The sequence below is a fragment of the Orcinus orca genome, chromosome 13, assembly GCF_937001465.1.
Source record: "Orcinus orca chromosome 13, mOrcOrc1.1, whole genome shotgun sequence".
Classification (NCBI taxonomy): domain Eukaryota; kingdom Metazoa; phylum Chordata; class Mammalia; order Artiodactyla; family Delphinidae; genus Orcinus; species Orcinus orca.
Genome location: NC_064571.1, coordinates 10,689,355 through 10,977,712, shown reverse-complemented (window position 1 = coordinate 10,977,712; position 288,358 = coordinate 10,689,355). Strand labels below are relative to the sequence as shown.

Below are 288,358 nucleotides of genomic sequence, written 5' to 3'. Positions count from 1 at the left end.
AGGTGTGCAAAACCAGATTGTGACCCCTGATCCATGACACTCTCTCATCATAAAATGCTTTATTTTGTTTGTTTGTTTTTCATAATGAGCATTTCTACCCAATATGAACACTAGGTCTTTGACAATGACCTATGAAACCTTTGGGCTCAATGGTTTTCCTACAACGTACTCATCTATTTACATTTTTTTTTTCTTACTTGAGCATGTGCTATACACTCCTCCATGTGCCTCTCAGGGGTTTTCTGTGGTGGAATTCCATCACATAGGTTGCTTTCCTCTGCATTGCCCTTTGGATCTCAAAATGGACTGCCCATTTATCTCTCTCTGCACAAGGGCACTTGGAGTTAGGAGTGTCCCTGCTTTCGCTCCCTCGTTTATCTCTGGGGCTTCAGCAAAACCACCGCCAAGCCCAGCCAGGTGTCAGCTCAGCTCTCCCTCGAGGGTCCTCCATAAAGGAGAGGCTCCGGTGTCCTCTGTGGCCTTGTAAACTGCTGTGGTCCAGTGCGTATCTTGTCATCTGAACAATTACCATCTGAGTTGTGAAATTCACATGTTTAAAAAATTATTTGCTAGAAATCGGAAAAGTTGTTTTTCACCGTCATGTACTTGCAAATCGTTCTCGGCCTTCTGCAGAATTCACTTTTGTTTCTATCTTGCCTTTTGTCACTTGGTTTCATCCGTTGGCCACTCTTTTGTAGCCCTTCTCTATATTCCCAAATTCCTCTTGCTTCAGACCAGGATTTGGGTCTGACTTTCCACACTCTGGTTTTCGCGAGGGGGGCAACTCAGGCTCTTTTGAGAGCATACAGAGCTGGTTCACAGGTACGGGAGGAGAACTTTCCCTGTCTTTCCCACTCCCTGTCCTCTTGTGGCCTCTGTTATTGATTTTCCCAGCTCTTCACTCTATGTCCCTATGCCTCTCCTTCCATCCGGAGTCTGCAGTAGAGAAATTTCCAGTCGTGGGGGTCACATGCCTTATCTAGTGAAAGTCTTGTCTTACGGATGCCAGAGGCCACTCACAAGCATCTAAACAATTTTTGATGTTTCTTTGAGATTCACAGATAGTAGGCGATAGTATATGTTTCACAGCATTGCTACAAATAAATGATTTAAAAAACAAAATAAGGGAACTCCCTGGCGGTCCAGTGGTTAAGACTTGGTGCTTTCGATCTCTGGTCGGGGAACTAAGATCCCACAAGCTGTGTGGCACGGTCAAAACAACCCCAAACAAACAAAGACAAAAACAAACAAAAAACAAACAAAAAGCAACAAAAGCAAAAAAAAAAAACAAAAAACACAAAGCCAAAAAACCCAACCAACAAACCCCCCAAACCAAACCCTCTTCTCCTGTGCTTAGCATTTCTACCACGCTCAATCCGGGCTTTTGGGTTTCCAGGCGCTCCGCCTATCCAGTTTTCCTTCTCTTTGATTGTGTGCTCTCCCTGTCCCCATCTTTCTTTCATGTGCTGTTCTCACCCGAAACCAGTCCAGAGCTCCCTATGCAGTTAGGTCAATGTCAGGCCAGGCCGGGCCTGGGCCCAGAGACAGGGGCTGATGTGGGAGAGCCCGAGGGCAGTGTTGGTGGATCTGTGAGCTGGCTGAGTGGTCCAGGCCCTCTGACACACCCCGAGAAGACAGACCTGAGCTCTGGCCCAGCCCTGCCACTTAGCCCTGTAACCTCGGGAAAGCCAGCCACGTTGACAAAGCCATCGTTCCACACAGATCCAGTAGAGAGAATAATAGTCCCCACATCGTCACATGGCTGTGACGGATTAAACATACGTAACGTGTCACCAAGGCAACTGACAAAAGTAAGCGTTCACTAAATGCGGACTGTTCTTCTTCTTACGAACGATGACAACAACTCTACAGGGAAGGGCTGGCCCCCACCTGGGGCTGACAGGCACTGTGTAGGTCGCACAGGCCACCCACCCCCTCTGGGTGCTGGGCTCCTGGTCCCCTGCTTCCTGGCCGGTTTTCTCCTTGCCTGGATCTTTGCACATGAACTCTGCCGCTGCCTGTGCCTTTCCTTCAAAGTTGGTCCCTGGATGCCTACCTGTAGCTCGTACCGTCCAGCCACCTCATGATACCTCTGTGGAGTTTGGTCTCTGGTGACCTGTTCCACTCTTTGCTCCAAAGGCCCTCAGGTGTGTATTCTTGCCTTTGCACTTACCACGGGTTCAGATGGCAAGTGTCTTGGAAACGGGAATAGGGTGTCCTCCTCATCCCATTCCTGGCCCCTGGCAGGCAGCTGGCCTCAGGGCATCTTCCAATGCTTTTCGGCCAAATGCGTGAAGCGCTAAGTGAGGGCAAGGAGAGGAGGTAGATGGATCACTCCACTTCCTTTGTCGAATCCAGCTTTAGTAGAAAGTTCCTTTCTAGCTGCAAATCCAGAGGAATTCATGTCAAGCGCTTAATTTTAACATCTTCGTTTCTCTTGAATGATCCCTCAGGTCAAGCCAAAATATATCCACCTTTTCATAGTTTCCTTAATTTCCTTTCAAGTCATTTCAATTGGATTCAGTACAATTCATTCGAACAAATATTTACACAAGGATCATTAGGTGTTGGGCACTGTTATCATCGCATGGCTGAAAAGGGGATGGTCGAGGTTCCTGCCAGGACAGAATTTACATTCTACAAGGGAGCAAGATGCTGAGTTGCTAACCCAAAAATACACAGGGTAAGTTAATTTTGATAAGAGCTACCAAAACAAACACCAACACCACAAACGAAGCTGAGTGGAATAATGGGCTGTGACTGATGGTGATGTGTGTGCGTGGGGGTGAGGCCTGAGCGGTGAGGGGAAGCTGCCTTGTGGAGACCCAGGGCGGAGCACATAGCAGAGCAATGGACGTGCAAAGGTCCTGAGGTAGCAGAGAGTCAATGTATTTCAAGGACAGAAAGGAGGCTGGAGTGCCAGAGCACTGAGGGAAGGAGGCCAGGGTGAAGAGGTATGCAGGCATCTCGACTGCAAACAGTGCTGTGTCTTCTCAGGGGCCTGGTACAGAGGAGCCTCTTTGGATTCAGTACATGGGTGCCGACGGCTGCCATGAATCCTAGAGCCACAGAAAAGGGCATTTCTGAGAGGAATCTAAGTAAAAACCCAAATAACAAAAACATGTTCAAAATCTGCGAAAATGGATAACAAATTGGAAAAATTTTTAAGTGAGCACTTTAGGAAGTATGTTTCCTTCATTTGCCTGTCTGTCATGAGACCATTCTGTCATGATCTCTGAAAAGATGAAAAATGGTGATTAAAGCTCTGGGAGGAAGAGTTGAAGAACTCAGATATCAGTTACCAGGCTTCCCTGGTAGCACAGTGGTTAAAGAACCTGCCTGCCAATGCATGGGACACGGGTTTGAGCCCTAGTCCGGGAAGATCCCGCATGCCGTGGAGCAACTAAGCCCATGCGCCACAACTACTGAGCCTGCACTCTAGAGCTGGAGAGCCACAACTGCTGAGCCCATGTGCTGCAACTACTGAAGCCTGCACATCTAGAGCCCATGCTCCACAACAAGAGAAGCCACCGCAATGAGAAGCCCATGCACTGCAACGAAGAGTAGCCCCCGCTCGCCGCAACTAGAGAAAGCCTGCGCACAGCAACCGACCCAATGCAACCAAAAATAAATAATACATTAATTTTAAAAAATCATAGAAAAATGATATCAGTTAACTTATTACATAAAGAAGATGTGGTATATATACACAATGGAATACTACTCAGCCATAAAAAAGTATGAAATAATGCCATTTGCAGCAACATGGATGGACCTAGAGATGATCATACTACATGAAGTCAGACAGAGAAAGACAAACATCCTATGATATCGCTTATATGTGGAACCTAAAACATGATACAAATAAACTTATTTATAAAACAAAAAGACTCACAGACATAGAGAACAAATTTATGGTTACCAAAGGGGAAAGGGGAGGGATAAATTAGGAACTTGGGAGTAACAGATACACATTACTATATATAAAATAGATAACCAACGAGGACCTACTGTATAGCACAGTGAACTATACTCAATATTTTGTAATAACCTATATGGGAAAAGAATCTGAAAAAGAATATATATATATATATATATATATATATACACATATATATATATATATATGTCACTTTGCTGCACACCTGAAACAAATACAGTGTTGTAAATCAACTATACTCCAATTTAAAAAAAGGTATCAGTGATCTTTTTAAATAATAAATTTATTTATTTTATTTTATTATTTATTTTTGGCCGCATTGGGTGTTCGTTGCTGCAAGCGGGCTTTCTCTAGTTGCAGAGAGCGGGGGCTACTCTTTGTTGTGGTGCGCAGGCTTCTCATTGCGGTGGCTTCTCTTTTTATGGAGCACAGGCTCTAGGCTCGCGGGTTTCAGTAGTTGTGGCTCACGGGCTATACAGCACAGGCTCGGTAGTTGTGGCTCACGGGCTTAGTTGCTCCGCAGCATGTGGGATCGAACAGGGCTCGAACCTGTGTCCCCTGCGTTGGCAGGTGGATTCGTAACCACTGCGCCACCAGGGAAGCCCAGTAACAGTGATCTTATTTCAAATAAAAAGGAGGCGAAATTGGCATAAACCTTGGGCCAGATTTCTCTTGTACCAAGTCCAGAATCAGCATGTACAACTGAAGCCAATGTACCTCTCATCTCAGACTTGCTGGACATTCATTTAAGGCTCCAGACCCAGCTGTGTGCAAACAGAGGAACATTTCTAGTTGAAAAAGCTCTCAAGGACCACAGATTAGATACCCTCTCGAACAACAGTAGCAACCACCACAGAGGGTTGTATTTACTGAAGAAGTCAAACCGTTCGAGAAGAGCTGTGGGGAACAGAGTCAGTGCACAGAAAACACGCTGTAAACTCAAAACGTCTTTTGGAAAAGGAGCCGGCATGGGCCAGCTTCAGAGGCACCGCAGCGTCCGCTGAGTAAGGGCTTGTTATAAGTTCTTCTCTTCTGGCGCTCTGTACTTTTTCTGACCCACACCAGCAATGATCCAGCACCCAGAGCAGACTCAACTTAAACCAAACAAATGGTGATAAAGATGGCAGTACCAGAAATTCAACTCCATGTGAAAGAACAGAAGGGAATGGTTGCCCTTGCTTGCAGGAACACGATTTTTTTTTTTTTACTGTAGTTCATTTACTATGTTGTGTTAATTTCTGCTGTACAGCAAAGGGATTCAGTTATACATATATACATTCTTCTTCATATTCTTTTCCATTATGGCTTATCACAAGATATCAAATGTAGCTCCCTGTGCTACACATTAGGACCTTGTGGTTTATTCTATATATAATAGTGTGTATCTGTTAAATCCCAAACTCCTCATTTATCCCCTCCCCTTCCCCTCTGGTAAGCACGAGTTTGTTTTCTATGTCTGTGGGTCTATTTCTGTTTTGGATATACGTTCATTCGTATCACGTTTGTACGTTTCTATTTCTGTTTTGGATATACGTTCATTTGTATCACGTTTGTACGTTTTCTTTTTAAGATTCCACGTTAAGTCGCGACCCCCTCAAACAGCAACAGTGACACTTAGAATGGAGCAGCTTACCGTAATCAAGTCATTCCACCTTGTGGAATAAGAAAGAAACGCACATAAGAAAAATGAATAAATGCAGCATAAGGTATTTTCCGCCCATTATTGGAGAACATTTTTTTTTTCAAGAGAGATTGAACCACAGGAACAGCTACAATTATGACACGCTTCTCAGAAGGCATTCAGGGAAAATCACGTAATGTGGTGACAGAGCAAGTCTTTCAACATAAAAAAGCCCAGAAACTGAGCAAAAGCCTGTGTTTATTTCAGAATCACTGCATACCTTCGAGTAATAAGTGTTGCATGTTGAATCCAGCTGAAATAAACGGTACAAAGGAGAAGAGCACACAGTTATCTCCACAAACTGATAAACAGGGTCCATTCTTGATGTTTCTGAGTACAAAATATAAACAAAAGTGACTTAGAAAAACAACAGACAGCGATGCAAGTTTCTAATTTCAGTCAGGAGATAGTGCATCTCACCTCCAACAAAAGGCAGATACTGTGCTTCTTCCAGAAAAGGAGCTGAAGAAAAACGACCATTATTCCACACTTACTTGTGGTTCTGATCTGACAGCAGAACCAGGTCACAGAAGACCACCTAGAAATTCAGAGCCCCTGCCCCATATTCCTCCTGAGGATCCTAGTGAATGGGCACTGAAGGGAACTTCCACGAGCTCGCACTGGGAGGAGGAAATATTACAGAGAAACGAAAAGGAAAGTCTGTAACCAAATGTGAAATTAGTCACGAACAAGAGAACTTCTTACCACAGAAGAAGAAAAGAGATTAGTGGCTCACCCGTGCATTCCTGGATGGAATGATTTCAAACTCGTTATGAGAATTCAGAATTTGGAGATTTCACAAGCTATGCTGAAACTGATCCTACCTATGATATTTTAGATATAAGAAAATTAGTCTGTGGGCAATATTTTTTTCCTTTTCAACTTCAACATTTGCTAGCTTTTAGTTCTTTTAAGAAATGTATATTTGGGTTCTTAGTTCCGGTCAAAATGGAGTAGCTCCGTTCTTTCTAGGTCCTTCCACTTACAACTAAAAAGACCTCTGGACATAACACAGCAAACATAGGAAGGCTCTGAAAGGGGGAAAGAAGATGAACTGTCTAGGGACATCAAGACTTGAGTAATAACATGGTGGGGAATTGTCTGTTTGACTTTTGAATTTAATTTCTTTTGCCTCCTAAATAGCACAAACTGTTGGAAAAGTTTGTAACTCAGAACCACGAATAGATACAAACAAAAAAAGCTAAGTAAAACCTGCTTCTTCTAGTCAAAAGACTGGGAAGACGGCAGCCTAGCAGAATAGAAAACCTTTTCATATTACCAGCTCTGTATCAGTCAAACACCAACAAAAAAACTGTCTCCCATTCCAGGATAAGAGGGGAGATAATCCTCTACACATTCCCACGTCCTGTAGGTGGAAGCATGTGATGACGCTCTGATTCCCCTGCTGGGGGATTGATCTTCAACCCAATCCCACACCTGGTAGAAGCAGGTAGTGAGACGGGTCTGGGACCTGGGACCTTTTGCGGCAGTGCTGCAAAACTTGCACCTGGACACACCTCTCCTCGAGCTACAAAATACAAAGAAACTATATGGGATTAAAAATAACTGTGTGCATGCACAATTGGGGCAAATTCTGGACCAAAAGACACAAAAGACAAAAACAACAACAAACAAAACCTCAGCTACCACTTCTGAAGAGCAGGAGCAAAAACATGGTGTTGGGAGCTAAAGCAGGGTACTGCGCATGCCCCCCTGCACTCGACACCACCTAAGGGGTGGGCAAAACACCTAAGCCACCCCTCCGGCCCAACCCCTGGACACACCCCTACCCTCACCCCATACAAGGAACAAGCTCGCCCCACCTCAGCCAGCGAACAAGCAAGGGAACCTGTTGTTTGTTCTCGCTTCCCCACCCCCCACCCCCACCCAACACCCGGTGCTGCATCAGGGGCCCCAGTAAAGCCTTGCTTGAATTTTTTGTCTGGCCTCTAGTCCATTTCTATTGATTGGGGATTTCTCCCCACTTCCCCCACTGGGAAAGCAATCGGGGAGCAGATCTTTCACTCTCCCACCGCAGAAGCAAGTGATGCTCTGATTTTCCCACGAGGTAGTGTCAGTGGAGACCAGTGGGACCTGAGCCCCACCCTCACATGGAAGCAAAGAGACTGAGTGAGGTTGTGAGAGTGGGGAGTCAGGACTCTGTTCCCCACTGCCTGGTGTCAGTGAGAAGCACCAGTGATGCAGAACTGGGCTCTGCAAAATGGCATGATTTGGTCCTTCATTTCCACCCCCTTGACGGGCAACAATCCACGGAGGTAACATTAAATGATCCCCGGCCATGATGTGAGCCCTGGGTTTCATCTTCCTTTTCACCGTCGGCGGACTGACAGGCATTGTCCTAGCTAATTCATCACTAGACATTGTCCTTCGTGATACCTATTATGTAGTTGCACATTTTCACTATGTACTGTCAAGGAGGGCATGTTTCCACCCCATGGCAGTGGAGCCCAGCAGAACTCACAGGCCACTCGGTGAGTCAGGGCTCATAGGAGCCCGCCTGGAAAGCCATTTTTCGGCTTCTTGTAACTTACTTGTACTTTCCACATGCGACAGCATGAGCATGGGATTCTCTGATCACATGAGAGTAAAGCGATGCAAAAAAGAATTTCAAATCTTGTAAATCTCCTCTTGGTTTGGCTCTTGGAGCCCAGTTTTCTGGTCTGTAAAATGGGGATGATGGCAATCATTCCAGACTCACAGGCTGAGGGACAGTTGAACGTAGGCCTCTGGCACGGGTGCAGAAACTTGTGCCACAACTTCACACTGACGTTGGTCGTCCCGGTCACCTGTCCTGAGCCATGAAATGAACTGTGGGTCTAGGGACGTGTGGGGTGTCACACAGCCCACGAGGCCGACTGCGTGTGAAAGCTTTGTCTTGCCTTTGAGGGGAGGGTATGGTTATGGCCCCTGTAAGGGGATGCATTAGACCTGTTTCTTGGGTTGCCGGATTTAGCAAGAGACAAACTGGACATCCAGTGAAATGTAAATACCGGATAAACAATGAATAATTTTGGGTATAAATATGTCCTGTGCAATATTTGGGATACGCTTATACTAAGAATCATTTGTTGTTTATCTGGAATTCAAATTTAACTGGGCATTGTGTATTTCATCTGGCAAGCCTCCCATTTCTCAAGGCCACGCATTTGCTCGTCTCAGCCACTGCCCTCACCTTCTCTGCTGGTTGCAGCTGTGAGCATTTGAGGTTCGCTGATTCTCCGAGATAATCTGGACCGGGTTCCCGCTCCTGGGTCCATGAGTCTCACAGTGTCCCAAGGCCAAGGCCAAGCTAGAATCAGCCCCCACCTCTCTGGAGTCCTCTTTCCCTGACGCTTCTGTCAGTCTTGTCGTGGGTCACCTTTTGAAATTGGCCTGAGACCTGGGCAACTTACGGCCCGGCTTGCCAGCAGGTGGGTCCACTGCGGCCACCTTTCTTCTGTACCTCCCTCCCCACGACCCAACATTTCCAGCCTTTAGAAATTCCACGTGAGTCCCTTGCTCACGGCTAGGAATCCAGTCGGTGGCTCTGGGAGGTGGTGGGACCAGCGTTACCGCCTCTTTCCGGGTCTTTCCAGGAGGTTCTACGGTCCACCCCCCCCGCCCCCCCCGCTCCTGTGTTCCGGCTGCTGCCCTTCTAGCACATTCCCACAGTCGGTTTCTTTCGTGGCCCGTTGTAGCAACATCCCTGAAACTCCCGAGGAGCCCCGCCTGGCCAGTGTGTTTCCTTGCCCCCAGCGTACGTGGGAACGGCAGCCATCCGCTGGGATGCACAGCGCACGCGATTCCCGCCCCTCTCTCGGCGCCGGCTTGCTGTTGGGAGCCCCTGAGCGCTGAGCCCTGTGGGACCCACGTGCCGGAAGTGTGGGCGTGGCAGAGCCCCCGGCGGCCCCCCTGGGCCCCAGCTCCTCCAACGTCCTCAGCAGACAGATGTGTGCAGCCGCCCGCTGGCTCACCAGAGCCAACTGGGAGATCTTCAGGAATTTGGTGAGCTGGTTGTTACCCACAGCCATTATTAAAAATTATTTAAGTCTTCAATTAAATAAATTATACCCAAAGCAAAGGTAGTAGATGGTCATGAACTCAAAACTTACCACTTCTAATGATGTTACTATAGTTTACTATTATCTGTCTCGAGGTTATTTACATCACTTGTATCCATACAGTGAGGATGCTCTACTATATGATGGTATATGGCTGCCCGTCTCTTCCCAGTTCCGGTCCCTAGAGTTGGGTGGTCCCCGGAGCCGGGGGGTGTTCGGCTGCTGGCTGCCCAGCTCAGGCCCCACTCCCTCTGGGCGGCTGCTAACAGCGAGCGTCCTCCCTGGAGGAGAAGCAGCGGGGCTGTGAAACCACACGACGGCCCTGGGCGTGCCTCCCAGCTCTGCTTTTTTTTTTTTTTTTTTTTTTTTTGCAATACGCGGGCCTCTCACTGTTGTGGCCTCTCCCGTTGCGGAGCACAGACTCCGGACACACAGGCTCAGCGGCCATGGCTCACGGGCCCAGCCGCCCCACCGCATGTGGGATCCTCCCGGACCGGGGCACGAACCCGTGTCCCCTGCATCGGCAGGCGGGTTCTCAACCACTGCGCCACCAGGGAAGCCCCCAGCTCTGCTTTTTCTTTTTGTGTGTGTGTCTCAGCTTCCTCCTCTGTAAAGCCAGAACAATCACATATACCCACAGGTTTCCCAGGACGGTTAAATGATGGCCATGGTGATGAACAATGGGGTGTTTGTCTGTGTGAGTGTATAAAACTCTGCCGCCACAGAACTTAGATTCTAGTAGTGGAAACAGATAAGAAATGAATAATCACGAAATACTATCAGATGGCAAGAAGGAAAAGATACTCGCAGTCAAGGGAGCAGACAGAGGCGGGGTGGTCAGGCCAGGCATCTCTGAGGGTCCCCTGGTGTTGTGAGTCGCCTTGTACTGTGTCCAGAGCCCCAAGGGGGGGGCTTGTCCACTGGTCCCTTGACGCCTGCTGTGCTGTCACCGGAGCTCCTCCCTTTCCCACAGCCCCTCCTGTCCTCCCTCCCTCCCTCTCCAGCTGGTCCCATTCCTATTTCTCCCCCCCACCCCCCCTTCTCCGGAGCATCTCCTGCAGCACTGCTCACTGCAACTTCCTGGCAGGAAGTTAAATGTCCTGGGCAGGTCGCGAGGCCCAGGCACTGAGCTCCTGGAGAGACAGTTCTCTTGAAGGCAGTGCCTCCAGCTGGGCCGGACTCGCTGGGGAGCATTTCCCAGGGAAGTCCTCCCTGGGATGCAGAAGATTCCCTGGGCCCCCCAAGAGACACCATCATTTGCAATGATTCCTTCAAAGTTCAGTAACAAAACTTAAAAAAAAGGTTTTTTATTGGAGTATAGTTGATTTACACTGTTGTGTCAGTTTCTGCTGTACAGCAAAGTGAATGTTATACATGTACATCTAACCACTCTTGTTTTAGATGGTTTTCCCATATAGGCCATTACAGAGTATTGAGTAGAGTTCCCCGTGCTCTACAGTAGGTTCTTATTAGATCTATTTTATATATAGTAGTGTATATGTCAATCCCAATCTCCCAGTTTATTCCTTCCCCCCTTATCCCCTGGTAACCATAAATTTCAATAGCAAAACTTTTAAAGGAAGTGTTGATGCATAATATTTCTTTTCATTTTTTCATTGGTGCGGAGAGATCATGATGGTATAAAAAATATGTGATAACATGGTACTGCCAGATAAAAGGATACATCGTGCAAGTTTAGGGGGAGGATTGCAGTAGGTTTTCATACACCACGTGAGCCGTATGACTCTGATGCTGTGGTTAGAATAGGTTTTATCAGAATGATTCTAAAGGGTGAAACTTATGCTGTTAAGGGCCTAAGTTGTAGTGGCCACGATGAAAAAGGACACGTTCTGGTGTCCACGTCCAGTTTTCAGCACAGGGACAGATCCCCGTGCTGGATGGCTGTGATGGCCTGTTCACTGCCCAAACTCGGACCCTGACAAGGACCTCCCCAGGACGGTATAAATCACCTCACCTGTGGAGTGACCCTTGGCTGCCCACGTCTCCCCTCAGCAGCTGTTTCCTGGACACCCCGCTGGCTCTAGTTGTCAAGTGTTTTCTTCAGAAACCTCCCGCTCCCACCCCCTTCTCTCTGGTCCCCATGCCTACCTCTCTCCTCTCTCCTCTGGCCTCTCCCATGCCCCTCCCCTAGCATAACCATCGCCATCCCACCCCAGGCTCCTGCAACCTAAATCAAAATGCGAGCTCCTGCAGGTCCTGTGCTCCCCCCAGAGCTGTCAACAGGTCTCTGTCATGCAGATGCACCCCTGGCCTCAGCCTGAGGCAGTTTCTCGTGCCTCCTGGGATTTGATCCACACACGTGTCTCACACAGTGGGAGTGGCCGGGCTGCCGCCAGGGGCCTGCTCCCAGCCAGCCTGGTGTGGTGGGCCTGGAGTGCTGTCCCCTGACGTGGTACCCACGGCACACACTTCCTCGTGGTGGGCAGCTGTTTGCAGAAAGTTTTAGTGGAAAGATGCAAACGAAGATGAGAACATTAAACAAAGGGAAAGAATTAAAGCCTCCACAGCATGGGCCACAGGAACCAAGAGAGAGTCCAAAGCGTAGTGTTTTTGGAAAGTGATGGGGAACGTGCAAGAGAGGGAGGGGTCCACCCTGAAGCTTTTGCCCAGCGGGTATAAGGCTAGGCTTGCGAGGCAATGAGGAGAGCTGTGGGCACTGGTTTATCGCCCAGCATGGTGGTGACAGATCATCTCTAAACCAAATGCCTTTCGTGTCCAGAGCTAACCTTGTCGGGTGGCAGGTGCAGAGCCAGCAGGGAGCAATGCTCACCCTGCAGAGTGCCTGGGGTGGGCAAGGATGCAGGGATGTGGGGAGCTGAGCCCCGTAGTGAGGGTCAGGCTCCCCAGGGCCACCTGCCTCCAGACAGGAAGGCTTCACGGCTGTGAGCTCCCTGGAGCAGGGCCTCTCCATTAAGCCATATTCCAAATGGGCTGGGTCTGAGGGAGCAGCATGCTGGGGACACTGCTCCACTTCTGGGGGGGGGCGCAGCTGTCTCCCTAACACCCCCGCATCCCATTCAAGGCAGTCCCACCACACTGGCCTGAGTGGGTCGGGCGTCCTGGTTTGCCCAGACATGCCGAGGCCTGGCAGCCGGGGCAGCCTTTTGGAGCGAGACCGGGGGACCCCAGTGGACACCTCTTACTTGCTGGCCTTTTGGTTGGTGAGGGGCCACACAGCCGGCTGTTGGAGATCCAGCGGTGCAGCTCCTACCTAACCAGTGTGGTCAACTTGGCCTGAACAGGAATGTGGGGATTTGAAACTTTTGAAATAATACAAAGTTTCCCTAGTTGCAAAACAAAGATTACATTTTAAAGACGTGGGAGTGTGGGTGTGAGTGGATTGTTTTCTGTTTCCGTGGTGGGCAGGCAGGCAGAGATCCCGCTGGCCTCAGCTTTCTGGTGTGAACCACGCTGTTCGTGTGCTTTGTGACCTTTGCGCTTTTGCTAATTATTGTGTCATTTTCACTCTGGCTGTGTTTTAATCTTTAAAACAAACGGCGTATTCTGAAGCAAGATCATCTAATTATTCAAGGGATGATCTTGGTGCTAGTGTTAAATAAAAATACACCCACAGTCAGTCATTTTGAGATGAAAGTTAGATGAGATAAAATGCCCTAAGGAAGACCCCTAAACATCAGGAGATACTGGGCTGCTACCTTCAGAACAAGCATCCTAAGACATTTTTGAGATGATGCTGAAAATAAAAGTAGCATTAAAGGTCCATAAATAGCCCCAGCGCTTTACCTTGTAGTCAATGTGAAGGAAAATCACTCCAGCACGACACGAGGGCTTCTGCAGCTCATTCCTCATCTAGGACGTCTCACCCTGCATCCTTAGGGTCAAAGCTCCCAGAGCTCCCAGGGCAGATCATTTCCTGACAGCTGCAGCTGGATGAACACCCCACGGGGCAGCAGCCTCTCCTCGTCAGTTTCTTCAAGAGAGGGGTCAGTGCATCCGTTCCCAGACCCCATCTCCATGCCTCCAGCCTCAGCTTCACCCACCAGATGCGCACAGAGAAGGACTGGGAGGCTGCGCCAGTACCCCACTGACCGTGGGCCCACGTGGGACACGGGATTTGAGGAAGTTGAAGGGATTCTGACCTTTCACCTATACACCTTGGTAGCTGCTGAATATCTACAATTTTTGCAATTTTAAAAAACAGCTAATTAAAAAAATAATAAAGGAAGAAGGACTGAGTTCTGCTGTGGAACTTGGGCTTTCCTAGAAAACAAGGAGGAGGTCAGTGGGAAATCTCAATACAAGGTGGTCAAGCATCTGCCCACTGCCAGCCGCTGGTCCGGCTCTGCAGCACAGTCACCTGGGCAGAGGGCGGCACAGCCACCCTCAATCTGCTCCATATGCCTGAGTGACAGCCATCCGCCAGGGGCCGTGGGGATGCGTTCAACATCTTAATCTGCTTGGGCTGCGCTAACCAAAAAGCATTGACTGGATGCGTTAAACAATGGAGGGCATTAATTTCTCACAGTTCTGGAGGCTGGGAAGCTCCAGATCAGGTGGTGGCAAGGTTTGGTGTCTGGTGAGAGCTCTTTTCCTGGTTTGCACACAGCCACCTTCTTGTATTCTCCCAGGGCAGAGAGAGAGGGGGACCTCTTGGTCTCTTCCTGTTTTTATAAGGGCACTAATCCCATCACGGGGGCTCCACCCTCATGACCTCATCTAAACCTAATTCCTTCCAAAGGCCCCACCTCCAAATACCACATTGGGGATTAAGGCTTTAACATATGAACTTTGTGAGGACACAGAAGTCCAGTCCACATAATAGAGAGGGGCTCAGGATGTTCAAACAGGAGTAAATGCTCCTAGGAGGATTCCTCCACAAGAGGCTGCTCTCTGGACTGGGGGCCCACCCCACCTCACTTCCCCATAAGGCTCTGGGACAGGGCAGCAGTGCCTCCCGCCACCCCCAGCTCCACAGCATGGCCCTCACCTGTGCTGTCCCTGGCTTGGCCACCTGTAGAAACTCAGAGAAAAGGGGCAGCCAGGTCTGCAGGAGAAAGGAGGAGAGAAGGGTGGGGATGAAACCGCTCCTTTGTTCTAAGAAGAGGCTACTGGGAGGAGCCTGGGCAGACCCTTTGGTACAGGAATTGCCTGGGAAGTATCAGGACGGCCCCGGCCATCAGACCACAGCCAGAGAAATGACCATTAGCTGGCAACGTGGGGGCCTTGTGTCCCTGTGGCCAGGGAAGTCTGGGAGAGAGAAAGATGGATATTGAAGTTATTGCAGAGTGATGGGTAAGTCTTCTATTGGGAGAGACGGAGTCCCCTGCTGTGCATAGCCCAGGGAGGGGCCAGCAGACTCTGGAGCCTGCCCCATCATTGTGAGAGGCTCAGGGGTACCATCTCATGGAAAAGAGAGCTAGGGGCCATGTCCTGAGGCTACAAAATGCACAGCAAGCACTCACTTAGACGAGGAGAGCAGTAAGGAGTTAACTCAACTCTAGCATGACTGCCCCCATCCTCCCCAGTGGAGCCGCCGCATTGTCCGTACACCACCGTGTGCTCAGCTGCAGCTCTACAGGGCACTGCCCTCTAGAGATGGTGCCACCTCAGTGACTGGGAAGGACTCAGTCTACAAGCTGGGGGACTGAGAGCACACGTTAACAGCACTTTCTGACTCTGCCCAGTCCTTCCCAGGACCATGCTGCCTACAGCCCATCATAAATCCAGTCATGGCCCAATCTCTTTGAAAATGATTTTGCATATGGAATTGAGCAGCTCAGGGCAATGCAAAGTAACGGTGCCTCAACGCAGAGTAGCCAGCCCTGCTCGATTCTGAGATGAGCATTTCCATTGCACAAACATTTCAGACCAGAATGGGATCCTGATAAATTTGCCATCTGTATATGTGGTCCACCCATTTCCACTCATTGCGTCAGCAGACATTGTTAAGAGCTGCAATGTAAAAAGATTATTTGTTGTCTTTTTTTTTTTTTTTTTGCAAAAGATATTAGAGAAGAGAGCTCACTCTGAACCTGAAAAGGGTAATTCTGTGTTAGCACGGTTTTACAGGTTTTAGCTTCTGTCTGGGGGAAGTTTCCAAGCATTGCCTCCTTTCTCCCCATTCATTTGTAAAGCAACCTCCTACATGGTGCGATTAAAATAAAAACTTACTCAAATGCTTAGTCAATGCTGAGCAGCCCTTCTTTCATATGTACCCTATGAATGAGTTCTGAAGTAACAGGCCTAGAAAATGAAACTCCTCAAAAAGAATATGAAAATGATTTGAAAAGGTGCCAGAAAATACTTTGAGTGTGTGTGGGGGGGGGCTGGGGGAGGGATATCAGCTCATGGGACTCTTCCAAGACCTCCAGATTGTGACAGCAAATGAACAACCTCTTGAGTTGATGTGGCGATAAATGACCCAGGTTTAAAGTGGGAGGCCCACCCATCATGGACACCATGGGGGCATCTCCTTTTAGTCAACGGTCCACTTAATGCATGGACTCATGGTTGCCTGTTGGTTACGTGGGTGTCATCAATGCTCTGGCTTTGGGTCCCACTCTGCTACTTCTTAGCTGTGTGGTCTGGGGCAAGTTGTTTAACCAGCCTGAGTTTCCTTGCCTGTGACATGTAGATAATAATATCACTTACCCCACCGGGTACCCGTTCCCCATCCCTCAGAGCTCACGAATTAGATTAATCACAGTCCTTGGTTATAACAGTTTCCACCTCTGATCTGTGTGTGGCTTTGTCATTTATTAAGCTCTGTAATGAGTTATTTACCATAGTGTGATGAGCACCCATATTTCCATCACCCAGAATGAAAGCTATGACCAGGACGGTAACCTACGTCTCACTTTATGGTCCCCAATATCTCATTAACCCCTTCCCTCCATTCCTGAGGTCACGATCATCTTGAGTCCTGTGTTCCTAATACTCCTGTTTCCCTGTATTTAGTTTTATCCTTCTGTATGTATTTCTAGAAGGTATGGATATTCTTATCTTAATTGTTTTTAACTTTGTCAAGATGGTATGCTACATGTCACTTTGGGGGACTTACCTTTTTCACTTAATATTATACTGTTAATATCCACCCATAGTACTGTGCGTCACTGTAGTTCATTTGTTCCTAGTGGTGCATCACAGGGTATACCATAATGTACTCATCCACTCTCCCACTGAGGGGCACTTGGGAAGTAGGGGCCCAGACTTGTGCTAGTTAAAACAGTGCTGTTTTAATCATACTTGTGCACATCTGCTGTTTTACAAGTATAAGAGTTTCTCTTGGCTCTGAATCTTGGAAGGGAATCATGACAGAGAACATATGAAAGTTCAACTTCAGGCGATCATGCCAAACCATTTTCTAAAGAGTTTGCACCAATCTACAAGGCCACAAGATTCATCTTTAACACTCCATCATATTAGACTTGTTAAACTTTTTGCTAATTGAATGGGTATAAAATGCTATCTCATTGTGATCTTGATTTGCATTTTTCTTTGTGAATCTCTTTATAAATTAATTGGGCATATATGTTTCCTCTTCTGCAAAATATCTCTTGGTTTCTTTCCCCCATTATTATCATGGGTTGTTTGTGCTTTTTTTTTTTTAAATTGATTTGTAGCAGTTCTACATATCAATATCTTGTTCCAGTTTCCACTCTGACTTTTCACTGTTTAAAATTATCTCTTGGTGAACAAAGGTTCTTGATTTTGATATAGCTAAATTGATCATTTTATGATCAATTTTAAGTGCTTGTTTAAGAAAATCTTTAGCTCTCAGGAGGTATAAAAGATCGTCACCTGTATTATCTACTATGAATTTTAAAACTTATTTTTGACATTTAATTTTTTACCTTATCTGGGGTTATTTTCCAGTTATAGTTGGAGGGAGATAGCCAAGTTCCTTTTTTCTCACACGGTTAACTATTTTTTCCAACTCCATTTAATGATGAGTTTCTCCCCTCCTCACTGAACTTCTTTACCCCTCTCTCAGATACCAAAATTCTTTATATGCACAAGAGTCTTTTTCTTCGATCTCATTTGTATTCCACAGTCAAGTTTTCTATCCATGAACCAATACTACAATGTTTTAATTATTCCAGCTTCATAAAAGTCCAGATGTCTGGTAAGGTAAGCTCTCCCTCACTTCTTTTATAGAAATGTCTGCCTATTTTTGGTCCTTTACTCCTTCAAATAAGTTTAGAATCATCTTTTCAGGTTCAATTAAAAAACCTATTGGGAACTTGATAGGAATTCACTGAATGTATAGATTACATTATAATATTAAATCATATTATCCATGAAGATGATTTATCTCTCCATTTATTAATATCTCTGTTTTTTAAAAGATTTTTTTTTTGATGTGGACCATCTTTAAAGTCTTTATTGAATTTGTTACAATATTGCTTCTGTTTTCTGTTTTGGTTTTTTGGCTGCAAGGCATGTGGCATGTGGCATCTTAGCTCCCACACCAGGGATCGAACCCACACCCCCTGCATTGGAAGGTGAAGTCTTAACCACTGGACCACCAGGGAAGGCCCTATTAATACCTCTTAATAAAATTGGATACTTTCCTTTTAGAGGTCTTCCACATCTATTGCTAGATTCATTCTCAGGGAATTAATATTTTCTGAAACTATTATAAATGACTTCTCTGTAACTGAACAGGACCCTATGGGGCCTTTATGGGACAGACCTCTCATTTCCTCTGCCTGCTTCTTGTTTGTAGAAAAACTCTAGCCTCCTAGGCCGAGTTCCAAAGAATAATCAGAGAAGTGAGAAAATGCAGAAACAAAGGAAAACAGTCAAACAAGACAAAATAATAAGAGTTTAGCCATTAAACAAAGTCAAGGGCCTTTAGTTCCTTCTCCAGGGCTAGAGATAATACTCTGGGCCAAATCCTTCAGCTGTTTTGCAGATACTGAAACCCCCACCAGGGAAGAAGTCAGTTATGTGCTGCCAACAGCATGTAGACCCCAGATTGGTTGCTACCTCAACCCCCCTCCCTCACCCTGTCTTTAAAAACATTTCCCTGAAAGCCATCAGGGAGTTTGGGTCTTTTGAGCACTAGCTGCCCGGACTCCTCTCTTGGTGTCCTGCAGTAAATGCTGTGCTTTCCTTCGCCACAACCTGGTGTCAGTAGATTGGTTTGACTGCGTGTGGATGAGCTGACCCAAGTTTGGTTCTAGAACATCTCTTTAATTGTGCTTCCTAGTTCTTTGATGTGTATACATTTTATCTCTTCACTAAATGTTATTATAGCTAACAGTTTATAGATTTTTGGAAATGTCTATGTAGACAATCAAACCTTATGCAAATGGTAACAGTTTTATTTCCTTCATAAAATGATTTTAGGGGTGAATTAGGGTTCTGCAAACAAAGCAAATCTCAGTGGTTGGCAGCTAGAAAGCACTCAAGAAATGCTTGTATAATATTTACTGACATTATTGTCATTAGTCATTGGCGGAAGAATTTTAGAAATGGTCTTAACCAATTCCTTCACGTTAAAGGAAGAAACAGCATCCCAGAACAGCTTAATGATTCCACAGGGATCCCACAGCTGCTCCGTGGCAGGACCAGCCCAGAAAACCTAAGCCACTGGACTACACAGTCAGGGGTCCTCTCTTTTAATCCCCAACCACACACCAATGTGTACTTCCGTCCAGCGCAAACGCCTGCTAAGAGGAGTGTTTCAGTGAGTGGAGCTTCCCTGCACCTCCATGACAAACATTTATTAAACCAGCAGTGTGAATTAAGCTCCTTTTGTGTGCTGGGCTTCCCATATCACTCATACTTCTGGCAGAGGAAAAATTTAACACTGTAACTCAGATGTTTAGAAAAGGGTAATTTATTTCCTTTAAAAAATTCTCCACAGAAATCTCATTTCCTGCTGACGGCGGTCGGGATAGAGGAGAACCTTAAACTTGCCTGCTGAAAGCAACTTGGAGTCTTTGGGTTTAATTCACTTTGGGGTAAATGCGTAGCTAAATCAAATTCATATTTCCTTCTGAAAAGGTGTCTCTTCCCCTGCTTCTGTCCCAGGATGGCAGCTGAAGAGGGAGAAGCTGACGGATTCTTGTCGTATGTGGTGGGGCCACTGCACTCACCTAGCCTTCAGTCCATAGAGGGTGTTGGTTGGGCTGGGGCTGACCTGGTCCTGTCTTTAAACATCACCACTGGGCACCACTGGGTCTGGCTGGCCCTCTGTCCTTTGGGACCACCACAGCTCTGATCTCCCTGGCCTTTCAGATCCTCTCAACATCAGCCTTGTCTGTCACTTGTTCCCAGGCTTTGTAATGATGACCTCATGGCAGGTCGGCTCCCAGCTACAACTGTTTCTCCTCTGTGGGCACATAGGAGCACTGGGCCTTTTCAGGCCATGTGGAAGTAGTGGGAGAGGCACGGGCATTTACCTGGATACCTCCCAGCCTTTCTGGTGTGAATGAGGAGCTTCTCAGGAATTTAGATTCCAGGATCTTCTCACACCCTAGCTCAGCCCCTACTTCTCTCAGAGCCCTTCCCATCTCACCCTCTGGTTCTCACCAGGCTGGGGGTTTCTCCTCCCACCTCTGCCAGGAGGGGTTGGAAGCAGCTCTTTGCAGGAAACTGCCCTCAACAGGAAGCCCCTTTCCTTGTCACTTTAGCAAAGCTCTATTGTAACTAACTTTTAACCAGGCACCCCATGCTCTACCCATCTCCGGCCGAGCACATCTTTCAAATCTTTTAATCACACAATACCTTGCCCAACTCAGTTGGTTCTTTCCATAGATCAAAGAAGTAGGAATGAAGAATAAGTAATTAACAGATGACTGGATCTCTTCCCTAGCTTCCCCTTCAGTAATCTCGGGAACAAATGGTGTGACCAAACTGTGTGAACGAGATAACGAGTCCACCAGCATGCATGCAGGAGGGGCTGGCGGCGACTCTGACCCCCTATCTCCATGCTTAAGTGAGATTACTGCTGGTCCTTCTTTTAAAACTTTCACAGCCAAGCAGAATCTTCGGAGGTGGTCCTTGGGGGACACTGCGTCCACCAACTCCCCAGATTGCCGGCATTCTGATTAAAGACAACGTTCCCCTCTACCAGCGTTTATGAACTTGACTCTGTAAGTGGCAAGCAGGAGGACCCCATTCATTCGGTAACAGGATGGGGACGCACCCCTCTTCTCTCTGCATCTGTCCCTCAGCCACTCTCCTCGCTGCCAGAGGGCGTCTCCCCCGCTTCCCGAGGCTTCAGGAAGCCTCCGAACGGAAGTTCTCATCTGCGGTTCATTCAGGCTTACAGCAAACCCCATGGTCAAGTTAGCCAGGTCTTGCTCTTGATCGATCCAGGGAGCTTTTGGAATCTAAAATAACGTGTGTCCTCTCTGGCCAAAGCCTGACTTTAAAGATGTTTCCCTGTGACCTCTGAAAGTGTCAGTTTTGACATGCAGGTATCTTGCTAGCAGTCTCCGGATGACCCACAGCCGGCTTTGGGGTCGTGAGTCAGACGCAGTTGTGCAGAGCAAGTCACACTTCTGCTCTCCCCTTGTGTACAGGTGACTGTCTTTGCGGACGAGGCACCCTGTTCTCCTTTAACCCATCTCTGAGCTAAAGGAGGCCAGATCTGACTGTTCTCAGCAGCCTTTCTCTACTTCGTCACCATCCAGAATGCTGTAACTAAACATGTCCTTCAAGAATGGCCTCGAACTCACCCAGCCAATCCTTGTTCATCCACCCACTGGGTCTCCATGGAGCCTTTATGGAGGACTCGCTATGGGTGTGGCTGTGAGAACCCAGAGACTAAGACAGAAGAAAGCCTTCAGGTTGCTTGAAGGGGCACAGAAAGTGCAGACAGGACGAGTAGCCACTGTGCTTAAGTGGCAATTCCCACGTAACCGGGAAGAACAGGTCCCAAGAATCAAGGAGAAGCAAGACTGGGGGGTCTAGTTTCTTGGCTCCTACATAGAAGAAGACTGAGCAGTATTTCCCCTTGCGAAGGGCCATGGGCTTTACGCCCAGTACAAGTCTGAGATGTTGCCTCTGGGGACCACTGTTCCACCAGGGCCGGGGCCAGGGTGTGTTTCCAATGCTGGCTGCCTGGCTGCCAACCAGGAAGGCAGGTTGCTGTCCTGCCCCACCCCCTGCTGTGCTTTAGGGAGGGCAAGTGCCTGGGATGAAACCACTCACGCCGTCAGATGTGGCAGACCTGCTTTCCAATGCCAACAGAAGTTAAGGAAATCGCACAGGGCCCCAAAGGAGCTCTTTGAGCGCTGCGTTATTGTGAAACGTGAAGTGGGGTTGCCTCTGGGGGAGGCGAAAAGGAACTCGTTTCAATTTTCTTTGGCCTTTGGAAGCATCAGCCTCGGCAGCGTTCGCTGCTGCCAAGAGGAGCTTTTCCTTGACAGTCGGGCTCCCCAAATTGTGTTGAAAGGTGACATGGTTTCCCTCACACCAGCAGGGCCTTAGCATGACACCAAGTGTGTGTATGTATGTGTGTGTGTATGAGTGTGTGTGTATGTGTGTATAACTGTGTGTATGAGTGTCTGAGTGTCTAAGTATGTATGAGTGTGTGTGTATGAGTATGTGTGTGTATGACTGTGAGTGTATGTGTGTATAAATGTGTGTATGAGTGTGTGAGTGTATAAGTATGTATGAGTATGTGTGTGTATGAGTGTGTGTGTGTATGAGTGCATGAGTGTCTGTGTATAACATGCGCACGTGGAATTCTTTTTGCACATCTCTTAAACACTCTCCCCGACACAGAAGAGTGTGTTTTTTTTTTTTTTTCCCTTTTTTGCTGCTGTTGCCTCTGCTGCTCTTAGCCTAATTTTTCTTAGGTTTTAAAATGTGTGTTAGAGATATCTCAAAACCCTTTCCTCTAAATTCTGAGATGTTCCTCAGTGGGCAACGGGAGGGTGGTGTGGATGTGGGCCATGGTGAAGAGGCACAGAAGTATTTATTAAGGATGTCAATGCTGAACATTGGAAAAGCTGCACATTCTGAAATATGTCCTACCGCGTCTATGTCCAAACATGCGTGCTGTATTTTAAACATTTTATGTTATTAAAAATGCAATTAAATATTAAACTAATATTTAATATTAGCATTAAAAATATTTGCTGGGTTGTATCAATAGAACTGACAGTGTCTTACTACCTCATCTTCACCATTAATTTTTTTTAGTAAAACTTAGAGTCTTAATATGGCCAAGGGAAGAACGTCCTAATGAGACGATTACCTTTTTCTGATGTTCCTGCTTTATAGAACTTGATCCTCTTTCCTGGAGTTTGGTGAGAATAAGGGAGCATGTGTCTGTCCGGTAACAAAGGTCCCTGTGTTTGACAGCCACAGGGCAAGAATGGGAATGGTGTCAATCGGAAAGTGAGATTTGTCCATTTATTCGTACGAATCCCAAGAAGCCAGGTGGTTTTGGTCACCAAATATGAATCAGAGAGAAAAGATCCATCTCATCTTCCAGCCAAAAATAAATAAATACATAAGTAAAAGAATGCATTCAAGTCCTCTGAACAAATAAGAACAGCTAATGTTTTTGACTGCCTGTCTCCATTCTAAGGGCTATGCACAAAGTCACTTGTGTCTTCTCACAATTGCCTTCTGTGGTCCACGGTTACTTTCACCTCCATTCTACAGATAAAGCCACGAGTGGAAGACCAGCCTGCCCAGAGCTGCACGGCTAATAAGCAGCTACACTGGGACTCTCCCCCAGCAGTGTGGTCCAGGCCTGACTCCCTTCTGGCGACCACCTTCCCAGAGGATGTGAGAGGCAGGTGCATTTGATGTCATATTTTGTCTTGGGCCCGTGTCCATCCATTTCCCCACAGTCTGCCAAGATTAGAGCTGGAGAAAAATTCTCTAGTTCTCTCTTTAGAATTCTAAGAGTGGGCATGGGGGTGTGGTTCTGGGGCCTTCTAAGTGGGCACTCGCCCGCAGCTCCCTGTGGCCCACTCTGCCCCCCTGCACTTGGGCAGACCACACGTGGGTCCGGGGGCAGGGTGGCGGTGGGATGCTTTATCTTTTATGCTCTGGGGCTCTTGATAGGATTCTTTGTTTTACTGCTTTTCTAATCCTTTGCGTTAGGTTGTATAGGAAAGAAGAAAGAAGGCCTTGTAGCTCTGATCCACGTCTGGTGTGGGTCTGTATCTGGAGTCGTGTGGACACCTGTAGAGCGTGCAAGGGCACCCAGGAAGTGGCAACCAGAACAGACCTTGCCTTATAGGGGTCTCCCTCACCTCACTTCCAGGAACAGGCTGGCTGCAGCCTCGAGACATGATGTTTCCAGGAAAGGGGGAAGGCGATGCTTGTGTCTGTGCAGAAACACCTAGCATGGGGAACACTTACCTCGATGGAATCTTCTTGAGTTGAGCAGAGGAGTTCAACTTTGCCAGCCAGTCTTCCTCCCGACACCCATCCCCCAATTTGGCCCATCCTCCCAGCACTCCCTGGAGGGTTCTTCCTGTGCTCCCGAGGCTGAGATGTGGGCCCCACACTGTGCTGGCAGAGCCCATGGAACAGAGACTGCATGTCACAGCCATCCCAGTCTGGCCCTGATCTGTCCCTACTCGCATCCCTCCCCTTGTGTGGAAGAGGGGCGACCAGTCTGCCCAGAGCTGCTGACAGAGGCAGCAGGGGCAGATGCATGGGAACTTGGCCACAGGTCCTCTAACTCCGGTGGTCAGGACACGTGGGCCACACAGACTCCAGATCCTCTGGGTCCTACCCCCACGCGTGATGACCACAGAAGCAAGGTGCTCGCTATAGCTGCAGGAAGAAGAATGCTCTTCACCACCTCCAATGATTTAAGAATAGAATTCACTGGCTCTCCTGCTGTTTCTCAGCGATGATGCCACTTTCCACACCCCTCCTCTCACCAGAGCCCCTCCCGCGGCCCCCCCAGCCCACGTGTAAGCAAGGGCGCCCACAGCTGATGGACGGCACAGATTCTGCCAGGCCTCCGAAGTGGACGCCCCTGAAGCAGCTCTGCCAGAAGCAGATTTTATAGAAAAGGAGAGAAATGCAGAGGATCTGGGGGCAATGGAACTACTCTGTAGGATACTGTAGTGATGGATATATGTCGTTTTACAGTTGTCAGACCTATGGAATGTACGACACAAAGAGCGAGCCCTAATGTAAACTATGGACTTTAGTTAATAATAATGGTAAGGCTCATCGTTGTAACAAACGTGTCACATTGATGCAAGTTGTTAAAAATAGGGAAGAAATGTTAATAATAGGGTGGAGGAGGGCGTATATGGGAACTCTTTGTACTTCTGGTTATTTTTCTGTAAACCTAAAACTGCTCAAAAAAAGTCTATCAATAAAAAACCACCTAGAGGGAAAACAATCCATGAGTCATAAAAAATGAGAAAGGAAAGGGGAAGGGTGCAGGGCACTGTCCGTTCCCAGAGGACTGCTCATGCGGTATAGACACAGCCCGGCCTCGTCAGGGAGCAAGCGCCTCCACGAGCTCTGACAGCTCGTGAGATTGGGGCTGAGGCCTGGCGACAGGACACCAGGCTGATGACAGTTGCTCTCTGGCCCTTGGCTGCCAGTGGGATTCCATACAAAGCCCTGATGTGGATGGAGATGAGACCTGCCTGAAGGGAAATATGTTGCCTTCATAAGGAGAGGTCCTTTTCAGGTCCGACTGGCCCATGCAGGGCGGGGGCACGGGGGCACACCCAGCCTTTGGTTACCTCACCGCCCGGGCACCCCAGTGCAGCCTCCTGCTTCAGAAGGCGGGGATGCTGCATTCCTGGTTTGCACAAAGATGACGCCCTGTGGCTGGCATAGCCTGGTCCAGGTGAGCAGAAAATGGATATGACCAATCCTAGAGTGTTCACTGGACCACTCCAAAGTCAGGAGAGAGACTCTTAGCTGTGGTAAGCGAACTTTCTGGAAATTGAAAGGAAAGATCTTAGGGCAATACGGGTTGTCACATAGAAATAAAATAGCATTAATAGATTGCTATAAAATTAATAGAATAGAAATGTTTATCGAGCACCCACCCTGAATATGGTACTGTGTAAGGTAGCTATTTAATAAAACGTTGGCAGGGATGGCCTTTATTAGTTTGTGTAATATCTGACCCTCGCCGTTAGCATTTGGCCGGCTGTCTTCTAGTGGGCGTTTCACTTCACTTGTTTCTTGTTCACTTCAAACGCTCGTTGAGTGACTTCCAGGAGGCAGACGTCATGCTGGGTCCTGAGAATGTGGTGACTCCAGGCTAGAGCTCCCAGAGCAGGGGAAGGGCTGCCCTGGGCACCTGTGCTGATACTATTGGTAACTGCTCCAGGGGCCGGTGGGGTGGTACCAGGTGGGGGAAGGACACAGACACTTAGGGAAGAAATGGCTGCCCTGTCAGTTTGACAAGGCTAAGAGGGTGTGTAAACCCGTATCTCTCAAGCATCCCATGACGTCCTCGTGATGCTTGCCTTATCCACGCACTGCCAGCAGACTGTTCACTTGGTCATTTCCTTTATGATGGCTCACTTGTGCGTAAATAACTGGATTTAGGGTGCATACTTTGCATTGCTATCAGAAATGAAAAGCCAGTATCACTTGTCATTAATAAATATCAGACTGAACCATATGATCAACTTTATATTGATAGAAAAAGACCGCAATGAAACAAAGCAATGTTCTCCATTCTCTGGCCCATTGGAGGCTGAACCTCAGGCTTGTTCTCTCTGTGGAAAAGATAGATCAGCAAGAACACAGACCAGTAAAAGCAGCCACTTTTTCTCCTTGATGAGGTCAGAGTTCAAAGAGAATGGAATAGGACAGACCTGTTTTCCTCAAAGACCCAAGGTCTAGGAACAGCTAAATCTTCCACAGCAAACAGTGCCTATGGATGAAATCGTGTGTGTGTATTGCTGGTTCATTCATTACTTAATTCCAAGAATGTCCTTAGATCATCTAATACATGCGAAGCAACCTGATAGGTCATTGAGGAGAACACGAAAGAGACGTGACCCTCGCCCCCAAGGGACCAACAACCCTAGTTGGGAGATAGTAACTGTATCCCCCAATGTGGTCCAACACACATGGAATAGGAGCCCTAGCTAGGCCAGCACACACTGCCTGGGAGGGGGCACTGGGAAGAAAGAGGCTTCTTCTGTTGGGCTGAGTGAGCTGGACAGGCTGCTCCAGCAGGTCCTTTGAGCTAAATCCAGAGGTCTAATTGGGATTTGGGCAGAGGCTTCAAATGAGAAGGGGTAGTGAAGAATTCAGAGAAAGCCTTGCTGATTCATTAGATTTTCAGGCTACAGGGATAGGGCCTTCCAGAAGATGTAAATGGAGTTTGGGTCAGATCCTGGAAGGCCTCAAATATCACTGAGGAGGTTGGGGTTTTGGTAGACAAAGGGGATCCACTGAAAGTATTTGAGCAGAAGGTGACACAGAGCTAGTCTTTTAGGAGTTACTTGGCAGTGCTGTAGAACCATGAGTGGGAGCCAGGAGAATGACACAGGAGGTGTACTGAAGCAGTCAGGGCCAGAGGAGAGAGAGAGCCTGTGCTTGGATGTACACTGGGCGCACACAGGGAGCATGCCCACGAATGTTGCAATTGGGTTATTATGAATAGCATGGCGTCTGCACATTATATAACATGTGGCTTCTGTATATTTCATCTACACTCTTGGAAATGAACACATAGAACATGGCAAATTTTATTCATCTTTGAAAACTCACTGTACTGAACATTTGATATTCCCAATGACAATATAGTTAGGCTTTGTGAGTACTAACTACATGCAAGGTGCTGTCCTCAGCCCTTCAAATGTATTAATCACTTAATCCTTACAACCACCCAATTAAGTAGGCACTATTATTATTCTTGTTTTATCTGTGGGAAACTGATGCATGCAGAAGTTAGGTAACTTGCCTGAGGTCGCACAGATAACCCCAGAACTTCTCTAGGATAACTCATAATGGACTTCCTTTAAATAAAATTCCATTCAGGCATTCACGATGTAATTCTTTCCACAAAGTGGATTTCACAACTTTTTTTGGAACAGAGGACTTGAGCGCAGGGAATAAGCACCCAACAGGTGCGGGTTAGATGTGGAGGGTTGCACTGGAGAGTTGGCCCTTGAGCTTACTGGTCAGACATTTCTGAGAAGCTTCTTCACCAAGGTTTACAGTCAGTTTCAGAGGTGAATAAACCTTTTCAGATGATCGGAAAGATGTGCTCTTTTAGTATCCTCTGAAGAATAACCTTCCCTTCTGTAGTTTGCTGATAAAGCAGGAGTCAATCCATGATATTATCATCATGACATGAATGTTTTGCTCAAGTTCAGATGTCTAATAAGAGCCATTTTTTTCCGAGGGCGTGTTATCAGTTTCACGAATATATGCTCTGTATTTCATTAGTATTCTTCTAGCAAAACACGATTCTGAGTCATTTCTGAAATATCTGCTCTCGCCTGCATGTTGTTTCTCAGTTTTTACAAAAATTGCCTTTTCTACTTACTGGCAGAAAAATTTAATACCACACAAGCCTAAAATGGGTGTGCTGAGAAAAACACAGCACACCTATCGAGTCGTGACCACCCAGCCCATCATTCTTGATCACCCATCTCCAGGGAGGAGCCTTGAGAGGGAAGACTAAGTGGGAGGGATAGAGGAAAAGTTCTATAATATGGTTGGATATTCACCATCATGACTTCCTCAGATATTGAGCCAAAATGAGGTTCAGAGAGCTCGTCAGAGGATGTCGAGTGAAGAGAAATGGAAAATTGGAACCAATATGTGAAGAGCTGCTTTATTCATCACGATCAGATGATGTCTGATTAAATACCACTCACTTGCATTCAGTGGAAAGCAGTTCTGGCCCAGCCTGGTTCCCTGTCCCAGGTGGACACTTTCTCTAGGATGAACAAGAAAAGATGTTCTCTACTGTACTAACTAGTAATGTGTTTCTTTCAGCTGGAGGTACCTAGGTCCCTCACTCTATCTCATTATTGTCACAATGGTCTAGCTCACCCCTTAGAAGCCAACCAAAACATTCTCCTCTGTGCTGTGTCCACTGGCCCCTTCCATAGCAGTGATGCCCTAGTGGGTCTCTGTCCCAAGTGATCACCTGTATTTTAATCACTTGCTTTGGAAGGACCCTGAAGTTCAGGCACTGTTCTGTGACTCTGCCCCTCCCATTTCCATCAGATGCAGATTCTCCATCATTTGAGTTCCATCTGTTTTCCAAAGTGCATGTCTTTGAGATGGAAGCCCCAGACAGGGCTTCCTCTCCCTCTGCAAGTAGGGTTTTGACAAACTCATCTCATTGCATAGCCACGAAAGACCCCCAAGAAGTTCTAGAAGCTTCTGATCATGAAGGCCACCTGAGCAGACCCTCTCTGGGTGTAAATCAAGTTGTTTTCAGTGGGTTTGTCTTTGCACAAGTCTCTGATGGGAGGCTTGGTCTCCTGAGCCCCAGACTGAAGGCAGGATCTAGAGAGTGTGTTACTGGATCATCTCAGTTTCTTTCAGCCCGTGAGAGTGGTTCTTGCTTCTTCCTGGGCCGTTGCGAGAAACTGAATGTGACGGCTTGGAAGTGTCTCTGGTTGGTCCTCCAGTCCCCATGTTGCTAGCTGACTGGCTCACACCTCTGAGAGCTCAAGGCTGGTAGAGCTGAACACTGAGGACCCCTTTCCTTCTGGTAGGTGGAACTAAGAACGAACTGGGAGGAGGTTGCCGCCTCCAGAAGAGGTACAGGTGCCTCAGGGAGAAGCTCAGTTAAGGAGAAAGCAGAGTGGAACCCCTTCAGCCCCTCTGTTATCTGTTACCGTGATGAGGCTCTTGACCCGGGGAGTGAAGCCTCGGTCAGCTTGGTCATCGGCCACTCACAGACACATTGTCAGGGGAGAGGGCTTGGGGCCCTCTTGGATGCGTGAGTCAGTGCCAGGAGTGGGAGGGGAGGCTTGTCTGGAGGCCCAGGAGGCTGGAGCTGCGTTGCGTCCAGGTCCTTCAGATGCACATCTCAAGCCATTTAGGTGACTGTCTCCTGGCTCTTCACCCACAGGCCTGGGACCTCCCCCTGCCTCTCAGGGCAGAGCAAGGGCTGCTCAGTACTGAGGCTAGCAGTCCTGGTGTGGAGCCTGGGATTCACAGCCCAGAAAAGATCAAGAAGCAAATTTCACGGTCAAGTCATTTCAACACTTTCTTTTGGACATTTACTATAGCTCAGTTGCATGCAAAATACTGTGGAGGATATGATATGACAAATCCTACCTGCCCTCCCCGCCGAGGATACGAAGTTCTAGCAAAAGTGACCAGCCAACAGGCCAGCTCTAACCAAGGCTAAATCAGATGGAGACCATCCTGGACTTTTATATATGCCTTTAGAATACATATACCCTTAAGAATAAATAACCTTGAACAAGTGTGGTCATTAATATATTGGGGCCTATAATAGGGACTAAATTTGTCCTTTCATGAACTGGCTGAGAAACCCTTCATGACAACCTTCCCCCCCGGGCCATCGAAGTCAGTTTCAGGAATGTCCTCCAAGCCATGTTGGTACAGTTTCCAAATAGCCCGTTGCATTTTGCTTCTATGATTTTATAAAAATGAACAGGAAACAGAATGAAAGTGTTGTATGCTTGTGATAAGAAGCTTCAACTGTATACATTAAATAGAGGGAAGGCCAAGTTGAAAAATCACTGAAGGCGTTCATTCATTCATTCACACATGCATGCATTCACCCAGCAAATGTCAACTGACCACCTACTATGTACAGACAACTCTTCCAGGCAGACTGAGGTGCCTGCCCTCAGGGAGCTGACAGTCTAGTGAGGGAACAGGAATAAACAACGTGCATAATGTGTAGAGTGTAGACAATTAAGAGGGTCATGGATGAAGAGCAAAGCAGGAAAGGGGTGAAGAACTCACATCGGGAGAATGGTATAATTTGAGAAGGGTGCCAGGGAAGGCCTCACCGGGAAAAGGCGACTTTGGGGTAACACCCAAAGGAACAGAGAACATGATGTACTCAGATTCAGGGGGAAGCGAGCTCAAGGCAGAGAGAGCAGCAGATGCAAACTCCCTGAGGCCGGCGCCGATGGTGAGGCTGTGGCCTTCTTCTGGTGTTGTGTCTGAGTCTGTGTTGGTCAATGGGGAGCACTTCCAACAGCTGCTGGGGCAGAACATCTGGAAAATGGGCTTTTCCTGAAAAGTGTTGGATGAACATAACTCACATGAACTTCAGCGCAAATGACCAGTCTGTGAACATTGGACACCAAACGTGATTTGTTTAGTAATGAAACATTACTGAACATGATTCCTCTTCCTTTGCTGTTCTTGGTCACTTACTCCCAGGGCCTTGAGTGGTGCTAGGCCCGTAGCCATGACTCAATTAGAGTTTGTTAAGTGGCTATTCCAGAAGACACATGAGGGCCATCAGTGTGGCATTTGTCAGTGGGCATCCTGGGCCTTAGGTGAGTGCCCCATGGGGCCTGTACTGTCTAAGAGCCAAGCATGGGAGCCCACGGGCCAGTCACCTGAGAGGTTCTGAGAAGCCCTGAGCACAGGGGCACGGGAGAGGCTACACTGGCACCTTGCAGGTTCAACCAGCCCAATCGTCAGTAAAAGAGTTTTGCCAGGTCACCTTAAAAATAATTACTCAGGGCTTCCCTGGTGGCGCAGTGGTTGAGAGTCCGCCTGCCGATGCAGGGGACACGGGTTCGTGCCCCGGTCCGGGAAGATCCCACATGCCGCGGAGAGGCTGCGCCCGTGAGCCATGGCCGCTGAGCCTGTGCGTCTGGAGCCTGTGCTCCGCAACGGGAGAGGCCACAGCAGTGAGAGGCCCACGTATTGCAAAAAAAAAAAAAAAAAAAAAATCCCTAATGTCTTGAGTATGCTCAGTATCATGGAGCCTCTGTTTCCAAATTTCCAGGCAAACTGTTTTTTCTTCTCATCAGCACACTGGAGGGAGGACTGGATTCCCCTTGCTGCCAAAAGTGCCCTTGCTTTCAAATTCAAACCCCAAAGCAGCAGCAGGGCTGTTCTTTAAGCTGATCCGTTCAGAGTAACCGCAAATGCCAGCCCGGGTGATGGTTTCTAATTGAATGTGACTTTCTTTGTTAACGCCTGTCCTTGCCCCCAGCAGCAAACTGACAACCAGGACCTGCCTTTGTGAGCTGAAATGATGTGGCTGATAACCAAAAGCTTGTATTCGTTTTTCCTGATAATCTCACAGTACTTTTAATGAGATTGGTGGCAAACATGCCGTTTCTGGGGCAAATTAATTTGTCCTTGCAAAACAGAGTGTCAGCGATTTTTATTTCCTTTGTGTCTGACATACAAGTGGTGGTGTTTTCAATGGCAATCGATACAACCTAGTATTTCGGCTGCACTGTGGGAAGGACAAGATTTTGCCAAGGGCCATAAAATCAGCATAACCACAATTAAATGTCAGATGACTGACATTTGGAAAACGGTATGCTGGTATTGTTCTCCCTTCATTCTCTGTTCTGTGACTTAGCAAAGGGCCAAAGAGATAAACAAGGCAGCTCAGGTAGTCGGCCACGGAGGAGCAAAGTAGGCATGAAATGCAACCCTCTGTCCTTTCTGTGGCCTCATACTCAGTAGATGGGTACTTGCATTCCCTGTATATGTGCTGTTTGGTGACTTGCACTGATGCCGTTTTGCATTGCTGAAGCCATGAATGTGAAAACTGGCATAAGAGTTGGAAATACTGCACCCAGCTCTTCCAATCTCTCATTTCCAACGTATTGTTGCCCCCATCCCCAAACAAAAATCAACTCGAATTTTCTATCATAGTTGGAAGAGTTTTGGCCCCAGTATCAGTCATGACAGTTTCCATCGTCTCTGCTGCACATCTTTTATACTACCTCCTTGAATCAAAGTTTAGGATAAAGTTTTGATTTGGGCAGATCGTGGAATAACAATGAGAATTAGCCGTCTCTTTCTGAAGTTAGGCAGAAAAGAACTTGCATATTGAATCCACCAATGCAGTTTTAAAATTCAGCGCTCCCAGGATGTTAACTGGGGCATTTTCTGCTGTTAAGGGACCGATCACAGAAGAGAAAGGGATGCTAATATCTTCTTTGATGAGCATTGGGGGATATGAAAGGATATGAAAGACCTACCTGCAGGGCAGAGTGGGGTCTCTCCACCAGCACAAGGTAAAGAGTAGGCGGGTGTGGTAGATTTCATTCTCCGCTCTATTTAATTTCATCAACAAACCAGTCAAGAACATGAGAGGCTGTTCCCAGAGCTCCTTTGTCCTGTTAGGGGCTGGCCTCACTGGCATGGCTGGCTGTGGGTTAGATCACACCTGCTAAAAAACAACAAAGCAAGGTGATATTAGCAACCTGAAACACTATGTAAAACGGGGCCATGGATCAACTCTCTTTCCTTTCTAACTTTTTTTTTTTTTTTTTTTTTTTGCGGTACACGGGCCTCTCACTGTTGTGGCCTCTCCCGTTGCGGAGCACAGGCTCCGGACGCGCAGGCTCAGCGGCCATGGCTCACGGGCCCAGCCGCTCTGCGGCATGTGGGATCTTCCCGGACCGGGGCACGAACCCGTGTCCCCTGCATCGGCAGGCGGACTCTCAACCACTGCGCCACCAGGGAAGCCCCCCCTTTCTAACTTTTGATTGACAACTTGGAGCGGTCAGTGGTGACAGCTGTGCCCAGAAGGTGAACATTTTCCCTTGCGCTGAGGTCTCAGTTCTATTATTCTTAACTTGGAGTTAAAAGAAGCAAATCATACAGGTAAATAGTTAGGAGTGGCTTAGAATCCTTTATAGCAAACAAAAGCTGGGTATTTTTAAACATTTGCAACATTGGCACGGACAACAGAGCTAAGTAGAGCTCTGTAGCCCCAGTATGGGCATGACTCTTTCCTGAGCCACACAGTCTGCTTGTCCCCTGCTGACATTCCTGCGTCTTTGATAGAGTCCTTAGTAATCTATCTCTGAAGAGAGTTTTCCAGCTCAAAAATCATCATGTTCAGGACCCATATGTGGGAGAGCATTTTCAGTCATGTATCTTACCCAAGACTTTTGGTTCAAGTGATTTTGGGGAAAACATGGGTCCTTCCAGAGTCCACAGGACATGTGGATGTATAATTCAGTTGGTCTTTCAACTGGGCAGGATTAAGGACAAATTAAAAAATTTTTCACATCAGCCAGACAGCTCTGTCTGTTTCAAGCAGGCTGGGATTCAGGTACTTGAATCTCACCCTGCCCAAATCTTTATAATATGGGAACTCAGATTCCCTTGGCTGGACCCTTCCCTCAGGCAGCAATATTTTTTTCTTTAATGTAAACCTGCCAAGATCACTGATGATCGCATTTACAGCTTGGAATAAAACGTTGTTTGTGATCCTATAAATAGGACAGCATATGGTTTTGCTTTTTACCTAAGACCATTGATTTCATTTGTCTTCATATTCAAGAGAAGGATAAATAAACTGCTTCCCTTGCTCAGTGGCTTGGCCACCTGAAAAGCCAGTATCTGAAGTCAGTTCCCAGCGGGAGAACTGTGCTTCGCCACATCTCTCTAAATCAGTCTCAGATGTTCTGGTTCTGACTCAGGATGCCACCCCGTAAACGCCAGCGTCTTCCATACTAGACGAAGACCGTGTTGCTTTTTGGGTGCTCATGGAGTCACCTCTGTGACCGAAATATTGATCATGCTCAGAGGTAAAGCGAAATGCTTGCTGTTACACACGAATGGTATCATTTAACCTATCCTCCAAATTACCTTCATTTGGTGGTTAGGCCAGGTTCTTTCTGGAATTTCCCCAATTTCACCCAAGCAAATCACATATTTTCATAGGCGCACCAATATAAATGTATTTAACATAATAAATATTGATAAATATATAAATAAGTACAAGTAAATATAATGTATATAGCACAGCTAACAAGTATAAATATAAATAAATGTATTGTGAATGTGTACTTACAATACAAATATCAATAAAATGTTGTTGAATGAATACATGGGTCCTTCCCTAAAACAGTCTAAGTGTCTTGAATAGTCGCCATGATTCATTCGTCTCGTATAAGCAGTCTCTCTCTGCGCGTAATTAATATGACAAATTGAAATTTTTTTTTTTTTTTTTGGCCGCGTGGCTTGTGGGATCTTAGTTCCCCGACCAGGGATTGAACCTGTGCCTGTGGCAGTGAAAGCATGGAATCCTAACCACTGGACCGCCAGGGAATTCCCAACAAATTGATTTTTATTTGTCGTCATAAAATGGAAAATTGTTTTCTGCTATTCTGACTCTCCTAAAGTTAAAATAGAACAATGTTGTAATTTTAGGGTTTATCATTTTTTCCACCCAGAAAATCAATAGTTTCTATCTTCCCGATTTCTTATTTAAAAACAAAAAAGAAAAAATTATGACAAACACAACCCAATGACTATTCATACTATATTTAAACACCAAATCAATATTTAAAATAATGTTGCTAAAAATTAGTTCCAGATGGCTGACAGGTTTAAATGTGAAAAGCAGAACAAGTCTTGAGAAGAAATCATAGGAGACCGTCTTCATGTTCTTGGCAAAGTCAAAGGTTTCTTAAAGCGGACACCAAAAGCAATATAAAAGAAAAGAATGGATAAAATAATGTCATTGATGTCATGTTGGGTACTGAAATTAATTTCCTCCACCTGGATGACAAAGAAGGCTATGAGAATCAGAAAGAGCCTGTGGGTGGGACATTTTCCTTCTCCTGGAAGAACGGGCTTTGGAGAAGAGTGTTAATTGGCAAACAGGTAAACACTCTTTGGGGGGCAGAAAGGTTCATGGGTGGCAGCAGCAGCCACTACCATGTGGGGCTGGGGAGCTTGCAGTGTGCTGCACCTTTATGCACGATATCTCTTTCCATCTTAATGGTGAGCCAGTGAAGTAGATAAGATGCTAAGCAAGGTCAAATGACTAGCCCAGGATCAGGCAGCTCTTAAATGGTAACTGGGAAATTTGAGTCCATGTGGGTCCAGGAGGGCACCATGCCATACGCCCCCTGGGTGCAGGTCATGGGGCTGTGCCCTTGACCACAGCCCAGTGATTGATTCCCAAGCTTAGCATGAGTTTCTGTCTGCTCCATCCCTGCTTTCTTCTGATGAGACCTCCTGTTTGGCCATGTGTTCTGTTTTGTTTCATTCTGAGTATGGAGGAACTGTTTGATTAAAAAAAAAAAAAAATCACAACGTAAATTCTAAACGAAGCATGTATTCAAAGAAACGGTGCTGTTAACTTTCCTTCCTTCTAAATTATACTTTCATTGGAAGTTTTTTCAGTTTGAGGATCCATGACACAATTAGATGACGGGGAACAATGAGACCAGCTCCTCCCTGTAAGTTCCAAGGTAATTCAAGGTGACAGTTAACTACTGAATGATTAGAGAAAGGCCTGTTGGGACCTGGCCCAGACTCAGTGTCCTTGAATCTCCTTCCCTCCATGGTGTCTGGTACACTTCACGTTGCTGGCAGTCAACAGCCGTAAGATTTATGAAGAACGAGGTGATCACACTCGTTTTGGGGTCTTGGGCTCTGAACACTTGAGTGCCATGTAGCATGTTAATATCAATTAAAAACTCCAACACCCGTCTGCTGAGGTGAATGGTATTAAAAGACTTGGCACATATGCCTGGATATCAGAACGTATTTTAGACTTTTGCTTTTAGGAGTTCCTCCTATGATTTAGACTCAAAAAGAAATTTCAAGAATTAATGTTCAAACTTCCAGATTGAATGTATTACCCATGTGCTGTAGGGTGTGAATAAAAATTTGTAGCTTAGGTTTTGAATAGATGCCTTCATGTGTGTGAGCAACAGTGTGTCTGTGTCTGTGTCTGTGTGTATAACCCTTGACAATTTCAGGACGGGGCCAGGCTCTGTTGGTGCCACAGTTTCTCTGCACACCTCAAGTCCCAGATCAGAAGCCGTGTCGCTCATATCCGTAGCTCCTGCTTGGCCTCTGAATTGCTCTAGACCCTTTGCTACTCAAAGCGCAGTCGTGGGGCCAGCAGCAATCGCCTCACCTGGGAGCCTGTAAGACGTGCCGAATCGTGGGCTTCCCGGAGACCTTCAGAGCCAGAATCCTCAGGGCATCTGAATGGGGAAGCTCCCACGTGCCGCGGAGCGGCTGGGCCCGTGAGCCATGGCCGCTGAGCCTGCGCGTCCGGAGCCTGTGCTCCGCAACGGGAGAGGCCCCAACAGTGAGAGGCCCGCGTACCGCAAAATAAAAAACAAACAAACAACACTTCTCCCCAGCAAAATCTAGATTAAAAAATATTTTAAAATCCTATTTTGCCACTTTGACTTTTTACATAAATGACTCATGGATTTAAAGGCGACTAGTTCGAAGGATCCATTCTCCATCTTGGATTTACCCACATATCCCCAGCTTGATTGCCTTGAGTTTTCATAAAATTTGCTCTGTCGCATTAGTGTGACTTCAGTGCAGCTGTCATGCTTGGCCTCCCTTTCCTCCCCTCTTCCCTCTCACCAGCCTCCCTCTCTGGCTACACACACCAGCTTCATTCGCATTTACTCCCAGCCTTGACTCCTAGGTTCCCAGCCCCATGCACACAGGTGCCTTGTGCCCAGACGTTCTTCACTGGGCCCTCAGTCTCACGTGCTGGAAGGAAAAGCCTGAGTCCCTTCCCTGTTTACCACCAAGAAGTGACTCCACTGCAGCTCAAATCCAGGTTTTGCTGTTTCTATGGCATCTCATGGACTTGTCAACCGCGCTATAAGGCTCGGTAAGAGACAGCCTCACGGAGACTCAGCCAGGCTTCAGTTCACGCCGTGCCCCGGGGTGAACAGGTTGTGCAGGAAATCTGGCCCAGCCTCATCAGCTTGGAGACAGGGGACAAGGGAAAGGCCTCTGGGGACTCCAGAGTTAGCCAGGGCCCTCCCTGGCTTCCGTGCAAATCAGCCCACACATTCATGACACGGGCGGTGTGTTCTCAAGCTGTAAGGAAATCAGCATTTTGTAAGCAGAATAAGATTTTAGTTGCACTGGAAGTGGAGGATGGGATTATCTTGCAGCAAATCATTTGTACAATGAGGAGCCCTCCTGTGATGCAAATGCAGTTCACTTAATAAAAGCCTTCGAAAAGCAATGCACAAACCCCACGTGTCCATAGATACATTTATAGACGAGCAGATACATCAGATAGAGTCACACCAGCAGCTATAAACAAAGCCCTGCATCCTGGTGACTTAAGTCTCAGGAACCATCCAACCACGTGGTTCCTAGTCGTCAGGCCCCCTCCTTCCCCTAGTGATTCAGAGACCCTGGCTCCTCCCATCTCACAGCCCCCATTGTCCCGAGCCTCAGAGGAAGGCGTCTGCATCCAGCCAGCAGATGGGAGAGCTGGAGAAACCCCACGTGCCTCTCAACAGCCTTGGCCTGGATGGGACGCACTTCTCATCACCCCTCATTGGGAAGAACCGGACGCACGGCCCCAGCAGGCTGCAGTGGGGCTGGGTCACGAGTTCTGGGCACAGGTCACAGTGTGCAGAGGGAGTCCCACATTTTGGTTGGCAAACACCTTCTCCACCACATCTTATGTGCTTATTCAAGGTCTTAACAAGCAAATCTCCTCTAAGATGTCTGGTACTTCTTATGTGGAAGTTTGAGTGACTGGTGTATCTTTATTTATGGAGAGTAAATCGAAGCCCTAGGGAAATTTATTTGTGTTTTGGCAGCTGTGGGAGGAGAAACAAAGATTCCAGGGACTTCTTGTGCTTTGCAAAGCCTGCTGTTTTCATCGCTATGGTATTGATTTTAATTTAAAAAAAACGAAAGCAAGCAAATGAGAAAGGAATTAAGTGCACAGAAGCAGCTCTGTGGCCTGTTGTCTTAGACAGGGCTCAGGGCCTTGCGGGCCCCGCCGGTGCACCCACCATCTGGTTTATCTCGAGTCTGTTTCTTGAGAATCAGGGTTGCAGAGGAGTTGCTGAGCCTTTGAAGAACGGGCCCAGGGCTCAAGCCAGCTTGGCACTGTTTACTTCCCTGGATTTCACAACTTTACTGGAACCTGCAAAGAGTTTTGTAGAGCTTTTTTCCCCCGCTAAAACACAGATGTACCAAGTTCTTGTGAGACTAAAAGTCATCCAGTAACCAAATCCCAGCCCCAATCTCCTTTGTTCTGAGTGCAAACATCTCATTAAGGGCTGGGGAGGATGCAGCCTTTGCCTGGAGACACAGGGCTCTAGAGGGAAGGACCCAATAGTGGAGTCCCACAGACTTCGGTCCTGACCAAGTTCTGCCACCTGATGGCATCTGACCTTGGGCAAGAATCCTCACTTCTTCGGCCTCAGTTGCCTTATCTATAAAATGGGGTAACATCACCCACTTTGCCGAGTTCCCAGGTTGGATGGAGGTATGGGGCGGGGAGCGGTTCATGTGTCCAGTAAGCCGTGGGTGGGAAATGGTTTACATGGAGTCCACTCCTTCCCCCTGTCTCCTTCACATACCCCCTGATGAAAGAGTCCTCCTCAGGCCCCTCCTCCCTGCAGCCCAAACCCCACATCTGGTTCTCTAACCCCAGCTTGCTTGCCCCACCCACGCTTTTGTTCTCCTATCAGGGAACATCTTCTCTCCAGGGTCTTGGGCTGCAAATACACACGCCACACACCAGCTGGCCTCCTTCCCAGGCGTCTCGTCCTTCGTCCTCCATTCCTGTTTCATTCCACCATCCCTTCTCAGGCGCCTGCGGGCACCTCCGTGTGAGTTTCACTCTTCATCTCTGGTGATCTTTTTTCTGCCCGTCCCACCAGCCACTGCTCCATCCCTGGCATCCTCTGTCGCTCCAGTCTGCCTTCCACATCAAGGCCAGATGCGCTTTTCTTTTTTTTTTAATTTTTATTTCACATTGGAGTAGAGTTGATTAACAATGTTGTGTTAGTTCGGGTGTACAGCAACGTGATTCAGTTATACGTATACGCATATCTATTCTTTTTCAAATTCTTTTCCCATTTAGGTTACTACAGGGTATTGAGCAGAGTTCCCTGGGCTGTCCTGCTATATTTAAAATAGATACCCAGCAGATGAGCTTTTCTTACAGCTCTTCTCCCCCGAGCAGCCTGCTGAGGCCACCTGCTTCCCACAAGGTAAGAGACTTGCTAATGACCACCAGGCCCTAAACATCCTGGGTCTGAAATAAATCTTTTTTTTTTTTTTTTGTGGTACGCGGGCCTCTCACTGTTGTGGCCTCTCCCGTTGCGGAGCACAGGCTCCGGACGCGCAGGCTCAGCGGCCATGGCTCACGGGCCCAGCCACTCCGCGGCATGTGGGATCTTCCCGGACCAGGGCACGAACCCGCGTCCCCTGCATCGGCAGGCGGACTCTCAACCGCTGCGCCACCAGGGAAGCCCTGAAATAAATCTTACTCTGATGGTCAAGGTCCTGCAGTCTAATCCCATCTTGTTCTTCTATCTCCTTCGCCTCTCCTCCCCAGCTGACGATTTCCAGTTCAATCTGATTGAATTAAACATGAGCCCGTCGAAGCCACTGACATTCATGGAAAGAATGAATGCCTTCCCCCTCCTGCTCTCTGGACCCACCTCCTTCACTCTTGGTCTTCCAGTGCCTCAACTGTATTCTTCATTTCCCCCCTCATTTTTTATTTGACTTGTATCCTCACCCCCACCCCTGCCCCAACACTTACTTACAGAATCACTCACCCACTGGTGTTGACAGTACTGGAGAGGCAAGTATGCCCAGAGAAGACAGGTGCAACTGAGTGAGGTTTAGAAATGAATGCTAGAATTATTAAACATCCCCAAACCTCGTTTCCTTAGGCTTTAGAGTTCAAATTTATAAATTTGAATAAATTTCATTTATAAATTTCATTACTTTATTTACTAATCCAGTTTCACAACCAATAATTACATCCCCTAAATATTTTAAACTGCATTTAACATCTAAGACATTTTATTGTCCTCTTAAGAATTCCCAACGTCCGTAACAAGCAAAACTTTCCAAGCATTTAAAACAATTTCTGTAACTCTGTTGAATTCAACTTGCCATGTATGTTCAATCCATGTACAACCTAAGACAAATCATTTTCTACCTTTGAACTTATATCCTGATTCGAAAATCAAATACCCAATTATATCTTCTACAATCAGTAGGCTAATCTGTTAGATTTGTTAAAATTTCCGAAATATTACAAACCTTTTAAAGATGCAGCACGCACTGATTGCTTACTAAAATTAATGCGGTTCATTTATGGGTTTGATTTACTGCCTCATTTCTCTGCTTAATTGTGACCTTGTGTGTTAAGAGACACATGTGCACCGATTTCCCGGAAGGAGCAAGTTGGAGTTTCCATCCCATGGACCCACCAAAGGGATTTGGTCTCAGACTCAGGATTTGAGTTTTCCCAGCAATGTTTGTATTCACTCTGGCACAGATACCACGACTTACCCAGAGAAGTTCCTCTGACCTCAGCCCTTACGTCAAAGGTGCACATTGCCCTGTTCTTGGTCCCTTTGACTCTGTCATTGGCTGAGTGTGCATTTCTGGTTTTCTTCTTCAACCCCACTCATCTGGCTTTAACAACTCTCCACTCACCTCTCTTCAGAAATTCACCTCCTCCTATCAACCGGCAGAGGCTCTAATTTCACACATGGTTTCCATGGAAGGGAGGCTGTGATCCGTTCCCATTTTTCTTCTTGGGTAAGCCCCCAAACTCTTAGAGGTGACATGGAGAGGATTCTCCATCTCTTGCAGGCTCTGTCTCTGGGTTTACACACTGAAACCCTGCAAGGACAGGGGTCTTGGCAGGGTGGGGTCTGTCTCTTCTCTGGGCCTGTTTAGGACCTACTGCGCATGCCAGTCAGACCTCATATACCTTTGAAACTGCAGTGGGTTTTCTGTGATTCACATGCTGTCCTCCCCCGCCCCATGGTACCTACCATGTTACAGGCAGGTAATAAATTACTGTCATCTTGCTGAATGCATTTACCCTGGAGGGAGGGCCAGATGGGAGAGTGATTCGCTCAGGGCCACACAGACCACTGATGGCAGGAGTGGGATGGATGTCTGCTGCTGTCAGCTGCACCATGTTGGCTGTGCTTTGCACCTCTAATTCAGCTGCTCACATAAAACCAATGGATTTGCTCTTATCCCCGTATCCTCAAGGCGGCTTTTAATGATAGAAACACTAATTCACATTCCCCAAATGAGAGAGGCTCTGAGATCGTAAAATGTCATCATAATGTTGGTCCTTGGGGTTAAAACTTTGGTCAGTCACTGCAGCTGTGGAAAATGTTCAGCTCGTGAAGTTGTAAAAATTACATGAAATACTGTCGTTTGGTGTGCTGGGTACCTTGGGCTGCAGAAAGGTGGGGTGGGGGTCAGATATTGTGTTTGTTAGGCTTTTTTGGTAGCAAGAAAGAGAAAACTGGAGGTCACGTAAGAAAGAGAGTTTATGGGAAGATTCAGGAGTATCTCATAGAATCAGAAAGAATTTTGAAGAGTGAGGCCTGGGAAGGGGTGGGGCACAAGTCAGTCCATGTCAGCCCTGGTCCCCGGAGGGCAGAGGGGCTAGCAGAAGCACAGCAGATGGGGACGCAACCCTGTGGATGGTGGCAGGGGTGGGTATGTCATTTTCTAGATTTGTAGACACCCTCCAAGGTACCCGCTCTATCAGTGCAAACTAACCTGGACTTAGAGAAAGCGCTGCTGGAGTGGAGGTTTGGTTACCACGGAAAGGATTGCTAAGTCACAAAGATGTTAGGAGGAGGACCTGGGAGAGACAGAAACAGGTGTGCATGTGGAAACAAGGCTCCTTGGTCCTTGAGCAAAGAGACACAGCCCCTGCCGGGGAGCGCGGCTTTCCCTCAGACCCTGAGTCCACGGCACAAGGTATATACTGAAACACTATATAGATATAGATACAGATATAGATATAGATATATAAAACTTTTCCAAGTTCTTTTCCATTATAGGTTATTACAAGATATTGACTATAGTTCCCTGTGCTGTACAGTAAATCCTTGTTGTTCATCTGCATCTTTTTAAAATCTTTTTTGATTAAAATTTTTAAAATCGTGACAAAAATATATATAACATACAATTTACCATCGTAGTCATTTTTAAGTGTATAGCTCAGTGGTATTAAATACGTCATAATATTGCGCTACCAGCACCACCATCTGTCTCTAGAACTCTTTTCGTCACCCCAAACTGAAACTCTGTACCCATTAAACAGTCACTCCTCCTTCCCTCCTCTCCCAGCCCCTAGAAACCATGGTTCTACATTCTATCTCTATGCTTTTTGACTACTCTAGATGCTGCATATAAATGGAATCATACAGGATTTGTCCATTTGTGACTGGTTTATTTCACTTAGCATAATGTCCTCAAGGTTCATCCACATGGCAACAGGTGTCAGAATTTTGTTTCCTTTTTGAGGCTGAATAATATTCCATTGTATATATAGACCACATTTCGTTTATCCATTCATGTCATGGACACAGGTCGCTTCCATCTTTTGCCTACTATGAGTTAGCTGTAACAAACATGGGAGTACAAATATCACTTTGAATACCCTGCTTTCCATTCTTTTGGGTATACCCAGAAGTGGAAGGTCTGGATCATTTGGTAATTCTATTTTTTTTTTTTTTTTTGCGGTTCGCGGGCCTCTCACTGTTGTGGCCCCTCCCGTTGTGGAGCACAGGCTCTGGACGCGCAGGCTCAGCGGCCATGACTCACCGGCCCAGCCGCTCCGCGGCATGTGGGATCTTCCTGGACCGGGGCACGAACCCGTGTCCCCTGTGTCGACAGGCGGACTCTCAACCACTGCGCCACCAGGGAAGTCCTGTGCGTGTTTTCTTTAGCCACATGTGTTTTGTTTTTTGTTTTTTTTTTCTGGCTGGTTCTCTCACAGGCTTTCCCTCGCCTCCCTCTAGCTATGGGGATGCGCCGTTTTCCCAGGCGCACCATCTCGGCCTGGGGAAGCCGTGAGAACGGATGAGTGCCTTTTGAAGGAGGCATTTGGCTTTTGCAATGGAAGAACCTTGGTGTTTGGGGAGCATGGGAAGATTTCCTTCTGCGGCTGGGGAATGACGTTGTCATGTAAACAGGCTAATAGACCTGAGGAAAGGGCTATGGCTTTAGAACGATGAGGATGGAAATGTACCACGATAAGAGCTGCCGGGAACTAAGCAGCTGTGGGATTGAAGAGTTCCTTTTGTCTCGTGGGCCAGTAAGGGAGCTGGTAGAATGATGACAGAGTTTGCCTTATCCAAGCAAGCCTGGGTCTCCCAGAAAATTTCTGTCTTCCACCAGAAGGTCAGTGTAAGAAATTATTTCTCAATGTTAACTATTTCCTTGAGTAATTCGGTCAACTTCCTTTCTCTTCTGAGGCCAGTAGTAGAACCCAGTTATGTTTCCAGGATGTTCCTGCTTAGGATCAAATTCTTTCGAAGACATTCAGGGGATGTTTTCGTGCCAGGCATGGGAGCCCTGTGTTACAGACCAATAAGGCCCTGTCCTGGGGTGGGGTGGGAGCGCAGGCGTGGAGAGAATGAGGGGGGCATTGAGGGGGTGGGGGGACTCGACTTGCCGCCAAAATAAATACCAGAGAAAGCCCCCAGGCTGCTTGCTGTGTAGAATTTCCTCTCAGCTAGCTCTCTGCAAGACCCAGTGACAAACATTCATGTACTTGACACATTTTAGCAAATCATATAAAAAGCCTAGACAGATTTTTCTCTGAATTGAAAACCAGATTTAGAGAGCAGATTAAGAAATACTGTCCTTGCCGTGTGAATAGCTTTTGAGGGAATGGTGTCCCCACTGCATAGAAGTGCTGTGGCTCCTGCCCATAGGCATTTAGTGTGTCTTTCTTGGCGAGGGGGGATCAGAGCCAGACACGGAGCCAGGGCCCAGCCGCCATGCCCACCCCGCCACGCATCCTCCTTGCCTCTCCTCTCCCCTCCCCAGGGCCCCCGGCAACCAGCATACTTTCTATCTCTATTTTCCCAAATCCTTTCCCCCAACCCCTCTAATATAAAAATAGAATCTGGCAAACCATCACATGTTGGCACAAAGCTTTTACATAGTCTTGCTTTTATTTATTCACTATCGACATATAATTGATTTACAATGTGTTAATTTCTGCTGTATAGCAAAGTGATTCAGTTATACACATCCACTCTTTTTTAGATTCTTTCCCCATTAGGCCATTACAGAATTTTGGGGTTTGTTTTTTTTATAGATTTATTTATTTATTTTATGTTTTGGCTGCGTTGGGTCTTCATTGCTGTGCGCGGGCTTTCTCTAGTTGTGGCGAGCGGGGGCTACTCTTCATTGCGGTGCGCGGGCTTCTCATTGCGGTGGCTTCTCTTGTTGCGGAGCATGGGCTCCAGGAGCGCAGGCTTCAGTAGTTGTGGCACGTGGGCTCAGTAGTTGTGGCTCGCATGCTGTAGTTGTGGCGCATGGGCTTCGTTGCTCCGCGGCACGTGGGATCTTCCCAAACCAGGGCTCGATCCCATGTCCCCTGCATTGGCAGGTGGATTCTTAACCACCGCGCCACCAGGAAACTCCCATTACAGTGTATTGAGTAGAGTTCCCTGTGCTATACAGTAGGTCCTTATTAGTTACCTATCTTATATATAGTAGTGTGTATATGTCGGTCCAAATACATAGACATGCTTTAGACCAAAGCCCACTCTGGGATTTACAGTTTACCCCAGGCTGCCATTTAAATGTCTTGGATGATGAAATAAAAAACTGGATGAACGAACCTAAGAGCTTCGTCTGCCCTGGATGGCAAGGAATGAGCCCTCATTGCCTCTCACACAGCTGCCATTGCTGTTTCCACAGCCCTTGAAGCCGATTCTGAAGTCAGCTCTTACCTTCTGCGTCTGTTTTTACGTTATTAGGGAAATTGGTGAGTTTTTGCATTTGCTGTCAGTTCGTTCATGGGACTTGCCACTCCCGGCCTTCACACATCATATGAACGCGTTGTTTAGTTGAGCACGGTAATAAATAAAACTTTGGTTTATTCTTAGACCCAAAGATAAACGTTGGGAGCTATTAAATGCTCTTCTAACTTAATAAGGCCTCTCAGGAGGAATTTGCCTTCAGTAAATCTCAGAGCGAAGTCTAGAAGTGCCGACGCAAGTAAAATTACTGACGCTCTGATCGTGGTTGGCTGATTTATGCATGTTGTTATTTTCCCCTCGTCTTTCCCAGTGTGCTTTGTTCAACACTTATTGAGGCTCCAGGTTCTGTAGAATAGCTCAGCAAGACACAGTCTCTGTCATTCATTCATTCATTCATTTATTCATTCATTCATCTGTCCATCCATCTGTTGAGCAGAACTCTATGCCAGGAGTTCTATTCAGGTGTCAATAATTCAGTGAGGATGGTTTGGACCAGGGGTCCCCAATCCCCGGGCCTCAGACCACTACTGGTCCATGGCCCGTTAGGAACCGGGCTGCACAGCAGGAGGTGAGTGGTGGGTGCGCGAGCAAAGCTTCATCTGTATTTACAGCCGCTCCCCATCGTTCTCATTACCGCCTGAACCATTCACCCCCACCCTGATTCATGGAAAAGTTGTCTTCCAGGAAACCGGTCCCTGGTGCCAGAAAGGTTGGGGACCGCTGGTTTGGACTAAGACATGCAATGGAATACTTAGAGAACAGACACTAAATTGGATATTCACCCAAGAAAACTGTTGTTTGGAGAATGTATTAGTTATCTAAAACAGGCTTTAAGCAATAAACTTTTATTATTTTCCCAGTTTCTGTGGGTTAAGAATCTGGACATGGCTTAGCTGGATGTCTTTGGTTTATGACCTCTCATGAAGTTGCAGTCAAGAAGCTGTTGGTCGGGGCTGTGATCTCACCTGAAGGCTCAGCTGGGGCTGGTGGTGTCTGCTTCCTGTGGCTGCTGCCAGGCCCTGACCCCTCACCACTTGGCCTCTCTAGAGAGCAGCCTCGTGACGCGGAAGCTAGTGTGAGAGCACGCGAGGCAGAAGCTACTGTCTTTTTATAACTTAATGTCTGTAGTGACATTCCATCACTTCTGCCATATTCTTTGTTAGAAGCAGGTCAGTAAGTCCAGCTCAGACTCAAGGAAGGGAAAAACACAAGAGTATGAATACCGGAGGTGACTTTTGGCCTTCACACATCATGTTCATGTGTCATTTAGCTGAGCACAGAAATAAATAAAATTTTGTTTACTTTTATATCCAAAGATAAATACTGGGCATTATTAAATAGTGTTCTAACTTCATAAGGCCTCCCAGGAGGAGATGATGGGCCATGATCAGATGGGGACTGCCTACCACAAAGTGTGCGTGGGTCAGGGGTTCAGCTGCTAGTAACAGACCTGATCCAAGTGGCTCAAACACAGCATTTATTTTTCTAACATAATGAGAAATCTGGAGGCAGGTAGCTGCTGGCCTTTGCTCAGAGGCTAAGGGCTTTGTGGTTCTTCTAGCCTTTTGCTTACAGCTCCAAGATTGCTGCTGGAACTCCTGCCATCATGTCTGCATTCCAAGTAGCAGTGGAATACATTGGCAGTGGAGGAAGGAGGTAAAAAGAGTGCCAGCCCACCATCTATCCTCTTCATTCTAGGGTGTTCCTTTCAAAAGCTCAATTCACATTTCCATGGCCATTCCTAGCTGCTAGAGAGACTGTGAAATGTAACCATATCCACCATTATCTCAAAGTGCCCATTGCCTCCAGCCCCTTCCCACCGCTCCTGGCTACACATAGACCTGACTACCCTTCTTCTATACCACCATGCCTGCCCCTCGATCCAATGTTGTGCCCCTGAACTCACAACTTGACAAGTACAACCTCCTAAATACAGCTCAGGAAGTTAATTCAAATATCTGAAAACAACCTGGGTAAGTTCACATTGCAAAACAGACTGAGGAACTGGGTTATTCATTCATCCATCAGAAGCTCTCTTCTGAGCGTCTGGAGTGCGCTTTGCACCGCCTGGGGCCACTGTGGAGAATAAGAGAGGCAAGCATGGAGTAACTCGGAGAGTCCCAGACCCACCCTGCTCTGCCAGGGGCTTAAATGAGTCCTGGAGTGCCATCTACCTGGCTTCTGTCTTCCTTAAAATAATGAATAGTTAGGAGTCCAGGTCCTGGAGGAAGACCATCTAGGTGTGGGTCCTCACCTTAGCACTCCTGGGTCCCCTTGGGTGAGCTGCTGAATATCTCTGGGCCTCAGTTTCCTCATTTATAAAGTGCCCGCCTTAGAAAGCCATGGGAGAATTATATGAAAAGATGCATGTTGGTTAGCATAGTCTCAGGGGCATGGTAAGAGCTGTGCTCATATCAACCAGAGAGATAATTGTGGTGATGATTTGGGGAGAATAATGATTGCTTCCATTTTAGAATGTAGTTACCCTTTCCTTACTTATGAGGATATGTCTATCTGTATATATTGTCTATTGTTCCTAATGCAGAGAGAACACATTTACACTGCAGATGGACCCCCTTGCCTCCTTGTCTCCCAGGGCAGGGAAGATTCCAGAACAACTCTTTTTTTTTAATTTAATTTTTGTTGAATATAGTTGAATTACAATGTTGTGCTAATTACTGCTGTACAGCAAAGTGACTCAGTTACACACACACACACACACACACACACACATATATATATATATATATATATATATATATATATATACACGTTCTTTTTCATATTTTTTTCCATTATGGTTTATCCCAGGATATTGAGTATAGTTCCCTGGGCTATACAGTAGGACCTTGTTGTTTATCTATTCTATATATATCAGTTTGCACCTGCTAATCCCAAACTCCCATTCCTACCCTCTCCCACCCCTCCCCCGCTTTGCAACCACCAGTCAGAACAACTCTTGATTGGTCCAGATGCCCATACAATTCTACAGACAAGTGACACCTGACTTACGAGCTTACATGTGGTCCCAGGTATTCTTTTAAAGTCATAACTTTCATTGCATTTTCTCAGGAAAAAAATGATATAAATTGCACCCAGGCCTGCTCACCAAAGGTATATTTCACTCTTAACCTGGCTTACCTTTAGCATTAATAGGACTAACCTATTAATGAGTTCTGGGTCCTGGGAATTAGGAGAAGATAACAGAATAAGAAACAGAGAAGAAGAGATTTAAAGGAGACAGGTATGCCAAAGCAAACTTTTGAAATATGGTCTGTTGACTGAAAAAAAAAAAAGCACAACCTAAAAGTTGAGAATTATGTTTTATTTGGCAGACAAAACTGAGGACTTAAGCCTAGGACACAGCATCTCAGATAACTCTGAGGGACTGCTCTGAAGAGGCAAGGGAAGGAGCCAGGACATATAGGAGTTTTTGCACAAAGACTGGGTAGTGGGAACATCAAAAGATTACTGTTAATTAAAGAAAATCAGACATCTCTAGTTAAGGAATTCAGTGCTTTTCTATGTATGGGAAGATGCAAGAGTCTGGGCTCACTGAAATCATTCCTTGATATGCACCTCAGCCATCTGGGGCCAGCATCCTGTGCTTTCATCCTGAGTTTCCTCAGGGTGCACCACTGGGGGTGGCTGCAGCAGCTGACTGCTAGATGGGGGGTATCCTTTTTCTGTCCTGAGTTCCCTCAGGGCTTACCTTCAGAGCTGCTGTAATGTGATGGCTGGATGGCTGCAACGTCCTTTGTTTACTGAAAAGGCAGGCAACATTGTTCATACACAGTCACTTGCATCTCCATTCTTCAGTATAATGTCCACCTTCCCATGTCCTTCCACTCTTCTTTTGCTGAAGCCAAGGTCACCTCACCCTGGGGAGGCGGTCAGTTTAGGGAGAGACAGCCAAGCAGGCATACCCGTACCCAGGTATGTGCTCCTTCACAAGAAAATGCTTGTGAACTCAAGCACTGAGTTCTAATTGTCAACATTTAAGAGAGTCTGTAAAGAGTCATTCTTCAACAGACTATATCAAATGCTACAATATGTGCCAGGTACATGCTAAGTGCTGGGAGCACAGAAATCTACATATACACAGAGCCTGCCCTCACGGTGCTGCATTTTTGCAGAAAAGATGTTTTGCTTCAGAGAAGTCAAATCAGACACCAGGGAGCCTCACCAGGGTCCCTTCTGTGGTCAATGCCGGAGGCTGCTCATTGCATCATGCCTGCTGTCTCCCCTCATCCAGGTCCACAGGCTCTCTGTAACCTCAAGTGTGCTCTCCACGTGCTTGCCACGTGTTACGGGTGGGGACCTGGTTGTTGGGCAGTCTTCACCATGCCAGGACTGTGAATTAGGACAATTCTTTTCTTTTCTGGAAACTAAAATGAGCAGTCTCACTATCCCACCACACGATCGATAGCATAGTTTCCTTTTTCTTTTGGCGTCTGGATTTTATCACCCTGGGGGTGCTGTGCCATGAGCCTGCCTCCTTGGTTCAAAGCCAGTGTATGCTTCTGCAGGAAAGAACTTCTGTATTAATGGGGTTGCCTAGCAGGCAACAAACTACTGGTCCCTGCGAGTGGGCAGCTGAGCAAGTCTGGGCATGTCCTTGCCATCTGTCTTAGTTCTGAGTCTGTCTTCCTGTGACTGTCTTAGTTCTGGGTCCTGTTCAGCAGACCAGGAGCAGCCCGCAACTTTGCAGGGAACTTGCCTGTGTGTGATGAAGACTGGGTGTGATGATCCCTTTGAGGACCATCGAAGTTTTACCATGAAAATAGCCCTCCACTGTGGGCACTAGGGAGTTTTAATAATGGAGAATAATGCTTATGTTGTTGTGTTAAGTGAAATAAAGCAGGGCACAAAGTTATGTGTACAGTGTGACTACAACTATGTAAACCAGGGGAGAGAGAAGGAGAGAGAGAGAGAGAATGTGCATGAGCAGAAGGAAACGCAGCAAAATATTAACGGCGCTTTGGTTTGAGGAGGTGAGATTAATGGTCTCTACTCCTCTGTATTTTCTAGATCATCCCCAGGCAACATTTATAATTCATTTATAATTCCTACAATCATAAAACAATAAACTTTATATTAAAATATACATGGTTTCAAGACTTGATACTTTCCCAGCTTCAAGAACATCTGATAAAAGAAGCTCTGGTTCTCGAAGCAGCAGCTGCTACCGTGATTACTGTATTGTTAAAAAAAAAAAAAAAAAAATGGAGTCACTTTCCCCCCATGACAGCACACCGAGACTTAAATACAGTTTCAACCCCTCCCAGAAATGTGACCTTCAAAATAGTCCACCTGAAATTTATCGATCAACACTAGTGAGGAAATCTGCAGGATAAAGCCCCTTGCTTTCCCCTTCCAGTCCCAAAAGTAGAAGTCCTGGCCCCTAAGAACTCTTTCTTTTCTTTTGCTAATCACCTTCTTGCCCCACCCTGTTTTCTATAAAAACCTTCCATTTTGTACAACTCTAGAAGGTTGCTAGAAGGGATGTTGCCCAATTTATGAATTGCCAAAGAAAGCCAATTAGATCTTCACATTTACTTGGTTGAATTTTGTTTTTTTGACAGTATTCTCTCACCATTGATGAGATAACTGCTAAACAGAAACTAAAGGTCAGTTGGGTAATTGGTAGATAAAATTGCCTATGAAACGAAAAGAAAACAAAAGCAATATGAAAACAAAATTAAAATCTTGTATTCTATGTCAGAAGTGAATTTGCTCTTCAGGACACGTTAAGAAATGTTCTGAGTAAAATTAAGGTACTTTTCAATAGTTTTTCAAGCCTACGTTGAACAGAAGGGTATAGTAATCAATCCTGTTTTCCTTTACTGCTTTGTAGATCTGTCTAGAAACTCCAGGGTCCAGGGAGGTCAGAGATGACCATCTTGCCTGCACTTGGCAAGTTCTTTTTTGCAATTTCTAGTATGGAATTGTGGGATGATTTTGCTTGAAACTGTTAGTGCCCTGACCAACTTTTAAAAAAATATAGTTTATATACTGTTTGTTGCAGACAATGAAATCTTCTTTCCTTCCTTTTTTAAAATTGTGATGAGAATATTTATCATGAAATCTATTCTCTTAAAATTGAAAAAAGCACTACCATATGATTCAGCAATCTCACTTTTGGGTATTTATCTAGAATAATTGAAATCAGGATCTCAAACAGGTATTTGCACTCCCTTATTCATTGCAGCATTAGCCACAATAGCCAAGGTGTGGAAACACTCTAAATGTCCGTTGACAGATGGATAAAGAAAATGTGGTATATACATGCCACGGAATATTATTCAGCCTTAAAAAAGAAGAAATTCCTGCCACTTGTGACTACGTGGATGAACCTGCAGAACTCTATGCTAAATGAAATAATCCAGTCACAGAACAAATACTGCATGATTCAACTTATATGAGGTACCTAACATAGTCAAACTCATAGAAGAAGAGAGTTGAATGGTGCTTGCAGGGGTTGGGAACAGGGGGAAAATTGGTATAAAGTTTCAGTTGTGCAAAATGAATGCATTCTAGAGATCTGCTGTACAACAGTGTGCCTGGCCAATTTGGAAAGTTCTAAGAGAATGAGGAGGTCCATCAAATCCCAAATGATGGTGGAGTTGAGACTGCATTGCAGACTCCTATGTTTAGGTACCCAAATGATTGATTGGTTGATTAGGATAGAGGCCACTATGTCAGTTATGATTAGAATTATTTGTACATTACAGAAACCTCCAACAACAGAGGCTCAAATACGAGAAGTTTTATTCTCTCATGTGAAAGAAACCCAGAGGCAGGCAGTCTAGAGTTACATGGCAGCTGCCCAACTTGGCTAACTCAGGCCCCTTCTAGCTCATCATCCTGCCCTCCTCAGGTGGTGGCCAAACCAGCTGCAAGGGGGACTAACAAATGCAGAATTGTCCTAGGAAGAATTATTCTGTGCCCAACTGAAAATCAAGAGCTCCACTACTGGGGGCAAAAGGAGAGCAGATACAGGGTTAGGCAGCCAGCAGTCGCTGCCATGACCACAACTTAAGCTACATTTGGTGGAATGTTCCTGGATCTCCAGGTGAGGCATGGCGATCTCTTAGCAGTGTCCCAGCAGCCTATAAACACATAATAAAGCAGTGAGATGAAAGAGCTGCTCCACACAGGCCAGTTTCCCTCAGGGCAATAGGAGCAGGATAACGACAACAGCACTGCCATTGCATGAGGGGATGATGGTAGGTACCCAGGGGCTCCTGGTCCAGAAATTCTGAAGTCTTCCAGGCAGATAGAGTGAGACCCCTCCCCTGAGGTGCAGGGTCCCACCATCTGTGGGTTCATCTTTGGGGGGCCTCCCCATCCATTGTTCTCTGGGGCCTCTGGTTGTATATCATATGGGTTGGGAACCTGCCCTGAGTTGGGGCAGCACAGTGTTTCCAGCCCACCTCCTGATGCTGACGGGTTGGAGTTCCATAGTTGGATAGTAAATGCTTTTTAAAAATTGAGGTGAAATTCACATAATATAAAAGTAACCACTTAAAAATGCATAATTCAGTGGCATTTAGTACAACCACAGCACTGTGCCACCATCACTTCTAGTTCCAAAACACGGTCATAACCCCAAAAGGAAATGCTCTCTCCATCCAGCACTTGCTTCCCATTCCCCCCCTCCCCCCAGCCCCTGGCAACCACTAATCTGCTTTCTATTTCTATGGACCTGCCTCTTCTGGATATTTCATATAAATGGAATGGTACAGTGTGTGATCTTTTATGTCTGACTTCTTTTACTTAGCTCTTGTCTTCAAGGTTCATCCATGTTGTGGCGTCAGTAATCCATTCCTTTTCATGGCTGAATGATATTCCATTACATCAAATGCTTTTTTTAAGCTCATGGTTTCTTTGACAATTCGGGTTAAAAAAAAAGAATACACAGTCAGCTTCTGATCTATTTGCTTCTAGTCAGTTCCACATGGCTACAAGCATACCCAGAGCTCTTGCCAAGACATTGGTCTCAGATCTGCTTTATTTCCTTCCTTTCTTGACTCTAACTTCTCTCTCTTTTGATCGAATGGTAGCTCCCCCGAATCTTTCTGAAACATGGTGTGGGGAAGGCCATGCCTTTCTCTTCCTCTCTTTCTGAGTCACTTAGGCCTTGATCACTCAATGACCATCCCAGGCTCAGCTCTTACTATTTGGCGTCTAGAAGCAGTTGACTTTTTCTGACTTTACAAGGCCCTGAATTTCTAAACTCTCTCCGCTCCTTTCCTGACGATAACAATTCCGTTGACTCTCAGACACCATTGATTGTAAAACAGACCATGATCTTATGCACCACCAAGGGAAAAAAAAAACCCTCTGCTAATTAATCACGACCTGTCATATAGTACAAATGCTGTTACAATGTTAAAAAAAAAAAAGTGCATCTCAGAGTCCCTGGCATGCAGTACTAATCATAATATGAATGGCCAACGTCTATTGAGGTCTTACGCGGTGCCAGGCATTGTGGATTATCCTTGGAGAGAGTTTTCATTATTATTATTATCTCTTTCACACAATGGAACAATGGAAGCAGACAGAGGAGTCAAACCCAGCAGCCTGACTCTACAGCCCTTGCTCACATCCTGTTGGGATATATTTTTCATTTGCCAAACCTGACTACGTTTTCTGTTCTTTCCATCACCCAGTGACCGACACTGATGGTCACCTGTAGGAATGTGCATGTGGGTTGGAGGGGATTTTCCCTCTAGGACCTTTCAGTCTAGAGGGAGGGGTAAAGGATTACAGTAAAACAGGAAAGCAGGAAGGGGAGAGGGGTACCCATTGGGAGCCTCACTCAGGCTCAGGCTCTACCCCTTCCCTGGCTCACGTTTGTCTCTGTGCTGCCAGTGTCCACCGTGTGTGGGGCTGTGCCCCTCCAGCCTGTGGTCCACAGGGAATGTGGATCCCCTCTCTCGCACTGTCATAGACCGGATCCTATGGAAGGGCATTGATGGCTCAGCCTGGCTATGCCATGGGGTTACTGCTAGCTGACAACTGATATCTCATCTTCCCTTCTTGCTTAACTCAAAAACAGATCATACTTCAGATGGCGATGTATCCAGTGAAAAGAAGACTTCCAAGACTAGCTTGCAGCTAGGAGAGGCCATGAGATTTAATTCTACTTGTGGAACTATTATTTAGAACTTTCAGTAAGACTCCATAGTGGTGGGGCTGGGGGAGGCATTATACACTTTTTTGTCTTCCCTCACTTCCTCCTAATGCCAAGATGGAGAAATATAGATTTGCTGGCTGGAGTTGCAGCAGCCATCTTGGACCATGAGGTCACTTTGACGTTGAAAGCCATGCTCCAGGATGGTATATCAGAAAGATAGGAACCCAAGGTCCTAGTGATATTTTGGGCCTGTCACGTCAGCCCCTGATACCTGTGCCAGACTGCTTTTACATGAGTGGGAAATAAAATCCTAATTTAAACAGTTGTTTCTTTTTTCTAGTGATATACAACCAGATCGAATCCTGGCTGATGCACTCCCCCACTGTGTGATAGGTGGTTTAGGTCGGGTGGGAGGTACACTAGGATGATAGAACCACCAGGGCCAAATAAAGTGGGTAGGGGAGGGTCCACCAGGCAATAGTTCTCTTAGACAAAATGACAGCATACCCACTACAAAGACCTGTCACTTGCTGGGTACTTACTAAGGGCTCAGCTCTCTGCTAGGTGCTACACCTGCATCATTATTTAATCCACACCAAAATGTTGTGACAAGACTCTCTTGTGACCATGGTTATCCTCAATGTACAAATGAGGGAACAAAGACTCAGGAAGGCCACTTTACAAGGTCACTTATTTGGGAGCCAGGCTGTAAGCTGGATCTTTCTGACTCAGGGACAAACCCTTAAGCCCTACATGGACCCCAGAAAGCTGTGCAGATATGAAAGCAGGAAAGTGCCCCAATCAGATCTGTGGCTTTGTCTCATCACAAAAGTGAAAGAAACAGATCGAAGAAGGGAGTGGTACCTGGCAGACCAGAGGCAGGAAGACACACAGCAGAGCCTGCCGTTGAGTCGGACTAAATGGAGACGGGCAACGCCTGTGAGGTTGCGTTGAGTGGTCCCCGGGACCGGAGTGCTTTCACCGGTAACTCCTTCTCAAGCCCTTGGTGGGGCTGGTCCCTATTAGATATGAGATTTAACTCGTAAGTTTCCACTAAGAGCCACTATAGATGAATGCACTATCTCAAGTTCATGTTTGACGGCACGTTATAACCCATTACTGGCCATCAGGAAGTGTGCTGATTTTTTTTCAATACCGTTTTTTTTAATCATGAGCTTTTCAAGGGGCAAACTCAGATTGCTTGGGGGTGTACGTGTCCGTGTGAAATGAAATGAAAATTAAGAAGCTAATGCTGCTATTGAAAAAAATCACTCGGCTCTAAGTCACGACTGTACATCTGAGGAATAGTGTCCATCTGATCTCTTGGCAGTATGTCTCAGACCAAAGAACTGTTTAGACACTAAGCATTTTGTTTGGTTTTGTTTCACCAGTTATCAAGCCTAAGAAACTTCCTAGTTATGCCAAATCCTGCAAAATAATGAAGACTATCGTTTGCCACTATTTACAACGGAAAAAACCATTCACAAGTTCTTCCTGCTGGCCAAGAATGGAGGATTTTCACTGCCTTGGCTCTTAATAATACTTTTGCTTTATGTTTTTCTTGTTAACATTTCAAGAGTGTAGTCTGTCTTCAGCAAATCAGAGACAGCTGATACAAACAGTAACTAATAACATGTTTGCCCGGATGAATGGTATCATGCTATGTTCACTAGCGTCCACCGAACCCCCTGATATAATACCTTCCCCATTTGAGAACTGTTTGTCTTGGTTTTCTTCCAACCTCACTGGCCGAGGGCTCTGGGCTCCATCCCTGTTTCTACACATTATCTCTCTCTGTCATCCAGGCCAGATCTTTAATTCCATCTCTACGACACGCTCTCCAATCTGCCTCCAACGTTGAGTTTTCCCCAGAAATCCAGACTTGCTAACGTCTCCACATGGATGTCTGGTAGGCACGTGCAGATTAAGATGGCCAAAGCAAGAACCCTCAATTTTTCCCTGCCCCAAACCGCCTTCTCTCTCGACCTTCCCATCTCAGTCAAGGGCACCACTCAGTTGCTCAAACCAAAAATCTAAGGGTTGTGTTTGATGAATGTCTCTCCTTCACTGCCCCCAAATCCAACCCATTCATCAGCTTTACCTCCAAACAGTTAACTCTGGAATGTCCTCATCCTCTATCTCTGCCGCAATCATCAGACTCCCAACGGGACTCACTGCACTTCCTGTTTCCACTTGGTCCCACACAGGGCTTTATACTCAGAAGTAAGAGTTAGCCTTGGAAAATCCAAATCAGACCATGTCACTCTTCTGTTTAAAACCCTCCAGTGCCTCCTCGTTGACCTTGCATAAAATCTGAGCTCCCTCCTCGTCCCTTTCCCAAGCCCATTCTTTCCTCCCTGTTGCTTACCAAGCAGCAGCCTTGCTGGCCCCCTCTGAGGTCCCGAGACACACCGCACTCCTCTTTGCCTTGGGGGCCTAGGCTCTAGCTGGTTGCTTGTCCCCCAATGCTGTTGGTTAGTTCCTGGCCATCATTCAGAGCTTAGCTTACATGGACCTCTCTAGAATGGCCCTTCTAGATGGTCTACTCATCTCAAGTAGTATACTTCCACCCTGTGTTACGTTTCTGCACACTTCATATTGCTAGCCTGGATTTTTCTCGTGCCCTTATTTTCTGTCTCATCCCACCAGAATGTTAGCTTCATGAGAATAGAGACCTTTGTGTCTTTTTTCCTGCTGTGTCTCCAGGACCTGCATCAGTGCGTGCCCTCTGGCAAGCATTAACTGAATATTTGTTGGATGGTTGAGTTTCCAAAAGTCTTGTATTTTGCTCCATATGGTCTGACGTCTTCTCTATTACTGTCTGCTTTGTTACATAATTTTTTGTAACCAGGCAGCTCATTCATAAGTCCTGAGTTTTCAAAGGTGATGTATATTTAGTATGTGATTCACTCTTTAAAAATTCTAGACTTTTGAGTGTATCCTGTGACTCAAATAATGTATTGATGGGAAAACTTTCAAGTAGTCAACCATTTTACGAAGTCAATGGCATCTATGACTAATAGACATTACTTAGAGAGAGTCCTTATTATTCCATGCACTTTACATATATTAACTTTTAATTCTCATATGACCCTGTGAATCTGGAACTATTACTGTCTCCATTTTGCAAATGGGCTGGATGTATTCGTTTTCCAATTCTGTGTAACAAATTACCATAAACGGAGTGGCTTAAAAGAACCCCTATTTACTATAAGCTCACAGTTCTGTGGGTCCGAAGTCTGGGTAGAGCTCACTGTGTTCTCTGAGCAGAGTCTTACCCAATGAACTCAGGGTGTTAGCTGGGCTGGGCTCTTGTGTGGAGGCTTTGGAGGAAAATCCACTTCCAAGCTCATTTGGTTTGGTGACAGAATCCAGTTCCTTGTGGCTGTAGGTCTGAGGTTGCTGTGTCCTTGCTGGATCTCAGCTCTTAAAGGCTGCTCTCATTCCTGAGCACATGACCCCCTTGTGCTTTGAGTCTCTGATTTCCTCTTCTGCTTTCAACCAGGGGAAACTCACCTAACGGGGTCAGGCCCAGCCATATATACCCTTATCTTACGGTCAATTGACCTGGCCTTCATTACATCTGCAAAATCCCTTCCCCCAAATAGATTAGTGTTTGCTTGAATACCCAAGATACAAGACTGAGACTATCATTATTGTCCAGACAATCATTAAGTCCAAATTATAATCCATGCTCACAAATGATCTTAATTAGAAAAACTTCTAGGGAACCACAACAAGTGTTTCTTTTTTCTTCTTCATTTTTACCACTTGACAGTGACGGGGATCACTTAACAGCAAGAATGTTGTCGGTTTAAGTCTAACACGGTGCTTTTGGGTGGGGGGGTAAAAGATGAGGTGCCAGGACTGACCTTGAGCGGTTGTAAAATACGGCTCCTGGCTCGGCTCTCCGCAGAGGCGCTGGCAGAGGCCCATCTTGTTCCGAGTGAATGAATCAGAGAGAATGGAATGTGATTTATTTGAGTTGGTGTTCCAAGAGATGAGCGTCTGTGCCATTCTGAGGAGGACAGCTGCCTTTTACAACTTTGCCTTCTTGGAAAGGCCCCGTGTGCCCATGCTCCCTGTGGTATAGACCAGGGTCAGACCTGCAGCTCCCCATGGCCAGAGCTCCTAGCTGGCACTTAGGAACAGCCCTCTGCTCTGCACTTGGGCCAGTGTTTCCTGGAGGGCTGGAGTTTGCAAGGTTGCTGGCCCTTGCCGTCAACCAAAACATCCTCGGTTCTGAGGTTCCTTCATATTTTAATTCACGTGAAGAGAAGACGTAAACGTGAGATTCTGGATTGTTTTGGCACCTGAAGAATTAGGTTACTGCCTAATGTGTCAGATATCGCCTCACACCAGGCCATGAGTCCAAGTAAACAGTAAAGTTCAGAACTGGAGTGGACCTTTGGGTTCATCTGGTCCAGGGATTCCAACCCCAACATGCCTGGACACCTAAAGCATCCAGAATTAGAACCCATGGTCCTTGTGTACAAAATTTTGTGTGGTGTATATTCTATAGCTCTTTAGCAGAGCCGTCTGTAGCTTTTGTCAGACCCTCAAAGACATCTTTGTGCACCCCAAATGAAGAACAACTGATCTGAGGACCTACTGTATAGTACGGGGAACTATATTCAATATCTTTTTAATAATCTATAGTTGTTAAATTTGGGACTTTCTGAAGATGATAAGAGGACTTTTGGAGAATGACTAAACCCATACTCTGGAGTGAAGAGAATTTTTACCTCATACATGGGAGGCACCAAGCTATAGACTATCCGGAAGACCTAAACCAATGGAGAGACAGGCTGTGATCCCAGATCGGAAGACTCAATGTAGTAAAGATGTGAATTCTCCCCAATCGATGATGTGCATTTCCTTTCAAAATCCCATCAGGATTTTTTAATAGATACAGAAGAGCTGACTCTAAAATTTGTATAGAAAGAAACAGCAATAGCTAAAACAATTTTGAGAAAGAAAAATAAAGTTGGAGGAATCACATTACCTGGATTTAAGACATTATTCAGACCGCATGATATTCAGACCATGTGATATTGGGGAAGGGATGAATACATAGATCAATGAAACAGAGCAGGAAGTCCAATACAGGTACACACAAATATGGCCAGCTGATCTCCAAAAAAAAAATTATTGAAGGAAGAATCCTCCTTTCAACTAGTGGCGTTGGAACAATTGGACGTCCACAGGCAAAAACCAAAATCAAACAAACAAAAAAGAACCTTAATCTAAACCTCACACTCTGTAAAAAATTAACTTAAAATTGATCATAGATCTAACTATAAAATACAGTACTCTAAAACATTTAGAATAAAACAGGAGAAAATTTTTCATTACCTAGACCTAAGGTTAGGCAAAGACTTCTCAGATATGAGACCAAAAGTACAATCTATAAAGAAAGAAATCAACCTATTGGACCTCCTCAAAATAAAGAGTTCTGCTCTGTAAAAGATGCTGTGAAAGAGGATGAAAAAACACAAGCCACAGTCTGGAGAAAATATTTGCAAATCACATAACCGATTTAAAAAGCTGCATCCAGAATGTATAAAGGCAGCTCTAAAGTCAACAGTAACAACACAAATAATCCAATTAAAAAGCACGTGGGGGCTTCCCTGGTGGCACAGTGGTTGAGAGTCCGCCTGCCGATGCAGGGGACACGGGTTCGTGCCCCGGTCTGGGAAGATCCCACATGCCGCGGAGCGGCTGGGCCCATGAGCCATGGCGGCTGAGCCTGCGCGCCCGGAGCCTGTGCTCCGCAACGGGAGAGGCCCCAACAGTGAGAGGCCCGCGTACCACAAAAAAAAAAAAAGCACGTGGAAGATTTGAACAGACAGTTCACCAAAAAAGATTCACAGATGATAAGATGCACATGAAAAGCTGTTCAACCTCATTAGTCATTAGGGGAATACAAAATAAAGCTATGAGGAGAGACCATGCTCACCCGCCAGACCAGCTAAAATAAAAACTACTGACAATAGCAGTGCTGGTAAGGATACAGAGCAACTGGTCCCTCATACACACATTGGTGGAGATGCAGAATAGATGGTACAGCCACTCTGGAAGCCAATTCCGCAGTTTCTTAGAAAGATATAGCTATATCTATATACATCTGATAAAGATAAAGATACCTATATCTGTATCTATATATCTGTTACCATATGAATCAGCAATCCCACTGCTGGGAACTTACAACAGAGAAATAAAAACTCGTGTCCAGGCAAAAACCTGTACACAAATGTTCCCAGCAGCTTTCTTTGTCAACACCAGTTCAGTCCTTCAACAGGTGAATGGGTAAACAGCCAATGGTATATCCATGCAATGGAATAGCCTTAGAAAGAAAAAGAAGCAAATATTGATACACATAACTTGGGTGGATCTCAAGGCCAAGGGCGTGCACGTGAGTGTGCTGAGGCTATCTTGGAGTACACTAGTACTTTTGCGTCCTCAGTCGTTTCCCAGCAGAGCCCAGGAAGCTCCGTGCCCAGCCTTCCCCAGCTCTTTGCAGAGTATCCCCTTGGAGTCCGTCTGTGGTGTCCAGCCCCACAGCAGGGCGTACTCTATCTCACTGATATTTACCCAGCAGCCTTCCCTTTGGGGAACTGGCTTGACCCTCCATCCAACCTGGGCCACCGCTGGCAATCCTCTCTAGGAACTGTCTTCTCTTTCCTATGCTTCTTCTCCACATCCCAAATCCTACCTCTTCTGTCCCTCTAACGCATTACCATAGTGAAAAGTCCCACCTCCACATCAAAGGGGACATTAGTCTGTAATGTTTTAGGGTTTTTCATAGAAAGACTATAATCGTGGACTACTTGTCACTGCATTTTAAAAATTGGTGTCATTTTTCTTTTATTACAAATGATGAAACATACAAGAGCATGTAAATCAGGTCTGCATTGGCCCTCCCCACTGGTCAGCATCCTGTGCGAGGTTCCCCTCGCAGAGGCCAAGCCTTCCCCACGTGTGGTAGGTCTGGTCTTTCCTCCTACTGGACCAAATTCTTTTTCCCTCTGGTTCTCTCCTGTAGCATCAATTTTTTTCCTTTCTGGTAAATCATTTCTTTCAGTGAGTTTACAGACGAGCTATTATTTCTCTCATCTTACGGAAAAGGAAATTTCTCTTGACCCCATTTCCCCTCCAGTTTTAGCTCCATTTCTCGAAAGCGGTGTCTCTTCTCACTGTCTTCTGTCTCTCTCATCCTTTCTCCAACTCCACCCAGACCTTCACCCCATCCTCCCCAACGAGACCTCCTCTTGCCGAACTCACTGATGCTCTCCGTCCCCACCTCATGTGACCTCTCAGCAGTGATTTACAGGGGATCGTTCTCTCCTCTTAAAGCCCCTTCTTCACTTGTCTTCCTCCCACCTTGTCCGCTCCTCCCGACGCCGCCTCCATTCCTTTCCTGCTGACTCCTCGTCACCCCCCGACCCCTGAAAGATGCAGGGCCCCGGGCTCAGTTCTTGCTTCCTTTTTCTACCCTCGTTCTTCTGGGAACTCCTCCAGCCTCCTGGCTTTACAGACTATATTCCATCTAATTGAAGATGCCCTCAATTTTAAAAGCACCACTGAGTTCAGCTCCACCAAGGATGGAAAAAACACTGCCAATGAAACTCTAACCCCCCATCGTTCCAATGTCCATCACGTCCCATTGTTCTAAGAGTCCCTGAGCTGCTCTGGGGTGAGAGGCCCAGCTTCTCTGTCCCAAGCCATTGGGGTTGGGGGCGGGGTTCACACTCTTTTCTCTGTTCCTTTCCCCCAGCTCTCTTCATTGCCCAGCCTGTGGTATCATAGAGAGGTCTTGGAGAGGTATCACCTGGTACTGTGACCAGCCCTGCCACTTATAGGGGAACTTACCCTGTGGGGTTGTGCAGTATACAACATGCACAGCTGTGTATTGTTACCTGGCTTCACCCACTCCTACAATCTTTTCTTCTCTCTTCATAATACCCTGTCCTCGACTTTTGAAACTTAAAAGCAAGAAAGAGACTCTTTAGTTCTGTGCATTCTTCTCTGTCATCCCTGAGGCAATGGCAATACCCTTGAGCCCATTACCATGGCTAAAAGTAGTGATGCCCTAATTGACATGGGCCCGGGAGCCCATCCCAGAATCAGTCACAGTGGGATTCTCCTGTTTTGCTTCATCCAATCAAATTTCTCCCTTGGGTATGGGTGGTGGAGTCCATTCCAGCCAAACATCAAGACTGCTGCCAACAGGGAGGGATGGAATGAACATGGGGGCATCCATGGGGTCACAGGGTCAAAGGCCAGGGAGGGTGTTTTGCAGATGGAGGAGACTTGGGCCTGTGTTTAGGCCCGTGGACAGGAAAAGGTTAAGGATGATGGAGGGAGAGGGCCTATATGTGATTAGGAGCAAAATCCTGGAGAAGAAGTGATGTGGAGAGAGGGGGAGGGGCTCACTTTGAAATGAGGGACGGATCTTCTCCCTCAAAGGAAGGTGGTGATGAGATCCGTGAGTCAAGTGAAAGGAGGACCGCTGAGGATATTCCCTGCCACCCTCGTGTCTCATGTGGGGTGAGCACCGTCTTGGCACGCGCAGCTTCATGGGACCCTTTGGGAAGTGTCCGTGGATAATTCTAATTGACTCTTTCCATTAATGAGAATTGTTACCATCTTAAGGGGTAGGGAACTTCAAGGCTACGGTTTTTATTCACTTCTCTAATGAATAGAAAGTACGTCTACCTTACACATATCTGCAGAATTTGGGAGAACACATCATGCGATAAGGGGATGTATGTGCAAAGGTTTTTAAAAAGTCCTTCCTGGGAATCCCTGTGGCCTGGTGGTTAGGAATGTGGCCTCTGACACCAAACGGCCTGGGTTCACATCTGGGCTCTGCAGCCCTGGGCAGGCTCCTGGCCTTCTCTGTGCCTCGGAGTCCTTGCTAGACGTGGGGATGGTGTCGCTACCTTCCTCATAGGGCTATTTTAAGGATCAGAGGTCATAATACCTGTGTGTTTAGGAGACTGACTGGCACATATTAAACACTCTTACACGTGAGCCGTCAGTATTTGTAAGAATCCTGTGACAATGCTAGTAGGCACTGTCTTCAGACCGTTCGCTGTCTTTAGGAGTGAAACTTGTTTATTTTCCTAAGTCACGGAAACCCAAATTCTTCCAGTGCTATTTTCACTGGGGAAAAAGCATGCCGATGTTTAAAACGTGTTTCCGTGTAGCCACGTTTAAAATGTCACCATTGGTTCCTTGCTGTTGAACTATGCAGAAGTGAATCCTCTCCAGAACATTCCGTATTAACAATCATGGGAGGTGGTGCTGATTTGCCTTAATAAATGATTTATTTATGAATGTATTGATGGCAGCCCCTTCTCACACCGGTACCCTTTCCCACTTCCTGGCCCGGATGAGAAGAGCTTTGGAAGGAGGGGCAGTCAGGAATGGACACAGTATTCCTGGGATTATCCGATGCAACACTACATGGAGAACACAGTTCCACTGTCCTTCCACATTGGTGGCTCAAGGCTCCTGCTATAAGAGGAGGCCTTGCCTGGAGGACTCCGGAAGCTTCACTGAAACAGCGTGGCTAAGGAAGAAACCACTGGTAAAGCAATGACGCCTCTGGTAGGGCACTTCCGGCAGGAGGGAGTGGCTGTCCCTTGGAGCCTACCTTTCCCAACTATTTCACATTTCTTTAATTCATTCCTGGTGTTTTATTTTCAATTAATAATTTTTCAGTTCCCCCAGGGATTAATGAGTTGACCTAATACAAGTCTTCATAAGTAGAGGCTGGCTTTCTACATATAGCACAAAAATAACAATTCATAATCCCTGCTTCAATAGCACTCACAGCCTCCTGGCATCAATGCCTGCTTCTCGTGGGGCTGCTAGACCCTCATGTCCTAAGATGTGTCCCTTTAGGACATGCTTCTCACAAGCCCACCGCACCCACCCCCATTCCCACTCTCCCCCCAAAGAAAACACACTGCAACGAATTGCACAACATAGCTGTTCTGAAATTCCAGAAGACCAACAGGCTTTCCACTCTCCTGGAAAAAAATCAAAACACTGCCAGAAACACGAATATTTGGCCAGTTGACTAATATACTGCAACTTTCACAGGGACCTCAAAGCACTTGGTGTTGTCTGATAGAAAATGCCCCAATTGTCCTGTTGAAAGAACTGCGATCTAGAGTCATGAACAAGTATCATTTCCCTAAAATGAATCCAGCTGTAAATGGAGAATAGGTTTCCTGACCCCTCCCGGGTGCACACAGATGCTGCTGGCCTGGGTCTTCCGTCCTCTTCCAGAGCATCATTTCCTCATTTGCCCTCTGTGCTTTCGGGGTATCAGAGTGTGGCCTGCATGGTGATAGGTACTAAGTTAGAAAGGGTGAAGGGCACCAGTGTTCACCCGTGGTCTTTCGTGGGTCACCCTCCAGAAACCAGGGTGGGCCTGATGGCAGCCACAGCCACGCTTCCTGGTTGCTCAACATCACACAGAGTCTGCTCTTCCGTTGCCTCTCATAATTTAAAAATGTGGGAAGCTGTGGAAAGCCGCCCCACCCCCGGGATCATTCCAAAGAAAACTGGGAGGCTGAAGCTGGTCTCCGTTCTTGCATGGAAACATTCATCAACGGTTTTTAAAATTGCCAGGGTTCTACTTTCATTTCATCCCTTGGGACTTGAATATTCAAATCTGGTCTTGAAGCCTGAAAGATGGACTGAAGAGATTTTGTACATCGCTTGATCCTAAAAACAGGGCATCCAACGTCTTAATAAATAGCTTTGAAAAGATCATGATTTTAGAGCCCGTGATTTATTACTCTATCAGAGGAAGAGGTGCAGGAGAAAACATGCACTGAAATAAGCATGACTAAGGGCAAACTAACCTCCTGGTAGAAGAAGATAATACCTCATTCCTCTCTCCCCCTGAAATGCTCTGAAAGAGCAGTTTAGTTGCAGGAGTTTTGCAATCCGTTACAAAATTTCAGTGTCTATCGGAGGTTCAAATGCATAGGAAGTTCATGCATTTTCTATTTCAGCTGTTCCCAGATCTCCTAAATAAAGCATTTCCCTAGTGTAGGCTCCCAGGGCTACATGTAGGGCAGTGGCCGGGTCTGCTCGCCGGGGTCAGGAAGGCTGTTCTTCCAGGAAGGGCTGCAAAGACCCTGGGAACGGGACCAGCCCAGCTCACAAGTATGAAGAGAATGTCGGGAGAGGAAGTGGTGGCTGTGAGTCAGCATGAGTCATCTCGTTCCAATGAGAATGAAGATTGAGGTGTGCGCCTTTTTTTTTGAGTCTCAATCGTGTGGACATCATTGGGAATGGAGGGAAATAACTGACTGTATGGTCGTTGCTTTTTAAGTTTCAAACTGACATTCCAGGCGGGCTGTGCCCGAGCCAGCATCTGTTTTCACATCTTCACAGCCTGGTCCTGGGAAGGTGGAGCCCACAGCTTCTCCCTGGTGAGTAGGTTTCTGTCACTTTCATGTTCATTTCTGCACTTTGCCTCAGAGTCTCAGCTCTAGGAAAGCTGAGGGGGTCTTGGAGCGGATACTGTGTTCCGTTCAGACGTTGAAGACCTTTGGCTTTAGAAAGGTGGCTCTCTGCCCTGTCCCTGTAGCTACTGTCTGTGAGCCTGATTGTTTGGAGTTTCTTAGCGGTTCATTGTGAGAATGTTCATCCTGTATTACCGAGGAGACAGTGATGCTTGGCTGGTTTAAAAGCTGTTTGAGACTCCTCTGTGGAGCCGAAGGGAAGTTCAGAGGTGGAGGTGGGTGACTAACTCAGGGGTGCTGAGGCCGGGCTGGCTTCCGCTTCTCAGAGGTGGAGGAAAGACAGCTTCTGAGCAATTTCTGGCCGCGTGGTCTGAGCTGCCCACGTTTAGTGCAAGAAATACAATAAAGAGGCAGAATTTTGGCTTTTCTCTCTACGAGCATGAGAAAGATTCCAGGAGCTTATCTGGTGTCTTTCGCCTTTCCTTAACACTGAAAGTCACACACAATAGTAAAATCAGAAAGAAAATGATGCCGCGGACTGGGGGGCAGGGGGTGAGGAAGGGGGAATTGAGTGGTTCTGAGACCTGACTTGACCTCGGTATGTGTTTCTCAAGCTGTTAACATTCTGATAAAGCTTAGCTTTACTGTCAAGTAAGATACAGGAAACTTTTTTTTTTTTTTTCGAATGTTGTCTGGTTACTGTAAATGAAACGGTTAAAATGTCATAAATACCTTATGGTAAACAATTTTCAAATTTGCTTAAAAATTTGCACATCAGTAAGCAGGGTATGACAGAGCTTTTTCAGTACAGTCATTTGAGTGTGTGGGCTTCCTGGGTTAATAATGAGTCAGCATCTGATTTCTAAAATTGGAGCAGCTGAGAGAACATTCGATTTGCCCCCAGCACCCGTGTGGTGGCTGGCGGGCCCCCTCTAGGAGGATTCAGCTGTTGCGTCTTCCGTTAAAACCAACTTTGGATGCCTCCCCTGTTTTGGTGACGTCTCCAGCTTCGGTCCCAGTTCTGCCATGTGTGGCTGGAGGGGTTCCCTGTGCCGGACCATCTCCTTTGGCTGACGTTGATGGTTTTTAGGTTATGCCATGACCGGATTGGTTGAGTATACGGTTGGTTCAATTAAAAATCCAGAGTTTATGAGAGGCTGGCGTGGCCCAGGGCTGAAGCTGTCCTGGCCGAGGGACCCAGTGGGAGAGGCGGTCACCGTGTGAGCTTCAAAGCCCAAGTTCTGCAGGTGACACGTGGCATGGGAAGATTGTCAGCTTAAAATCCGAGAGCGGGATTCCGAGGAAGAAAACCTCCCTCCAGTTTTATCCTTCTTATCTATAAAATGAGAAAACTATTAAGAAAATTTTTAAAAAATTAATGATTGGGTTGCCGGCTAGCAGCTCAAGGGCCCAGTGCAGGCCTGTTTGAATCCATCCCCCCCACTAAGTTCTGCTGACCTGCCCGGGACTGATTTCTTGTGTTCTGATGACTGTTGTCAGGGATCCCGTATTCTTTGGGTCACAGGCCCTGATGAACCCTCATGTCTCAAGGCTCTGATAGCCTTGGGCTTCCAGACCGTGCGTGACACCACCCGTTTCAGGGGACGCCTGGGAGGACTCAGAGAACCAGCGTCTGCCAAGTGCGTAGAAGAGGGTCTGGACTCAGAAGGGACCCCCTCAACGTTAGCTCTGCTAGCTTCTCTTCTTACCTGTACCCTAAAGGTATCTGGGCTCCCCGAGGTAGTGTCTTGACATTTTCAAGCAAGATCCTGTGATTCCAGTGGGATCAGCGGTGTTCCAAAGCTGAACCACAGCCATGCAAGTGTCAGCTTGGGACCCCAGCCAGGCAGAGACCAGGGGTTTCCAAGGTGGGAGACCTGCCCGGTGTCTTTTTCTTGGTGAGTCATCTTCATAAGCGCTCAGAGAAATGCCGTCTTCATGGAGAGAAGAGCCCGTAAGAGGAGAAATGCCTTAGGAGGTGCCTCTGTGTTCCACGTCTGCCTGCACTTTCTCCTGTCCTCGTTTCAGAGACCACACCACGTATCAAACTTGTGTTTATCACTGTCTTTAAATCCTCCCGGATAAGCACTGTTGGGAAGTGGCTTTGAAGTGGCTGATTTTATCCTAGACGTCGATTCTGTCCTGTAGAAGTCAGGCAGCTGTATGGATGCTAGAGGTCCACTGGTCTCTTACCCATGAGACATAAGCCTGTGATGAACTGCTGTTATCATTTCTGTAATCAGGAGAAAGAGTCATTTAAAAAGGTCAGAAATAAGGCCACGGCTAGGTCTGAAAAGAGAGCATTTAGTAACGTGATTTGCTGCGTGGTCATGTGTTTCTAACTACCCAAAGATGCTGATTCTAAGTGTGGATGCAGGCAGGGAGTAAAGAGGGAAACATTCTACGATAGAAACTGAGCAGACGTTTTAAAAGGACATCTACGTCAAAAGCAAACAAACAAACAAACAAATGCTGAGAGTTTGATGACATTTGGAAGTCGCCCGGTGCCCTAGGGTCGTGGCATCCTCAACCTGGGGACTGGCTATGGCTTGCTGGCCTGGTCCCCCACTCTCCACTCCTAGTCAACACCCCGACCTGGGCTCTCATTACCTCCTGCCACAGGGTTTCCATGGTACCCGATAGGGGTGTGTGTGTGTGTATGTGTGTGTGTGTGTGTGTGTGTGTGTGTGTGTGTCCCTCTGTTTGGCAGTTTGGGCAAGTTTCTTAACTTCTTGGTGTCCAACCTTCATCATCGTGAAATGGGAATATAATAGCACCACCCTCGAGGGGCCTTGTAAAAATCAGTGATAATTGGCACACAAGTTACAAGGAGACTCGACAGCCGTTAAGTACACATTCAGTGATTTAGAAATATACCCACATGCCTTTCCATCTCTCCCTGGGCCCTGAACCCTGGGAATCCAGAAGGAATTGGCTCTCATGCCCCCGAAGTAAGATCCCGTCTGTGTCATGAATTACATGGCATGTTCTGTATTTGCAGGATATTTATTGATTAGGTGAATGGGAAGTGCTTCTTGGTTCTCTCCAGGAATACCTGGGGTTCTAGATGTCACGACCATCATCATGACCATCATCGTCATCATACTTACCCTTCACATCATCACAGTGAGAACAGCTCCCATTTCATTCAGCTCCAACCATATGGTAGTAACTTTCTGTATATTACCTTTAACCCCCTCCTCCCAACATACACACATATCCACCCTGGAAGGTAGAAAGGATGGCCAGTTACTCAACTCACTGGAGGTCCAGGATTCCCAAGCGGGCGTATCAGGCAGAGCAATTGCTTCAAGGAGTGCGCTGGTGACGGGAGAGCCCCTTACCGCCATCAGGAGAGGAGAGTCAGGAAAAGCAGGGGCCCAGGAGAGTTCATCATCCAGCAGACAGAGGTCACGAGCCAGAAAATACAGGACCACTGAATTCAGACCTGCCCCCGGGGTGGAAGCAGCTGGATTCTGTACTCGTGCTTCCTGTCTTAAAGCCAGCTACAGTCAACTTCTGGTTATTTGAAAATCATCATAGTATATGGAGCTGACTCATATTGAAAATATTAAGTAAGACACACTTAAAACTAAAACCTGGGGGAACATAACAGGACCTTTCCTTGTTGATTCTGGAGGTATTCAAGTCTCAAAAGCCAGATCTTTCCAGTCATTCTGCAGGGGTCCAAGAGAAGTGTGTCCTTTTGCTCCGTCTGCCCTCTCCAGAACGGCCCCGTCAAAGTAAGGCACCAGGTGCACTGTCCATCTCCTTTCTGAGTTTAGGCTTTGCATCCTGGGCACTGGCTCCAGCGTGTATGTCAGTCTCAAATGGCGTCGCTTTGTGGGGAGTTTTTCCCTGCAGCTGCCACTTGTGCCATGAGCCAGAGGACCCTCTGCCCAGCGCCATGGGCGGGGCGGTGCTGCGGGGCAGGGTTTGGGCTCCTACCAGCCTCAGGAGGGTTCTGGTTAGACCACAGAGCTCAGGCAGGGAGAAGCCAACAACAGATCAGAAGGAAGTCGAGGCCACAGGAAGGAGGGGTGGGTGGGATGCTTGGCTGTTCTCGGAGGATTACTCTGATTCAACAACAACAACAACAACAAAAGCTGGTTTTATTGCATCTCGTATAATTGGAAAAGCTAACAGTGATGGCCGGTCTTATCCATTACAGTTTTCTTGCTTATCTTTTGCTTTCAGGATTGATTATCCTGCAAGGAAAGACTTCTGCTGCAGGGACTTTTAGCCCTTCTAGCCGCCCTGTCCTTTCAAAAATGTGTCATACTTAAAACATTGGAATTTTTAATGATGGCAGAAATGTATCATTTTAGCTCTTCTCACTGGACAGATCATTTATAGAGTGTGAGAGGGATGCATGGGTTTCTATCAGTTCAGCTGGATATAAAGGGGTATAAAGGGAAATTACAAGGTAACAGTACCTCCAGCAAGTGTTAGATTTACTTTCTCTCAGGTAGAAAAAGACAAAGCAAGCTGTCTGTCCAGGGTGAAAGTCAAAGGGCAGTCAGTTCATTCATCTCTCTTCTCTACCATCCTTAGCATTGGCTTCCTTCCTCAACATTGTCTTATGGTTTTATGAAGGCTGCTAGAGCTCCAGCCATCACCTCTGCATTCCACACAGGAGGAAGGAAGGAGGTGGAGGCAAAAGGCTAAGAACCCTAGATGTCAGGCTCCTTTAAAGAGCCTTCCTAGAATCCCCAAGGAACCCTTTCTGCCTAAGTCTTTGACTGGCCCCCTATCTGTAGAGGATCCTGGGAAATGTTGTTTTTTAACTGGGCACATTGCTGCCCCTGACAACAGGGGTTGTTGACAACACAGGAAGCAGGGGAGAAAGGATATGAGAGGGGCAAAAAGCAGACATGAAATAACACGTTGCTCTCACTGGAAGCATCAGGAGGGGGGTACAAGAGACCATGGCTTCAAGGGCTTTGAACAACTGGAGGAGACGTTCAAAGGGACAGAAATCACTTGTTTGATTTTTTTGTTATATCTAAGTAGGATTTCTTTTCATTCATGCATTTAGCAAATATTTCTCATTTACCCAATAAAATAATGATAATTTGAGCACTGCTTTGTTTATGAAGTGTTGACTTGGTAGCAGGCGTGGTTAAGGAAGCTCTGTACATATGACCTCACTTAGTGTGCAGATTCTATCAAGTATCGTCCCCATCACCCAGATGAGGAACTTGGGGCACAGGAGGGTTTAAGGAGATGAGTAAGGTCACACCGTTAGTAAGTAGAGGAGCTTGGCTTTGAACCCAACCGTCTGGTTCTTGGACCCAGAGATGTGAACCGGCAGACAGGTCTCTCCTATTTATATCTTTCTGGTGAAATAGACATAAATAAGTCCAATAAGGTCAGGCCGCCATAGGTGCCCCAGGAGACCGGCCCAGGGAAGTGGGGAGCCCTCACCTCTGACAGCACCTCCTGCCTGGGGAAGACGCATTAGAGAATCCAAGCTGAGCATTCTTCCCCCCCCCCCCCACCTCCCCACTAGGGGACACACCAGGAATCTCAGCTATGTCTGGGCTCATGACTCGCCCCTTTCCTCACAGCCAGCTACTCGGCCTCCTGAGTCAGGACCACGCCCTTCCAGTCCTGAGGGTGCAGCAGGGAAACTGCCCAGACCTGGCTTCAAAGGCTGGGCAGGGTTCCAGCGAAGAGCAGAATGGCTGAAGTAGAAGAGGTTGGGCTTCAAGGGGCTGCAGTTTAGTCACATCACTCAATCTGATCAAAGGCGAGCGAAGGGGAAACTGTCACATTCTCCACTCCACACAACTGCCTGTTATCTAGTGACACAATCAGGGCCAGGAGGATGCATGAGGACAGGAAGGATTTGGGGGAGGAGGAGTGTTTGCTGTTACCCCACCTTGGACCTAAGGCCCCTCCTGTGCTTTGCTTGCCCTGCCTCCCAGGGCCTTCTTCCTCCAGCTCCTGTATAGATGGGGCGGCCAGTGGAAGACATAGGCTGCAGTGGGGTAGCTGGGGATTTTCGGAAGGCTCCTTAAAGGACCTTGACATCTAAGAGGCTTAACCTTTTCCCCTCAGGTCCCTCCTTCCTCCTGTGTGGAATGCAGAGGTGATGGCTGGAAATCCAGCAGCCTCCTTCAAACCATAAGACAATTTGGAGGAAGGAAGCCAGTGCTAAGGCTGGCAGAGCCAGCGGATGGAGCAGGTTTGGGAGGCCAGGAGCTTTACCTGGAGTTGTGACTCTTTTTGGAGTGGGTTTACCTGCATGATGCAGAGAGAGGTGGGAGAAATCACTGGTGGAGAAATTCAATCTGTGGGTCAACGAGGAGGGTCCATAGGGTCGTCAGGGTCCCTTCTGTGTGCAGCTGCATTTCATATCTCTGGTATAACAGGCAAAGGCTCAGGGCTGCAGAGTGACTTCCATGGCCCTCAGGTGCTCTTGCCTTCGTGGGCCCTTCCTGATGAGAAAAAGTATCATGACTGTCTTGGTACAAAGGTGCATGTCATCCAGACTGGATTTATTATTATATATTCAATTTCATTTTACTCAGGTTTTTCTTCTGATGTGAAAATAAACTAAGACATTTTCTTTTGAGAGTATTATGGGCCCAAGGCCTTGTCCCCTGTGTGCCCAGTGCAGAGGAAGGCCCTGGGAGGGCCTCGTCCTGGAGAATGGAGGCTGGTCCCAGTGCGGGGGGGGGGTAGCTTCTGGACTGTGGGTGGTCCCCGGGACTGTGGGTGATCCCCTGGACTATGGGTGGCTCTCTAGACTGTGGGTGGTCCTTTGGACTATGGGTGACCCTGGCAGTGCCTCTGAGGGTGGCAGGCGGGTCTGGCCTATTGTGCATAGCTGGTGAGCCTCAAGTCAGCTTTGGAAATGACGATGTGGGTTTTCAGATGAGGATTCTCAGAGCAGAGTCATCTACCCCGTGTCCATTTTTACTTCCCCTTTCCTCTTTCTCCCTGTAATCGCTCCACTTATTCAGTGGGTTTGTTCAGGGGGTAAGGGTTTCAGCCTCCAATGCTGAGGCATCAAAACCGGAACTCTCCTTTATTCTCCAAATCTCTAAATTACGTTAAATCTGTTCCAAGCTTACCCTGCCCCTACTTTACCCCCTCGACCTGCCTGTTGGGGAACTCAGATTCTTTTATGATTAAGGATCCCTGTTTGTCCTGGGATCATCAAACAATCCTGGGGTGACCCGGTTCCAGAAAACCGGGGCTGGAGGTGGGGGCAGTCCACTGAGGCGGCCGCCAGCACTGCTGCTTCAACGCTGAAGACTTGAAGGAGTCAAGGTGAGGCCCCAGAGCTACTCAGGGTCCTGCTCCAGCCAAATGGGGACCCGCATGACCCGGGGCTCTGTCGCCTGACCACAGAGCCCTGCCTGGAGGTGCGCCACCGCTCCTGGGGTCTTGGCGTGAGCTCCCAGCCCCTGTAGCTGCCCTCGGCTGTGTCCGGTGGGAGTGCCTTCTGCATGCCTGTGCTGCCTGCTGCTGGACCTCTTCTAACCTGGGCCTCCGTCTTGGCCGTGATAACAGAGGGGAAGAAACAGAAGACGCTCGGGGGACCCATGGGAGTCACATGGTGTCCTCTGTGGCTTCCCAAACCTCCAGGGCAAGCCGTCCAATGAGTGACTGCAGCCACATGTGGCTAGTGTGACTGGGTGCTGAATTTAAATGTTTACTTCATTTCAATTAATTTTTTTTGGCGGTACGCGGGCCTCTCACTGTTGTGGCCTCTCCCGTTGCGGAGCACAGGCTCCAGACGCGCAGGCTCAGCGGCCATGGCTCACGGGCCCAGCCGCTCCGCGGCATGTGGGATCCTCCCAGACCGGGGCACGAACCCTGTCCCCTGCATCGGCAGGCGGACTCCCAACCACTGCGCCACCAGGGAAGCTCACAATTAATTTAAATGTAAGGGCACATAGCCACATGTGGCTAGTGGTTACCCTATTGCACAGCACAGATCTAGAGCTTGTTTTCCTAATCCGGGCAGCTTTGAGAGTCGGGCTGTCACCCTGAGGAAGGATGTGGCACTGGGGTGAGAGTTCAGAATTGGGCACCGCGTGTGCTGAGGTCCCCTGGAGGGTGGGTGTCCCTCCCAGGTGGAGAACCCTTCAGCCAGGAGCTGTGGGCCAGGCAGTGGGGGGCCAGGGCCTCTGCCACCAGTGGCCGTGAGCCTCAGTATCCCCATCTCTGGGGGATAAAACCCCAAGTGACTCTCAGGGCCTCGAGGGCCCCAGCTGAGGGACCTGTCCAGGAGGAAGCCGGGGCTGGGTGCCTGACCCCTGGAGCATTTCTGCCAGTGGGGTTGATGGCGTTTTCGAGGTGCAGGGGCCTCAAGTGAGGAGCACACAGCCTGACCGTCTGTGCATGTTTGATAGTGAACTTTCCCGTTTGGGGATAGGTATCCTTTGTTTTGTTCGCGTGAAGCCATTCCAGGGACTGAGCTCAGGCGTGGTTCCTGTCACTGGCCTCCCACACATCCCCCAAGTGTGTCTTTTGACTCTTTTGACTTTTTAAGAGAGAAGCATTAAACTGTGTTCAGCCATCGTTGACAAGAAACACGCAAGCAGGGGGGAGATGATCTACCCGGGGGGGAAGATGGCAAACCTCGGTCCCCGGCCTTGCAGCTCTCAGCACAGCATACGTTCTCTCGGGCACAGATGATGTCCTTGCACACGTATGGGATCGTGGGCTGAGACGCACTGCCATCCCTCCCCTGAGGCACCCCCCCCAAATTCCAAGATTTCGCTCCTGGCGGCTCCCCCAGGCCCAGTGCCGTTTGCGCTCGGTTCGTGGACCGTCTGTCGGTGGGGAGGCTGTGGGGCACGATGATGAAGCAGCTGCTGGAGCTGGACCTCCAATTAGTGTGCTGCACACTGCCTGGCAAGTCATCTGTGCCTCCTGACCTCAGTTTCCTAATTTGTGAAATGGGAGCAGGAGCAATGAGCACAGAGGATTGTTTCGAGGATGAAAGGAGTTCCTTTATGAAAACTTCTTAGAAAAGTGCCACACGTAGTGTTTCATAGTATTAGCTTGGAATTGATGCCTTTTTGCCATTTACCTGTTTTAATTTTCCCTTTTTTTTTTTTTTAAATCAAGGCATAGATGATTCATATGCCATTTACTCCTGACCTTTCTTTGGGCCCCAGATCTCCACCCCAGCAGTGGTCCATCCACTCCAACCTCGGCATCCGAGGAATTCCACAGGCTTTTTTTTCCAGGCTCAGGGGCAGCATGGCTGTGGAGCCCTAGACCACTGGGGGAAAGAGATTCAATAGTCTATCCTTTCCTTTTTAAAAAATTTTTATTTTATACTGGAGTATAGTTGATTAACAATGTTGTGTTAGTTTCAGGTATACAGTAAAGTGATTCAATTATACATATACATGTATCTGTTCTTTTTCAAATTCGTTTCCCATTTAGGTCATCACAGAATATTGAGCAGAGTTCCCTGTGCTCTACAGTAGGTCCTTGTTTGTTATCTGTGGGGTTGGCCAAAAAGTTCTTTTGGGTTTTCTGTAAGACGTTACAGAAAGACCCGAATGAACTTTTTGGCCAACCCCATATTTTCAATACAGTAGTGTGTACACGTCAACATCCTTTCATGCACTCATTATTCAGCAAATGTTTCTTAGGACCTATGGAGGCAGGGGATGAACAAATGTGATTGTGAGGAGGGCTGCCAGAGGAGGGGGCACAGCAGTGCTGGGCGAGGGTGTCTCCCACATAAGGGGTGGTCTCTGGTTGTCCCTCTGATGAGAAGACGTTTGAGCGGAGATCTGAGAGGAGTAGGGGGGTGTGTGTGTGTGTGTGTTGCTTGCTTTTCCTGTGCAGATCTGGCAGCTAGAGTGGAGCCCTGTCTCCCCCTTACCAGCTCTGTGGCCAGGAGCCAGTCACTGAGCGTCTCTGGTCCTCGTACAGCATATGGGCAAAAGGGGACCCACAATGGCAGGTACTCAAAGCCCAACTTGGAGTCATCATCATCACGAAGACATGCTTCATTTGCCACTGGGAGTTCCCTGGGTTCGAAGGGCACTCCCACCACCCTCACAGTCCCTCTGTGTGAGCCCCATGAGGCAGGGGTCCCCAACCCCCAGGCCACAGACCAGTACTGGTCCACCGCGTGTTAGGAATCAGGCCACACAGCAGGTGAGCACCTGTCGCTCCCCATTGCTTGCATTACTGCCTGAACCATCCCTGCTCCCCGACCCCGTCCCTGGAAAAATTGTCTTCCACGAAACTGGTCCCTGGTGCCAAAAAGGTTGGGGACCACTGCGTAAGATGGGGACACCTTATGGCATAAGGGGTCATCTGATCTATACTTAAACCCCTTCTCTCCTTCCAGACACAGCTTAATCCAAAGCCTCTTTTCTGGTATTTGCACATTTTGGACCTAGCTCTGCCCCTGAAGCCACTCCATCATAGTCATGATCATAATTATAGTCATAAATCAACACATTCATTAGCATTCATTGAGCAATTATTCTGTCTCCCAAACTGTTGAATGATAACATGAGCCCCAGCTTCTTCCACGCCAGAGCCCTTCCACATGCATGGACATCAGCACTTGTATTCAAGCTCTTCCCTCCTCCTGTGGTTCCTGAAAGATGCAGCAACTGTGACCCTGTGCTGCCCTCCCTGGCACAGACTGCAGTTCTCTGATGTCCCTCTACACATGAGCACCATACTCTCCCTTGTAAGGGATACTAGGCTGAGGTCTGGGGCCAACACGCCCATCTGTTGGACCCGCAAGCATCCCTGCCTCTGTGTGTGGGGACACGTTTAAAGCCACATCTCTCTCATTTTGCATTTGAGGTGCTGACTTAGTTTTGATTTTTTTAAACAGAAGTAAAATTTTACATTCCCCTTAGTTTGATCTTCTAGATTTGGCCCATATATTCGCTAATTAAAATGCAAAGCTTCACATCACCTGCCAGTTGGAGAGGTATCCCTTTTATTTCTTTACTGGAAGATCTTTTGAATCAGTGTAGACCAGGAGCAGAGACCTGTGGCGCTCCGCTAGTGATCGTCTTTGAGGTTGCCAGCATTTAACATTCCGGGGCACCTCGTCTAATGCAAACAGCTTACCTTGCTGCACAGGTTTCAATCACGGGGATGAAAGGACGAGGAACATACAATCAGATGTGTGATGTGATCCCATAGACTGGTGGTGCAGGCAGTAATAATTTAGACACTCAGCCAGACTTCGGATGGATAGCCATCCTCCTTCTCTCCCGTTCTGTTCTTTCTTTCCCTCATCCTCAAGCATGGGGAGCTTAGGGCAAGGCTGGCTAACTCTTGGGCAGCTGTTAATTAGATGCTAGCAGTAAGTTACCTTAAACTTTCAGTACATTTGACTACTCCGTTGTCAAATGATTGCTGTTTCAGTCGTTGTACATAGTCACATCCTCAGAGTTTGTGGGTTGGATGCATTTGATTGGCTTCAGATTTGCCTTTCAAGCTGGAGCCACTGAGCCCAGCCTGACAGACGGGTGGCTGTCTGTGAACGGTCCCTTTGAAGTCCCCAGGAGTGTCAGCTCAGGGTTAAGATCTGCGGAGGGAGAGGTGAGACGCAGAATGAGCGCAGACTGCCACCCAGCAGCACAAGAGGTGACTGCAAACCACGAGCTTCCCCGGGAGAAAGTGAGTCTCCCAGGCTCTGTCTGCTGGTCCAAAGCGGGCATTACTTGCTCTGTGCTCACCAGCTGAGGCCATCACTGGGGGACACTTGGATGGAAAAGGAATGGTCACTCGAGAAGGGATTCTGTTTTCCAAGAACACATCCAGATGAAAGGCTTTTAGGATCATTCAAGTACATTATTTCCGAGAGAAGACAACTCCTTTGTAATCCCTTCTGGGGCAGCTCGCCCCTGGCTGCAGGGAGTCTCGCAGGTGCTCTGAGGTTGGTGAGTGATGGGGTGCACCCTCCGGCCACAGGCACCCAGAGGGCGGCACCTGGAAAGGGGTGCACAGGGGGCGCTGTTTAGCTGGTGTGTCTCAGCGTCTCTTGAGATGACCCTATGGGTTGTCTCTTTTAATCTGCAAACGTGGTGAATAGGCAATAAGGTTTCCAGCTTCAATGTGTTCGAAGAAGGTTCAGAAATAAAACTATAAAAAGCTGTCCAATGGAAAGCATGTTGCTCCCACGGTCTCCCATCTGGTTCCCACTGACCTCCCCCATCCATCACCCTATTCTTAGCGTCTTACATATCCATCCAGACTTTATGCAAATATAAACACGTAGTTGAAAGAGTCTTTTTCTTTTCTTTCCTATTTTCCATAAAAACGATCACAGTCGTTGACTGTGAAACCGCTTTTGTGTGTGGAGAGGATCGGCTTATGGGCGCTGAGCTCAGCAGCTCAGCTCTCGGGGTTCCAGCGGGGCTGGCTGAACGTCCCCTTCTTCTCTGTACTGCGGGGGAGGCCCTGAGCTTGCCCAGGTGTCCAGGGGACAGGCAGGCAGGCCCTCACACTCTGGGAAGGCACGTGTGGGCTCCGGTGCACAGCGAAGCCCCAGGGAGCCAGAGGGGTGAGTTGCCAGGATCGCGCAGCTCTAAGACACGTTCCCAGGGGTTGTGTCTCCGTTCCCCAAGGTGAGAATCTGGAAACCCGCCGAGGACCAGGAAGGAGAGCAGTGACTCTGAGGCCCTGTGCTTCATGAGAGTCCCAGACCCCTGGAGTCACCTTGACACCAAATTGTATTTACAGAACAGGCAGATCCGGAGACGGGGATTGCGGGTTCAAAAGAATTAATCTCAGAATTCTCCTAAGCAAACCTCCGTGCCTAGCGAAAGTCAGCGCTCCTGTGGTGGGAGAAGTTTCCCCAAGCAGTCACGGCTGGCTTTCTACGAGCACCTGCTCTGGGCCAGTGTCTCACACGCTGTCACTCACCGAATTCCCCAAACGAAGGCCCCCATTCCTCAGAGGGGAAGGAGCACCTGAGTCACTGTGCTGACTCAGGCGCTGCTTCCCCTCTGAGGTGCTGCTTTTTCTTTTTTTTTTTTTTAACAGATTCAATGTAAAGTGGAATGAAAGGGGCTTATTATTATTTTTTAATTTAATATTTATTAATTTTGGGCTGCGTTGGGTCTTTGTTGCTGCGCTCGGGCTTCCTCTAGTTGCAGCGAGTGGAGGCTGCTCTTCCGTGCAGTGCGTGGGCTTCTCATTGTCACACAGCTGACGAGTGGGGTAGCTGGAGTCCCAGGCCAGCCAGTCGCCCAAGGCCACAGCCACGCCAGCTTCTCAGTGGACAGCTGTCCTCATGGCAGCCCCCAGGCCTGTGGGACTATCTGGATTTTACCCTCAGAGCAGCCAGGGGCTCAGGAGACAGAAGGCAACTCAGAGGCCCAGGGTGTGTGACAGCTTTGCCGAGAGAGGATGGCCCGGCCCTTCTGTCCGTCCCTGTTTCTTTTAGATGCCAGGCTGGCCCGGTGGCTTCCTCAGAGGCCCTTCCTGCCAAGGACCATTTAAATCAGCAGCAGGATTTTGAGCTGGAGGGAATTCCACGCTCTTTAATACCTTTAGTTTAACTCCTTCTCGGCACAGAATTGACTCTGACGGAAGAGAAAGCACATGACAGGTGTTTATTAAGAAGGGACTTATTTTCGGGGGAATGAGTTTGGGGGAAGAGTTGGGCAGAGTCAATGATAACGAAAGTGAGTAGGAGTCCGACTTTGTGAGTCACCGTCGAGGGCCTCTGGGTGTGTCACGGGTTGGGTTGTAGCTCCCCCAAGTTCACATGTTGAAGTCCCACCCCTCCAGTAACTCAGAAGGAGACCTTATTTGGAAATCGTGTCACATGTAGTGAAGTAAGATGAGGTCATCCTGGAGTACGGTGGGCCCCTAGTCCACGATGGCTGGCGTCCTTATAGGAAGGGGACTTTGGGGACACCCACATAGAGAGGATGCTGTGTGAAAGTGGCCAGGAACTACCAGAGACGAGGAGGGCGGCTCGGAACAGATGCTTCCCTGGAGCCTTCAGAGGGAGCGTGGCCCTGCGACACCTTGATCGCCGACGTCTAGCCCTCAGAAGTGTGACATAATACGTTTCCGTGGTTTGCGCCCCCCAGTCATTTTGTGATGGCAGCTCTATGAAATGAATACGATACGGTGCACATCCTTAAAGGTCCTGAAGGAGGCACCTCGGAGCAGGTCTCCATCCGCGTCCAGCCCAGCGAGGATTAACCCTCAAGAAGCATCTGCCCACGAGTACATGAGTGGATGATGGACACAGGCAATCAGATTTTATTTAAGCAAATAAGATGTTCTCACTTTGTTTTCACTTCCTGAACTGCCGAAAGGCAAAGGCGCAAAAATGGAATTTGGTCTTTACATTTGCTTAAATAAGAAGTCAAAAAGGAAAGAAAAGGAAAAGCGTGCTTCATCTTTGTAAGTGATGGGATTGACATCACATCACTTCACGTAGCCTACAGGGTGTGTCCCCATAGGGGGCTGTGTGGGGCCGTCACCCCCAAGGGCCCGCGACTGAGCCATGGGCCCCATGTGAGCGGAGAACCCCACACGAGAACCTCCCCGACAGTCGGAACTTTCACCCGCAATGTCGTTTTCCGGCTCCTTTCCCTTCTGCCCACGTTCACATGCATCTCTCCAAATTCACAGGACGAGGGCAGGGGCTCCCTAGTGCCCGGGAAGCCACATTTTCTGAGGGGATTTTTTGCCGCATTTCCTAGTTATTGAGCACGGGTGTCTGTGAGTCTAACATAAACATGGGTTTGACAAGCAGTTCAGAAAAACAGGAACCATCAATTCATGAGAACTTAAAGAAAAAAATAGTTTAAAGAACCGAGAAGTTGCCACATTATAGTGAAAGAATGTCAGGTTTGGGAAATGACAAAAGTGAGCAGTTTTCACCTCGAAAACCTGGTGCAATCAGTTACACAAGATGTAACCACTCACAAACATGGGCATTTCTTATCATATAAGAGCATTTACAGTCAAGAAGCTTCTTTCAGAGTATTTCATGGAAAGTTATTTTAGCAGCAAGACGAGCCTTCAGCAATGAGTAGTCGTCAAGTGAAACCTTGACTTCAAAGTCCACAGAAGCCCAGACTCAGAACAGAAGGCCACCGGCAGGGTGGACGCCCACGTACACAGCCCCCGTCTCGGGCATCATGTGCTGGCCGGGATGCCCTTGTGGCTGGGCCGGGGATGCACCTACCGCCGGGGTCCCCTGCTCGCCACCATTTGCTACAAGTGCCAGCTTTTACATTTTTAAATAATTCTTTTATTGTAAAATTGAGGGCACGATTTGAAGCAAAGCAAAAACTGCTTAGAAAAAAATACTACGTCTGTGGGACGTAAATGGCTTATTACCTTAAGGTACTATCTGAAGAAAATACAAATGCGCCAGGTGAAGGTGACCTGAAGGTAGAGGTGCTCTGTGACTGTCCCAGGACAGAAAAGGGGTTCTGCTGGGACCCCATGGCAGCACCCAGACCGCTGTCCTGACACCAGGTGCAGGCTTTAGAAATTAAGACTGGGAAAAAAGTGATGCTCACCTATATTCCTATTGCTAGAACTTTCTGCTCTTCCCGTTCACACATATTTCCTTCCAGTCTTTTCCCTCTGTACTTATTTAGTAATTGCATAAGTAATCTCTAACATAATTAATCTCCTTTAACATTTAGACTAGTGCACTTTAGGGAACACCCTTTGCCTCATTTTTGGGGTCAGCTTACCTTGCAGTCGTGCACAACTGGTCTCTCTTCAGGGGACCCTCTATTCAGGGATGTCTTTAAATTTTGCCCTTCCTGCTAAAGAGTTTTATGGCATAAATCTGATAAAATTGTAGCTATGCATCAAAAAATATAAAGGATGAAACCCAACCTCCACAAATACTGATTTTTAAAAACAAATGTAAAAACTAGCAGATTGTTCTGGGGAGAGTTGGTTTAAAGGAGAAGTCTGTGGCTTACTAATTATTCTTTTAAAAATTGCCTACTCATATGTTTTGGCCCATTTCCCCTCCTTCCCTCCTCTTTTTTTTCTTTCTTTTTTTCTTTCTTTTTTTCTTTCTTTTTTTCTTTCTTTTCTTTCTTTCATCCCCCCTTCCTTCCTTCCTTTTCTTAATTTCTCCCCCTTCCTCCCTCCCTCCCTTCCTTTCTTCCTTCCATCCTATTTTTGTTGTTATTCTGTAAGAGCTCTTCAAATATTCTGTATTTTTAACCTTTGATGTATATCCTGCAAGTATTTTTTTCCCAGTCTGTTGCTTGACATTTTACTTTGTTTCTTGTGTCTTATTTCTTTTACAGAAATATTGAATTTTTACGTAGTCCAACCTGTTATTATTTTCCTGACCTCGAGGTTTTAGCTTGCCTAGAAGGTCTGCTCCCACCTATAGATGACAAAAATATTCTCACATATTTTTTCCTTCAGGTGATTTGTAATTTTATTTTCGAGATTCAAAATGCCAAGTGTATGGGGATTTATTTTTGTTTATGATTTGAAGTGTTGGGGGGTTGTCAAATTTGTCTCTAAATGGCCAGAAATTGTTCCCAGCACCATTTACGAAGCGGTTCACTTTTTCCTGCTGAAAATATATTTTAAGTTTATAGATTTTAGGTTGGGGGAGTTAGAAGGGGGTGACATAGGTGATTTTGGTTGGAATGTGGGATTGAGGCCTTTGACACAACCCGTCTGCTTTTCAAACATCCTGTGACTTCAGGGCTGAGGGATGCTCGGTGCTTTTAGAGAATGTGAAACAGAAACAGGAAGGGGTCGGGGCAGATAAATGGGGACATATGAACAGTGCACACAGTTGGAGGACAGAACAGCCACAGCAGAGGGGAGAGGATGTCAGGAGAGGGCGAAGGGGAAGCTTGGAGTAAGCGTGTCCAGCGGGCGGCCAGCTCATGGAACACAGATGCTCAGGTGGACACAGGCCAGGCCGGGCCAGTTCCTGGGACACTCATGGGTGCTGGGAGAATCAGGGTCAGATGGATATCTGTGTATTGACAACATTTGACCTGAACCTGGAAAAGTAGACGTGCTACCAAGGTAGAAAAGAAGCCTGATTTTTCTGGGGCCAAAAATAAACAGATCAATGACGATCAGGTATGGACACAATCTATAAGAAAGAGCCGACCCCACGAAGTGGAGGTGGAATCAAACCAGATGATTAGAGGGGCTGTCAGGTCTGCTAAGGGCACCCAGAGGGCCAGCCTGAGAGCCCCCTTTCAGAGAAGTCTTCCTGGGAGGCTGTGATGTCTGTCTTACCACTGTGAAGACTTAGGGTGAGACCATTTAGTCCCCAGGGTCCATGGCAGAGATTGGCTGAGCCAACCACATGATTGTGTGACCTGTGCATCACACAGGTCCCCGTGTTCACAAGGTCCGTGCCTGATTTAACGCTCTGCTGTCACCATCTTGAAATTCTTAATAGTGTTTGAACAAGGGACCGTGCCTGTTCCCTGGGCCCCATGTGTTCTGAATTTGGGCCTGGACATAAGTAACAGGTCCCAGCCGCTGTCCTGGGAGCCCAGCTGTCGTTTGCAGTCCTGCACACCCTGTTCCAGGGAGCCCCCGCTGGAAGGAAGGCAGGGCCTGCGGGAGGCGAAATGGACTTGTCCATGGTGACGTGGCCTCTCCACGGCTGCTTCATGGAACAGCAGGTCCTGATTTATGAAACATGGCTTGAAAGCAGCTTATGGAAATGAAGGGGAAGGGGGTGAGGAGAGAATTTGCGGAGAAATTCTGCCCCTGTGAAAGAACCTCCAGCCACATGACTCCCTGCGCTTGGGCTGTGTTCTCTCTGCTGGAAGAGCCCACAGAGAAAGGAGGCTGCCAGCAGGAGGCCCAGGAGCTCTGCTAAATGGATGGCTCAGCTGTGCTCTTCTAAACAGGTTCCCTTCCAGAACTAAGAGTCCAGGAGGCTGAGGGACTATATCTCTGTCCTGAAAAGGCACACTCCAGGGGGTGGAGCTGTTGGACCACGTTTCCAATTGACCCACCCATTCCTGGGGAGCCCTCAAGATTGAGAGAATCGTGCTTTCTGTTCATGATTCTCTCAGCACCCACGGTCCTGCTACCTTGTGGTCCTCCCTGTGCAGAAGACACCACCGTGGCCTCCGCACCCAGCACTGAGAGAGCCCCAGAGGGATGTTCCTGGACACTAGGCTCAGGCATCCCTACCTGGGGACAAACTTGCTGTCAAGTTATAAAGAAAGCACCAGGGGGCCTGATGACACCCCAGGCTCCTGCCCCAATTCTCCTAAACCCGTGGCTCCCAGGTGAGTTCTCCTGGATTTCATGAATCGCGTTGTGACCACTGAGCGCCCACTGAGGTCAGCCCGCTGCAGGGTCCTTGGAATCTGGTAGCTCAACAACATGATGGTGAAACACCCAGAACATCTGGCTGCAGTTGCCCCCCTAGGAAGCAGAGGCTTCAGAACAACTTCTTCTCTGCTGCTTTCATGTTCAGGCCACCTGTGGGTCAAGTCATTCATAACGTGGCCATGGAGGTGAGGGTATAGACCACAATAAAGTATATACTCCTCCAAAAGCCTACAGGCAAGGATAGAGTGGGAAAATCCAAGTTGATCCAAGAGTTTTTTTTTTTTTTTTTTTTACTGCAGGACTTCTCAGAGCCTTTGGCCATGCTTTGTAAATATCCAAAATAGCATAAAATAGGCAGTAGGTGGTAGATGGTGGGGAAACCCCCCTCTCTTTTATTTTTTGGAACCAGAGTTCCAGTGAATGCAATTTGGGATAACACATTTCAATATTATAGAAGATTAGAAGGAATATATTAGTATGGGCTGAAAGAGAGGTGACATTTGGATTGAAATTTTTAAATGGGAAAAGAACCCCATATGGGAGGAGTGGTGTGGTCAGAGGCAGAACACAGTGGCACGTGGTGCCTGCAGGGCTGGCCGGGGTGCAAGGAGGAGCCTGGGCGCTCTGTTAGAGCCTCGATTGCCAGGTCACCGTGCTGGGCCTTTCACCTGCAGGCAGCATGTGTGTGCCCACGCGTGTGCGCAGTACTTAAAGGTTTTGAGTAGAGAACAGGATGATGGAGATTTAGAAAAGTGACTTTCTGGGAAGAACTGAAGACTACTGGAGACTCAGAGCCTACTTAGAAGGCACTCGGCACGGAAACTTGCCGTGCATGGCCAGGAAGGACTGGCCTGGACCATGGGGGGCGGGCGACATGGATGGGTACACAAGAGCCGCGATCAAGACAGAAGTGGCAGTGGGGAGAACTGGCTGAGTTGTGAAACTCTAGGCCGCCCATGTCACCCTTGACATTTGAGAACTCAGAGCAGATGGTAACACCTGGGCCCATCCATACACGTGGGTCAGGAGGGTGACTGCGACCATGTGAGGGGTGGGCACGGGGTGGAAGTAGTTTCTCTCACCCAAGCGTCAGGAAGATTGCAGAGGGATTCCCTCTCTCTCTCTTGTGTGCACTGGCTGTGTGGCGCCAATACCTAATGGGAACCCCTGCGTGCCAGGTGCACATCGTGTCAGCATGCCCCGCGGGCCACCACGGCGTGGCCAGCTCCTTTGGCCAGTTGTCAATGCGGAAACTGTGTGGTGACGAGCAGAAGCTGGAGGAATAGGCAGGCTCTTTCAGTCATGGATGGCTGAGCACTGCTGGTCAGTAACTGCAGTCCCAGACGTGCACTTCATAAGGCATATTCCAGTTGGATGTGGCTTTTTTTTTTTTTGCGGTACGCGGGCCTCTCCCGTTGCGGAGCACAGGCTCCGGACACGCAGGCTCAGCGGCCATGGCTCACGGGCCTAGCCGCTCTGCAGCATGTGGGATCTTCCCGGACCGGGGCACGAACCCGTGTCCCCTGCATCGTCAGGCGGACTCTCAACCACTGCGCCACCAGGGAAGCCCTGCATGTGGCTCTTTTAAAGCAGAGGACTTTCTTGCTATTTGGAACCTCCAAAATTCACTGCTCACTGAGCTGCCTGCCCTGGAATCTCACAGATTTGCACGTTGAAGTTCTTAATAAAGGACTAATTAGATGATTAAAGCGAGCCCTGTGGTTTGGAAGTCACAGGTTCTGGGGCTGAGTGTCCATGCAGGAGACAAAGGTTGAGGAACAATATCTCCTAAACCCAGGTTTTATGTTTGGATCACAGGCCGCACTTCCAGACCGTCTCCCAAAGAAATTCACCCGGTCTCTGTCCGTTCCCATCTTCTTGCCCCATCCTGGGCACACATTTCTGTGTGAACGTGCTCTGATATGCCCTCATATGCAGACACTGGGACCATGAAATTTTAATCCCTCCTCAATCAAGGCATATAACCAGGACAGATTGATGGAAGGTTTTTCTTACTTAGAGGGGCAGAAAAATCATCATCTTACATTATAAAGGACACCAGAATATACTATGGGAAATATTTCTGGTGGCAATGAGGAAGTACTGAGATTTGAATGACGTGGAAACCCACAGATATTTTATTAAGCACCATAGGTTCTGATGAGGACGCAACCATCAGTCAGAAAAGAATGCTGGTGGAAACGACTTACAGTGAGGGGTACACGCCTAAGCTGCAGGGGGCTTTGGGCCACAGGAACTGGAGGTCAGCGGGGAGAATGACTTACGCTGAGACCACGGTGCCTGTGAAGGAGGCGGCATCTGGACCAGGCCTTGAGAGGCAGGTGGACTTGGACCTGGATGTGCAGTGGTGATGACAGAAGGCCGTCCAGCTGTGGGGGGCAGCAGGTGTGGGAACACGAAGGTGGGCGAGTCCAGATGGTGCCAGAAATGAGTGTCGGCTGTCATGTGGCTGGTGAAAGAGTGAACAGAGGTAGAGGCGGAACTCAGCAGGAAGGGAAAAGTGTGTCCTGATCAGACCTGCTGTGACATAAATATGCAGATGAGTATGGCCCCTCACCCCAGAGCCCTCAGGACACGCACTCTGCCATGGTTGACGCTGCTCCACACAGGGCTGAAATCCCCTCCGGGGGACTCCTCTCAGCGCCCCGGAGAGCCACAGTGGAAAGGGCCCTGGCCGCCCTAGCTGTGACCCAGCCAGGCCCGCACCCCTCTCACTTCACCTGGCAGTTTCTAAACTCTCTCCCGTGGGATTTGTCACTCTGTTAGGCATCCAGGAAAAGCACGGTGGCCCCAGCAGCTCTTCCAGAAGAAGAGCTTGAAAATGGAAACCTAAGCAGCCCAAACTGTGACTCCCAAACCACAGGGTTTGTTTGAATTACCTGCTTAGTCCTTTATGAACAACCTCGATGTGCAAACTTGTGAGATTCCGGGACAGGCATTTCAGTGAGCAGTGGATTTTGCTGGTTCCGAATAGCAAGAAAATGCCCTGGCTTGAAAGAACCAGATCCCTTTGGGATATTCTTTTTTTTTTTTTCGGTACATGGGCCTCTCACTATTGAGGCCTCTCCCGCTGCGGAGCACAGGCTCCGGACGCGCAGGCTCAGCGGCCATGGCTCACGGGCCCAGCCGCTCCGTGGCATGTGGGATCTTCCCCGACCGGGGTGCGAACCCGTGTCCCCTGCATCGGCAGGCGGACTCTCAACCACTGCGCCACCAGGGAAGCCCTGGGATATTCTTTACTGATAACATGTTATAGCAGGAATAAGGAATATGACTCCAAACTGCGTAGTTGGGATCTTTCTTTTGGGGATGCTGGGCGCTGTTTTCCTACCATCATGGACTTGTCACAGTGCTCAACATGGATTCAATTGCTTCTCTCCACAGCTCTCTCTCACTAACTCCACGGGGCGTGTGTGTATCTGTGTGATTCAGTGCTGTCGATGTGGCAGTCTTGGCTCTATACCACAGTCCTTATTATTTAGGATTCCGCTGAGAGGATAATACTAAGTTTTGTGAAATCCAAGTTCATAAAGTGGCTGAGCCCATGTGGGTTGAGGGTCCTCTGAGCATTTGCAGGCGGGCACGGCCTCCGTTGTGTCCGGTGGCCCAGAAGGTACAAACCCTGGACACCTTGCAACTGTTTGTAAGCAAATAGAAAAACCAAAGTGATTTGGAAATGTGCATTCGTTTGCTGGGGCTGATGTAACAAAATACGACAGACTGGATGGCTTAAACAGAAATTTATTTGCTCACAGTTCTGCAGGCCAGAAGTCCGTGATCAAGGTGTTGGTAGGTTTGTTTTCTCCTGGGGCCTCTCTCCTTGGCTTGCAGACGGCCGTCTTCTCCCTGTGTCCTCACATGGCCCCTCCTGTGTGCCTGAGCACCCCTGATACCTCTCTGTGTGTCTTATCCCCCTCGTCTTATAAGGACAGTCATATTGGATTAGGGCCCACCCATACGACCTCATTTTGCTTTAATCAACTCTTTAAATGCCCTACCTCCAAATACAGTCTTATTCTGAGGGATTGAATGGGGATTAGAACATCAACGTATAAATTTGAGGGAAACACACGTCAGCCCGTTTATGATGATGCATTTCAAAGACTCACAACCATACCAATGGATGAATTATGCAGACAGTGGCTGGGTGAAATGTTTGGCCAGTTGATATCATCATTCTTGATTATAAAGACAAAATACCTTCACCATATTGCATTCTTCATTCTGGGGTCCATGTTTTATATAGCAAATTCAGAATTTTGCCAGCTGGAGTATTACATCTCTTTCTGAAGTACACTTTCATCTCTACATATTTTGACCCATGTGATTCTCATGCTTGTGGGAGCACAGGGGCTCCTGGTGTTTGGAGCAGGACCATTTATTCCCGTGATAAGGGGCTGTTCCGCCTGCTAAATGGCTTGATCTATTTGGTCCCCCCGCAACCCCGACGGAAGGCAGCTCTCGGGGTCAGGCAGGCTGATGACCAGTTCAGCTCCTCCCACTGAGACCTGGCGACTCCCTCTCAGGCTTGAACTTCCTGCCCCCAGGCAGGTCTGTCCCATCATAGGGAGGCTTCCGTCTGGCCCACCTTCGAGGGTTCTTCTCTAAGCACATTTCACGGTCAAATTGTATAGGCTCATTCTCCAAAGGGTTGGCTATCTTTGGTGGTGCTTTTCTGCTCTAGAGGTATGGGTTTTATTTCTTTTACTTGGCAATTTTTGATATTAATTTCTCCCACATGTTCTATTCACATAGGGATTCACTCAGGTGAGGGCCAAGAGGACCAGAATGAATAAGTTAGGTCTCTCTCCCAGACTTTTCATCTGTTTTACGCTCTTAAGTACTATCCACTTGACCTTTCCTTGAGAGCTTTGCTTCTTTTATCGCTGGAGTCCCACAGACCAGGGTTTGGACGTTGAGCCCACCGCTTACTAGTCACGTGACTTAGGCTAATTCAGTTTGCATCCCTGAGTCTCAACATCCTCACCTGTAAGATGCAGGTAAACGATAACACCGATTTCTGAGGCTGCTGCCAGTGTTAAATGTAAAACTCAACACAGAGTTCGATACTGAGTCAGTGCTTGGAAAATGTCAGCTACGTCATAACTTTTACTCTCACTTTGCACTTGCTGTGGCATTTCACAAAGTTATTATTCCTTTCCCTAGACTCACCTCAAGCTTCGAGAGGACCCCGTGACCGTCTTGTACAACCCCATCTATACCTCTCTACTCTGTAACGGCTCCTCCCATGACCAGGTGCTGGGCCATCTTCTAATGGCTGGAAAAGTTGGGTTTTCATCGAGCCAGTCTGTTTATTGAAAACTTGCCAACTTCTCGTCCACATTTGGCCCCTTGTACAGAGCAGTTCAATCCGTCTGTTCTCACATCCCTCTTGTGTCCCTCCAAGATAAGCCCAGACCCAACTGCAAACAGGTAGGATGTGATTCTCACCTCCTGCGCCTCTCCCCTTCGAGGCAGCCTTGTCTCTTCCTGCAGCCCACCTCTCTTCAGCTCCCCCCTGATTCACCCTCCCAGTCTCCCTTCCCCTTCACCCCAGCTCTGGGCCTTGTTACTCTTCCTTAGTCAGCTGCCAGTGGCATCTTATTTGGTTTGCTCCAATTTTTATCTCTTCCTCACCCTTAAAACCTACCAACGCTCACCCCCAACATCTCCAGAATCCACCTTCCTTGGAACGGATGAGAAGGTGGATTTTATATAAATCAATTTAAAATTTGATGTCTTCGGGCTTCCCTGGTGGTGCAGTGGTTGAGAGTCCGCCTGCCGATGCAGCGGACACGGGTTCGTGCCCCGGTCCGGGAAGATCCCACGTGCCGCGGAGTGGCTGGGCCCGTGAGCCATGGCCGCTGAGCCTGCGCGTCCGGAGCCTGTGCTCCGCAACGGGAGAGGCCACAACAGTGAGAGGCCCGCATACCACAAAAAAAAAAAGAAAAAAAAAAGGTGTTTCCCAGCTAGAGTGCAGGTTGTTGGCCGAGTCCGGGGGTGGACTGTTAGTTTGGACCTCAGACACACTTACTCACAGAAGACAGGTGCCAGGGAAGGTCCCCGGGTCCCTAGTGAAAGCTTGTTCACCCTCCCTGGGGCGACTCTGAGACTAGGAGTCCTGACAGCCCCATAACTTTGAACACCAGGATGCTACATTCCTTACAAATGTACGTGAGGACCCACCGATGATCCCACTGGGATGCAGGGACCCTCCTCCCTTCCCTGCATCAGGGAAGATGCAGCTGGTAGGGTGGCAACCTCCAAGCTCCTCAGGGAAGAATGCAGGGAAGGGAGATGACCAACGTCCCCCGCAGAGTGGGAAGGAGACCTAGATTCTCAGATTCCCTCCAGGGGTAAGAAAGGGATGTGGGTTTCCCTGCAGGCCAGGACACTGGGGAGAGTCCTGAACCAAGACCAACGTTCCCTCCCAGGCATCAGCTATGTTTAGTGACAGAGCTGGTGTAGAACATGGTTTTCGTATGTGGAAACAATGAGCTCCCTAATCTCACATCCCAGTGCTCACCAGACGTGTCCACACAGACCAGGGAGAGGAAGGTCATTCTTGAGTAAACGGTGTTCACAAGTTGGACAGAATTTGTACATTTGGTTGTTTTTTCCCCCTCAGATGGAATAGTGTGTGTTGGGGAAAAGCAAATGCCTTGACTTCTAGCTTTTCCAGAATCTCGGGCAAGTTAACGTCTCCAAAGTCTTGGTTTTATGAACTCTAACTGGAGACAGAGCCCATCTCATGGGTCCCACCCAATGTAGGGATACTGCTCAGGCCAGTGGCGGGTGGCGAATCAGTGAACAGCCCAGGAGGACTCCACCTGTGCAGTTACAGCTCTTCCTCAACCTGGCCTTGTGCCCGGGACCTTCTTCCACGGAGGCAGAAACAGCCTCTAAGTTTGCTCAGAATCCCTTGCAAGGAAGGGTGGGCTTTGTCTTGCCTTACATTGGATGGGGCTCACCGTGAGGGCTGCAGGGCAACACCCTCAATGTGCATCAGCTTTCAACTGAGTGACAGGTCACTAGAGGATTTCTTTACTACTTGGGGCTTTCCGAGAAGCGTCTGTGCTTCGGTAGTTTTTGTCTTATAAAAGTTTCCCACCTGCAGCGGAGTTTATAATTACTTCAAAGCTTTTTATAAATGAACTAGATTTCCTTTGCACTCAGGATAATTTACAGAGTCATCAGTCACTTCACTGCAGCTGGAGCTTCACACAAACCCTGCAAATGCACCTTGAAAATGAAACCGCGTGTAAGTGGGAGCGAGGAAGCATCCCTTTGAGGGAAACAGAAATGACTGTCCAGCAAATGGTTCCTCCAGAGCATCTGCTTGACATTAAAAAAAAAAATCCTAAATCACTCACCAAGATTATGTGAATCTCATAAATGAAGCGATAAGGATTACAACTTAAAAGAATCATTCCGGTCTAAAACTTGTATTAAAATACCCCTAAATGATTTATTTAGCATAAAAGTGCTGGAGGGCACGCCTTTCTGCCCATCCCCGCTCCATCCCCAGATTTTACCTGCATCGTTTCTGCTTGGGAATTTTTTTTTTTTTTTTTTTGTCAGCATGGATGTTACCTTAAATTATATCACTTGAGTTAAACTGCAAATAAAATCACACATAATGCAGACAAAAATGACTGTACTTTCCAGTTTCGAGAACGTGACTTGCATGTGAATTAGACATTTGTCTTCCTAAACCCCAGGAGACCCCAGGATTCTAGAAGGAGTCAGAACACACCTCCAGTTGTCTCTTTCTTCGGATTTGTGTAATTCCTGGCACACGCCTTTCAACGTCCATTTCTGTGAGAAGTGTGCTCTTAGCCTCAGGGCTTTCTTCCTGCCACTGCTCCTAATTCATTACTTTATATTCGCGATTGCCCTTCGGGAAAAGGAGAATCTTGTTTCAGAATTGCACCTGGGCATTTTAAAATACGTACGTTCACTTCAGAGTGAAGAATGAATATGTAAGACGGGGAGGGGGTGAGGTGGGCGGGGAAATCATTTGCATAATGGTGTTTGCTGCAGGGGGAAACTGAAACCCGGGCTGTGTAGGTGGAGCCCTGTTTCCTAACGTCAGCGCCGTCGCCCACGACCGCCCCCGCCGACACTTGATGCTCTGCAGCCAACCCCGGAGACAGAGGGATGGCCGGGCGCTGGGGGCTGGGGAACCAAGTGTGAAACCAGAATCAACACCTGGATCTGGGCCGGCTGTGCGCTCCCTGGTCTCACCCGTGAAGAAACACTCCTCCTTTTCTCCTGAGGCGTGTGTGAACGTCTCATCTTGTGTGACAGGGCAAGTCTTGAAAAATGGGGATAGATCACATTTTTAAAGAATTACTTCTTCCCCGCCCTGAGAGTCAGTTTCTCAGTCGGCTTGAGTGTTGCAGAGCCTGAAACCAGAGGATTCGGGCAGCCCATGGCCGCCTATTTCGTCGAGAACAGTTCAACCCTCGGGGTGTCATAAAGGCAGCTCCCTGGAACGGCATCTTTCACCTACTCGATCTGTACCCCTGATGTACTGCAAAGCAGTTTGGGTTTGTAGTAGTTTGAAAATTATATGATCTTACATGTTCTGTCGTTTTTGCCTAGCTAATGTCTCTAAGCAGCAGGGTGAATTGGAGGCAGTTGGGGAGTTAGCACCAGAGTGTTTTTCATACAAGACGGGTTTGCTCTCGGTACTAGATTTTCCACTGTAAAATATATACTCCTTATAGGAGTTGTGAGAATAGGGGCCTTATGGTAGCCGTGTTTCTTTTTGTTCTGTCTTCAGCCAGCAGTTGGCCGATACCCTTGCTCGTCAACAGTGGGGAGACGGTCTCCTGGACGAGTGGTCCCACCCTGGAGGTCTCAGCCCCACTAATGTTCTCAGGCCCTCTGAAGTCCACCTGCATGTCAGCCATTGTAAATAACTGAGAAACTAATGGCTCTGGCATTTATGTAGTCTATGACATAGGGGCTCTTTTTTTTTTTTTTAGCATGTGGGCCTCTCACTGTTGTGGCCTCTCCCGTTGCGGAGCACAGGCTCCGGACGCGCAGGCTCAGCGGCCATGGCTCACGGGCCCAGCCGCTCCGCGGCATGTGGGATCTTCCTGGACCGGGGCACGAACCTGTGTCCCCTGCATCGGCAGGCGGACTCTCAACCACTGCGCCACCAGGGAAGCCCCGGGGCTCTTTTAATGTATATGATAAACATTCTTTTATATGCCTAAATGCCTATCATTTAAAAAAAAAATACCAGCTTATAAAAATAGAACCAGTAGCATAATGTGTGTGAGGGGTGATGACAGAGGCTCAGGAGATGAGCGGCAAAATGTTCTCTAGGAATTTTCACTTATAAACTTTGATTACTGTTCATTTGGCCTCAGGATTAACATCACGGAACTACCTTTCATTCTTCCATAATGGGTATAACTTCTCACCATCAACTTCTTAATTTAAAAGGATTTATTTTATGGAACATTGAAAAGAAGATAATTTACACATGTATGATTTTATTAGGCCTTCGTGGAGTGTTTGCACTGAAAAGCTGTGATTGAGGCCAAAAGACAGGAGCAGGGGAGCTTTATTTAATTCACCTAAACATTTTAACTGGGCTGTGTTACTTTTCTTGTTACAGTTTGGAAGAAGGAGGCAAAAACAGTTTTAAACCTAGGATTGGGTTATGACACGTGTTTATTTCCACACATTATTACATAAATGATCTTAGGTCCCAGGCGCCAAGGCACCCTAAGGAAATAGTGCTTTTGTCCTTAGGAAGATCACAGTTTAGAAGGGCAGACAGTTGTGAAAGATAATGTGATATCAACATTCTTGTTTCCCAGGGGGCAAATGTGTGCCAGGCTCTGGACCAGGTTCAACTTGTGAATGATCTCACTTCCTCCTTACACAGTCCAAGAGAGTGGTCCTATTATGATCCCCATTTTATAGATGAGGCAATTGAGGCACAGAGAGGTTAAGTAACTTGTCCAGGGTCACACAGCAGGTTAGGTGGCAGGGCCTGGATTTGAAGCCAGACAGTTGGATCCCAGAGTGCATATATTCTCAACTGCCATGGCACTAAACCACACTACGAACGAAGCCCTCTGGGAGCACAGAGAAGAACCCTGAGGCTTCTGTCTGTGGGCGTCCAGGGTGTGTTCAAAGAAGAGTTGATGTTTAGCTCAACCAGGAAGGGTTGGGACACCTGTGTTGGATAAATACATAAGGTGGCTTCTCCTGCTAATGACGGTAGAAGGAAAGTGTCACAAGGCCATTTGTTTGCACCGAAAGATACATCACATTTTAAAGGACCCTGCTTACCCTTCGTCTTCTTCGATCTCACGCCACGGCCATGTGGTTAAATGTTGGTGAGGATGACATTCCTGCCCCACAGAGCAAGATGGTACTTCTCATACACGTCATTCAGGGCATAAAGTGAGTAAAAATACAACACTAAAGACAATATTTCATCAAGATATGCTGACTGCGGATTTCACTTATTGAAGTCTAGTATTAGACTTACTAGAAAGTCTCCCAGTAAGTCATGAGAAAAATCGACTTTGAAATGTTCTGATGTAGGTGATATGCACCTGAAAGATGCCAAGCCAGGCTCTGGAGAAGCCTGATGGCCCTCCTGCCCTTCGGTGGCTTTTAGTTAGAAAACTAAATATTTGTTTGGTGCCCACCATGGCCAGCCTTGCATGAGATCCTCTCGGGGCAGCTCACGTGCCAGTTCAGGCAGGAGGGTGATGGTGCCTCAGGGGGAGGTGCTGAGAATCCAGCACCGCTGTGAGCTCGGAGAAAGCCCAGCGTCCTCCTGCGTGAGCAGTGGGAATGTATCTGCCTGACAGCAGGGACCGTGTTTTACCCATCTTTGTCCGCCCCTCTCCATCCCATGGTATTTGTTGATGCCTGTTGTGGGTTCTTAAGTTGAAGCCCCAAAACCCCCACTACCTTAGAATGTGGTGGGATTTGGAGGTAGGTCTTCAAAGAGGTAATTAAGACAAAATGAAGTCATTTGGGTGGATGTTAATCCGATATGACCGGTGTCCTTATAAGAAGGGGAGATTGGGGCACGGACGCATGTAAAGGGAAGACCATGTGAGGACACAGCGAGAAGGCAGCCACCTGTAGGCCAAGTGGAGAGTCCTCAGAAGAAACTGAGCTTGCTAACATCTTGATCTCACACTTCTGGGCTCCAGAATTTTGAGAAAATCAACTCCTGTCATTTAAGCCCCGCAGTGTGTGGTGCTTTGCTATGGCAGCCTGAGCAGACTGATACAAGCGCCGATGTGTTTTTGTTGAATAAACCCATGGTGAGATGGGTGCGGGGAGGAAACTGTTGCATAGCTAGAGGAGAAGCAAACCGTAGAGGTCTTTCTTAACCTGGGCAGAGAATTTAAATTCAGTGTTGGAGGCAATAGGGAGCACAGTAGGTCCTAGAGCAGGGGAATTCCATGGCCAAAGCACTGTTTTAGGAAGACTGGTATGGTGAAGCTCTAGACTTCTGAGCCAGTGAGAGGAACCAGGCCTGGGAACCATAAGAAAGCTTGACAAAGGGCTAGTGGATAACTGATGGGAGATGATGAAATGAAGGGGGCTCCTTCCTTCCCTGTATGTCAGTGTTCTCTCCTGGAGGGACAGATGAGAACCTCTGAGGGACCAAGACATTGCAATTCTACCTGGAGACAGGCCCACAGAGGCTCTGATCTGACTGCACAGAGACCAGCTTCCTCACCTATACAATGAGAGCGAACAAGCTGGCCTCCAAGGAATTGAGACTCCACACCCCTGGAGTTCCACAGGGCAGGTGAGATTTTAGGGGGACCTGGTGTATATTCCCAGTGCCAGACAGATGCTTTCACCTAAGGGGTATGGCATCCCGGATACCCAGCCCTGGAAAGCGAAGAGAGGGTGAATCGGGGCATCCATGAACAGAATCCATTCGTAGACCAAAGAGGCCATGAAGGGTGAGGCCCACGGGCAGCCTGATGGGCTCCCGGGCTGACTTGGCCACTAGCGCTTCAGTGCCACCAGCTCTCTTTGGCCTTTCGGCCACTGCCAGCGGGAGGCTGGCTGGGGTTCCTTCCCTGGTTCTTGCTTCAGTGGATCTTGGTTACACATTAAACTCTAGTTCAATATCCTATTGCTCTTTATTTGTACTCAGGGCTGCACAGTGATGAATGAGTGAAAGATTAGGGCAGATCAAATGTCAAATCTCAGCAGATGCCCTTATGATTAGAGTTATTCCTACAAAGCAAAGCAAAACTTATGGTATCAAGATTATTTTTTAAGAGTGCACTTTGATCAAAGTTGAATCCATATTTCTTATTGTTTCAAAGTTTACAATGTGTGAACACCTTTTAAAAGCCCTATTATACAGAGCTGTTCTGAAACCCGTAAGGCCAAGAAACCTATGAGCATTATTTATCATAAAATGAAAAGCAAGAGCTTTTATATTTTAAACTCTTCAAGAATTATGCTAACCTACTTGGTCAGATTCCATAGCAAAGACTGTTGAGCCCCAAAGAAAATAAAATTCCTGGGGCAGGGGGAATTGGAGTTTTATAAGATGGCGGCTGGATGAGAAATAATGTTGAAAGTAGAAGGAAGTCTAATGATTATATCATGTAGTCCTTTGTCATGACTTACTCTTCTCTGTTTCAGCAATTTCATCTGACTTTCTATTATTTTCTGTATGTTTTAACTTCTATTTTTAACTTTCTTTATGATTGTACAATTCTAAGGGACTCTCAGAGGGACCCACCTGGGAAGCCTGGGGTAACATCTCTGGCAGTACGCTTTCTCATCGTGCTAAGTCTAGGAGGGACTAAGAGAACTGTTTTCTGTTGAATTTGATTGTATCTTTCGGTGTACATTTCTGTGTCTTTAGTTAAATGGGTTGGACCGTTCAGTAACGTCAAATACTTTAGGGATAAAAGAGGAATCCACACTTGTAGACCCTTTCCTTCAGGAATGGAGAGTATATAATTGCAGAGGCTTTCGGATTTAATTAAGAATCTTTCCAGGTTAAGAGTGACAGAAAATGCAACTCGAACTGGCTTAAACAAATTCTAAAACTTACCATCTCATGTCAGTAAGCAATCTGGGAATAGGATTCGCACAGATACCTCTCAAGTGAAGTCAAGACATTTCAACTTTTTTCTCCTCCTGGTTCTGTCTCTAATGTGTTGACTCCCTTCTCAAACAGACCCAACTTTAAGGGCCTCTAGTGGCTGCCACTCGTCCTCTGGGTCCAAATCCAGCAGCAAAGAGCTTTTGTCCCAGCATTCCCCGCAGAAGTGCTGAAACTCACTCTGATTGGACCAGCTGAGGTCATGTGCCTATCCCTGAGCCAATCACAGAGGGTGAAGGACTGTGATGTACTCATTGATTTACCTGCCTTATCTTCACTCCTCTGCCTGGGCAATGGAGTTACGAAGATTGAGAATGGATCACTAAGGCAGCAAACCACAGGTGTCCACTAGATTTTACTCACTGACACAGGTGACTCACTAAACGTATGCTTCGTGGTGTGCAAAGGAGCCATGTCTTGACGTCCAAGTAGCCATCCGTCCCTTACTTGTCACACTAGCTATCCCTTTTGTAGGTTGGCTGGAAGAGGGACCTCAGTATCTTACAAGGTAGCCCCTTACAAATTGAGTATTATGTCTTTTATTCTTAAGCCTGGCGTGCAGCTGGTGGCGATAGTCTCTGTTTAGATATTGTCTGTCGTTTCTTCCACCTCCCTCCCAGCAACCCCAGCTCCTGGTGCCAAGTGTCTAGCTCCTTCCGTATTGGCCCAAAGCATTGTCTTCTGTGTTTGAGAAGGATTTCTTGTTTCATGCAACCACATTTTCTTTCTGTGAAGCAAACACAGGCCTTTTGTCTTTCTGACTTTTTCTACGTGTCATTTAGCTAGGATGATTTGCTTCAAAAATGCTCTCTGATGTTGATAAAATGTTTTGTTTTCTCTTATGCCCAAGGAGCAAGTCCTTCCTTAGCAGAAACTATCACCTAAAGGTTCATCTGTTTTGCCAGTCAAATGCTGCAGAGATGTTCTCTCTAATAAGAATCCCTTTTCTCAGTTTTGACCACTGAGAGGTCGATCAAGGCCACTTAGCAGAACAAAACAACCTCCTATTTCTTTGTCATCCAAGTTCAAGGCATATTCAGTGAGTTCTCAATGATTACAACCAGCAAGCAAATGATGGCTGCTGTATTATTTGGTGAACTTCATTGTTTATTGTGATTGTTCAGTTCACTTTTAGACCTCACTTCATTTTCAGCCATTTAGAAAGACACTTATGTGTTCTGCAAGAGCATTTGCAGTCTGTTTCTGATTAGTTAAAATGGTCTTGACCAGGGCTAAGTTCACATTTCAGCTTTGATTTATGCCTTCCCTATCTGCAGATATGTTTCTTGTTACCCCGTACAACAGAAGACCTCTTCTTATTTATTCCTTCTCATTTTCATGTGAACAAGGTAATTTGGTATCAGAAATACCCAGGCAAGGCTAGGCATGCTAATGTTATAAGAGAATAAGATATGGAGATAATATATAAAATTCCGGATTACTGGGGCACAGAAAATAACCTAAGCAATTTCTTGAGTTGATGATTCCAAATTTTTAGGTGTCCTTCTTGAGAAGAGAAGACATGATCTTAGAACTGTTCAGAGAAGGGTTGCATGGAACTGGGCCAAGGCCTTTGATGAACACGTGTCCACAAAGATAGACTGTACACTCCAGGCCATTTTGAAGAGAAAATGTGGCCACCAGGTCAATGTTTTAAGTTCTGTGGCCATTTATTCTCTATTCCCTCAATCTCGCTGGCCCTGAATCTTGTGTAAAATGTGGGCAGGGTAGGAGCCCAAAGAACGACATGGTAGTCAGATTAAGGAAGAAAGACAGAGTTCACAAAAGTCACTGATAATTCAGTAATCACCTCATGTCTTAGCTGGAATGACCCTCTCAGGGGCCGTGTTTCTATGAGGAGAAATACAGGTGTCTCAGCCTTTTGTCCACCTCTGAGCCTGGGAACTGCAGTGGACACCCTTCACCTTGATCCCGCATCTTCATCCTTCTCTTACACAACCCAGCTTTGCAACAGATGTTATGGGTGGCATTTGTATTTCCCTTGTCTTCATGGGTCTGTCTGGCAAAATGCAAAATCTTACTGATAACGTGTGACCTCTTCCAGCATAGAAATGAATGCCGTCATCCAGAGGTACGGAAAACAAGCCCACTTAAATATTTTTAATAACATACAACTTTTATAGGATGATGCATTCTAGTTATTTCATCTTAACCTCTGCCACAAAAGACATTTGAAGCCCTGAAGTGGGTTCCATGAAAAAAATCCAAATGTAACAGCCTTGGAAAAGATGGTGTGTGTGTGTGTGTGGGGGGGGGGGGGGGGGGTAAGATGTTAGAGTGAGCGCTTTTGTTTTCTTTCCCCCCATTTATACAGACTTTTGTTCTGCTCTTAGATAAAATACTAATAAACAGGAAGTTGAAAAAAATGTGGTGCAATTGTTCTGAGCGTTGTTTTTCTTATGAGGCTTTATTACGGGCCATCCCAGACCATCCTATTCAAAGCAGCCCCTGTAGGTGGTGATGTTAAAAAAGAAATGAACCAGTCGGGCTGCTGGAGCCGCCCCGCTCTGCAGCTGCCTGCTTCCCACGTGAAGCCTCAGCCTCCGGGACCCTGGGGGCTGCTCAGACTTCCCAGTGGTTTCCTCTTTATTGGCCCTGAACCAAGTTGTAGAATTTTAAGGATGTGAAAGTAAGGCCATTCCTATGGAAAAAAAATATTTTTCTTCTTTACTCCTCATTCTGAGTTCACGAGACTTTTTCGTTTCCCCTGAAGGCTCATTTGTGTGTGTGTGTCTGTGAGTGTGTGTGTGTGTGTGTGTTAAAGAACCAGGAGCAAACAATTTAACAGGAATGTGCGACCTTTATTTATCTTTAAGACAGTTCATTGGCTACAACCATGGGCTGCTGCCATTTGGAACAAGTGGTTAAGAGAATCTGAATCTTGTTTTCCTTTGCTGAAAGGGTGACTTTAATAATCACAGCAGCAGTTCGTTTCATGATCTATGATGAGGTGATGGGCAAGAATGGATACTTCTGAAAGTAACCCTCACCTCCCCAGGCACTCTGCCCCTCAGTGAGTCCTGGCCTGTGTGAACTGGGGTCTGGGAGCTCCGGCCCCTGGGACAAGCAGAAGCTAGACAGGGAAGGTGCGGGGATGTGCCGATTCTTGTGGGACAGTTATCGGTCACAGGGTAATGCCACCTCCGTTCTTCTAACCCTGCACTTGTGGGGTTTCTATGCCTTCCAGGGCTTCCCCGGTCTGTGTGAGGGCTTGCGGAACCAGGCCTGGAGTTTTAGACCCTCTAGCTTTTTACCTTTTTCCCCCAAGATGGTGTCACCTCCCTGGATGTCCCATAGCTGGGGATGTCAGGCAGGAAAGAGGGGGGCAGAGCTGCAGGAAGGGGATGCTAGGGAGGGGGCAGGCCAGGCTCTGTCCCAAGTGTGCCCAGGGTCCCCACCCCTCCCCAGAGGCACCCAGGGGATCCCCTTCCACCATCACCCGGGCTTTTCATCCATAGCCACCTGGGTCTCATCTAACCTCCCCAGTGCCTGCTCTGGTCAAGCCTGGGCCCGTGGCTGACGCCTGCGCCACCCAGACAGCTGCCTGTCCTGAACCTGCCCTTCTGTCTTGCTTGTTTTTGCACTTAGTACTAAGTGAAACTCAATGTTAAAAACTAGAAGGAAAAGATAGAGATGCCGTCACAGGAACGTGAGCATAGGCAGAGGTAAGAGGGAGAGTGCCAACTGCCCAGACCCTGCCCCAAAGATCCCTCGGTCTGCAGCCTCGATGCCATTCAAACAAGCTCTTGTTGCTGTGAAAGTCAAAAAATGGGAGAGAGTAAATAAATCCCTTCTCTGTCACCCTGAACCTGGAGAAAAGCAAACCTCTGGGGCTGTAGGATTTCACCAATTAGAAATCCCATGAGGTCTCTTCTGGGCTTAGCCCTCTTTGGGGAAGATGTAGGATGTGTATAAGTGTGTGACATCCCCCCAGGTTCTGGGGAAAGGTTCCGGGGAGACAAATGTCTCCATGTGGAACTTGGTGTTTGAAGGACCTTTCAGGGTCTTTTTAGGGCAAAGAAGCCTCATTTTGACAGGATCAGCCAGTTTGCTTTCAGAGGGCAGCGGTCACTGTTTCTGGAAAAGGTGAGCAGTGGGTTCCCCTAAGATGTTGCACATTTTAGGTTGAGTACATAGGTATCCGGCAGTCTCATGACTATTTTTACCATTTTATTTTCTGTGAACAGAGTCAAGAACTGTATCCACCTAAGTTAGCCCCTGTCAGTAAATAGAATGTTCCGGCAATGGAGCATCTAAATGCTTCCTGGACCAGATCCCCTGCCATGTCTGTGAGGATAAATGATTGGCGTTAAATCCAAAAGTCGAGTCAGGTGAAGATATTCTGCAAGAAGTGTCGGGTTGCTTTTGTATATTCTAGCTCCTGAATTACTGAGTCCTTTCTTAGATGGCTGGGCTTAGAGGTTAGAGAGCAGATAAGTAATTTTTCTCTGTAACGCTGAGCATTTTCACTGATTTCAGTCTTACTCATTAGAAAATAGTCTGCTCACCCACAGATGCCAAGGCTTCCAGAACAGAACCCCTCTACCTCCCCCTGTAGCGGGTTTAGACCTCTTTCCCCCTCTGTGGCTTCCACAGTCAAATGTGAGTTGACTAGCAGTCATGTGTGAGCGAGAGGTATTTTTGAAGCATGTTCGTCCCCACTCTGTCACAATATTTGGCGGTGGTGGGATGTGTGTGAAATAAAATACCCACCCCAGAGTCCTGTGAAGGTCACCCACCCTTGGATTCTGCCATTTGAAAGTTTGGACAATTTATTACCCTAAAATGCAATCCGACTGAACACCAGTTTGTAAGGGCCCTGTTATGAAATTGCAGGAATTTCCATGACCTATGCTGTCTGAGTCGTTTTTAAACATTGGTGCCCTGAGCCTCATCAGCCCGTTTTTATTTTTGACAATTTATAGTTAAGGAGGGATTGAAAATGAATTTGATCTGTTTTGCTTTGAAATTTCCCGAAGGTCATTTTACCAGCTTAAGACCAAAGTCGATAATGCTTTCGTTTTAAACATAGTTATTTTCTTTTTGTGAAATGATCTCTCCTTGCCTGGTGTGTGGTCTAGTGACTTGATGATTTCAAAACCCTACGGTGTGAGCAGACTTGGTCTTAAAGAGTCTGGCTCTGGTGTGGCCGGGCTGCTAACTTGGCCCATTAATCGGCCTGACTTTGCAGCAAACAGCATATGACTGGCAATTAGATTTTGTCCAAAAGAAGGAAACAGTAGAGGACCTCAGTGGTGTCATTTTAGAGCTTTAATGTTTGGTCATTGGTCTGAAAGATCCATTCTCTTCTATAAATATGTGTAAATATGTACTCTCTGTAACCTCTCCCTCCAGATAATTCAAAGAGCCTACAATTAATTGTGCCAAATCAGGAATTTGCTCTTCTAGAAGATTTTCCTCTTTTTCTTAGGAAACCTGTTAATAAATCTTCTTGGTCATTGTAATATTTCATATATATTTATACATTGTATATTTTATGTAGCTAATGTATATATACTAATGATCTGAGTCCTTTTTAAAGAGAAAAATAATATTAATTGATTCCCCTCCATTTCTTTTCAATATCAAAAAGGACATTGTAATAATCCCAACAGGAGAGGGTTCAGAAATTGAAACAAGTTGATATCTGCTGAGTTCTGAATTAAAATGGAGCATTTAGCTTTCTTTTTTTTTTTTTTCTCTGTTAAGCCTTAATAGTTTTTACACATCAGGCCTTTTTAGATCTAAGGTAAATATGATTTAGAATTATATTTCAAATTAGAACTGTCATAGGATCATTCACATATTTTGCTGTTGTTATGATATAGTAAGCAATGCTCTTTAATCAGTAATTCACATACCGGGTCAGTGATTTTTATCTCCAAATTCACCCACATTGCATGGCATAAATATTTCATAATTGCTTACCTATTAAATTAGTATTTCATATTTGCTTGCCTATGCAATTAAGTTTTCTGTGATGCTGCAGCTCATCTTGTAGTACACAAGTCAAAAAAATTAGCAAGATGCATGTGGTTCCATGTACAAAATGAATGACACATGCTGGCCTGATCCGTAATTTTTGATGTTAACAGATGAATTTGAAAAATAAAACTTGCCTTTCCTAGCAGCAGGAAAAACCTTTTTCTTTTTCTCTCCTCCCTCCTCTTTTTTTTTTTTTTTTTTTTTGTTGGTTCTTTTTAATTTTTTAACCACTAAATCATCAACCTCAGCCGTCCCTTCTTCAGGGGAATTACTCACTGTATTTTCTGTTGGGATCCATGATGAGTTTCCTGTTCGTTCTCAAAAGTTTACTCAGTGGTGAGAGCGAGCTCGCGTACAGAGGACTCATCATGGGTATGAGATAGCAGCCTGGCTAATTTTACTTCTGAAATGACTTTTAAAATAGCAGTTTTTAAAGTGTGTCTTTTACCAAACCAAAACAGCGGTATTTATCACTGGGTCCTCTCCCGGCATGTAGGCTTTCTATGCAATTAGATGTCTGGTCTCAACTTCCATTTTTCAAATCTGTGAAAAAATTTCTCACACCAGTGGCCCTAAAGGAGGCCACTCTGTTTTAATATAACTTACATGTAGCAGGAAAGGAAGAGGACAGTGGACCAAATAAACCGTAACCCTATTTAATCCTCACCGTGCTGAGAAGGTTTGTGAATATGAAAATATTGTGTGATTGTCCTTACATGAGATGCCCAGGGCTGTGAAATCCAAAGAGAAAGAAAGTAGAAGAGGGGTTTCCAGGGACTGGGGAAAAGGAGGAATGGAGAGTTCTTGTTACCAGATTTCTGTTTGAGATGATGCAAATTTCTGGACATGGATAGTGGTAATAGTTGTACAACATTGTGAATGTGCTTTTTGCTACTAAATTTTAAGCTTAAAAATAGTTAAAATGGTAAATTTTATGTTATGTATATTTTGCCACAGTTAAAAAAAAACACACATGCACGGAAATAAGGCATCTGAATCACTATGTGTAATAAAGTTAGATGCTAGATGTGATTTGCAAGGAATCATAGGGGGAAAAAAAATCTCAATCGCCACCACTGAGTCCAGACGTCTGGTTTTACAGATCTGAGATCTGAGGCCCAGGAGGAAGCCTGTTCTCACCCCTGAGTGACGACGGGAGACCAGTCCAGGACTCTTAGACGACACTTGTCTGCCTCTCCCCAGAATGGCCATTCCTTCTCATTTGGAGTAACCGTGCCATTGGTTAGATTACCTTTGTGATAAAGCCCTGCAGCTAGGACGTTTTAATCCTGCAGCCTTTAATCCAGACGGTCCATGCGTTAGCTGGGTGCGTCACTAAGGGAAGGCTCCCAGACCAGAGGCTGATTGATTCCCCAGCCCCGTGACAGGTTTTTATTTCATGGGAAAATCATGTTTGAAACCAAAGTGGCTCCTACAGGGGCAGTTTGCAGCCCACTGGCTCTCCCAGAGTGCAAGACACCCGTCCCTCGATGTGAGTTTTGGATTTGATGGGCTCTATCTATGCTTTCAAACCTTAATTCATATTTAGTTTACATCTACTTTTCTCAAGTGTACCATCTTACCAAGGGAAGTATATATGCGAGACTTATCCATGTGATGTTTGTAATGTGGTTTAAATCAGCTCGGGAGCTAAACCCTCATGAAACAAATTTCAATAACCACTCTGTGGCGTTGGAATACAATCTCTCAAGCCTCTTCTATGATATGCCTTTATTTTTGACTCCAGTGTATAGCCCCTATCATCAAACAAGTTCTTGAGCCACATTTGACTAAAAAAATTCCACTTCATTGGAATTAACACGAATTATGTTCAATTTCACACAAGCTATAGTCCCACTTGTAGACGACTTGCCTACTTCCTGAGGGTAAACACTGTGCCCGTGCAAGGTTTTATTGTAACACATTTGTGCCCAATGTCAGCATTAATAATTCTGGGTAGAGGCTGCAGTGAGATGAAGGAACTGCCCGAGCGAAGGACCACAAATGCTTGATGTGTGAGACAGGCATGTCAGTGAAACAAGAGCATGACATACTTTTTCTTTCCAAATGAGGCAGCACTACAACTAAAAAGCCATTTTGCCTTTCGCTTTCTAAAATACGTCTTGCTGGAGAAAAGGATCGCTTCGTCCCATCCATTGCCCGTGGAGATGCCATTCGGAAAAATCTTGCACAAATGACAGCACTTCTGGGGGATTTGTAAGTGACCAACCCACGCCGTCCCAACGTGGAGCCAGATATATCACCTTCAACATCAGGGTTGTTCCGGGCTGTTTCCTGTGGTTAGTTTTGTAATTCAGCTCACTGGGAATCTTAGGCGAAAGTATATTTCTCCTAATCTGATGAGTGTTTCCCTGGGTCTGAGCTCCTTCAGAAGCGGACCGCACATGTTCAGTTGGGATCATCTGTGGTAGAAAGGAGGTCACCGCGGACAGCCTGGTGATCCAAGCCTCTTGAGAATTAAATGCGTTGATCTCGCCTGAAGGGAGCTCGGGCGGGAAAAGGAATAGAACTCACCAACGTGAAGGTGACTGATGCCCAGGAGATAAAAGCGGTGTTTAGCATGGTAGGAAGGGTGACCAGAGTAATGGGGTGAAACCAAGGAGGGACGTCCTGGAATTTAATATTAGAAATTAACTTCCCAACAGGGGTGTGTCCGTCAGAGTGTGAAATGGGCTTATCAGAAAAAACTGGGAGACTGGTTCTGGTGACATTGCCAAGAAGGTTAGAAGGGAAAGCTGATGAACAGGACGAACTAGCAAATAAGGTGTGTGCTGAAAGGGCACTGGGCCAGGTGAGGGCCCAAGGGACAGTGTGGCTTTTTACAGACCCCCCCACCACCACCACCAAGCGAAAGGACATCAGGGAAGCCAGGTCTACACCTGCAGTTCTGCTCCTGAATCAGGAGCTGCCGAAAGCTGAGCTTTTTGTCCCCTTAACACCTAGCGTCCCAAATGTGGCCGCTGGAGTGCCTCTGACAGCCTCTTTGTCACTGTGAGTTAGTGTTATGAGGCCACAACAGGGAAGGACATGGATGACCATAATGGGTGTACCTTTTCTTTTATTACATCTTTGGACTTTCCAAATAAATTGCAGAATTCTCATTCACGTCGGAACATTTTCCATGAAAACATAGTTTGTTAAAATTGCCCAGAAATGTCCCGTTGCCTCCCCGAGTGGTCTGGCTGGATTTGTTTTCCCCCTTAAGGCAAGGAGATTTAGTCCCATAGCAGGGGTTTCCAGTGTCATGTTGACAGTCTTGAGATAATTCTTCCTGGCTTCATGTACTGACCTGCTTTTCAAATAGTCCTGTCACACTGCTAGGTAGGCAAAGTCATATTTTCATCACAGGGGAAGAGTGCCTCTTCTCAACGTGAAAGGATCGTGCTTCACAGAATAGTGATTCTGTGACCAAAGCTCCTTTCTCCTTTAATTTCTACAATTGCTTTTTTAAAAACTGCATGGAATAAGTTATCTGAATCAGAAAGGAGGCCCCGTCTTCCATCAGGTTCTCTCGGGAGGAACCTCGGTGTCTGTGTGGATTTCTCCCCCATCCCTCCCTCCGTCCCTCCTTCTTTTCTTCCCAAACGTCTCCTCTTCCTCCTCTCTTTGTCCTCTTGCTTTTTTTCCCAGCCCCTCGTCTTCTCTTTTTTTTTGCGGTACGCGGGCCTCTCACTGCTGTGGCCTCTCTCGCTGCGGAGCGCAGGCTCCGGACGCGCAGGCTCAGCGGCCATGGCTCACGGGCCCAGCCGCTCCGCGGCATGTGGGATCTTCCCAGACCGGGGCATGAACCCGCGTCCCCTGCATCGGCAGGCGGACTCTCAGCCACTGCGCCACCAGGGAAGCCCTCGTGTTCTCTTTTTTATGCACTTTTTTAAAAAAAATAAAACAATGTACATAAATTGCTTTAAAAAATACAGGAAAAATTATTTTCGTATTTTTGCTTGAAAAACAAAGACAAGAATTAAACACTGAAACCACCCCTTAATATATTAATGTACAGGAAGAGAAGAAGGCCAAGGGAAGCAGCAAATAACAGAAGCAGAACTATTTTATTATTTTTTTTTCAATTGTGGAGAGACTCAGAGAGGTTTGCACTCCCACCAAACTGGCCATACGGGGCCCATGCTCCCCCCCGAACCCCGGGAACGAGATGGGTCAGAGCACCAAGAGTGGGAAGGAACAGAAAAGCCACAATGCCCTGGGTGGTCCGAGATGGAGTGCCACCTGGGGCTCACTGGCCTTCCCGGTGACCACGGCCATCTGCTCTCCAACGTGGTACCGCGGGCCAAGCAGGAGAAGAAACTGGTTAAGGAGAAACAGACACCAAGGGCTCCCCTGGGAGAGATCTTGGAATCTGCTAGCTGTGGGGACAGTCTTATCTCCAGACATCACCTCCCCTCCTCCCAACTCCCAAAGTTTGCTCTGAAAAGAGACCAGAAATCCTGCTTGGAGAGCTTCACGAACACACGAGCCTCCCCCAGGTCTGGGAAGCTGAGCCCAGGGGCGGATGACCACAGCCCACCTCCTCAGTCTTTCCACGGAAGGGCAGAGGGGGGCGGGGACGGCAGACCGTAGTGTTTGTTAGGACTTGGTGCAGGCACGGTGGAGGAGGGCCTGTGGGGGACACTCAGGGACCACAGGAGTCTGAAGGATGGAGACCCAGGCTCACCGAAGTGCATGGTGGGAGTGAGGAACCTTCTCCAGGCGGGAGGGATGAACCTATTACTCGGATTTCTTCCTCTTAGCATAAGCTCAAACACCCAATACTGAAGACACTGTCCTCTTGGCTTTGGAAGGCTCCACGGACAGGAGGTGGCAACCCACTTCTTAAACGCTAATGGGGTGTCCATGGCGCTCCAGCCAGGGTGCTTGGTGCTGACGAGGCTGTGTCAGCCAGCCACGGGGTCCGTCCTGGAGAACTTGCAGTGCACAAGACACACGTGGGATCTGTGGACCAGCAATCTCCGTGGAAGGGGCTCCACGGGCTGTGGGGTGGTGGCCACTGATTTAAACAGTGGTGAAGGCGGCCTGGTGAGAAGGCAAGGACGTGGGCGGGGCCAACAGATGTCTGCCATCCTTTCCGACTGCTGTCATCTGCAGCCGGTTAAACCCCCTACCCCGACCCCATGGCTTCCTTCTCTCTAAATGAGGGTAATAAGGGTATCGGCCTCAGAAGTTTGGGCAAAGTCGGTAATTTACACAATGCGCCTAGGACAGGACCTCAGCAAGTGGTAGCTGTCAGTCTTGGTCACCCCATGGTACCCATCTGTGCCCACCCTGGACCTGTGGTGAGTCCCAAGCTAGCGAGTGGGCTCGTGCTACCTGACAAGCTCGTCCACCTGCCATTCATGGGTCCATTTAGCAGATCCTCACCCAGGGCCAACCCTGACCAAACCCCATGCTGGCAGGGGACACACTGTGAGCCTGACTGAGCCTGCCCTGACCCTGGTCACCCAACTGCTCGAAGGAAGCCTGAAGCATGAGGCCTACATGTTGCCCGGTGACAAGGTCCATCCTCCCAGGGAGAGGTAACAGGCGGTACATATCAAACCACAAAGTGACATCTGCCCTTCCATTCAAATGAGGGGTGATAGCGTCTATAGAGAGAATGGCTCACTCCATCTCCACCAGCGTCTGAGTCACGGCCACCAGCAGGGGCCAGACTCTGGCCACGCCCACGGAAGGCACATGAGAGAGCTGGAGAAGCCACGTCCAGAGAGTCAAGGTGAGTCTGGGTTTGAAGATGGAGACTGGGCTTTGCTTCCCACTGGCAAGAAGCAAATATAGATCATTGACACCACCGCAGTGTTAGACTTCTCAGTGGATCTGAGTGAAAAATGACAACGGTTTCCAAGTGATTTCTGGAAATAAACTGTGGGTGAATAGCATCTACTTAAAGCCTGGAAACCGAGTTTCCTTTGGTTTGTTTTTAAACGCTTGGACGATGTGGTTTCCTTCTCTCCAAGAACAAAAAAGAAAAAAGCAAATAAAGGCAGACAGTGGAGTGTGATCCACATCCAAGCTATTCTAATCGCCTGCCGCCACCTGGGGCAGGACGGTTGGTGACAAGAAGAGACAGTCGGTGAGGACGTGAGATCCATCCCAAACCCAGCGTTAAGAAGAAGAAAACACACATTCCAGCGTGGAGCAAATGTTGCCATCCTTCGGAGGGAACATGCAAATGAGGGTGATCTCAAGGATTGTTTCTACCTTGTCACCAAAAGGAGACATTGCCAAGTGCTCGTGGCGGCCGCTTCTGTTCCCTTGAAGCGATTAGGGCTCATCCCCTAGCAACAGGCAGCAGCGGAAAGAAAGCAGAAAGTATTGCAAGAATGTCACCTAATAAACACAGTGGGAACAGCATCAAGGAGAAAGGCGGCCCCAGAGGGAGGGCCACGCCGGGCAGAGTGCGTCACCTCCCGGCCATCTTGTCTATGCCCGTGGCCACAGGCAGGTGGGAAGGGTCCTGGCGATGTGGGAACCCCTCTGGTGTGCTGAAATATTTGGAAGATTTCACATCGGATTTTGCAGGCTCGCATGGCCGCTCTGGATTCGTTCCATCAGAAGTGCTTCAGTGCTATGTCATAACTCTTTTCTTCTGTATTTGTCCTTCTCAAAACCAATCCGTCAAGCAAATTTGCTGATCCGCTGTCCCTGGGACCTCTGTGCACTGGCTCAGAACCTCAGTCTGGTGTTCAAAGGACCGGGCAGATTGGAGCCTCTCAGAATCTAGAAGCAGAGCCCCCTGGGTTTAGGGGAGAGTGAAACCCCTTTCTCCCACCCTCCTTGGACACCAGCTTTCCTGGTACTTAGGCATTGGTTTTTGTAACTTCCCAGACGAATGCCACTGCACAGGCAAGAAGAGAGCTCTTAGTAAATGAAGTCCAGTTGCCTTTGAGTTTAGAAAATAAATCAAATGGCTATTTCCCACTAACAAGGCAGTTGCAGAGCAGATAATAAGTCGTACCCATTTTTGTCCTCTGCCTGTTCCCTGGGCCCCTGTACTGCTTCCTTTTCTAGCGGCTTTGTCAGAACCCTGGTGGGGATTTCCTCTGACCTGGCTCTCCTGGGGTTGAACGGCAACCTATATGGACACATTTTATGCTACATCTTTTTTTTTTTTTTAACAAAATGATTAACAGTGAAAGAGTTGGGTTTGGGGAGAAGCCCTTTTTCAAACAAACTATGGAAAGTAATTGATGGGTAGTGGCAGTCTTAGAAAACACTTCTTTCCGTAACCCTTTAAAAACTCTGTTGCTAACTGCATGCAAACTCCTTCATTAATATCCTGGATCTGGTACCCCTTGAGCTCTATGATGTGAATTAAGGTCAAAGGGTCCCAAGGAACAGTGTTCTCATTTGAATGTACATGTTGGTCATATAACATCAACAACCATTTCCCTTTCTGTTTGAAAGATCTGTGTGGTCCCAGGCATGAGGCTCTGTGGTTCAGGGGTGCTGCTGGCTGCAGATCTCGCTTGGGTCTGCTATAGCTTGTCTTGAGCCGAATTTGTCTTAGAGCTTAACTTCCATTTTCAGCAAATTAGGCAAAATGAAAAGCGGTCTTTGGAAAAGAGTGAATGAGTGACTAATCCATTCTTCAAACATCTTTCTTGTGATAGTTAAATGGTGGTGATTCACTAACCCAACTCTTGATAAAATATAAAGCATGAATTTACGGTCACTAAACAGTCTGACAAAACTACCAAACCATGTTCCTGCTTGAAGATGCCTAAAGGCCGATGTTTCTCTGGATCTTTTTGCTGCTCCTTTGATGGGACTTTTACTGAGACGGCTCTAGCTTTCATCATGGTAAAACTTTTGGTGTCACTCTGGGTTTTCTTCATCTTGGACAATGTTAAGTGTTAAGTGAAGGGCACCCCGTCTTATCAGAATGTTTTTTCCAAGACATGCAGCAGGAAGTAGTGGGCTAAAGGTTTGGACCCCTCTCTATTTCAGGAAACATCATGCTTGTCAGTAATAACTCTGTCCCTCCGTGCTCTGTTCACCGTGGTTTTCTTGCTCTGTCCCCATCCCTGTGACTCGGTGTGAAAGCGGGCTTCGATTCCACTTTGTCACCCACGGCCCCACTTTCTTTTTAGTTGATCTTAGGTAAGGAAGTGAGAGGACATGGAAAGGATTTGTGTTCTGTAAATAAGAGTTAAATCTTTGCAGATTTTGAGGCTGGAGAGCAACAAAACAAGATTTGCTAGCAGAAGTGGTTACTTCTAAACTAAGTATAGACTGGAGATAAATCTGACAGCCTCTGACATCTTTAAATGTCAACTGCACCGCACAGCCCAGATGACATCGTACCTAATGATCGAACTCCCTTTAAAATATACTTCATGTAAATACATTTTTTGTGAAACCACAAGCTGTTTCTCTCAGTTTTGTTTTCAGCTGGCTTTGATAAAGACATTGGTTGGCATCTTACAGCTAATTAAACAGCTTTCAAGCCAACATCATTGAAGAGTTTTAGACTCAAAAATATACTATACTATTCATGATCCAGGGGGTGTTCACGATGTTTTTTAATGGTGCTAACAGACCCTGTCAGAGGAGAATCATTTAGCTCAAACTCGAGTTTCCAACACAAATCGTCCTATTTCTGATGCTGCAGTTACAGGGTCTGATCTCTGTCAACTTACCAACACAGTAGGTTGAATTCACACTAACAAGAAAAAATGCAATGCCTATGTTCACTTAGATATATTAGTGTTTGTGAGCTTGCACATTTCTGATACTTGTTACATATTTCATCTGGGGACTAGAGAGCTATCTGTTTTTTCTTTGTGGAAAATAGAAAATGGAATGTGAGAGACCTTTGTTTCCAGGGCAAGGATTCTGAGTTTCTGAGCTTTTCTTTCACTCTTGTCTGTCTGGCTTTTTTATTTTCTTTTTGCCAGTTGCAGTTTTTTCTAGATTCTGGAAAATTATTACTTGCTTTAAAGAAAAAAAAAAAAAAAAAGCTTGGTTTTCTAATTTTAATTTTACAGTGTAACCTGTCCTAACCCTTAAAGCCAGATTTGCTCTAACAAAATAGTGTCATTTCATACACCATGGATTGGCTCTCAGTAAAAATGTGTATCTAATAAATGGGGGAGAAAACCCTTACTTACACTTAGGAATGGCTCTAAATGTAACAATGGTATTTTAAAACCTTGGTGTTAACACATGCATTTTGTGAAAAAAAAGGAAGAATAAGTTAGCTAGTTGCAGGTGAAGTAGCTGTGCTGAGAACATTAATTTATAACATGGAAGAGTTTACCTTTGGATTTTTCTACTTGCCAAAAAATTGGGAATTTTAAAAAAATGCTTTGAATCTTTCTTCACTGAAAGCTTTTGTCCTGTGCTACCCTGATCATAAGAAATTCCCAGGTAATAGGTACAATTGAGGGGGAACTTGAATTTGTTCCGTGAGCACGGCCTTTTTACTTGTGGTGAAACAGAGTTAAAATGACAACGGTTCTGAAGAAAGTGCTTGAGGACCATGTCATGTTTCACTCTTTCCAGATGACTAAAATCACAATCATTTCCAAGTCTTATGTCGGGGGAAGGGGATATATGTGGTTTAAGAGGCAAGCATTAGCTAAGGTCAGGGGTTTTCTGAATGTGAATATTCGATTATGCTGGTTAAGGGTGAGGACAGATATTCTAGGGTGAGATACTCATACAGAAAATGTCTTCAAGTAACAAATTCAGGTGATTCCCAGAGACTTTTTATTCCCTGTCATCTTTCATTGTAGGGTTCATTCAAGGTTTTTTGGTTTGTTCCTAAACGCTGTTGTCTTACACAAGTCAGGCTGCCTGCTCCAAAGTGTCAGATCAGTGCCATAATACTGAAAGAGCTGGATCATAAAAACAAGAAGTGTGTAAATTCTGAACCACATGTTAAAACATGTCTGATGTTGAGCAGCCTAACACATTCTCTTGACCAGAAGATGTGATTACATTGATATTGTCTTCAGTTCAAGTTTACGAAAAGCCTTGCCATCCTGTCCCAGAGAGTACTGTAAATTCACAAGTGTGTCCCTCCTTCTGAAGGATTGAAAATTCCTCCAGAGTTTTCTGTCCATCAGTACATGTTCTCAGTGTTCATCCTGAGTTGTGTTATTTGTTTGTAGTGCTTTTCAGTGTTTACTTGGCTGCCCTATATTTTAGGAAGAAATCCACTTTCAGAAGAAATGACTTCGTACCCTCTGTGGGTGTTTACTTTCTTTATTACCTTAAGAATTTTCAAGTAGGAATAGATTAGGAGAATATATATTTGTGCAAAGAACATGGAGGGGACAGAATTAACTAATTTTTAAATTGTTTGAAATCAGGGGACTGCTGGGCTGGATCTATTGGGGTTTTTCAAATTGTTCCTGTATTGAATGAGCCAAAGCACTGAGTAGTATTTCTTTCTGATAGAGATGTTGAAAACAGCTTAGTTTTTCTGAGTGTAAATAGCAAGGACTAATGCTCTTAGTATTGCCTGTAAAATCTAGAAATGTCTGCAGGCTGTTGTGAACAATTCTGTCTCTTTATGGAGAGTTGTTTGGGCTTTTTAGAAACTCATTAAATTGATTGTGAGTGCCTGAGTGTTATCAGGAAAAGGAGCTTTAGAAAATGGTTTCAGAATGTGTCATTTTCTCCTTGGTTTAATCTGAGATAGTGTGTGGGCATGCTGGTATTTTAAAAGGCTAAAAATGTACATAATGCTGTACCTTCCAATATGAACTAGGATTGCAAACAGAGAAGAGTTTTCTTAAGTCTTCTGTCTGAAATTCTGCTTTTCTTCCAATTAGTTAATTCTTGGATTTTTAGCGAGGATTCTTTCATCCTTTTTTTAATCTTCAATTTGTTGTTGGCATTCAGCACAAACAAATTTTGAAAAGCCATGGCAGCTTTCTATCATTTTGGATCTGAATATTTAATGTTTCATCAAATAAAACCCTGTGTTTTCATTTTAACTAGTTTCATTATTTTTTTTAATGAAATGATTTGTGGTAGAAGACTGCTATTTGGTTTCAATATTAATATATAAGATGAACTACGTGGGTGTCATTTATTTTCAGTAGTAAATAACTGCTTAACCGATTCTTTTCCTTTAGCATAATTCAACTGACTCCTTTAGAAATTTGCTCTTCACTTTCACACAACATTTGATGTGTGTGGATGAAAAATAAAAATTCCATGTTGTATCATTAAAAGCACCTTTCGTGGTATCATGTGGTCAGAATCAGGGTATGTCATGTAGTTAGTTTCAAAATCCAATCTGTAGGTTAATCATTAATTATTCTTGTTTCCAGGAAACTCTACTTAGGTTATTTCAGAATTTGAATTTGCTAGAATTCTTGTTTTTAATCTTTTATGTGTGTGTGTCATTGTAACCTGAAAAAGGGGTTAATTTAGCAGGATTAGGTACCTTTTCTGTTTGTATTGTGGCTTCTTCAATTACTCATAAACTATTTAGTAGCTAAAATGTTGAAAGCAGTTTGGGAACAAAATGTCTGCTTCAACCATGATAAAATTGGCCACAGTTTGCCGATTGGGCAGATAACAAAAGCCAGCAACACAAAATAGGTAGAAAAACAGTTTGTTCGCTGATGTGAGACCACTGCAGGGCTTTTTGCATGTTTTTTTTCTCATTCTGATGTTTATGTTGTGCGGGCAGAACGTGGAGAGAGGTTTTTGCTTACCCCTCATTCTGATGAACCATTTCAGCTAGTGGATTTCTTTTAAAACTTCAGAAAATAAGCTGCTCCCCTGGCATCTGAGACACATTTGAGTTAAAATCCAGCTTTGCACCTAAACCCCACGTTTCATCTGGGCTCCACCTGCTTGTAAATGTCTCGAAGCTCATAATTGGATCTTTTCAAGCAGCACTGTAAATTCCCTTTTTTCAGGACCCAACGTGGAAATATATGGCTGTGACTGCATTTTTGCAAGTGTAAAACAAAAATGATAGTTTGCAGTTTAAAAAAAAATTCCCTATCTGAGCCTACAGTGGACAAAAGTTTTAACAACTGAAAGTACACCTTGCCTCTCATGTGGTCGTCACAGACTGTAAACAAATATTAATGTTTTACATGAGACAATACATTTTTTCAAGTGATAGGACGAGATATCCTCTCTCTCCTCTGTTGTTCTGAATTCTCATGCCTTGAGTGTGTGTCTCATGGTCTTTTTTTTTGTTGTTCTTTTTTTTGGTTCTAAAAATCAGATACTCCAGGGCATTAATTAGGATGAGGTTTATGTTTTTACTTATCTAATCTTTGTTTTCACAAATAAATACAAATAACTCAAACTGAAACTTGATGGCTTTGGTGATAATAAAGTAGCAGCCACGGGGAAATTTTCTTCATTTTAATGTTCTTTCACAACCCACATTCAGTTTCGGTAGGAAAATTATTAACCTTTTCAACAGCATGCTAAAACATAGGTTCATAATAGACGCCTGAGTATGATTTGCAGGTTTTGGTTCTATTTTGAGATTTTTTGGTGTGCAGAGTTTTTTCTTTTTCTTTCTGTCTTTCTTTTTTAAATGGCTTTCTTTGACAGCGATCGTCATGACTTGGAGTCCTTTCGTTGGTCTCTTTTCAGTGTGGGCCCATTTTAGAACATTCGTATTTATTTTTTATGGTGGGAAGGGAAGATTCCTATTTCCTATCCTCCTACTGTTTTGTGCTGTGAAAGAGGAAATGTTCTTTAGTCTCATTGTTTTCCCTCATTTGAATTCTTGGGTGGACATTGTGAATCCCATGCCCCCATTTCAAAAAAATCCATTTGAGCCACATTTCAGCGAGGGCGGATGGCTCTGGGTTAGGCATCTGACTGGACTCCTATCTGCCTTGGGTGGCCTCGTGTCAGTGCCCATCAGACCAAAGCACATCAGGCCAGTTTGGGCTTGTGGTCCTGAAGGTCTGCACAGCCACCAGCTTGGATGGAAGGCCTGGGATGGTGAGGTCTCCCTAGCTGACTGCTGCTAGGAAAGGGCGTGGGGGGAGGTGATCATGATCTGGTAACTCCTGTGTCTTGACCTGAAACACACAAGGGGTGGAACGTGGGGTGGGAGAGGCCGGTGCGTGGGATGCTCTCGGAGAGCAGTTTCCATTTTAGGTGTCTTCTTCCCCAAGTCTGGCTGGGACAGTCACACCTGCAGGGAGGGCCCTGGATGAGACATCGTCCTACCCCACGCACACTGCCCTGTGTCTGATAAGGCTGTGCCTTGTGACTCACGGTCCCCTTCTTTGTTGCGTCCCCATGGGTTTTAAGTCCCCACCCTCCCCTGGTGCCCTACGCTACCTGTTCCCACAGCCCCTGCAAAGTGGGAATGGAAACTGAGGAGCCCTCATCTTGTCTGTATCCAGTGCCACTTTCAGTGTCATAGCCTGCGTTTGTGTTTTTCTTCTTCTTCTTCTCATACTTCCTGTATGAGGTTCGTTTTTTTAAAAATGATAAACAAACTCTTTTTTTTAACCTTTTTTTTTTTTTGACCTGGTCATGTGTTGCCTCCTACCTGTCCGGTTGTGAGCCTTTGGCTGGCGCTGCCCACCTGAACATCATCAGGTGTCGATGTGAGCAGGGCCCCCAAGCAGAGTGGGCTCTGCTCCCCTCTCCTCCCAGGGTGGCAGTCAGGAGGGTCAAGCTGGTGGAGACATTTTCTAGTCTCCTATTTGAGAGAAATGCCAGTAGACAGCTGGCTCGAGATTTCTCCTCAGGCAAAGAGAGCAGGGGAGAGGAAGGCTACAGTGTGGGAGGGTGGGGCTTGGCCAGGAAAGAAATGTGATGCGGAGGGGAAGTCCCGGGTGCAGGTGTAGTATCCCATGGTGCCTGCCCCACACTATACAGATGAGCAGCAACTGGAAAAGGGGATTGAGGGATGAATCATACCAACATTTCTCCCGAGGTCACCCCGAGAACATGTTGAAAGTCTCAGATGGTTTCTGGGCCGCTGGCTTCTTCCTCCCACTCTGGGGATCCTGGGACAGAGCCATCCAGTGAGGAGCTTGGGTACAGTTGACCAAACTGAGAACATCAGTAGATGGCCAACCGGCAGTCACCGCGGTCACAGGGACTTAGCCCGCGGCCCAGGTATCGCTCACTACTGGTGATGCTTGGGCGTGCGTCAGAATCACTTGAGGGCTTGTGAAAACAGACATCCCTGGGTCTCATCGCCAGAGTTTCCAATTCAGAAGGTCTGGGGCACACCTTAAAAATTTGCATTTCTGAAAATTCTCAGCTGATGCTGCGGATCCAGAGATCCACACTGAGGACCACTGGTTAGGGCCGTGGGCCGTGGGTGACTGGAAAACCTAGAAGCCTGTAGATTGCCTCCATTTTCCCTCTAATCCTGAGCTGCTCTTCGTGTGTTCTAGACCAACCTTAGAGGTAAAACCAGCCTTTCAGAAAGCCCTTTGCATCTCTTAGTAATGGTATAGCAAGGTTCCCTGTAATTTTGACCTTTTACAATGTCAACCAGACTATAGATCTGCTAAAATGTTTTTGAGGTTTAGTTCTTTGAAAAGTAGGTTTTCTTTTATGGATAGAGAAAGTGACCAAGGTGAGGGGGATGGTACTGACTAGCTCAGGAAAGAATCCAGGGAGGCCCAGCCCTTGGGTTGCCCACTCTTATCTCCATTAGTGGAAACCTTTAGTATTAACAGAGGGAGGTATTTTGTGGGTCTCTCTCGGTACCAAAAGGTGGGCAAACTTCTGAGATCTTAAGGGGCTCAGGGTATTTGAATCACCTGTGAGATCCTGTTCATCCCAGAAGGTGGCAGAGTGTGAAGGTCAGGATGCTGGACTGGAGGCTGGGTGCTACCATGTACTGGCTGGTGGTTGAACATCCCCTGCCCCCCAGGTGAGAGAGATTCTCCTAAAGCAGCAACCTGAGAGGGCGGATGCTTAAAGGAGAGCACACATCTGGAGCAGTATCTAGCGGACGGGATGAGCTCAACACACGATAGCCAAGAGGACCCGGCGGCCAAGAGGACCCGGCTGTGTTCGGGGCAGCCCTGGGGACGGCTCGCACTCTGCTGATGGATTAGTTAAAGACTGAAACTTTCTGAACCACGGGTAAGTCTGTAATGATGCGTGGCACACTTCGTAAAAACTGCTTCTCGGGGAGGTCCCCTCAGGAGAGGTTCTAAGTCTGCTCAGAGTTATGTGGCTTTCATGCTACAAATGGGCCCCCCCCCAGAAGCAAAGGAAGGGGGCCCTCAAGGGTGGCTCCTCTCTCCCCTGCCCTGATGTCTCTAGTAGCACAAAAACTTAATCTTTTACATACGGGATCCGTATCACTCATCCCTAAAATTAGTCTTAAAAAGCGATGACATTTTCTGAGCATGTCCTCTAGGTTTTAACTCTCTGAGACATAAAAGCCAAGGACTCCTGAGAGCGAACACCTTGGTGTTGTCTACCGGGTCCCACCCTCCTGGCAACTGTTTCAAAAACTCAAAAAATGTGGCTTCCAAGCCTGTCCGAATCCAACGCGAGTCAGCGTGAACAGGATGTGAGCGCCTGGCCGGTTGTTTTCCCAAGCGTTGACGGAACCCTTGATGCACAGCGGGCTCGAGTGTGTGTTTTGCACACGGGTGGCTGGGGGCTCTGGGCTGGCTTTTCGGCACTGAGGTATGGGAGTGTCATGGATGTTACAGCACACTGAAGTTTGTGCTCCTTGCTTCCCACACCCCTGCCCTGGTACCTACTGCCTGGGAAATAGAAGTTTGGATGGAATCAAGGGCAAATGCCCTGACAGGTGACCCATCCAGTCCAGGGATGGGCATCTGAGATGCTGTCTCTCTCCCCTTCTCAGTGTCCCAGGCTAGAAGCCTTTCCTCTGCCATTAGGAACCAAAAGGGTGTGATCTGGGAGCTGACTCTGGGAGCATCCAGGAGATTGCCTGGGCTGCATCTTAGGCCCCTAATGAGGACTCATATTCACGGTGTGATGTACGTGACCCTGAGGCCATCCCTCGGATCTGAGGGAAAGCGGAGCTGGGTACCCACAGTGGGGAGACCTACTGGAGACCCCTGAATGCTACAGACCTGCAGAAACAGCACAGCTCAGACAAGCTGGGAGTAAGAATAAGGAAGTAACGTGTGACCAGAAGATTCTCTAGGAATGTCCTGACCCAGGGGAGGCGCTGGTGGTCTCCACCCCCTCCCAGTGTCTGCTGGCATAAGGGAAGCCAGATGTGCGATCAGCTCTGAATTGGGGGCAGATCTTTTAGAGTTCCTGAATGTTCCGTCTTGGGTTTCTTCAGTGTTAACCAGACAGCCAGGTCAACGTGAAGTCACTCAGGATTTGACTTAGGTGTGCAAAAGCTCACACACAAATTAGCTCAGGTCTTACAGTGGGAAGCTGCAATTCAGAATCTAGGGACGAAGGTAGGAGAGACTCGGGTCTCGGTCCCAGCAATGTCTTTTCCAGTGTGACCTTAGGAAGATTGCCGACTTCCTTGCTCTGTGTGCTTGTAAAATGCAGGTTGACCAGATGATCCTTCCAGCCCTGCCACCTCTCACTCTGTGATCCTGGTCCAAGCCCACGTGGTTGGGTCCATACCGAATCCTGCCCGGGCTCTTGTACTTTGGTTTTTTCCTCCCCACTCAGAAGTAGGGTAACTGGAAAGGAGCGTAGGTTCCTAAGCTGTCTATTTCAAACTAAAGGAACAAGGTCGCCCCTTCCACCCATGTCAGCCACTGATGCATTTCTTAGTTCCTGTTTCTCTTTGCCCACCCAGGAAGGCACTGCGTATAAAATCTTGGGCCCAGATTCGGATATTGTCACATTAGAAAATGCTAGCTCATAGAACACACGTCAGGAAACTGGTTTTCCCAGCAGGCTCATTTGAGCAGTGTTCTCCCCAGAACGCTAGCGACCACACAGCCAGGCTCATCCTCTCTCAGAAAGGCCAGTATTTCACTGCCACTAGGATAGGAGGCCTCTGAGAAAAAAAATAACAAAGGCTGCGGGAGTCTGTGTGCTTCAGCTAACTCATACGTGGAGGGCATTTGGGGAAGAGATTGAGGGAACACAATACAGAGTTTCAAGAAATAAATGCAGACTGTCACAACTGTCGTGTGAGTGTCAGGACGGCAAGGACTCAATCAAAGAGAAGCTTTGCTGTCTGCTGCCCTGTGGAATGCTGCGGGCAGAGGTTCCTGGGTAAGAGGGTTTCCACTCCACATATGTATGGGAAGCACACAAGAAACTAATGTAAACGGCTTTCTTTATTTCCTAACTTTTCAGGGTCTTCTGTATGTTACTGTGCATTGTGAGTGAATGTCTCCCGGAAGGATGGAGCTTTTCCAGAATCACGCAGCCCCTCCCACCCCAACCTTTTTGCAAATAATTTTGTGCCGTTAACAGAAGTCAGGAAATGGAGAGGGGCCAGGGCAGCTGGCTTTCCCCGTGAACTCAGGGCTGCATCTCGGGCAGATTGCACGTGGAGGGGATTGCAGGGTCCTCAGGGAAGCTCTGAGCAGTCATGGGCAGAGCCCATTTCTTCTCCGACCATCAGTAGTGGCTGGTCAGAGAATATGGCTGGGAATAGCAGGCAGGCGTGGATTTGACCTTGCTCCCATGGCAATGCTGTCTCCACCCCTCTCTTCCTACTCCAAGCATCTGAGCGGCAGATTTAAGCACAAAGCCGGTCTTCGGGGGAGGTGGCACCATTCGTATTTATGAATCAAGCAATGCTTCTGTCAGTCTCTCGAAGTATCCCTTCATTTGCTTGGGAGAACTAAGAATGAGATTCCGCAAACGACGTGCTGCTCGGGAGCTGGTCTCAAGTGGCAAAGGCAGTTTTTAGTAGAATCATAGGTTTGGGAGCTGTTCTCAACCCTGTGCTGTCCTCAGGGTCTTTGCTTGTTCAGGGTCCCCCCTCTTACCATCTCTCCTTCCCTCCACCTTGCTGAGGCTGCTCGGTACAAGCTTGTCTGATCACGATGCTGTGATGTCCTTGGGAGCCCAGCTCTCTTGGATGGGAAGAGGAGAGGGGACCAGAGGTTCAGCCACCATCCCCCTCCTCCATCCTCGTTGGACCGCAGTTCCACGGTGACCTCTTTTAAGTCTCTTTGGACCCCTGGGGAGAGGTGTTCAGGACATCACCTGGGCAAACACCAGAGTTGTCCTAAGAGTCCTATGTGACTTCAGCTAGACCAACAGGAGCACCTAGGGGAAGGGCCTCGGTGTGCCCCAGGCTTAGACCTGGACCCGGAGGGGCAGAACTGACTTCAACTTTTCAGTAAACAGGCAGTGGGCTTCTGGGAACATCTGCCTTCACAGTGTCTTGTGAATTATTTTTAAACCGATGCCCCGCCCCCCATCCCCACCGCAATCTTTGTTGATTATCACTGTTTGAATAGATGCTGATAATTTGATTCCCCATCTTACTGTGGCATTTAAGATCTGTCTTTCCCTTTTCGGTTTCCATGTACTGGAGTGACTGTGTCTCAATGCGGTTGGCAGTGACCTGTGTTTTTCGTGCATGTTTTTGTTTCAGAATAACTGGGAGATTAAACAGGAAGCTTTATGACACACTTGCTCGAAAATGACACAGGCACCGAAAAACCAGGACTCAGCCCCCTGCAGCACCTCTACCTGCTGCCCACGGCCGAGTGCAGGGGAAGGGCTGGCCCTGGGACCTGACTCCATCTGCCTTGGACTCTAAGGGCCTCCACATTCCGTGATGATGTCTCTGCGATATTGTGGTTAGGGTCTAGTCTGGCCAGTCTCTGTGTGTCTTCATCCCTTTTCCTTCATTAAAAGCATAACTAAAGAAAAATGGATTGTTTGCTTATTAGTTATGTTTAAATATTGATAGAAAGGTTACCAGATAACATTTGAGATTCGTTTCTCTAGGACCACAGGGCAACGCTGCCGTAACCACACAGGTCATTATGACAGCGTCTAGAAGAAGCGTGTTGAACTTGAATCACTTATTACTCAGACGTATATCTGGGTCACAGCCCAAAGGTCCCCAACTCTGAGGGGTCTCTCTGACCACCTGTCCTGAGAGACCCGCCCCCCCACACACAGTTATCCTGTTTTTTCACTTATTCATTAGCTGTCACCCTTCACCTGCCCCTCAGATTTCAGCTCTATAAAGGCAGGTTCTAGTCTGTCTTATCCCTCAGTCTGTCCCCAGCACCTGACACTCCGCTCAGTGATGATGTGTTGACCGGATCCATCATCTTCCTGCTTCTCAGAGCAACGACGTGAAGCTGAGCAGCCCAGTATCCTAACCACAGTTGGGTGGATGAGGAAGTTGCCAGTCCCTTTACTCTGATGAGCTAAGGAGGTAAACAGAGTAGCCTCGGAGAGGACCCAGGCTTTCTGCCGGCCACCGCCCAGCAGGAAAGTTTGATCGTGAGCTTTCTGCCCTCTGAATATTCAGATTCTCATCTGAAACCAAGCTTTGCATTGCTAATAAACACCCTTCAGTTACATTGTGTTTGCTTACGTTCCGGGAGATGACAGGTGACCATGTAGTAGAGGCATGTGTCCTCCGAGGAGCGTCTGGAGGACAGGGCTCTCATCCTTGCCTCGGATGAGTCACCAGACTTCTCTGGACGCTAATTTCCTTCGCAGAACACTAGGAAGACCAGATGAAATGATTCCCAAGATCCCACCCTGCTCTGAGATTCTTTTCTTCCACCTCTGCTGGTTCCACCTCTCTGGGTTCTAGAAGAGGAGGAAACAGTGCAGAAAAGTATCAAAGGGCAGCAGAGACAAAGACCCCGAGAGTGTCAGGAACCCAGGCCCAGTCGTGGGTTTGTGGACGTGCCCTGTGGGTAGATGTTTGAAGTAATGGTTCTGAACCCAGGTCAGACATTAAAATTACCCAGGAGTTTTAAAAAATCCAAATGCCCAGCCTCCACCAGGACTAATCACACCAGAATCTGGTTGAGGGGAGGGCGGGGGACAGGCACAGACATCAGTGTTTTTTAAACCTCCCCAGGTAAGTCCATCGTTTAGCCAAGGTTGAGAACTGCTGGTCTAGGGTTTTATTGTCCACTATGGTAGCCACTGGCCACAAGTATTTATTAAAAACTTAAAATGGGGCTGGTGTAACTGAGGCACTACATTTTGAATTCCTTTTTATTTTAATTAATTTAGATGTAACTAGCCACCTGGGACTGATGGCCACCATATTGGACATCTCAGATAATAGAACATGTATATTGTCACAGAAAGTTCTACCAGACAGCTCAGTCTAGGGCAACTCTTGACGCCTGTAACTGCCTAGTGAACTGACCCTGAAAGAAGTTTAAGGTCATTGTCCCTGTCTGTTACCTTGACTAAGGCCTGCTCTCCTGTCTTGGGCCTGCCTTGCAGTTTTCACCTACCTTTCGAGCCAGAGCTTGTACAAGCAGCAAGAGTGGTGGGATTGAAAGGAATTTAAAATATTTGCAGACGTCTAAGCCCCCCACTGAGGTCAGCCGGCGTTCACTCTGACCATTTTAATCCGGTTGCATCTTTGAAGACCCAGCCCTGGAAGGGGAACTTTCTGCATGATGATTTAAGCAGGGGGAAGCAGGCCCTCCAGAAAGAGCTTTTGGAAAAGCAGCTCGCCAGAAGAGGGGTTTGGCGTTTTGGAGGTGTTGGGGTTTTGAGCTGGGCTCAGCTCGGCGGCTCGGCGAGCTCTACCAGCACGGGGTTAGGGCTGGAGAAACAAACAGAAGCCGGCGCTGAATCACTTTCTGCTTATCGCTTGCAGACTGTCAGATTTTTTTTTTTCTTTTTTTGGAGGGAAAGCACCTTCCACCAAATAATAATACTATTTTGAATTTCAGAGCTTTCCCTTTTTCAAAGCGCTTTACCACTTTTGACTTATTTTGTCCTCACAACAAGGCTGTCCCATAAGCAGGGAAGGGATTTTTAGGGCTTGTCACAAACTCCCAAGAGCTTATTATTATGGAAAAGAATTTACGAGTGAAGGTGAAGACTCTGAAATGCTGTTTTGTCATGTCTGGCCACACTCAAGTAGTTGTGGCACGACTAGGATCAAATGTACCCCGATTTTGTGCTCCTACAGTGAGCTGTGGTTTGAAAGGAAACGTCGGACTTCACATGGGTTCTGTCTTGTTTCATCCCAGCTTTCCAACTCGTGTGAGTTGATTCTTTGAAACCATTTTTTTCTCAGAGGTTTGTGTGATTTGTAAATTTGATAAATATGCTTTCAGTGTCTCCCTCCAAGTTATCTTTTAATTCATTGATTTTTATATTGAAGTACAGTTGATTTACTAGGTTGTGTTAATTTCTGCTGTGCAGCAAAGTGATTCAGAGATATATATATATATATATATATATATATATATGTATGTATATATACACACACATACATATATATATATATATATATATATATGTATGTATATATACACACACATACACACACACATTCTTTTTTTATGTTCTTTTTCCATTATGGTTTCTCACAGGATATTGAATATAGTTCCCTGTGCTATACAGTAGGACCTTCCTGTTTACCCATTCTGTCAAGTTATTTTTTAAATGGTGATAGGACTGGGCCCTGGGCCCCTTCATGGAAACATTTTTTCCTCCCTCCAATGGTTATAACTGGTGCAAAACTAGCTACAGAATGCCACCGTCCCCTTGCAATCTTTAACCTTCTCTATGTGTGGAGCTGCAGAGAACCATTTCAAACCATACTTGCCACAGGGGAGAGAAGACTGAATAGTCTGTCCAACTAAGACCTCCCAGGCGGCCAGCCTGGCCATCTCCAGCAGCTGAAGTGGGATTCAAGGTAGCAGGATTGACACCATGCCGTGAGTGGACCTCTCTGGGATGTCTGTCCTGCCAACTGTGAATTCTTCTGGCCACACCATCCTCTGGCCCATCTTTTGTATCTTATGTGCATAGGATCCGATGAGAGGTTTTCAGATGCTTTACTGAAAGCAAGACACACTTTCTGGGGCATTCCCCTAATCGACTGTTCTGGTGAAGCTCGTCAAAACAGGAAATGAGGTTAGCATGGAATGACTTTCTCTTAGAGAACTCGTGTTGCCTCTGTAGAGACCACCACTTTCTTCCCAAACGCTTGTGAGCTTTGTCTCACACGTCTTCTGGGCTTGCCCGGAAATCGGAGTGAGTCTCTCTTCTGTAGTTTTTAGAACCCATTCTTTTAGGAAGTGGTGGGGATAGTTGCTCGTCCCCAGTCTTCCAGACCCTCTCCTTTTCGCTCCAGTATCTCTAAGATGTTTGCAAGTTGCTCTGAAGTTAAATCTGCATGTATTTCAATCACAGCACAAACATGGTTGAGCTAAGGGTTCCATGTACTTGTCCGGATGGACATGGTCACACACGGGCTCCCCACCTGGGATTCAGGTGGCTTCCCCCTCATGCTGGTGGGTCCACGTGCTCCCTTTTCATCAGAGATGCCAGTAAGAGAAAATGAATCCGGTAGAGATGAAAACTTCGTGGGGTGAAGCCACGTTCCTCCCCTGCTCCCCACGTGAGCATCTGGCTCAGAAATGCACTGTGATTGAAACAGCGGGGCCCGGCTTCACTCCTGTGAACCCCCACATTGGGTTCTGACTCCGTTATCAAAAGCCATGAGGGTTTCATCGTTTTAGGCGAGCTGCAGCGTGCTTATGGAGGCTGAGGCTTTCTGATAGATGGCTCTGCTTGCAATTTCTAGATTGACGTATCTTTTTGTTAAGACTGGAGTACTTTTGAGTCACATTTGCTTTGATTCAGTGGCAGGGAGTCTACCTGGGGAACGTCTAGCCTTGACTCACAGGCGCCTGGGGAGCACCGATGTCTCCAGATGTGAGACTTGGATTCCCTTGTGAAGGTCTGCCTATGCGTGATGCTCTCACTTCTGTAACCCCGGGTCTGTCTCTCTTTTCCCATGATTTACCTGGATCTCAGAAGCCATCTGAGCCCCCATGGCTGGGAATGGGGCACAGCCCCTCCACACCCCATCCTTCAGCTGGGAGTCCTGGCCTCAATCTTCCCAGGTCTCCAGGTACTGCGTTTTCAGTAATGACTGGCTAAGTAGATGGATTGATAGAGGTGCACCTTGAGAATCATCCCAGCTCTTTGGTGATTCACAACATTATTTCCAGTCCTCATAACCGGCCGCAGAGGTGGGATTATTTTCCTTTCATTTCAGCTAAGAAAACCGAGTTTCCCTTTGTTTCAAAGCACAAAACTAGGAATGTGATGGTTCATCTTGGTTGAAATCCAGAGCAGTCTGGCCTCGCTCATCTCTCTCACGGCGCCTCTCTGTATTACATTTTATAAATACGTACAACAAGCAAATGCCATTTTTTTCCTTACGAAGGACTGTGCATGGGAAGTACCAGTCGGAAGGAAGATCCTAGAGCATCATGGAAAATGGGGCGATTGGAAATCAAATGATCCGTGTGAGGTCCTCGTCCCCTTCTTGCTGCGGCAGCCCTGCAAGAGGGTGGCAGCCCGCGAGCATCTTCTGGGGTAACTCAGTGACCATGGTGGCCCTGCCTCTTGCCAGCCTTGGGTGAGGATCCTCAGTCACAAAAGGTTCAGGATGTGGACACACCTGTTCTCTGAAAAGTGCCTAATTCTCAAAGTGTGGCGGGAGGGTGGGTGAAACAGGCAGAGGCCCCACCCTGGCCCCTTGGCACCAGTATCTGCTTTTCAACAAGATCCCAGGGGACCGGAGAGCACAGCTGTTTGCTCTGCTCTCTGGGCCCCTTGAGGTCAGAACTCTGTGGTCACACCTTTCACCTCCAAAGCCCAACATATGCCTGCCTGACGTAGGTGCTGAAGAAAGGCTGGTAAAGTGAATTTGGTCTTTATTCTTCTGAGGAGCTCGTGGGGTGGGTGAGGAAATCAGTTAGACAGAGGCTCCTGGGGCCCCAGGCAGGCCCCCAGCCCTCAGCTAACGGCGGGGCCATTCAAGAATCAATGAGATGGAGAAGGGGTCCAGGATAAGGAACCATGAAACGAGTGTCGCCAGTGGAAGTGGTCCTTGCTGCCATTTGAGAAGGAAAAGCAAAAAATGAGAGAATTCTATCATCCAAAACTACTAGTGTCCTGTCTCCAGCTCCTACCAGTTCTGATTCCATTATTTTTCTCATCTTTGGAACCTCTAGAGGCAGCACAACACGACAGTCCCTTTAGGGGAGGAAACCATTTACCGTATTTGCCCAGGACGATCCCATCCATGCCAGTTAGACATCAATTAGTGCCTGTTAATTCCTTTCCGCTCTGCTTTTCACTCTCAAACATGTCCCGGTTCGGACAATAAAATAGTGGGCGCTCTATCTTTAGGTCACCTTATATCTGCTTTTGAATTTTCCCAAGAAGGTGCTTTATAAACACTAATTCCTGCACACAACGGTCACCCCTTCCAGAAGGAAAGGGGTTTGGCAGCATATCCACGGTTTTGGCAGGGCTGCCCTAGAATTAGCAGAGCCAAAAACGGGGGAGTGAGAATGAGTGCGTGCATGTACACCTGTGTGTGTGGGGGGGTGGTCATGTGAGTATTGTGGGGTGCACGTGTGGTATGTGTGGGTGGTGTGCGTGTCTGTGGTGCGAGTGTGTGTGTGTTCATACGCGCTTGTGTGTGTGGTGTGTGTGATGTGGTGTGGTGTGTGGGTAGACGTGAGCTGGGTGCCCGTGGCACGTGTGTGTGGAGCGGGTGTGTGATGCGGGCGTGGTGCGTGGATGGGCGGGTATGGGCAGCGCTGTGTGTGCTCTGTGTGGTGTGTACGTGTGCACGTGCGTAAGCCTGGATGTGGGGATGGCACGTGTGTGGCTCACGTGTGTGCGCTCAGTGTGTGTGTGTGGCCTGTGTGCTTCGTGCGTGGCTGAGCGTGGGTGTCTGTGGGGCGTGAGCACCCGTGCTCCTGCGTGTGTGGCGGGTGTCTTTGCAGGGCGCACAGGTGGAGTGGGCGTGGAGGCCTGGGTGTGTGTGTGTGATGTGCTTGTGCCTTTGACTATCTGTGATCTGTGTGTGCATGTGCGTGTTGCGGTGTGTGTGTGTGTCCACGGTATGTGCAGGTGGCGGGTGGGTGTGTCTGTGTGTGGAAATGGGTAGGTGTGGGAGGTGATTTTGAGCCCTTGGGGGTCGTTGGCAGTCTCCCTTCAGACCCACCTGACACCGCGGAAAGGGAGGCCTCTTCCCACCACCACCCCCGCCCCAGCACTTTGGGGAAGCCACTCTGAGAGGTGACGTGGATGGAAGGTATGGGGACACCTTCCGGGCCTGGTGAGCCCAGGCCCTGAGCCACCTGCACCCGGAGCCCTCGAGGGTGGGCCCGGGCCATGTTGTTCACGCCTAGCTGGCGACTGGCACACAGTAGGGCCTCAAGAAGGATGTGCTCAGGGCAGAATCACTCTGGAAGCCACTTCCCTCTGCCCTGCTCACTGACTTGGGGCACTCGAGGAGTGCTCCTTACTCCACATTTCATGTCCAGTGTCCGTGCGTGAGGAGAGATAAGCTTCTCGCTTCAGCTCGGCGTCCCCAGCTGGCACCCCGATACTGCATCCTCCTGGACCGACTGCAGAGGCCTCCAAGCGCAGCCAGGCGGGGCCCTTCTCTTGGTCAAGGCCAGGTTTCCACAGTGATCAGCACGGTGGCTAGATGCTGCCACGGGCGAGGACGGCTGGCCTGGCCCATGGCCGGCATGTTCCCCTGCCCAGCCCTCACCTGCTGTCCCCTCTGGAAGAGCATTGCTCACGTTAGCTGAGGGCCACCTGACTTTCCCTGACCTGTCTCTTCCCGAGGCAAGAATGACCCCAGAAAGTACTTCTGAAGGCATGGTCAGTGCCGGGGCCCTTCCTCTAGAGTTGGAGAAATGGAGATGCCGTAAATGCCAGAACTCGATCCGTCGGGCCCCAGGTCTGGTCTGCAGGGTCTCTGGTCTGCATGTTTGATCTCTTGGAATCTCGGTTTCCAAAATCATCAACTAGGGAGGATAACGCTTCCCACGCCGACCTAGGAGGGTATTTGCAACGATGTATGAAAGCACTTAGCCTAACGCCAGGCACAGAGTACAGAGTCAATAAATGGTGACCATCATCCTATTATTTTAACGCATAAAAATTGAGGTTTAAAAAATAATAAATGTATCAGGAAGTGCTAGAAATATATCATCAGCAAAAATACTCAGATGGGGTCCTAATGACCTAAGATGTAAAATCATAGCAAAAGGAAGAAAAGATCTAGAAAGCAAAGGAAGCAGAGACAGCAGTCTCAGGAAAAGAAAAAAAAAAAGGGGTAGAGAGAGAGCGAGCCAGAGCAGTGCAGGGCCAGCCAGCCAGAGCACGGTTTCCTCTGCCGTGACAGTGTGACAAGGGCCCGATCCTGCATCTGCAGAGCCAGACATGGTAGAGGGACATCGATTTGCTTTAATGTAAATATTTTGATGTCTTTCTTTTTCCTGAACTTTTAACCTTGCTGGTAAACAGGGTTCATACAGTAAATGAATTGTTTTTCTGAGAACTGCCTTTTGAGGAAATAAGAAGAAAAAAAGGATTTTTATTAGCTAATTGTCAGTCTTGAGCATGATTAAAAGCTTCATTTTTCTGCTTCTTAACTCTGCCTTCAGGAGACGCTTGGCCACCGAAAATTGATGGAAAACACTTTAAAATGTATAAACATACCAATTCAAAAAATAGCAAACCTCACACAATAAAGGGAGAAAAGTCATTCTGCAGAAGGTTTCTGAGACAAGAAAAACAACCAATCCAAACTCCAGTTTGTTGTTTATAATTAGAAACTCCCCGAACTTCATTTCCCTGGAGATTCAGGCCCTGGCTCACCGTCTTGGTCCATTTCCAGCCCTTGTAACTTCTGAGATGTTAATGGAAGTCAAGAGGGCATCTGAAGTCCCGGCAGCAAAGGCTGAGCCTTCATATACACATGTAATAGCCTTTCTTTCTCCAGGTAGGTGGCTCACAGCCATCACTGTTTACTAACACTGTCCCCGTGGGTGGATTGTGCAAGAATATTTTGTGATAAAGGAGAACCAGGACAGGGAACTAACCAGAACAAGGAAGATCTAGGTTGTAGCATGAGCTTTTCACTTGAAACTGTCATTTAACCTCTACCCTGTAATTTTCTTAACTGTTAAGTGAAGATAGGACCTTTGGACTGTGAAGCCTCAGGGAGATGTGGTCAAAACACCAGATCTGTAACTTGCTTTGAAATAGTTGGAAGGAAAGAGAAACTCTCTCGATATCAAGTTGTGATGGAGTTGTGTCAGCCTCGTAGTGGATGATGGCAAGTCCTTGAATGTTCCTAAAACCCGACAGCAACCCCAGCCTCCGAAAACTCTTCCTCTCCTGACTTTTATACCTCCAACTGTTGTGTCTCTCAGGTGAAGGCTGGCAGAGCCTACCTTTCAAGTCATGCTCCCATTGGAAGGGAAGCCAAGGAAACTGATGATGTTTCAAGTCTCCTAAGATATAGGGCAGGGTTGAAAGGACTTCTAAGAGAGTTTCTTGCTGCCCTCTTAGAAGAAGGAGGAAGAAGCAGAGGAGAAGGGGGCAGAGAAGATGAAACAAAGTGCCAAAACCTTAAAAATTTATTTATTTATTTATGTATTTATGTGTTTGTTTATTTTTATTGCGGTCTAGTTGATGTACAATATTATATGAATTTCAGGTGTACACATAGTGATTCACAGTTTTTAAAGGTTATATTACATTCATAGTTATTGTAAAATACTGGCTACATTCCCTGTGTTGTACAATATATCCTTGTAGCTTATTTATTTTATACATAGTAGTTTGTACCTCTTCATCCCCTACCCCTATCTTACCACTTTCCCCTTCCCTCTCCCCACTGGCAACCACTAGTTTTGTTCTCTATATCTGTGAGTCTGTTTCTTTTTTGTTATAGTCACCAGTTTGTTGTATTTTTTAGATTCCAAAAATAAGTGATATCATACAGTATTTGTCTTTCTCTGTCTGACTAATTTCACTAAGCATAATACCCTCTAGGTCCATACATGTTATTGTAAATGGCTGAGTAGTATTCCATTGTGTATATATATATATATATAAACACTTCTTTATCCATTCATCTCTTGATGGACACTTAGGTTGTTTCCATATCTTGGCTATTGAAAATAGTGCTGCTATGAATGTTGGGGCCCATGTGCCTTTCTGAATTATTGTTTTTGGCTTTGTCAGGCATATACCTAGGAGTGGAATTGCTGGGTCATATGGCAGTTCTATTTTTAGTTTTTTAAGAAACTCCATGCTGTTTTCTGCAGTGGCTGCACCAATTTATATTCCCACCAATTTTAAAGATGTGATTGAAGCAAACCACAAAATGTATTGAGAGAGGCAGCTCGTGGGAAGTCAATTCCTAAGGCTCTGGGTTCCCATCGTTCTCCCCTCCTTTCTTTCAGAATAAATTAAAGAATGGGCTAAAATCCAGGTTGTGTGTATGATATTTTTATCTGATGGATGACCTCATACTCCTAATCAGTGCTTATCTGTGTTGTAAAGCACCCCTTTCCTGTTCTCCAGGCGCCTCACTTCTGTAAATGTTATGAACATACACACATATGAGTCTACTCTGCAGAAAAGCCTAAGGAGGTCTTTGGTCCCCCGCAATTCATCTGAAGGTTTAGTTCTGGAAGGCCTGAGCTTGCATTACCAGCAAACTGTTCCACACACTGCAATAGCTCTGTAAATCACCACTCTCCCAAATCAAACAAGGGGAGACGTCAGTAAATACTACAGAATGGAAACTTCTCCTTCATTTTCTGACCTTTCTAGTTGACAAGGGTATCAGTCAGTGCAACGTTTGCTGGGACTGGTGAGTCTGAATATTCACTTGTAAGGCTTTACTTGTAAATAAAATATTTTTGAGAAATTCAGTTGCCTGCAGTTCATACTTTTTTTCCTCTTGATTCATTTCAAACTATTTTTCTTTAAAACATTTTATTTATTAAATTATAGTTGATTTACTACAGTTGATGTTGTGCTGATTTCAGATGCACAGCCTCAGATTCTTTTCCATCATAGGTTATTACAAGATACTGAATATAATTCCATGTGCTATCCAGCAAGTCCTTGTTTATGTATTTTATACATACTGGAGTGTATTAATCTATTCATCTATCTATTAATCCCATACTCCTAATTTATTCCTCCCCCTCCCCTTTCCCCTTTGGTAACCATAAGTTTGTTTTCTATGTCTGTGAGTCTGTTTTGGTTTTGTAAATCTGTTGATTTGCATTGTTGATTTGCATTGCAAATGCAATATTTGCATTTGCAATATTGAAATTGGAAAAATTGTGTGCTGTTTTAGGATGCACTTGTAATCTTGAAAAAGTCATTTAGTTGTGGTGGTGCTTGCTGTCCCTGCTCTGGTTGGGTGCTTGATTCTAGTATCTACGGGGCTCTTCCTCCCTGGGTTCCTAGTAATGACTAGGCTGCTGGCTGTCCAGCCAGATGATGAAATAGGAGTTTTAAAGGCAAAGACTGCATGGGTAGTATTACTAAATATAGCTCCTGCGTATGTGCACGTGTGTGTTTCTATCTCGAAAGTGCTTTGCAAAGTTACATAAATACTTGTATGGAAGTTGTGGTGTGGCCCCGAGAAAAGTATATTTGAAAGTATTCCTTCCACTGGTAAATAAATCTTCCCCAACGATTCATCCTCCCCACCGCTAGTCACGTTTGAATCTCCTTCAGCTCTCCTCTCCTGACCCCTGTTAGGAAAAGGGCTCCCCGAAGGCGGCAAATACTCCCTGTTTCTTATATTGAGTTCAAACAGGAAAATTCTAGTGTTTACTGGAAAAAAGAAAAAAACAGTGCCTACTTTATATCTGTTGCAGCACACTGGCTTAAATGACAAAACAAACAAACACAAGTACTGGAAAGCTGGGCCTCTCTTAAAGGAAAGGTTGTGAAATTACAGGGTTCAAATTAGGCAAAACTTTCAAATCCTCTAAGAGTAACATGTTGGGGTGTCATTTAGATCCCCCCCTCCCAGTGCCTGTAAAAATAGATTTTTAGCTTGATTTATGGCAGTGTTTGTACGATCTCCTCTGATTCCTCCTTAAATTCAAGGAGCAATACATCTTTCCATCAAATTGAGACATGAAAATAATGTTTATTGAAAACCTTTGAGCATATTGGTTTTAAAAAAAAGCACTTCCATACACTCATCCATGGCCCATTCCTCCCCATTTTAAGATGGAGAAATGAAGACTCAGAGTGGGCAAACGAATTGCCCCAAACGACCCCGTGAGGAAGCGGCAAGGCTGGTACTCGGAGTGGGTTTATTTAACCAAACTGTTTAAAATGTGGACTTAGTTTGTGAAACAACCTCAAGTGGTTGGTATTATTGTCCCCAGTTTATCACCCATCACCAGGCCCAAGGCAAAGTCATACAACTAAAGACCAGCAGGACCAGAGCAGGGGAGACAAACGCTCCTGAGCGCTTTAGGGTTTGCGCATTTCCTCTCCTCCTGGTCCAAGTGCAGGATGGACGCGAGTAAGGAACCTACTTCCAGAAAGGGGCTCCCCTCTGAGAGTCGATGCCTTTCCCTCACTCTGTAGGTCCAGAAGGCTTGTTCTGCCTAGACTGACACAGAAACACGCGACTCTCCTTTTTTCTGTGTCTCATCACAGAAAGGAGGTAGGAAAACTTGGGAAACGGGAGACCTCCCTTTTCTGGAGTCACCAGCAATCAGCTCCAAGAACCTGAAAACAAACCCTCGGCAGGGAGCGGGGAGGCCTCTGTCGGGGATTCTCCAAGTCTCCGGCGCAGTGGCACGGCGGCCAGATGCTCCTGATTCATCGGGCCTGTGTGGATAGCACCCAATAGGGCATCTCGGGCAAAGCAATGCGGTCCTTCAGTCCCACATTAAACCCTCGTCCCGCTGACAGCTCCTGCAGCTTAGCGCTGAACAGTCGGTGAAGGTCAGATACAGGATCTGTTCTTCTCGCCCATGAAGACATTTTTAAAAAGGCTCTGCACACCCACCCCCAAGTCAGGACCTTAATCACTGGGGACTGACAATGTACTGTGAGGAGAGGGAGGGAAAATCCTTTCCCTGAACGTTCCCATCCATCGTTGAGTAAACATCATAAATCTATGGCAGAAACAGGCTGCCTGTACTCCAGTTAGCTCCTGCTACAATTGTAGCTTCCAGGCTTGATGCCCTAAACGTGAATAACGTCATAGCCCAGCACAGGTCTGATTAAGGAGGTGACTTTGCCAACCTCAGGGTCAGAGAGGGGCTCCCCGCTCCCTTCCTTTACTCCCTGTGGCTTAGAAACCACTTCAGCAAATCTCCCCATTAAATATACAACGCAAGTGAGTGCAATAGAAGCTAAAGGATGCGGCGGGTAAACACCAGCGTCTCTCCTGGCAGACCTTGCTGGGTGACAGAGAGCAGCCCTGCTCCGTTTGCCCTCCGGAATCCTAAATGTCCCCCATCACGAATGCCAGGGTAAAAGTGGCTCACACCTTGCTTCCGCCCACTGGGCTTCAGTCTGTGGGTTACACTTCCAGGACAATCTGCTTCCCAGGCGGTCACGTGGTCTATCCATGGAGTAGCTGGATGTTCCCTAGGTACGTGTGACGTGATTGATGCCCACACACGGCATCTGAGAACGGGGCTGAGGGTCACACCCAGGAGGTGACTCGAATTATTAGCACCTCACATCCAATCAGGAAAGAGCGGGGCTTTTTGTCTTGCCCAGATGGTACCAGCCCCTCAAATATGATTATGGGTCCCTTGAATAATTCCTGGATGGAAGCCATATTTGTTGAGCTCTTAATGCATGTTGGGCACACTTAATAAGAAATGCTGAGTCTTCTGCGAGGTGGCAGAGGGTCTCTGCACATGTGACCTTATTCACTGTCCATAACAATCCTGTCCAGGTGATGAATTATCTCCATGTTTTTCACCTGAGATCAAGCTGAGGCTTATTATGGGGTGACAGTAATGGAGCTGGAATTTGAGCCCCACTCTGACTCCAGATTCAACATTCTTAAGCAGTAAAACTTTCCTCCCTCCCCATCCCTGTTTCTATTCTCATCCTACTAACACACACACAACCCCTTGCGTGGGCCAGTAATACCAACAACTTACCACAGCACAACTGTATTGGGCCAAATTATAGGGATTTAGAGTCTAAATTTTCCATGATATTGAGGCTTTATAGAGTCAATATTTCAGGTAAGTTTGTATTTATTTATTTATTTATGGCTGCGCTGGGTCTTCGTTGCTGCGCGCGGGTTTTCTCTAGCTGCGGCGAGCGGGGGCTACTCTTCGTTGTGGTGCGCGGGCTTCTCATTGTCGTGGCTTCTCTTGTTGCGGAGCACGGGCTCTAGGGGCACGGGCTTCAGTAGTCATGGCACGTGGGCTCAGTAGTTGTGCCTTGTGGGCTCTAGAGCACAGGCTCAGTAGTTGTGGCACACGGGCTTCATTGCTCTGCGGCATGTGAGAATTTTCCAGACCAGGGCTCGAACCCCTGTCCCCTGCATTGGCAGGCGGATTCTTAACCACTGAGCCACCAGGGAAGCCCTTCAGGTAAGTTTTGATTTTCTCTTAAACCAGAGTTCAGCAAAATTTTTAGGTTTTAGGCTTTGTGAGTCTCTGTCATGATGATTCAACTCTACCATTGTAGCACAAAAACAGTAAGAGGCAATACGGAAAGGAATGGGAGTGGCTGTGTTTCAATAAAACTTTATTTACCAAGACAGGCAGTGGGCCAGACTTGGCCCAGGGGCCACAGGTTGAGACCCTATAGTTTGAAACTCGAGCCATCATTAAAATACCCTAGGGTTTTAGACACTGGGTCTGTCTAACCTATCAGAAGCAAGCCAGGGCCCTTGCAGTAAGGGGCAGAAGTTGACAACTGTTTAAGAAGCACTGCGGCCAACATTGCTACTATCCCCAGATAGCCAGACCAGCAGGTCTCAACATGTGTTCCACAGACAGATAGCAACAAGCATTTTGCCAGAAAAGAGTTCTTTGAACTAGTAAGTTCTGGAAACATTGTGCTAGAGAATTAAACTGTTTCCATTACTGCAAGACTTCTCAGGGCCTTTAATGTGCTAATAATCCTATTAATCTCCAGGAAGGGAAAGCAGTTCTAGTCTCCCCTTCTGGCCTGAACTCGTGCACAGTCCTTTGTGTGTAGAGCATGATGTCTGCACTCTGGGAAGACTGTTCTAGACCCAGGTCCTAAAGTTTTTCATACTGTCTTACTTTTCTACCTCTTGTCCCACCTGTTCCCACTTGAGGGTACCCACCTCAGTTGCTACCACGCACACAATAGCCCACTTCATCCTCAGAGCAACACTGCGGTCTGGTCAGGGACTTTGGACACTGTGTCTCCCATGACCCAGTGTGGATGAGCTCAGAGTGGAGGGTGTGAGAAGGACAGGGTTGGCGTGGAGGCTGGTACATCTCTTTCCCCTGTTTCTACAACCTGCTGCTTGAAGGTCTGGTATTTATGATCTGCTAGAATGTTCCAGAACCTCAAGAGTCTCCTGTGCTCCTGGTTTGAGAGACTAGGTGGAAAATCTCCATAAGAACACAGACTCAGAGCTTCATGAAGCCTGACACAGGAACAGTTGGCTTTAGTCAGGAAATGTAGGGACTCTAATGGGAGCACGGATACCGGACATTTATGCCTGGAAGGTCATCACCTCCTGAGACCTCGGTGAGAAGGCAGGACTTGAGGTCGGGAGTCGCTGCTGTTGTGGAGAAACCATCCAGGGAGGGTAGTTTGGGGCAAGACTCTTAGCTCTGAGGAGCTTTCGGTGCACCATCTCTACAATAGAAATGCTGATGCCTGCAAGCCTGGGCTGGGATGGGAGCATGGGGGCTGGTGGGGAGGTGTGTGAGAGAGCTTTGCAATGAAGGCTGAGTGATTGTTTGGAGGAAGCGTCTGGGAGCAATTCAGACCTTTCTGGGTCCTTCTGAGGAGCTAGGCATTGTGGCGAAGCTTGGGATTTGACTCACAGGACAAGCTTCTTTAAGCACATGCTTTAGCCGCCGGCTTTGAGCCCACTCTTGAAAACTAAGCAGTAAATAATGAGAGGCCTAAGAAGCTCCTTCCAGTCGGAAAAGACCTCCAGCATATGGAACGCAGTGGCTGATGGGGGGAGGGCCTCTGCCCCTCCACGGGGCAGTGGTCAAGGGGTTCCTGAGCCTTATTTATCATGTGTAGTATTTTACGAGGAGGCTGTGAATTATTTCTGTAATTGAAAGTTGGTTTTTAAAAAAGACAAAGGGAATCAGGAAAAAAGATGTGATTTTAGGCGCAGACTCATTTCCATCTCAAAACGATGGGCGAGTCCTGTGAAAATGTCCTTAGATTTGTTGATCTGCTGTTATCACCCCGTTTTGTTTTTCTCTCTCTCTCTCTCTTTTTTCCATTTGTATGGCCACCTGACTTTCCTAGTGGTGATTACTAAGAAAAGTCCTAAACTGAATCAAAACAACAATGACAAAAGCAAAAACAAAGCCCCAAGTCACCCGCAGCCCAACTCAGACCCTTTTGGCCAGTGTGGGTTTTCCACAGGCCGTCTTTGTGTTTCAAATGCACCTGTTTCCTTTTTTCTTTCTTATTTCCCCGAGAACCACTGAGAAGCCCTCCCTCTTTCCCAGGGGCCCAAAAGGACCTCCCTGTGGTGGGACCCACACGGGCCTTGGGGCCATGCATTTCTGGCAGAGCTGGGGAGCCCCATCCTGCTTCCCCCCACCTCCCCACCCCAGGATGAAGGGCCTTCCCAGCTGAGGCTCGCCCTCCACCCAGGCAGGTGCCTGCTCCTAGAGCCAGGTTTCAGGGAAAGCCTTCTGTGGCTCTCTCCCTCATCCTCGGTCTTTCAGAGGAGACTTTTTTTCTTTTTTTGGCCACAACGCGGCAGCTTGCGGAGTCTTAGTTCCTCCGACAGGGATGGAACCCGTGCCCCCTGCAGCGGAAGCGTGGAGTCCTAACCACTGGACCGCCAGGGAATTCCCTCAGATGAGACATTTTATGGGCAAAGGGACCCCCTTCTTATGAGGAATCAGTCCACAGGGAGACACTACCCCTATCAGTGGGGCCCTTGTATCTCCTGCCTAGAAAGTACAGTCCCCTGTTTCCTCCTGGGTTGTGAGAACTGGGTTCTAATCCTTCCATTTCCATAGTCTCACCTCCCCGGCATCTCCATTTTACAAATGAGAGCTTCCAGGCCTCTCTCTGACCCAGGCAGGCAAGGTGAACGTGGCCTCCCCTCACCACAGTGAGCCTGGAGAAAGAGCGCGCAGGTTATGAGCCAGACAGGCGTGAGTTCAAATCCCAGCCCTGACCCTGACTAGCTGTGTGATCCAAGGCCACTCACCCATTTCTCTGAGCCTCAGTTTCCTCATTTCTAAAATGGGGACAAGACTAAACCCTGCCCCGTGGGGTTGTTGCAGGGGAGAAGTGACGCGGTGCCTGTGCAGGGCCCGGCGCTCGTGCCCAGAGGAGGGGTTTCCGAGCGGGGCCTGACAGCTCACCAGGAAAGGCTGCGGCCCGTCCATCCCGGGGAGGCCGTGACAGATCAGCGGGAAGCTCAGCAAGCCACTTGAAAGGGACCTTGACTCATTTTGTGGTAACTGAATGTGCAGTTCAGGAAGTGCTTCGCGAGAGCGAACTGGGCTCCAGCCGCCCCCTCGTACCCCTGCCCGCTGCTCCGAACCTTCGGTGGGAGGATGCCGCTCCCAGCAGCGTTCCCGGCCTGAGCTGGTGCGCGTGCGCATGCGCATGGACCGCAGGGCCCGCGCATGCGCACTGCCAGCCCACTGAAGGCTCGCAGGGGTGGGGTCCGTGGCTGGAGGACAGCCCGCCCGACCACTTGGGTCCACCCCTGAGGCCAGGCGATCCGCTTTCTGAGCCTCTTGTAACTGGCGCTCCCACGTGTCAGCCCAGCGCCCAGCACTGGACATTTAATAGTCACAAGCAGCTCCCCTGGAAAGTACTAAACTTCTCACCATTTAAGGATGGGGAAACTGAGGCACGCAGAGGTTATGAAATGCGCAGGCACATGGAGGATGATGTGTCTGGAGCTGGGATTTGAACCCGGGGAGTTGGACTGCAGGGGCTGCCTCTTAACCTAGCCGCTGGCGTCGAGAGCCTGGCACACGGTAGGTCTCAGTGGTTCCTAATAGGAGTGGAGATGGGGCCACTGCACGTGATGTTGTGAGTATGGCGGGAAAGAGGGTGTAGGGTGACCTCAACCCCTGCTGCTGTTTCCTGGTGGGTGGGAAAGGGGCTGTGAATGTGGAGGAAACTCAGGGCATGTGGCAGGGTCCCCTCTGGCTCCTGGTGGGCTGCCCCCCAAGCCTCTGGTATCAGCTGCCCTGGGAGTTGGCATGGTCATGTCCACTGCACCCTCTTAGACCCTCCAGAAGCCTGGGTTTCCCACTGAACACCCCAAGGACACCGGCAGCAGGTGCCCAAGTAGCAGGTACTGAGGCCATTGGAGAACCATGGGGTGACCTGCTGGGAGGCTGGTGCCACTGGGGACCAGAGACTGGATGAGGTGGGGAACCTCTGAGAGGAAGAGGCTGCCTGGCCGTTAGCCCTGATCCGTCCACCCCCATCTGCCATCCCCAGGCTGGCCACGTGGGGTTTCCAGGGAGAAGGAAGTGGGGGAGTGAAGTGACGTGGGAAGGTGGGTGGCACAGAATTGCAGGGCTGGCCCCCAGGCCCCGAGAAGAGCAGATCCTCCTCTGTCCCCTGCCTCAGAGGCCTTGGGGAGCAAGAACTTTGTACATTGAGCTGCACCCCTGCTGGGAAGTCAGGGCCTGTCCTAGTTCCTCATTCAAGGCACACACGCTTATCCCCAAGGCAGTTAAAAACCCCGAGTTGCCCAACTTGGTCCAGGGAAGCCTGGCCCATCATCCCACACCCCCTTACAGCCCGAGCCCTGGCTGCTAGGCCTGGTCTGTCTGGCCTCCAAGGCCAGACAGTGACCTGCATCCTGGAGTCCACGTGTCGAGGAGGAAGCTGCCATTCTGACGGCCCAGAAACATCTGTTCCCCATTCGTCATTGTCGAGCTCTGATGTCTTTGGGGGCTAAGTCTGAAGGACAGTTTTTACTGTTGTAACCAAAAAAGCAAAAGGAAACAAACAATTACAGGCCTCCTTTATTTCAGAACTTTTGTGTGTGTGTCAGTAGAAAGCCATTCCAGTAAACAGGAGTTTGACCCAATTACCCTTCCCCATGATGAGTCGCTGGGGTGTCTCCTCCCTCCGCTCCGCTGCTTCACACCCCACTGTGCTGAGAAGTGTTGAGATAAATACATTTGGGCTGAGGCTGGAACAAAAAGAGCAGAAAATGCTTCATCTTCACCTGGGCTTGTCTGTGCATCTTCAGAGGATACCTGTGACGGGGCCCGTGTGCCTGGTGCTCCGGGATCAAAATGCCTTGAGTAACAGCGGCGGCTCTCAGAGCAGCACCACTGTTTACCTTTCTAGACTGTAGCTCAGCTCCTACTCCGATCTGGGTGTTTCCAACATGCACTTGTTCACACAATGGATACGCTAGTTCAGACTCACGGGAACCGTGGCGGCACCCAGATCAGCCCTGAGAGCTCTTACGACCTTCCCACCCCGGGCCCTGGCAAGCGCGAGTGTCGCCAGATTCAGAACAGCCATAGGATGCCCTGTCTGCTGGAGGCTGAGGGCAGGTGAGCCGTCCTTCTGGAGCTAATGAAGGACCGCCGCTTGTCCCAGGGCTCTACTGAGCCCCGGAGGACTCTCCCACTTAGGGAGAGGTTCTGGGTTGGGACACGAGGACGATGCTCCCCAGCGGGAGGCAGGGTCTGTGTTCCTGGGATGTGACAAGTGAGCCCCTTGGCCCCTCTCTACCTTCCTGCTTGTCATGCAGAGTGTTTTGGTTTCCTGTGGCCGCTGTAATACGCTTGGTGGCGTAAAACAACACAAGTGTATTCGCTGACAGATCTGGACGCCAGATGCCCCAGGTCAGTCTCACTGGGGTCAAGGCAAAGTGTCGTTCTGTTTTGGAGGCTTTAGAGGAGATTCCGCTTCCTTGACTGTTCCAGCTTCTAGACGCTGCCTGCACCCCTGAGTAAGTACTGATACTTGAAGAAGCCTAGTTACAAAGATGCAACCAGACCCTGTCAGGAGAGCTGCAGTATGTTCGGGGCTACCCGTCTCTGTTGCATCCGGTTTCCTCTGGGGCAGGGCCCCTCCCTTCCATTGTAATATCTTGGGGAGGGGGGATGGCTGCAAAAGCCACACCGGAGCGAGAGGTACCAGTTCTTCCCCCACTCTTTTGGTGCAGCCGGTGGGGGACACATCACCACACTTCGTCATTGGGATGCCGTTTTCTGAGACTTGGGCACTTACCTTGTTCAGCTCAGCAGTGCCCCCCTGACCACATTAGTCCTGCTTTGTGCCTGTTTTGGCCATTCTCTTCTCCTCCCCGCCCATTCCCAAACCCAGCGACCCAGCCTTCCCCGTGAGTCAGGGAACTGCCGTGTTCTTGGCACACAGGCCCTTTGTGATGGAGTTCAAAGATGAAAATTCTGTTGCTTGCACTCAGGACCTGTGATACAAGGATTGTCTGTCTACTGTGTTGAATAAACGGAGGACTTGAGAATTCACTTTAGTGCCGTCTTACAAATGGCTTGAGGCGTCTAGGAAACCAGGTCCCGGCATCAAGGCCCTGGCTGCGGTTAAGGAGGGGTGTGCCGGAGGTGCTTTGCAGGGGAGGGGCAGCGCTAGAGGATGGAGTTGGTTTTACTGATCTCTGCCCCTGCGTATCTATTGTACAACAACAGGCTCTTCGATCACGTACAATGGCATCATTATCGCCAGAGCTGTGATGGGGTTCAGAATATGCTACTCCAAGATAGGGCACCTGGACATATCGGGTATTTTAAGCTGAAGGGACTTGAGAAAATACAACTGGAAGCTTACCCTGACCTCTACCCCACTTGCCCTTCTTCCCTGAAACAGGTCATAAAACCCTCATGTGAGAGGTGCCCTCCCTTTACCTGGAGGAAAAGAGCATCCTTATCTCTAAAGACAAAGAGACGCCAAGAAGAACCCTAACAAGCAGACCTTGTTAAGATCCCCCCAGTTTAATACACTCATACTCCTTCACCTGTCATATTCCTCCATGCCTGGACGCTCCTCATTAAACCCAGCACAAAACACTCAGGTCTAACTGTCACTTCGGGTCTTCATTTCCTTATGAAGACTTCCAGATCACCTAAAACTTCTGTTAAATAAATGCATATGCTTTTCTCCTGTTCATCTTTGTCAGTTTAGTTTTCAGACCCCAGGACCCCACAATGATCAAGGAAAGACTTTTTCCTCTCCCTCAGCCCTATATTTTTTCATTAAACTCCCACTTAGCCGGCTATGTGCAGGACACAGAGGATGCAGAAGCGGGCATGAGGGTTAGTAACGGCAGGCCAGAGCCTTCGTGAGTGCTGGCCGCGTTTTTGTTTAGTTTCATCTCTGAAGCACCTCCATGTGCAATGCATATTTGTTGAATGAATGAATGAATGAGTGAAGGTTGCAGTCCAAACCAGCCTTCTTGCTGGTGGACCGACGTGCCCATCTAAAGCTGCAGGCATGCTTCGGCATCAAACCCAGCTGAAGAGCAGTGAACGTTGCTCATTTCCTTTTTGTTTTGTGTATATGTGTTACTCCTCCAGGACTCCCATGGACCAGAAACAAAATCAAAACTCAAATCCCCAACTCAGGCTTTTACTTGAAGGTAAGAGGGCTCAGAAAAGGGCAGTGAATATTGATGCTGTACAGTTTTCAAGCATTTTGGAATGACATAGATCTAAAGAAAACAACAAGAAGTAAATATTCTTTATCATAAGAATGGATAGCCGTGAAATTTACAGGTAACTTACAGTTGTTAAAAACTCTTTCTAAACTATGGGTCTTCTTGGCAACTAACCTGGTGTCCTTGGGCTGGAGGTACCAAGAAAAGCCAAGAGAGACTGATTGTAGCTGAGATCCAAGGAGTCATGGGATGGGGTGGATGCTATCAAACAGAACTCAAAGCCAGGAGAACTGGCTGAAACAGGCAGGATGTAGGTGGAGACACCCACATCAAGAAGCCTTTTGAACAGAGGCTCTAAGTCAGGAGGCAGCTGCCCTGTGGAGAGGGACAGCCTCTGACCAGCAACTCCTGACCTGCTGGCAGGGTAACTGAGAAATTTCCTGAGATACTGGGCTTTCGCTGCTAAAACGGGGACAGTCTCAGGCCAGCTGGGATGGTGGGTCACTCAAGTTCCCAACTGTCTCTAGCATCCTCTAGCGATGAAAGAGCCTCAGTCCCCGGGGCCACCAAGATGCCCTTGTTGTCCACTGGTTACGCTTGGGGTGGGGTGAGGATAGGGGGAAGGATCACCCTACCATCCTCTCCTGGAGCAGAAGAAGGGCTTTTCTAGGAGTTTGGACTCTGGAGTGGAAGGTGAATGCTTAAAAACCTTTAGGATTTCATGGGAATAATAAGATTTTCTATTTAACAATAAATTTTAATATTCAAACAAATGCAGACATGTTTCTCAGAGTTGGGACTGAGTCGGTGTAGAAAATATCCTTTCTCAGGGAAGGACTCGGGGTATGGGATTAGCAGATTTAAACTATTATATATAGGATGGATAAACAACAAGGTCCTACTGTAGAGCACAGGAAACTATATTCAATATCCTAGGATAAACGGTAATGGAAAAGAATATTTAATAATGTCTATATGTGGGCTTACCTGGTGGCGCAGTGGTTGGGAGTCCGCCTGCCGATGCAGGGGACACAGGTTCTTGCCCCGGTCTGGGAGGATCCCACGTACCGCGGAGCGGCTGGGCCCATGAGCCATGGCCGCTGAGCCTGCGCGTCCGGAGCCTGTGCCCCGCAACGGGAGAGGCCACAACAGTGAGAGGCCCGCGTACGGCAAAAAAAAAAAAAAAAAAAATGTCTATATGTGTGTAACTGAGTCACTTTGCTTTACACCAGAGATGGGCACAACGTAAATCAACTATCCTTCAATTTAAAAAAATAATTAAAAAAAAAAAAAAAAGAAAATATCCTTTCTGTAGAGGTGAAACTGCACTGGAGTTCATTTGAATTTCAAAGGGAGTGCAGCTTACTTTGAGCCAACACAGCTCAATGAATCCTACTGTGGCATGTCTTATTACCAGGCGTCCACCTTAGTGCAGAGGGACTCTGGAATCTAGATTTGGAGTCGTGAGGTCTCTGGCCACTGTTTCCCCTTCTCTCTTCCCAGAGGCTGCTTCTCTCATGGCCCATCTCTCATATTTTGATCCTCTAGAAATGCACAAATAACTCAAGTGCATGTCAGAAGTGCAAAAAACTTTAACTTTCATCTTTTTTTTGGTTAATATCTAAGCTCATCTTGCACTCAAAGCCCCTTTCCTATTGGTAGCAACAAAATTTTTCATTTAACTAACTGAAGAGTCCTCAGTTTCTACTGCTTTAAAACTTAGACTCGGTGAGATCTAAGTTTCTGATGTCACCCAAGGTTTCTTTCCCCCTTTTCCTTTTCCAAGACACAGTCCAGGCTCCAGAAGTGGACCTGTGTGCCCTGTCACATTCAGAAAGGAGGGTCTGGCCTCCCAAGGAAGCAGAGTTCCTCCCTCCTGGCCTTTGGTCCTCAGCCTCTGACCTCACTGTGTCCCCCACCTTGGCATCTGTGTCTGGGGTTACTTGTGGGCTGTTCTCACCATGGGCACAGCGCTAAGGGCTGCTGTGACCTGTGTCTGTCCTCAGATTGGCTGGGAAGTCATCAGTGGCAGGATTATACCACAATTTGTTTATCTAGTCACCTGTTGATGGTAGTTTGGGCTATTTCCAATTTTGGAGTCCTGTGAATGAAGCTGTGAAGAATATGTGCAAGTCGTTTTGTGGACAAATGTTTTTTATTTTTTTTCACTGGGGAAAATACCTAGGAGAAATACCTAGGTCATACTGTAAGTGTATGTTGAATTTATAAGTAAAAGCGATTGTGTGTTCCCACCAGCAAAGTACGAGAGTTCCAGTTGTTCTACGTCTTTGCCAACATTTGCAAGGGTCAGTCTTTATAAAATTTTAAGCATTCTAGCGCATGAGAAATGATATCTCATTGTGGTTTTAATTTGTATTTGTCTAATTACATTGGGCACCTTTGCATGTGCTTATTGGTCATCTGCAAAGTGTCTATGCTTGTTCTTTGCCTATTTTTAATACTGGATTGTATATCTTTCATTATGGATTTATAGAAATTCTTTATTCTGGATACAAGTACTTTGCCAGTTAAATATATCGTGAATATTTTCTCTCAGTCTGTGGCTTGTCTCTTTTTAAAGAGAAGAATTTGATGGGGACAAATGTATCATAAAAAATTTTGATTAAGGCTTTGCATGTCCTAAGAAATCTCTGCCTGCCCCAAGATTGCCAAGATCTTCTATGTTTTCTTCCACAGGTTTCGTAGCTTTGGGATTTTACTCTTAAGTTTATAATGGATAAACCTAAATACGTGCTGATTAATTTTTATTTGGAGATTTTCTAGATACTCTGTTGGTGATTTCTAATTCCCGTGTGGTCAGAAATACATGCTGTATGATATCGTATAGATCACAGGCAAAAACAATTACTGGTTATCTCTAAAAGAAATTACAGAAGGACAAAAAGGTAGTCTTTTATTTTGCTCACAGGTTTACCATTTTTGGTAGCTTCTTCCCCTGCTGAAGACCCAGGTTTCCTTCTGATGTCATTTCTCTTCAACCTGAATAACTTCCTTTCACATTTCCTGATGAAGAATTCTCTCAGCTTCATTTAATTAAAAATGTCTAGGACCTGAATTTTTTGAAGGATTTATTTGACTGGATGTAGAACTTCAGCATTAATCATTTCATTATCTTATCGTCCCATGATCTCTGGCTTCATTGCTTCTGACAAAAAGTCAAACGTGATTCATCTTTGTATCTGTGTCATTTTCTTCTCTGGCTGCTCAAAACTTTTTATTTTTCAGCAGTTTAACTGTGATATGCCTTTCTGTGGTGTGTGTGTGTATGTTTATCTTCCTTGGAGTTTATTGAGATTCTTGGGGTATACAGGTTAATGTTTTCCATCAGATTTAGGACGTTTTCAACCATATTCTTTTAAATACTTTTCCTGCCCATTTTCCCTCTCTTCCCCTCTGAGATTCCAATTACACGTTTATTATAATGCTTGGTGTTGTACCAAATGTCACTGAAGCTCTGTCATTTTTAAAAATCTGCTTTGCTCTGTGTTAAGATTGGCTAATTTGTATTGGCCCGTCTTGTAGGTCACTTACCCTTTTTTCTGTTGCCTCCAAGATGTTAGAGCTAGCCACTGAATTTTTCACTTCTGAGTCTTGTCAGTTCTGGAACTTCCATTTGGTTCTTTTTAAAGAATCGTTTCTGTTGCTCTGCTGAGATTCTCTACCTCTTCACTCATTATGGCAATGTTTTCCTTTAATTCCTCAAATATATTTATAATAGCTGTCAATACCATAAATTTCCAGTCTGCTAATTCCAACATCTGGGTTACCTTGGAGTTCTGTTGATTGATTTTTTTCTTGAGTAGGGGTCACATTTTTCTGTTTCTTTGAATATCTAGTAGTTTTTTTTTATTGTATACTGTTTTGTGGACAGTGGGTTTAGAAATTCTGTATCTTTTGTCTTGCTTTGATGATAGCAAGGCAGTTAATTATGGCATATCACCTTGAAGTTGTGGAAGCTTGAGTTTTACTCTTTAAGATGGATCTGTTTTGATAGTTTTCTTAGTCTGAGGGAAATGTCTTTAATCCTGGGACATAATCTTTGCTCCCCTCCCCTCCCCCTTCCCTGGATATCAATTGAAAGTCCAACATGTTTATGAAATCTCTCCTGGAAAAACTGGCAGGATTCACACTCCAAACTCTGTCTCTCATTAAACGGGCAGCAGTTAAAATCTCTACTCAGCTTTTAAAAGTTTTAGCTTCTTTCAGGATCCAGCTCTTCAATTCCCAGCCACTCTGGCAGCCCTGAACTCTGTCCTCTGACACTTCAAACAGTAAGATTGCAGCTTTCTGTCTGGCAGACTGAGGAGAGCCCTCAGCAGAAAACTGTCTAAACATAGATCTCATCCAGTGCGGTTCCTTCTTTCAAAGGTCAAAGTCCCCTGCCTGCTTCTGCTTGCTCTCCAATGCTTCCAGATCGTTGGTTTCTAATATTTTGTTTGGAGTTTATACTTGTTATCTGCAGGGGAATTGGCCCAGTAGGAGCTACTATACCATTATCAGAACTAGAACTTCTTCTATACCCGTTTTAAGGATTTTAAAATATATCGCAAAACTGGCCTCCACAAATATGGTACCAAATTACATTCTCACTGGTGGTGGATGAGAGTCCTTGATATCCTGCCCCCTTGGCAGCCAGAATTTCTGAGGCTAAATATAATGGAATGGCAGAACCTTAGAGACCACCAGATACAGTAATTCCTGGTTCAAGGTCCCTGGATCCCAAAAGGATTCATGAAGGTAGTATAGGGTTGAAGGACAATGTTTATAAGTTACAAACACTATTTCCAAATATAAAAAGTGGAGTTACCCATAACTAAAACTTTAAGTGACATTACTTTGGGTTAAAATGACATTTTTCATGGAGACTTTGGTTTCTTTTTCTAGTCAGGACTTCTGCTTGGTAGTTAGTTATGTTTTTGGCCAACCCAAATTGGCAAAACGTATTATCACTGATAAGCAAAGTGTGGCTTTTAGGACATAGGAACCTTGGGGAGAAAGTGAATCAGAGGAATTGCTGGTGGCCCTGGACCCTTTGAGCAGTGATGGGTGTTTCCTGCAGATGAATTTAGACTTCATCACTGGATCTCTCTTTGTCTGGATAGCTTTGTCGGCTAGAGCTTTAACCCCTTTATTTACTGAAGCCCAAGGAGCTCAGAAAACTTTGCCTGGAGTCGCACAGACTTACTCCCACTGTGGGTGCAGAGATCAAAACCCAAGATCAGCCTTTGTTCTGAACACAGAGACACATCTTTTTTTTTAAAAAAAAATCTATTTATTTTGTTTCTTTTTATTTTTGGCTGTGTGGGGTCTTCATTGCTGCACGCGAGCTTTCTCTAGTTGCGGCGAGCGGGGGCTGCTCTTCATTGCGGTGCGCGGGCTTCTCATTGCAGTGGCTTCTCTTGTTGCGGAGCGTGGGCTCTAGGCACGCGGGCTTCAGGAGCTGTGGCACGCAGGCTCAGTAGCTGTGGCTCCCGGGCTGTAGAGCGCAGGCTCAATAGGTGTGGCACACGGGCTTAGATGCTCCGCGGCATGTGGGGTCTTCCCGGACCAGGGCTCGAACCCGTGCCCCGTGCCCTGGCAGGCGGATTCTTAACCACTGCGCCACCAGGGAATCCCCTACAGGGGCACATCTTAATTGTGAAGGAGTAATTCTACTATCTACCATGGTTCAGAGAGGAAAATAGAAAAAGGTAAACTCAGAGAAGAGTATTTTGGAGAACTGTCTTGGGAGCATTTTAACGGATGGGCAGCTGTGTTCTTTGAAGTGTCTGTGATTCCCGTGTCACTAACTTTCCAAGGCAAGAACGACCTCGTGGAATCCAGGTGAACAAATTTTCGCTGAGCACGGGACCCATTGTATCTTACCAGGTTTTCCTTTATTTGCTACAGTGTTCATTTCTTATGTTTTGGTTTGTTGTTGTTGTTTTTTTTGCGGTACGCGGGCCTCTCACTGCTGTGGCCTCTCCCGTTGCGGAGCACAGGCTCCGGACGCGCAGGCTCAGCGGCCATGGCTCATGGGCGCAGCCGCTCCGCGGCATGTGGGATCTTCCCGGACCGGGGCACGAACCCGTGTCCCCTGCATCGGCAGGCGGACTCTCAACCACTGCGCCACCAGGGAAGCCCCATTTCTTATATTTTGATGCTGGATTTGGCTTTGCGTGTGTGGCTTCACTTCAGTCCTGCTTCCTAGATTTCCAAAGGCAAACACTTGCCGTCTTTCGTAAAAGCCTAAACGACTGGAGTCATGTAAACACACAGATTGCTTTTCCTTTTATCTCTCCTCCAACATCCAGGCAAATGTTACATATTCCTTAGTATATATTTTCTGTAGCCAAACAAGTTTATTTCACCACGTTTTTTTCCCAGGGAAATCAGAGTCCCCCATTGGAGGCAGTGGTCATGAAGCCACGGAGACTTTTGTCAAAGTTTTATTGCTTCAAAAGGACTTAGGTCAACCTTTAATTACCTCTACCCAGAGATACGAGGTGCCTTTTGCTGCGTGTGTACGTGTGTGTGTGTGTGTGTGGTCATGTGTGTAAGAGTGAGTGTAAGAGGCCAGGCCTCTTAGCCACTTTACTTTTACTCGTGCTCTCAGAAGACCAGCCGGCTAAGTAGGGTCAGGTGAGGCCAGGGCACTCCTGCCCGGTGCTGTACGGAGCTGTCTCAGAAATCCAGGACCCAGTTCAGCTGCCTCAGACCCATCTCAGGGGTCTGGGATTGGGATGACCAGATCCCCTGGGAGGCAAGGAAGCAGCCTCACAGGAAGGAGAACCCATGGAGTGGGTCAACCCGTGGAGTGGAGAGGCCTGTAACCTCCAGGACACCATAGGCTTTTATCCCCTTCACCTCAGGATCAAACCCTTTCCCACTTGTTTTCCATCCAGCCAGGCCAGCACTGTCACAAAGAGGGAAGACCCAAGGGCCCCATATCCTGGCACTGCAGCCAGGACTAATTTCAAGAGGACACCTGGGGACTTCCCTGGTGGTCCAGTGGTTAAGACTCCGCACTTCCACAGCGGGTTCGATCCCTGGCCCGGGCACTAAGATCCACATGCAACATGGCCCAAAACAAAAAGACACCTGGGCTGGTGCTGGGACAGGGTGCAGCGAGGGGGCAATAGCCCTGTGGAGACTGGCTGTGGAAGGAGCGGGCAGGGAAGGCTTCCCAGAAGAGGGGGATTCAGCCATCTGTGATGGAAGGTTCAGGACACAGGCAGCGGGAGGCCTGGAAGGCTGTCTCTTCTCCACCTTGAACCCTGTGAACTCAGTCAAATCCTTTCCTTCTCAGTCTTATATCCAGAGAACAAGGCTGGAAGCACACCAGGCCGGGGGCCCCTCCAGTTGTGCAATGCTAATCCTGAGGGCGGGGCAGTTGCAGATAAGATGTGAAACGGGTCTGTTCTCGGTCCAGGCCTTGCAGCCCTCTGAGCGGGATGCACGATTCCTTCTGGGGCTTCAGATCCCCTCGCGCCATCTCTTTCTCCTTCTCGACCTTGTCTGTTCTCCTGCAGCTGGAACTGAGAGAGCCTCGCTTTCTGCCTCTGCTTTGTCCTTGTCACCATTTGTGACAGTTATATGTGGGGTGAGAACAGGACCAGGGGCCCCTTTAGACTTTAGGCCAGTCCATTGGGATCTGTAAATTGTGGGGTTTTTTTCACTTTCATCTGAGCTCTTCAAATAAAAAGATTTGAGAAGCTGAATGCTTTGGACTGCCAACAAAAATAATCAACAATTTATAATAGGACTGGAAAAGAGTTTTATTTGAGCCAAACTGAGGACTATAGCCCAGAAGACAGCCTCTCAGATGACTGAGGAACTGCTCCACAGAAGCATGGTTTTCAGCACAGTTTTACATGTTGTCAGAACAAAGAACATTACATGAGTCGGGGATCCATTCCTTCAAGGTACCAGACCAGATCATCGTGTACATAGTGAGTCAGTATGGCTTTGGCACCTGGGAAGGGAGTCTTATCATCAAAAAGTACCAGCATTGGCGTCCCAGGAAGAAAGGCATTTGACCTTTATGTTTAACATGGACATTCTTTACTTTTGGTCAACGCACCCTTTTCTTTAATAATTAAAGCAGATGTACAATGTATGTTTGGTAGGCCGCAAACAGGCTGTTTTAGTCAGCATAAAATTCAAGTTAACCCATAGATAAGCCAGAACGACTTCCCCATACCTCAACATGTGAAATTTTCTTTTATCAGGACACATATAAAAATATGTGTGGGCTCTGAAGCCAGACTGCCTGGTTTAATCCCAGCTCCAACTCATACTAGCTGTGTGACCTTGGGCAAGTTACTTAACTTGCCTGGTCTTTGGTTTCCTCATCTGTAGAATATGACAATAATAGTAGCTATCTCACCATTATTAGGATTATATTAGCTATTGTGTGTGAAATTCTTAAAAAGTTCCTGGCATGTAGAAAGTACTATATAAGTGTGAGCCATCATCGTTTTTACATTATTTTGCTTCCTTTCCCTTTGTTCATTTCACATTTCTAATTGCTAAAAGAGATCCCAATTTTCTTTGCATTTAGGTGAAAGGGAAGTCTGGCTACCTCCTGCCTCCTTAGCCCTGGCCTGTACACACTCCTCACCTTTGCTTTTCTTGCTGGAGCCAAAGACACCGTTGTTGTCCCCATGCCCAGTTAGGGGCATTGAGACACAGAGCAGATGGACTTCCTAGACTGTGGTTTGGGTCCCGGTACTGTCTTTCAGCTGTCTTTTCAACTCTGTGTCATTTTTGTCATCCTCATTATCAAGGATATTCTTTTGTCATAATTATTTTTTTTGAAAATTAACATATGCACATTGTAAAAAACTTCAAGTACAAAAAGCCCCCTAACCCTTGTCCGAAGGCTGATTTCCTTCCCTGGACTGGTAATCACTGTTACCAGTTTCCTGCATGTCCTTCCAGGCTGGTTCTAGAACAGCATTCATTTGTTAACATCTTCTCTGCTTACCAATTGACGCCATGGGTACAGGTGTGTAAATGACTGTGGGTGTACAGGGCTGGGTGAGAATGACCTCTGGGCTAAGTTGCCCACCTCCCCACAGCCAAGGCCATCTGCAGGCACCTGCAAGCCACAAGGTTACAGGCCTCGGGGCTGGGCCTTTCTTAGTCCAGAGGAATTCAAGAGCCAGTTCAGTGAGTTGAATGTCTTGGCACCAAGGTCATTGCCTGACCTTGGAGCCCAGTTCTAAAATCCACCCTCAGCCTTTGGTCTGACACCCACAGCCTGGTTCCTGAACCCCTCCAGCCGCTTCCCTTGAGCCTGGCTCTTTGACCTGAGAGTTTACTCAGCTCACCCTGTCCCCTCCAATCTTGCCCAGAAAGCCACACGAGAGACCAGGGCTGACCCACTGCAGCCACAGCCCACCCCTCGTGTCTGGTCCCCCTTGTCTCTCTGAGTCACTGGGCTTTCTCTGCCAGGACCCTTGCTGGAACCCTCTGACACTGCCCCTGTCCTGCACTGCCTCGGATTCTGTGGGCTCCACACTCTAGGGGGAAAACTCCCTCTCCCTGGCTTGTTGCAACCCCAAGCACCTTAGAATTCAAGACCTAGCGGTGTGACTCAGAGAGATTCACTTAACCTCTATGAGCCTCAGTTTCCTAATCTACAAAATGGGCGTGATATTCCCTACATACCTCGCAGGGTTGGTCCCTAGTATTTAAGTGCTGCCATGTGGATAGAAGTCCCTTTGGCTTCCTTCCACCCACCTCGTGGAGATGTCGAATTTCCAGGTCCTATCAGCTCCCTCTCCAAATGGCCCTCACGGCTCGCCAAGCTTCAGGCACCCATTTTGATTTAAGGATTGAAACCAGTGAATTTCAGGTGACTTAGCTTTCATACTTCCCAGACTGTTTGGCCATTAGAACAGTTCCAGGAGAAGATCATCTCTAAGTTTCTTGGAGGGTGGGTAGCAATGACATAATAATAAAAATGGAGGTCCGTATTCATTGAGCAGTAACTGCGTGCCAGGTATTCTGCCAGGAGCTATACGTGAATGACCTCACGAATCCCTGTGACAAGCCATGGAGGCAACTACTGTCACTGACTTGTGATTGAGATGCCCAGATAGAGGCTCAGAGACCGGAAGGGATCTGATAAGGTTGTGCAACTAACAGATGGGAGACTGGCGTTTAACCTGTGGAAAGTCTCGAAGATCAACTAATTTATTCAGAGCTCGCAAGAGGAAGGCGTCAGCCACCATCACTTGCATGTGGCAGAGACTCAAAGGCAGACAAGGGAGCGGGAAAGCTTTATAGTGGGGGAGGGGTGGGAAGGGGTTGGAGGCTATTGGCCTGGGGGATCTGGAGACGGGCTGTACAGGACGGGGCATCCCATGTGAGGGATCACATCTGACTTTCTCTTGATGGTCCTGTGTTGGAAGTGGGGATGAAAATTAGGGAAGCTGCAGGGATTCATCAAGCCCTGGCCATTTGGGCTGAGTGTTACAGAGTCACTGTTTAGCTTCCCGGATTGTCAAACAAAATAGGAACATGGTTCCTGCGAGTGTGACTGAGCGCAGGCTGGCTTCCTGAGCTGTTTACTGCGGATAAGGGCTTGGTTCCCTGGGCAGGTTGCTGCAGGCTGTGGGGCAGAGTCTGTGTTCATATACGGTCTGGTCATTGTCCATTTGGATATTCAGTCTCTTAAACCCAGAAAGGAAGTCTAACTCTGTATTCTTGGAATCTGGAAAATTCCATAAGGGCCATTCCAAGAGCATCTCAGAAGAGAGCCCCAGATCCTGAAACTACAGAGGATCAGCCTGTCCCGAGCTGTGGACCGCCGTGGCTCCCACCTGGGCAGGGTTCTTCTGCTTCAGAGGCCTGACGTTCCACTGGCTTCCGACAGCGGTAGCTGCAGCGTTTCTCGGGGGTCCAAGCTCCTCTCCAGACAGAGGCCACGCACAGGGTGAGGTTAACAGCCCCACCCCCTGGGTCTGCAGAGACCAGCTCCCCAGACTGGCCGACTCGCCTTGCCTAAGGCAGCCAAGACGGTTTCTACTGGGCACGTTTTCTGTGTGGTGTGTTTTTCTTTCTTTGGGAGCTCATAAAATTCCCCCGTCTGCCCTGGGCCTCTCGGTCTTTAATCTCCAGCCTCTCCTGGAGCTGTCCCTATTTCTATTTAATTATGCCTGTTTTTTTTTTTTTTAATGGAAGTTTCTTATTGACTTTTTATGAAGATACAGAGACGTGGATAGACTCCAACAAAAATGAAATCTTTATGGAAGAGTCATCTCTCTCCTGGAGCCTCCTGACAAATGTTCCTCCTTGAATACCTAGACATCTGTACATATTGGTGGGGAGTTGGGGGCAGGGGAGATAGTTGCTCCGGTCTTGGCTACAGCTGAGCCAACTGAGTGGCAGGCAGCTGAGCGGGTTATTACTACAGAGGGAGTGGGGTACAGCTCAGCGGGGGGCGGGGCATGGCGGTGACCTGAGACACGGAAGAGGAGAAGTAAATCTTTCCCAGGTACAATCCCTTTGCCTGGGTGGCAGCTGAATTGGCACTGCTCCCTGATCCCAGGCAATCTGGCTACATGACTGCGCAGGCATGGAGGTGACACGTGCAGTGACCCCTTATTCAGCATCTCCTGCCCTGGTTCCCCCCAAGCCTGGCCTGAGAAGCCTTTGTCTTTGGGCCTAACACCAGACGTGACTGTCTGGGGTCACTGGCTTGCTTCCCTTGGGCAAGCTTCCCAGAGTGTGGTCTGGGGACGGCTTGGGATCCACAGATGGTTCTCCAGGGATCAGGGGCCTATACAGGGTGTGAGTACTTGTGCCGGGAGGGGAAGGAACAATTATTTATTTACAAATCAGTATTAGGAACCACGCACACTACATGCCCGGCCCAGATCTGGGCACCAGGGACTTCAAAGTCATGGTCCCTTGTCCCATGGAACTGACATTCTTGAAGGACGAAACAGGCAAAAATAACAGGCAAAAAAGACAAGTAAGTATGTAAATGACGTGACGATTCCAGATTGTGGAGAGAGCATATGGGACAAACAGGGAGAGGAGAGAAGGCTGTTGGAGACGAGGAAGGGCGTCTGTTTTAGACAAACGGTCAGGGAAGGCTGTCTGCTGACATTGGAGACGAGCAGGTCTCAGTTCAGGGGAGAAGCGGTCCAGGCAGCGGGGCCAGCAAGTGCAAAGGCCCTGGGGCACTTGTGGAGTTGAGAAACAGAGAGAAGGTGAGGGTGGCTGGGATGGTGTGAACCCCCGGGGAGTAGAGGGAGGTGAGGCTGGGTCAGGTCTGGGGGCTTTGTAAACAAGCCTTCCTGATTAACAGCTCTTATTTCAAGTACAACGTGAGCCTGTGAGTGGATTTAGGGAGTAGAGGCCTGACACAAACTGATGTTCGTTTTAAAGACGCCATTTTGGCTGCTGGGTCTCCGGAGAATGGACTGTAGAATTGTATTAAAACCAAGATGCCGAGTTTTCGGAGCTTCGAGAAGGCAGCAGGAGTTTTCTGCTCTCAAGGGATTTGGGGAGGAGGGAGATGTTGGGGTCACTGTTTCTTCAGGTTGTTTGGGTCAAGAGCTGTTTCCTTAAACTGCAAGGCTTCCTGCGAAACTTGTCCCCAGCCTAAGTTTTGAGGACAACTGAGAAGTGATAGTTATGTTTGCCTCCCTGCAAGTATGTACTTTCAGGAGAGGACAGAGCACTGTAGACCTCACATGTGAATTTTGTCAGGGAATGGAATCTCCTGTGTGAGTGACAGCTGTCTACCCAGTAGGAGGAACGGTCATGTACATTCTGATAAGATATTTTAGCACCTATCGTGGCAGACTCTATCCCGTGTATTAGGTCTTATAACTGCCACCACTGCCCTGAAAAGTACTGTTAAATATGAGATCTGGGACCAGAGAGGTAAAGTAACTTGCCGAAGGTCACACAGCACTAAAAGGCAGAACTGGGGTTTGACTCAAGTCTGCCCGATTCCAGTGCCCTTGCTTCTGTCACTCACCATCGTGGCCTTGGACAGCATCCATGTGCTCCCTCCCATAAATACTGTCATGGTTCCTCAGGGAGAATGAAGATCATGGCTGGGTGAGGCTAGGGCACCCTCGGGAGACCCTTGTGTCTTCCTGCCATGGGCCCAAGAGCACAGAGCCTGCCTGAGGCCTGCAAGCTTTCAAAAAACATGCTTGACACTGGCACGAAAAGCAGCTCCAAGGTGTAAGAACAAAGATGCAAAACCACAGCTGGGAACTTAGATCCATAAAGAATAAGAAAAGCGAAAGATTTTATTTTACCTTCATTTCTTCCTTCTTCCACACTCATCTCTGCCTTGTGCAGCCCCAAGTTTCTGACCTGTATCACTTTCCTTCTGCCTGAAAAACTTCTTTTAACATTACCTGCAGGGCGGATCTCCTGGCAATGAACGCCCTCTGTTTTTGTTTGAGAACATCTTTCTTTCTCCTTCACTTTTTTCCAATTAAATTTTTATTTTGAGATAATTGGAAATTCACCTGTGTTGTAAGAAATGAATCAGAGAAGTCCCGTGTGCCCCTTATTCACAAAAGTAACATCTTGTAGAATGATAGTAGATATCGCAACCAGAATATTGACATCAGTACACTTTCATGTATACTCATTGGTGTGTGTGTGTGTGTGTGTGTGTGTGCGCGCACGCGTGCGTGCATGTGTGCACATTTAGTTCTGTGCATTTGTATCCCATGGGTTGGTTTGCGTATCTATCACCACAGTCAAGGTATGTTTTATTTCCATCGCCACAAGGATCTCTCCTGTTGCCCACTTATAACCCAAGCGCACTCCTTCCCACTCTCCCCACTTCCTCAACCCTGCCAACCAATGGTCTGTTCTCTTTTAATAATTTTATAATTTCAAGAATAATATATAAATGGGGTCGTGGTACATATGCCTTCTTTGCTCAGTGTAACTCTCTGGAGATTCATCCATGCTGTTGGGTGTATTGATACCCAACCTCCCTCTTGATTGTTGAGTGCTATTCTGTGGCGTAGGTGTACCACGGTTTGTGTGTTTAACCACTCATCACCAAAGGACATCTGGGCTGTTTGTAGTTTTTGACAGGGAGAAAGTGGTCCAAGAGAGAATGGAGAGAGAGACCCCACCAAACCAAAGCAAACCAACCAAGAAACAAAAAATGAGAGAGAGAGAGAGAGAACAAACAAGGCTGCACAGAGAGTGAGGATGGAGAGAATGACGGGGGGGGGGCGGGATGGGGGATGGGGTGGAAGTGGCTTCTCCAGGAGGGGCCATCGGGGATGAAGAGAGAGCTACAAAGAGTGGAAGGTCATAAGATACGTAATCACGCCCCCATAGATTCCTTATTTGCAGTGAGACTCATATTCTCAGACAAACAGGAACTTTCACGATGGACTCTTCTTCTTTTGGGAAGAGGAAGCACAGGTCCTGCCTGCACGTGCTTGCGACACGCTCCCTCGTTTGCTCTTGCACACGCCCTTTTGCAAACACACAGTTTTGCACGTTTGCACACAAGGCCAGCCCCAGTGTAGCAGCGTTGTGAGGGGCCCCGTCTCCTCCTCTTTTAAGGCAGATGTTTTTGTAAACATCAGGGAGTGGTCTTTTCTTGTGTAGATGTAATATTAATAGCTCCTGGTCACCAGCCCCCTTGCCCACTGATGCTTCTTGGGGGTTGGAAGGCGAGGAGGAAAGAGCCATGTTCTTGGCATCCTGATTAGAACTTGGAATTTAGTGCCCACTAGAAATAATGCATGGGGCGTGGAGTTTTAGAACTAAGTCTTTTGTGGAATGTCATAGGACTCTAGTCACCCCAAAACATTGTGTCCATGGGAAAATGTACCTTGAGTTCCATCTTGCAAATGAATTTTTATGGGCTTGAGTGTTATGTAAACTCTTCATAGTATCCTAGTGATATGTATTTATTGTAAAAACAGAACTTCGAGGATAAAGGAGAAAGCGAATATAACCCATAGTTTTTTACTGCATACATTTTTTTTCTTACAGAAATGTTGTCATATTGCACATACTGCATCATATCTGGGCTTATTTGGTGCTTGTGTAAGGTAAAATTCTGAATATGGCCTCCCAAGAGTCTATGTCTAAATCCCAGAACCTATGAGTACCATGAGCTATCATGCCCATGAAAATATTACCTTTCATGGCACAAAAGAACTCGGTAGATTTAATTAAGGTTATTAGTTAGTTGACTCTAATATAGGGAGGTGGTCCTGGATTATCTGGATGGGCCCAAGGGAATCCCATGTGCCCTTAAAGGCAGAAGGTGAAGTCAGAGAGTCTTGAAGCATAAGAGGGATTTGATGTACCACTGCTGTCTTTGAAGATGGGGCCACAAGCCAAGGAAATGGGGGAGGCCTTTGGGAGCTGAGAATGACCCCAGCTGACGGCCAGTAAGGAGATGGGGATCTTAGCCCTAGAATCACAGAGAAGAGAATTCTGCCAACTTTAAAGCATCTGTAAGCAGGGGCTTCTGCAGATCCTCCAGATAAGAGCATAGGCTAGCTAACACCTTGATTTCAGCTTGTGGGACCCCGAGCAGAGCCCCAAGTGAGCCCACCCAGACTTCTAATCTATAGAACTGTGAGATAATAAATGGGGGTGTTGTTTCAAGCTGCCAGAGTTCGTGATAAATGGTTATGCAGCATGAGAAAACGAATCCTGTCATAAACCACAGGCATTTTCCATGCCAGTGAGCTTACTTGACATGCCTTAGCGGCTGCAGAGTATTCTATCACATGGATGTCCCATACTTTGGTGGGTGTCCTTTTAACGACGGACACTAAATCATCCTTGAGTTTAACATGCTCATCTGCAGATGAGACTCCCAAGCCAAGTCCTCACGTATCTCACTCTTATCGACTGGGGCAGAGGGTTCTAAGAATCACCCACCCTCCCTATCTGTGGGCCTCAGCCAGAGTAGACTAGATTCCTTATTTCCAATGTGTGCGGGTCTTGCTGACACTGTGCCCTTACTTCAAACAACAACTCTACCCATGCCCTGCCTCACCTTAGTAGACACACTTTTTAAAAAGCAGGTCCTCTAAACTTCTACTTACAGTCAAAAGGAGTAGCAGGGACCAGATTGATCCTCTCGCATGAAACAAACAAAAAAATGGCAAAGCTATATGAATCTACAAAAAGTTACTAGAACTGAACACTGAGTTCAGAAAGGGTGCAAGTTATAAGAGCAACATAAGAAAATCACTTGCATTTTTATGTACTAGCAACGGACAACCAGAAATTGAAATAAAAATACGATTTATAGCAACCTAAAAAATAAGAAATACTCAGGAATAAATCTGACAAAGGATTTGAAAGGCTGTATGCTGAAAACTACAAAGTATTGCTGAGAAGAATTAAATAAAACCTAAATAAATAGAAAAATATACCATGTTCTGAGTCAGAACACTCTGTTTTTAAGATGGTGATTTTCTCCAAGTTGATATATCAATTCAACACAATCCCAGTCAAAAATCCTTGAAGGCTTTTTTTTTTTTTGTAGAAATTGATAAACTGATCCTAAAATTCAAAAGAAAACATAATAGACCTGGAATAGCCAAAAGGTTTTGAAAAAGAAAAGAACACATTTGGAGAACTAACACTACCTGATTTTAGATCTTATTATAAAGTTACAAGAATAAAACAGTATGGTATTGGAATGCAGAGGGACAAATGCATCAACAGAACAGAATCTGTATTTCAGAAATAGACCAACTGATTTTCAACCAAGATGAGAAGGCAGCTCAGTAGAAAAAAGATACTCTTTCCACAAGTCATGCTGGAACAATTGAATATCCACCTGCACGAAAAGTCGAACTTCAGTCAATAACTTGCACTCTATACAAAAATTAACTCAAAATGAATCATAGGTCTAATTTTAAAGCCTCTAGCTATATAAGTTCTACAAGAAAATATAGAAGAAAATTCTAGGCAGAAGGGGGAGGTCAGAGAGCCTCTGAAACTGAAACTGAAACTCTGGGTTAGGCAAAGACATTTTAGATATGACAGCAAAAGCATGACATATGAAAAATTTGATACATGAGACCTCACGAAATTTAAGGACTTCTGCTCTGTGAGAGGCACTGTTAAGAGGATGAAAAGATAAGCCATAGACTAGATCATATTCACGGGTCACATATCTGACAACAGACTCGCATCCAGAATATTAAAAAAAAGAAACCAAAAACTCTAAAAATCAGTAATAAGAGAAGAATCTAACTTTATAAATGGGAAAAAGAATTGAACATACCTTCATCAAAGAAGATGTATGAATACCAAATAAGCACAATATCATTAGTAACTAGGAAAATGAACATTTAGACAACAATGAGATACCACTCCACACCTATTAGAACATCTGAAATTTACAATACTGATCGTACCGAGATGTGGAGCAACTGGCACCTTACACACTGCCAGTGGGCACGTAACATGGCACATCCACTGCGGAAAACAGATGGGCAGTTTCTTAGAAAATTAAACATATGCTCATCCTATGACCCAGCCATTCCACTCTTAGGTATTTATTTGCCCAAGAGAAATGAAAGCACACGTCTGCTCACATGAATGTTAATAGCAGCTTTCTTTATTTTTTTTTTTTAATATCTTTATTGGAGTATAATTACTTTACAATGGTGTGTTAGTTTCTGCTTTATAACAAAGTGAATCAGTTACACATATATGTATGTTCCCATATCTCTTCCCTCTTGTGTCTCCCTCCCTCCCACCCTCCCTATCCCACCTCTCTAGGTGGTCACAAAGCACCGAGCTGATCTCCCTGTGCTATGCGGCTACTTCCCACTAGCTATCTATTTTACGTTTGGTAGTGTATATATGTCCATGTCACTCTCTCACTTTGTCCCAGCTTACACTTCCCCCTCCCCATATCCTCAAGTCCGTGCTCTAGTAGGTCTGTGTCTTTATCCCCGTCTTACCCCTAGGTTCTTCATGACCTTTTTTTTTTCTTAGATTCCATATATATGTATTAGCATATGGTATTATTTTTTCTCTTTCTGACTTACTTCACTCTGTATGACAGACTCTAGCTCCATCCACCTCACTACAAATAACTCAGTTTCGTTTCTTTTAATGGCTGAGTAATATTCCACTGTATATATGTGCCACATCTTCTTTATCCATTCATCTGTCGATGGACACTTAGGCTGCTTCCATGTCCTGGCTATTGTAAATAGAGTCGCAATGAACATTGTGGTGCATGACTCTTTTTGAATTACCATTTTCTCAGGGTATGTGCCCAGTAGTGGGATTGAGCAGCTCTATTTTTAATGGCTCAGAACTGGAAACAATCCAAAGGTATAGCAACAAGTAAATAAAACAGTACCATGTCCATATAATGGAATACTGAGCAATAAGAAGGAATAAACTATTGACACCTGCAAGAACATGAATGAATCTGCAACTAATTACTCTGAGTAAAAAAAGTCAGAGAAAAAAAAATACGAAATGCCTGATTCTATTTACATGCAATTGTAGGAGTTGCAGACTAATCTACAGTGACAGAGAGGAGAAGAGCGCGAATTCATAGTGTTAGATGCATATGTTAGAAACAAAAGAAAGATCTCGGGAATTCCCTGGCGGTCCAGTGGTTAGGACTCCGCACTTTTACTGCCAAGGACGCGGGTTCAGTCCCTGGTTGTGGAAGCTGCATGGCACAGACAAGTTAGGAAGGAAGGAAAGAAGGGAGGGAGGGAGGGAGGAAAAAGAAAACCGGAAAGATCTAAAATCTACATTCAAGTTCTTAGAAAATTTTTTAAATGTATGCAAATTTTTAAAAATGATTTAAGAGGTTGAAGGGTTCTGGGATGGAATGCTGAATTCCATCCAACAAAAGAATCTAACTGTATTGCAAATGTATGAAATCACCTCACTGAAGGGGTGGGCGGAAGAGGGTCCGACCTAAGTTGCATTGGAAATGATGGGAGACTGTGAGAGACCAAAAGCGAGGAATCGTACGTATCTCTGTATTCTAGTCGAGAAAGTTGGTTCCCATGGGGGTATGGAAAATGAAGCCACTAGTCATGAAATCTGGAGCTGAAAAGTTAAACAAATGGATGGCAGATTGTGGGAGCCAAGTTTCTCACCATTGGAGTGGGAGGTTACAGACAAGGCAGGGGAGAAGACTGCAGTGATCCACATGGGAATTGATACACTTATACTCCAACTTGACTTGCCTCGACTTGACCTACAAGTTGGAGGCACCAGCTTGCTGTTCCTTCCCCTTGGAAGCAACCGTCTCAGAAAGAAGACAGCCAGGAGCTGGCACTGGTGCTGGAATGCCTTCCTGTCCACAGAACTAGCCCTCATCTCTCTGTGCCAGGCACTCTCACAGGTAACGATGTCATTTGGTCAACCCCCAAAATGTCATGAGAGGAAGTGATTATTCCCAATTTGCAGATGAGAACACGGAGGCTAGAAATTGACTACAACTGGGTGCAAGCCCTTTTCCTTTTTCTGATCCTTTTCCTTTTCTGATCATCTGTCCACCCTGGCTCTGGCTCTGACCAGCATCCACCTGCCCGGGGTCCCAGATAGAAGCTGTGCATTCCCCCAGGTGTGAGCTCATGACATCCATCACCACCCATGGCTTGACATGGCCTCCCTAACAGATAATCACCTGTTCTCTGCATATGAGTGTGCCTTAGGGAGCTTATCAAATCCCAAAGGGGAAATTGCATCCTCTGGGGAAAATATCTGTGGCGAGGGGACCGTCTTGTTTCCTTTAGCCGTCCTTCTGGATCACAGCCGAGTCCCTCAACGCACGCACGTGGCACCCGAGAGTGTGGGCAGAAGCGCTCCTGCTGAGTGGGATGAAACCTTGCAAGCACTCTGAGGGTTGAAACTTTGAAGAGGTTGACATCTTTGAGAACTGAAGAACCTTTGAATCTCCCTTCGGCTCCCTCTACCCCGACCACAGCCCTTCTCTTGATGTCGAACACGTGCTCAGATAGAAAACAGTGAGGCATGTGTCTAAGCCGACAGGACTGTTTTGCTTGTTGCTGCCTCAGTGATTGGAAACAGACCTGCCTCGGAGATCCCCACGACACTTTAAATGGAGGACACCCCCTGTCGGCCGTATCCACGGATTTGCAAGAAAGAGCAGGGAATGACATCTCTGCTGCCTGGAACGGCGCCTGTGTGACCTGGCAGCGTTGTGGGTGGGTCCCTCTTCCAGCTGCGGAGAAGAGGGGACAAAGGTGCCTGGACTTACTGGGAAGCACGTCAAGATTAAACTGAAATGTCCAGGAGCCCACAGACGGAACCTTCCAGAACAGTGTATGACATGACCCCCTTCACCCACACCAGCCATACAGGTGACATCCGCCTCTACCTGATAAACAGCCTCCCTTCAAACCAGAACACCTGGCTTCCATGCTCTCTTCTGCCACTGAACCAGCCATGGCACCCCGGGTGAGTCCCATGGTCTCTTACCAAAGAAGCGGACTGGATATTGTCTGAGGAATCCCAGCTCTAAAAGTCTATGAGCTCTTTTGTCTCTGAGTTAATGGGAAATCGGCTACATCTCGTCCTCTTCTCTATGTGGTCGAAGTTAGGAAACATTAACAGCCAGAGATGAGCTGACCAAATTCTGAAGAGGGAAGGATTTGGGGACCAAATGGGGAAGGATGGGGGACCAAAACAGGTAACAAGAGTATATGAACAGAGGAAATTCAGGTTGAATCAACTTTCAACGAATCTTTATTGAGTAACTTCTACATGAGAGTCACCAAACTGTCGGAGGGAGCAAAGATAAAACCAAGATTCTCTCCCTGAAAATCCTACATTCTAAGCGATGCATTCCGTAACGCTCAGCAGAGGAAAAATAACCCAGAACTTGCATATACAATAGGCACTGTGGGCACAGTAAGGCTAAAAAGAGAGACAGATGTAGCGCAGGAGGTCAATTTCAGGCGTAGAGCAACGAAAGAAAGGGAGGAAGGGTAGCCTTCAAGCATCAAGCGCAGTAATAGGGCCTTACTTTGTGGTCGATCCTGGCACCGCAGGATTTAGCCCTAGGTACCGCCACGCCCAAAGCTCCATCACTAGGAGGGGCTACCAGGATTCTGGGGATGATGGCAGGTTTCGAGAGGACGTTGGGGTCACTGGGCTGTGAGGATCCTGGAGAGAGAGGGGAGTGGGGTAGGGAGGCCGAGGCCTGATGCACAGTGGGGGCTGTTTTACATTAAGGACTACATAGCGGGTCAGGGTATGAGGCAAAGGGGGCCCCCTCTACGCCCGCACACCTGTTTACTGACGCTCTGTAGGACCTAATTCCTCACCGGCGTGAGCTAACACTAGAAGCTCCTGGCCATCACTCATGAGTTGCACCGTGTGAACGAGTTTTCAGGTCTCCTCCTGGAAACAAGTTGAGATAACTGGGAAGTTCGCGAGAGGCTGGGTCTCTAAGTTGGCTGGACAAGGAGGATTTTTCTGCATCATAACTTGCAGAGGGTCCCACCTGCGTCCAGAGGGGAAGTAGATACTTGTCTTGCTTTGGAGATCTCATGGGGGAATTAAGCAGAATATAATTTCTGTCGAGAACAAAGCAGGGTCAGAGTTCCGAGAAGGGAGTCGTCCTTGCTAAGGGGATGGTCTGAGCTGAGAACTCACGGGCTGTGCTTGCATCGCACGGTTCTACCCTTCGTTCCAACAACAAAACGTAGACTCGGTGTCTCTAGAACGGACCTGGAGGGGCCTTCACAGTTGCTTTTAAAGGTAAACTCACCACGACACCTGGGTCTTTTCATCATCCGTATCGGTTTGCTGGGACCATAACCAAGTTATCAAAGCAGGGGCTTAGAACAGAAACGTACTGTCTCAGTTCTGCAGATCTGAGGTCTGAGATCAAGATGTCGGCAGGGCTGGCTCCTTCTGAGGCTGCAGGGGAAATGTGCTCCAGGCCTCTCCCGGCTCCTGGCGGTTGGCTGGCTGTCTTTGGGGCTCCTTAGCCTGTTGCTGCATCACCCCAATCTCTGCCTCCGTCTTCACACGGTGTTCTCTTTTTGTGAATGCCTCTGTGTCCAGATTTCCCTTTTTTTATTTTTATAAGGACATCAGTCATGTTGGATTAGGGGCCCTCACTAATCCCATAGGACCCCGTCTTAACTAATTATATCAGCCATGACCCTATTTCCAAGGAAGATCACATTTTGAGTTTCTGGGGGTTAGGCTTTTAACATGTCCCTTTAATTTAGAGGGGCATAATTCAACCCATAACAGCATCCTTTCTGCACAGGGAGCCAAGCTGGAGGACCCATCAGGTCCCAGGAAAAGGGATGCAGGGGGCTGGGTCCCTCCCTGTTTGAAGCAGCTTCGGAGGACCCATCATCACAGGTGTAGACTGAGCTCAGGTCCACGGCAGAGCCCGGTGTGAGCTGAGATCACTGGACCTCCATCCCCCTGCTGGGGGCAGGCCCTGGGGCAGGACTCCCAGACCCACCCTGACAGGGGCTACCCCAGGCTGAGGATGACCCTGGGATCCTGGCACACACCCAGAGGGGAGAACCACTGCCCCGTGCGGCAGACCCGGAATAATGGGCTGCTCCGGGCACCAGCTGAACCCACCCAGGTGAGACGTGGCCCCGCTGTGCTTCATCTTCCCCCACTGCAAAACGGAGGTGATGCTCTGTCCTGCCCTGCCCCCCTCGGGTCAGGCGAAGCCCCCGTAGGAAACCAAGATGGGACGGCTTTGAGAAGACCCCACACCCGGCGACACAGAGAGTACTGACGCTCTGTGCAGCCCCGGCCAGCGGGCGCCAACCGGCTGTCTCATCTCCTCGGGGCATCCCGAGTGCCTGCTGGCAGGGACACTGTCTGATGACTAAAACGTACCTGGCCTTCCCCAGCCCCGCTTCACACGCAGTACAGGCTCAGCCAGTCCTCGTTGGCAGCCTGCCCCGCCTCTCCGGCTGCTCAAGGCAGAGGCTGAAACCTACCTGGGTTGCGTTTCAGGAGTCCCGGCCTGCCCTCCCGGACGCTGAGCTCTGAGGGCAGCAGCCTTTGGGGCTGGGCTCTGGCCAGGTGAGCCACCTGCACCTGTGGCTCCGGTTTCTCCCGTGCCCCCCCCCACCCCACCCGCCGCCCCAGCTTTTTTTCCAGAGTGTCTCCATCCTGCAAGACTGACAGCTGACTCCGGGCTGGGCACAGAGTGTAGGAAGTGGTCTTTTCAAACGTCCCTCGCAGCCGCAGCTGCCGGAAGCCCCGCTGCCGCCGCGTTGCCTTATTTACCCTGGCCACCGGGCCACTCCTGGCTGCCCTGAGAAAACCGATTATGGTCCAGAGCCAGGTCCTTGCGTGTTTCCTCTCTGGAGGTGAATTGAGTTTTAAAAGAAAGGTTTCCTGCCTCCTGTGACACCGTTTTGGTTCGTTTTATCTGTCCCCACCTGCGGGGCAGGGAATTAACCTGCTGCCCAGGGCCGGGCCAGCGAACGTTGTAAGGCGTGCAAAGCTCACGAGCGTGGGTCTGACACCACACCAAGGAGGCCTGTTCTCCTCCACAGAGCATTGTGGGAGGGAGGCCCAGGCCCAAATCTGAACAGGGCTCTGCGTAACTCGATATGTTTTCTTTCGTTGCTGTAGTCACTGTGTGCCGGATTTAACTCTGCCCCGTCTGTGTCTGTGTATGTTGGGTTGTTGCAGGGGGAGGGGAGAAGGAGGGGGGGGGCACCGGAGGGGGAGGGGAGTGTATCCATGTGGTTTCTTTTTCCTCTCCATCTTCCTTTTTTCTTTTGCCTGCCTTGCTCACCCTTTGCTATATGTACCCTAACACGACTGTCCTCATGTCTCGGTCCTTAACCCTTTGGGGATGAGCGCTGCGTTTTGCGCTTCCTGTAATGCATCTTCACAGACCCCCTCAGGCGCCCTGTCTGGGAAGCGCCGGGCCTGTCAGAGTTAACAGCGGGCCTCTGGAAACTTGAACTTCCCCCAGAAGTGCTTGTGCAGTAATTAGCAGAGCCCCACTCCGATACAGAAAAAGATCCCATCGATTATAAACAAACAAGCAGCAAAGGACCTCAGAGCCAAGAGTCACCAGTGTGCCCCAGGCCCGCGGCAGGTACCCCCTTTGCCAAAGGCTCAGGTCCTGTACCTTCCAGAAATGGGATGGAAGCGTAAGCTTGGTGCTCCAGCAAGATTCGGAAGGAAGGTGGGACTCTGTTGTCCAATGAAAACCTATCAGGCTGGGCCTCACTCCTGAGATGCCCGAGGTGAACCGACCCAAGGATGGTAGAAAGAGTCACTCTTGGCGGCCTGGGCTGATGATGGATGTTCCTTCCTGGCTGAATAGAAGCCTTGCTTCACATTGCTGGAGGGAGATGCAGGCTGGCCAGATATTCTGGTACCTACTAAAGGGTGGTGGCCAGAGAGAGCTCCTCACACAGGGCGGGCTCTGCTCTCAAGGGGGGTGGACATCATTCCTCAGGCCCCAGGGCCCCGCGGGATCAGGGGATGGGAGTAAAGAGCCTCAGTCTCGCTGTTTATTTTTCTCAGCCATCACAGAAATGCTGAAAAATACAGAACTTTGGGTCTCCTTGCGAGGGGAAGATGTCTTGGCTCATCCTGGGCTATATTTAGAATGGAAAATGTGCTGGCTCACAGAAAACTGGTCATGTGCCCTTCTCCAGGCTGCGCGCTGAGCTGGGAGCCCCGCCCCGTGCTCCCCATCCTTCACACAGCTCTGACACCCGCTTCCTCCTCCAGGGAGCCCTCCCAGCCTGTAGGAAGACCCCACAGGATAAGGCCCGGTTTTCCTGGTTAATAAACTTCACAAGCGTCCCCCTCTCGTGAGGACCACGAGAACCTAGTGTAGCGCTGTTTGCGAGGCCGGGTGTGAGCTCCGAGCTGAGAAGGGCGTGTTGGACCTGAACGTGGAAATTCCGCTACCTTCCCCCACTCCTGCTTCTCCAGGGGTGAGGGCTGGAGACAGTGCGGCAGGGAGTGGACGCAGGGATCCTGGCCCGAACGACAGTCCTGGGTCCAACGCCATGATTGTACTCTGGGGAATAATGTCACCTTAGGCACAGAGAGCTTCGTGGTGGTGATGATTCAGCGGGTCCCCATCAGCACCCAGTTAACTTTCTTTTCGTAACCATCAAAATTTTTTTTTAACATTTTTATTGGAGTATAATTGCTTTACAATGGTGTGTTAGTTTCTGCTTTATAACAAAGTGGATCAGTTATACACATACATATGTTCCCACATCTCTTCCCTCTTGCGTCTCCCTGCCTCCCACCCTCCCTATCCCACCCCTCTAGGTGGTCACAAAGCACCGAGCTGATCTCCCTGTGCTATGCGGCTGCTTCCCACTAGCTATCAGAATGTTTTTAATGAACCTGGAGGTTTGTTGCATCACTGTTTTTCTGGTGAATCTGCACATGATTTCTCAGAAATAACAATCCAAACCCGCCCTGTCGCCGATGCTGCCCAGCGCTACTTCCCACTTTACTGGGGACAGGGGTCAGAAGAGGCACCGCTGAAGACAGGCATCTGTCACCCGTGCTCGTGGGGACAAGGAGGGCAAGGAGGCAGTGGGTACACAGTGGGACTCTCACTTCTTGGGCACCTGTCGTGGGCCGGGGGCGCCACGCACCATTTCTGATCCTCACATCCCCTCTGTGAGGTGGGAATTATTGAGTCCTTTTTCCCGTTCAGGAAACCAAGGGTTAAATGCCTTGTCCATGGACCTTTCCCCCACCCTCCTTGCCCAGCTCCCCACCACGTCTTGCTGGTTGTCTCTGTGAAATGCAGCCCCTTGGTCTCCCAAAACATCGCCCGCAGCCCAACTTCTCACCCCGCGAGACTCATATTCCTCACAGACCAGCATGATCATTGGGAAATGCATGCTCCTCCCTGGAACCTGACAGCGGCTTCTTGTTGCTCTTAGAATGGAATTCTGACTTCTCCCTGTGCACAGCCAGCACCTCCCCTAGGTCCTAGCTGTGGCTCACCCACTAGGCGCAGGCTGGTCCTGCCTCAGGGCCTTTGCATGTGCTATTCCGTGCCCCTGGTTTGGACCCCGGACTCTGAATACACTCCTGGTCTCTTCCTAGCGAGGTCTGAGGCGCTGTTCTACCTTTTGGTTAACTCTGCAGCCCACTCTTGTACATCTGTTCTCTTGGGCAGGAAGCAGGCATTCCGGCTCTCACACTCTGGGGCTGGTACCTCCATCGCCAAGGCTCAGGCCACACCAATACCCTGTAGTCTGCTCCCTTGTCCCAGGGTGAGCCACGCCCCCAAGATGCAGGGCAGCTGCCTCCTTCTTGCACAGGCTCTGGTGGATGTGATTTTTCCACCTGGGGCCCCTTGGCCAGAGCTCAAGGCTCTGCGATTAGGGCGAAATGGCTCCTCATTCGTGGGACTTTAGCACATGAACTGACACATCATGTCCTAGAGGCCCAGCCAGAGGGGAAGAGGACAACCTTTGCCTGCTGTAGACGGCCTTTCTTAAACCCAGTGCATTCTGCACTAGGATTTTCCTATTCAATGATTGCATCATCTCAGAAGAAAACTCTCTTATAACTAGTGTAGCTTGGGCTGGCTTGAACATCCAGCACCTCCCCACACACCATTTGATCTATTGCTTCAAAATAATTTGTTTCCAGTTATCGGGCTACTGAGATCCACCAATCACCTGGAAGCAGCCCCATATTTGTTGCTCAGAAAAACTGGCCCTTCCAAAGAGCTCCTCAAAGGTGGCCTGGGACAGTAGCCACTTGGAGGGGACACTTTAAGACAACAGCTGATCCTTTGCACAGGATATTTGAGGCCCCCAGAGGGCAAATAAGGTTCCCTTCCTCGTACCCTCTGCTGATTTCACTGGCCTCCCCCTCTGAGGTCTACACAGCTTGAAGTATGTGCCTTCTAGCTCAAAAATGAAAATTTCACATGAAAAAAGAAAAGAGACAGAGAGAAGACAAATGTGAAATAACATTGACTAGATCATCGAGGCAGCCTGTCAACCATATTTTGCCTCTCTGATTTTTTTTTTTAGCCCTAGTGTCACACCTTCCTTGTCATCAATTTTTAACACGTGAGCATTTTGTAATTAAAATTCAGTGTCATCGAACAGGTCATAGAGTGTGAGCAATATTCTCTTTGTTCTAGAAATCCACATGTAATGAAGCTGCCATTCACAATTGTTTTCCACTGGGCTGCTTATTAAAAAAAAAAAAATGATCTTCAAGGAACAGACATAGGTGCATTTTCCCAGCATGGGGTCCATCAGGAATGAAAAACTTACCAATCATAGCCCAGGCCCTGAGGGGTGTGTGTGTGTGGCAGGGATGTTGTCAGATGTCAGTTTGGGCCGATTGTTTCTGAGGTCACGTGACTACGATTCTTGGGTTTCCTGTGGTGCATTTTATAGACTGATGTCCCTTCTTAGAGATAAATTATTAGATGAATGTTTATGGATGAATGCACATTCAATGTGCTGGAGTTGAGGTGGGGAGCCCGCGAAGCTGCAGGAAAAGGCTTTAGAAGACAGACAGGGACGAGGGCGCTGAGCTGGGGCGCCCGTTGCCTGTGACCGAGACCTCCTGCACCGGAGACAAGAATCCTGATGGTCAGACCCCAAGGCTCACCTGGAGAATGAGTGAAACCAAAGCAGCCTCTGCCAGAGGCCCCAGAGGCCCACCACGGGGGTCACGAACCACAGTAGGGCCTGATTTTTTGGTTTGTTTTCAATACCTGAGCCAACAGGTAAACATCTAGCGGCTTCTGGCTCTCTTTCCAAAAACAGAGGATTTGGGCTCACAGTGTCTGACCCCTCAGTATCAATCTGCTAAAGCTTCTTATTAGCTGCCCACGGTCCCTCACTCCTCATCTACTGAGCCCCGTAGGTCTCTGAGTTGTGGCCTCGCCTCATGGGACATTTAGATAGGAAGAACTATCTTTCTTCCTTTGGGGCACCTCACTCCCTCCTACTGGGGTAGTTGTGGGCAAATCATCCTAGAGCCTCAGTTTTCCCATCTCTATAACGGGTTGACAATGGGCCCTCATAGGGTGGTCCGTAAAACTCCCTCCCCTCTGCCTGCACATCCTCAGGGGCCACCGGTGTGTTTTTCTGGAGGGAAGTCAGCTGGGTACTCTGTGTGCCAGCAGCCTGCATGCCGTCGTCCTCCTGAATGCTTTGTTGGAGGAGTGAAGACAGAATTATTCAGAAACAAGTGATTTCCCAGCTGCGGTCTCCTCTCTGATGACAAAGAACTCCCTAGGCCCACATGGGAGGTGAGGCAAGAATTACGTGCTGTAGAAAGAAAGGCTGCTGGGACCATCTTGAGTTTGTTTGTAACTAATCTCCAGTAATTTAGATCTTTTTAATTCACAGTAAATCCGATTCCCTCGACAACCTCTACAGTGAAGTATCAGGAGTGTGTGTGGAGACCAAGCGTGGGGAGGCTTTTTGTGTTCCCACCACCAAATCCATAGTTACCTTCCAAGTTGAAATCTTATCATATTTAACTGGTTCCACATAAACAGATCTGTGTGTATTTTCAGTAGTTTCAGCTGAAACCTGTTAAGAACAGATGTGCAGATGGTCGCCCAGCACTGATCCATTTAAATGTATTTTTCCACGAGCAGCGTTTTCCCTCTGCCCTTCCTTGAGGGGGGAAGAATAAGAAAGTGGGACCGTTATTAAGATGGATATTACACGCTTCTGAGTCTCTGCAACCAGCGTTTGCTGTCGGTTTTCCAACAGCAATGTGGCTCACGAGGCTGTGAGCACAGGGTGTGCCTATAATGGATGATGTTTGAGCCCATGTGGCTGGGAGGATGGGCCCTTAGCTCTCTCTGGCTGCCACCCATGTAAGGGTGCTTTCCCGGCTGCTGGGGAATCAAGCAGCCCCTGTCCTAAGGCTGGAGTAAGTATAAGTAATTCACCTCTTTGACCCTTTAGTTTTTTTAAGCAGAAAAAATACAAGGGGAGGGGGGTGGTATAAAAGAACTCCTACAACTCAGCAACAACCAAAATCAAATCATCTGATTTCTAACTGGGCAAAGGACTTGAAAAGCTATTTCTCCAAAGGAGACAAATGGCCAAGAAGCCATGAAAAGGTGATCAGCGTCACTGAGAATTAGGGAGATGCAAATCAAAACTATAAGGAGATATCGCCTCACACCCATGAAGAGGGTTAGTATTAAAATTTAAAAAAACAACAACAGAAAATCACAAGTATTGGCAAGGATGTGGAGAAATTGGAACCCTCATACGCTGCTGGTGGGAAATGGAGGTACGGAGGTTCCTCAAAAAATTAAAAATAGAACGACCATATATGATCCAGCAATTCCTCTTCCGGGTATATAGCCAAAAGCTTTGAAAGCAAGATTGCAAAGAGACTTTTTCGCACTCACGTGTATAGCAGCAGTAGTTGCAGTAGCCAAAAGGCGGAAGCAACCCATGTGTCCATCAACAGATGAATGGATAATCAAACGTGCTCCGTCCATACAATGGAATATTATTCAGCCTTTAAAAGGCAATTTGGACACACACTACAGCAGAGGTGAACCTCAAGGACATTACGCCCATTGAACTAAGCCAGTCGCCAAAAGACAAATCCTGTATGATTCCACTTAACATGAGTTATATAGAGTAGGCGAATTCACAGAAACAGAAAGTAGAAGGGTGGCTGCCAGGGGCCGGGGGAGGGGGCAGTGGGGAGTTACTATTTAATAGGTATAGAGTTTCAGTTTTGCAAGATGAAAAAGTTCTAGAGATCTGTTGCATAACAATATTTATGTACTTACTACTGAACTGTACACTTAAAATGATTAAGATGGTAAAAATGAAAATGGGGGAGAGAGGGTCAAATCGTGATTACCGACATGGATGGGTGAGAGGATTCCATGAGATAATGCGCACTTAGCAGGACGTTATCCTGTGGGCTGCAGAGATTATAACTAAGATGCAATGAGTTAAGGCGAGTTGTTTCCCCAGGTTTGAATGTTTGTTCTCCAGAAGGCTCCTCTCCCACCCTCCCATTGCCCACCTGACAGAGCTCATCCGGCCTCCCAGGTCCCCATCACAGGCTGTAGCCATCTCGAGGACTGTCCCCATGGGCTCAGCCTGTGCCTCTGGGGCACAGAGTTCTGCCCTCCCGGCCTGCTTTCCCCAGCTGGCACTGGCTGTGAGAGGCTGCCCGGCTGCTTTCGGTGGCTTCTGAATAAACCACAGGACCCCCAGTTCCTTCTGTCTGCAGGCTTTCATCCCATTGAATTTGCCCTGCATTGGGAGGGAGAGGGAGAGCTTGGGTGGGGGATCATGATAGCAGATGAGCCTCGGGGGTTCAATGCCAGCTGCTTCCAGCTCCAGTTCTGCCCCAGTGGAACCCCTAGCCCCAGTGTGTCATGGGTGAAAGAGGGGTGAGGGCCGAGTTGGGCTTCATAATCTCTAAAGATTTCAGATCTTTGTGGGCGTGGGGGGGGGGGCTCTGTCCTCCGAGTTCTGTCCAGCCTGGTCCCCTCCACAGGGCACAGCATCTGACAAATTTAACATGCCTGAGTTTGCTTGGTACCTCACAGGACATTGTGAGCGGAGCGTTCACACAAGCACCTCTGTGTTTTTATGTGAGCTGGGACCTGGTGGTGGTATGTCCTGGGCCCTGAGAGCAGCACGAGGCTTGGAGGCCCTGGCAGAGAGATCTTCAGCAAGACAGGCATCTCTGCTACCTGACAGGAGGAGACCCCCCAGCAGGGCTTGGACTCATCTGAATAGAAAGACGAGCAGCTGGCTTGGGAGGTGAGATCAGATTCCTGGGGCAAAGTGGTACCACATTTGTCTTAATGAGGAGGAAAGAACCAAATCAAAGCGTTCGTTAACACTTCAAAGGAGTTAAAAGAGCCCATTTGGCTCCCAAGTGCTACCTCTCCTGGCTGGTTAAGTGTCTGGTGAAGAATCCCATTATCTACTCAGGGGGAAGATGCCAAGGGCTTCTCTTGCTGGCTGAGAATTGTGGGGGGCCCTGCTCTCGGCGGGGGCGCTGCTTCCGGATCCCAGCCTCTGATCTGCTTAGGAGGTGCTTCTAGGGATTCCTGCTTGTCTGCGGACATCACGATCCTCTCCAGGCTTTTCATATCCCTTCTGTATTTCTTTCCCCTGATGATTTCCTTACCGGCTCTTTTTGCTGTCGTTTCCAGAAGTTAATATTCAAAAGCCTTGATTTCTAGGACCCGTTCTGGACTTCACAGGAGCGAAAATCAATAGACTCAAGACTTGGCTTCATTATTCATTTGACTCAAACTGGTTTGGGGCAACACCTCTGAACCCCAGCCAGAAACATCCCCAAATGGGGCTCTTGCCTGGAATCTCACTGCTCACACAGGAGACTTGAGCACACTTAGCAAGTGAGAAAGATGCCATTCCCCTCCCCTCGCCCCACCCCGGGGGAGTTTCAGTCCAGAGCTGCCCCTCCTGAATAGAGACCCCCCCGAAGTAAGCCTGATCAGACTCTCCCACTCTGCCTCCATCTTCTCCAGACTGCTTCTAGATTCCCCTCCTTTACTCACGTTGCTACCCCCCAACCACCGATATTTTCAGAATCTACACACATATTCACCCATCACTCTGGTTTCCAAATATGATCTTTATCAATACAGTGGTGTTTCCCTAAAATGACTGACAGCTGCATGACCTTTCTTTTCAGCCACAGATGAAAGGGGACTTAAAAGATACGTGCGTGTGTGCGTGTGTGCGCGTGCTCGAGTGCATGCCTGACTAACGCACATACGCCTAATGGAAACCAGGATAAATTACAGAGAACGGCAATGTAATGATTACAAAAAGGTATACGAGGCATAACCCATTAGTGAGCTACATTTTGTTCAAAGCTGAGATACTCGGGCAGAATAACATGCTTTGTGCCGGAATGCAGTCAGCTGTAGCAATGACTAATAATATAGTTGAGGATCTGTTCGCATTTTTCCCCTTTTGTGCCTATTTTCATAAGTTAATAACTCAAGCATGAAATTGTTTCAGGCTGAAAACTGGTGGTGAGAGCACAGCAAACTTTGTGGGAAACAACTCTGTGTTGTTGTTGTTACTTAATTTAGTTCGGCTGTTTTCAAGTTAGGGGAGTGGAAATGCCCATGCGAGTTTTCTTGAGCCATGTGTGTTTGTGAAGCCCAAGAAAGTTTGGGATTGTGTTATACAAAGCACATTTTGACTGACTACAGATAGAAGTTTTCTTTTCATACACGTGTGCTTCTGCTTAGTACCGGTCGGGGTCGTTGGCGGCAGGGGGTGGGTAGGTTTGGAAGAAATTGAATCAGAACGTTATAAATGACATCATTCTGGACTCACCTGCCTTCAACTAGAAAACTTCTATCCCAAGTCGAAGAGACTGGTGAGCAAACAGCTGCCTTAAACAGCTGGGGGTGGGAGTAGGGGTGAAACCTCCTGCTGGGTCTTAGTAAATTCCTGGAACAAAGGAAGGGGCAGAAACAAGATGAGTGGTAGTAACGCTGCTCGTTTCTCCAGGAGTCCGGTTTACTGAGCATTTTCCTGTACCCAGAACCAGAGAAAGTACAACTGCAGGAAACCAGATTTTCTACAAGTCTTTAAACATTTTTCCCTCCTCTTCTTTTATTGGGGCAGGAGACTGAAAAATGCAGAGAATAATATAACAAACACCGAAGTACCCACATTCCAGAATTAACACATGTTACGATTTTGTAATGATGACTCTAACATTACTGATAAAGTTGTTTTCTTTCCTTTATTTCACAGATGGGCAAAGTGACGAGCTGGAGGGGATAGGACACGGCTGAAGGCTGAGGCGTGCAGCCTCCAGCATCTCTCTTCTTTACGAACTGGATCCCTACAAGGAGATTCTCAAGCTGGTAAGGCAAGCATTATTGTCCCACTTCATAGCTGAAGAGCTTGGGTCCCCAGTGGATGTGGATGAGGGCCTCCGTGTTCTGAGCCCCGTGCTGGGCTCGGGACAGAACAGAAGACAAAGCCCAAAGCAGCCCAGATCCCTGCTGGAGGGAGGGATACAGAGAGTGCCTGCGTGGATGGGAAGCAATTCCCTGCAGCCAGGGTTAGCTTCACCAGGCTCCTAATCCAGAAGCAAGCCAGCAAATTTTACTTAGGAAGACATTCCATAGAAAAATGTGTACTTCGTAGGGTATATTTGAATCAATGACTCAGTTACGGGTCATTGCCAAAGAAAAACAAAATATCCTGCCACCCTGTGAGATGATGTGATGATTGTTATTTTTACTAGTAGATTGCTCCATTTATAAACCTTTGATAAATCCCTTTCCCCAGCCAAATGGCATCTGAACCTGTGGAGAGTTTAAAAAAAAAAGTGAAATTGACGAGGGATGCGAGCTGGCCTTCTGTGTGTCCCGGAGCTTCTCAGGCTACAGCTCGGTGCGCGTTGCATCGGTTGAGCCCACGCTGGGTTGCATCATATTCTGCAAATCCACGTGCTCTCTGAGGGCGACAGGAGCCGGCTCGGGGTCCACCAGCTGGAATCTCAGAAAGCGCGGTCTCTAAAAATACCAGCTCTGCAGATTCACTTGGGTCCCAGGGGGCTTCTAGATTGACAGGTCCCTTTACGCACCAACCACGGGTTCAAAAAGAAAGGAAAAAAAATCAGCATGCTTTTTTGAGTTGATTGATTTCTAGCTCCGGAGAGTTTTCGCAGGTCATTTCAGAGTGATGGAAACTCCCCCGAATTATTTTAGGAAAAGTAAAAGACAGCAAAACTTAACTAGCAGCCAGGCTGTGTCCGGGTCTGCGGCTCCGGCGCGCGCCGGCGGACGCCCAGCCTCACCGCGGCCAAGGTCACGGTTAGGCTGCGCCGGCACCTCTGAGCGGTCTGGCACGGATAGACGCGCGCCCGGCAGGTCGGTGGGGCTGCAGCCCGCCCCTCTCCAGCCCAGCCTGGAGGCTGCCTTCCCCCGCGCATCCCCGGAAGGCGAGGGGCAGGCACGGAACTCGAAGTTCCAAAGTGTAAGGGAGAAAACTGTGTCCAGTTCGCCTGAAATGAAGCACACAGCCCTGGGTGTTCAGGGTCTCCCAGCCCGATGTGTGCGAATTGTTCCCGCGAGCAATATACAGGGCTGTGTTTTGGGGGAAAGGTACTTCCTGCTGCTTCCAAAGACAGAAAAACCACAGGGTTCCTGATATAAGGGCGTTGCCTTTATCAGCTTAGAGCAGGTCCTTCCTGGCCTCAGCCCGGGTCCCTTCCTACCACCTAGGCAGAGACACAGTCAGACAGAAATGCACAGCTCAAGCGCTGACACACACCGAGAGTTGTGTTCAACCCTCAAAAAACTGTTAGGAACAGATTGCAGAGTCGAGGTGCATTCTGCCTTCCTCTCTTCCCGTTGCGCTGGGCACTGTGCCGCCTTTGAAGTCACCTCAATCCAAGGACAAGCAAACCTAAAGAGGGCAGTCCGGGGCCTCCAAGAAAACACCAGAAAGATTGTTGTTAAACTAGATCTACTCCAGATTGCTTGACGTGAGACGCTCACTGCTTCTGGAGGTGGCCTTGTGTGACCCTGGAAAGCTGGCTTTACCATGGCCCTGTGAAGAGGCAATTGGGCAGGGAAGACGTTAAGACAGTTCCTTGAATGGATTGCTTGAGTGGGGTTTGAAAAGATTTGGTTAAGGATCTCCGCATCATTTCTAAAAACCCGCCAGCCAAATGTGAGAATTCCAGTTGCTCCCTGCCCTCATTAGTGCTTACTACAGTCAGACTTTCTGTTGTAATCATTCTAATACATGCGTAGTGAGAGCTCTTTGTGATTTAATTTGCATCTCTCTGACTAATAATAATGAGAATCTTTTCATATACTTGTTTGTCATTCATATATGTTCTTTGGTGATATGTCTGTTTAAATATTTTGCATATACACACACACACACACACATATATATATATATATATATGGAGAGAGAGAGAGAGAGAGAGAGAATTTTCAGTAAATACAAGCTGTTATTTAAAAGATCTTAATCTGGGTTTCTCTGATAGTGGTGATTAATATAGTAGAAGTGTGGTTGAAACAACGCCATAGTGAGCCTGACCTTGACTCACATGAGACTTCTAATCCATGTTTTTAGGAAAAAGAAGTTGAATTCATATTTGCATTAAGGAAGAACATTACCCAGTTTATTAAAAAAAAGAAAAGACTTTTGCCCATTTTTTAAAAATTGGGTTGTTTTCTTATTATTGAGTCTTGGCAGTTCTTTATATATTATGAATATAAGCCCCTTATTAGACATGATTTGCAAATGTTTTCTTCCGGACTATAACTTGTCTTTTCATTTTCTTAACAATGACTTTTTGTTTTTAATTTTAAAGAATTCCAATTTATCATTTTTTTCTCTTATGGATTATGCTTTTGGCTTTGTATCTAAGAAATCTTTGCCTAACCCAGGGTCATGAAGATTTTCTTCTAGAAGCTATAGATATTTCAATCTATGATGATCCATTTTGAGTTAATTTTTGTAAATGGTATGAGGTACAGATCAAAGTTCACATTTTTGGCCTTTGGATATCCCAGTGTGCCCTCAACATTTGTTGAAAAAATTGTCATATCTCCACTGCATTGCTTTGCACCTTTGTTAAAAAATCAGTTGTCCATAAATGAGTCTAATTTTAGACTCTTGATTCTGAAGTTCCATTGGTGTTTGTGCTTGTCTTTGCTCCACTGTCCTGATTATTGTAACTTTATAATAAGTCTTGAAATCAAGTGGTGTAAGTTTTTCAACTTTGCTTTTTTTTGCAAAGTTGTTTTGATTATTCTAAGTCCTCTGCATTTCCATATGAGTTTCAGAATCAGCTTGTCCATTTCTACAGAAAATCTGCTGAGATTTTGATCAGTATTACATTGAATCTACAGATCAATTTGGTGAGAATTTACACCTTAAAAATATTGAGTCTTCTCACAGATATAGAGAACAAGCTAGTGGTTACTAGTGGGGAGAGGGAAGTGGGGAGGAGTAATATAAGGGTAGGGGGAAAAAGGGTTATTATGGGATTATATGAAATCATGTGTGTGAAACTTTGAAAATTGTAAACCACTATAGAATTTAAAGACTCATTCAATTAAAAAAATCTTTTTAAAAATATTGAGTCTTCTAACCCATGAACTCAGTATCTCTCTATTTATTTAGGTTCTCTTTAATTTCTCTCAGCAATGTTTTGTAATTTTCAGTGTATAGATATTGTCCATCTTCTGTCAGATTTACCCTAGATATTTTATACTTTTTGATACCATTGTAAGTGATATTTTAAAATATTCAATTTCCAATTGTTCATTGAAAGTATACAGAAATACCATTGACTTTTGTACATTAATCTCATACTGCATATCTTTACTAAAGTCACTTTTTACATTCCAGTAACTTTTTGTTTCTATAGGATTTTCTATGTAAATTCTCATGTCATCTGCAAATGAGGACGGCTTTACTTCTCTAGTTCCAATCTAGCTCGCTTTTATTTCTGTTTCTTGCCATATTGCTCTGGATTGAATCTTCAGTACAATGTGGAATAGAATCTGTGAGAGTTTCTGATCTTAGGAGGAAAATATTCAGTCTTTCGCCATCAATAATGATGTTAGCTGTTAGTTTTTAGTAGATGCCCCTTATCAGATAGAGAAAGTTCCCATCTAGTCTTAGTTTGCCATGAGTTTTTACCAGGAATATCTGTTGGATTATATCAAATGATTTTTTTGCATCTGTTGAGACCGTAGTTTACTAGCGTCATCATTTAGCAAGTTTGAGTCAACTATAGAACATTTATCTCTTTTTACGTCCCTTTCCCCTCCCTGTTTATAATATAATTGTCTTAAATATTTCTTCTATATACATTTTGAATCACATTAGCAGTGTTACAGTTTTTGCCTCAACTGTCAACATAATTTAGAAAAATTAAGAGGAAAAGGAAAGCCCATTGTATTTACCAGTATCACCAATATGTTTGCTTATTGTGTTGTTTCTTCCTTACTGACATTCCAGAAGTCCTTCTTTTATTGTTTCTTTTCTGTTTAGGAAACTTCTTTTAGCCATTCTTATGTGGTATTGATATATCTGCTAGTGGTATATAGTTTTTCTTTTTTTTGAAAATGTCTTAATTTCCCTTTCATTCCTGAAGGATCCTTCATTGGAAAGGACCTTTCAACCGAATATACAGTTCTGTGTTGGCAGTTCTTTTCTTTCAGCACATGAGAGTACTCTTGCCTCCATGGTTTCTAATGAAAATGTGCTGTCATTCAAATTTTTTTCCCCACAGGTAGTGTCATTTCTCTGTGTTTTCAATATATATATTTTTCTCTTTGTTTTTCTGAAGTTTGACTATGATGTGCCTCGATATGGATTACTTTGGGTTTATTCTGTTTGAAGTTTGCTCAGCTTCTTAAATCTGTGTGTTTTTGTTTGTGCTTTTGTTTTTGGCAAAACTTGGGATGTTTTAAGCCCTTATTTAATTGAGTACTTTTTCAGTTTTGCCCTCTTTTCCTTTCTTACCAGAACATGGATATCACAGAAGTTAGATCTTTTGCTATAGCCAGACAGGTCCCTGAGGCTCTGTTCCTTTTTTTTTTTTTTTTTAATCCCCCAGCCTGTTTTCTTCTCTCTGTTGTTCAGATTGGATATTTAATGCTGTCCTATCTTCCAGGTCACTGTGTTCCTCTATTTTGCTGTTGAGTGCCTCCATTCAGGTGGGTGTTTTGGTCGTTGCTGTTGTTATTACTGTATTTTTCTGTGATAAATATTCCATTTAGTTCTTTATATTTTATCTCTCTTCCTATTTTTTAATTTGTTTCAAGAGTATTTGTCATTGCTCTTTGAAGCATTTTAATGGTGGTTGCTTTAAAATGTTTGTCAGATAATTCTAACATCTCTGTCATCTTGGTGTTAGCATTTATTCATTGGCTTACTTCATTCGTTTGAGGTCGTCCTGGTTCTTGGTATGATGAGCAATTTTCTACTGAAAGCTTGACATTTGGGGTATTATGTTTTGAGACTCTGTATCTTATTTCGATCTGTTTTCACTGGCTTCCTCTGACATTGTGGGTGAAGGTGTGGGGGGGGGGAGTGGCAGTGAGCTCTCTCATTACTGCCATGTGGGGTGGAAGTCCAGGTCCCTCACTTGACCTCTGTTGACACCCAAGGAAGGGGTCTCCTTCTTACTGCTGGGTATGGGTAGAAGTGCTAGGCTTCCACTGATAGCTACCCCATGTGGTGGTGTCAGAGTGCCTCGATGCTATTCCTCACGTGGCCTTGTTACCCCTGTGAGGTTAAAAGGGTCCTGACTCCCCACTAGTTCTCCCAGATACCACCCTTGCTCCTTGTTACTGCTGTGTGGGGACGAAAGTCCAGCCTCCCCGCGTGGTCTCCACTGTTACTGGGGAGGAGCTTGTGACCACTGAGTGGGGATGAAAGTTTCAGCTCCCTGCTCAGCCTTCTCAGACCCCACCCTGGGGTGGGAGGCAGGCAGGGTGGGGCAGGGTGGTTGCGGCATGTTGCAGCCTGGTGATGATGGTGGACGTCAGGGCTCCCCTTGGCCTTTGCTGATGAAGGTAGGGCTGCAGTATTTTCTGTGGTGTTTGGCTAGAGTGGAAGAGTTATTGCCTAAAACTTTTCTTTCTTGCTGGGCTGGCCCTTTCCGGGCCATTTGGCTAGAGAGAGCAGGCTTTTGTGGGAGCTTCCTCTTTCTTTGCTCTCTTTTGGAATTTCTGGGTTCCCGGCTTCTTCAATACCTCACCTGGGAGACACAGGCAAAAAGAAACCAGAGAGCTCATCACTCTGTTCTACCCGTCCCGAGGTCCGTATCAGTCTGTCTTCTCTCCACCTTCCAGAATCTTCTTATGTTTGTATTGTATATAATGTCCAGGGTTTTTAGTGGTGGGTGGCAGGAGGAATGGATAATTATGTCTGTTCCAACTTCCTGGAAGTGAAAGTCCTCATCTCACTTTTAGGATGCATTTCAAAGTAAGTTGCAAATATTCACCCTTAAATACCTCAGCATGCGTGTTATTAATTACAGTTCTGTATTTGTTTATATCTTTCTTTTTTTAAGATAAAAGTTGTACATATGGGCTTCCCTCGTGGCGCAGTGGCTGAGAGTCCGCCTGCCGATGCAGGGGACGCGGGTTCGTGCCCCGGTCCGGGAGGATCCCACATGCCGCGGGGCGGCTGGACCCGTGAGCAATGGCCTCTGGGCCTGCGTGTCCAGAACCTGTGCTCCGCAACGGGAGAGGCCACAACAGTGAGAGGCCCGCGTACCGCAGAGGAAAAAACAAAAAAAAGTTGTACATACATTAAAATGCACAAATCTTAAGTGGACCGCTTGATGAGTAAAACCCACCCTCTATCAAGATATAGGGTCTGGTCCATCACCTGAGAAATTCCCTCGTCCTCCTTCCCAGTCAATCCCTGTCCTCAGCCACCCCCCAGAGACAAACATTGTTTTGCTTTTTAGCATCCTAGGTTGTTTTGTTTGTTCTAGAATTCATGTGAATGGAAACATGCATCAGACACTCTTTTGTGTTTGGCTTTCTTCTTTCAACATAATGTTTTGAGGTTTATCCATGTTTCGTCCTTCATTCCTTTTTACTGCTGAGTTGTATTCCATCACACGAATATACCACAGCTTGTTGATCTGTCCTCCTATCGAGGGATCCCCGAGCTGTTTCCAGGCCCTTTTAATCTGAGCATACTTTTTAATGGTCTGAATAAACCTTCATCAGAACACAGGGTCATATTTGAAAATGTCACCTACAGCCCTGACATACTGAGTTTTGTAGTTTTCTGAAATGATATAAAGAATCATTCCTTCATTCGTTCATTTGTTCATTTAACCACTATTTAGTGAGCTTGTTTTCGGTGCCAGGAGTCATTCTAGGCCGTGGGATTAGCAGGGAAGAGGACAGACGTGTGCTATGAAGGAAGAGTAAAGCCAGACCCAGGGGTGGAGCCTGACAGGCGGCCCAGGGGTAGGTAGGATGTCATTTTAGCACCAGAGGTCAAGGGCGGACCTCGGAGGTGGGCAGGGAGGATTCTTAGAGAAGGTGAGGTTTGAAGACATGAGGACCTTTGTTTAAAAGTCTACGTTTGTACAGCACCTTCATGCCTGGGAATTCATGAACTTCAGAATTGACTTCCCATCATCCCTGAAGGGTGGGAAGACCCAAGGCCCCGAGAGGAGGCAGCTGGCCAAGATGTGGCACAGGGAACTCCACAGCAGCCAGATTAGAGGTCTGTGCCCACCGCCTGAGTGTTGGTGAGCCCACCTTCTCCTTGGCTTCCTGAAGGGGAGCCTTCAGTCTCCCCAGCCCCTCTGCCCACCCCCTTCCCACTCCTGCAGGTGCTTCCCCAGGAAATGCTAACGTGGAGTGAGAAAGCCACGGCCAGGCTGAGGTCTGAGGGTTCCTAGTGTGTGTGTCCTTGAGCAAACCCTCTCCTGCTGGTGGGAGATTCTTAAAGTCAGAAGTTGGGGACGGAGTGAAACTTGGTGGCCAACCTCCACCCACATGTCCTCCTTCCTTTATCACATCTGTCACTACGCACCCCCTTAGCAGAGCTGCCGCTCCTGTGCTGACACCGGCTGGGAGCTCTTTCTGTTTTATCTTGTTTAACTCTCACACCCACCCTGTGCGTAGGTCTCTATTCTTACCCATGGGAAACAGGAGACAGGCATTTGCTGAGGCTAAAACAGAATGCTAAGTCAGGTCTGTCCGACCCTCACCGGGGTGCTTTGAGCCATTGCGTTTTCTTGTTTACTCAGTTCTGAGCAAAGGGGAACCCCTGCCCTTTGGGGATATGAAATTGTAGAGGTCGGTGGGAGGGATCTGGAAAAAAGCTAGAGGATGTGTCCAGGAGAGGAGTGATGTGCATGTCCATGTGGAGTCGGGAGAACAGGGAGTTTGATGAGAAGGAGCTGGGATTCAGAGTTGAAAAAACCTGGGTTCAAGCCCAGACTCCACACTAATTCCACGGATGGCAGGATTTGGAACAAATCCTTTAAGCCCTCCAGCTTCCACTTCCACATCTGTAAAATGGGGTAATAATGGTATCTCTCTCTCAAACGTTGCTGGGTGGGTCCAATGAGGCGATGCAGATAAAGTGCTTAGACGGTGCCAGGCTCACAGTAAATGCCCAATAAATGCTGGTTTGCTATTGCCTGAAGAGTGGCGGCACTACAGACCCGGAAACTTTAGATTCGGGGAAGGACAGCCGTGCGGTGCAGGCAGGGGCAGTGCTTTACCCAGGAGCGGGGGGGCCTGGCAGAACCCAGGCCCTTGCAGGAGGGTATCCGCAGGGACCTGGGCTTCCAGCATCGGAGGGATGAGTGACCTCCGGGGTGTCTTCCAACCTGGAGATGGCGAGTCTTTGCTACGGTAGCAGCGACAGCTCCAGCAAGGCAGGGAGCAGCAGCTTCTGTTGGCTCCCAGACACCCCAGCTGTGGTCTTTGGGAATGTGTTTATCCACCCCGGAGGGAAGTGGACGAGTGAGGAGTGAGGGCTGGGCTTTGCAAACGCTGGCCTGTGAGCTCCAGTGCGCCCGGCGTGGCCACCGGGCCAAGGCAGTGTCACACGGGTTAGGGCGCGCTGCACACTCACTGCATCAAGATGTATTTTGCAAACGTATTTTAAACAGATAACATCTCTTATCCTAATGTGCCTGTTGGCTACCTGCCCGTGAATGTTAGCCTCCAGGAGAAAAACAATTGCTTGAGCTGAGTGTTGGGTACTTTTACTTTCCATACGCTACTCAGGGGTCCTTGGAGTCCCCTTCACCCCAACACACACACACACACACACACACACACACATGCTGGCCTTCATACAGACATGCGGTCGTGAACCGTCGACCCCCTTCTGCTGCTACAGGTGTTCCTCCACCCACGTGTGTATCTGGGGATGCAGGACCTCCTAACAGCACTGTGGCAATATTTTGTGCTTTCAGGAAAAGTCCCCCGTGTACATGCACACCGTACATTTCCACATTTAACAAACTCCCCCTGGCTTCTGCTTCCAAACCCTCCATTCCCCTCAGATAAATACTTCAATAGTCCACTTTGCGATTAGTATTCAACATGGTGAGGCCCAGGGGAGGAGTGTCATTTCCCAGAGGTCCCCAGCAGGTTAGCTGCAAGGGCTCTCTGGTCCCCCCCAAACAAGCCAGGACACCATGGTGGTGAGGAGACCCTTTCAGCCACCTTGACCGTCTCCTTGAGGCTGTCGTCTAGAGCCCAGAGCTGACCAGAAAGGACTGCTGTGGATCTGAGACCCAGCCAGCCAGGCACGCAGGAGGCCCGGGTAGCGGGGTCTGTGCTGCCCCCCATCAGCCTGCGTGCGAGTGATTTCGAGAGAGAAACGCAGGTGTGGGTTTGCACCAAGCTCCCTGCTTGCCCTCTCCAAACCTCATCGGGGTCCCCTCCCCTCCAGTCCAAGTTGGTAGTCCCTCCTCTTCCCCTCCCCCACCCCCTCTCGCCTTCTTCCTTTCTTCCTCCCTCGTCATGTCCTTAACCAGAAATGCTGGCAGCTGTGCTTCCTGCCCAGCGTGGGCCTACTTTCCTCCTGAGCCCGAAAAGTGGGCACAGAACAAATGCCCAGGCTGACCCCTCAGGGCCCCAACATCAAAGGCACAGGAAACAACTCTGTTTCCCTGTCCACCGACAGGTCAGCTGATGTCTCGCCAGGCAGCGCCTCTGCCCGCGGAAACAGCCCTGTTGGCCACGCCAGGCACCCAGATGTTTTGATCTTGCACGGCAGGTGGCCAATGTCTCTAACCTTTCCGTGTGTAAAACGTCTGATGAACGGGAAGGGGATTCCAGTCAGACCACGGAGCAGACCTGTGCAGCTGCCGGGGGATGTCTGCACCTGCCTGGTGCCCACGTGGACACAGTGCACACACGTGCACAATCACACATGCACACTCAGCCCATGTGCAAGCATTCATGCACATGCACTTGTGCACAGGTGCACGCCGCACATGCACACACACACACCCACGTAGGCTCATCCACAGAGGGGTTGCTCCAGGCCTCTTACTCAGCATTTCCCTACCTCATTGAAAAACAGTCAGAAAGACAAATATATGATATCGCTTATGGGTGGAATCTAAAAAAAAAAAAGATACAAATGGACTTATTTACAAAACAGAAATAGACCCACAGACATAGAAAACAAATCTATGGTTACCAAAGGGGAAAGGGGGGGGGGAGGGATAAATTAGGAGGCTGGGATTAACAGATACACACTACGATATATAAAATAGATACCCAACAAGGACCTACTGTATAGCATAGGGAACTATACTCAATATTTTGTAATTAACCTATAAAGGAAAAGAATCTGGAAAAGAACATATATGTATGCATTATATATATGTATAAGTGAATTGCTGTGCTGTATAGCAGAAAATAACACAACATTGTAAATCAACTGTACTTCAATTTAACTAAAAAAAGGTATAATCAAAAAAAAACTTCCCCTGCCAAAAATAGATAGATAGATAAACAAACAACAGTCTCTATCTGGCCATCTGTAAGAGTAACCCAGGTTCTCTGCTGGACTCCTCTGACAGCCAGCCTCGAGTGGGCCTTGAGGGAAGCCCTGAGTAGATGCAAACCTTCCAGAGGGGTCGAGACAGCCTTCAACATCTGCACACATCCACAGGCAGTTGGCCAGGCCCTCGAGGGCCACAGGACACCCGTCCTTCACAGCGTAGCTGGGAGCTCGCCAAGGAGCCGAGCGCCAAGCTGGGCCCACTAGGGATTTAGCAGCAGGCCGTCACCCACAGCTGCTGGGATTCAGAGGACAGACTCTGAGCCAGGAGCCTGCGTGTAGTGACACTGCGACAGAGCCCAGAGCCACAGTGCAGCCCTGTCCTTGAAGAAGCCGTGGGACCCTGCGATGGGCTCACCCCCGCTCAGGGTCCAGGGTCGGTGAGAGTTTGTTTCTCACTGAGGTGCAGTGAAAAGAGCAGACTGAGGGGTTTTGTTTGAAACCTGCCCTGGGGAGAGGTCAAATGAGGGGACCTGGAGCTGTGAACAGTGCCCTGGTCATGCACTGGCTCGCCATCCATGAACCCCTCCCCTTCCCCGGTACCTAGGGGGCACAAGTAACGGTGACATTTTAATGATTTCAGATTTAAAACATGTTCTCCTCTGCCTGCCTCCAAAAGGACTTTAAGAGGCTATAGGATTCACCGCTAACGTGTACTAATTAATTCACAATTAGATGAAAACTTCCGAGCAGAGGAGTGGGTTCCAGCAGGCCCCCAGACGTGAGGTGACGGCCACAAGTGAGCGTGGAACACGCCTCCACACGGCACGCAGCTGAGGTCCAGCCCCAGACCTTCCATCCTGTGGTCTTGACGCCTAGGATATCTGGCCAGGCCGTGGTGACCCGGCCAGGATTCAGGGGTATGGCGTCCACCTGGGCACCCAGCTACTTACCTGCTGTCTCTGGCTGCCCCTGGGGAGAAAAAAAGAACACAGCTATCTTACTTTTTAAATTTTAAAAAATATTTTTAATCGCTAACCCTTGCCCATGGTCCAAAGTGTCAGAGATTCAAACCAGTGTGTGGAGAAGAGTGTCCCTCTCAGCCTGACTCCCTGGACCCCCAGAGTCATCTTCTCCAACTGCTTCATGTCATTCAAGGTTCCCAGCAATCTAAACATGCCAGTTGACATTGTCAGGGCACAATAGAAGATATTTGCTTCGTTTTGACTTTGTTTAGTTTCAATACCGTTTTTGTCTTTATAGCTTTTGTTTTTTCTAAAAAAAAAAAAAAAAAGAAGAAAACACCTGTAAAGCCCATCACCTAGAGACGAAAGAAGAAACAAAATGTTGGCTATTTTTCTTTCTGTATATAAAAAAGTATTAAAAAAAAAGTATATAGTATTTTACTTTACAATACTGGGATCACAATATCTCTAGCAGTTTTCATTAGGAAATAGTCTTTTATAATATGCTTAATGTCTGTGTAATAGTTCACCTTATAAATGTATCATGAATTATTTAGCCACACCTGGCTGGCTTGCCTCTAATTAGAAAAAATTTCACGAAGTGTCACCACTGGGTGAGAGTTATCTCAGCCGATCCTCCTGACAACCCTGTCAGACAGGAATTACGATGATCTTCAGTTTATGACTTGGAAGGCTAAATCAACGACTCAGAGACACTCAGCTACTGAGTGCCAGGAGGGGGACTCTAGTTAGCACCCCCAGCTACACCGTTGCCCTGTCCCTGGACCCTTGTATATACCGTCATCTATTTTTGCCATCTTGAAGGACACATGTTAGCTTACTGTTGTTGTTTTATTTGATCTTTTTAAAATTTGTGCTTATTTTTTGGCTGCGTTGGGTCTTTGTTGCTGCGTATGGGCTTTCTCTAGTGGCAGCGAGCGGGGGCTACTCTTCCTTGCGGTGCACGGGCTTCTCACTGCAGTGGCTTCTGTCGTTGCGGAGCACGGGCTCTAGAGCACGCGGGCTTTGGTAGATGCGGCTCGTGGGCTCAGTAGTTGTGGTGCACAGGCTTAGTTGCTGCACAGCATTTGGGATCTTCCCGGACCAGGGATCAAACCTGTATCCCCTAGATTGGCAGGTGGATTCTTAACCACTGAGCCACCAGGGAAGTCCCTAGCTTACTGTTTTTATTTGCATTTATTTTGTTGTTGTTGAGTTTGAGCATGTTTTAATTTCTTATAGACCATTTGCATTTAGTTTCCTTTAAAATACTTGCTTGTGTGTTTTTGCCTGTTTTTCTGTTAGTCTTGTGCTATGTACATACACACACACACACACACACACACACACACACATAATTACCCATTATCTGTCATATATGTTTCCCAGTTATTTTCTTGTCTTTTAATTTTGTTATGGTAATTTATGACTGAGAAGTTTAAAATTTTTTATGTCTACCAATATTTTCCTTTATGATTATTCCCATTAATTTTATCTTTAGGATGCTTTCATCCCTCCCAGGTGCAGATAAATGTTTATTCCTATTTTCTTTTAGTGGTACAGTGAGTTCATTTCCACATTTAATTCCTCCGTCTATTGTTAATTTTCTTCTCAAAAGGTCAGTCCAGAAGTATACTTGAATCCGTTTGTGCGGGATGGCCACACCCATCACCGTGTTCCATCACGCCTGTTACCTGGATGAGCTCTTAGGAGATTGACATACCTGGTACCTGGGGCCAGCACATTATAGAGACATTATACTTCCACCGATACAACTAAAGGTACATCAGCTTTTAGCAATCCCATGCATTACTCACTGACATTAACTCCATGGCAACGAAAGCTACCAGACTTTCTTTTGTTCTGGGGGTGAGGGTACAACGTTTAGAGAAACATTTCCACCAATTGCTATAAATTTGCATGTAACACTTCTACATAACTATGTCTATCAAGTAGATATTATTTGGTCTTTGGCTTTTTATCTTGTAGCATAATTTCCATTTAAATTCCAAGGTGTCAGAATATTCTGACACCTACTTCTCAGCCTTCAGAACCGTACATGGCTTCCCAGGTCACTCTGGTCCATTAGCTATTTCACATGCTACTTTTGGACATCTGGGTTATTCCCTAGATCTTATTTTCACACAGGCAGCTGACAGCCATGCCCCTACCCTGCATGTTCTTCTGTGTTTCATTTCTAATTCTCAGTGTTTTTACTGACATATATTCTGACTCGATTTTTATTGATCTTGTTGGTTTGGCCTCTTATTCCGTCCAGTTGAAATGAGCTTGCGTCATTCACGATTTGGTTATTTATTTCATTTATTGTCCCTCTGAGCTTCTAGTTGCCCACATATTTGACACAAGTGCCTTTGACATCTTTGTTCAAGGCTTTGAAAGCTGTGTCTACAGATGAGGAAACCGGGGCTTGGAGTGGTGGGGTGCCTTGACCAAAGTCACAAGGCTACTGTGACTTGGAGCCGAGGCAGCGGGGATCCAGGTCCCGTGCCTCCCAGGTCGGGGCAGTGGGGTGGCACAGAGATGGCCAGCACTAGGGCAACAGCCTAATGCTGACAAAGGCATTAGTTGTCACGGCCGGACGCCGAACTGTGTGCTTCACATCCCCGGCCTCAGCCCTACGGATGACATCGCTGGGGGCGGGTGGGGAATGGGGTTGTTCTTATCCCCATTGCGCAGACAAAGAAAGAAACTGCAGCTCTGAGAGCGGAAGTGAGTTTCCTAGGGTCAGCAGGGAGCAGCTAGCAGATGGATTTGCATCAGCCCCCAGCACTGATACCCTCGACCGTGGTGCGGCTCTGATTCCTGCGCCATCAGTGGCGTCAGAGGACACTCCAGGGACACCATTAGGGCTGGGCGGGTGGAAGGACACAGCCGCTGGCACAGATCTAGGATCCCCCCGTCCCCGACCTCAACAAGACTTCAAAGTGTTCGTCTTTCTGTTTGGGCTCTGTTTTTCAACTAGCTAGGGATCCACCTCATCTTATTTTCACCTGGTCCACATTCCTCCATTTCAAGAACGAGACTTTGTCAACTGCTTGGTTGATGTTATTTTAGGTATACAACGCTTACCAGCTTGCACCTGTTCGATCACAAAAGATTCCCGGGTGTTTGGTGGTAGGGGGCAGCGGTGGGGGACTTGAACCCATGTTGTTCCCCGTGTTCTTTTGTTTTTTTAAATAATTTTTTTTTCAATACATGAAGGAGCTGAATTGCTTGTTTTTAGTTTTTGGCTGTACCCTGCGGCATGCGGGATCTTAGTTCCCCGTCAAACCCGTGCCCCCTGCATTGGAAGGCAGAGTCTTAACCACTGAACCACCGGGGAAGTCCTCCACCCCCGTGTTCTTTTTGAAAAGTTTTCAATCTGCATGGTCAAAAGTTCTAGAATATTCCCCCAGGGATTACCATCAAGCAACCTACCGTTTTACAATTTTTGAAAATGGACAGTTTGCCCAGGGGTCAGCTGCCCAGTGTTTAATCACGGTGCTTCTTTGAGGTCATCTGAGGGCTTCCATCTTTGCCTGGGCTGAAGACGAACTCATTTAGCGTGTCTGGGTATCCGAGCGCTGCCTTGTCGTCTCACCAGCCCCGGGTTCTACCTTTGGAAGAACATTATAAAGAACTAGAAAACAGGGAAGCTAAATTGAAATTGCTGAATCTGACTCCTTTTTGTCAAGTCTTTACACTTCAGAGTCTTCTCCATGCAGAGCCCTGTCCCTTTCTTGTTCTACTCTTCCAGTAGCTTTAAAAACCTTCCTAACATTGTGGCTCCACAATAACTTCTGCTTATTCTGGACATTAGCCCTTCCCAGGACTGTTCTCACAGGTACGGGCCCCTCATGCATGTTCTCCTTGAATCTGTGCCTCTCTTCACCTTTGGGTGCCTTTCTAAAGATTTGAGATCACCAGTGATCACCCTTTGGGACCACATTGGGCTTTTTTCTAGGTATTTCCTTTCTTTTTGTCCCTCACTGGGATTAGTCGCTATTATATAAGCAGAATTTGGGATTTCCCCCCAATCTCTTTCCTCACTTGGGATCAGATACTCGAACCCCTGGACCCTCAAGTTAAGACTGTGTGGCACTAGGAAATTTTGCCCATCTTTTCAGGCTTCAGTTTCTTCATGACAAAATGGGCGTGATGATAGCTTTAACCTCCTAGAGTTGTTATGAAGGAAATAGTGCATAGTCGTGATCAATATCAGTATTATTACCTATCTGTTACTGAAACCCTTTGTGGTGACAATCGATAGAAATCCAACTCAAACTGGCTTATACACAAAAAGAGAGTCCATGGGCTCAGGGAATTTTCCCCAAGGGCTCACCATCAAACAGAGTCCAAAAGTCGATCGGCTTCAGGCACAGCTGGATCAGAGCCCTGTCAACGTGCCCAGGCTCTGGTCTCTCCACCTGGCTCTGCTGCTGCTTCATTTGGGAGCGAGATGGTGCTCCAGCCCCTCCCCCTGCCCGCCTCCTCCACCAGCCCCTTCCCCAACCTCCTAGCGAGCCGGGCCCCCAGCCCAGCAGAGCCATGGCGAGGGTCAGGACCACAGAGCCTGGCTCCTACCCCTGGGAACTGGCACCATGCCCAGAAAAGGGGGAGCTGGGCTCTGAATTTGGGAGATGCGCTCACCAAAAAGCAGAGCTCGGGAGCCTTCCTGACTGTGAGTGATTTCACGGACACCTGGGCACCTCCTCCGCTCTGATGCAGCTGATGGCAGCTAGCCGCTAAATGCTGCTCTTTCCAGCAAGACAAACCCCACCAGAGTGGAGAAAGATGACCCTGAGCCCTGCCCTCGGGTCCCGCTTTTTACTCCCTCCTTCACCCTGGCCCTGGCCCTGATGCTCGACTCTGACACCTGCTAGACTCCATCCTGTACTCCCCTCAGCTTGGTCCTGATGGCTGGTAATTAATTGGCTTTTTCTTTGTCCTTTAACCCCACCCGTGCCTTCCAGATGGGTTTTCCACACCTGGCAATTAACCTTGGCAATCACCCTCAACTCTGCCCAGTGGGCCTGCTGGACCGGATTTTATGTTTGTTTGTTACTTCTCTGCAATGCACTCTTGGGCTGTCCTAATACAAGTCTGGTCACTCACTGTGGTTATGGTGTGACACCGTCACATACAGTGCCAGGCACCATTTTTTCTTTAGTAGCCTGGAATCCCTGTCCCCTGCCTTTGTGCAGCTCCGTGACCCTCTGTGACCCAACCTTGACCCCTGTGCCATCTCAGTGGATCAGGGAGTCCAGGTGCTGTGCCCCTCGCAGGGAAGTAGAAAAGGTGTCCACGGTGTTGTCTGCTGAGCCCCCTGCTCTGCCCCAGGGCAGTCCCGAGCCAAGCTGGGTCAAGCAGCCTTGGACTGAGCAACGCCAGCCCCATTCATTCCCCACGGAGACGCCTGACAGTGGAAGAGTTTCTGTCCTGGGCTGAACTGGCTCTCAGCTCAGGATCCAGCTTTCCTGTTGACTCCGTGAGCTTCTCTGTAGCTTCTAATACGTTTCCCTTTTTGCTGGAGTCAGCAAGAGCAGTTTCTTTGACTTTCAAGGACAGAGCTGACATTCTAGGGCTGTGCTTCAGCTTTTCTGGCTTTATAGATTTATTTGAGCTTTTTAAAAATGCCTCCCTCTGAAGTTTCCAGTTAAACTCTTTCTGGTCACACTAGCAAGTCTCCTGCAGCGTGTTCTTCTCGGATTTGGGTTCATACATCTTGCTTCCTGCCAGGACCCCACTGTTCTGGGGTGGATCTGGGCTGCGGTCCAGAAGACACAGTTCCGCACTCTGACACCATCTACATGCCCAGATGTTCCCTCCGTATACTTCCTCTCTCCTCCTTTCACTGCCAAAGTCACGAATTTCGAGCGAAAGAAGGAATGAAAACACCACCTGTAACACCAATTCCTTCAATTTCCTCCCCAGAACTTCCACATAAATAGAAATAGATTGGATTTAGACTCATAGACGCATAGACCATCACACTTGGAAGAAAACTTAGAAACCATCACAGGTCTTTACTCAAGTGCCATCTGTGATCGATTGGTTATGGCTGACTGGGTTTCACATCTGGACACTGAAAGGTGCTGTGAGGGATTCACAATGCCTGCATGGGCGTGGTAAAGGAAAGTACCAGCCTATGATCTGATGATTCGCTCTCCTCCAACAACCTGCTCTGCATTTTACAAATGAGGAAAACTGAGTTACACACATATTAAGTTGTCTAAAGCTATATGGGAAGCCAGGGCAGCTTTGGGGATAGAATCTAGGTTGTCACACCTTTCCTAACAATGACAATGACTTCTCTTCAGGTTGGAGTTCAGTCTATATGAGGTCATCAAAGTCTCCTTGCTGGTTGCATGGCGTGGTTTCTATGCTCAGCCACTTCTGTGCATTGCAGCAGGACCCTGTGGATGCCTGTGGGGCTAGGGGCAATATTCATGGAGATCTTTCAGGATCACAGTTCCGATGCCCTAGGGCAGTCCAGGCGGTGCCGGCCCTGGGAGCTCACCCATTAAGTGGGGTTGTTTTATCAGACTGCAGCTGAAAACTTCAGAAACTACTGTCCCCAACGGAATATACTCCAATTCATTCCAAGTGGGGAGAAAACAAATAGCCCGGTGACCCTCCCCAAAGTGTTAAAGTTCCTTACGCTTGAGATGGGAAATCGGGTCCAGATGCAGACCTGGCATGATTCATGAGAGCTTGCTGTGGAAAGAGGGGGACAAAAGGTCTTCAACCTTCCTGTGAAAGCCAGCTCCTTATTTTTAAACCCATCCCGTTTGACTGTCAAGGTCGGAGCCTTCATAAAAGCCAAAATGCACTCCTAGAATTAGCAGGGCAGCATGCTCTAGGGTGGTGAGGACCCTGCAGAAGCAGGCAGCTGCAGGATCTGCGGTGTCCGCCTGCAAACATTCACTCAGCAAGTTCCTGGGAGACGGGCCTTTCTCCTGGGCCAGCAGCCCCAGAGTGGGCGTTCCCGATAAGGAACAGGGCTGCTGCTTTGGGGGAGGGAGTTCTTCTGGACTGGGGCCCATTCTCAGGACAGTTGTCAGTGGCCTTAGTAATGGGACAGCATTCTGTTTTATTAAAAGCCTGTTGCTGGCTGGGAAAGCTGTCTGCCTGCTGTGTGGGCAGGGGCCCAATATCGCTGCGGGCAATTCCAAGCCAGTCCTTCGAGCTGACATCAAACCAGGAAAGAACATGACTGAGTTTTAGCTGATGTAGCAGTACTTTTTCTTTCTTTCGTTTCTTTCTTTCTTTCTTTTTTTTTTTTTTTTAACAGTTCTCTCTACCAGTTCCACTGTGTACATTTTGTGTGTGCGGGCATGTATGTGATCTTGTCAACCGGCGGCAGCTGGAGTTCACCCCTTGAGCACACCTCCCCTGGCTCTCCGTTTCTCCCCCTCCCTTCCCCCTTCTCCATAGCCTCACCCTTGCCTCACTGGCCTTCCCAGCCCCCAGCCCCCTGGTAGACACTGGAGCAGAGGGAGGCCCAGACTGTGGCCTGAGGGTATTTACAGGGTAGGGGTTGGGAGGGGAGAGAATTTGACTGCTTTGTTTATCTTCTGAGTCTGGAAACTCTACAGAATTCATCCATTTTCAAGGAAGCCTTCATTTGCAGGTTTCCCAAAATAAAAAATAAAAAAGGAGCCTCACTTCAACAGGAACCAGAGGAAGAGCAGTTTTCTCTGTGAGCTGATTTATTATTATTATTTTATTCTTTAACATTAGATTTGTTGAAGGTAGTCAAAGACAGTCACTTTTTTTTATATTTTTATTTTGCTTTTGTCTTTTTTTGCCTTATCAGTGTAGAGGGCAAATACTTTGTGGGGAGATTGACATAAAATGCTCACTTGACACATGTCTATGGGAAATAGAGGTTTTGTGTAAACTTTTATGTTCGCATTTTCTGCTGAGGTTACAGATGTCTCTGGGACTCTTCCCTTCATTTGTAACTTGAAATCACTCAAATTGCCCCTCTTTTACAAATTAAAAGAAATTAAATGTGCTTCAACACAGATTTTAAAAATAATTTCAAAAAATTTATAAAAGCGGTTTCCATATGCTGGTTAGCTGTGTGTACATGATTTCTCTGGGTCTTTTGAAAATTTGGAGCGAGCAGTGCCCATATCAGGTAGAGCATGTGAATTTACTGGCTTCTTTTTAACCCTGTACTCAAGCAGTAAACTTTTCCTGTAGTGCCAGAAAATGGCATATGTTTTGAAAAAATATTTCTAAAGATGGTCAGGGGAGATAAGGGGAATTCAGAAAAGAAAATATAAAATGTGTTACTTCACACGTGAACATTCAATTTCAACTTAAGGACAGACATTCCATTTTAAAAGCTGCTTTTATTTACCACACTATGAATCACTGTACTGATGTAAGCCTAAAATCATGTAAACTCACAAGTTTTGCCACAGATTGTAATTCATTTTATAATTGTTTTCAAAATCTTGGGAAGAGTAATATATGGCACAAGAAAAGAGTGGTATAAATCATGTTAAATCCAGTGTACTTTTTCCTAAACTGTGTCTTCAAGGTATAAGATATTCAGCAAATTGGATTTTTTTTTTTTTCTCTACTCTCTGGTTACTTAAGAGAAACCAGAAGATTATCTCTATGGTGAGGGTATAGAAAGCAGTATTTTTATTTTTTAGTTTTTTTGTTGAGGGGAAAGCTCGATCCGCTGGCATAGTGTACTGGCTACTGTGTCTGTGGTAAATTCAAAACATTAACTCCAGGTTTTAATACTGCACATTCCCGCAGGTCACTGGGCCAAAAGCCCATCCAATATTGTCAGGCAAAGGCCCAAGATGACAAACAAGTAAAACACAGATAACGAGGTCTTTACTGGTGCAGCTAAACATTTGTAATTAAGAAAACTCCAGTAGTTCCATGGTAATCTGTTTCTAGATAAACGTAGTCGTAGCCTTCGGCTCCAAAGGAAAACCTCTTCCTTCAAGACACTGGGTGAGGAACAGGGAGAACTCAGAGAAAAGCCGTTTTCGGTGTTACAGACAAGTGTTTACATTATGAACCAACTTTCGATCCAGGAAAGAAGTGATAACCTGTTTGGATTTTCCAAAGGAATTAATATCCTGTGGACTGAACACAGAGTAGGCTCAGAGAAACGTTGAATAATGCAATTGATCTCTTCCAAGAAAGCAGAGGGTGGAGTTCTGATCATAGGAAGCACCACTGACAGTATTTTTTTCTGCTTTCTGGAAAATCAACCAGGAAAGAAAATATGTCTGAAACATTTAAAAAATAGGCTGTTTTGGCATCTGGTTCTGGAACAAGATGGTGTAGATTCGCTTTCCCTACTCTGTTTCTCTAAATACAACTAAAAACTCTGGAAGCTATTCAATAGACAATGATAAAAGAACTCTGAAAGTTGGAAAAGAAGAAGGTAGACTGGCAAGAATCCTCAAGACTTGAGAAACAACAACTTTTTGAGTTCCCTGAGCTTTTTTATCTTCCATGTACCCTGAACAGGGCACAGGAGAGGATTGCAACCTGGAATCACCAACAGGCTCAGGCAAAACAAACAAAAAACCCCAAGAATATCCTAATCTTTCTGGCCAAAGTCCAGGAAAAGGAAAGCACAACAGAGACCCAGTAAGAAGTTCCAGCCTCCTTTGGATTGTCTGCAAGGACCTAGGGTCCTTGCAGACAATCCAGTCCACTGGCAGCAGCAAAGCCCTGGACACTTCTGGCTCCTGGTCCAAACTGAGATACCATCAGGTGGTCTGAATCACCCACAGCTGCAGCAGCAGTTGAAACCATACGTCTCCTTGGCCTCTACGCAGTGGCATAAGGAGACCCAGGCCCACCGGCAGCTTCTTCCTCATTCTCAAAGGTTTCCCAGCAACAGTCTCCATACAAAATGATCACTAAGAAAACTGTATGGAGAGATATACTGAAAATATAATTAAAGCAAAAAAGAACTCTAAAAACGTTCAAGTAACCCAGAGGAAGTCAATAAAAAAGAAACAGAAGAATGATAAACAGAAGGAACAAACAGAAAACAAACAATAAAATGTCAGACTTGGGGCTTCCCAGGTGGCACAGTGGTTGAGAGTCTGCCTGACAATGCCGGGGACACGGGTTTGTGCCCCGGTCCGGGAAGATCCCACATGCCGCGGAGCGGCTGGGCCCGTGAGCCATGGCCGCTGAGCCTGCACGTCCGGAGCCTGTGCTCCGCAACGGGAGAGGCCACAACAGTGAGAGGCCTGCGTACCGCAAAAAAAAAAAGTCAGACTTAGTCCTAATAGATCAGTAATTACCTTAAATACAAATGGTCTAAGTACACCAATTAAAAGGTAGAGATTGGCAGAATGGATCAAAAAGCACGACCCGACTAGATGTTATTTACAAGAAACCCACTTCAAATTCAGTGACATAGGTAGACTGAAAGCAAAAGAAAGGAAAAACATATACCACGCAAGCATTAATCAAAAGGAAGTGGCTATGTTAATATCGGAGTAGACTTCAGAGCAAAGAAAGTTACCATGGGCAAAGAGGGAGATTACATGTTGACATATAGGATTAATCCACAAAGAAGATACAGCCATCCTGTGAACCAAACAACAACATATTTCACAATATATGAAGCAAAAACTAAGACAGCTGAAAGAAGAACAAGATAGATCCACTACTGTTGTTGGGAGCTTAAATTCCCCATTCACCTCCCGCTCAGGACTTATAGGGCTACTAAAGAGAAAATCAGCAAAAATATAGAAAAGAAAAAATATAGAAGAATTCAACAATACCATCAACTGAAAGGATCTAATTGACATTTATAAAATGCTCTGTCCAGCAACAGCGTTTAAAGGGCCCATGGAACATTTGCCAAGATAGACCACATCCAAACTTTAACAAATTCGAAAGAATCGAAATCATATAGAGTCTGGCCATAATGGAATTAGAGTAGAAATCAAAACCAGGAAAATCTCCAAACTCCTGGAAACTCAACAATAAACTAAATAATTTATGGGTGAGAGAGGTGATCTCAAAGGAAAATTTAAAAGTACATAGAAAGAAAGAAAATGAAGATAAATATATTAAAAGTTGTGAGATGCAGCTAAAGCAATGCTGAAAGGGAAATTTATGGCGCTAAATGCTTACATTGGAAAGCAGTTATCTCAAATAACTAATCTAAGTTCCGACTTCAAAAAATTTAAAAAGAGCAAACTAAACTCAAAGCAAACGAAAGGAAGGAAATACTAAGGAGAGAACATCAATAAAACTGAAAGCTGGAAACTAATAGAAAAAATAATGGGAACATAAAGATGGTCTTCAGAAAAACATCAGTAAAATTAATAACCCCTAGCAAGATTGGCAACGATAAAAAAAAGAGAGAAGACACAAATCACCAGTATCAGGAATGAAATGAGATACCACAACAAATTCTGTAGCCATTAAAATGATAATAGGAAAATATGACAAACAATTTTATGCTTATAAATTCAACAATTTAGAAGAAATGGGCCAATTCCTCAAAAACCACAAACTGCCAAAACTCAGCCAAGATTAAATAGATAATTTATTCAGCTCTGTAACTATTAAAGAAATTGAGTATGTAGTTAAAATACTCCCCCAAAATAATCTTCAGGCCCAGATGCTTTCCCTGGAAAATTTTACCGAACAGTTATTAAAGAGCAATTACTGCCAATTGTACACAGTCTCTTTCAGAGGATAGGAGAGGGGATTCTTTTTATGTGGTCATCATTTCTGACACCAAAACCAACCAGAGGCAGTTAAAAAAAAAAAAAAAGAAAAGCTAAAGACCAAGATCTGTCAAGCACTTAGATGAAAAATTATCAACCAACTTTAATCAAATACAGCAAGTTATAAAAGAACATGACACCATGACCAAGAAGGATTAATGCCAGGTATGTAAGACAGATTCACTATTTGATCAGTCAGTATAGTCCATCGTATCAACAGATCAAAGAAGAAAAAGCATATAATCATGTCAATTGATGCAGAAAAATCATTTGACAAAATTAGATACCCATTAATGATGAAAAAAAAAAAAAAACCCTCTCAGTACACTAGGAACAGAGGGGAATTATTTCAACCTCATAAACCCTACATCAAACTTTGGATTTAATGGTGAAAGACTTAGTGCATTCACTCTAAGTTCTGGAATAAAGCAAGGATGTTTGCTGTCATCATTCTTATTTAATACAGTACTGGAGGTTCTAGCCACTGCTCTAAGGCAGGAAAAAGAAAGAAAAGTCATACGAATTGGAAAAGAAGAAATAAAACTAAAACTATCTTTTGTTGCAGGCAACATGATTGTCCACATAGAAGAATAAGCTGTCCTCCTTTCACTGACTGCATTGATCAAGCAAGTGCTTCCACTTGTTCTGAGGGTGTTGCTGCAGCAGACAGAAGCACAGGGGCTGAGAGCACAGCTTGGGCGTGGTAGACCAGATGGACACCCCAACTCCACCATTCCCCCTGGGCACCTTCCTTGACCTCTCTGAACTTTGGTCCCCTCATCTGAAATGGAGGTTATGGCAGAAACAAGAGCCTATAGTGGTTGTGAGTATTAAGTGAGAGCAATGTACAGACAGCTGAGCAGTGTACTTGCTGCAGGTATTACTACTACTTGCTGCTGTTGTAGGTGATCCTGCACTGTCTGCTGTGCTGCCCCCAGGACTGTCACTGGAGCCAAGAAAACTCAATTCTCCTGCTCAGTGGTCCTGTGACTTGTCAACTCACACATCCATTCTGAGCTTCACTGCAGAATGGTTATAAATGGTTTATTTATAACATGGTGACAATAACCCCTCTCTCATAAGGTTCTTGTTAAGACAGGATGAAACAACAAATAAAAGTGCTTTGAGCACTTTAATAATAATAATGATAATGATAATAATAATAACAGCAGCTAAAATTTTTTGAGCACTCCCTAGCACCAGCACCATGGATTGCTTTCTACTTACAACATTTCACTTAATCCTTATAACCATGAGTTATTCGTCTAATTTATGTAGATTGGGAAACTAGTCCCCAAGAAGTAATCTGCCCAAAGACACAGCTTGTGAGCCGTAGAATCCAGATTGGACCCCCAGGATCTGGCTGTGTTCTCATGCTTCCCAGAGAAAGTAAGCCAGTGAGGGAAAGAACAGCTTGGCCTGGGGCTCACTTCCACTGGAAAGGTGGGTATAATCTGTTGTGGGAGGCTCAGAGTGCAGTCTTTGACGTGCAGTGGGAGAGCCAAGAGTCATCCTTGGCGGTGGCAACTGGCTCCAAACTAACAAACTGTCTGAGAAATAAGGTTCCCTCTAGTAGGACACCAGGTAGGATGTTACTCAGCAAGTCAGCTTTCCATTCCCTTGAAGGATTCAGTGATTAGACTGAGGCCAACTACGGGCCCAGGTCTAAAAATAACTCCATCCCTTCTAGCAAGGACTCAGTCTGGACTGAAGTCATTCTTTCAGGTGCAGAAAAGGAAAGCTTGACTGTACGTCATGGACTTAAAATAGGAGTGGGGTCATAGGGCCAGCTGGGGCTCACGGGTGCCAAGTGGGCAGTTTGTCAGCTGGTGTTTCCTGCTTTGGACAGCAGGTTTCTGCCTCCTTTTTTGAGTTGAGAAGGAGTGAAATTGTATGTTTGAAAAGCTCACTTGTTTTGCTTTCTCTCTTCTCCGCGTGTGCCCTTTTCATCCACAGTACACATTCATCTTTACTGGGTGTTCATGCATTGTCCTGAAATATACTAGTTACAGAAATTAAAATTGGCTACTCTGCTTCTTTCTCCCTAGCTCTGTATGATGGATCCATGAAGTTTTCCTTGAAGATCTCTGCCCAGAGTGCAACAAAGAGGCCACTAGTTGAATAATTCCCACAATCCCATGATATGGTGGAGGTCCATATGTGAGGGGTGGGCACTCTATGGAAAGGTCTCCTTTGTGAAGGACGGTGGGCTACAGCCTAAGAGCCTACCAATTCTAAGAGTCTGGGATTTGTTTCCTTTTTATAGCCTGGCTATATTTAGGTCAATGAATTGTATTCAAGATGGACTCGTCAGTACTTCATTCAATGCATTCTTTCATTGAAAAGTTATTGAAAGGACTTGTGCTCCAGACAGGGTAGCATAAAGTCATTACTCTCTTCTCTCCTCTCAGCTAGGGACAATGATAAACTCTGGAAACACTGCAAGAAGCAACCATTAAGAGAGTGAAAAGGCAAGCCACAGAGTGGGAGAAGATACTTGCAGATCATAAAACTGATAAGAGACTTGTATCCAGAAGACATTAAAAATTTCCATAAATCATTAATAACCCAGTAGAAAAAAATGAGCCAAAGACTTGGATAGGCACTTCACAAAGAAGGGATATAGTTTACCAGTAAACGTGAGAAGCAGAGTGCACAGTGAAATCCCAAGGAGACACACCTACACGCCTGCCAGAGTGGCTGAAAATGAACAGACTAATAACCTAAGTGCTGGCGAGGATATGGGGCAAATACACCTGCCATCCACTGGCTAGTGGGGGCGTGAAGTGGTACCATGACTCTGGAAAATTGTTTGGCAGTATTGAGTGCTGAGTGTTGTAATACCCTCATGGCTCAGCATTTCTACCCCTCTGTATACACCCAACTGAAACACGTACTTATTAACACTGAAGGCATGTACAGAGCTGCTCGTAACCGTCCAGTTATAGTAGCCAAAGACTGGAAACAACAGTGGAATGGATTAATGTATTGTGGCGTCCTTAACAGTGAAACTGAACAATCGAACGCAGCACACGGTAACACAGAACTGAGATCTCCACGCCCAGTGAGAGAACCGAGACAACCAAGAGGGTTGAATGGCTCTACATACACCAAGTTCAAGAACAGACAAAGCTGATGAAGATTGAAGTCCAGACGGTAGTTATGTGGGGATGTAACTGGGAAGAGGCACAAGGGGTGCTGAGGTGCAGCTAATGTCCTGTTTCTTGAACTGGGCAGTGATTTCATAGGTTTGGACGCTGTGAACATCTGTCGAGCTCTTATGCTTATCATTCGTGCACTTTTCTCTCTGCGTGTTTCGCTTCAATAAAGAGTTTACTTAAAAGAATGTACTTGGGTTTGCAAAGTTGAAAAGAGCCACAAAACTCCTCATGGCCTCACAAAGAGTATTTTATATGCTGGTCAAAAACGTGAGAAACCAAGATGCTGGTCTCTCCCTCTGAGCCAATAAGCAAACAAATTAATAGAAAAGTAAGTGGGTTCACAAATGACTTACTTATAGACAGTCTACACCAAGTGTCCGGATATCTCCCATCCACAGACAGGCCAGGCCCCTTCTGACACAGTGGCCTGCTCCCCTCTCGGCCCGTCTGCTTCACTGAGCCCACGGAGTCCCCGCCTCCAGACTCTCAGGCCTTGGGCCGCTCCGCCCATCTGCTCACCAGACACCATGACCAGGGACAAGGGAGTCTGGGCCACAGTCAGCCCTCCCTTGTCACTGTACAGCTCACTAGTGACACTTTTTTTTTTTTTTTTGGCGGTACGCGGGCCTCTCACCGTTGCGGCCTCTCCCGTTGCGGAGCACAGGCTCCGGACGCGCAGACCCAGCGGCCATGGCTCACGGGCCCAGCCGCTCCGCGGCATGTGGGATCTTCCCAAACCGGGCCACGAACCCATGTCCCCTGCGTGACAGGCGGACTCTCAACCACTGCGCCACCGGGGAAGCCCTAGTGACCCTTTTTTTTTCATCCCATGCTGATGCCCCCTGACATATAGAATAGGGGACAGAATTCTTTGGGAATTTCCTCTCTCTGGAAACATCTAGAGAGCTTTTGCTGAGATCCTAAAGATACTAAGCCGTCTTTGCTGAGATACGTGGCTAAAATCATCCAGGCACTTTTTAAATGAGAAAAGAGGCTCTACTTTGGAAGGTGTATCTGGTGAAAGAAAGGGCCCTACACGAAAAGGCTGCTTTGGGCTTCCCTGGTGGTGCAGTGGTTGAGAGTCCACCTGCTGATGCAGGGGACGTGGGTTCGTGCCCTGGTCCGGGAAGATCCCACATGCCGCGGAGCGGCTGGGCCCGTGAGCCATGGCCGCTGAGCCTGCGCGTCCGGAGCCTGTGCTCCGCAATGGGAGAGGCCACAACGGTGAGAGGCCTGCGTACCGCAAAAAAAAACAAAAACAAAACAAAACAAAAGCCTGCTTTATGTCCTCATGAGATTTTAGGGCTTTCCAATCTCTTACTCTTATCAATCCACAGGGTGAGAGGTGTTGGTATAACCAGCTGGACATTTTTTACAGACCATCTTTGTGAGGTCCGTCATCTCCCCTCCCCAGTAGGACGCTGAAGTTATGTTAGAGTGGGTGGGCCTTTGAGAACACCCAGCATAGACCCCTGGTTTGCAGAGGAGGGTGCCGAGGCCGAGGAGGGAAAGGGGCTTGTCAGCTGAGCAGTAAGAACACAGGTCTCCGGGGACACCTGGCAGCCACCCCACATCGGGGATTTGAGGACAGAGCGAGTCTCGTTGCTCCAAAATTAGCTGTCACCTCCTCCCCTTGGTTCCTTTTCTTGTCTTCCTGCCATCAAAGTCCGGTTCCAGAAGCCTCCTTAGGAGGGCCCAGGGAGCTGGCTGTGCCTCCTGTTAGGAGCGGATGGGCGCAGGCGGCCTCATCTGGGTGCGCTGGAGGAGAGAGGCAGCTGTGTGGACGGGCAAGCCAGAAACGCGCGTCCCTGAGCGGCCTTGCAGAGGGCTGTGTGAGGGCTGTGTGAGCGTCTTGGCTTCTGCAAGTGTACCTCACCGGTTCAAATCCCACCCTCACCTCTTATCCTCCCTGGGCCCCGTCTCCCTGCCTGTGAGGCAGGGATGGTGGTGGAATCCACTTTGTCGCTTGCTGGGAGCGATGACTAGCGCGTGAAGCACTTAGAACAGCATCTGTGATGCTGAGATGAGGGTAGATGACCACCCGAAAAGGCAAGGGGACATTCTTCCAATTTCTCAGGTGAGAAAAAGAGGCAGATGCAGCATTTGCTCAGGGAGGTAGAGCCTGTCTATTGCCCAAGCTAACACTGTACCACCCGGCCTCTGGGAAACCCTGGCCTCTCGGTAGGAACAGCTAGGTATCCAGTGACCACATGATGCAGAGACAGAAAAGGGAGAGTCTGATGGGTGGAGCCCTGGCTGGGGCTGGGAAGGGTGCCAAAGGCAAACCAATGTCCCCTCCTTTACTGTTCAGTCTCTAAGGGATACTTTTAACCAACACCCAACCAGGTGCTGGGGTCAGGGAGGGGAGGATGGAGAGCCTCTCTGTAGAATGGGCAGGGACAGCCTGAGATGCTCTAAAAGCCAGGGAGGGACTTCCCTGGTGGCACAGTGGTTAAGAATCCACCTGCCAATGCAGGGGACATGGGTTCGAGCCCTGGTCCGGGAAGATCCCACATGCCGTGGAGCAGCTAAGCCCATGAGCCACAACTACTGAGCCCACGCACCATAACTACTGAAGCCCATGTGCCTAGAGCCCATGCTCCGCAACAAGAGAAGCCCATGCACCGCAACGAAGAGTAGCCCCTGCTTACTGCAACTAGAGAAAGCCCGCGTGCAGCAACGAAGACCCAACGCAGCCAAAAATAAATTTTAAAAAATTATTTAAAATAAATAAATAAAAGTCAGGGAAGTCTTTCCCCTGGAAAACATTCCCTCGGGGGATCTGTCAGGTGATGGCTGCAATGTCCGCTGTTAGAGAGCCATTTCTTTGGCTCAATGTTTGATTTTCTTTTAAAAGCAGAGCCCTCACTGGCAGAGGAGAAGACGAATTAGCCTTGATTCCGAATTCTGTGAGTTGCATGCAACAGGTTTTAAGGAAAGTATGGGAGAAAGCTTTAGGGATGCCTCCTGTCTGAAAGGAAAGAGCCATGACAGCAAAGGTTACAGAGACCAGCCAGTTTTCCGCGCTGCCCCGATTCCAGCTGTGCTGGGCTTGGGTGGCTCCTCACATTTTCCACAGTGTCTTCTCTGCTGTGTCTCCTGTGAATCTCTGAACAACCCTGTGAAGCAGGGATCGTCCCCATTTTACAGATGAGGAAAGAGAAGGGTACTCCCCATTCTCTAATGGTTCCATGCAGAGCAGCCAACGTTGGGAGAGGGGGCGCTCCTGGGCCCAAGTGCTTCCTATCTCACCTCTGCTTTGTGTCATGGGGGACGGGGCAGAGCTGGAGGGAAGGGGAGGAGGTACAGAAAACGAAGGCCCCATAAATGTGACAAGGGTCTGCCCACCCTAGAGGGCTGGGATAGTGCTCTGCATTCAGGCTGGCCACGTTAAATTTGGTTAGTTAATTGCTGAGACCCACGCTGACTAACGAGGGGGCCCCTGCCTCTCCCTCTGCCTGGAGTGCTCAGCCAGGCGTCCCTGGTCCTCTGATCCCTTAGCTCTCAGCGGTCACTCTCCAGACAGGCTTCCCATTCCACACCATTGCTCTCCGCCTTGCACCCTGCCTAACCTTCATCGGCGCCCCTGACGGTTTCTTGTCTGTAATCTCTTCCCCTCACTAGCATGTTATTCTTCCTAGCACCTGAATCAGTGCCTGGTACGGAGGTGGTGTTCAGTAAATGAATGAATGAATGAGCAGGTGATGAATGAACTGGGCACTTTCTCCTGCCACCCCACACTGACCGGAGGGAGGTGTCCGAGGGGCACACGCTGATTCCAGCCACTTAATCCTGACATTCAATAAAACAGAGTAGGTGGTGTCCTTAGTAACAGGCCATGTGGGCCCTCCTATGAAGGCTCCAGTGGAACCTGTGAAGTGTTTAAAAGACAGAGATGTAGCATCAGCTCATTTACGCGGATGAGAAGCTGTCCTGGGGATGACGTTCAGCTGCATTTTCATGAAAATGACATTGCAGGATTCTGACCAGCTCTCATCCACTCCATTTCTGCTTCTGTTTCTAGGGTTTAGCGTGATTAAGAGACTAAAGGAAGGAAAAGCAGTCTCTAGACGCTCATAATAAAACCAGGACCCATGGCAATAGCTACTAAAACCAGGACCCATGGCAATAGTTACTGTCTGTGGACTGCTCGCTGCGTGCCGAGCGCCAGACCAGGAAGCTGGGTTGTGTTATTCTCACCTAATCCTACATCAGCCCGTGTACAGATGAGAAAAGTAGGGCTTCAACCAGCTGGCGTTCTGCCCTCACAGTTTCCTTTTCTTTCCAGGTCCTGGGGTTGCTCAGAGTGGACAGTCAGACTCACCCAGGACATTGTGCCCAGTCACCTCAGTTCGCTCTTTTCTAAGCTCTGAGGGTCATCCTGCAAAATGGGGGCAATGACGTCTCCTCCTTTTGGAAAACCTGCCTTGTTCTCCGGCATCTTGGGAGTTTCCCAGCCTGCTTTGGTCCAGGTCTGGCTTGGTGTGCTCAGCAAATCAAATGCAAGTAAGGCCTGGCCTTCTAGCTCCCATCTCCCCAACCCTGTCACAGTCTCTCCCCAGCAGTGCCTGCACTGGCTCATGGCCACGTCTGTCTAGTGGGCTGCGTGCCAGAGGGTTTTCACGGGTTGTCCGGGATCATATGCTAAAAGCTCAGTGCCTGACAGGGAGGACACTCAGTAAACCACAGTTGCCCTGCACTATTTTTCTGTTTCTGATTCATTTCCTACTCTTGCTTATGCCCCCCTGTGTCATTTTTCCATGCCACCATCTAAAGTGACACACACGCTCCCTCTGAGGGGTGAAGATACCATGAGGTGGGAATTCCCTGGGGGTCCAGTGGTTAGGACTCCGTGCTTTCATTGCCAGGGGCACGGGTTCAATTCCTGGTCGGGGAACTAAGATCCCGCAAGCTGCATGGGACTGCCAAAAAGAAAAAAGAAAAAAAGATACAAGAGGTATACTCCAATAAAGATGTTAAAAAAAAAAAAAAAAGATACACGAGGGAGGAATCCCGTGTCCCAGGCACTGGCCAAACACAGTGTAACTTCCTGCAGAGGGCTCAACAGCCAGCAGCCTGAAGGCGTCAGGCCTCCCAGGAGCCCAGTTGACAGGATAGGAACATTCCGGGCTCCTTTCAGCAGCATGTGGACAGAGCCCCACAGGGAAATGTACACAGGAGACCTGGATTCTGTTCCTGTCTAGCTCTGAGGTTTATTCCCTAGGTGTCCCTAGGTGACTGTTGGGGGCAGTCCTCCCGGTGGAAGCTGACATGGGAGAGGATGGCTGCCGAGCTCTAACCTCCAGCTCGTAGAAGACATTTTCTCCCCACTTGCGGACATTCGTCAGGACATCGGAGTTCTCACCCTTCTTCTGCTCCTAACTTGTTATGTGACCTGAGGTAGGTCACTTAGCCTCTCTGAGACTCACTTTCCTCTCCGACAGGGGGAGGGTGATGGGCTGGGCTCAACTCTAGAACCGTGAGACTCAAGTCTGCCTTTTAGGGTCACCTGTGGACATTTTCGGCAACCAGACTCCACTGCAGGCCAATCAGAGTGGTCCCTCGGTATCCGCCGGGCATTATTCCCAGGACCGCCCCCCCACCCCCGCCCCCGGTGGATACAAAAATATGGGGATGCTCCAATCCCTTATATTAAATGGCATAGTACCGTCGGCCCTCCGTATCCACAAGTTCCGTATTCGCGAATATGCAGGGTTGGCGACTGCACCTGAGAATCTGGGGGAGCGGTCCCGGGGGTTCCCATGCACTTGGGAGGGAGGGGAATTCTGGAATGGATGGCTCCTCCCTCCCCCTCTCCCAGCGTTGACCTTGGTAAAGGCCCAAGCCCCACCCCCCGCCCCACCCATCTTCTCCACGCCCACCTTGTACTGTTTGCCACGGATACGTTTCCCGACTCAAGGATGGATGTGTTTAAGCCCAAAGCCCCTGAGAGTGGAAAATGTCAACTCACTTTCTCATCCTGCTTCCGTGGGTGACTGGATGTGGGCTCTTGCGGGGACAGGCCCTGTGGGCCCAGGTTGCTGTGGGGCTGACTCAGGGACTGTGGGCCTCCAGGAGAAGGTGGGCAGGTCCTGAGGACATCTGAAGGCTTCACAAAAGACAGTGACAACAGACCTCTGTATTTGCGAGTTTTCAAAAGGGGGAATTCCTGCCTGTCATAAGCTCTCCTTCTCTGATGCTGACGGTTTCTTATTGTTGTTAGAGGTGATTATTTGCACACAGGAATGAAAAATGACCCCTCTGCTCTTTCTCTGCTGGCTGAGAAGCAGGACATCTGCTAGCTCCAGGGCCACCATCAGTGGGAATGGAAAACATCAACTTCCTTCTATTTCCCAATCTCTGGCCTTGTTTTTCTCCTTCTTTCCTTTCTTATCATTTCTTTGGCCTTTCATCTCCTTTCCCATTCTTCTCTTCAGTCTTCACACCATAATGTTTACTTAGTTTTGAATGTTCTCTGCTGGTTGAGAGTTGGCTTGGTCCAGGCTAAGTGGAAATAAACAGGGTTAGATCTGTTCTGTGCTGAGAAGGATGAAGATAAAGATCGATGCCAGATATGGTCGTGATGATGAAATTTGGGGGCAGAGGGCACCAGGAAGGGACGGACCCGTTCACAGGAGACGTGTCATTCACTCTTATTAGCATGTGCAGCACAGAGTGAGACAGAGATGTGATTCCAGCATGCTCCAGTACAGCGTTTCTCAGAGTGTGGTACCCAGACTAGCAGTGTCAGCATCACCCGAGACCTTGTTAGAAATGCAAGTTCTCAGGTTCTATCCCAGACCTGCTGAATCAGAAGTTCTGGGGGTAGAGCCTGGGAATCTGTTTTAACAAGCTCTAGGTGATTCTGATGCATCTTGAAATTTAAAAACCATCGCTTCTAGTGTGTAGATATCTCGATTGTTATCATTAAGGGAACGATTGTTTGTTGATTTGGAAATGGCCATGGGGGACCCCAGATGTCTGAGGAAGGCTGAGTAGGAGACAAGGGGGAGGACCAAGGAGGAGTGAGAGGTGGGGTATTCACAGCAGGGGAGACTGTTGTGTTCCATTAAGGACTTGCATTGGTTAAGGGGAAGCCTGATTGGTTAGGGGGAGGCTGATTTGGGGAGTCAGGAAACTGGGAGAATTTAATTCAAAGAAAAAAATCCTTGTTCCCGAGGGTGATTTTTGCACGATCCAAATAAAATAACTAAATAACTCTGCTCGGTTCCAGAGCAAAGGCTAAGCGAAGAAACCACTTGGTTCTTAAATGATTTCTGATAAATCGAGAAGAGTGTTGCTTCCAAAAATTACGGACCTTTCAAATACACAAAAAACTTCAGAGAGCAATATAAAAATACATGAAGAGTGATTTAACAGTGACAACATTTAACTCACAGTAGATGAGAGCATTTTATCATATTGGCTTCAGATCTTTTTAAAGAAGATGCGGTTGGATGCCCCACCGTCCACCCCCATTGTTTACTAGGTTTCACACATTAACATAAATGGAGGGATTCTGCGGTCCTCTTTCTTCTCTCCATGTTGTTGATTCTGTCTTTGTTGCTACCCGTGGGTGTGGCTCATTTTCGTTGCCGGGTGGTAGGTGTTTCGTCACATGGACCCGTTTCATCCTCATGGGCATTTAAGTGAAGATGCTGTACAGTGTTTCCATGTATTCACGTGGGATAGTAAACACTGGACGTGGGAAATTATCTTTGAATATATTTAAAAAGAGGTTTGGGGGTTTTTTTCTTCCAATTTAAGTATAAAGGTCTCCAGATACACAGCTGGGGCTACGTTATCAGTTTTCCAAGAAAAAATGTCTTTGTCCGTCAACCCATTCTTTTCTTCCTACACTCATTCAGCCAGCCGTTGTTGAGCAGGTACCCCGGGCCAGGCACTGTGCTGGGTGCTGGGAAACAGGGGGCCAAATCCTAGAGGTCCATAGAGACTGCAGAGTCGGGATGCCTGGAGCTTCTGCCTTTGTGGAGGCGGCAGAATATCTGTCCAGTTGCCTGGGCAACTCCAACCTGGAAAATGAATGAGCCCATCACATTCCATCCACGTGTTTCTAGTTTTCCTAGAACCCCAGCTGCTTCACGGAAACAGGCCCCTACCCCCGCCCCAAGAGTCCCAAGTGTTAGAACTGATGGCAGCTCCCTGGATTTGGAGGACCCACCCTCCCCGGGGCGCTGGACTCTGCCTGCCAGCTGCTCCGAAGTGAACTATTGACTCTGTCCAGCCAGAGGCCCATATTCAGTAAACAAAGATTCTTTCATGCATTACTTTTGAGAGTCCACTATTGCCAGACCCTCTAAGGGGCACCAGGGATATATCAGTGGCTCAGACTGACTCGGCCCTACCCAGGGGAGACCCACAAGGGGAGGGCCACACCACAGAGATGGGGGTGGGGAGGACAGAGACCATGGGAGCACTGAGGGGGCCCTAACATAGTCCTGGGGGGACAGGAGAAGCCCTGCAGCCTGGGACGGGAGGAAGGAAGGAGGAGATAGGCTGTGGTGTTAATCTGACGCAGCAGCGTGACTGGGCTAGGGGATGCCCAGATAGCAGGCGAAATATCTCTGGGGATGACTGTTAGGGTGTTTCCGGAAGAGACTAGCGTTTGAACCAGTAGACTGAGTAAAGCAGAGGTCCGCTCCAGCGTGGGTGGCATCATCCCCCCACCCCAAGGCACCCGAAAAGAACAAGAAGCCAGAGGAAGGGTGAACTCACTCTCTCTCTGCTTGAGCTGAGACATCCGTCTTCTGCTGCCTGCAGACATCACTCATGGTTCTCTGCCTTTCAAACTCAGATCAGGACTTAACCATCAACCCCGCCCCCCACTTCTCAGGCCTTTGGACTCGGGCCGAATTACGCCGCCAGCCCTCTTGGTCCTTCAGCTGGTGGACAACCGGTCACGGGACTTTTCAACCTCTGTAACATGTGAGCCAATCCGTAGACTAAATCTCCTCTTGTATATGTCTCTGTATGTCCTGTTGGTTCTGTTGCTCTGCTGACCCCTGACTAATCCACAGGCCAAGGTGGAGGAAATGAGACCCAGCTGGAGCACGGGCCAGAGCCTGGCCACTGCAAGGATCTGAAAAGAATTCAGGGCAGGGGCCAAAGGACTAAGGGTGGCAGGGCAGTCCGGGAAGAGACAGGCCTCCTCCCAAATTCTGTTCCTGATTTGCGCCAGAAAGGCAGACAAGCGAAAGCCGGGCACGAGTCAATTCTCAGCCTATCCCCTGTGCCTGGAGCTCTCTCCTGGGTGGGGCGATGGCATACAGGGCGCTCCTGATGGGTTGCCTCTTGCACCTTTCAAAGCTTTCCAGCCACTGATGGGGGTGGAGGAGGTGGGGAGGGTGGGGGTGCACCATCACCTCCCGGCTGAGAGATCCCGCGCTCAGCAAACGTGTGCACGCGAGCCTTATCCCCCGTGTTTATTTATAAAATTGTTTGAGATGCTGGTCCATTTGGTGACCAAACACTGGGCCTGTCCTTCCGTGTAGCTGACAGTGGGCCGACTGGCAGATGCTGCGGTTGAGGATCAGGGCTGCAGACAATGGAGGCTTTAATCCTATGAGCGGTTCGAAGCCAAGTCTGGAATTAAGGATGACTCTTTACCCAACGCACACTCTTACCCAACAAATCAGTGAGATGGCGTGATGTCTGGAGACCTGAAGCATGTCTGTCCGTCTCAGATGTGATGGAGCTGGTGGAGGCCACAGGTTCAGGTCGTAAACTTTGCACTTTACTTGAAGCCCTTTTCTGGTTCTGTTAGTGGCTCTAATGCCATACTTACACTTAACTTTAAAATGATTTTACATCTCCAGTTTCCTTGGGGTGTGCAGATGAATAAGCCCAGATAGAGGGGTTTTCATGTCCAGTTATCATTTGGGGTGAAGCTTCCACTGTAACTGCATGCAGTCCTGCTGAAGAAAATAATCAAAGCTGACGGGAAGCAGCCTTTCTCCCCAAGGGGAGAAAGAGCCCTTGGTCTGCCTTGGGGCTGAGCTTCCTTCCCCAAAAGAAATCGTTCCCTGCTGACTGCAAGTTTCTGTCCTGTTTATTGTTCTGTTTAGAAGTCTGGGAAGACAGGAGGAAGTTGCAGAAGTACCTCCAAACCATTGATTCTGGGGCCTGGTGAGGGGAATCTGTCAGCATTCACTGCAGACTCCACCCAGACCCACTGGGATGAAGATTTTCCCAGGGATGGGTTAAGAGCCACCTCCAGGGGTGTCTGTACTCGCCGGCGTTGATCTGACAGTCACCGACTTCTCTCTTTGCCAAGATCCCCTCCACCCACTTATGAGACCAAAATTCCCCCTTTACCACCTTCTCCTTCTTGTTGCCCCAGAATGGGGGAACTCACAGTGAGCACACGGGGACACAGGTCCAAAAATAGACTAGACCAATGGCAGCAGGAAGAGAACTGCAAAGGGGTTGATGATTGCATCAGTAATCAGCACGAGTGCAGCTCTGAACCTCCTGGTAAGGAAAGGGAAAAAGAAAGGAAAACAGGATGGTATGCGGCCCTTATTGTCTAATAAAGGAAAACACACCAGTTCTTCAGGGAACTTTTTTTTCCCTGGCAACGAATTCTTGGAAGAATTTATGTGACAGAACACTGCAGGGAAGCATCCTTGTGTTGGGAAGGAAGCCACCTAGTCCGAGGGGCTTTGGAAATTCCAGGCGTGTATGTGGGACGGGGGCCAGGCCAGGCCGCCATCATGGTCCAGCGGGCTCCAGGGAGGGCGGTGCTGGGGGGGGCGGTGATCAGAGGATGTTCCCCCGGGATGGGGGAAGGAGCTGGGGTGATGCCCCCAGGTACTAGAGGCAGAGGCCAAGTACCTCTGTTATATCCCGGCTGGAGCAGGCGAATCACAAAGCTCAGAATAAGTGGTCCTCGATTCACCAAAGCCAGAGACGCAGCCCTGGGCATCTGGGAGAAAGAAAGGAGCCCGGGGAACTCCTGAGGGATAAGGGCTGCAGCTCTCGGGACTCTTCAGGCTCTGGGTCCTAGGGTGGGTCAAGGCTGAGAAAGGGATGCTTGAAGGGAAGAAGAAAGAGGGAAGGAAGGGAAGGGAGGAGGGGAGGGAGAGGCAGAAAGAAGTGGGAAGCTGGATGGAGGGAGAGCAGGACGGAGGGCACAGGGGACATGGGTCCCGGCAGGAGACAAGGCCGAGGCTGTGACGAGGCCTTCTGCTGCTTCTGCTGTCTGGCTTCCGGTGACCGTCCAGGGGCATCACGGAATAAAAACTTAGCAGCGAGGGCGGGCTGGCGGGTGTGGAATGTTGTTCAGGGCGGAGGCTTCACAAGCTGTCTTCTAGGGAGGGTCCAGGCTAAGAGGGGAGGCCGGGGCCTTCAGGGGAAGGATTGCATAAAGGGGTCTGGGAAGGGTTTTGCTGGGGACGTAGACCTGGGTTTGCGGGTGGGTCTTGTAGAAGCCGTGGGTGATTCTGCCTCATGTTCCCCTCATGCCCTAAACAGCCCCCCACTCCCCGCTGCAACATGTGTTAAAGTCACATCCGTTTTGGGGGAGGAGGGAAGAGACATATCAGCAGAACGAAGGGTTAAATAAGTGACTGGGAGACAGAGCGTGTGAGGATTCGTCCATCTGAGGAGTCAGAGAGGAGGGGCTATGGCTCGGGCCTCGTCTGAAGGAGGCGGTGAGGCCTCCACCAGGCTGGGAGGTCTAAGGACAGATGGAGACAGGAGGCGGTCCACCTGCTTCTCTGCCGTCCGACTTCTCCACCTGCTGGTGTGGCTCAAGCTCCCCCAGGCCACCCCCAGGAGGGGCAGGCTCTGGGGGTCTTGGTCCCCAGTGGGGCCCCCCTGCCTGGGCGTTGGATGGGCGCCCACCTTCCGCCTCAGCTCACATCTGAGGAGCCCCCTGCACCAGGCAGAGCTTAGGAAATCCACTTCAGCTGTCCCCACAGACCCTTCACGCCGCATGGACGGCACAACCTGGCCACCCAGGACTCGAGAGGACTCAGCATGGCTGAGGACCTCCCCACCACCCCAGCTCCCCCGCAAGCCAGAGGAAGCAAAGATGCTTCAGGGAACAGAAAAGCATCTCAAGAGATGCTCAGGGACTTCCCTGGTGGTCCAGTGGTAAAGAATCCACCTTCTAATGCGGGGGACTCGGGTTCGATCCCTGGGGAGGGAACTAAGATCCAACATGCTGCGGGGCAGCTAAGCCCATGTGCCACAGCTACTGAGCTCGCGCACCTCAACTAGAGAGAGAAAACCCACCGCCACAACTAGAGAGAAGCCCGTGTGCCACAACGAAGAGCCCGTGTGCTGCAACGAAAGATCTCTCGCACCGCAACTAAGACCCGACACAGCCCAAAATAAATTAAATAAGTAATAAAATAAATCTTAAAAAAAAAAAAAAAAGAGAGAGAGATGCTCAATTTGACTCCTTTGAGATTTCTGGAAGAGGTTCTATCCCCAAACCAAACAACTCACCCACCAAACTGCAAATGTCAACGTCATTGTAGACAGGAAAAGAAGATACGTAGATCACACTTGCGTGAGCTGTGAAATCTCTCACCCCAGGGTCTTCCCTGTTCTCCTGTACGCACCCCTCCCTTCTGTACCGAATTTAGAGCAAACTGTAATTTGCAAGTAGATTTCAAATGTTTAAATATATGAACCACGGTTTGTTTAGCAGGAGTGAAAAATTAATTTTTCTACATTTAAACATCTTGAAATTTTTATAGAAACTTACGTTTTCATCAGAAAAATAAAACGATCTAGTTCTACTAGAAATCACATTTTCTAGAAACTTCGAATTTCCCCCAGACAAAGCCCCCAGGGTCGAGGTTTGCTGTTGGTGTCAACAGCTGAGCAGTGTTCTCGAAGTGGCCATGACTCAGCTGATTCAAAATAAACCTGAGTGTGAATTCTCCCCTCCCAAGATTCGGATCTCATCCTCGGTACCCACCCCGTGGCCACCGCGTCACCTCCGTAACATCTGCTCAGGAATGTCGCAATTCTCCCTGACTCACGGGGGAAGCACAGGCTGCAAGTGGCCGAGGAGCTCACACACGTGGGGTGGGCAGCACGTCACCTGCAGGGTGAGTCAGCAGCCAACAGATGCGTCCCAGGAAGAGGGGCAGAAAAAACAAGCGAGGGGCTCGTCCCTGGGAAAACGCGATGGCATGTTTGTTTTATGATTTTGGTGGAATGCTGCTGGTCAGGAGTGAATTGTCATATTCTTCAACCAAGTTGGTCGAAATAGAAACAGCTGGTTCTCTGGGCAGGCAGAGGTCAAGGCTGTGTGCCCTTGTGCCCCGGACCAGCCCGTGTGCTGTCAGGGGGCAGGGGTCGGAGGCTCTCCTTCCCTCCGCGGGCTCGGGTCGGCTCCCACCCCTGCAGTTCCTCCTGTCACATTCACAGGGCCCCTTGTGACTGCAAAAAGGGAACTCTCAGCCAGGACACAAAGCGAGTGTTTTGAACTCACTGTCAGGGCTTCCTCTGACCCTGCCCTGCCGACAGTCCCGCCACCTGCTTTGGAAATAGGACACAGGCTCAAGTGGCAGGCTCCCCACTCTCCCAGGCCCATCACAATGCAGAGCTGAGAGCGGCAAGAGTTTGAGCTTCTGAGTTTGGAAGGTCAGGGTGATCCCAGCTCCGGAGAGCTCTGACTGGGTGTCGTCATGGCCAAAGTTACGGTGTGTGTGTGTGTGGGGGGGGGGGGCGGGGCACGTTTAGCACAGCTTAGCTCTCGAATACACACACAGAGGAGGGTGTCAGCGCCATAGTCCATGTGATCCGTGTGACAGCCGAGTCCTCCAGAGGGTCCCCTTCTGAGAACGAGAGGGTCCTCGGCCTTTGGGAGTGCTGGGGGCCAGGTGCAGCCACTCAGAGTATCTGTTATGTGTCAGACCCTCTCTGGGCCCAAAGCTGCTCCAGGTGGGGGGAGGGAGCGCCCAGGAAGTGGGAGGCTGGTGCTCTCAGGAGCCCCTGGAAGAGGCTCCGGGGCTGAGGGTCAGGCGATCGTCATCAAGGTTGGGCTTCAGACAAGGCCCATCAGAAGGAAGCTTTTGCCCTGAGCTTTGAAAGTTGAATCCAAAGCTCCCCGATTTGAATTCTTTTTCTTTTGTCCGTCTCTCAAATTCTGGCTTTCTCCGCCTGGTCCCTCCACAGCCCAGGACCTTAGTCCAGCTCCCTGATACCTAAAGCCTCCTACCCGGGTCCTGCCCAGGCCTGGCCGCTCGTCTGCCTCTCACTCTGCGGTTGCATCCGTCGTGTCTCCTCGCTGGGAGAATCTGCCTTCTAAGAGCCCCCAGTGCTTAGTTATTACGGTCGTGACTTCTGACCGTTTCCCGAAAATGCACACAAATAAAAGCATAAAAGAAAGACACAATTTTAGGACGTTGAAGGCACCTTGAATCTAGGTTAGGTGCCACTGGATGCATTAACCTCTGACCCATATACATAAGTCCCCACACCCACGCCAAGCTTTCTGGCAGCAAGTGTGAAATGAGCCCTCATTAGGATCTTTCTTGAGCCTGACCTACGTTTTTGAGAATCTAATGAAAACCATGGATTTTTTTCCCCCATAAAAATGCACATATCCTAATACATCTAAAATTTAGCATTCATTTTCAGAAGTTTCACACTCCTCCTGCTGTTCATGAAGATTCAGCTCTGCTTTCTGATAGCATTCAATTAATTCTGAGTCTAAGCGCCCCCCTCCCCTGATGCCCCAGTTAGGATGGTTCCTCCACCGTGGGGTCTCCCCTAAACCCCCAGCTGGAAATCCTCTCTGCTTCCTTGGGTTTCCCCACTTGTTCTGTGGCTCTTCACCCTGTGACACCCCAGGGGTCAAGGCTATGTGTTCCCAGTACCTCTTGCCACGGCACCTGGATATATGGTCAACACTTCATTTTTGAATTCATTCAATTTTTGAATGGGTCTCAGGGAATGAGGGATTATGGTTTTCTTCTTCAATACACTGGACATTTTGTTCTGTCTCACCCAAATGTTAACACAGGTTGAGCAGAACACAACTTGGTTGGATTTAAGTTTGCTTATTGGGTCAGAAATATAACAGAAACTAGGAGAAGGGCAACTGATAAAACTTGGTGTAAGGAGACACCAAAAAGTGTGAGAATTTTTAATCTATGGAGATGGTGACTCAGAGGGCGTGTATGTATTGATAATATCAAGGAAATCATGAAAGCAATCGGTAGCCCATACTGGGATTTGCTTACCAAAATTGAAAATACTGAAATTAAGGGGGCCTGCAAAAATGGAAAGAGACAGCATCTTCTCTTGGCTTTAACACTAATTTGTGTAGTGAGGAAGGGAAACCTATGGCTGTCATTATCCTGAGAGGTTATGTAAGTCATAGCCACAAACAGGCTCAAGAAAGGTTTAGAGGTTGCTGAAAGAAATTAAAGAAGACCTAAGTAAATGGAGAGACACCCTGCGTTCATGAGTAGGAAGACTTAATACGGTCAAGATGTCAATACTACCCAAAGCAATGTACAGATTCAATGCAATCCTTATAAAGTTTCAGCAGCCTTTTTCATGAAGAAAAAGACGTGAAGAAGCCTATTCTCAAATTCACATGGAATCTCAAGGCCCCCAAATATCCAAAACAATCTTGAAAAAGAAAAACCAAGTCAGGGAATTTACACTTCCTGATTTCAAAACTTACGAAAAAGCTACAGGAATCCAAACAACGTGGTACAGGCATAAGAATAGGCATACAGATCAATGCAATGGAATCGAGAGTCCAGAAATATACCCGTACATCTTCGGCCAGTTGAATTTTTGACAAGTGCCAAGTCCATCCTGCGGGGAAGAAGAGTCGCTTCGACAGATGGTGCTGGGACAACTGGATTTCCACATGCAAGAGAATGAAGTTGAACTTTTACCTCATACCACATACAAAAATTAACTCAAAATAGATCAATGACCTTAATGTAAAAGCTAAAACCGTAAAACTCTTAGAAGAAAAATAGGAGTAAATCTTCATTGTCTCATATTTGGCAATGGACTCTTAGATTTAACACCAAAGCCATAAGCAACAAAAGAAAAAAACAGTTCAGTTGGACTTCATTAAAATTCAAAAGTTTGGTGCATTATCAAGAAAGTAAAAAGGCAATCTACAGAATGGAAGAAAATATTTGAAGATCATATATCTGATGAGGACTTGATATCCAGAATATATAAATTACTCTTACAGCTCAACAACAAGAAGACAAATAGCTTAATTAAAAAATGTGCAAAAGACTTAAATAGACATTTCTCCAAAGAAGATATACAACTGGATAATAAGCATATGAAAAGATGCTCAACATCATTTATTATTAGGCAAATAGTGAATTATTAGGCAAATCAGAACCACAGGGACATACTATATACCCACTTGGATGGCAATAACAATAAAAAAAATAATAAAAACAGAGAAGATGTGGTGAAATTAAAACTCTTGTGCATTGCTGATGAGAATGTAAAAGGGTACAGCTGCTCCAGAAAAGAGTTTGGTGGTTCCTCAAAAATCTAAAGATAGAATAACCACATGACTCAGCAATTTCACTCCTAGGTACACAACCCAAAGAATTGAAAACAGGGGCTTACACAGATACTTCATTGCAGGGTTGTTCACAATAGCTAAAAGGTGGAAACAATACAAATGTCCATCAACAAATGACTAGATAAATAATATGTGGTGTATACTTGCAGTGGAATATTATTCAGCCCTGAAAAAGAATGCAGTGCTGATCCGTACGGCACCATGAATGAACCTTAAAAACATTGTGCTAAGTAAAGTAAGCCAGACACAAAAGGACACATATTATATGATCCCACTTAGAAGGGGTACCTAGAATAGGAAAGTTCATAGAGAGAGAAAGCAGAATGGTGCTTACCAACGGCTGGGGGAAGAAGGACTGTGTTGGGGGGAGTGGGTTATAGTTTAAGGGCACAGAGTTTCTGTTTAAGTTGATGAAAAAGTTTTGAAAATAGTGGCGATGGTTCCATAACACTGTGAATGTCCTTATGCCACAGAGTTGTACACTTTTTAAAAAAGAAATGTTTAGAGAAATGTGTGTCACATCATAGGTTATCAAGAACATGGAGGGATGAACCATTGGCCTTTGCAGTGGCCTTTGTCCCAGAGCTTCATTCCTCACCATCGACAGGCTCTTGTCTCAGCTACGAAGGCACCCGTGGGGTCCACAGGACTAGGTTGAGGGTGAGCTTTCAGTTCTGCAGAGACCTGTCCTGGGATGCCAACAGATGTAGTGATTGCAGACATCCCTCAGGCAAAATGGAATGGCCTTGTGCATTTCTGGAAAATCCAGAGGTGCTGGCCACTAGAGTGTTTTGGACCATCAGATGTTTCCCAGGTAGGGAAAGTCCTCCTGGCATAAAATTTTCACTCCTTTAGAAGACGAGGGACAACGAAAGAAGCTACATTTTATTAATTTACTGCTAAGAAAGAAACACACACACTGACACACACACACAAGCTCTCCCAAAAGAGAGAGACATCAATTACAGATATTTGCAATGACTACACTCTATTAGCAATGACTACACGCATTTGGCATGCTCGCAGCCCAGAACTTCTTATCTTGTGCCCTGATGGCATGCCCACCCAGGCTACTGTCATGGACCCCGTGGCGTTTTAGGGCAGTTCACTGCAGGCTCGGCAGTGTCGCCGGCAGTATTAGTTAAGATTCCATCATTGCTAGAGATAGAGTCCAGCCAGCTCAGACAAAAGAACGCAAGGGCAGTTGACAAGGAAGCTCAGGGAATTTGGGAGTGGGGGAACCCAGGCTGCTTCCAGAGGGCTGGGAAAACAGCAAGCACAGCCCTTGCCTCATAGAAGAGGCTGTCTGTCCCACGTCCCAGCTGGACCCACTGCCCCTCTGTCCCTGCTTCACTACTGCAGATGCCACACCCTGGGTGAGGACCTGGTTGGGTCACACACCCCTCTGGGAGTGGCCATGGGCAGGGAGAGAAAGGATTTTGCATCCTAGACTTCCATGGTGGAGGGTGACACCTACAATATTCTCCCACATGCCCCAAACACGATGGGGGAGGAGTCATCCCCAAAAGGTGACTGGGGGGCCAACCGGAAGTAGGACTGGACTGGAAGAGCCGGAAACCCAGTACATACAGTAAATCATAGCCCTCCCAGGTAAATATCCAATTCCCACTGGACTGAGAATCAAGGGGCAAGACCCATTCAAGGCTTTATAAGTATTTCCTCTCTAGGAATCGCAGGGTATGTTTGTGCATCTGGCGTAGCTGGTGCCTGATGGAGAATTCACGGGTTTTTTACTTCGGCAGAACACCCTAAGCTCTCTCTGCTCTCCCGTAGAAAGGTGACGCCCCAGCTGCCTTACTCTCAAAGTCTTGGCGGCAGTGGCCCCAAGTCCTCCCCACCAAGGCCAAGGCCGAGGAGACTGCTCCTGGCACGTCAGTGGCAGGGTCATGCTTCCTCAGGGCAGAGGCACGGAGGGACCCCTTGGGCAGAGTGTGGAAGTCTGGGGATGTCACCCCCTTCTCCTTGTGCAGCTGACCACTGGGACATAGAAAATGACTCAACTGGAATGAGTGACAAGTGCAACTTGTTCCTGGTCTTAGCAAGGTGCACTTCTGCGCTGGTGCCAGGTGAGAGGCGGGGCAGGGAGCCAGGAGAGGGGTCAGGGCCCAGCTGGCAGAGAAGGGCAGTCAGTGCCCGGGGGTGGTGGGCGCGGTGTGGGAGCTTGTTTGCCCACAGTAGGGCTACAGCAGCAGCCAGGGGCTGAGATCACAAAGGGAGGAGTTGCAGAGGAGGGGTCAGGCCAGGTCGTAGATCAGGAGGGCTGTGCCAGGCCTGTCATCTGAGGAGACGTGCCAACCCTCAGATAGTCCCCAATGGACAGATGAAAAAATGGGCAAATCACCTCCCTTCCCCAGGGCAGGGCACCGGGCCAGTGAGCGGCAGAGCCGGGGTTCAAACCCCAGTCCCTCTTGGTCAGACAGAACAGCAAGCAGGATATGAACAGGGACGGGTGGAGATGCAGGGACAGTGTTGTGACCCGAGGGGAGGATGGATTTGCTTAGACAGAGGACAGGCCTTCCTGGGAATTAGGAATGGAGGGTGGGTAACAGGGAAATGAACCTGTTACCCCAGTGGAGAATGGCCTCAGCGGCCTGAGACGTTGTCTCTCCCTTTCCTGTCCCTTCCCGCAGTGACTGACTGTCATAGCTTCAAATGACATTTGAACTTTGACCCCAGGGCACAACCAGGTTTCACCTCAATGAACTTTGCAAAGGTAACGGAATTCAAGGCTGGTTCAAAGCTTGGTGTGCATACTTCCAGCAGAGGGCTGGTTCTCAGTGTTATCACATGGGAAGGAGATTTTGTGCACGTGGGGAGGTGTGGGCCTCGGGGATGGGTTTCTTAAAAGGCCCTGAGAGCCTGACACAGGATGCCAACCCTCTCTCTGCAGGCCTCCCCAAGCACGTTCCCCGGTCCCCCAGCTCTGGCCATCTGGTCTGTGGAGGCTGGCAGGGAATGCCAGGCAGAGGGTCTGAGGAAGGTACCCTGTGAATGTCCTGCTGCCCCCCTGCCGTCACCTGAGTCAGGGTCAGACCATCCTGCGCTTGTCCCCTAGAGAGGCATTTGCTGCAATTTGCAAGAACGTTTTACTCTGGTTTCTAGCCTGCCCGAAATTCATGTTTTCTCTCTTGCACTGATACTCCCTTTTCTCTCTGATATTTGAAATCATGCAAAGATGAAGCCAGGTCAGATGACACCAGTGACTATTAAAGTTTGATTCATAGTTCCTCTCTGGCCTTCTCAACCCACTATGTAAAGCAAGAACTGCATTAGAACAAAATATTGATACGGCAGCTCCTAATAAGATTTCTGGGCATATTCTGTCCTAGGGACCATGCCAGACTCTTCCCAGGACTGTCCCAGGAGTCTCATTACAACCCACAAAGTAGGTTCCGTGACTGGTCCCATTAACAGATGAGGACACTGAGGCTCAGAAAGGGGAAGAGGGCAGGCCAGGGTCACACGGCTGAAAACAGCAACACCGAAATGAATCCACCATGTTGGACACGCCCAACCCGGGCCGTGCTCTATTTCCCTTGGATGCAAAGCTACCACCTCCCTCCACCCACACCCCTGACCCTAGTGGTCTCTCTCATTAGAAAAGAGTCTTCAAGTGAGAATTATCAATATTACTGGGGATATACTTAACTGTCACACTCCACTGCTGCCCGTAATAATTATATCCAATTATTCCCAAAGCTCCCAGCATTACAACCCAATGCTCTGCTGGCATCAGATAAATGCATTGCTTTCAGGATAGCCCTCAAAAGAGGAAGACAATGAGTCTACCTGGTTCTCAACTGGCTAATTGGTTAAAAAGTGTGAACACCAAATATTTATTTGCTGTGTTTTTGCTGAGCAGTCCTATTCAGAGTGGGATGGGGAGAAGAAGAAACGTTTAGAAAGATAAGGGGGAAATGCAGGGCAGCATTGTCAATTTCAGGATGAAGCAGTAACGAAGTATCACATGGGGGAAAATCATTTCTGATGCCGGTTGAGGTTACGAATGGAGCATTGCCCGTGTTTGACTCTCTGTTTAACATCGGGAAAGCGTTGGCCCGTCCTCAGGGTTTAGGGCACCACCTGGCTGTGGCCAGTTTGGGGGTTTTAACTGCTGATTCAGCTCCAGCTTGTTCAGAACGGACTGCCTTACTGACCGAGGGAAGAGGATTCCACACTTCTGGTAAAAGAGGCCATTCCTCGTGTCTCCAGGACCCCTCAGCTTTGCTCTCAGCGAGCAGCCACGCTCCGCCTGGGTGCTGAGATCTTCCAAACAAGCCCAGACCCAAACCAGGTCCGAGTTAGGGGTTAAAGTTTCCACGTTCTCGCGCTACCAGCAAAGTTAAAAAATAATGATAATAATGAAGGTCCAACAGGCAGCCGGCATCTAAAGTTCTAGGTGTGAACTGCGCTCATCCTAGCAGCCGGAAGGATACGGCCTTTATAACCGGGGAAGGAGGGGGTGTGGGTAATGCAGTGAGCGTCAGGTCTCAGCGATGGACCCTGGTTCTAGTCAAGTCTATTGTAGTTTGGGAGCCGGGATCCCAGGAGCTGTGGGCTCAGGGCCCCACGAGCACTTTGGGCTTCTCTGGGTTGGGCCTGGGCATTCATTCCAACGCTGCTGCTGTGCTGGGGGGCGCTCCCAGACCTGCCCGCTGGCTGGGCTGACAGCGGCCAGGTGGAAGCAGGGGATGCCCCAGGCCCCGCATGCACCACTTCCACACTGGCTCAGATGGACCATGGAAGACGTCCTCAGAGTTCCCTGCGAGTCCCACATCACTCCTGTTAAACCCCAAAGCTGGCCTCCGCCCCTCTCAGCTGCTACAGGCGCAACTGAAAACCTACAATCTGAGGGACCCTGGAACGACCTCAGGCACCTTCCTCTGACCTTGTGAAGGTGGGTGCAGCCTCCTGCATCCCTGCCCGGAGTGCCTTCCTGTCCCAAAGGGCCCCAGTGCCTACTCTGTGGTCTTCATCTCACACTATCTCGGGGAACTGAAGTACAATAGAAAGCTCACTTTTTTCCCAGTTTGGGCGCCTTTTGGATCATTTTTAATACCTTCCGTTTTGCTCTTCCTCAACTTCAAATGTATCAAGATGTCCTGAGGGCAAAAGAACGGATTTAACTCTCTGATTAGAAGGAACTGTTGGCCTAAGCCTCGCTCATTTTGAAATCCTGACATTCACGGGCAAAATCACTCAAGCTCTCTTGCTACTTCCTGTGCTTAATTAAGTGTCTCTGCATGTGACTCGACCCTTTTATTTTGCAGAATGACATCAGACTTATTTTCCATGTTAATAGCCTGCTTACTTCATTGATTTTTTTTTAAATCCAATTTCACTTTCTAGTGCAATTTTTTATCTGTTTTCTTCCCTCCACCGCAGGAAATGCTAATTCCCTCAGTGGCTAAACTCCAACTGTTACGAGTACCTCAGTCTTTTTTGAGTCCAGGGTCCAAAATCAGAATTTGAAGAAGGAATGAGAGGTGTAATTTGAAGAAGGCATGAGAGGTGTAATTCTTGTTTGCTAATTACCTACTGAATACATAATTTCACAAAGTGTTGGAGTTAATATAATTAACTACCTGATGCCACTCCTGACGGGGGTCCCTGAGTCCTGGGGGTGGCATCTGGGTCCCTGCAAGAAGCCACATCTGCTCTGAGAGCCCTTCCTGTCCACAGGACCCTCTCGCTTCTCGTCACTTGCCCCTATGCATTACAGGAGGATGATTCCAATCTCGTAAGTTTGTTTCCAGCTGCCTTAGTATGTATCAGGCAGCCGTGTGACATTTATTAATCTGGATGTGAAGTGTCATGGCTGTTGGGTAAATTCTGTAGTTTGAGGGAGACGTGAGGATTCATCATCTTACTATATAACACAGTTGGGACTCAGGGCTTTATGAAAAAGCAGACATTTCACATGGCGCCTGACATTTCGTGTTTGTTTACCATCTGATTGGGGTTTCGCTCGTTTGATGCTTGGGTGAGCTGGGGGATTTCATTGTCTGCCTGCCCTGAGGGGTTTTCCTGCATTGAATCTTCATGCCCTGCTCCGGTTTCCCAAAAGGAGCCATCCCGGTGAGTGCAGGGAGGGCCCTCGTCCTGGGCCTGGCCCTGCTCATTCCTCAGTGGTAGCACAGGGGACCGTGGCACAGACCGGCTAACAGTGGCCCACGGTGGCCCCAGCCTTGCCTCCTACCAGGAGGAGGCCTGGACGTGAGCAGAAGATGCATTTTGTGCTGCCCAGGGCTCTTCTTCCCCGAATCTCAGTCACAAGTAGAGAACGTCCCAGAGCTGAGCACCCTGCAGGATTTGAGTGATACTTTTTTTTTTTTTAATCCAGGAGGAATCAAAGATATGATGCATGGGATACGCACTCATTAAATATGAGTTTTCTTCTTTTTTTAATATTTGCATAATGACAATTTGAGGAAATGAGTTGGCTGCACGACTGGAAAAATGCACACTCTAATGTTTCTTTTCCTCCTGAGAAAAATGTTAACTGTCTGCTGTTTACTTTCTTGCTATTCAGATGACATTAGTCCTTGACTAACGTCCCATTTGAAGCAAAGCTGCATCACGATGAAACAGATCGTGGCTGCTGCTTCAAAACCTTCTTTCTAACCTACTGACTGTGATGAAAACTTGTCCTAAGCACACGGTGGGGACAGAGAAGCAAGAGCTGGGTCCCTGCACTCGAGTTGGTGATGATCACGCAGAAAGATAACTAGTCCAGAGACATGCGTGACGAGAACCGGTGGATAGCGGTGCGAGAGTGAGAGATGAGACGTTAGGGTGTGGGTGAGGTAAGATCACCCCAAGTTGCTGTGGGCTCTCGTAGCTTTCCACAACCCAGTTCCAAGCTTCTGCTGGCTTCGTCCCATGTGTGATGGTCCCCCAGATCACCCAGGTCCTCAAACCCAGAGACAAGCCCCAGCCCCTCCATGACGTCACACAAAATCTCAGTCTCAAAAGATATTTGTGTATAGAATAGAATTTACTGAGTGCTGGGAGGAGGGTACCTGGCTCATAGAAGGTATTCAGTAAATATTTATGGGAGGAATTAATCCAAAGACTCTCAGTTAAACATTAGACACCTTTGTTCTTAGAAGTTTTCAGTCCCCCACCCTTGAGGATCTTACTCTGGGTACTTCATCCTGCATCACAACCCTCCCACCCCTGCTAAGAATGCTGGGTGACCTGGGTTTGCTGCTCAAGGTCTCAGTTAACCCCTCCACTCTCCTAGTCCTGCCTGCTGGGACTGATGTGCTCAATCATCCCATTTCTCCACCCGAAATGCTCTGGGGGTATGTCTGTGTGTGGGATCACCTCTGCCCGATGCCCCCATCAACAATGGGTGAAGAGGCAGGATGGGAAGGCAGTGGGGTTTTCTCAGGACACCAGCTGCCTTACTCTGCCCCTTTGGGCCTCTTAGCCCGGGTTTCTCTGCTGCACTTGATGTTTTGGCAGAACGGCCTGCCTCTTGGCCCAGTTCCCAGGACACCAGGTAATCAGGTTGTTATCGGGGAAGCTGAGGCCAGCCTCTGATGCAGACGCTCTGCCTCATCCGACCTTCTCCTGGGCCTTCTGCCTACTGGGGCCCTGGGGCCCTTTCTTCACATGGCTGGGCTTGTGTTTGCTCCTCACTTTCCCAAAACTTTCTCAAAACTGAACAATGGGGCGTCCCTGGTGGCGCAGTGGTTGAGAATCTGCCTGCTAATGCGGGGGACACAGATTCGAGCCCTGCTGTGGGAGGATCCCACATGCCGCGGAGCGACTAGGCCCGTGAGCCACAACTACTGAGCCTATGCGTCTGGAGCCTGTGCTCCGCAACAAGAGAGGCCGCGATAGTGAGAGGCCCGCGCACCGCGATGAAGAGTGGCCCCTGCTCGCCACAACTAGAGAAAGCCCTCGCAAAGAAACGAAGACCCAACACAGCAAAAATAAATTAATTAATTAATAAACTCCTACCCCCAACATCTTCTTTGAAAACAAAAACAAAAAACTGAACAATGTGTTGTTTAGAGACCGTACGTATGTAGTACAACTTATAAAGAAAAGCAAGAGAACGGCTGACATAGAAGTGAGGAGGGTCGTTACCTCTGTTGGAGGGAAGGAGGATGACACCATGTGGGGGAACACAGGACTCTTCTGTAAGATGCTGGTATTTTTTTTTTTTTTTTTTTTCTGTACACGCGCCTCTCACTGTTGTGGCCTCTCCCGTTGCGGAGCACAGGCTCCGGACGCGCAGGCCCAGCGGCCATGGCTCACGGGCCCAGCCGCTCCGCGGCATGAGGCATCCTCCCGGACCGGGGCACGAACCCGCATCCCCTGCATCGGCAGGCGGACTCTCAACCACTGTGCCACCAGGGAAGCCCTTTTCTTTTTTTTAACCATTTAAAAAAATTTGAAGTATAGTTGATCTACAATGTTGTGTTAGTTTCAGGTGTACAGCAAAGTGATTCCGTTATATATATATTCTTTTACAGATTCTTTTCCAATATAGTTTATTACGAGATATTAAATACAGATCCCTGTGCTGTACAGGAGGTCCTTGTAGTTTATCTATTTTATATATCTATTAATCCCAAACTCCAAATTTATCCCTCCCCCCTTTTCCCCTATGGTAGCCATAAGTTTGTTTTCCGTGTCTGTGAGTCTGTTTCTGTTTTGTAAATAAGTTCATTTGTATCATTTTTTTAGATTCCACATATAAGTGATATCATATGATATTTGTCTTTCTCCTTCTGACTTACTTCGCTGAGTATGATAGTCTCTAGGTCCATCTATGTTGCTGCAAATGGCATTATTTCATTCTTTTTCATGGCTGAGTAATATTCCATTGTATGTATGTAGCACATCTTCTTTATCCATTCATCTGTTGATGGACATCTTGGCTATTGTAAATAGTGCTGCTATGAACATTGGGGTGAAGATGCTGTTATCTTTTTTAAACTTGGGTGTGGATCCTCAAGTGTTCATTTTACGATAATTCTTTAAACTGCTCGGATCCATTTTACGTGCCCTTCTGTACGTGAGATACAGTTCAAAATGTGCCTGTGTGATATATTTCACAGTAAAAACCATTTATAAGGAGCACCCCTGCCGTGACTACCTCCCCTGCCATTTCTCCAAGTCCAGCAGGCCCAGTAGGTCTGGGGAGGACCTACTTCCGCCACTGCTGCCGCCTTCCCTGCCTTCCACACTGACCCGAGCTGCATCCTGTCCTGGCCACGGTCACATGGTAACTTTCTGGACAGCCCACTGTCTTCTCCCCTCCCCACCGGTTCAACACAATATGGAAACTATAAAAAAGAATGTGTTGCAGAGAACTCTGCTTCCGATTGGAAGCCACCTCCATCCGGGTTCCCTCCCAGGCTGGTAAGTCTGTTGAGGAAGGCATGGACACTTTCTAGAACATGCAGGGGGCTGAGTGACCACCCAGGAAGAGCCCGAGGTCTGGAGTCAGGCCCCTCAGCTCCGCCTGTAAGCAGCACACGTGATTCTTCCTCTGTGCTTTCCCTGGTCATCTTTTAAAATATTTTTTAACATTTTCTTTTATATTGGCATATAGCTGATGAACAATGTTGTGATGGTGTCAGGTGCACAGCAAAGCGACTCAGCACTGCATATACATGTATCCATTCTCCCCCAAACTCCCCTCCCATCCAGGCTGCCACATAACACTGAGCAGAGTTCCCTGTGCTACACAGTAGGTCCTTGTTGGTTATCCATTTGAAATGTAGCCGTGTGTACTTGTCAGTCCCAAACTCCCTAACTATCCCTTCCCCCACCCTTCTCCCCTGGTAACCGTAAGTTCGTTCTCTAAGTCTGTGAGTCTTAACTCTCCTCCAGGACCTAGACCTTTGCTGCTCTCGTACCCCACCTTCCAGGTCATCCCTCCACCTCCGTTCAGTGCGCCTTTTCTGGATTACCCACCCCACCGTGCTCCTCGTTCAGGGCCCCCCTGGCCTCTCCTTGGCGTTTGCCTGTGAACTTGGTGAACATTGCTTGACAGTTGTGGAGTCTTTCTGCAAACCGATCAATGCCGAAGTCAGTCTTGGTGAATGAACGTCCGAACTGCCACCTCCAGGTTCACACAGCTGGCCACCGGGCTGGCGCCAAGAGCCCTTTGGACCCTGAAGCTGGGCTGTTGATCCCACTGACCAGACACACACTTTCCCTTTGACGTGCATGTCTACAAGGTGGATGTATCGAACCAAAGCTAACGTGTGGGCGAGTGGAAGGGGGAACGTGAATACCTGCTGGCTGCAGCCAGTGCTTGGTTGGCAAACACGTGAGGACCTTCTAACTGGAATAGCTCTCCTGTGTGTCTGCAAATCCTTAGTGAGGATCCCAACTCAGCTGGGACAGGGCAGGGGCCATCGGGTCAGACTCGCTCCCCAGGCCATCCTCTCCCGTCCCTGGGATGCAGCCCAGCACGGACACCTCAGATGGGCCTGTGGGCACGCCCTACCCCTGCCACTACCTCCGTGTGCTCTTGGGCAAGTTGATTAGCCTGTCTGAGTCTTCATTTCCTCAAGTGTCAGATGGGGGTGACAATCTCCTCTTCACGGGGTTGATGGGGCTTAAACGAGATTGCCGAGGTCACCCACAGGCCCAGGACGTGGTACTTCTTGGTCCTCAGGCTGGGCCAGCTTCTTCCTCCTTCCTTCCATCTTTCCTCTATACTTCTGGGGGCTCTTACCTGTGTAAAGGAACATGAGACTACCTCAAAGGACAGCCAGGGTTGGCCAGTGTCTCTGCCATTCCCAGGAGCCAGGTAGTCTCTGGCCCAGAGCCCATCCTAGCCCCTCACTCTGTGGTCCCACAGGGGACTCCCCCGTCCTCAGAAGCCCGACCCTAAGGAAGCTCTCTACCCCGCATCCTGGCCTCATGCAAAGAGCCCTGACTGAGGTCTGAAACCACAGCAGCTGAGAGCCAGAGGCCACCGAGCTTGAACCTTCAATTTGCAGAGGCAGAAACAGACCAGAGAGGGCAACAAATCCAGCCAGGGCTGCCCAGCTTGTCAGCATCACAACCCAGGAGGGAATTCACATAGCTCGACCTTTTGGCCACACCGCCCTGTGCTTTCCTTCCAAATATCCTTGCGGTTGGAGTTTGCTTATTTCCCTTGGGAAGTTATTTCCCTATGGAAGCCATGAATGTCTTCATGGGGATTTCCTAAGACAAGCCAGGTAAATTTTAGAACCGTCGTTAAAAAATAAAATGGCACACTGTGAAGAAAAGACTGTGGAGGGGGCCTGCTGGTGACAAAAGATGCTGTCAAAATGCTGGCAGGGGCCTGTCCTGTGGCCGCCAGGCTTGCTGACCACCCCGGCTGTGCACAGATGAAATGTGCACCCAGGTTCCCTTCCCACCAAGAAAGACTCACGGATTCTATTATCTGGTCACGGTTTTGTACAAAGCTTGGAGGCGAGGAAAGATCCACTTTCCTCGAATAGTTTTCAAGTCAACAGACAGGTCTGATGTGGGGATAACATCCGAAAGTGAGGGTGCTCGGAGCAGGGTGGGCAGGGCTGCAGCCGACCTGTCTGTCCTCAGTAGGGACAGAGGCTGTCCTGAAGGTTCCATCCTCGGACTGGCCACCAGCCGTCGCTCCTTTGCTACCTCGGCTTTTGGGATCGTACACATCCTTCCTTGACTCTGGAACGCGTCCCCACAATGACCTCCCCAGCCAGAGAGTGGCCCCCTGGCCAGGCAGACCATCATCTGGGGAGGCAGCCACCTCCAGGGAAGTTGGAGGCTAAGAGCATCATGTGAGCTGAGACTTGTCACGGAGGCTGCCTGACACTGCACGGTACAGCCTCCCCGGCACGGTGTCTGGCGCACAGTAGGGCTGTTTCTCTTGGAGAAGGTGGGTGAGTGTGTCAGAGCTGGAAGGTGTGGTAGACTTGCTTGGGTTTCATGAAGCTAAGAAAGTAATGGGGAGTCACTGAGGTCACACAGATGGTTAGGGACCATGGTCCAAGCATTTCAGGATGGACCCAGCATCCAGCCAACACACTTTTATCGAGTGTGTACTACGTTCCAGGCACTGTGCTGGAGCTAAAGGTCCAGTCAAGAATAAAATTGCTTATTTTTGCCTTTCTAGGGCACAGAGTCTGTTACAGCGACAAAGGTTAAACAAATAAATAGAAATAAATTGCGTACAGTGAGTCCTAACAGAGTGGGTGCCCAGGTCAGGGGAGGGTTCTCCCAGGTGGCGGGGTTTAAGACTGAGTAGTGTTGGTCACGTGGGGAAGTGAGAGGAGGGTCTCTGGTGAGGGAGCAGCTTGTGCAAAGGCCCTGAGGAAGCCTGCACGGTGGGAGCTAGGGAGAAAGGAAGAGTGGGAAGAGGCGAGGCGGGGAAATTAGGGGCCGTATCACCAAGGGCCCCAGGACAGGGAGGAGTTTGGGTTTACCGTGACATGTGTCAGGACACTTCTGAAGGGCCTCGTGATGGGGTAACGTGGTCTGACCTGCGTTCTGTAAAGGGCACCCCAGCTACTGCGCTAATCAGAGGGAGAGAGGGCAGTTGATGGGTCCACAGGAGGTGCTTGCAGAGGCTGGTGACAGGTGGTCCCTGTCACTTACCAGATATGTGACTGTGACTAGCAACAGGCTTCTCCAGCCTCAGTTTCGCCCGTGTGACAGTGACAGTCCCGGGTCACAGGACTGCTTTGGGGGTTGGATGTTTGCAAGGGACCTAGTGGCCTGCCTGGCACAGGCACACTGCCGTTCTTTCCCACGAGACCCTCCCTCCCGCTTTTAACAGGAATTATTCAGAACCCGGGAAACTCAGACTTAAGACGCTGGTTTTCCTTTTTGTTTTAAGATGGAGAGACGTTCTTAATTTTAACGCGGTTTGTGATTTTTGTGTCTGGCTTGTAAGTCCTTTCTTCCCCGTCACGAGATCATAAAGATACTTCTCTTATGGTTGGAAAGCTTCGTTTCTACATTCAGTCTTTAATCCGTCTGGAATTTGGGTCTGTGTGAAGCCCAGCTCCCCACTGCTTGGCTGTGTGACCTGGAGCATCTCAGGACCCCCGTGTTCCCACCTGACAGGTGAGAGGTTAGGTTATGTCATCTCTGAGGCTTCTTCCTAACCTGTAGTTGTGAGAACTCAGTCCTCCTTGATTCAACCTGAGACCAGAGGGATGCTCCAGTTAGCGTGAGGATAAAATCGTTCCACAGATTTCCACCCGCCCTGCAAAGACGCAGCCGTGTTCACACTGGGTTGGCTGTCCTCCCATCTCTCTGCTTTTTTCTCCTCCAGAAAGAAAACAAAGCACTTCAAGGCAGGTTTCCCAAGGCCCATTTCCTAGCCAGAACTTGGCTTTAAATCATTCCTCTTTGACATTTTAGTTTTAACTATCCTGCACGTACCAGGCCAAGGATGGAGGAGAAGGCTCCGTAACTAGAATTGTTATGAAAGCCAGATATCCGACTATACTGGCATTTCTGGACACACCGATCTGCAGGACTTGTAAGTTTATCCACTAAAGTCTTTCAAACTTACACTGAAGAAGCCTCTGAGAGATGCCACTGCTAGTTAGTGACCACAGGTTAGTGACCACGTGGGTGGAAACACGTCTCTAGAAGTGAGTGGCTGGTGATTAAAAAAACAAACAAACAAACATACAAACAAATAGAAACACAGTTTCTGGGCTTCCCTGGTGGCGCAGTGGCTGAGAGTCCGCCTGCCGATGCAGGGGACACGGGTTCGTGCCCCGGTCCGGGAAGATCCCACATGCCGTGGGGCGGCTGGGCCCGTGAGCCATGGCCGCTGAGCCTGTGCATCCGGAGCCTGTGCTCCGCAACGGGAGAGGCCAAAACAGTGAGAGGCCCGCGTACCACAAAAAAAAAACCCCAAAAAAACGCAGTTTCCAGTTTTCACCCTGATTGCTATCACAAAACGGAGGGTGGAAGACTCTGTGTTAGGCCAGTTTGCTGGGGGTGACCCAGCCCAGTGCTAACAGCTTGGGGTAGGGGAGGAGGAAGGAGGGCCTGATGAAAAGAAGCCAGTGTTCACGGGGGCCTCAGGGGTGGTACAGGTAAGGAAACTCAGCCCAAGTTCGTTTAAGGGAAAAGGTGTGCACGTGACCCAGATACAGGGGCAGGGAGGGGTGGTGTCTTAAGGGACTCAAGAGTTGAGAAGGAGACATGGAGGGAGTCTGTAAAGAAAACCTCCAATCCACTGGGACCCAGGTCTGCCCAGGCAGAGACCAGCTGGTCCCCCCCTCCTAGTGGGAAATTCCTTTGGAGAGGGAATCTGATTGACAATTGGACTGGGCCATGAGGTGCCCAGATATTTGGTCAAACGTTATTCTAAATCAGGTGTTTCTGAGAGGGCTTTTTTGCATGAGTTCCATGTTTAGATCAATAGACTGAGTAAAGCAGATTGCTCTTCCTAATGTGGGTGGGCCTCATCCAATCAGGTGAAGGCCTGGCTAGAACACAAAGGCTGACCCTCCCACTAGTAAGAGGGAACTCCTCCTGCTTGACGGCCTCTGAGCTGGGACTTGGATCTTTTCCTGCCTTCAGACTCAAGCAGGTTTTCCTGGGTCTTACGCCCGCTAGCTTTCACACTGGGACTCACCCCATCAAAGCCCTGGTTCTCAGGCTTTCGGGCTTGGGCCAGGACTACATTTGTGCTCCCCTGGGTCTCCAGTTTACTGACCGCAGTTCTTGAGACTTTTCAGCTTCCATAATCATGTGAGCTGATTCCTTACAACAAATCACTGTGTGTGTGTGTGTGTGTGTGTGTGTGTGTGTGTCTTACTGGTTCTGTTTTTCTGGAGAACCTGACAAAGGCAAGGTCCTGTGGAGCACAAGTGCTACCTAAGGCCCATCTCTGTAAGGGGGAGGCAGCTTCCAGATAAGAGGACATCGTGAGCCGAACAGACACCCAAAGGGGTCTACAGTGGCCATGCCACACCAAGAGCAGTGGGAGACCCCTCCTCTGTGTTTCAGGAGCATGTTGCCCGTACATCCATGTAACCATATGTGTGCATGTATCCAGTCTCTGCACTCCACAAGGCCAGTGGTTCACTTTGGGACCGTCTTTAAGCCTTTGTATGTCAAGGGCTAGTCCGAGGCTGGACAGTGCTCAGGTGTGGCTTTTGAATTACTGAGGACTGAGGTGGCTGTCAGCACACAGAGGCAGAGGATCACAAGCCACCCTGAGTAGTGGTGACAGAAAGAGCCTGTGCTCCAGATACTTCCCACCCCAGGCACGGAGGCCACACCCTCTGTCCTCGCTTTAAGTTAAAGCATCGAGGTGTCCCCAGAGCCTCCAGGCAGGTTCTGCAGGGTCAGGGAGGAGCTGCCCAATGGGACAGTGCAAGACTCCAGGGCAGCCTTCCTCTAAGCCCAGCATGAGGGCTTATTGTTGCTTTTTTCAAATGTTTTTAAGTCTGGTAGAAACCAAAGGGGCCTCGCTGGGCTGCGATGTTCTCTTTCACACAAGGCTGGCCTGCAGGATGAGTGACGCCAGCCAAACCCCAGGGCAGCCTCCGCCAGCCGTGGGCGTGCCCCAGCGGGCTGCCGCTCACCTTGCACAGCCCCAGGATGGCAGCGTTCCCTCTGTGCCCTTATTTCCGGAACTCCTTATTCAGAGCCCAGCATCATTGGAACCACAGTGGGAGGAGGTGTCAGCAGGAAACAAGAGGACGCTCACCCCTTGCCCTGCCTGTCGCGCTAAAGGCAGCCACAGTGGGCCCTGCCCCAGGCCACAGTGAGCACCCTTGGCCTGGTGCCTGTCCACTTCGGCCCCTTCCCTCACCCTGGTTCCTCTTTATCCTATCCGTATGTGTCCACCCTCAGTGAACTGCTTAATGACATCAGCTGTGGTGTGGAACCCGGCGGCTCTGGGTCATGCATTTCTGTCTCTGATCTGACAGCTCTGGATGTCCTTGGACACCAGAATGCATAGACATAGAACTTTAAAGCCTGAAGACCATCCGGTGATCTCTGATCGCCTCTCTTGACAAAGGTGGAAAGTTCTAGAAGATCCCAGCAGTGAGGGGACCAGAGACACACAGAGTGTCCCCATACATCCTCTCCAGGGTACCTCTCCGCCACGGAGCTGCTTCTCACTGACAGGCACCTCTCATCCTCCCCTCCCCGCACTGTCATATATATCCAAAGTATACAAACAAGTCATATATATCCAAACTATACAAACAGCTTATACAGCTCGATATCAAAGAATGAAAAAACCCGAACAAAGAAATGGGCAGAAGAACTAAATATACATTTCTCCAAAGAAGACATGAAGATGGCCAACAGACACGTGAAAAGATGCTCAACATTGCCAATTATTAGAGAAATGCAAATCAAAATTACAATGAGGTATCACCTCTGACTGGTCAGAATGGTCATCATTAAAAAGCCTGCAAATAATAAATGCTTGAGAGAGTGTGGAGAAAAGGGAACCCTCCTACACTGGGAATGTAAATTGGTGAAGCCACTATGGAAAACAGTATGAAGGTTCCTCAAAAAATTAAAAATAGAGCTACCATATGATCCAGCGACCCCACTCCTGGGCATATATCTGGAGAAGACAAAAACTCTAATTCGAAAAGATACATGCAGCCCAGTGTTCATTGCAGAACTATTTACAATAGCCAGGACATGGAAGCAACCTAAGTGTCCACCAACAGATGAATGGATAAAGAAGATGTGGTACATATATACAATGGAATATTACTCAGCCATAAAAAAGAATGAAATAATGCCATTTTCAGCAACATGGATGGATCTAGAGATTATCATACTAAATGGAGTAAGTCAGACAAATATCATATGATACCACTTATAGGTGGAATCTAAAAAAAATGATACAAATGAACTTATTTATAAAACAGAAATAGACTCACAGACATAGAAAACAAACATATAGTTACCAAAGCAGGAAGGTGGGGGTGAGATAAATTGGGAATTTGGGATTAACAGATACACAGTACTATATATAAAATAGATAAGCAACAGGGACCTACTGTACAGCACAGGGAACTATATTCCATAACTTGTAATAACCTATAATGGAAAAGAATCTGAAAAAGAATATATATATACATATTTATGTATATATATATAATGTATAACTGAATGACTTTGCTGTACACCTGAAAATTGTAAATCAAATATACTTCAATAAAAATAAATGAATGAATGAATTTTTAAAAAAAGAAAGTCATATATAAATTTTAATGAGATTTGGAAAAAGTATAATGTGCACATCAAATCCATCATTTCAGGGATATTGTTGCTTAGGACAAAGCTAAGTAAAAGTTGACTTAATTTAAAGTTGCTCCTAAGGAATATATATTAAGTAAAGTTGGCACATGGTGGAGCATGAATTGCTGAAATGTGGGCAGTTCTGGAGCGGAAGAAACCATGTGGTTTTGGGGTCTGACAATTCTGAGTTCAAATTCTGTTTTTCTTACTGGTGCTGGGACCCAGTGGCGATTGTCGGATCTCTGAACCTCAGATTCCTCTTCTGCAGAATGGGATCACAAGGCCTAAATTAGAGGCTTTCTCTGAAGGATTAAGACAAAGGGGGACTGAGGATGTGCCTGGCACGGTGCCTGGCACATGGGATGCTCAGCAAATGAGGAGGCTTCCACATGCTCTGCTGTGAGGCCTCCTGCAGGGCCCCCCAGGCTCCTACCTATGGTCCTTACCGCTTCCATCCTTCCCTGCTGGAACTCTGTCTGCAACATGGGAAGCAGCAGGCTTGTCCTGGTGGGAAGGCAGAGGGCCTGCCAGGTTGCCTAGACAACCAGAGGAAGGCATGTGGGCACCTGGTGATGAATGATAGCTCTCCCTGCCCCTAACTCCTGGGTCACCTTCAGACCTGGAGCCGTCACACTGAAACCCTCCTTCCGCGCACTGTTGGAGCTTTGGAATAAAGGCATCATGGGTCACCCTGGGTGTGAGCAGGGCAGAGAGATGCCTGTTGCACTATGAGATCGTGCTGGAGCGTGCTTTCTGGAAAGGTCTGGAAAGAAGGAAGGTAGGCCTTTTGCCTAGACAACCTTGGAATTGTCCTCCTCCAGACATGTGCCCAGGAGGCAGGGCTTGTCCAGAGGCCTGAGTGCATTGTCCCCAGGGCCACCAGCTTATCCCTGGCACAGTAGCACAGACCCTCCATCCCAGAGCCACAGGGGACCCAGCCTCACTGGCATCTCGCCTGGACACTTCCCAGATCCCCAGGCCCACCGTGATCCCACTTCCAAGGTCTCTTCCAAATGTCGATGCCATGCCCCAGACACGCGGCTCAGGGATCACTCATTCAAGTAATACCATCACTAAAGTATGGACTTCATTTAATGCATTCCTGATACTTGTGTGACAAATATCTGATATTAATTTATATAGTTTTTTTTATTGTGGTGAAATATACATAACATAAAATTTACTATTTTAGCCAGTTTTAAGTGTACAGTTTAAGGCCTATGATTTCTAACGGACCTTAATCTACGGATATGGAGTAAGGCTTGCGTAGGTTGGGGGAGTTCACCTCTGCTCACAGGACTATTAAGGGGCTAGATGGAGACTTGAACCCAGGCTGCCTGATTCCAAAACTGTGCTTATCATAATGACAATGAGAACCAGAGGAAGAAGAAAAAGCAGCACAAGTAATATTTATGGAGCCTTCACTATGTGCCAGGCATTGTTCTAAGTACTTTAAATATGTAGTTATAATCTCATAGATATTTATATATAAAAGCTCATTTATATTTATATACCTAAACACTCATATATAGTTCCTTTATATTTATAGATATAATTTCATATATACACACGAGTGTGTGTACAGCTATGTCTGTGTATATACATAAAACCTCGTTTAATCCTTAGGTCAACTCAGTGAGGTGGGTCCTATTTTCAGCCTATTGTACAGATGAGGAAACAGGCCCAGTGAGTTGAGCTACCCAAGGTCACGTGGCGGGTTAGAGGAGCTGGGAATCTAGCTCAGACTGGCTCAGGGCTGGTGTTGTAGCCCTGCCTAGGCCTCTCCTGCTGTGGGCTAAGGAGGGTGGATTGATGGTCTCTCCTGAAACCCTGCCGTGGCACTGTCTCCAAACAGGGAGGCAAAGACACTGCCCTCACTGGGCCGTGTATGTGACTCGGTCGCTCTCGCCTCACGTGTGCATCTGTGCACTCAGGGGCTCTGGAAGGGCAGCCCATGGCCATGAGGCTTGCAGAGGGAACAGCCCTTGAGGGCTGACCCCGTGACCCCAGGCTCAGCATCATGGTGCCTCCCCAGAGATGCGTGGGTCCCTACGTAAGTCAATGGGTGGCCCCTACCAGCTAAACCCTTGGAGCGAGTGGATCTGTGGGTAGCCTGGACTGCTGATGGTCCCCAGGTACTTTGAGATGATTCTGCATCCTTCCCCGGCCCATGGAGTGAGGAAGGAAGCGGTGAACAGGGCCCAGCTGGGTATGGGCCCGTTCTTCCAGCAGCTCCAGCTTGGCCCTCCTGTGGCAGCCACCGCAGGAGCACAGCCACCACCGCTGCCGCCGTCTCTGCGAGCTGATGGCAGCTCGTGAGCTGTGCATCTGGGCGTGGAGGTGGGAAGAGTTCTCTGGCTGGTTTCTGGAGAGCCTGCTTCTCCATAAGGCGCATATCTGTTACCTTTCAGCTGCATCAGCACATGAGGTTTCTGGCTTTGTGTATTTATGTTCCGGTTCTGGCTCCTGGCCTGTATCTCTATTCACCAGAAGAGCTGGAGTGCTGGGCTTCTAGAAACGTGTACCTGGCAGCACTCAGAAAAATAAAATGACAGCCCAGGAGATGGGCACTTGAGCTCACAGCTGGCTGCTGTGGCACGAAGAGCTGACACTGGGGGACAGTCCTGTGATTTGCCTGCCTTTCCCCGCTGAATACAACGTTGCAATCATTTAGGGGGGGTTATGGTGCTTTTACAAAACCTACAGTTAAGTCCCCTACATACGAACCTTCAGGTTGTGAACTTTCAAAGATGTGAACGTGCGTTCGCATGTCCAGTCACGGAAGTGAGTTCCCATGGCTGGCACATTGTCACCTGTGTGCATCCCCTACAGGTGGTTGTGCTTTTGTGTACTTTACTGTAGAGTACTGTAGCGAGTACACTAGTACAGTATCTTTATTTCAAGCCCAGGATGTCCGGAAGCGAGCATAAAAGCAGTGGTATAGAGCTGATTGTGTTAGTTGGGTACCTAGGCTAACTTTGTTGGACTTACAAACAAATTGGACTTACAAGCGCACTCTCGGAACAGAACTCGTTCACATGTAGGGGACTGACTGTATTTTAATTAGACCTTCTAAGAGTCCTGAACTTAGGAGCAAGATACAGGAGGGGCGGAGGCTCTGCCTTTTCTCCTCTGGTGCCCAAGCCACCCCCGGTTCATACCCAGCAGAGCCCTTGGCCTCGAAGCTGATCCTCATTGCTATGCAGCTGAGCGGAAGGAGATGGGCGTGAAGGTGGAGCTGGGAGAGGCCCTCCTCTGCTCTCCCCAGCACCAGGTACCGCTCGCAGAACAGAGAGGGAGGGGCCTGGAGACCCTAACCTTGTCAACCATGCGGGGGCTGGCGGTTCTGCACGGCCATAAGGAGGCAGAGGGGGCTCGATGCCTCCAGTTTACAGAGGGTGACAGACCCCTGCCCTGACGCTGGCCACCTTTCTGAAAGCGCCGTGTGCTCATTGGGTGCTTGCATGGGCAGGCGTGGGGCGAGCACAGGTCCTGCCCTCCCCGAGCCCAGCTCGGATCCCGACAGGGCTGCCCACCGTGGGGAACCTTGCTCCATGCCTCTGGGTCCCCGCGTCCAGACCTAAAGAACGGGCTAATCGTGCTGATTGGCAGGACGGTTGGGAGATGAAGCGATGAGGTGTGTATGATGGGGCTTCGCACAGACTGGGGAGCTGCGCAAATGCACAGCTCTCTCAGCAAAGCATCCACTGCGGGCACTGCCGTGCTCGTAACATCAGCTCACCTGGGCTGCACCCGAACTTCATGTCTGAAACATGGTCCTTATCCTCCCAACTCAATAGCCCCCCCTACAGCCCAGAGTAGCCCAGCCTCCTGTGAGGTCAGCGGAGAAACAGGCTGGGCTCCAACCAAGACGCGGGTGTGTACAGGCCCCGGCCGGCAGCAGCCCGAGGCTTCCAGAACTGCCCCCAGGAGAGGGACTCAGTGCCACCCACCTCTCACCACTGCCACACACGTACCTGTGCACAGACACAGACGTGCGCATTCACACACACATTCGCACATGTGCACACACACACAGAGACACATCCATCTACACACAGGCAGGCACACAGACACACATTTACACACATTTACACACAGACACATACACACACATTCACACACATACACAGACACCCATTCAAACACATATTCACACATGTGTAACAAAGACACACCTTCACACACATGCACAAACACACCCCTTCACATAGGCCTTCACACATCCACACACGTGTTCACACAGATACACAGACATGCGAATTCACACAGACACACTCATTCACACACATATTCACACATGTGTAACACAGACACACCTTCACACACATACACAGACATACTCATTCACATAGACATTCACAAACTCACACACAGATGCACATACACAGACATGCAAATTCACACACACACATACAGAAACTCAAACTCACTCATGTACACACTTGTACACACAGACATACATACTCACACATATATATATACACATGCAGACACTCAGACATAAACACACACGTACAGGCACACACAGACATTCACACTCACTCGTGCACACACACATACACACACAGACACTCACACTCACACCATCAACAGGGCCTGGCTGATACACAGGGTTTGGGCCTTAGTAAAACAATACTGACCTTTGTCCACAATCCTCTCCTGTTCCCCTCAGGCACAAGGGGTCTGACCCAGGGCAGCCTCAGAGTTCCCAGGCAGGGGGTCTCCAGGTAGGGCTCACCAGTGGGCGCTGCCCAGTTGCACGTGGTGGCACCAGGCTCCTTGTTGTCCCCTGGCCACACGCGTGCCCCTGTGTGAGGTGGACCATGTGGGCCACAGGAAAAACCATGCAATGTTGGATCCGGGTTACCCACTGGCCAGTCCTAGCGTGGAATCTGTCGTGAGTGGTCACGTCCTGAGCCGCCATCCTCAGGCCCTGGCATGGGAGCCAGTGGACTCCATGGACCACCACTCCAGAGTCTGCGGCAGGTGGGGTGACCAGTGCCCACCCCTGGCCCCGCAGATGGCTGCACAAGGCAGATTCCCGCTAACCCTCCCGGGCCCAGGTATTCTGTTCTCCCCTCTCACGCCAGGTCCCGTAGCCAGGAGAATGAGGCAACAGTATCCTCAGCTGGGGTCCTCCCTTGTGGCCAGAGGTGCTGGGTGAGTTACAGGAAGAGGCACAAGAAAAAGCGGTAACTTCCACTTCATCCCTGGTCGTCCTCCCTCAGGCATCAGCCTCCAGCTGTGCTGTGGACCACTGGCCTCCATCCCTCCGCCCCTCCACCCCTCCGCCCCTCCAAGCTCCGCCCCTCCAAGCCTCCGCCCCTCCGCCCCTCCATCCCTACTTCTCTCCCCTCCACGCCCACCCCCAGTGCTAAGTTCTGATCCTTTTCCACACAGAGCAGATGATCTTTATTCCCAGGTCCCTCTGGGCTCCAGACCTTGCTGTTCATATTCCCAAAGGCACTAAGATTCTTTGCTGAACAAAAAGACCCTAGTCTCCCACCTTAGCTGTTAAAAAGGAAAGAAAAAAACGACAGATGCTTATAATTGAAAGGCTTTTCTTATTGTTTTGCTTTGTTTTTGTTTCCTTAACATTTCCCAGATCAAAGTCTGAGGCAAGACTCCTGTCCTCAACCAGATAAAACTCCCAAGGGTGATTTTTCATTTAAGTGAGGGGAAGAGTGAAGGTTACTGGTGTTAATGTAAGAATAAGAAGATAACTCACGCAGGTAACAGAATGAAAGCCTCAGGTATAGATAAGAGGTTGGCTGAGCTCAAATGACGTGGGTCTATCTCAAGAATTACAGAATCAAATTGTGATTCCTGGTTCCCCTGCTGCTGCTTCTTGAGGAATTGCTTTTGGTTTGGTCTTTAAGGATCTTGCAGCTGAATTGTCTGGGGGAAAATGTCTATATCTGTTGGAAACTTTTCTGTTACTGATGAAAGGGGGGATCTATCAGCACTATAATTAACAGGGGAGGGGGAACACTGTTGGATTCAGACCCCCCCACCCCCCCCGCCTGGATGAGACTGGAACCCACCTTCCCGGTTCAGGCCTGGGCTCATCTGAGAGGTTAGGAAGGCTTCCAAGAGGAGGGGGCATCTATCTGATCAAGCCCAGTGGCACCAATACTCCAAATTACGGCACTCAAACTTGGGGGCCCTTTGAATGTAAGGTCGTATACGTGATAGATGAGAGACTGGCTCAGGGCTCCAATAACCTTAGGCCCTGGTTAGGAGCTGAACCAAAGGAGGAGCAAGGTAAAACAAAGGTGTTGGGGAGCAAGAGAGGCAGGTTCATTGGATGTGGGGAGCCTCTTTCCCAACCCTCTGTCAAAGTCGTGTGATGGCCTCAGCAGGCCAGACCTGCTGCCTGTCTGTCCCTTCTTGGCCTGGCTCCATCCCAGCTTCTCCCAGTCAGTCGACTTAGTGGGCTGGCTTTTATTAAATGGCTGTTTCACCTTTAATCTGTTAAAGCCAGTCCATGAAAGCCATTCCCTCCAGAGGGACAGAAAGCAGCAGTGCAAATACACATGCACTCATGCACGTACACATGTTCACACGCACGATCAGTAGTATGTTGGGGGACGTTCATGCCAATGAAGGAAATTAAATATACTTGTTGGAGAGAAAACCCAGCCACCGGCGTACCGTTCCCATCACAGTAGAGATGAAACACGTGGTTGGTGCCCCGTGGTCTGCAGCTGAATCACAGGACTCGTTTGACTTTATCCCTAAATCATCACGGAGGGCCACCGCTGCCAGCTTCTGAGCTTTTTTTGCAGACTCTACGGATCACAGGAGAGAATAAAACAACCTTTCTTCAGCTCTGGACCACAATGTGGGAAAAGCCAACCCCGGGTTGGAAAGGGGAAAGGGGAAGGGGGAGGAGTCAAGGAAATCTCTTCAAGAGAAAAAAAAAGGAACCATCTTTACTCTTTCCCAAACTGACAAATTTGACTTGTCAGAGGCAAGTTCAACTTATGGACAACGCACTCACAACTGATAATCTCCACAGCAACTGCTGTGTCACGTGACAACACAGAGGCAGTGGAGCCAGGAGAGCTGCTCTCCAGACTTCTGGCAAATTCCACAAAGTCAGCCTAATTAACAGGCGTGGAATGGAGACCTCGGTTTAGGTCACTGGCAGACGTTCTTAAAGAAGAATGAAGATGTTTTAGCACCTGCTCTTCCCATTCACGGGGCCCTGTGCTGGGATCAAGGAGGCTGCAACCTACTACCCCCTCACCCTCCCTCCTGATCTCCCAAGCTCCAGGCAGCACTTCTAAATGCAGCTCTTTGTAGCATCGTGTCTGGAGAAAAACTCTTAATTCTTCTCTTGAGGCTTTAAACTATCAGAAACTGGTGAGAGAGAGAGAGCCAGGAATACACCTCCCAACGATCCCAATTCTTCTTTTTATTGAAGATTATAAATTTCTAGGAACTTCCCTGGTGGTCAAGTGGTTAAGATTCCGTGCTTCCACTGCAGAGGGTGCAGGTTTGACCCCTGGTTAGGGAATTAAGATACCGCATCAGCGTAGCCAAAGGGAAAAAAAAAAATGTATATATATATATATATATATATATATATTTCTACTTTAATTTCCCACTGCTTCTCCCAGCAAAATACAGGCCTGATAGCTTTAAAGCTCTCCGTCCCTGATGTCATTCTGTTCTTATATGACAAAATGATGTCTCCTTCCCAAGACCTACTCTTTTAGTCGAGTTTAATGTAGGTCTGGTGACTTGATAAAGGTGGAAAGTTGGTTCATTTTCAGAGGCTCAAAGAATGAGTTGCCTCTGGGCTGCTAAGAATCTTTGTGACTTTCTCCAACGAGGAGGTGACAGGGCTGCTGGCCCTCGTGGCCCAGCCCGTTCATGGGCTGCCCTTTCCACTACCAGCTTCGACCTGCAGAAATCTGTGCCCAGGCCACTCAGGCAGCTCTGCTTGTCCCAGACTCCAGCATTTTGCTTTGTCTGCCCCTGGACAGTTGCCCCATTGTCTCCAGGTTAATAAAATTTTGGTCACAACACGACGATTTCAAACATCTCTTGGGCCCCTTTGCCCTTCATCTGGGACGGGCTGGTCCATCAATTCTGTCGGAACTGTCTCTTCCGTGTCAGGTCTGTGAAGTTAGTGTGAACCTGGGGGTGACCCCAACTGCTAACCAAACTGTGCGTGTGAGTGTGCATGAGCTGTGGAAATGAACAAAAACCGCCTAAGTGAGAACAAGCAAAGGCTGTTTAGTGGGGGCTTGTCCTAGCCAGGGCGTCAGACACCATCACTTGTGTTTGGCATCACTGAGGCAGGCAGGGCTTGGGCTGGGGACAGGGAGGGGAAGATTCATGGAGGAAAAGAGGGAGGGTTCCAGGTGTGCCCTGATTGGAGGCTGTCAGTAGGGGAAGCTGCAGGCGGCAACTAGCTGTAGGTGGGGTGGGTTAGGGATGCACATCTGTCTTTCTCTTGTTGGTCCCTAGTTGGAAGTGGGGACAACAGCTAGGGAAACTCTGAGTTATTAATCAAGTCCTGGCAGTTTGAGGCCAATTGCTATGGAGTTGTTTGACTTCCTGGGCTGGGTGCTGCAAATGGTGGGTCCGAGTTCTATCTTATCCACTCACTGGCCATTATCCTTACGTATGTTCAGTCTCAGAGTGTATATAAGACTGTCTTCTCCCAGAACTTGCTTGATATTAGTAAGAAGTTGAACAGGTCGGGGTAGGGGAAGGAAACTCATCTTTTTTACAAATAGCCACGGGTGGAAATTCAGGGTGCTTTTGAGAGAACTGAGTTTGAGGGGTTCTATAGCAACTGTTCCTTTGGCCCAGCTGAAGATCACCTCATGGTCGATGACCTTTCTCAGGCGCTGCTGGGAATTGAAGATCGTACGTTGGAGGCCAAATCTGGGTCCCACATGGGCCAGAATGGAAACCATGAAATAGATCAAGGTAGCCTCCAGATATGCCCACCCGCTGCCTTCTCTTTCCTCCCCACTCTGTCCCACCCCAGGAAGCCAACTCACCACCAAACCCACCACGGGCCCAACTTCAGTGCCTTATCTTCAGACTTACCACTTTTTACCAAGGGAAGAGTTATTGAGAAGGCAGTCAAGGCTGATCTATTTTTAACCAGGAGACAAAACCCAAAGACAAGAACTCTGTCCCCGGTTATGGACTGTCACATCCGTTGCAGCAGGTGGTGGGCTCTGAAATGCCGTGGTCCAGATGGCAGCCAACTCCACCCGCATGTCAGGTGGGCGACAATGATTCCAGACGTACTCCTTGTTTAGACAAGGAGCTTCTGCCCCAGTAACATGCCTTCGAGCAGCAAAATGATTCTAGACCTTTCCAGAGGTCACAGACTGGAGGCTTGGGGACCACGTTCAGTCTGAGGGTGTGTTTTGCTTGGCACACGTGTGTTTTAAGTGTTTTACTTGTCAAGATTTAAAAATCAGGAGCTTGCCTTGCACATAAAAAAAAAATCTGTGTTTTTAAACTTCTTTTAGAAAATGGGATGATCTGGGTCACCTTCCCACCCAAGGATGCCCAGCAGAAGAGCAGCTGCCCTGTTTTCTTCTCCACCATGGTCCCCGTTTGGCCTACAGTTTTTCCCTGTGTGTGGACTAGATGTGTGTGTGTGTGTGTGTGTGTGTGTGTGTGTGTGTGTCCTTTCTCCCCCATCCCAGCCAAATTCATTTTGAGATCCTAACTCCCAATGTGATGGTATAAGGAGATGGGGCTTCTGGGGAGTAATTTGGTCTTAAGGGCAGAACCCTTATGAATAGGATTAGTGCCCTTATAAGAGAGAACCCAGAGGGTCCTCTTGCCCTCTTTCTGCCATGTGAGAATATAATAAGCAGTCTGATCCCTCTCGTGGGCATATATCTGAAGAAAACCCTAAGTCAAAAAGATACACGCACCCCAATGTTCACTGCAGCACTATTTACAATAGCCAAGGCATAGAAGCAACCTAAGTGTCCATCAGCAGAGGAGTGGATAAAGAAGATGTGGCACATATATACAATGGAATATTACTCAGCCATAAAAAAGAACAAAGTAATGCCATTTACAGCAACATGGATGGACCTAGAGATTATCATACTAAGTGAAGTAAGTCAGCAAAAGACAAATATCATATGGTATCACTCATATGTGGAATCTAATTTTTAAAAAATGATGTAAATGAACTTATTTACAAAACAGAAACAGACTCACAGCTTTCGAAAACAAACTTACGGTTACCAAAGGGGAAGCATAGTGGGGAGGGATAAAGTAAGAGCTTGGGATTAACATACATACACTACTATATATAAAATAGATAATCAACAAGGACCTACTGTATAGCAGGAACTCTACTCAATATTCTGTAGTAACCTATATGGGAAAAGAATCTGAAAAAATATCAATATATGGATAACTGAATCACTATACTGTACACCTGAAATTGACACAACATCGCAAATCAACTATACTCCAATAAAATTTTTAAAAAAAAGAGAGAGAAAGAAAAAAATACAGCAGTCTGCAACGCAGAAGAGGGCCCTCGCTGGAACCTGACCGTGCTGACACCCTGGTCTTGGACTTCCAGCCTCCAGAACTGTGAGAAATAAATGTCTGTTGTTTAGAAGTCACCCAGGCTATGGGGTAATGGGTGGCTAAGGTGCCCGTTTCAGAGTCAGCTATGTGACTTTACCTCTCAGAGCCTCAGTTTCCTTATCTGTCAAATGGGATAGGACCCCTGGCTCCCAAGTTCATGAGGCTTCCCTGGACATGCGTCCAATGTGACCAGTAGGGAATATGGTTGGATGTCAATGGTATCCATCTGGATAGGCTGGTTATGCTGTGGTGAAAAATAAACCCCAAACTCAGTGTCTGCACCAGCGCAGGTGTATCTGTTGCACACACTGCACGCCTGTCTTGCATCAGCAAGGCTCTGCTGGGCGTCACCCTCACTCAGCGGTGCAGGGTGATGAAAACTCCCTTCTAGGTTTGCCATCGGTCTCTGTGACAGGGAGAAGGGGACGTGGTATATCAAGCCCTGGGCTTACGGACCTCTTCACAGAAGAGGCACTCGTTCCCTCAACTCCCATTTCATTGGCCCCAGTAAGTCACAAGTCACAACTGACTTCAAAGAGCGCCCCAAACCTCATGATTCCAAGTGCTGCACTCTCCCCCCACAGCACAGCTGGCTCCCCAGAGAGGACACCCCGCTCCACCACTCACTTCCAAGGAGACCTTCTTGAACAGGTTTGCCCTGAGGGATAGAAGAATGTTTTCCTCCTCAAATGCTAGGCCTATCAGTGAAGTAATAATGACACATCTCGGGCTTCCCTGGTGGCGCTGTGGTTGAGAGTCCGCCTGCCGATGCAGGGGGCACGGGTTCGTGCCCCGGTCCGGGAGGATCCCACATGCGGTGGGACGGCTGGGCCCGAGAGCCACGGCCACTGAGCCTGTGCGTCTGGAGCCTGTGCTCCGCAACGGGAGAGGCCACAACAGTGAGAGGCCCGCGTACCGCGAAGAAAAAAAAAAAATGACACATCTCAATGAAAAGACCCCGAAGACAAGATGCCTCCTGTGCTTCCGTGTATAAGACCATGGTCTTCATACCCAACCAAGGCTTCTCTTAGGTTTTCGGTGGGAAGAGCATGTGGCATATTCTGTGTGCTGGTGCCACGCCCACGTGTGACAGCTTTGATGCTGACCCTCACAGCAGTGTCCTGTCCAGTGGAGGAGGGAGAGCCCTATTCAACTCAGGGTTCCTCGTAAATTAAAGATCGTTCTCACGTTGACTGGAGATTGTTAAATGTTCAGGGAATGTTACTGCAGGCAGCCTCCAAGGTCTGACAGGAGTTTGCCTCTTTTTGTTGTGGTGTAAAGACCTCTTTGGAGGATGCTATATAGGTTCTCACGGTGTGACCATGAACTCTGGGGAAGTGTAACCTTGGTCTACTCCCCCACAGGGAGCAGAAAGTGCTGTCTCCTCACTGCCCCGAGACCCATGGGTGTCCAGGGATATGAAAGGCCTCTCTGATATCCATCCTTCAGCACCATTCTGAGGGCTCTCTAAAGAAGGCCAGGAAGAGCCAGCTAAGAAGACTGCACTGTAAACACAGAACCCAGAGACCCTAACCCTATGGCTCTGTGCCTGGTGGCTATTGGGACATCCTTTGATAAAAAAGAAATGGGAAAATCATTTTGGAAATGATTTTGGAAATGCTCTCCCAGATGGCAAGCACCCCCGTGGTGAGGGTGAGAACTCGTCCCGTCCTGGGCCTACTCTGCAGCACTTTCTGGGCTTTGCTCCTTTTAGTCACCGCAGTAACCTAGCCAGTAGCTACTATCGTGATTTCTGTTTTACAGATAAGAATTACTCTGAACTCAGAGTGGTCTGAATGTTACAAAACACCCTCAAGCACTGCATCGCCTCCAGAATAACCCCACTTTTTACTGTATATGTGGTGGGACAAAGGCGCCACCTCTCCCCAAGCCCCCCTGCTTTCCAGCGAGCAGAGCATCACCTCCCCCGCTCCCACGTTCCCCTGGGAGGAGTTGGTGTCCTCAAGGTCCCCCTAATCTGTGGCAGGCCCTGACGTGAGGGCTGGACAGGATTCAGCAGAGACGCATGCCTCTGTTCCTCCCCCCATCCTTACATAAAGTCATTTAAAAAGGTCAAAACCACACTGAGCTCATCATGGCAAAACTGAGATTCAAACCACGCAGACCAAACTTTGAGCCGCTAAACGGTGCTGCCTCCTATTATAATATGATTATAGTATAACCCAAATCTGAAAGACCACCCACTGCTTTCATTATTGGATCCTTCCAATAAACTGGTCATGCTGGTAAGCACCGTTCCCTAAAGAAATCGAAAATGACTATTCTAAAATAAATCTGGAGGACACACCCAGCCACAAAGTGGGAGGCGTTTTATACCAACACAACCAGGGCCTTTCTCTCCAGCCAGTCTGTGCTCAGGGCTAAGAATCTAGGACTCAGCCCCCTGGGGTGGGAGGGCGGTTTGAGGCTGGGAGAGAAACGAGAGATGCCAGCTGGCAGCAAGAGGCAAACAGGGTAAAGAAAGAAATGGATTTAAAAGGCAGATGGGAGAATTCTGACAGCTCTGAATGTCCTTGTGAAAGGTCCAGGACTGGTGGGCGGAGCTTGGGGGGCGGCCACACTGGGTGGGTGGGGCTCATTTGTATAACACGTAACATCAGGTAGAGGCGCATCATTGGCCAGCCTCTTAACTGGACCTGGGTCCTGAGAAAAACACTTACCTCTGATCCTTGGGTGCTGTTTCTAAAGAACAGAAATATGTAGTTTTAGAAATACAGTCGCAAAAAATGCTAGAAGGATAACATGCATTATTTAAGTACTTCAAGGTACTCCCTGATGCTTGACTTACCCGGAAGCACCTTGGCTTATTCTCAAGGATAAATGCGCCATCACAGGCGGGACAGGGAAGGGGGAAAGGTTATTTCAACATTTTATTCACAATCCCTCAGATTCATCTGGAGAGCACTTTAGGGATTATTTTAAATCTGAGGACTTCCCTGGTGGCGCAGTGGTTAAGAATCCGCCTGCCAATGCAGGGGACACGGGTTCCAGCCCTAGTCCAGGAAGATCCCACAGGCCGCAGAGCAACTAAGCCCATGCGCCACGACTACTGAGCCTGCGTGCTGCAACTACTGAAGCCCGTGTGCGTCTAGAGCCCGTGCTCCACAACAAGAGAAGCCACTGCAGTGAGAAGCCCGCGCACCGCAACAAAGAGTAGCCCCCGCTCACCGCAACTAAAGAAAGCCCGTGCGCAACAATGAAGACCCAATGCAGCCAAAAATTAATTAATTAATTAATTAAAAAAAAAACAAAACCCTGAGTCTTCTTTCTTGGTGTGACCAGCATAGCCTGCGAGGTGGCATTATTAACCCTTTGCAGGTGAGGAGACTAAGAGAGATGAACTTCCTGGCGTGGCCCAGTGTAGTGGAATTCTCCACCAGGGCCTGGGTCTCTCAGGCCGTCTGCAGCTGCCACTGTGGGTTGACCCGCATTCTGGATGCATTTCTTGGATTAGCATCGCTGGAGTGGGGGAGCGGGGAGGGAGGAAAGGACACATGACACTGAAAAGGGGAAATGGAAGTGAAGAGGGGAAACTGAGTGAGAGAAAGTCGGGGTGGAAAATGAAGGAAGCTCCTGTCAAGGCACTGAGCTCAGGGAGGAGCTGGGCCCATAGAGGAGAGGCGAGACCTGCAAGAGAAACCTGCAGAGTCCCGGTGGACTTCCAGAAGCTTCCTTTCCGACAGCTAGGTGCAGAGCCCTACCCCGCTTCTACTGGCCCCCCCAACTCTCCACTTGGCAAGACTCTCCTGTCATCAGCTGCTCTGTATCTGGTGTCCCTCTTGGCTCTAGAACCTGTAAGTGAACCCAGCAGTCACACAGCGTTCTAGGAACGCATTCTTTCCAGTTTCCTGCACTGGTTTTCCAAATCACCTCGGAAGTACCTTTAAATATGAGGCCCTGGACTTGGAGGGCATCCTGCTAAGTGAAGTAAGTCAGAGAAAGATAAATACTGTATGTTATCACTTATATATGGACACTAAAAAATACAACGAACTAGTGAATATGACAAAAAAGAAGCAGACTCACAGATATAGAGGACAAACTGGTGGTTACCAGTGGGGTGGGGGAAGGAAGGAGGGGCCAGGTAGGGGTGGGAGAGCGGGAGGTACAAACCATAGGGTGTAAGATAGGCTCAGGGATATATTGTACGACATGGGGAATATAGCCAATATTTTGTAATAACTGTAAATGGAAAGTCACCTTTAAAAATTGCATAAGAAAAAAAATTTAAAGAAAAAAAATGAGGAGTTCTGCTCACCACAAGCTCCACAACAAATGGTAGGCGCAGTGCCGGCAGGTTTTGACAATTTTGTTAGACTGCGCGTCAGGTTAGGTTTTCTGAGGAAACTAGACCTGTCTGAAGATAGAGAGTCCACGCCGCAGGCAGGGGCGCTCACAGGACAGGCCTTCCCCATGTGGACGTGTGTCAGGGCAGCGAACACACGTGGCTTCTAACTCTGTTCTTCCCTCAGCCCTGCCTGTGGAACCTCTGGGCCCACGTGCTAACTCTGAGGTCAAACGTTCCCCAGACTCCGTTTTAGAAAACTGTAAACCTCAAGACACATTTCTATCTGAAAGTTGGGTTTAACCGTATAAAACTTATAAAACTTATTTTTCTCCTTTTTTTCTTCCAGTTTTACTGAGGCATAACTGACATACCGCACTGCATACGTTTCCGGCGTCCAGCGTCATGATTTAACTTAACATACATCAGGAAATGGTGACCACCATACACATAGTGAACATACATCGTCTCATACTACAAAATAAAAGAAAAATAAAAATCCTATTTTCCTATGTGAAGAACTCAGAATTCACTCCCTTAACAACTTTCGTAGGAAACATGCACAGTGTTCATTATATTAACCCTGTTGTCCATGACACCCCAGTACTTATTTTTCTTTGAACTGAAAGTTTGTACCTTTTGATCATCTTCATCCAACTTATAAAATCTTACAATTTTATTTATTTATTATTATTATTTGACTGCACTGGGTGTTCTTTGCTGCACGCGGGCTTTCTCTAGTTGTGGCGAGCGGGGGCTACTCTTCATTGCAGTGTGCGGGCTTCTCATTGTGGTGGCTTCTCTTATTGTGGAGCATGGGCTCTAGGCGCGTGGGCTTCAGCAGTTGTGGGCACGTGGGCTCAGTAGTTGTGGCTCGTGGGCTGTAGAGCACAGGCTCAGTAGTTGTGGTGCACGGGATTAGTTGCTCTGCGGCATGTGGGGTCTTCCTGGACCAGGGCTCAAATCCATGTCTCCTGCATTGTCAGGCTGACTCTTAACCACTGCACCACCTGGGGAGTTCCAAAGTTTTATAATTTTAAAGCCCTAAACTTTAATTTTAAAAAAAAAGCAAAATTTGGTAGACTTGGTCAATATCACAGCATATGGGGAAGATCTTCACGACCAGAAGGTTGTGAGGGAGCCAGACGTGAGGCTATGTGGACAAGGGAGCAGCAAAGGCCCTGAGGTGTCAAAGAAGGAAGTACACCAACAATTCCGTATCTTTTTGTTGACAGAGTTGTTTTTCACATGACCTTGTGGAATTTTCTAGATGAGATCCTCTCCATTATGTCGATGAGAAAATTGCAGCCCAAAGAGGCAAGAGACTCACTCAAGGGGCCCCAAGTGTGAGGGGTAGAGCAGGGGTTCTCACCCTTGGCCTCTGATCCCACCTACTGTTGTTCGTTTTGCTACATTGCTCCTTCGGGGGAACTGGAGCCCTCCTCCTGGAATGTTTACATGAGGAAAAGATGTAATGCCACGTCATTTCAGAGGGGGCTGGTCTTCACATTCAAGGGTGACATGAACCCTAAATGAAGAGGCAGTTTTTCTTACTCTCCCATGGAAATATCTATGTCACATCTTAGCGTTTCCACTTCATGTTCCAAGACCCATTGTTAACTTTTCATGATCCGTGAGTGGATTTTCCATTTTGTGTATTTTTCTGAAGGACCTGAGGCTCTTTGCTTTTTGTGGCAAAAGAGGTTTTAAAAATCCTCAGGAGGAGAAGGAGAGTTGGCCATAAAAGATCTCAAAAGTGGGAGAAGGGCTCACCGTTGGCTCATCTGAGCATGGCACGTGTACCCCTGACACCAAAAACTCAGCTTCTGTGCACTGGTGCTGAATTGAATCTCAGAGACAGAGTTTTGGGTGAAGTAGAAAAGTATAGCTTTATTTCTTTGCCAGGCAAAGGGGGTCACAGGGTGCTCGTGCCCTGAAAAACTGTGTGTTCCAACCCAGGAGGGATTTGGTGAGGAGTTTTATAGCAATGGTTCGAGGGTGGTTTGCTGATAAGGATCTCGATGTGTGCAGGGCCTGCATTCCTTTAATCTGGGCTCAGGTGGTCTCCTGATGGCTTCTCTGATTCTCAAGGAATGACTAGTGCTTCATCAAGTACTTAATATCTTCCATTCGTTGGGGACTTTAGTTCTGTAGAAGAGCTCAAAGATATCGTTACGTGTATCCCTTGCGGTGGAGCCAGAACCCTGCCCCAAGCCTGCACCATTGTTTCTTGACTGCTCCTCCCTTGTCTCTGCACCCCCTCCCTTCCCTGATTAGCAACTGTTCGAATCTGCCCTCTGGAACTCAGGGAAGGTCATGGAGGCTGGAGTTTATTCCCTATAAACAAGAAACACGGGACACAGAAAGGATTCCGTGCCCAGGAGCCCCACAGGCTCCTGCTTGGTTTCACCCCCAACCAAGAGAGTTGGATGCGGAATCCATGCCCCACTCCAAAATAACCATGTGTTCCACATGCATGAAATTTACAAGTAGTTGCACAGGAATAACAGGGCTTGTGAAATTATAATATCGAAGAGTAACCAGTGGCAAAGAGGAACGATGAACTCACAGTCTAGGGGCCATGTTTTCAAGTCTCCATTGAGACTGAGTTTGTTTTCTGTGATCTGTCACATTTTCTGCTGGTCAATGTTTCCCTTTGGGGAGCCTGGCCAGTGAAAAGTCATGCAGAAAACAGTCACTCCCAGAAATGCCAGAAAAGCAGGGCAGGCAAATGCCCTCGTTTTCCGAGGAGCAGACTGTGTAAACCAGAAGAGGGTACTTCTTATGTTATCTTTGGCAAAACTCTCAGATGAGTTAGCAAATAGTGACTGGAGATAAAGTAAAACTTGGTTCAAAGGTCAACCTTTGCACCAACTCATGTTACATTCCACTCTCCACCTTAGCAAAGAGGGGCAGACCCGAAAGCAAGCAGCAGACAGCAAAAACAACCTCAAAATTTCCCTGAATAGAGACCCATGGGATCTGGGGCCAATTGCCATTCTCCTCACTTGCAAATGTGCTGGGGCAATTGGCTACCCATGGAAGAAAGACTAAAGTAGTAGAAAAGACGGGACAACATGTTTATGACCTTGGAGTTAGAGAGGGCACGCCTCAAGCAAACACAAATCACAAAGGCAAACAGAGAGTGATGTCAGCCTTTATCAAAATGTGAAACTTCTGATTCAAAATCAGAAATCACTAGAAGCTGAGATAAAAGAAAAGTCACAGAGTGGGAGAAGGTATTTGTAATATATATAGATGTGTGTATGTATGTGTATTTATGCATATGTGTGTATACATACACAGATATATCTACATAGATGCAGAAATGTATACACATACACATAAAGGTTGGATTATTATCCAGACTCTATTAGGAACTCCTAGCGATCTGTAAGAAAAAAGACCACACCATCAACCCAATGGAAAATCAGATAAAAAGATGACCACCCAGTTCATAAAGTGGGAGGGTCTGGAGGGACTCTCGCTTTATCTCTATGGTGCAAATTATTTCCAGCGAGAGCTTATTCTTATATAAATTTTACAAAGAAAAATAAAGAAGAAAATCACCTGAAGATGAACCCAAGCAATGTGATGTATTAGTTTGCCGACACGTAGGAAAGGAGCACTTAATCGATAAGATATGAGACCTCTGGTGTGAAGCTGGGCAACTACAGGGCAGCAAAGGGCAGAGCTGGACCCAAACAGGACAGAGAGGCAGCAGGCAACAGGACTGCAAGAGGAAGGCCCCGCCCCTCGCAGCTCTGTGCCTGGTAGCCTGTGCGGGCCTTGCTGCACCCTGGGTGCTGGGAAGGATGGGCTCCAAATTGAAGACCCTCTGACCACCATTCTACCATTATGCTCCATTACAGATATGCAAGTCTTAAAAGGACTGAAAAGAATTTCCACCCCCTTCCAATGCACAATTTAAAAACTACATTTGAATTATCGATGTTGAAGTTGCGTTTAGAGACAGGCTAGAATGAGCTAAGTGACCTCAGTTTTCAGGCTGAAAACAGTGCATCAGCTGTAATATTTGTCTTACCCTCTTTCTTTATTTGATTTGTTTTGTTTTGTTTTGTTTTTTTGTCCATTCACTCATTCCTTCTGTTCTTTAGGAAAGAGTTTTGTGGACCTTCCAAGCACCAAGTGCTGTGCTGGCTTCCAGGCGACCATGGCCACCCTGTCCCTGAATTCAGGGCTCTGCAGAGTGGAGGGTCCCAGCCAGGGATGCGAGGCTTGCTGGAAAAATGACAATGGTGGACTTCGGGTCTTCCTTGGGGGTGCTGGGTGCCCTAGAGGCCCCAGAGCAGCTGTCAGGGTCCACACCACACGGGCCTGGGGATCCGAGGAAAAGCAAACTTTGATCCCTAACCAACCCAGGTAACTTCAAAGGCTCAGGTCTCCGGTGGAAGGAAATGAACATTCTCATGTGGTTTGTGCTGGGACCACACTAAGATGGTTCATTTCAATTGGACGTACACCTCGCAACAGCGTGCTGTGTCATTTCTGGTATCAAAACAGCATTTCACGTGCTTCGTGGACACGTGGGGTCCTGTTCTCGTGTTCATCACGCCGATGGATTCGGGAGCAGTGAATGAGCAGATTTAGTGACTGAGCAGGGATTTTGGTTCTTTTTTCTTCTAAACTGAACAGATATGGAGCTTGCTCTGCTTCTCAGGAGAGTACGTGACTCCATCCACACTGTGGTAAGTGTTATTATTCCCTAAAAAGGAGAGAAAAATCCTTAGAACATCTGAAGCCTTCAGCTTCTATTATGGGCTCCATCAGGGTGGACCCGCAGGCTTCGGGAATAAGGAGAACTGTGACCCCCCTCCGGCTCCCATCCCATTCCGCTCACCTGCTTGACACCCTCCGTCTCCCTGTCTCTCGAGGGCTCGATTGGAGAGACACACTTTACATGTTATAATACAGTACCTACTACAGGGAGATCTTTTATAAAGGAGGCCCCATGAGACAACAGTCCTGCCAACCCCCAAATCTTGGCAATGGGCCGGATAGAAGCATCCAGCAGTGTACAGGGTGTGCTACGAGGCAGCAATGATCCCTCCCGGTGGTAAGGCCGCCTTTGTGACGGGATTCAGCCATTACTAGGAGTAAGCTCGTCGACCACTCTGAAAAAAAAAATAAAAAGGAGGGCTTCCCTGGTGGCGCGGTGGTTGAGAGTCCGCCTGCCGATGCAGGGGACACGGGTTCGTGCCCCGGTCCGGGAAGATCCCACATGCCGGGGAGCGGCTGGGCCCGTGAGCCATGGCCGCTGAGCCTGCGCGTCCGGAGCCTGTGCTCCGCAACGGGAGAGGCCACAACAGTGAGAGGCCCATGTATCACAAAAAATAAAAATGAGAATCACATTCAAAATCCAATTTGGGCTTCCCTACATATATATATAAATTTTTTTATTTTTAGATTTTTTTTGACGTGAACCATTTTTAAAGTTTTTATTGAATTTATTACAATATTGCTTCTGCTTTATGTTTTTGGTTTTTTGGCCCTGAGGCATGTGGGATCTCATTTCCCCAACCAGGGATCGAACCTGCACCCCCTGCATTGGAAGGCGAAGTCTTAACCACAGGACCGCCAGGGAAGTGCCTCCCTATATTTTTAAAATGTAGAAATGTGTGGAGCTCATCCTCTCCTTCCTTTTCTCGCGTGTAGGAGGTTGGGCTCCTGGGCACTGTCTTGTCAGTAAAGCCTGTGCACCGTGGCCTCGCCTGTTCTCGGGAGCCTGGGGACCTGGGCCGCATCAGACGCACAGCAGAGTTTTGATTGATCCTCTTGTTTGCATCCTGGATCTCAACACCGTGTCACAGAGGGTGTCACTTTAGTTTCCCTGCCTTCTCCTGAGGTCACTTTAGCCTCTGAAGTCAAGTCTGCCCCTGCCCTGCGTGCTCTGAGCTTCCCTCACTCTCTGCTACCTCTCTCCCCTTGATCCTCAGAACACCATCTCTTTGGTCCTCAGTAATCCAGGACTTTCCACTCTGATGGTAGCACTGATGCCATTATAAACCCATCCTCCTGTTCATCCACCTAAAACATTCGGATGGATCCCTCCCCTGGTCCCTTCTAACCCATATTCTTCCCTGCGGGGCATCCTCAGACATACATTACGTGCTCCCTCGACTCTTCTGTGCTGAACGAGGGTCCAGAGGCTGGGCTGGGGGAGGGGTTTCCAGGGGCCCAAGGAAGGCTTCTCAGAGGAGCTGGGTCACATTGGGGTCTGACAGAAGCAGAAATGAAGACAAGGAAAAAGGCTGAGGGGGTGTGTTCTGAGCGGGATGGAGGGTTAGCCCCTTGGAGGATGAAGCCAAGATGCTTGGAGTGGTTGGTAGGTGCAGGGCAGGGCAGCAGCAAGAAGAAGCTTCGAGAAGAACCTGCACCCTGGTTGGTAGGTGCAGGCTACAGGGGGGCCTTGAAAGCTGGGCTGGGGGACTGGCACCCCCTCTAGTGGGTGGTGGGTACCTCGGAGGGCCTCCAGCAGGAATCCCTCTCACTCTGATTGGTGATTCATTTTTCTTCCAACTTTGGGAATAAAAATCGCCCAGTCAACTGCTCCTCTGCAACAAGCTTTGTCATATTCTTGAAGCATCTGTGCCACCCGCCTTCCCCTGGCATTGATTAGCCTCTGACCTTTCTGTGAAAGCTTATTTTCTCAACCCCGCCAGTGATCAGGGTGGCCTAGCTTGGCATCCAGGCCACCCAGTCCTGTCCCAGCCAAAGCTGGTGTGGGGCTGGGGAGTGTCTCTGTTGTGTGCATTTTAGCCAGCTGAGCGCAGGACTTTTCCTGCGTGATCAGAATATTCTAGCGCAGGAGGGCAGGGTTGGTGCCACAGCCTGGGAGGTCGGGGGATCCAGGATCATGAGAGCTTTCTTCTTCCTCCTTTGGTTCCCGATGACCCACTACAGACTGGCTGAACACTTCAGAACAAACAATAATAACTTAATTTTTTATTTCAAACACACCTTGAATTTTATCCAGTTTTCAGGTGACCCAAGGGGATAAATTCCCCTAATCCTACACCTGATAGTCAGAATCGAGAAATCACCCTGCCTTGGAACACAGGAACTTTTCTTTTGTAACTCCTGTCTCTTCTCCTCAATGCCTGGTTTTCTGTTTGGGAGTCTCCCGGGGTGATGGTGCCGCCAGATAAAAGTTGTAATGAGAGAGGGGCGGAGGGGCGGAGGGGTCTGGGGAAAAGGCAGGGCAGAGAGTAAACAGACCTTCTCCAATCCAACGTCTAGACGGCAGGGCACTCAGTAGGTCTGCAGAGTGACTCTGAATGCCTATGAATGCCCTCTATTCAGGAGTCCAGGCTTTTGTTTAAGGCTGGGCTACATTCTGAAGAGCAGAGAACTGGCTGAACTGGTCCGGCCACTCAGCAGAGGTGAATACTTCCCCCTGGGGCCAGGACTCAGGTGAATGAAGTCATCGATATTTTTGGGGCAATTCTAATCTGTGATTAACTTTTATCTCTGCTGTGAAATAACTGGCTGCCTGGAGGGGTCTGTTTCCTGTTAGGCTCAGACCACGGGGGCAGCTCGAAACAGAGGCAGACTTGAGAAGGCTGATGGGACACCCCTGGGGAGACTCTGGAGTGAGGGAGGGCTGGGTGTGAGGGGGGGACAGGAGCCCCCCTAGTCCTGGCCTTTGTTATTCCACTACACCCAGCTGTCCTGACCTGATTTCAAACTCAGCTTACCCAAAGCAAGCAGACAGGCCACTTTCTCCTGTCCTCTCTCCTTGTTTAACCGGGAAGACTTGATAGAACTATTTAGTAATTTTTTGAGTCCTGTCTCATTCAGTCTCGTATTGAATCCCTCAGTGAGCACAGGGACACGTCGGAAGGCCTTCCAGTGGCCGCCCTCTCCTCCCCAGGCCCTCACCTTTGCAGGAGACTTTCAATTTCTCAGCTCATACCAGGTCTCAGACAAAAAGAAGCCAGGGTTGTTTTTCTAAAAGACATATTTGTTCCTGTCATTCCTCTGTCTAAAGTTCCTACTGTTGGGACCCTGGAGCCTGGCACTCAAGACCCTTCATGGTCCAACTGAGAACCGTGGGTTCTCAAACTCAAGACCATGGGGAATGTCATAGGTGAATCCAGCAGATGAAACCCAGGGCGTTTTTTGGTCTCTATTTTGTTTATTCAATTTTGATGAGGACAAAATACCAGAAATAGTTTACTCTCCTCTTCAATCTGTAGTAAAACAACACAGCAAGCAAGGTGTGACCATTCGCACACGGCCTCACTGCTGGGGAGAGAGTAGAGAGTGGTGGGGACTAGGGCTAAGACTAGGACAAGGCCAGCAAGTTGCCCAGTGAACAAATCTTAAGGAGGCACTCACTCTCAGGGCCTTGCAAGCACAGGGTTGGCACCTGAAAGTGAGCGCATCCTTAAATTTTGCTCCTTGGGCCTCACTTGCCTCACCTTAGTCCATCCCTGGTGAGGATAGTGGTGAAATGGAAAGTGGATCCACCCAAAGGGATGGCTCATAATCAGCTTCAGGTAGTTGTTGCCAAAAGGCGACACGGTGGTCCCACTGCTGTCTGCAAGCGCAGAGCAGGTGCTCAGTGATGTCAAATGGCCACGTAGACTCTAGAAATAGAACTTTGGAGCCGGGTGAGTCTTGAATTAGCATCATTCTTTATTCAAGGAATAACTATTAAGAGTCAGCAGCTCAGCTGCTCTCAGCCCAGGGAGCACTGGCTGCTTCAAGAGAGAGCGGGTTTTACTGGTATTGCAGGTACAGTTCCCTCATGATTTCAGGACCCCGACAAACTTCTTCACGGAGCTTCACTCTAGCCCTCGTTATGTAACGAAGTAAGAGGAAGGCAGGAAAGAAGAAAAAAATAATTTTTTAAAAAGCACACAACACGTGTAATAGCAAAATAATAATTACAGTAGCTATAAATGGGCTTAAACGCATCTACTGCAAGAGAGCAATTAGCCGATTGGATTTCTCTAAAAAGTCCCATTATATCCTGCTTCCAAGATACCATCTAAGACAAAACCACACAGAAAGGCTATTTAAAATAGAGGGACAGAAAAATATACACTAGGTCACTGCTAGCAATAAGAGACCAATTAGAAGAAGAGAAACCACATAATAATCAAGACACCAGATCAGAAGCCATCTTAGTTCTAAATGTAGACTCATCTAATGTATACACACCTCAAAATATAGTAAGCAAATTTACAGAATTACAAGTCAAAGATTTTGACTCATCTAACTTCACCAGGAATTAATAAAGCAAGCAGCTGAAAAAAATTAGGATATAAAGGATTTAGAAAATAAAATTAATGGGCATTATTTCATGTATGTGTGTGAGTGTGTGTGTGTGTGTGTGTGTGTGTGTGTGTGTGTGTTTGTGTATAAAAGTCTGCAACCAAAGAAAAATCATCATCATTTTCTTTGGAGATACATAGATCATTTGAAAATTTGACCACATGCTAGGTCACAAAGAAAGACTGAACGAATGTCTAGAATTCACCAAAATCACACAGATTATACTCTTTAAACACAAGCCAATTAAGTTATAAATCAATACTAAAAACATAGTCTCAAACTCATATGTGTGGGAACTCAAATTATTCATAGGTTAAAGAGAAAATTACAAATGAAATTTCCTTGGGATAGACTGACAATAAAAGTATTGTGTATCAAAAATCTCACTTATACTAGCAACTAAAGCTATAAGATATCTCTGCATGCATCTAACAAAAGATGTGCAAGTTGTTTTGGTTTTGATTTGGTTTGGGGAGACTTTTTTTTGGGGGGGGGGAACTTTGCAGTACTGCTAAAGAAAATGAAAAAATATAAAAAACTGGAGTGATTTATCATGTTCTTGAATGGAAAACTAGACTTTAACAAAGATGTCAGTCATCCCCTAATTATTCTCTAAATTCAATACAATTTTGTCCAAAATCACAAAGGGTATTTTTCATAAAATTCCAAAAGCTGATAAGCATCAAGACTAATTATAAAGTTATGATAACGCAGATAGTGAAATATTGGTACAGAGATAGCATATAGATCAATAGAAGAATAGAGCACTCAGAAACTGACCTATGCATATGGAAATTTGATTTATGACAGAAGGATCATTACAGAGTAGTTTAAAAAAAAAGGGACAGGTGAGCTCATTCAATAAATAGCCTGGAAGTAATAGGTTATCCCTATAAGAATAAGCTAGTTACTTACATCACAACACATGCAAAAATAAATCCTATGTTTATTAAATACCTAAGTGTAAAAAGCCACTACTTTAAACAATTTAGAAGAAAATATAGAAAACTATCTTTAGGAACTCAGAGTAAGAAATTATTTTCTCAAACTAGTTACAAGAAGACAAACATTAATGCAAAAAGTAATAGACTACTTAGAGTAAGCAGAACTACATTCATTTTTTAAAAACATTGTTTATAAAAAAGGTTAAATGTCAAGTCAGATACAGATGCTTGCAATGCAGTCATGTAACTGACAAAGGGTCAGAATCTAGAACACCTACAAATCACTGAGAAAAAAAAATGGCTCAATAAAAATAATGGGCAAAGATGAGGACAAGTCCTGGATGAGGTAATCCAAATGTCAAACGAATTTTGATCAGATGGTCAACATCACTGGTAAACAGACAAATGCAAACTCAAACAACAAAGAGATACCATCTCTGTGTTCGGGTTCTCCAGAAACAGAGCCGATAGGATGTGCATATGTATGGAAAGAGGTTTATTTTAAGGGGTTGGCTCATTGACTATGGAGGTTGGCAAGTCCAAAATCTGTGGGGTGGACCAGCAGGCTGGAGACCCAGGGAGAAGCTGATGCTGCAGTTCAAGTCTGAAGAGCTGATGTTGCAGGTGAAGTCTGAAGAGCAGATTGCTGGAGAATCCCTGCTTGCTTGGGGAAGTCAGCCTTTTGGTCTATCCAGGCCTTCAGTTGATGCGTGAAGCTCATCCACATTATGGAAGGCAATCTGCTTTACTCAAAGTCCACCATTTAAAACATGAACATGGAGAAACACCCACCTAGAAACATCCAGAATAGGCCCAACCAAACGGACACATAAAATGGACCATCACAACCTCTTATGCATCAGATTGGCCAAAGTGTTTGTGTGCCAGTACCAAGTGTTGGCATGAACAGGGAGCACTGAGAATTTATTCTGTGCTGATGATGTAGAGTGGGGCCAGCTCTTTGGAGGGTGGGGATCCATAATGGGAAATTCACACACATGCATAAATATTCACAGCAGCCTTGTCTGTGACTCCAGTGAAAAGCTGAAACGGAACTGGAAAATCATCAATAAGAAATAGATAAATTCAAAGTGATACTTTCATACAATAGAATATTATACAGCAGTTAAAATAAACAAGTGAAAGCAACTCATACCTTCATGGGTAAACCTAAAGACAATGGTGAAGGACAAAACCTAGTTTCACAGGGATATATACCGTAGGGTAGATTTGCATAAAATTTAAAAACATGCAAAACAATACTATGTAATATTTATGGACAAACACCATAGGGAAATCTAAAAACCATGCTTGAGATGAATATACACTAAATTCATGGTCGTGCTGTCTCTGAGAAAGAGGGATGGGCAATGGGATCAAGGAGGCCGTCAGCTGTGTCTATAATGTTTACCTACTAATTTTTTTTTAAGGCTTGAAAAAATGTGGCAAAATATTGACTTAATGAAGCCATGGGGGTGCATAGATATTTGTCATATTCTTCTCTCCACTTGCTCATGTATTTGAAATATTTCCCCAAGAGAAGTGTACAGAGGGTTCTGTGTATCTGGTGAGATGTTCCAGTAAAGATAAGTGTACAGGAGTAGAAGATATTAGAAAAGTGCCCCAAATGCCAGGCTGTGACCCTGGGGTGTTCCTGCATGCTGGTGGCAATCCTTACAGACCAACAGCATTGCAGGAGCTCAAGGAGGAGCAAAACACAGAGGTGAGAGGTGCAATAACCCCCCTGTGGTACATTGAGTCTGGCCACGAAGCACAGTGGAAATCCAGAGGCTGGTGACCCTACAAAGATAAGAGTGCAAAGCAAGGGGTGGGGGTCTGTCCAGCTCGACACAGCCAGTGCAGACGACCACGCACAAGGCCTTGGGGGCTGCAGAAATTAATTACTGTACAGCGTGGTGGTGCTTTTCTCCAGAGAGGGGCTGGTCCATGTCCGTTCCAGTGGGTTCAAGTTCCCTTCCAAGAGACCTATTGACAGGAAAAGAATTGAGTCACTCATGTGGGTTGACTCTTATGACCTCAGCACCGAACCCTTAAGTTTTCAACAGTTTCTTAAATGGGGCCGAGAAATGAGAAAAGGACCCTGGGGGTAGCAGGAAATAAGACTAAGATTTTCCACTGGGGCTACAGGTCCCTGGGACTCTTCTTAGGACCTGAGGGCTCTGGCAGCTGGTACTGCAGGGGTTTCAGGCAGGTGAGTCACTGGGAAGGAACTAAATCAGTGCAATGCTCATCTCCACCTCTGCGTGTGGAGGAGGAGATATTTTAGCGTATTCAGAGGCGTTTTCTTTAAGGATGTTGTTTTCTCTTAGTCGTGATACGAAGCCATCCAGAGCCAGCTGTTTCTCCGTCGGGGCTGGGATGGGCTGGGAAAACATCTGTTGACTCAAAGTGAGTTTAAGGGTCTCAGGTCGCAACTTGTTGACATTTTTCATCGTAAGGCACACGAGGGCAGTGAATTTTGTCTGTTTTGGGAGCAGAGGGTCTCCTGGATAAAGGTGGCGCCGCATTCGGATCAGACCTGGGAAGGAGGGAAGGATGGACCGCACAGGGAACGGGCACCTTCAGTTGAGCCCAGACGCTTGGCCCTAGTCATCCCCCATCGTGGCCTCGTTGTTATCGATTAAAGGGTGGACATCAAATAAACCCCAGAGGGACAGCCCAGCCAGTGTCTCGCCCACACGCTCTGCATTCTGCCCTTGCCACTATCGGTGTCAGTTCTGGGATATTTCTCCAGCGCCATGAACCCAGAGGTGTGACTCAGCAGAAATCACAGCAATATTTGGAGGGTAAAGTAGATGATCTTAATGAATTGCTCTGAGTCTGGAAACGAAGAAGCTGGCTGGTAATAAAGGAGAATGGAGCCTTTCTAGCTCCTTCCCAGCAAATGCGGAGATCCAGAGAAGGAAGAGAAAGCCAGCTAATGCGACATAAGTAACGTATTAAAGGGCCAGAGGGATGTGATGCTGGGCTTCAGTGATGTGTGTGAGGGCAGCAAAGACACACCAGGTACATGTTTGGAGAAGCCACCCGATGGCCTTCGGGAATGCACTGGCCTGAAACCCAGATCGGAATTCCGGAAGCTTCCCCTGAGGCTAGAGTTCTGGGGCCTCCGACTAAAATGGGAGCGGAGGGGATGGGGGGCAGGGTCTCTCTGCCCACCAGCATGACCCTTTCTTCTCGGTCCTCGCCTCGGAGGCTGCCAACCCCCTGGGAAGCTGACACTTTCCGTATTAGTACATCATGACCTTCGTGTGTCATTTAGTTCACTCTGTAGGTTGAAATTTATTTTACAGATAAGATTTCAAGCATATTGTAATCAGAAGACTATGGTAACAACCACGCCCGGTCTGTATCTAATGCCTCCCTGGACCAGACACTGGGCTGGGGCTCCTGCATATGTTATCTCGTGGAATGGCCTGTTGCCTGAGTATTATAATTACCATTTTTACAGATAAGGAAACTGAGGCTCAGAGAGGTAACTTTAAAATTCAAGTCACACAGCAAAGTAAGTGCAAACAGCAAGTATAAAGCCAAATTTTAGTCCCAAATCATTCTTTTCACGTCTCTGCATAGCAGTACAAGTGAATACCCACTTTAAGATGAGAATACCAAAATTAAATATTAAATATTCTCATAGAATCATACATTTGCATAAACATAGAAATTTTTAGTCTTTATTGAATTTGTTACAATATTGTTTCTGTTGTTTGCGTATTGGTTTTTTGGCTACGAGGCGTATGGGATCTTAGCTCCCTGACCAGGGATGGAACCCGCAGCCGCTGCATTGGAAGGCGAAGCCTTAACCACTGGGCCACTAGGGAAGTCCCCAACCAGGCCTTCTCTTGCACTTGGACATTCCTCCAATGTGATTCTATCGCCCAGGGCCACTGGGAGGTACCCGAGGACCTGCCCCCATCAGTAGTGTGACAGAGCGTTAGTGAGAACTGAGGCAAACAGGCAGGGGATCACGTTAGTGACGGAGCAGAGGTGCGTCCCCTGTGATGTGGAACCACTGGAGGGTCACTGTCAGTTCATAATGACTCCAAAATACTCATAGTAAATTTCTGTTTTAATTTTATCTTTATTAGTAGTAATTTTGATGTCATATCAGAAAAAAAGAGTGATGATCTGTTGCACAGTCTACAGAGCTGGCTTCATCCACACTTGGACAGTCCTGCTATGTTTCTGGGAGTCACACACCACTGCCTTTCCTTCTGGGAAGCTGCAGCGGATGCATTGCCTCCTGACGGGATCCAGTGGTTGTATGCTGGAGGGTAGAGGTGGGGCACGTTTCACCCCACGCTCCTCTCACTTAGCACAGAGCCTGGCAGCGTGGAGGGTCAGTGGTTATTGAGATCAAACACCTGCCCAGCACCCAGCCTCCTGCCTTCCGCCTTGGAACTGGCATCTCAGCTTCCTCAGGAGTGATGAAAAAGGAAGCCGACCCTGACCTGTAGAAATAGTCTGTTTCCCTAATTCCAAGGCACACAATTGTTCAGATTTTAATTATTCTGGATTCAGGATATGTCTTACAATTAGTTGGTACATTACATGGGTGTTTCTTTTTTTTTTTTTTCTCCCTCCCACAAAAAAAGCTGTTCTGAAAACAATGCCATGTCTTACAATTGATGGCATCTTAGAGTCAAAGAAAATAGGAGTTAAAATCATGGGGTGGCAGCTGAAGGCCCAACTCATGTCGGACTCCCAGGAGCCACTGTGAAAATCATGTTCTGTTGTAAATGTCTGTTGGTGTGAGCGCAGGGTGACCGGATTCCTAGAGCCCTGGGGTTCCCTGGCCATGCCAGGATCACAGGGCAGACAAAGAAGAGTGTAGCATGGGTCCTGCCCACGTGTGGTCAGCCGTGCCAGTCTGGCCACTGGCTTTTGTACTTTTCATTCCGGAATTCGTAGAGAAGCCTGCCAGCGATGAGAGGTAACCTCGGGACACACAGGCCTGTGTCAGGCCTTAGAATTCCGGAAGTCAGTGGCCAGAGTTGCATGGAGCCAGACAGGACACATATGGGAATACAATTACAGTGAAGCCAGCGTGGCTGGAGCGGGGAAGAGGGCCCTGTTGCATGAGGGCCCAGTACGGTGAGCAGGCCCAGGCCTGGTGCTGGTCTTGCAGAACCACACCTCCTGTCACCCATTCCTCACCACACACTCCCTCAAGAGCCTCCTTGAACAAATACACCCCACGGTCTCAAAGATCTTAGAAGTGCTACGGCAACTGTCATGCTCTTGAAGAGCCATACACATTAAAGGCACTGAGAAGTCCTGCAGAAACATGATGAATGTTTGTTGAATGTTCTCCAAACATCTTTGATCACAGAACCCTTTGATTCAAGTTGCATCTTATAAAATCTGAAGATAGGAATTTTCTGCAGAACCACTACTGGGCAACAGTCCTGTCTGAGAAGAACGTCTGAGAGCTGAGAACCACTTTTGTCACTCTCCAGCTGATCATGGAAAGGAGAAAGCAGAGTGGAGAAGTGAAGGGCAAGACCACAGAAGAGACCCTTTCTGGGATCCCAGTGCATGGCCCCACTTGCACGCTGGCCTCCTCCGGAAGTTGGCTTTGGCTGTTCACAGGTGTCCCCGGGGCAATGCACTGCCAGCCCTGGTCTGACAGTTATGCGAGCCAGGTGGGTGTGCTCAGCATGGCCTTGGCACACGGGCTGAGTTGCTTTTGGAAGGATCTTTTCTCGAACAGGAGCTCACACACGCAAAAACAGCAGCAAAATACAAGGCCACACTCACCCACAAAGGTTCTCTGGTTCCTCCTGCAAACCCAGGACAGACCTTGTAGAAACAAGCACTGCAGGGCATGGGGTGTGGAGCCAGATGAAGAGGACTGTTGCTCTCTGAATTAGGGAAACACAGATGCTGCTCGCCATCCTCTGGAGATTTGAAAGGAAAAATGGTGGATAAGCAAGGCTCGACTTTCCTAGTTTCTCCCTAAGCCCTTGGTGACCACCTCCTGGGTGCGGGACAAACAGAACTCCAAACTACTTTAGGCTGCAGGTGGGTCTCTGGTGCCCAGCAAACTCTAGTAGGGAAAAGGATGCAGCCCTGGAGAGGTAGTGATAGCCAGTATAAAATCGCTGGTGTCAAACCCTCCTCGAGACAGCAGGGATCTGGGAAGAGCAGGTAGGTCTTTCCAGAAGACTCACTGGAAGCATTGAGACATGTGCTAAGTTTTGAAGGATTGGTCTGGGGAGGGGGGAGTCACATGCAGTGGGCACAGCCACAGCAAAGGCAGGGAAGCAGAACGGTCAGGATTTGCTCTTCGAATGACGAGCTGGTGCCTGGGGTCCTGGGACACCAGCTGGGAGGTGGGGCGCAGATACCTCCCACCTGGTGGATTTGTTCATAGAGATATCTCTTGGGTACCAGATGCCATGCAGGGAAGGGTCTCTTGGCTTCCAGCAGTCAGGAGGGAGCCATTGAGCGCCAGCTTGGGGTTGAGGACCTCTGGGGCGAGGAGGTGGATGCCGGCCAAGGGTTTGGTGTGGCAGTCATTTTTAGTGGACAGATGTGGTCGTAGAAGGGGAGCCCCTGAGCTAGGAGAGCTAGAGTGGGGAACAGTGAAGTGTCAGGCCGGGGTGATTGGGCCAGAAGCCCCAGGAAAAGTGGGGGGAGGGAGGGGCACATCCCTGCCCCCTGGTGCCAGGGTTATGGTTATGACTGAGGCCAAGTGCAGCAGGGGAGCCGGCTGTGGCCCCCACCCAGGATTCCACTGCAGATGTGTTTTTCTTTCTTTTATTTCTTTTTAAATAAATTTATTTTATTTATTTATTTTTGGCTGTGTTGGGTCTTCGTTGCTGCACGTGGGCTTTCTCTGGTTGCGGCGAGCAGGGGCTGCTTTTTGCTGCTGTGTGTGGGCTTCTCTTGCCGCAGAGCAGGGACTCTAGGTGTGCGGGCTCAGTAGTTGTGGCATGCGGGCTCAGGAGTTGTGGCTTGCGGGCTCTAGAGCGCAGGCTCAGTAGTTGTGGCGCATGGGCTTAGTTGCTCCGTGGCATGTGGGATCTTCCGGGACGAGGGATCGAACCCATGTCCCCTGCATTGGCAGGTGAATTCTCAACCACTGCGCCACCAGGGAAGCCCCAGATGTGTTTTTCTGACCTGCACAGTGATCATTAAAAGTGGGAAACCTTTATATAGATATCCCAATTTCTGGCTTCTCCTGAACAGTTGAAAGGCCTGGCCTTCGTGCGCCCACACCTGGAGTGCTGACCAGAGCTGGTCACGTGGCACCTGGGACTCGGGGACTCGGCCCTTCAGCCCCCACATCCCCACTCTACTGACTGCCTCGTGCTCGGCCGGCTTCTCTCCCGTCCCTTTACAGCCCTGCTTTGCCCCTGACACATAGGTTCACAGCCTGGACACAGGTCAGGGGCACGAGGGGCAGCTATTGACAGCAAGGCGCTGGGGGTAAGATCCAGCTCACATCCGGGTCCCCAATCCTTGGCATGTCCACCCCAGGGAAGGGGCTCCTTTTGCTATTCACACAAAGATGTAGAGATGAGAGCTGGCCCCGCCTCCGAAGTCTCCCATTCATTGTTCCTACGAGTTCCCATTGGCCACAGTGGACCAGGTAGCCCATAAGAAGGAGAACAAGGCGGGGGGAGGGGTCTGGGACCGACAGGGCACTGCATTCTCAGACACAACTGTCTGGACATCTTTAAAAACGCGGAGAGATCGGGATGCCAGTGCTCAGTAACGCTCAGCTTTGGGAAACGGTGGGTAAGCGTCTAACAGAGCTGTGTAAAGCTCAGAGGAGATTCGAACAAGTTGCTACCGCGGGTATAAATCATTGACCGCCTGCAAGGATTTTCCTTCTGACCCTCCCAGCCTCCTGTGTCATGGTTATTTTTATTTCCCTGTTTTGCTGATGAGGAAATGGAAGCTCACAGAGGTTGAGTGATTGGCCCCCGGCCACTGCCCTTCACGCTAATACTAATACTAACAGTCATTAGCCGTCCGGGCCGGGGCTGGGCTGAGCATTTCACACACTTGGGCTCGTTTAGCCCTCGCCCCATGGGAGAGCTGGGGCTACTCTTCCCGTCTAGACGGGGAGACTGAGGCCTGTAAGGGTCTGTGTGAGTTCTAAGCCACCTCCATTAATAAGACCAAAGGCCCACACCTAAGGGCTAATTAGGAAGCACAAACATGGGATTAAAACCTAGGTCTTCAATAGAGAACAGTTTTGTGGTTGCCAAGGGGGAGGGGCATGGGGGAGGGAGGGATTGGGAGTTTGGGATTAGCAGATGCAAACTATTATATATAGAATGGATAAACAGCAAGGTCCTACTGGATAGCACAGGGAACTATATTCAGTATCCCGTGATAAACCACAGTGGATAAGAATAGAACATTGAGTCACTTTGCTGTAAAGCAGAAATGAACACGACACTGTAAATCAACTGTACTTCAATTGAAAAAAAACAAAACAGGGCTTCCCTGGTAGCGCAGTGGTTGAGAGTCTGCCTGCCGATGCAGGGGACACGGGTTCGTGCCGCTGTCCGGGAAGATCCCACATGCCGCGGAGCGGCTGGGCCCGCGAGCCATGGCCGCTGAGCCTGCGCGTCCGGAGCCTGTGCTCCGCAATGGGAGAGGCCACAACAGTGAGAGGCCCGCACACCGCAAAAAAACCAAAACAAAACAAAACCTAGGTGTTCAGTGTAGAATCTGTACTACACCATTACTAGTACTCCTACTCCATTTTTGATGTTAACCTCCTGGTACCCTGAGCTGAGACCATCTGTTCAGGTTGTATGGTTAGGAAACTCCAAACTCTGAGCATTAACCAGAATGTTTCTAACAACTGGGAATCTGTGCCTTTCCTACGAGACAGACCACCTGTGGCTGACGCTGGTCAGTTGTAGGGATAAAGCTCGGGCCGAGTCAGCGACCTGGGTTCCAGCCCAGCCCGGCGACTCTAGCTGTGTGACGGTGGCCAGCCGCTTACCTCTCAAGGTCTCACCTGCCTCTCCTGGGACATGAGCGTGGCCTTGGCCCCTGCGTCCCGGGCTGTGGGGTCTGGTGAGATCACATATGGAATGGGCTCAGATCTGGTGCTTGGTGAGCCACTGAGGACGGGGATGGAGAGGGGGTGTGCTTCTCATCCCAGGCAGAGGGGTGAGGGCCAACCACCAGCAAGGCCGGTGAGAGTTTTGAGCCATTTCAGAGCAAGGTTGGCGATGGACCTGGGAGCACAGTCCAGCTCCAGGGACAGGATGGAGGGGCAGCCCTTTCTTCTTATCACATGCAACGCCCCCACTCCCCCAGCAGAGTGGGGAGAGAGCTCCCGGCCGCTTCCCGCAGAGGAGCACCGCGAAAGACCTGCCCCAAGACCTACACCCTCCCACCCAGCCCTGCCACTTAGACACCTGGCCCTGGACTACTCAGTCCCCAGGCCCCCATGTCTCAGGATGGTCCCAGGCAGCAGGGAGCACTTAATCAGCTTCCCCTAGCCTCCTAACAATGCCAGGCATGGAGCCACTCTGCTTTTCCAGAAGCTTCTGTGTCCAAGGTCAGGCGGCCACTCAGTTATTTTCGCTCTGTCCCTGGGGTCGCCACTGGGCTTATGACAAAAATTTTCCTGCTCAGGACTTGGGGAGAAGAGGAGCCCTGTGCCCACCTCCCAGCTGCCGTTTACATGCATGGCGCTGCAGGTTTGGGGGCTTAGCTCTCCCCCAGGGGGAGCCCCACATGGAGGGTACCTTTGGTCCCCCAGCTGCTGAATCTTGCTGCAGCATCCTTGAAGACACTAGAAACCTGTTTAAAAGAGAAACTCTACTCTATTGCTAGTCTGTAATGACCTATGTGGGAAAAGAATCTAAAAAAGAGTGGACATATATATTTGTATAACTGATTCACTTTGCTGTACACCTGAAAGTAACACAACATTGTAAATCAACTCTACTCCAATAGAAATTAAACGAAAAAAAGAGAGAGAGAGAAGAAAGCAAGAACACCAATGTGTTGTGCTGAAGCAGCTCTGACTAGCATCAGGTCAGATGGAGCTGGGGTGGGAGCAGCAGCCAGAAGGCTTTGCAGTCCTGGATTGTTTGTCCAAGTACATCCTGTGAATATGCGAAGCTCTCTGGCCCCAGCCCGTGGCCCGGCTCCCATCCATAACACATTCAAACACTTGAAAGCAATTACAGTAGTTGGAGCTGTCAGCCTGCGCTGTTTTTTCCTAACCAGACGGTGTCCAGGTGCCCATCCCCCCTAGCAGAGGGGGAAATGCCATGTTGAGGAGCCAGGTCAGAGCACTGGATGGGGGGGTGGAGGGGGGGGGAAGAGGGGGTAGACTGAGGAAACGGACCAGGGATGGGAGAGGCTCTGGAAGGTTCTGTTGTAGCGGGTAGAAGGGCAGTAACATTCCCTTCCCTGGGAGCTGAAGATAGGAAGACAGCAAGGGACTGTAAAAAAAAAAAAAAAAAAAAGGAAAAAGAACAGGACACAGGACTTCCCGGCAGTCCAGTGATTAAGACCTCGCCTTCCAATGCAGGGGGTGCGGGTTCCATCCCTGGTCGGGGAGCTAAGATCCCACATGCCTCGCAGCCAAAAAAAACAAAACATAAAACAGAAGCAATAGTGTAAAAATTCAATAAAGACTGAAAAAAATGGTCCACATCAAAAATAAAAAATCTTAAAAAAAGAAGTATTATTTAAAAAAAAAAAAGAACAGGACAGATGTGGGGGGAGAGTGAGAGAGAAAGAAGCAGGCTGGGGTCGTGGGGAGAAGTATGAGGAACAGCAGCTCCAGGTCCAAGTCGGCAGAGTCTGTTTGAAAGAAAAGTGTGCAGGTCCGGGAGGAAGGGAAGGATGGGAGATCTCCGAGGTTTCCCTGAAATTTTCAGGTGCGAATGATGTCTCATTAAAATAGTCACAAGAGAGAAGCTGCCACCAACTTATCCATCTGGAGAATGGGTCAGGGGAGGTCTCAGGAGGAAAGAAGTCTCCGTGGAGACTGAGAACCAACACAAGGTCATGGAGCTTTCAGAGTCAGAAGGCACCTCTCGTGAATGAGAAAGCTGAGGCCTGGGGACAGTAAAGTGACAATAAAGTGATTTGTCCCAAATAATCCAGCCTGAATTCAAACCCTGAGTCCAAACCACCACGCTCTATAATAAGGCAGGTCAAAAGTATGACAAAGATATATCAAATATATCTGAAACTAATGTCATGTTTTACATCAATCATACCTCAATAAAAATATATACGATAAAGATAGATGGTGGGCTGGTAGTCAGAGCTCTCTGCCCACATCCTCCTCCTACACACACTGAAACCCACATAGGATGATGGAATGTGGTGGCTTCTTGTCTCTAACAGATATTAATTTAAAAACCTGGTGTGCTTTAAACAGTACACTAGTAAAGCAGAATTTACACATCCAAACAACGACCTTGAGTTCCTTGAAAAGCTGCACACCTATGTTTAGCAATTGAACTCACATTTGTTCATTCCTTTCAGAGTAATCCACCTACAATTCATACTCATTCCTGAATGCCTATGTGAGTCAGACTCTGGTATCGGCAATTAAAAAATAAAAAAGACAGAGCTCCCACTGTGTAATTGCTAAACACAGTAACAGTTTTAATCAAGGTATTGAAGGAGGGTCAGGGGCGCCCAGGAGGGCAGGACTGCAGCTGTGTGTTCAGCTGGGAGGGTTTTGTGGCAACTTTACCATGCGCTTCCCAGAGCAGACATCACTAATCAATCACAGCATTCTCTCCCAAGGAAGCTGGATCAAGCTCAGCATCTTTGTCAGCCTAGCTGAGAAGCTCATATACCTTCTCTGATTTGCCATCCCTGGGATGCTAGCTGAATCTGCCCATTTTCCAGAGGAAAGTGAGGGACAGAGAGTTCAGAAGCAGAGTGAGATCTAGAACCCAGATCAGCTGACACGGGAGACTGAGCAGCTCAGAGACCCTCCCACCAAGTGGTCAAAAACCACCCATGGCAGCCTCTACTTCACCCCTCAACCCCACCCCCCTGGCCTTGGATCCACAGATAAAATTACATTCCCAAGAGCAGTGCTTGGATTTTATGAAATACTATAGAAAATGGGTCCTCAACCCCCAGGCCGTGGACCGGTGGCCATCCGCGGCCTGTTAGGAACTGGGCTGCACAGCCGGAGGTGAGCGGCGGGCAAGGGAGCGAAGCTTCATCTGCAGCTCCCCGTCGCCCCCCATCGCTCGCATTACCGCCTGAACCATTGCTCGCATTACTGCCTGGACAACCCACCCCCGTCCCCACGCACCCTGCCACTGCTGCTCGTGGAAAAATTGTCTTCCACGAACCCGGTACTTGGTGCCAAAAAGGCTGGGGACTGCAGCTATAGAAAACAATTTGTTTTTTCTTCTCTTACTATTTTTTGTTATATAATACATTCTTTTCAGAAAAACTAGAAAATACAACCAAGTAAAAAGAAAAAATTAAAGTCACCTATAATCTAACCACTGCTATTTACATTTACACTTTATCGAAAATTTTTCTAGTATCTTTCCAGGCATTTTTCTCTCTGCTTATGCATCTGAGTGGTGTGCAGTTGCAGAGTAATGCATTTATCCTGTATGTCTAAATGTATATGTGTGTATATGCATACATATATGTATATATGATCTGTATGTATACATATATGCACACATATATACATACAGACACATACATAGACATATATACATATATATATGATCCTATCGCACACTCGTTTGTAAGCTTCCTTTTCCACTTACCAATATATTATGAATATGCAAAATTTCCCTCTGAATGTCTGTGTCACTGCCAACCTACACTCTCCTGGCCCCCATTCCTCAACCACCAGTATTATGGGTATTGAACCCCTTCATTCAGGCGGGCTTCCCAGGCAGTGGACGGGGGTGAGCCTGCGCCCACATAGAGCACCACAGGGCTGGAGATGGGGTGAGCCAAGGAATGGAGAGTTCCAGGTAACAGTGTGAAGAGCAATGCCACAGCCTGTATCCAGCAACCAGGAGAAACACGAGCAAGATGAGGCTGCGTCCGCTAGCCGGGAGCCAGGGCCCCCAGGCCTTCAACCGGAACGTGGTCCAGCAGGACAAGGCTACCAGACAGAGGAGGAAAGGTGGCCGCAGGACAGGACGGTGTTTTGTGGATGAGCTGATTCTCACAGTGGGCAACAGAGTGGAAAGTCCTAAAGAAACCATCACCCAGGACTTGACTGAGCAAATTGACTTGATGAAGGAACCCCATTTCAAACCAAGAAATCCAGAGGGGGAAACAGAAGCATTCTAGTTACATTGTTATAGATTTAAAAACTGGGAAAAAGGAAAAACCTAATTCGAGTATTGAAGTTCCACTGTTTAGAAATCCACACAGGTCCAGTCCGTGAACCTGGTTGAGGGGTGCACGCCTTGGCTGGGAGGTTGTGATTGGGAGCACCTGGCACGTGATGGCCATCCATCAGTTTCTACTCTCCCTCTCTTCCTCCCTGCACCCCTCCGAAGGACATTAAACCGAACACAGCTTGAGAACAGAGACCTCATTTCCCTGCTACCACTGACAACACCCTGCACACAGTGGCTCCACCATAACCATGTGGAGTTTGTGACCCTTGCAGGACAGACAAAGGAAGAATGATGATGTCGAAAAAAGAATACCCTTGCCTGGGACTCATTACAATGGTTTGAGGTTTCAGACGGGCTCAGCGCAAAGAAAGCCTGGAATTCAGCCACGATCCCTGGAAGACATTGCGGGTGCCACGTGGGAGGGAGGGGCAGGGCCATTCTCAAAGACAAGGAGGAGAAACCACCGAAGACATCACAGACAAGAAAGGTCAGGAACTATAGGACCTGGGATGGAAAAAAATCTCACTTCTAAAACAGCCTCAAAGAGCACACACTTCAGAGCTTTCCAGAAACTCTTTAGGACACAAAAGGCTGAGGAAGTATGGGTCTAGGATATGAACCTTTAGCAAGAAACCACCTCTCTGGTCTCCTACTGCCTTGGGCTGTGTTCATGACTCAGTGTCTGCCCTTCTCCAGCTTCCTCTACACCTCGGAGAACAAAGACGTGCTTTCACTCATTCAGAAGGCGAACCCGTGTAGGTGTTGGCACCGCAGCAATAGAGGGGCTAGAGCAGCAGTCCCCAACCTTTTTGGCACCAGGGACAGGTTTTGTGGAAGACACTTTTTCCATGGCTGGGGCTGGGGTTGGGGGATGGTTCAGGCGGTGCTGAGAGCCATGCGGGGGCGGGGGATGGGCACTGCAGATGAAGCTTTGCTCGCTGAAGCCCGCTGCTCACCTCCTGCTGTGCGGCCCCGTTCCTAACAGACCACAGACCAGCACAGGTCTGCAGCCCCGGGGCTGGGGACCCCTGGACTAGAGGAAGGAGGAACAAAGGGACGAGGTGATCCAGAATTGAGGCGAGGCCAGCTTGGAACACGTTTCTTTTATCCTCACTTGTGTACAGCTGAACAAGCTGGCATGTGTGTCTGGACAAGAACGGAAAGGGAGGCTGCCCCTGACTCACCAACCAGGGAATGCCAAATGGAAGGAGTGGGAAATGGGTCAGGGCATTTGCCTTTGGACTTCACGGAAAGGCTGGGAAGCAGGAATGAGCAGAGTCCCTTCCACGAAAATCTAAAAGCCAAAGGATCCAACAGATCAACTTGAAAAATTGGAAGGGCTGGCAGAGAAAAGTCCCCCCAGAAATCACCAAGGTCATGGGGGAAGATGGTGAGAAATTTTTATGCATTAGGAAAAGGTATACTAGAAAGCCAGGTTGAGGCTCCCACCAGATCTGGCTTGTCCCATCACATTGCCCACTCTGATGGGTTGGCCCCAGCTACTCATCTGGATGTCCCAAGGACTGCCCACTCTGATGACCTCATTGCCCCTTGACTACCTCACTGAAGACCTTGTCTCCAAATGAGGTCGCGTTCTGAGGTCCTAGGAGTGAGCACTTCAACATGTGAATGTTGAGGTGGACACAATTCAGTGCATAACAGAGATTAGCAGGTAGAATGTTTACTGTGGGGTGTCCTCAGGATGAATACCAGTGAAAGGAGGAGGAGAAGTAAGAACAGGCGGTGAGAGACTAGGACAGTGACATAGGGCTGACCCTACAGGGAACTCTGGAGCTAGGATGACCCTTTGGAATTGTCCTGAGTTGGGTCAAGATGCGCTTACACCCCTACAGTGACGAGTGGCCACCCAGGAAGGGCTCTAACCTTGCTTGGCTCCGTGCACCTGAGGTGGTCCCTGAAGGGGCCACAGCAGGAAGCTGTCAGCAATGCAAGTCCTTCCTTGAGGGTGGACATCTTAACCTTGAGGGTGGATGATGGTTGCACATCACAGGGACAGACCCAGCCGAGGTGCTGTGACAGTCGGGGGCCACGGTTCCTCCCCCCAACCACGGGGAGATAGGGAAAGACCTCATGCAGTGGGTGTCATTCGGCCCTGAATTAGCAGAATGGGAAGAACTGGCTCATGGGAAGCAGGTGGGAGCTCCAGGGACCACGGGGACTTCCCAGGTGGGGAAACAGAGGCGAAAGAAATGTGGCATCACTGAGTGGGGCCCTTATAGGCAACCAAACATTTGTGATAGGCAGAGCAGAGAGTTTGTGGAGAGGAATGAAGGCTGGAAAGGAAAGTGGAGGCCTGAGCAGGGGGGCCTTTGCTGCCCAGATCGGCAGGTGGTGGGAGCCACCAACATTTCCAAACAGGACAATGACATGGTCAGAGCCATACTCAAGGAGATTTCTGGGGCAGCACTGTAGGAAGTGAGTTTTTGGCAAGAGGAGAACTCCTGAGGCCCCTAAGTGTCAGGGGAAGAGGGGAAGCCGCTCTGGAGTGGTGGGGGTGGACCACTGGGGATGGGCAGCAGAGGGGCTACTGAGGTAGGGCTGAGGATGTGCCATGAGGCAGCAAGGGAGGAGGGAGGTGAAGACTTGACCGAAGGCGTGGGAGTTTTCCGAGCAGAAAACTCAGGAGTGGAGCAAATTTGAGAGAGAAGATAGTTCCTGTGAAGATCCTCCATGGGCAGTTGAAATCTGGGTTGATAATCTGAGAACTGGTCAGGGCTGTGATGATAGATTGGGAGCCCAGCCACAGCAGGAGTCCCCAGGAGACTTCTCTTAAGGGACTTCCATTTGGGAAGACAAGACCAAGGCATAGAGCCATCAGCCCCTGATGTGTGATCCCACCTGCAGAGGAGCTGAACGGAGGTGCGTAGCTGCAGAAGGGCAGCCTGGGCAAGGGTGGGGGAAGAGGGCACTTGAGTTGGATCTTGAGGGAGAAACAGAATCTGCTTAGGAGCAGGGGGTGTGGAATAAGTTGGGGGAGGGCCCCAAAGACCTAACCAAGCCCTAAGGAATAGAGAGAAACAGGTGGAACTGATCAGCAGTTGTGAGGGTGGAGAACTAGATCTCAGCGTGGATGGAATTTACAGAGAGGATGAGTTGGAGAGGGGGCCATGGACTGAACCACAAATGAGAAGGCTGTTGAAAGGAGAGTTGTTCCTTTACTCACAATACTTCTCATAGCGAATGCGTGGGTTTTCCAAGCCAAGAAATTCTCTAATTCTCTGCAGATACCAACTGGATGTCCTACAATTTAGTTCAGTTCTGATTCTAACGACCCGGAGTTAACACAAAACCCACAGGTTAAGGGCTCAGTTCCATAAAACTCCCTGCATTTCAGATGCCAATCACAAGTAGTGGTTCCCCAGGTTACCCACATTTCTGTCTGGTTTGGCTACAAATTGGGGGTTCCCATGACCTCCTGCTCAGCCTTGATAATCTGTTCTAACAGTTCATAGAACCCAGTGAAATAGTTTTACTTACTATTTCCAGTTTATGGTAAACGATATTGTAAACGATACAAACGAACGGCTGGATAGAGGTCTGGAAGGGTCCTAAATGTAGGAGCTTCTGCTCCCATGGAGTTTGGGGTGCACCACCCTCCTGGCTCATGGATGCATTCCCCGACCCGGAAGCTCTCCAAACCTCTTTGTTCAGGGTTTTTATGGGGGTTCCATGACATAGGCAGAGTTGATTAAATCCTTGGCCCTTGGTGATTAATTTAGTCCCCAGTATCTCTCCCCTCCATGGAGGTTGGGGGTGGGCTGAAAGCTCCAAGCCTCTAGTCATATGGTTGGTTTCTCTGGCAACCAGCCCCGGTCCTGAAGCTATCCAGAAACCCCACCAAGGATCACCTCATTAGCATAAATTCAGGTATGGTTAAAAGGGCTCATTATGAATCACAAAAGATGCTCTTCTCTCCCCTATCACTCGGGAAATTCCAAAGGTTTTTGGAGCTCTTTGCTTGGAACAGAGGATGAAAATCAAATATATATTTCTTGTCATATCACAACAGCACAGTGTCTGAGGTCTCAGCCCTGGTCCCACAGCAGGTAAAGAATATAGAAGGTTCACTCTATCCAGAACCCTCCCGCTGCAGCTCAGCTGGGGCTGTGCCCGGTCAGCCCCTTGCCTTGGCCTCCCAAGCGGCCCACCTGCTCCTTCACCAGTCTTTCCTCCCCACACCCTCAACCCCACCCACCATCAGAGAGGTCTGGTTCTCACATTTCATCCTCATAGGTCTGTTACCCAAGTGTATGCCAGCATTCTGCTGGTTGCAGGGGCAGCTCCCAACCCCAGTTGGGACCCACAGAATCTTTGCACTTCATCTTGGCTGCTAGAGACCAGACTTAGATGTCTGGGCCGTCCTAGTGGGTGCACAGCGGCCACCTGGGTGACTCCACTGATGTTAACCCTCTACAGATGGCCACATCGGCAGCAGCAGCCACGGAGGGGGCGCCCTCAGGGAGGGCCCAGTGTGCAGACCTTCCTTTATTCCAACTGCTTTCTGTTCCTGCAGTTTAAGAAGAAAACAGGCAGCCCATCCCTCCTTGTAATAAATGCCTCTGAGTATTTGAAGACAGTAGTTAAGTCATGCCTGAGCTTTCTCCTCTCCAAACTAAACAATCTCAGCCCCTGTAACCTTTCTTGGCAAAATTTAAGGCCCATATGCAGAGGGAAAGCAAAACAAAACCATCTGATGGGGGAGGCCTCCTATCTCCAGCCCAGACTCTGCGTTTTGAAACTTGCGTCTTTAATTACATGTAAATTGGGTAGCTCCGAGCATTGGAACCAGTGAGAGACCAGGTGTTCATCAAGCCCCCCGTGCATTTGGCTGCAAAGCTTCGTGCGAGCGCCCAGCTGAGGCTTGCATTTCTTCTGTGTTCAGATGCATTTGGGGGGATGAAAAGGTACATCGCTGGGCAGTGGCCCAGAAGCCCAATCTGCTGAAACTTCCTGCCCCAGTCTCCTAGGGGTGGGATGGGTCCCAGGAGCCTCTAGAGAGCCAGGCGGCCTGCTGGGAAGGCTGCCCTCTGACCCCACAGAAGCTGGCAAGACCGGTTTCCCAGGAACTCTCAGTGGAGCTGGTAACCTTGCCTGTCAGCTCTCCCCAGAGACTTCCTGCTGCTTCTAAAACAGGAGAGAGGCTGCCTGGACTGAGTATCCTCAGTGGGGTCCTCAAATCACATTCAAATTCCTTCCTGAGGTGGTTTCCTGGGGGCACCTTTCCCAGGAATTCACTGGGTGTCTTAAGAGACCCCAGGTTAGTGGGTTCTGTCCTCAGGTTTTGCCGGCTGTGGACCAATTGTCCTTTGGGTCTCCGGGGCCTCTTTCTTCCTTCAAAGCCCAGTGTTTGTAGATCAGGCCGAAATTCCAGAAACAGGAGAGTCACATTACAAGCTCACTTAAGCAAATTCAACACATTTTTCTAAATAAATCAAAGTTATTTGGACAGTGCCAATACTTCGTATGTCATTCTCATTATACCCAGGAGTGCATAGGGAGGGGAGGGTACATTCGTGCATCCCTCCGTCCGTCTGCGCTGTCCTTCCTGCTGGCTGTTCAGGCTGGAGGCCCCTTGTTTTATAGTACGGCCTCTAAGTAGAAGTCTGAAACTGGGGCTCAACCAGAGAAAGCATCTTTTCCAGCGTTGGAGAAAAAAATGTGCTGTATAGACTTTTCAATAGCAAAGGAGGTGATCTCAAATGCGGTACCGCCGTTAGGATTTTCAGAAGTTTTGGCTACGTGAAAACTGTGCCTTGGGGTGACTTTAGAACTTCGTCCCCAGGTAGAGGTGCCCCCACTGTGTGGTCCCTGGCAGGGACTCAGCCACTGGACCCTAAGTGAGGGCAGCCCCACATCCGCCTTCCTCACTCTTGTATCCCCAGCCCCCAGGACACTGCCTAGCGCTTGCAGGCCCTTAATAAGTAATTTCTGATTGGCTTGACTGGTTGAATTAACTCATTAGAGACACAAAGTTCCACTTGGATATTTATGGCATGCCTACTGTGTAAACTACTCCATGGCTGGTAGGGGACAGGGATTCAAAGAGACAAAAATCACACTTTCTTTCCCCAAATGTACATAAAGCCAACAAGAAGACAAGATATTGACATGTCAAAAAATGTAAATAAGGGCTTCCCTGGTGGCGCAGTGGTTGAGAGTCCGCCTGCCGATGCAGGGGACACGGGTTCGTGTCCCGGTCCGGGAAGATCCCACATGCCGCGGAGTGGCTGGGCCCGTGAGCCATGGCCACTGAGCCTGCGCGTCCGGAGCCTGTGCTCCGCAACGGGAGAGGCCACGACAGTGAGAGGCCCGCGTAACGAAAAAAAAAGTAAATAAAATATAAAATGATTTACCCCAACCATGCCAAAGCTGTGTTCGCAGGAACAAATTCTGTCACCAAACTCCCGTTTTCTAAAGCAGTTTTTCCTAAAGCATGTTTTTCAGGATATCAGTTTCTTTGGGTGTTAATGTGAGAAAAAAAAATGTGGTGGTTAGATGAATTCAGGACCAATTTAGGCAGATTTCTTTAGCACAGGCTTTCTTGAAAACCTTTTTTTTAGAAAAAAAAAAAAAAGCTTTATTGGAAGTTCCCTGATGGTCCAGCGGTTAGGAATTGGTGCTTTCACTGCTGAGGCCCCGGATTCAGTCCCCGGTCAGGGAAATAAGATCCTGTAAGCCGCGCGGCATGATCAAATAAAATAAAATAAAATAAAAAAGCTTTCTTGAGCTAGAATTTATACATAACAAAATTTATCCATTTTAGGTGTCCAATAGGTTTTATTTTAAAATTATTTTATTGAAGTATAGTTGATTTACAATGTTTTGTTAATTTCTGCTGTACAGCAAAATGATCCAGTTATACATTTATACATTCTTTTCATATCTTTTCAGTTATGGTTTATCACAGGATATTGAATATAGTTCCCTGAGCTGTACGGTAGGACCTTGCTGTTTATCCATCCTATATATAGTAGTTTGCATCTACAATAGCTTTTCCTATATTTATAGTTGGGCAGTCATCACCATGGTAACTATAGAACATTTTCATCACCCCAAAATGAAACCTTGTGGCCATCTGAAATGACCCTCCCACCTAGGCAACCACTAATCTACCTTCTGTCTCTGTAGATTTGCCTGTCCTCACCGTGTCATGTAGACGGAATCATACAACATGTGGCCTTTTGACTGGCTTCCATAACATAATGTTTTCAAGGTTCATCTAAGTTCATCAGTCCTTCATTCCTTTTTGTTGAGGATTGATATTTTATTGTCTAGTGATGTCACATTTTGTTTCTCTCTTCATCAGTTGGTAGACATTTCATGGGCACATTTTGTGTGAACAGGTTTTCAATTCTCTTGGATATATACCTCGAAGTGGGATTACTGGGTAACTCGGTGACTCTATATTTCATTTTGAGGACGCACGCAACTGTTTTCCAAAGTAGCTACCCCGTTCTACATTCCCATCAGCAGTGCATGAGAGTTCTAATTTCCCCATGTCTTTACCAGTGCCTTTTATTGTCCCTCTTTTTTTATGCTAGCAATCCTAGTGGGTGTGAAGTGGGGTTTGATTTACATTTCCCTAATGAACTAATGATGTGGAGCATCTTTTCCTGGGCTTTGGAATCTTTGATATGTTGATCGCTTTGTGAATCTTCCAAAGGGGACACAGTGCGCAACAGTTCCTAATGCATTGCACCACGGATCACCCTTGCACAGGGCAGCTCCTGGAATGCGAGCCCACCCTCCAAAGCTGGGATGCACTGGCCCAAAGCTGTCTGTGCCCGGAAATGTGAGTTTGGGGAACACCTTTAGGGCATTACTTTTACAAGATTTTCTCAAAGTAAAGAATTCTTAACTCTTTGCTGTTTTACATGAAACTTTGTCAAGGGTAATTTTGGCTAAAACGAAAAGGGAAAAGCAGGCTAAGATCTATCTCCTTGAAAACTGTAAAAATGTTGTTGTTTAACAGGGAGAGTTGAGGAAGTTGAACCCCCCACCCCCCCGTGTCCCTTCTTGTGGCCAGCAGTGGCCAACTCTGTACGATTGTCTTAATGCTTTTGCCCCCAGAATGGTTCAGGCATAGCTGGAGACGTGGTGCAGGGCATCTCGGTTGCGCTGGGTTGTCTCAGCTTGACTGGGGACTCCAGGTTCCCAGAGATCACTTCACGGGGACAGAGAGGCACTCTAGTCCCAGTTCTGTCCCAACACATGTAGTGATGAGGTCCTGGGCGTCCTGGGCTTTATAAGCCAAACAGACCATAGGCCAGAACTTCCCAAGAGTAGGAGAAGCAGCGTCTATCTCCTAGTCCGTTCATGGCTCTGGTGTCTTCGGGAGCATCTTCCCTCTGTCCTCCCCGGAGCCAACCACAACCTCATCCGGGCCCTCTAACAGTGTCCACGCCTCTGATTCCCCGGGGGGGCGTCTCTGTTCATCCTGTGATTATGGGCTTTGAGTCTCCTCCGGGGTCTTCCTGAAGCCCAGTGTGGCCTCCAGGCACACCGCCCTGGTGTGCGTGCCTCCCAAGCCAGGCATGGCCTCTCACCCGAGCCCTATGAGAAGTCCTTTGCCAGAAGCTGAAGCTTTCTCCTCAGTATAATTCAAACGTGCCCCTTCTTGCAACACCCAAAACCGCGGTAGGGATTTTATTCTTTTTTTTTTGCGGTACGCGGGCCTCTCACTGTTGTGGCCTCTCCCGTTGCGGAGCACAGGCTCCGGACGCGCAGGCTCAGCGGCCACGGCTCACGGGCCCAGCCGCTCCGCGGCATGTGGGATCTTCCCAGACCGGGGCACGAACCCGTGTCCCCGTATCGGCAGGCGGACTCTCAGCCACTGCGCCACCAGGGAAGCCCAGGGATTTTATTCTTCTTATTTTTTTTTTAGTAGAGAGACAGGGATGAAAAGGGGGATATTTGGGTCTCCCGAATTCTATAGCCACGCTCTTCGCTGAACCTACCAGTGGCTGGTTTTCCTAAGCTGCTGTGCTGCTGTCTTCCTTGTCTCTTTTGTCTGGAGGAAATGACACCTGCCTCTTTGGTGCTTTTCATCAATCACATCTGGTCTTTCCCTCTAAAGAATTAGCCTAACTGGTCACGCTGGGTGGTACAGCCCGGACTGGACTCTTGAGTCAGAGTCCCTGTCTCTCTTCTTATCTGTGCCAGGGCAGGAGAGGACCTCAAAGCTTCCCCTCACTCCAGCCTCACTGCCTAAAGGGGCACAAGACCCTCCAGGCTATGGGGACAGGCACACTGGAGCAGCCTGGGAACCTCTCGAGCCCTACATCCTCTCATAAAGCTTATGATAAAACTTTATAATTTACTTTATGATTGCCATAGCTTATTATACAGTTAAAATGATCAGTGGGGTTGGTGTCAAGATAGACATATAGATCAGTGGGACAGACTTAGGAATACAGAAGTAGACCCACATGTACATGGTCGATTTTTTTTCTGACAAGGGACCAAGGAAATTCAGTATAGAAATGGAATCTTCAACGAATGGTGCTAGGAAAACATGGGCAGCCATATGCAAAAAAAAAAAAAAAAATCCTTCACATTATACAGCGTCAACTCAATATAGATCATAGACATAAATGTAAGAGCTAAGACTATAGAACTCTTAGAAGAAAACATACGAGAACATCTTAGTGACCTTGGTTTGGGCACCAATTTGTTAAATTCAACAAATAAAATGCAAATCATAAAAGAAATAACCTATTGACTGGATCTTATCAAAATAAAAAATAAGCTTTTAAAAAAAAATAATAAGCTTTTGCTCTTCAAAAGACACTTAAGAAAATGAAAAGGAAAGCCACAGACTGAAAATATTTGCAAAACATATACATGACAAAGGTCTTGTACTAGAATTTATAAATAAGTTCTTTATAAGAAGACAAACAACGTACTTTTCTGAGTGGGCAAAAGATCTGAAAGAAAACGTCACCAAAGAATGCACAGAATTGGAATTTAAGCACATGAAAAGAGGCTTGACATTGTTAGTCCTTAGGGAAATGCAAATTACAACCAAAATGAGACTAACCCACGTGAGCGAATAAAATGAAAAAGACTGACCATCCCAAATGTTGGCAAGGGTGTGAAGCAACTGGAACACTCATTCACTGCTGGTGGGAATGGAAAATAGTATGACCACTCTGAAGGGCATTTTGTCAGTTTTTTTAGAAAGTTAAAAATATATCTACCAGATGACTCAGCCATTCCACCCCTTGTTATTACACAGAAAGAAAGAAAGAATATATTCACACAAAGATTTGCACACCAATGTTCATAAAACATTATGAACATAAACGTTATAAAACATTTATAAAAACATTTATTAAAAAAAGTTTATAAAACATGATAAAACATGGAAAGTAGCACAAGAGGACCCCAGCAAATGAACAGATTAACAACTTGTAACATATCCATCCAATAGAATGTTACTCAACAATAAAAAGGAAGAAAAGATTCATGTACACAAAAGCATGATTGAATATCAAAATAATTATGCTGAATAAGAGAAAAAAGGCAAACACAAGTACATACTATGATTCTAGTTATATAAAATGGTAGAAAAATGCAACTAATCTATAGTAACAGAAAGATTGGTAGTTGCCTCTTGGGGGAGAGGGAGTTGGAAGGCTGCAGGAACTGCAAAGTGGCAGAAGGAAACTTTTGGGGGTGATGTATATGTTCATTATCTTAATTGGAATGACAGTTTCAGAGATGTATAAATATGTCCAAACTACTCAAATATACAATTTAATTATATAAGGTTTATTAAGTGGCAATTATACTTTGATAAAGTTGTTGCCAAAAAAAAAAAAAAGAACTCTTATCTTCTGGAGATAGACACTGAATGTTTTACAAACAAAGTTATCTAAGTACTGAAATTTGTTTCAAGATAATACAGGAATGGGGTGTGAAGTAGGTGGTGACACAGATACAAGGGTGATATAGAAAACGGGCCACCAAATGACAAATGTTGAGGCTAGGCTCATTTGCATGTATGTTTGAAATACCACATTTAACAAAACGCCTACTAGAAAACGTGACTTTAACCCTAAGAATGTGGCACAGCTTATCGCCATGTTTCTTTCTTTGGCTTTCTTTCTTTCTTTAGTCAGAAACCTCATTAGCTTTTATTTAGTTTAATAAAAATATGTATGGGTGACATACTCCAAATGAATTGGTTAAAATTGATGTGAAACAATTAATTAATAATTAATGCAGGGGACTTCCCTGGTGGTCCAGTGGTTAAGACTCCACACTCCCAGTGCAGGGGGGCCCAGGTTCAATCCCTGGTCAGGGAACTAGATCCTGCATGTCGCAACTAAAGATCCTGCATGCCGCAGTGAAGATCCCATGTGTCACAGCTAAGACACGATGCAGCCAAAAATAAATAAATAAAATAAATAAAAAATAAAAACAACGATAAAAATAGAGTCAACTTTTTTAGAACTCTGGAAATTAACCAAATGCTAGCAGCTATCCAGGGAATATTTACGCAAGCAACACAAAACAGTGAGTTTTACAGCATTTTAACCTGTCCCACGCCCATCCCTCTCTCTCTCTCCAGCTCCATGGTAACCTTGAAAGCCAACAGCTTCCATCATGAGAAAAACCAGTCTGGTGGTTCTCTGGAAGACCTCACTTGCAACTCTGTCCTTGTTTAATCTGATTTGGAGTTTCCCCAGTAGAAAAGCCATTTCCTCTAGTGCATTTGTTAAAAACATTTAGAGGTAATTGTTCAACTTCATGGATGTTTGAGGGAGTGGATAATAGCTGGGACAAACAAGAGGCTAACCAAAATGCTTAAAGTAAAAACTGGGGAATAGGAATAATATGAAAAGCTCTGTCATATTCTGGGGAATCTAGAGGGCCCTCAGACCTTTAAGGAAATCTCAGTCCTATCATTAGCTGACCATTAACTTAACCAAGCAGAGACTTCAGTAGCTACACAGGACAAAGAATGCAGACTTTACAGAATTACATCAGAAAAGTCACTAAACAACCAAACACCAACAATAAACAGCAACAACAACAAAACCAGGGAAGTGGAGGAGAGACTCCGATTTCCAGAGTTGCCACATTATGTTATTTAAAATGTCCAGGTTTTAATAAAAAATTACAAGACATAGAAAGAAATAAGAAAGTATGGTCCATAAAAAGGGAACATGTAATCAACAGACACTGTCCTTGAGGAAGCCCAAACATAGGACTTCCTAGACAAAGTCTTTAAATTTAGCTCAAAGAGCTAAAGGAAACCATGTCTAAAGAACTAAAGGAAAGTAGGAGAATAGTGTCTCACTTAATAGAAAATATCAATAAAGAGATAGAAATCATTTTCTAAAAACAATCAAATAGAAATTATGGAGTTAAAAAGTACAATAACTGAAAATTCACTAGAAGGGCTCAACAATGGATCTGACCAGGAGGAAGAAAGATTCACTAAACTTGAAGAGGGGTCAATTGAGATTATCCAGAACCTCAGAGACCTGTGGGACACCATCAAGCATACCAACATACACATAATGGGGAGTCCCAGAGGAGCAGAAAAAGAGAAAGTGGCAGAAAAAAAGAAAAGTTGAAGAAATAATGTCTGTAAACTTTTCAAATTTTATGAAAAACATTAAACTACACATCCAAGAGGCTCAATGGATTCCAAGTAGGACACACTAAAATATATCCACACCTAGACGCATCATTATCAAAATCTCAAAAGTCAAAGACAAAGACAGAATCTTGACTTGTGACACACAAGGGATCCTCAGTAAGACTGAGCTGTTTTCTCTTCAGAATCCATGGAAACCAGGAGGTGGTGGAAGGATATATGAAAAGTGCTGCGAGAAAAAGATGACCAACCAAGAATTCTATATCCAGAAAAACAGTCATTAAAGAATGAAGAAGGGCTTCCCTGGTGGCGCAGTGGCTGAGAGCCCGCCTGCCGACGCAGGGGACACGGGTTCATGTCCCGGTCCGGGAAGATCCCACATGCCACGGAGCGGCTGGGCCCGTGAGCCATGGCCGCTGAGCCTGCGCGTCCGGAGCCTGTGCTCCTCAACGGGAGAGGCCACAGCAGTGAGAAACCCGCATACCACCAAAAAAAAAAAAAAAAAAAAAAGAATGAAGAAGAAATTAAGGCATTCCTAGATAAAAACTGAGAGCATTTCTCGTTGACAGACCTGTTCCTGTAGGAAATACTGAAGAGTCCTTCAGGCTGAAATGAAAGAACAGCAGCTTGAATCCACACAAAAA

General features: G+C 47.6%; 2 long non-coding RNA genes across 7 annotated transcripts; both read left to right on the top strand.

Moving 5' to 3' along the window:
• Positions 1 to 65,753: 65,753 nt before the first annotated feature.
• On the top strand, positions 65,754 to 202,929 carry LOC105748408 (uncharacterized). Of its 6 annotated transcripts, none has more exons than XR_004475694.2 (5): positions 65,754 to 66,144; positions 176,135 to 176,247; positions 181,038 to 181,080; positions 189,458 to 189,620; positions 200,149 to 201,558. It is a non-coding gene; the product is annotated as an uncharacterized LOC105748408 (long non-coding RNA). The 6 variants fall into 6 exon arrangements; XR_004475696.2 differs by lacking the exon at positions 189,458 to 189,620 and adding an exon at positions 195,473 to 195,541 and having other exon boundaries at positions 65,764 to 66,144; XR_007470740.1 differs by lacking the exon at positions 181,038 to 181,080 and having other exon boundaries at positions 65,756 to 66,144.
• LOC125960754 (uncharacterized) lies at positions 181,090 to 182,904 on the top strand. Its single transcript, XR_007470741.1, has 2 exons — positions 181,090 to 181,941; positions 182,442 to 182,904. It is a non-coding gene; the product is annotated as an uncharacterized LOC125960754 (long non-coding RNA).
• Positions 202,930 to 288,358: the final 85,429 nt, after the last annotated feature.